The sequence below is a fragment of the Camelus bactrianus genome, chromosome 3, assembly GCF_048773025.1.
Source record: "Camelus bactrianus isolate YW-2024 breed Bactrian camel chromosome 3, ASM4877302v1, whole genome shotgun sequence".
NCBI classification, from domain to species: Eukaryota; Metazoa; Chordata; class Mammalia; order Artiodactyla; family Camelidae; genus Camelus; species Camelus bactrianus.
The window spans coordinates 66,311,936-66,543,865 of NC_133541.1; the positions used below are offsets into that span (position 1 = coordinate 66,311,936).

Genomic DNA, 231,930 nt, shown 5'->3' on the forward strand with positions numbered 1-231,930 from the left:
AATAGGACAAGAAACAGCTGGTGATGGAGAAAGAAGCCTTTCCCCTCTCCAAGTGTCAGTGGAAGGTCCTGGACAGTAGGAGCCCCTGGAAGTGTCTGTCCTTAGGGCTGTTATGAGGGAACAGAAGAGTCAAACTACCATGATTGCCGCTCAGACCTTAGGGACCGCCAGTATGTGCCTTTTGTAAGGTTCAGGTAAAATGCCAGCAGCTCCACAATTCATGTCACGTTCATCCACTGTCACCTGTGCTTCTGAAACTCTCTGTAGAATTTTGTCTGCACATCTTTATGGACTTCACTTATTCATTTATTTAACACATATTTATTGAGCAATTACCATGTATCAGATACTATTCTCCCCATCAGGGCAGAACGGTGAACAAGAGAAATAAAAATTTCCACCCCACGGAGCTTAAATTCTAGCAGGGAAAACAATTAGTAGGAAAAGTAAATGCATATTAGATAGATTAACACTAAGAGGGAAATACAGCAAGACACAGTAACAGAAGTGTGTGTCTGCCCAGGACTGAGGGTTCTTAGGACACAGGACTTCCAGGAAATCTCTGAGCAACCTGAGATGCTCAGAGTCAAGGAGATGAATGAGAAACCCATGAAAAGGAATAGCAGAGCTATGGGAGACTCGTAGCCCTGGGAAGTAAAGAATGAGTTTCAAGTAGAAGACAGCTCTCCACTCTGTCAAATGCTGCTGACGGGGCAAGTGAGATGCGGACTGAGATTTGAGATTTGGGTTTAGCAACAGAGACGTCAGAGGGGACCTTGACAAGAGCAATTTTAATAGACAGTACAAGGGATAGAAAGCCTGATTTTTAGTGATTCAAGAGTGTCTTAGTCTGCTTACACAGCTGTAATAGAATGCTAGCAGCCGTGTGGCTTAAACAACAGAAACGTATTTCTCAGTTTTGGAGGCTGGGACATCCAAAATTAAAGTCCCAACCAACTTGGTTGCTGGTGAGAACCTTCTTCCTGGCTTACTGTGTCCTCATATTTTCCTCAACATGTGTGTGTAGAGAGAGAGAGGAGATTGGGATCACTTCCTTTTCATATAAGGCCACTAATCCTATCAGATTAGGACCCCACCCTATGACTTCATTCAACCTGAATTACTTCCTAAAGATCTTACCTCCAAATATAGTCACATTCGAGGTTAAGGCTTCAAGATATGAATTTTAGAGGGGGACAACATTCAGACCATAGCAAAGAGAGAAACTGGAAAAAGCAAAATAGAAACATTTTAGCATCTTTTCCTGTTCAAAAAAGGAAAAAAATTGAATGGTAGCTAGAAGAGTACATAGGATGAAAAGAAGGTTGTCTATGTGTTTTAAGGTGGAGGAAAGAAAAAAAAAAACACGCTTGATGCCAATGGAAATTATCTAGTAGAGGGAAGAGGGGTCCTGGAATAGAAGAGAGGGAGTGGGACCCAAGTACTGCTGGCAGATGGCCCTAAACAAGGGAGGGCACAGATGGCTCGTCTGCTGAACCAGGAGAGGAGTTGCAATTTACGGACACAGATACACATTGGTCTATAGATGCAGTGGGTGGGCTATCAAAATTCCCTTCTATTTACTTCTATTTCACTTCATAGCGAAATAAAAAGAAAAAGTCATCAGCTGAGAGTAAAGATGAGAGAGAAGTTTACGGCAATTTGAGAACAGAGGAAAAGGTATGAGAGTACTCTAGAAGAGGACAAGAGTGATGGACTAAGGAAATGCAATATAAATGACAGGGAGCATTAAGGACCCACTTAGCATTGAGTTCCCCATTAGAAAAGAAGTCAAACACTCACACCCTAGCATAATTTAGTATGATGTATCCCACAAGGATGGTGACCAAGGGATGATCACAAGACTTGGAGTCTAGTCAGTCAGTTTCACAATTTACTGATGTAAGTCATGAAACCTCCCTGAACCTCCTTGTATTTTTATCTGTAAAATCAGGATATTCATACCTGCTCTAAGAGTCATGAGGTAGAACATAAAGGGCATCTCCTAAAATATCAAGCACTACACACATCAGCGGTTACTAGAAGACTATAGCAGGTAAATGAGAATAGCCCAAGGAAAAGTGTGAGGTCTTTCCAGGAAGGATGGCCTGAAGGCACTTGGGACAACAAGGGTGAGGTAACATAGAATGAAAAGGAAGTTGAGGACATTGCCAACTACTGGCTGCTGTGGCCAAGGGCTGGTTGAGGCTAGTTCAGCTGAGGACACAGTACCCAGCAGACACCCAGAGTCAGGGCTGCCACTGGCCCATATACACTCTTTGTGTGAGTGAGAAATAGGCACCCTTTCCTCAAGACCCTTTACCTCCACTTGTCAGAAAACTGCCCTAGTATACTTATCTTATTAGAGTAAGATATTTTCTTGACATATGCCTGAAAATGTGTCAGGCAACAAATTGAAAATTTTGTTATGCCTAACAAATATGAAAATCTACATTGTTATTGTGTGGATGGTGCCCCCTAGGGCTGTACAGTGCACAACAACATAGCAGTTGTCTCAGCTGACCCTGAATACTAACTGACCGACTTCACTGACCACCACCCCAAGATTATTCCCTTATGGCTATATTTACAATAATATCAGAATATAAGGTCATTTTTCAGTTTTTAAGATGGAAATTGAACACACTGGCTTCTGTGCTTTAGGCTATACTCTTGGTAGCCCTGGATTTGAAGCTTACTGACTTCCACAAAAAATTTTTCATACTTACTTAGAGAGGTGGGAATTCAGTGGTACATACATTTTGTGTGCACTGTTCTATTAAAAACTATTACAACTTTTAAGAGCCAAGCATCCATTTAGATAACAAATTAGACTCTCATTTCACTGGACCCCAATTTCCTAGCCAAATCCTATGGATTAGAAGCTGAATTTAAGAAGAGAAAGAATCATGAGAAGTTGTTTAGCAAGGTCAAATCCAGTTTTCCCTTCTCACACAAATTCTATTTCTTGGATAATTGCCACCTTGTAAAATAATCGCTAATAATAGCTGCTTCTTACTGGATTCCCAGCATAGCACTCAGCAGAGCGCTTTAGGTGTATTGTTGCATTGAATCCTCTCAACCACCTTATGAGACTGATGTTATTAGCCCACTTTACAGATGAGAAAACTGAGTCTTGAAGAGGGGAGGTAATTTTGCCCAAAGTAAATAGCCAGTAGGTTGAGTCGTAAGGATTCTAACCAACTCCCTCAGCACCCACAACCACCTGCCCTCAGTCACTGGTGTGTCAGTCTTACTTGGCACAGTATAAAATGACAATTAGAGTGGTGTATTGAGCATTTTAGACTGCTTGCAAACCATGAAATAGTCTGTATTCACGCTTTAAGGGCTTAGTTTAACACTCAAAGACATACCATTGAAGCCAAAAATCATGCGTGCTGTTTATCTATGGGACCAAAATTGTCATTCAGCATCCTGAACATCCTGCGTGTTCTGGGAGGAAGGCAAATCCAGCACCATAATTTGAAAAATAACTCTGCCAATAATATCATTTCTGTATATGAGGGTCAAGTTGTATCAGCAAAATAGGCAAATTCCAATTTTAAAACTCAGGAAAACATGTCAGAGCTGAAGCAATCCACATCGTTTTGAAACAAGCCAAAGCTGAACAAAATATTCTCTCAAAGCCAAAGTTCAATTATTTTGATTTCTCTGAAGCCCTTATCCAGCTCGCCTGCCATTTCCGCATTCTTTGCGGTGCTCCCCCTAGTGGCCTAGGAGAGTTAGCTTCCTTAACCAGCATACTTAAGATTCAGGAGTGTGGCAGCATCTCATTTTCTAATTTGATGGAAACGGGTCTCTTATCAAACTGTGAAGGTGAAACCAGGGGAAGGGTGTGAAATGTCAATTTAAAAATAACCATTTTGCGCCCACTGAGACTAAGAGTTAGGACCTCGTGATTTTTTCAACAATGAGCATTAAGGAAAACACTCGAATCTCCTAGATTCAGGGACTCAGAGACTTAAAAGTGTGAGGGCCAACCCCATTGACATCACAGGTCCTTCCTGCAGTCACAATGCTGCTGGGCCACCCCAGAAAGATGCCCCAGAAACATGAAAACTTTAGTCAGGATGCGATCAAGTTTCCTTGGTACTTTGGCTTTCTGAGAGAGAAAAAAATTTTTTTACACTTCTGTTCCCTTTCCAAAAGATCAGATCAACAAAAAATAAAGTCAGGAAATCAAGCGTCATGAGTTCAGGTATTTATCTCATGGATTATTCAAGGTCTCTAAATTTCTCCTACTTTGCTAGCTTATATTTCTCATTACATAAAAACAAGGTAATAAATCCCAAAGAAGATCCTCAGATGGCTTGGGCACAATAGGGTGTGAAATCACTTCCTTGGTCTAAATGAGGGCATCTCGACAAAGCTTCCTGACTGTCTCATGGAAGCACCTGAGGTGATAAGCTATTCTAGCTGATTGAGGTGAGATGGGGACCTGCTAGAGGTCTGGGGTAGAGGAGGAGGGAAAGGAAGAAGTGCAAAACAAATTGGAAGCCTCCCTTTAAACTTCGCTATATGTACAGAAACTGCCCTCAATTCAAAAAAATTAAAAAATTACCACCACTGCAAAAATTCACTTGCTGTGGTTCCTGATCTGATTCTGCATTCTGGTTGCCTAGATACAGATGTCAACAAAAGTGCCTCCCTGACTCCAGAGGAACAGCCGGATGAACCTGATGGCCCCCTTCCTGGCTCAGCCAGTGACCAAGAGAAGAAAGCAAGTACTTTTCGATATTCACGTTAAAAATAGAATATTTTGCTCAGCTTCTTTAAAGCTTAATGTTGCTTAGAGAGATCTAAGGAGTCCTGGAAGAGTTGCTTTCTTTTCATTCTCCCTCATTTCCTGTTTGTTCTGCTTTAACAAAGTGACTAATGCTGCAAAGAAAAAGGATCTCAATTTGTGAATACATTCACTGGACTGACTTTTAATATGTGGGGCTAAAAATCTGATGACTATTTTTGTGAAGATTCAAAAGGCACTATAATAAACTCAAAGTGTAGATGTTATCTTTAACATGAAAAGACAATAGCTGAATACAAGTTTTTACTGGTATGTACCTGTCATATATTCCCCATTAATTCAAAGAAGCAGTGTTTTTAGGCTTTGTAAGTCTCAAACATCTGACCAGCGGATACAGCCTCTTGTGACCAGAAGAGCACTAGAAAGCTAGCATAAAGTCAAACACTGATCTTTGCTATCTATTGGCTGTACCACGTATTTGGCTGCAAGACTTTGAGCAATTACTTAACCTCTCTGTTTCCTCTTCTGTGAAATGTGTTAATTAGACCTATTATACCAAGATGTGGAGTTTGAATGAGCCACTAAGGTAAAGGACTTAGGAAGGAAAGACTCAGTCTGATTACTGTCATCATATTATCAACATCTGTATGATTGTGAGCAAGCTCCTTGCTTCTCAAATCCTCAGATTCCTCACCTATAAAAATAATCACCTTGAATTCTTCCTTTAATAAAGAACTATTTCGGTTACTTAAGGTAACTGTTGTTACCCATAAGGTAGAGGTAATGATTCCCACCCTACAGGGCTGTTTCAGGAATGAAATCCCATCATGCATGTGAAAGTATTTTAAAGTCCATTAAGTCACAAAGCATTATGATGAAACAGATGAAAACTAACACATGTAAAAAGTTCCATAATAATCACAAAGTTGTCTGTGAGACAATTTTGATACTATTACATTTAGTCTGTAGGAATAGGGATGAAACAGCTGACTCCTATATTCAATTAGCAAAAATATAAAAATTTAGTCCTAGGTACATAAAAAATTGCCCAGAGAAAAGAGGAAATAAATATGCCACAATGTTAACAGCTTTGCTCTAGATAGTAGAATTATAAGTGAGAATTTTTTTCTTTATCTTTCACTTCTCTATGTTTTTCCAAATGCCCCTCCATTGTCAGGTTTAACATTTGTTAATTTAAAAGTATGTGAGTTGTAGGGATAGACTGGGATTTCAAAATTGTAGAATAGATAAACAAGATTACACTGTATAGCACAGGGAAATAAACACAAAATGTTATGATAACTCACAGAGAAAAAAATGTGACAATGAGTGTGTATATGTCCATGAATGACTGAAAAATAGTGCTGAACACTGGAATCTGACACAACATTGTAAAATGATTATAAATCAATAAAAAAATGTTAAAAAAGAAAAAAAGATTCTGGGGTGTGGAAAGATATCTAAAAAAAAAAAAGTATGAGTTGTATGTGTGTTTTTAAGAGTATACTACTTACAGTCTTGCAAACAAGACTTAAAACTGAACAAAGTAAAAACAAAGCAGATATATATCCAACTGTTTCCCTCCAGCAGGAGAAGGGAAGACAATGACCCAGTAATTTAGTGTCATTGGACAAGATATTCATCACATGCTTTCATTCCACAAGTACTCACAAAGGACTACTAGGTGCCAAATGTACAAGACCAGGGACCAGCCAGTTGCTAAGGCAATTCCACAAACAATCTCCCACAGGCCGGGGTGTAGCAGTGGAGAGGTGAGAAGGAAAGATCTGGCCTCAAGTAGGTGAGGAGCCCAGGGCACAGTACTGTTCCAGTTGGAATCTGGAGTGAAAACACGAACCAGGGCAAAGACCAACTATGTTCTCTAGGGAATTAGGATGGTTTCCATATCATGGACATCTGGGCGCCCAGTGGATTTGTATATCCATTCTCTAGGGAAACACCTGGCTTCGGAGCATCAGACCCATTGCAAAACCCCACTTAGCAATGGTGAGAGAGGGTCTAAAGAAGAATCATGGCAACTCGCTCCATTCTCAAGCTTTTTCTGGTTGCCCACCACCAAGTGGGCTGGGTCATAAAGCCTGACTACTGTAGCTTCCTTCAAAATAAAAGTACCTGATTTTTTTTTTTTTCAGTTTTATTGGAGAAGAGAGATTTCTAATTAAGTTTCTTAGCCCTAAATTAAGAAATAAAATGTGGTAGTTCCTAAGATGTTTGCAAAGGGAATGACTTTTGTAGTGTGTCTTAACATACTCTACCCACCATTATAGTTTAAAATAATATAAACTAAGAAAAAATACCCTAGGAACATATTTTGTTTAAGTTTTTAACTGAGGTGGAATACAATTCATACTCTTCCTACTGAATCCAATTCAATGATGGGCTATTAAAACTAGGATAAATCTGTGTCCTGCTTCTTTAAACTTAAAAAAAAATTAGAGCTTAAAACATTTTCAGCATAAGCAAAACAGGGAGTACATTTGGTATCCTCTTTCCTCCTAGAAATGCTGCAAAAGTTTGAATTTTCATGCAAATAGAACTTACTGGTAGTGCCATTTTCTTGAATTAGTTAAGTGTTCATATGGCCAGCTATGTTTACTACTAGAAGTTATGTACCCGTGTTCTGTACTTTTATTTCTCATTGACTCTAATAATCTGACATCCAAGTTTCTTAGAAAACAAAATTACTTGAAGAGACTAGTTTTCTAGGTTCTGGCTTTGTTTTTGAAAATTAGCAGATCCCCCTCAGAATTTACCATGTCAAGACTGTCACTGTTTGAGGACATCTTTAGTAACACAGCCAATAATCATTTGATATTTCATTTTTAAATTATCTAAGAATAATTTATGGCTTTGGCTTTTCCAGAAAGTTTTTGTTTAACTGTGATACCAAATCTATGAAATGAAACTCTCTAGAATCTTCCCAGAACTTGACTTTGGTTTTAGTCTCTAGCAGTACACATGAGGCATGTGCAAGATTAACTGGGCGGATGATCTGTAATCTACAGCATATATTTTGTTTTAAATTAAAACATTTGTATAAGAATAAGGTGGATAAGATTTCTCTGTAAAGTAGCTGATACATTTTAAACCTGTGACCTTTATTTTAGGTAACATTATCTCCAGCCAAAATGTCAACCAAGAATTCTACAGATCTAGTTGAATATGTTGACAAGTAAGTCTGTAAATTATAACAGCTTTAACTATTTAGCGTACTTGTTGATTTAGTTAGAGATTCAAGTGCCTGAATGAGATAACTTTGAGTTCATTTAAACTAATTCTCTGCTTTCAGATGGACTTCACTAAACCATCTCAGAAAGACAAACCTCTCTTTTTCCTTTCTGATTGACAGAACAAGCCAATTTTACTCTTCCTCTTTAAAATAACCTTTGTAGGTTCCTTAGATTTATGAATAAAATAACACAGTGTAGGCAATGAATGACATATGACAAGATCAGATATAGTTAACTGTGACTTTCAAAATAAAGCAAATAAATATGTTAACATTTCATGCTAAAAACTCAGGAATTTTGAAATGTAGGACATTTTGTCTCTGCTGTTTACAGTGCCACACCTGGAGCTCATCCAGGGAAAGGCTACAGAAGAGGGACAACTCTGGGGACTTGGAAATATAACATACAATTGGTACATGGGCATCATCCAAAAGGTCCTAGAATTCCTCTTTGTAAAGGCGAGATCACAGGGCAATGCATATTAGTTTGAGTTTCTATTTGAGTATGTCAAAGAAGGGTTTGGTCTGATGTGTCCATTAATGTTTTCAGGGCACCTGGAATTTAGTCTCAGGTCTTCTACTAAGTTTCTGTGTGACCTCACTCAGTCCCATTTGTCTCTGGGCTTTGTTCTGTCATTTGCCAAAGGAGGAGGTTGGACTAGGAACTCTCTAAGACCCATCATACCTTTAAAATAATTGAGTCTAACATGTACATCAAGACCATAGAAAAAAAAATAAATAACCGAACAAAAGAAATGAATCAACGTGAAGAGAAAAATCTAAATACTGGATTTTCTTTTTTTTTTTTTAATTACCTTTAACAATGAAGATGGTAAAATGTTAAAAATCACTCATATTACATTATGTTCACAGTTCCTCAGTGAACTGAATTTAATGCATTCCAAACAGTTCAACCACAGTATATTAGCCCCTCTTTTCATGCTACCCATAATTTTTATTTGCTTATGTGACAATGAGACTATAACTTAGAGAAAATGGAACCAAACAAGAGGAAACTTTTTTTAATGTTTAAAAATATGACATTTGGATAGATGTCATTTTTCCTTAGTTAAGGACAGTGAATGTGGTATGCACAAAAAATAATTATCATAAATGGATATATTAGCTTATCTTGCCATCCAAGGAGAACATGGAGATCTGTTCCCACCTGACTCTTCACATAACTAATGGAAAATAGAAATCATTCTTCTAATATGTTAGATTTCGATATGAACCCAAGTGGATTTCTTTAGCCCAGGCTAATGATTTACATCAGAGGAGATAAGAAAAAATTCCTAGATAATGACAACAAACTTTAAAAAAAATCCAAGGAAATTTGTGCCATTTCTTGGGTTCCAAAGAAACTAAAATTAAGATATAGGAAAAGAAGTATGCTATAATTCAAAGCAAAAGTATGATGAAGATTATCTGACCCCAACATTCATTTCTACCTTGAACTTCCTCATCCCTTCCCCTGCTGTCTAAGTCACATATCCAAACTTTCAATGTACTGCCTGAGATGGCTGACTTTCTTTTGGTTGCTCCCCTCTAATCTCCCAGAGCAGGCTGCAAACTCCCTAAAGGAGGAACTCTCTGACCTTAATGCTTTTTGATACCCCTACAGTTGCCTGCCATGACGCACTGTATGTCTATTCTAAGGAACTGCAGTTGACAGATTTAATGGAGAGTAATGGTGGAACAATTGAATCTTTAGGGCTCTGCTAAGAGCAGTAGACTCTTAAGTAACTAATTAATTGGAAAAGCATAATGGCATTTGGGCATTTCAATCATCAGTACAGGTATGTTGCACTGACATGCTGAATCCAACAAAGTAAACATAAAGACAGTAATTTTTAAAATAACTTCATCCTTCAAGTCATAATACTCATTGAATGGCAATAAACATATTGATAGACAACAGGGTTCTCACACAAGTAAAAGTCAGTATTCTCAGAGGCTCTGCCTTATGAATCATATAGATTTATAAGGCATATGTAATACTAAAACTAATAATAAAAACAACTGAAAAAAGTAAAAATCTAGCAACAAAAGAGATAATGCCTCTCCAGTGAGTGAGGTTTGGCTAGACAGAAGCACATTAAAATGACAGGCAGACTGAGTGTGTACAGGGCCCTTCTCAGCCACAGGCAGTTGGAGCAACACCCACACACTATTAGTACTCACTAAATGTTAGGTCATATTAATAATCCATGCAGCAGGGGGAGGCGGAATGCTTGCAATCATTTCTAGGACAATTATGGTGACATTATATTAAAGGCAGTAAATAATTCTGATTTCCGAATGTGTTCATAGATTCACAGTGAGCAGATGTCCACTGATTTCCTGACAGTGTATTCAATGCTCATTTAAGCCTAATCAAGCAGAAAAGCACCAAAGCCTTTTTTTCTTATTTTTCTTTTTCTTCTGCTGGTAGGAGCATTGCAGGGAGCCCAGGCACCTGGTCTACTCTTGAATCTGCCTGTAATCAGCTATGTGACCTTGAGAAAAATCTTTGCCTCCTCTGTAAAATGAGGTGGGGTTTTAAGTGATGGATGATGAGGAGCCTGTGTCCCAAGGGCTGTCTTTGTTCAGGATAAGCTCCAGAACTCATTTCCAGAATACAGATTAGAGTCACCACTAACTTGCTATGTCTCACAATTTAAACACTCTTGTATGTAATAAAGTAAGTGATTAAGGCTTAAGAACATACATTATTCCCCCACAGGATTCAGTTGTGAGTGGAAAACAAATTCTGCCTATAAATCTCTTTTAATTTTGCTTCAATTGACCCCCCCCGCCAAAAAAAAAAAAAAGAGTAAGTTTCTCACTACTGAATCAAATAATTTCTAAGGTCTCTTCCATCCCTTAGATTCTTTGGTCTTCAAAAACTGGTCATTATCATTTATTCACTTAACAAGTATTTACTGACCATCTCCTACACTCCAGGCACTATGCTAGGCCCTTGGAGAGTCTTCAGTGAACAATGACCCTGCCCTCATGGAGCTTTTGTTCCAGCAAGAGGAAGAGATACACATTGTTAGACAGTCTGGCCAGGGTAAGCCTCATTGAGAAGTTAGCACCTGAGCAGAAACCAGGAGATGAGAGAGTGGGCCACGTGGATGCATCAGGGAAGAGCAAAGTTGCTAAGGTAGGAACACTGCTGTGGTGCAGCAGAAACAGCACGGGGCAAAGATGGCTGGTATAGAAAGGAGGGAGGTATCAACCTGAACCACAATGCTATCTGAGCCAAGAAAATGAAGTTGTTTGGTACTGAGGAATTGTCCAGGCTGGGCTAAAGCCAATATATATCTCAGGAATTCTCTCAGGAGTGCCTTTTGGGAAGATGGGGGTCTGGCTGACAGCCAAAGAATGGTATTGAAGATTTGGATCCATAAAACTATCAGTAAGCCAAATGGGCAAAATAATAAATGATTAATGATTTCTACTTTTAAGTAGAATAGGACATTCAGGGTCTGGGAAGTATTTATTTTCAAGGTTTTTTTTAGCACCATGGCAGACATTTTATTATCCCATGATGCATTGCTTTTGTTACTACGTGATGAAGACAGATATTCACGTTACAGACACGAGAAAAGAAGACAAAACACCGCTGGCTGAGCTTTCTGTGGGCCAGGACATGATAGGTTAGAGATCTTTCGGGTTTTATTTTGCAGTATCGTATCCTTCTCTGAGGGCAACTAGGTCCTGGCGAGAAAGCTCAAAATAGTCTGCATAGCTTAAGAGAAAAAAAAAAAAAAAAGAACCTGGGGCACCCTAGGTTGTTAGCAAGTTTTTTATTACCTGGCAGAACCTCTCCTACCCTGCACAGTTCTCTGGCCTCACTGACAATATTCATTATTAAAGCTTTCACCTCTTAATCTATGTTAATCAACTCATTTAATCCTCACAATAGCCCTAAGAGGTGGATAGTGTCACTATTTCACATGTGAAGACCCTGGGGTTCAGAGGAGTCAAATACTTGCCCAAGGTCACACAATACTATGACCAAGATTCCCACACTGTTTATGTTACTGCAAATCCTATTTTCTTAACTACTCACTATCCACATCCCACAACAGCTATCTTACAAACACACACACACACACACACACACACACACACACACACACACACACACACACACACACACACACACACACACACACACACACACCCTGGGACATCTTGGGAATCCTGGGACATGTTCACCTCCAGCCCATTGCTTGCAGCATGGAAGATGTGAATGCAGCCATATCTGATCTTCCTTCATGAGTGTCCCTCTGTAGGGTGTTGGCAGCCTGGACTCAAAGCATCTTAGCTGAGCCTGGCAGACACCGCCATCAGCCCCAGGGCAGTCGTTTATTCTCTCTCTAGTATCATCTCACTGTCCTCCACCTGTGATGGGCAAGACTCTGGCTTTGGGTGGACACAGCTACAGAAACTGGGCATTACCCACAGCACTCCCGTATCAGTCAGGGCAGGAGCTGCCTGCCTGAAGCTCAGTTCCTCCTGCCCCAAGAGGCTGTCTGGATTCTTGCCACACCTGAGAGCTTCTGCTCAAGTGTGACTACTGTGCTGAGGTCAGGCTGAGGCCAGTCTCAGTTCTCCAGAGCAGAGAGGGAGCCTCTCTAACCTCTGGGCCACAAGGAAGACCCTTCGGATTCCACAGAGAGATGTGAGCCAAGCAGAGGAAAGGTAACTGGGGTGAAAAATTACATAATGTTGGGAGCAAGTTTTACATATGTAGAGAAATATATATATATAAATATGTTATATATAACTATATAAATGTGTATCTTGAATATATATTTATATATGCAGAAGAATACATTTATATATATATACATACATGGTTCATAGTTACATATATAACTTTATATAAATATATCTTGAATATACAGTTATATTTATACACAGAGAAATAAATATATTTTATCTCTCTGAGAAAAACAAATATAACAGAGGTCTAAACTAATTGGTCTAAACAAAGCTGCTGTGATGTAGGAAAAAGAGTCAAAGGGGAAGGTTAAAATTTCCCAGCTGAGTTACAGATAATCTTCAACCTTCACTTTCTAAACATTGAGAACAATTTTACTTATGCCCAGGACTAATGGGAAGAAATGAGATAATGCTTATGAAAGTGGTATGTTACTATAAGCATTATGTAGAAATAAAAGAGTGTAATAATAAATTCCTTAAACTTTTCTTGGGCTAGATGTGCCCCACAAACCATTTACCATCTGTGTTAGTGTCCTGTGGCCGCCGTAATACTGTACCACAAACTGGGTGGCTTAAAATAGCAGATGTTTGCTGTCTCACAATTCTGAAGGTTAGAGGTCTGACATAAAAGTGTTAGCAGGTTGGTTCTTTCTAAGGCCTCTGAGGAAGAATCTGTTCTATCCATCACTCTTAGCTCCTGGTGACAGCCAGCAATCCCTGGTGTTGCTTGATTTGTAGACACATCCCTCCAATCTCTGCCTCTGTCTTCAGAGGTTGTTCTCCTTGTGTCTCACTTCATGTGGCCATCTTCTTATAAGGACATAGGCCATATCGGATTAGGGGCCCACCAACCCCAGGATGACATCAACTAGTACAACTAGTCACATCTGCAGGGACCTAGGAGGTGACATTCTGCGGTACTAGGAGTGAGGTCTTCAGCATATCTTTTTATAGGGGCACAATTCAGCCCATAACACCATCTAATCATTACTAATAGTTATAATAAGAACACACGTGTACAACCCTTGCAGACGTTCTAAAGCACTTCAGATACATTATGTAAATTGATACCCTTTAGCCAACTCGGTAGGGCTGGAGTCATTATCTCCACAGGACAAGTAAGAAGCTCTCTTCTGGAAAACTTCAGAGGGGTCAAAGATATTAAGTGGCAGAGGCAGAACTTGAACACCCAATCTTCCAACTCTGAGTGTTCTTTCCCCTGGGAATTCACAAAAATAACACACAAACCCCAAGAATAGCAAGGTAATAGGGGAAGTGTCTCAAGAGCACCACAAAATGCTGTAAGAGCTCCACACACCATCACAATGATTTCCTGCTGCAGTTTGCATGTTTTCCCTGTGTCATCCGGACTCTACCATGTCCGTATTCACACAGGGACTCAGGAACACTGGCAACCTCAATGCCTCCATCTCAGTGCCGGTCACAAAAGGTACATCAGTAATCCTATTATTTTAGTGAAGGTGTTACTGTACATGGGGAGCTAGCCTCGTGTATTACATAACTTGTCCCTGGAAAAAATCCACAACCAGTGTCTTTCTCCAATCTCCTCTTGGTCGGATTACTATTTGGAGTCCTCTCCTTTCCAGGATCCTCTACACAGACCCCATGCTGACCCAACCCCATTGGCCTTGGGCTGCCTCTTTCTGTTATAGGTTATTTAAAACGTGACTTGGCTGCCTCACCTACCTATAGCATTCAGCCTGTGTAAAACTCAGCAATGGAGGCTTCTAGAGCCATGAAAAGCCATCTGCCAGGGTGGCTGGGAACAAGCAAAGGAGAAACTATAGAAAATACATTTTCAACTTCATCACTCCACAAACATATTCATGGATTATTTTCGTGAGGCAGCAAAATAGTCTCTGAACCGTCACTTTATTTATTTCACTCTTCTTCTCTACAGGACTCTAAGCCCTGAGGACATAAATAGCCACATAATAAATCACACAGAAATGAAAATTCTCTTCAGTTATACCCTTTTGTGTTCTAGAAAAGGGTTCAAATTTTCAGATTTTTGTCTCTTGAGTATTACAGGTTACCAAAACGGTTATCAGAATCTCCTGAGTAAATTTAGCACTCTATTCACAAGAACAGAACAGGCAGGGAAGTGAGAGGCACCGTGTACCAGTGCGTCTGCCAGCAACAGCACAGCTGGTGTATGCCACACCAAACTGCCGAGAAACAGAATCAGAGTTTGTGGAAAATCTGTTCAGATTCAGCTGTCAGCTACAAAATCAATGATTTGTGGAAAGCCCAAATATCCCTCTGAAAAGGCCCTCTGGGAATACTTCCTGCTGTGGTTAGTAACTCCATCTGCACAGTCTGGGATATTCAGCCATTTCTTTCCTTTCCCAGTTAAATTTAGATATATAAGTCCCACTGATATAATACACTAATGAAACAGTCAATTTTTTAAATTCAAGGTTGCTATGAGTGAAGAGCCTCAGTTTTTAAACTTTTCGATGATCTGATGCTTTGAACAACAGTCTTATCAGGAATCTCTCTTAGAAGACCGAGAATGTTCATGGGTTGAATGTTATTCCAGTCGCAGATGTAGAAAAGTCAATTGGAAAATAATATTCTCTTTCCTTATGGTGATAAAATAGGAAATATACATATAAGCTCTATCTTTATTTTGTAGAAATCATGCAAATAGAACTAAAAGAGCATCATTTGGGGCTTCATTAAGCATCATTAATAAACAATAATAATAACACTCCAATAGTAAATCTCAGGCATGAGAATAAATTTCAAAAAGGAAAACTCTCTACTTAAATATAAAATAAATTTAAATTTTAAGAACTAAAAGAAAGTAAATAACTACAGTTCTTCACTTATTTGTCACTTAACGTTCCGTGGTTGTAGGCAAATACACTCACATAGCACAGGGTGCTGTCCTGCAAGGCTTCCTTCAGTGTGTCAAATACCAACAACATTGAGGTTGACCCTGAAGGCAGGACCACAGGCTGGCATCTGAGCAGACGTGGCAGCCCTGTGCCACTGGGCCCTCTGCTGGCTTAGGTCTGTTTCCTCGTGCTCTTTCTAGACACAGTCCTGCCACCAGCCAACAGCACACCAAAGAGTGAGTGCACATGGGCACCTTGTGAGCCTGGGCTGCAGTGCAGTTGTAAGCACTGGTCTCACTGCCTCCCACCACATGTTTCTACGTGGCATCTCAGAACTTACAGCCAGACAGCAAAGTAGGCCATTAGCTCTGTCTAAAGAAGAATGAACTGAGACCCTTGGCTGGTAAGTGCTGAAACCGATTTTCCACCCTCAGTATATCTTGCCTTCCAACTTGCCAAGCTGCTTCTGCTAATCTGCATAACTTGAAAGCTCATAGGCCACATTCCACATTTCAGCACTTCATTATATATCCTTTAAGACTGCCTTTACACTTTTAAGACTGGTCATGATTCACATGACCAGTCTTAAATAAGTCAGTGATGGTCAGTCTTTAGAATACATCAGTCATCTATGTGCTCATTTAAAATACACATTCTTGTTCTTCCTCTCACCCCCCAAATTATGATTTAGTAGGTCTATCTTGGTGCCAAGGAACCTGCATTTTAGCAACTTTCCTCCCTTCCCCTTCTAATGATAATAATGCAAGTTTCTTTGCAAAAAACCCTGAATCAGACCAAGTTCTTTGAGGGACAGAACCTTTATATATTGTGTATGGACTAAGGTAGACATCTAGCAAATACTTACCAATATATTTCTATTTCAACTGATATGTTTATTGGTTAAGTTATTAGACACAGATACAGTGCTTTCAGTTGCATGTAACAAAAACTCCAACCAAAATGGCTTAAATGTAAGGACATTGATTAGTACACATCAAAAAATCTAGTTTGGTTGATTTGGAGGCTTAACAACATCATCAAGCACCCAGGTGTTTTCTCTCCTTCTTCCCTGCTATCCTCTTTCCCCTCATGAACACAATATGGCTGCAGCAGTTCCAGGCATCACACACAGACATGACAATATCCAGGGAAAAAGAGGGAAATCTTTTCTTGGATATCTCTTCTTAAAGGCAAAGCAAGCTTACCCAGAAGCCCCACAGTAAGTTTCTCCTAGCATCTCATCGGCCAGTATTACTTCACATGCTTCTACTAAACCAACTACATCTCAGCCCAGAAAAATGAGCTCACCATGAGTAGCTTGTGCCTCCTCGCCCTGAAGGACATGGGGGACAAGAGGATGCACCAAATCAGGCAGCAGCAGAATGTTAGGAAGGTAATCAACAGTGTCTGCCACACTGGGAACACCTAAGAGAAAACAAATTCTAAATTTTGGGAGGAAGGCAGAATGACTTGTAAGTGTCTGTGTAGAATGGAAGACAAGATTACACACTCTTTCACTGGCAAATCCAGGCTGCACATCATCTAGAGGCCAGAAAGCAGCACCAGCTCCAGAAAAATAATGAGCAAATCTGCAGTATCTGCAGTCCACCGCTGGGCTACGTGTCACCATCAGCAGGGCCTGACATCCTCTTCCCTTCTGCCTGTGACTCATGCACCCAATCCAGGGAAGCACTGTCAGCACATTGGGATTTTAGAGGAATGGATTTTATACACCGGAGGTTGCATTTGGTAGTTTTCCAGAAGAAAATTTTTGAGCCAAATGAGTGGTTGTTGGAATATGACTAATGAAACCCTTAGCTAAGCCTTCTCCACTCTTCAGATGCACAGGTGATAGGAAAGATAAATCTCACCCAGGCTGAAGCTATTTTATACCACTTGAGAGAGGAAACTGTAAACCTTGAGGCTTTAGCAACTTTTAGCTGTGAGGAATCACTTTTTCTTCCAATTTTCTAACAACTGAGCCTTAAGGGAACAGTCTGGCCAGAGCAATCAGTCAGTCAGTCAACAAATATTTAATGACCATCTAGTATGTGTCAGGCACTCCTCTCAGTGTCGAGGACATGGTAGAGAACAAGTTAGATACTGTGCCTGCCCACAGGGAGCTTTCATTCCAGTGATGGAGGGCAGAAAATAAACACAAACAAGTAAGTAAGATGATTTTAGGCAATGCCAGATATTATGGAGAAGATGAAATGGGGTATTATGATAGAAAGTTACTTAGTAGAAGGTTTACCTCAGGAGGGGATATTGGAGTTGGTACCTAAAGAATGGGAAGGAGGAAGCCAAGAAGACACGTTTGGGAAGAGCATTCCAAGCAGAAGGAAGATCAATTGCCAAGGCTCTGAGCTAGGAACTGCCTGGCATGTCTGACGAACAGAAAGAAGGCCTGTGTGGTTGAATGAGTGAATGGAGGGAAGAGTGGGAGGAGATGAGGTTGGAAAAGAGAGGATGGATAAGGCACCAGAGGGTTTTAAGTAGGCAAGTGCTACACTTTTAGAGAGACCACTCTAGCTGCGGGTGGAAGGATGCACTCTTTGTGAGAAGGCAAAACTAGAGGAGATAATGGTGGCCAGGACCAAGAAAAGAAGAAAGAACTAAGGAGAGAGTGGCTATGGATCCTGGGGACACTTCTATGTGTCATTTCTACTGCCACTCTACGAGGTCACATCAGTATCATCAATCAAAGTGTGTCCCCTGCTTCTGCTTATTATCTCTTGGAATAATAGGATAGTAATGATGGGAGTAAAAGTTAACATGTAATTTTGGAGTCAGACAGACATGAGTTTCAAATTCTGACCCTGGCATCTCCAAGTTTTGTGACTGCCCCTTTTACTGCCTGGTAAATTTCCTCAATCTGCTCTCCCAAATCACTAATTCATTCTTCAACTATGTCCTCTGTCATAGTTACATCATCTTTTATGTTTCCTTATTTTAACTATTATATTTTTCATGCCTAATATTTCTCCTTGTTTACTTCTGGTTTTCTAGGTTTTGTTTTCATTTTGCTAATGTCTTCCTATATCTTCACTATTAAGACCTTTATTAGCCTTTTAAAAATTTCAGGTTGCATATATTTTAGTACTTCTCTTTTGTGGGAATCTGTAATCCAGTGGATTGTTTATTTGTTGGCTAGTTGGTTTTTGAAGACTGTGTTCCTCAAATGTCCTAATACTTTGGCCTGTGAGTTCATTTTTCCCTGAAGATTTCAGCCAGACCCTGGTCGCCGATGAAGTCTTGTCAGCTGCAGTGAGCTCAAGAGGTGGGGTGTGGATGAGCCCCGGGCAGGGAAAACCACAGTCAACCACACCCCATCCTACAGAATAATTTCTCCCACCAGGAAGAAGAAACATTAGACGTTACTGTCCCATCTCTAGGGCATATGGAGGTGGTGACATTTTATAGTATATGGAAAATGCTTTGACTTTGTCTTTTTTCACAGCTAATCTAAAATAATTATAGGAAAAGATACTCTTAGCAAAGATTGCGAGAGATCTGAAAACTGTTTTGTCCTTAATGCTAAGATTATTTTATTGGGGTATAATTATTATGTATTAAAATATACAAACCAGAGTATATTTCTGGATGGGTTTGGCAAATATAATCAACTATGTGACAATCACCAAATCAAAATATAAAACTTTTTGATGTTTCGGAGAAGCCAGTTAGATAACAGTGATACTGCGGCAGTTTTGAAGTGACCACAAATTCTTTGATACTCCATTTTTTAAGAGGTGGAACCTAATTCCCCTCCCCTAGAGTGTAGCCAGAACTTGGTGACTTGCTTCCGGGGAATGGACTAAGCAAAAGTGATGGGTATGACTTCAGAGATCAGGTCACAAAAATAAGCAAATTAAGTAAAGAAAAAGACACCACAAAAATTAACTTGTCCTTCCAGAAGTTTACTTGTAAAAGGAAGAGGTAATTTGCTGAGGCCAATAGAAGCTTCAGGGTTTCATATGTTTCTTTGTCCTGATACTAAATAGCCCTAGTCACTGTGTTTTCCTTTTCTAATTCTTTTTTTTTTTTTTTTACTTTTTATTGAACTTCTGACACTTTTATCTTTGCCTTTGAGTTATTATATCTTTCAGCTGTTAGAAAGCTGCCCAGTTTTCAATACAGAGTTATCATGCATTAAATTAACGTGCATCCAACTTGGCTTGTCAGAATGGTGGATAAAATACAGAACAGTTCCTGCTTGGGAAACATGAAAAATACATTATACAAGATCAAAGCATAGTCAGACCTGCTTCTCAGATGAGACCTAAGCCAAGACTCTAGCCATGCAGGTGTTTCAAGTCCTACTAGACTTCTCCAAGGGGAGAAAACACAGGCGTAGAAGTGAGGATGACAGTTCTGGTTCTGCTTCTGGTCCCTCCAGTTCATGCTTGTAACGTCCCTGGTGTTTCCTTTTCCTGCCCAGGGGTCGTTCTTTTCTTCCTGCCATTCCACACACCCAGAGACGTCAGCTGGAAGACAGACTCAACAACCAGGAGCGCACCATCGCTTTCCTCCTTGAGCAGGCCTTCCGCATCAAGGAGGACATCTCTGCTTGTCTTCAGGGAACCCATGGCTTTCGGAAGGAGGAGTTGCTTGCCAGAAAACTTCTGGAAAACCACATCCAGACCATCACCAGCATCGTCAAAAAACTCAACCAGAACATTGAGGTAGTTCTTTATTTCCCATATTGCTTGACAAAGATTATCAACAACCAATGTCATTTTTCAATGAGAGAAATGAGTCACTATTGTTTAAGTTTAAACAATTATAATTTTGTTGCCTCAGAGGGAAACAGTCAATATTTCAACTGCTCATTTATGCCATAAATAGAAGGAAATTCTATTCAGAAAACATTTGTTGAATGTCTCTTTGTCACAGCAAAGATAATTCTTTAACATTATGTCAGACGCTGTGCTAAGGTGCTTATTTTAGTCTAAATCTCTCAGATTCTGTTAATGTAATCATTTCAAACAGGCTTTCATAAGGCAGTGGCAATGCTGGTTCATAGGCCCATCATACCCTGACCCCAAAAGTCTCTTTTATCCCATCTCCCACCCCTCTCTCCTTCACTCTGGCCACACTGCTCTTCCTAAAACACCCCAAACTTGCTCTGGCCTCAGGGCCTTTGCATGTGCTGTGCGTCATCTTCCCCCAGACACTTTATGAAGTGTTCTTCATCTCTTTCAGGGCCCTGTTCAGAAATCACTGTATCAGAGAGAATTTACTTGACATGCCATAAAATGGCCCCACTCCCCACCCCAACAGTCACAATCTCCCTTAGGCCCTCCATTATTTTTATCTACAACACTTATCACAAACTGCCATGGTCTATATTCATCTATTGTGTTTCTCCTTCTAAAATATAATCTGTGAGGGCAGCAACTTTGTTCTGTTTACTGCTAAACCTCACACCTAACTGACAGCAGTGTATGAGAGGTAGTCCGCACTCTGTAAATATTTCTTGAATAGATGAACAAATGATGTTTTCAGTGTTAAAGGAAAAATGGAGTTTCTGATCAAAAAAGATAATGTTTGGGTTAAACCAAGATAGAAAGATTCTTACTACAGGTCTTCCAGAGGTCTTAAAGTGCTAATGAGCCTGATGAATCTGGGGTGGCATCTTTCAGGCAAATGTTCCAGAGAATTTAAAAATCTGGTCCAAAATGTATGGAATTATGAGAACTGGCAACAGTGCCCTCACACAATACATATCCTTTCCTACTATCAGATAGAATAGTGGATTAGGCCAAACAAACATCATGAGATGGACCCAGCAATGACTTCCTCATGACTTTGTATTTAACGCTAAGGATTTTTGTTAATTTATAATCAATCTGTAAACTCCATAATGCATTTGAGGGATTGCAGAAAGCTTCAAAATCTTAGTGAACTTTTAAAAGGCACTTTGTTGGTATTTAGCACATACTGAGTTGATCTCAGTGCCTAAAGAGTCAATGCCACCTCTCAAATTTGTCAAAGGTGTTTCCAGGCACAATAACCTGTCATGAAAGTGACAAGAGATACGTGGCTCAGTGCCTCTGAGATGATGAGAAAATCAAGTATAGCACTGGCACTAAAACAAGATCCTAATTTAGGAGTCAAAAATGTCTTGATAATTGAAAAGAGAACAGAATTCTCAGAAATGTCACAATGCTTCTAGAATGTGCTACATTTTGATTTGGGTGGTTGTTACATATTTGATTGTATTTGTCAAAATCCATCCAGATATATACTTTGATTTATATATTTTAATACATATCAATTATTCCCCAAAGAAATACTCTTAGCATTATAGGAAAAAATGTTTCAGATCTCTAGAAACCTCGCTAAGAGCTTTTCCTATAATACTCGATTATCTCAGATTAGCTCTGAAAAAAGACAAAACCAAAACATTTTCCAAATACTATAAAAGTCTCAAAATACTTGCAATTCTGTTAAGGGTTTGGCATATATAGGGAAAATGACAAGGACTAGCTTAATTGCTCAGAAAACTGAATTAGCAGATATTTAAAGCCTGTAGTTAATAGAGTTAAAACATTAAAAGAAGCAACTGTTACACTACCTTCAGTAAATAACTAAGACTATAAAGTAATAAGCACTTTATAGAGAAATTGATCCTAGTCAAGTATTTTTTAAAGACCTAAACTCATTAACCAGATCAGCCCATTTGAAAATTGGCCAGCAAGATAGATCCAAGTGTGAGCTGAAGCTTGATTTGGGTCTTTAAAAGAATTGAAAAAAAAAAACCAAAAACCTATCTTTTAATCAACCACAATTACAGCAGTTAAATTGCTTGCTCCTTTTTAAAATCAAAATATTTCATTTTTAAGATGGCAGCTTAAAATTAATTTAAATTTGAGTTTTTAAAATTAATTTATTTTTAATTCAAGAAAAGATAATTTTACATACAATATTGCGTTATTGTGGTTTTTTCCCCAACTTTCAAAAGCAATACTTGTTCGCTGCAATTATTTCAAAAATTTAGGGAAAAATGTTTTTAATCCAGGAAAAAATTTCTCACAATTCCATCACCACATGGCAAATTCTACAAACACCCAGCTGCATCTCCCTCTGGTCTTTCCAGGTATTCCCTTTAGGAAACTAAGAATACATTTTGATATAAAATTATATCATTAAACTCTTTTATATGTCATTAAAAGCTCTTTGTATAGTACATATACCATGATTTGCTTAATTATTCTCCTGATACTGAAATATCTTTCTGCCATAAATATGTGTCTGCATTTAGATTATTTCCACAGTAAATGTTCTTGGAAGTGGAATTACCAGGTTACAAACACTCTGAAAGCTCTTGGTACATACTGCCAAATTGATTTCCAGAAAGTTTATACTTATTTACACTTCCATTAGCATTATATAAGAGTGCTTTATTGTTTTAATCATTGCTGATTTGGTGGGAAAGAAATGAGGTTTTTCTCTTTGTTTCATTTTTTAAAAGTCATAATTTGTATTTTCTCTGTCAATAATCTGTTAATACCTTTGCCAATGTATCTTTTGGGGTTTTAGTGCCTTTTAATTTTTATTGATGAGCTTTTTTATTAAGAATCATAACCAGTGATGTATTCATAAATGTTTAACAATCAGCAATCAGTTTTTTCCTGGGGGATAAAAACCTAGTCTATAGTATTTGCCCATTTCTCTGGTGTAAATACTCTCACTATGATTGATATCAAAAACGAACTGAATTTACTGGATACAAACATAGGAAGAGATATATATGCACAATCAGCTCTCACGAACAGGTACACATTGACTCAAGCATACCACTGAAAACCTTGGCAGTAACATTTGTTACAAATGTTTTTCCCAGTTTTTTGTTTGGATCTTAATTATATTTACAATGTTTTTTACAAGTTTTGTGCAAAGTTAAAGGTTCCAATGTTTTCCTTTGTGATTTCTCTCATTACTTTTAGAAACAGAAATTTCTTTCAGCAATTTCAGGGATGAAATAACCTCCTCTACTATCTGTTAGTTTTATGGCTTAATTTTTTATTTCTATTTTAAATCTACTTTTTCTAAAAATCTATATTGATGTATGACATGATGTAAGGATCTAAACGGACTGTCTTCTGAATAACTAACCAGAAATCCCAACACCATTTGTGAAATTCCTCCCTCACTGAATTTGAGTCTCATATATAGTATATTTCTTTCTTACATTTACCAAGATCTTCTTAAAATTACATTGATCTATTTAGCTATACACAGCTATTTAGCTACACTCATTTGCTTATTCTTGTTTTATAATATGCATTAGTATTTAATAGGGCAAGTTCCCTTTTATCACTATTCTTTACCAACATGAAGCAAAACAACATCTACTGCCCTGGTCTGAATGTCTGTGTCCCCACCAAAATTCATATGTGAAATCCTAATGCCCAATGTGATGGCATTAGGAGGTGGGGCTTTGGAGAGGTACTTGGGTCATGAGAGTGGAGTCTTCATGAATGGGATTAATGCCCACATAAAGAGATCTCACAGAGCTTCCTGGCCCTGCCTACATGGCAAGAAGTCTGCAACCCAGAGGAGGGCTCTTCCTGGAATCCAACCAGGCTGGCACCCTGATCATGGACTTCCAGCCTCCAGAACTGTGAGAAATAAATCTCTGTTGTTTATAAGCTGCCCTGTTTGTGGTATTTGGTTACAGTGGCCCAAATGGAGTAAAACACCTACATGCATGCAAAAACGAACAAGCAAACCAAAATAGAACAAAACAAAACCTCTAGCTAGTGTTTTTGACACTTTTGTTATCTTCAATTAAAGTTATATTTGCTCTTGAGTTGTCTCAATCTGCAGTTTACACGTGGGCAAGATTCTGAACATAGTCTCTGAAATTTCTATAATTCATTTGCTATAAAAATCCATCTGTTTCTCCAAAAATTCATAATCATAAATTTAACATGATTCAGGCTTTGGTCAAATATAACAACCAAACCTAATGTTTCCCCAAATCACAAATTTGTTTCTGTTTTCCAAAGTCCTATATTCTCAACACTTTTCTCAGTAAACATAAATTATTTTTTATATGACTTAACTTTATACTGGAATTTGTTTGCATATCAAGCAAGATATAATTTTTTCCTTACACATGCAAAATTTTTTCATTTTTATAGATGGTAAGTGCCAAAGTTGGGGACCACCAACCTGGTGGTATAGGACTGTCAGCTTCATTTCACAACACCAAGATATAATGAAGACATGACTAAGGATACTCAGGGCAAAATCTGAATAGCCATCAATCTCTCTTGTGCTCTAAAAACTCTAGAATAAGCCTTTCCCACTCATTTCATGTGTGTCAAAGAGTTTGATTCAGATTTGCTTGTGTTATATTAGCTTCACTGTGGTTCTGATTCAAACTGTATATGTCCTTGCCTGATGCCACATGAAGGTTCCATTTTCCTAAACTTAGCACCAGTTCTGAAATGGGTTTTTAATGAAAAGCTTTTACATCAATGATGGCCATAGCCATAACAGCAGAGTAAATATGTTTTGTTTGGCTCATATATTGTTTATAAAAGAATTTGAATAAGATGTCAATATTTTAAAATTGAGAAATTTAACATTAAATCTGGATTTCTGGCTTCTATTGAAACACTGTTGAACCATCATTCCCACCTGGGAACAACCAGCCGGAATCCCGCCATCACTGCCCACCTCAGATAAAGCAGGGCTGGTTCTCTCCAACACAGGACCCTCTCACTCAAATACATCGTCAGCCTAACTAGGAAATGCACTCAATTCGTAACTTCTGCTATAAATGATATTTTCTTATCACATATGATGGGAGCTTAATGGGAATTTTAACTCAAAACTTGCAGATGTTAGAAGACCAAATAAGAGTTCGAGACCAGGTGGCCACAGGAACTAATTTTGCAGTACAGGACCTAAACACCAAACATCTTCAAGGAGTTGGAGATCTTCGAGGAAGAGTCGCCAGGTGAGAAGTGTATTAACTAATGTTCAGCAATCAGTTGTTGGCCCCTGAATTCTCATTCCCAAAATAGTCACATAATGTGGAAAACAAGATACTGTCTTTAAGCTAAATGATGAGATGGTATCTGAGAAAGTGTATCCTGGAATTTGAAAGCCTCATGCTACCTGTGAGATCCAAGTGTTCTATAGACCTTCCAGAACTTCCAGTGTGGTTCCATCTGCAAGTGACAAGAGTCTTGTCTTTATAGCCCTCAACTGTCCAAATGCCAACATGCCCATATAACCACATACAAAATCCCCAGATGTGTCAAATTCTAACGATTGAAACATTTACGATATACAAGATTCCATATAAATGCCTAACAAAAGGGATTTAATTGCCAAATGAATAAAATTTTGAGAAACATCTTTAGTATAAGATTTCTATATCAAAAGAACGGCATACAGTTCAACAAAAACCTGTAGGTATTGACAACGGCAGGACCACTCTTACAGACATCTCAGAGATGACTTGTAAATGACTGACCATGGATGCCTTTCCATCTCAACATCTTCTGCCAGCATCCCTTTCTTCTCTCCTAAAACACCCCCACTTTCATCTAGTTAATCTGCTCTGAAGTGTTCATGACCAAATAATTATTGGGCGATTAACACCTAAGAGAAACCTCTCCTGGGAAATCCATCTATTCAATTCAACAAAAAATGCATCAAGTACTTACCATATGCCAGGCAGTGCACTAGGATTCAGGGATCCAGCAACATGGTCTCCTTCCAATAGCTACTCACAGCGTACCTAGGAGAATATAAGCAACGAGGTGAGCGCTTAATGAGAGCCTGGGGTGCTCTGGAAAATATCAAAATCGGGGCATAAGAATGACTTCCTGGCAGGGAAATATACACAAAATGTTATGATAACTCACAGAGAAAAAAATGTGACAATGAGTGTGTATATGTCCATGAATAACTGAAAAATTGTGCTGAACACTGGAATTTGACACAACATTGTAAAATGATTATAAATCAATAAAAAATGTTAAAAAATAAAAAAAATAAAAAAGAATGACTTCCTGGAAGAGGTGACACTTCAGATGAGTTTTCAAAGATTTGTAGCAATTGGCTAGACAACAAAGGGTAGGAAAGACACTTCACATGGGAGGAATGATATGTGCAAAAGAACTGAGGGTTAAATTACTGTGACATGTTCAGGACCTCCCTGTGAGAGGAGTATGTTTATGGCATTTTGGGTTTGCATTTAGGAGAGATGAGAGATTGGAAGATAAAGCTAGAAAAATGGGCCAGAGTTGGATGATGAGGGATCTTTGGCCAAAGTAAAAAGTTTGAACGTTTTGTAGAAGGTTATAAATAGCCAGGGAAGATTTTAAGTAAGGGGACAACATTTAGTGACACTCTAATAGTAGCTGAATTGGTGGGGTACAGAAAGAAGGCATGGAGATGAAAGGAAGCCTATTGCAGTCATCAAAGTGAGAAGTGTCAGGGGCCAAAACTAAAGCACTAGCCATGCAAGTCTAGAGCACGTAAGAGACATTAGGAAAACAGAATCTACAGGATTAGTATCTGTGTGTGTGCACCCAGATATATATACACACACATACATGCTCATATATATAATTATTTATAATAAGTATAAACATATTTTATACTTCTAAAGTACATAAAATTATATACATTATATAAAATTTGATACCTAGAAAAGAATTTTTACAATATTTGGTTAAGTTATGAAGCAAGATAATAAAACACCAGCAAACCCACCACCCTACTCAGCTGTGCCATGATTTTAGAAAGACAGACACCAAAAATCTCTTTTGAATGAAACTTGGAATTTGCTTTAATTTGGTAGTGTGCTTATGACACTTCAACCATTTATTTTTCTGCAAACCACTTATGAATCTATTATTTTATGCTTGTAAATTCTGTCTTACAAAGGAGACAAAATCACAAACAGATTTAAATGAAGCCAAGAGATGAATGGAATCATATCTAGGAAAAGATGTGCAACTCTTTCTTCCCTGATCCTATTTGTTTCTACTCTTTTTTGTCTCCTTTTTAAAATTTTTGAATATATTTAAGGTATGCAATCTGATGATTTGATATACATATACATACTAAAATGCTTACTATAGTCAAGCTAATTAACACATCTCCTCACATAGTTACCTTTTTGTGTGTGATGAGAGCACCTGAAATCTGCTCTCCTGGCATATTTTCATTTTTCAGTGCAGCATCACTCAGTGCAGTCATCACGCTGTGCATCAGGTCTCTAGACTTACACAGCCCACATAACTGCCACTCTGTACACTTTGACCAGTATCTCTCCATCTCCCCCACCTCCTCACTCTTGATAACCATTGTTCTACTCTCTCCTTTTATGTATTCAACTTTTAGATTCCACATATAAATGAGCTCATGTGGGGTTTTTTTTTCCTGTGTCTAGCTTATTTCACTTACCATAATGTCCTCTAGGTTTATACATGTTGTCATAAATGGCAACGTCTCCTTTTTGAGGCTGAACATTTCCAAGGGACAGAGTGTGTGTGTGCATGTGTGTGTATCACAATTTCTTTACCCTTTTATCCATCAAAGACACTTAGGTTATTTCCATATCTTGGTTATTGTGAATATTGCTGCAATGAACATGGGAGTACATATTTCTTCCAGGTATTCATTTCATTTCCTTCGGATACATATCCAGAAGAGAGATTTCTGGATGGTATGACAGTTCTATTTTTAATTCTTTAAAGAAGCTTCATACTATTTTCTATAATGGCTGTACCAATTTACATTCCTGTTAACAATGTAGAAGGGTTCCCTTTTCTCCACATCCTCACCAATACTTGTTACCTTTTTTGTTGTTGTTGATAATACTCATCTTAACAGGTATGAGGTGATATCTCATGGTTTTGATTTCCATTTCCCTGATGGTTAGTAACTTAGAGCACCTTTTCATGTACCTGTTGGCTGTTTATATGTCATCTTTGAACAAATGTTTATTTAGGTTTTTTGCCCATTTGTTAATCACATGACCATTCAAAACCCCCTCTTTGTTTTCTGTGGTGAGTGACTCACACATGACCCATCAGCTCTCAGAGCTAGATGATTTGGGAGACAGTCTCTCAAGGGGCAGCTAGATGTGTGGTCCACACCCTTTGCTCCTCAGGGAGAATCTGGGATTTGGGGGTTCCCTCCCAATCATAAGGTGAGGTACCAGGGATGGGGTTTATGGCATGTGTGTTTCTCAGATTTTTCTACCCATTTTGATGTGAGTGTTTTCTTTGTTGCCCAATGTGTAGGAGTCTCTAAACTAGTTTCTGGATTTTTCCCAGAGGAACTTGATCCACACTTTGCTGTTTGTTTGGTGTCTGAGGGAGGAGGGAAAATCAAGAGCCCCCATCCCCCCACCTTGCTTTCTGATCACGTACTTACTTCCCCTTTAGTATGAAGCAGTGACTTTAGGACAAGGCCTTATTTTTCCCTGAAATGTCCCTTTTATGAAAATGTCTTATATCCATGTGGTGAGACAATTTGGCTACAAGTCATGAGACTTACAGTCACCCTTTTCCCTTTCTGTTTTCTGTATTTTTGCAGGCAAGTGACCAATGGACTAGCTGAGGCAGATTAAATACTGCCTTCCCACATATGTTGACCTTAATTCCAATTAACATTTTGGCATAAGTGAAACTAAGTTGATTATTTTAACAAAATTCCTGGCAAACCTTTTACTGCTTCATGAATCAAACTCAGTATTTGATAACAATGGGCTTTGAATTTTACACCTTAATTCCCACCCCAGTATAATGGCAGTTCAGAAGCAAGTACTTCCAATGAGATGAGGTTCTGAGTTGTCTGGCCTGCATTTGACATTGTCTCTATTCAATAGATTAGTCTCATGTGCAAAAAAGAAAAAGGCAAGTACGTCAAGGGCAGCCACACAGATGTCTACAACTTAGTCTGTAGCAACAGCCAGCAGAGGCCAACCCTCTACCCACGTTTGGCTATTTGGGCCCCCAAGGCATATCTGCATATGAAAAAAACAGAAACAATAAAATCACTTCAAAGGAGACAAAGAGAAACTTCCTTTTGAAATACAGAGTGCAGCTTTGAAAAACCACTAATTCTTGATGTCAGCGTGTGGGGTTAGGCTGGTTGGGTGCAGGGGGTGGGAGGTGGGAGGATTGGAAATGAATGGATGGTGACTCAAGGTGAGGAAGTAAATACTAGCTGCTGATCCTGGGTGGGTGCTTCCTCTGTGCCAGGTACTGGCTGAACGCTGAGCATTCACCGCCTTTTATCCTTAAATAAACCTGGGCAGGACCACTCTTCACTCAAGCACACTGCACTCCAGGAGACACTGTTCACATTGTCCCCCGTGTGTCTGGCAGCCCCTGGGTTGTGTGGGGGACAAATTGTGCAGCTATATGTAGTGATCTCAGCATCATTACCCCCTTTTCTCAGATAAGGAAAACTGAAACTTACAGATGATAAGAAAATTGTCCCAGATCACAAACCTAGGAAGCAATAGAAGCCGGATTGAAAGCCTAGTCTACCTGACACCAGAGACCAAATCTCAACCACTAATCTACAATGCACAGACCAGCTGTCATCTGTCCCTGAGAAGGGGAACAGGTGGGGCTCAGTGAGAGAGGGCAGGGGGTGGGGGTAGCAGCAATTACTCTCGGGTAGTTTTTGGGTGTCTTAATGTGGACTTACATAAGAACACTCTAACAAACAATATTCTCCTGACAATAACAGTTTATACATACAAATCGTTTTGCCCATGACTTTGGTGCTCCTATTTTTTGTCAGATTAATTCTCTATTTTTTCTCCCAGCAGTCTCCCCATAACCCCCTACCAGTTCACCTGCTATCCCTTTAGAAGATTTCTCAGGCAAAATTACCATCCTCAACTCACCTTCGGCTCAATTTTGGCATCAAAAATCTTAAGAAAAAGAAATTCATTTCTGGATCCTAAAAAATGTTGACAGTCATAAAACAGCTTATAGCACTTATCATGACAACATGAAAATGTAGTTCCTAACACACAGTATTTGATGACAGTCAAAACAATTATTTTATAAAATAATGAACTTCAAAGTGACCTCTGATCAATCATATACAAAAGACACAATATTACAGTACTCTCCGTCCTATCTTTCAAGCATACATGAGTGTATTGAAACTGATAACACAGTATGCAACGTGCTCTCTCCCAAAGGAGTTCCTGAGTGGCGGTAGTGAGTGGGTTTCCCTGACATGCCGGAAAAGTGGTAAATCTTAACTCCAACCCCATTTCACTGGAGTTACTTCCCCCTAAAATACCAAATGCAACCTCATGGGCCAAACTTCATACATGTTACTGTGGATTATTTTCATCCTAAGAACACTCAACTGAGACCACTCAAAGAGCAAGTTTTGATTGGAGTTAAGAGAAAAGGCATTGTCTTTTCAGATGGGTGGGAAGACTTTGTTGGGCTGGGATACTTTTTCTAGCCAGAGGAGAACTGACAGTCTGGGAGGCAAGGAAAGAGGCTAAAGGGAGTTAAGTGGATTCAGAACACAATATAGAATTGGAAAAAGTTTCAGTTTTTAGGTGGCAAGGAGTACTCTCAAAATATCAAAATCTGCTGGAACTCCTATGACAGAGTTAATCTATCAGGCTGAAAATCTAAAATCTTACCCAGTTTCCTCCAATGTCTTCATCTGCTTCAACCCAGTGCTTTAATTTGGGCCACCGCATCATTTTCCAACCTGGTTTCTCTCCCACCAGGAAAAAAAGAGGAAAATGAAGGCGACTCCTGTATATGCTCCTTCCTCTACCAACTCATTTTTCAAAGAACTTTAGGGCTTTGCCATCAAATGAATACACCGATTCTACTGTAGTAGTAAAAATGTTATAAGCCTATCTAGTCTGACAACCAATTTTCATCTTGCCACTAGATGTGATTCCAGCATCATAAAGCTTTCTGGAGACATTCACTTCATCAGGCATGAGCATCAGCAACTCGAAAAAAGAATTCAAGAGCTCATGTCTGCCCTAGAAACTGTTTCTAAGAACTTGGATATGAAGGTAACTGAAAATATTTGGAACGCTTACATTATGCATTACTGCCGAGAAGTAAGATCACTATAACTTGCCAAAACACCTAGTCAAGTGGTAATTGTTCAGAAGAACTCTTTTCTTCCAAACGGTTTAAATACAGATCACACATATACACTATGAGTACTGCCAGGTCAATCAACAAATATTTAATAGCACCTTCTTTGTTCCAGCCCAGCCACCCAGAACAAGCATATGCTGCTCAGTTCTCCTAGTGCCATTATTCCCTTACTCTCTGGGTTCTCCTCAAAGGGTGTATAACTAGAGATTATAAACCAAGGAATTCCCCGTGGAAGCTATTACTGTTGAAGTTTCAGCATAAATGTGAGTTGCTCATGTTACATCCCTGCAATGGGTTACATCTGTTACAAAATAATAGACAAGTCCATTGTCCTGGGTTTTAAAGGCCATCTCCACACTGGCCCCTGCTTATCTCTGCAGCTCACCCTGTGCTCCCTGGCTCACCTTTTATACCCAGTGACACTGAACTACCCGCAGGTAGGTCCTCTCACTCCAAAATACTGCACGGCCTCCAGGTGGTTTGTGCTCTTTTCTGCCTGAAATGTGTCTCCCCCTTTTCAACTCCCCAGTTAATGGTTTAACTAAAGGAGCCAATGCAAACCTCTTCTGTGCCCCCTTTTTGTCATGTACCTTATGTGAGACAAGCACATCTCCTCTGAAGTCATTTGGGCAAAACAAAGTGGAAATCCTTCCGGAATCGGGGGAGATGAACACTTGGTGTTTGACTCTTTGTTCCTGGGAGACAGCTTATCAAGAGGAGAAGGCTCACAGGGGCACACAGTTCACTGCAGTCCCATCAGGCTCCCCTAGTTGCCCCCTACAAACCCACCTAATTAGTCCTAATAGTTTTTCGCTTGATTCTCTCAGTTTTTCAAGGTACTCAAAACATATTAACAATAAATCGTAACAACTATAGCTCTGGTTTTCTGATGTAAAATTTCATTATTTTTTCTTAAAGGCCTTGACCGGAACTTTCAGAATACTGTTACATAAGAGTGTTCATAGAAGGCAGCTTTTCCAATTTCTGATTACACTAGAAATGACTTTGTTGTTTGCTGTTGGCCATTAGTTGATGTATTTTTAATTATATTGAGGAAGTATCCATCAATTCCTACTTTACTTAGTTTTTATTAGAACTGAACATACAATTTTATAAAATGCCTTTTAGATATTAACAAATGTCTAAGTCACCATATTAGTTGCTTTTTGGTTTGGTTTTTTGTTTGTTAGCTTGTTTAATTCTTTGGCCTTCTAATGTACTGTATCAATGCATTTCCCAATACTGACACATTCTGGCATTTCTTAACGAAAGCACTACAGTCTTTGTGTAATACTTTAGCACTTTATTTTGCATCTAAGTTCAAAGGTGATATTAGACTATAGTTTCTCTCTTCTTAGTTTTTTTTAAGGTAATACATACATATGGTTCAAAATCAAAACTCTACAAGAAAATACACCCTGGGAATTTTCACTCCCACTTCTGTCATCAATTATCACATCCTTTCATTACAAGTAACCATTTTTATTAGTTTGTTGTGACTCCTTTCAGTATGCCTTTACAAAGACACAAGCAAATACAAATACATGGTCTCATTTCCTCCTTTTTTGCACAAAAGATAACATACTATATGTGTATTACTAGGCATCTGGTTTTGGTTTTTTTTTTTTAACAAAACAAATATATCCAAGAGATTCATTATATCAGTACCTGGAGAGCTCCCTCATTCTTTTTCACGACTGTATACTCTTCCTCTGTGTATAATAGCTCATTTAACCAATCTCTCATAGATGGACATTTGGGTTCTTTTCAACATTTTGCTCTTTTGAACAATATTGCAATGTATAACTTTGTACTTGTCTCATTTTGTGTGTCTGTAGGTATGTCTGTAGGATACCCAGAAGTGGGATTGCTGGGTCGAAGGCTCCCGTGTTTGTTACTTGGAAAGATCTTGCTCTCTATAGGGCTTTTACCGAATTGCACACCCACCAGCAATATGTAAACTGTCCTATATCCCCACTGACTCACCAGTGAGCGTTGTTTGACCTTTAAATTTTGCCTTAAAAAAAAAAAGATAGCATCTCTGTGTTTCAATAAGCCTTTTTTGTTATGAGGTTGAACATCTTTTCATATACTTTAGAGCTATTTTTATTTCCTTTTTAGTGAGCTGTCAGTTCATGTCTTTTTTCCATTGCTCTACTGGGTTATTTTTCTCTTTCTTTTCAATTTCTAGGAGCTCCTTGTTAGGGAGATGAGCCCTTTCTCTATGATATGAGCTGCAGACGCGTTTTCCCGGTTTGTCATTTGCCTTTTGACTTTTGATGTGCATATGTTCTCTATTTGTAGCTGAATTTATCAGTCTTTTGTGGCTTCTGGAATTTTAAGTGACAGATAGAGCTTCCCCACACAAAGGCTTGAAAGAATTGCCCACATATTCTTCTAGCACTTTCATGGCTTTATTGTTTGTATTTAAATTCTTGATCCATTTGGAGTTTTTCTTAGAAAAGAATGTTTCTTACTCATTATTTTACTTATTGGGGACTTGTAGTATTTTTAATATTTTGTAGGGCTAATCCCTTCCACTGTTTTTTTCCCTTTTCCTGGTGGTAACTGTTTGTTTTTGCATATGATTTTATCCCCATTTTTCTTTGCAGGGGGAGATAATATGTTTTTGCATATGATTTTAAAATCAGCCTTATAGTTCCAACAAATAAATAGACAAGTCTTTCTCCTTTAATGTTTATTGACATCATGTCAAATTTATAAATTAACTTTAGAACTGACATATTCATAATGCTGAGTGTTTTATACAAGTGTTTTGCTTCTATATCCTTCAGGAGTGGTTTCAAATGTACCTCACTTAGGTTTGGCATCATCTTAAATGTATTTTGAGATTTCTCCATCTTCTTTTAGTTTATTGTAATGGGGATTTCATTATCTCTTCTACGTAGTTGTTATGTGTATATTGTAAAAGCTGTTATTACCTTTACACTCCACTAACAGTGAGTTCTCTTCTTGACAATAGTAATTTTTCAGTTGGTTTTTCCAGGCACACAATCATATGACTTTCAAATAATAATAATTTAAGCTCATCTTTTTCCATTTTCATATATGGAATTTCATACACAGAAATTCTCCTTTTTGAATAACAACTCCAGTACAATAACAAACAGTAATGCAGGAATAGTCTTGTTCTTGACTTTAATAGAAATGTCCCCAGTATTTCTAACCTGTTTGATATTATTCCTATTTTATGGATGTTTTTAAAATCAAGTATGATTATAAAGATAAGTAAGTCTTGCGGATATAATTACACCATAGTGACTACAGTTAACAATACTGTATTGTGCATTTAAAAGTTGTTAAAGAGAGTAGATATTCAAAGTTCTCATTCCAAGAAAAAAAATTGTCACTATGTGAGGCAGTGAATGTTAAGTGACTGTATAATCATTTTACAGTATATACATGTATCAACTCATTATGTTGTACAACTAAAGCTAATACGATTTTAGGTGTCAATTATATCTTAATTTTTTAAAAAGAATAATTAGGAATTATGTTAAATTCCTTTTTGGCATTTGTGCAGATAATGTCAGTTTTATTCTAAACTACACTAGCATAACTATTTGTGTTAATACATTTCCTATTATTAAACAATCCTTACTTCTTTAAAAAACTCAGCTGTACTTGATTATGATGCTTTTTTCAACTGTGCTGCTGGATACTATTTACTGATATTTTACTTAAGAATTTAACAGCAAGTCTATAAATGAGTCTCCAAGAGCATTTTTTGTACAATCTTTTTCAGATTTTGGAATCAATGTTGCACTGACTTTATAAAAATAATTTGAAAATTTCTCTTCTTTTTCTATGGTCTGAAATAGTTTGAAGAACATTATAGTTATCTATTCATTAAGGATTTGTTAGCTTCTGAAAGTGTCTGGGCCTAATGATTTTGTGGGGAAAGGAATCCTTTGGTACATTTGCTTGATTTTTTTCCTGTGGAAATTGGTCTGTTTAAACGTTCTCTCTTCAAGGCTGAGCTTTAGTAAATTACTTTTCCTTGGAAAAAAATATCTATTTCATCCAGATTTTAAAATTTATTTGCATAAAGTTTTGCAAAATGCTTTTAGGATTGTTTTAATTCCTTCTACTGGTATTTCTCCCCTGGCCATTTATCATTTTGTTTATTTGTGCTTTTCTTTTTTTCTTTTTGCCTTAGAATTACACTGATTATTCTCCAATGAACCAGACTTTTTATGTTTTTAATTCTACTTCCATTTTGTTTTCCAATTCATCAGTTTAAGCTTTTATTTTTATTATTTTTTCCTTCCCTGCAGTTTTCTATTTTCTAACTTTTTGAACCATAAATATTTGTATCTTCCTTTTTTACTGATATAAGCACTTAAGACTATGAACATTCCCCAAGTATTCATTTATTTCTTTAATTCTACATCCCCTACGGTTGGACATATAATGTTCTCATTATCATTTCCTAGAAATTCTGCAATTGCCTATTTTTCTTTTGATTGAATAGTTAAGAGTTAGTTGTTAGGGTTCTTTTGTTTTTGATTTTTTTCCTGAGTTAAAGATTTTTTGTTTTGTTATTCTGGTATTCATTTTTAGTTTTCTCACACTGTAATTAAAATCTGTTCTATATACCAGTCTTAGTTTCTAAAATATTTTGAGGGGTTCACTTGGTGGTTGGATACTAAAATTTTGTGTGTGTTCAAAAGAATATATATTTCATATTTTTAGGGACAAAGGTCAGTCAATATCCACAAAAAACAGCATACTGGCTAGGTCTTCTGAATCCTTATTTTTGGTCTCCTTCTACTTTGGATTAAGAAAAGTGAATAAAAGTCTCATAATTATTGGGCTTCCATTTTATCTACAATTTCAGCTTTGTGAATGTTCTTGCTATGTTATTTGGATCATAGGTATTTATAACTGTTCTTTATTTTCTTACTCCTAATTTTAATATTTATGTGCCCTCTCTTCATATTTAGAATAAGACAAACTACCTTTTCAAAAAAAAAAAAAAAAACAGCCCTTGGACTTAAGTATCAATCCCATAAATTTTGTTTCTTAAACATTTTTTTTAAATGTTTGTGTATCAGTTTTCTGTTGCTGCCATAACAAGTTACCACACACTGAGTGGTTTATAACAACACAAATGTATTACCTTACAGTTTCTGTAGGTAAAAGTCTGGGTAGGCTAGACTGGATCCTCTGCTTAGGGTATCACAAGGCAGAAATCAAGGTATCAGCATGGCTGTGTTCCTTTGGGGAGGCTCAGGGGATGAATGCTCCTTCTGGCTCATTCAAAGTTTTGGCTCAATTCAGTTTCTTGCAGTTTCAGGACTGAGGTCCTTGCTGGCTTTCAGTTGGGAACCAGACTTCCCCCAGCTGCCTGCTATCTATCTCGTTTTTTCCATGGAGCTTCTCTCCAGCAAGAGCAGGTCAAGTTCATCTCATGCTTCAAATCTTTTGACTACTTCTGCTGTTGCCTCTCTTTGACTCCAGCTGGAGAAAGTTCTCTGCTTTTAGGGGCTCATATTAGATTCGGCCCCCTTGGACAAGACAGGATAATCTTCCTATTTCAAGGTTTGTAAAGCTTGAATTACAGCTTATTTCAAGGTCTGTAAACCTTAATTACAGATGCAAATTCCTTTGGCCCTCCAGTATAACACATTCACAGATTCCAGGGATGAGGACATGGACACCTCTGTGGAGCCATCCTGCCTACCACAATTTGTCACTTTCTTCATCCTGCTTTCCTTTGGTTAGGTTTGTCTTTCTCTTTTTAACTTTGTGACATGAATGGCAAGTTTATACCTAACTTCATTCTGTCTTGTATAATGATGGAAAAATTTAATGCCACAAATTTACCTCTGATTATAGATGTGGCTATGTCCTTTTGATATGTGATATTCTCATTATCTTTTCCTAAGTTAATTGTAATTGCAGCACTGATGCACTCTTTGACATTTGTGTTAGTCCACTGAAAAGCAAATGCCATAAAGGAAGTAGATGTGCAAGAGATTTATTGAGGGGAAAAAACTGTGAAGGAAAATGGGGAGGGAACTGAAGGAGATGAAGAGAGCTATCCGCCTGCAGTGCTACTGACTCCTGTGAAAAAGACAGCAGAGGAAGGTCCTAGGCTGCAATGCCATTCTAACGAAGTTTCATCTAGTTCCTTGAACCAGAGTCACTCATCAAAGGACTACAGCTCAGACACTGACTGGGAGCAGCCAGTGGGAAGCATGGCCTCAACACAGGGTGATGGGTTTTGGGCACAGCAGTCAAGGCCTTTGGCTGTAAGATGCTACTTATATGTGACCTGAGAGGCACATTTTCATGTGAAACACTGAAATTAAAAACAGAATTTAAAAAGTTTTCTTTTACTCAAATGGTTAGATTTTTGTTTCTTTACCCTTTTATTCATTTCTAGTTTTAGTGCAGTGTAGTTAGTTGCTTTTCCTGCTTTTTTGGAATAATTTGAGTTTCTTTGTAGTCATGTTTGCTTAGTTTTTACAAATGCTCAGTAGGCACTGGGAAAGGATGAATATTTGCTGTTTGTAAGTTAGACTGTTTGGTATGTAAATCTATTAAATAAATTGTATTTTTCATATCTTCCTATATATTTATTTATATTTTACTTACTTGACCAGTAAGAGTCAAGAGACGTCATTTAAAATCTCTAATATATTGTCTCTGTTAGTTTATCCTTATAATTCTACAACTGTTGCTTTTTAGTTCAATATATAAGGTAAATAGAAGCGTTGGTGGTCTAGTGGTTAGATAGCTGCCTTCCAATATTTAAGGTAAATAAGGATTCAAAACTGTTTTTCACTGTGGATTTTAAATGACCATCTTTGCCCCCGTTAACAGAGCTTGCCTTGCGGAATGTTTTGTCTAATGACATTGCTCTGCCTGCTTTCTTTGCCTTTGCTTTTCCAGGCTTGTATTTCACTATCTTTCATTGCTAACAATTCTGCTTTTGAGTGTACCTCCTATAAATACACTGTTTTGAGTGTATCTCCTACAAATAAGCATTCATGTGGTATCGGTTGCCCAACCAACATCTATCTGTTCAAACCCTTCCATTATTCACCTCTTTCTTTTCCAAGAGAACTCAAATTTCATTAAGTACCACTGAGTTCCACATGAACGTCTCTTTCAGGAGTTGAATTGTTTGACTGAAGGCAACCGTGTAGTTTCATTTGCATGGACATGATTACAGGCTGCTGCTATTCTGCGTCTGTTTCCCCATCCAGTCCTGTCACCTAAAGAACTTCCTCAATGTGGAAGGCACTTTTATCCTAACTCCCAAACCTGGAACTTATGTTTTCCTGCTTTTATACACCCTAGGTCATTTCACTTGGCCTTTCCCTATACTCCTGTCAGAATCCTACCTGGAAATTTCTGAGGCCTGACCTTAGGCCACTCATGTGTTTTCTTCACAGAGCCCAATTGCACATTTAAGCATTTATTCAGTAAGTATTTGGTGAGCACTGACCATTGGTCATCTAATGTGCAATAGATGATAGAGGACAGAGTGGCTTACATTGTAACCTGGGAGACAGAAAGTAAAGAAATAATCAAATTAACAAATTGATAAACCAATGTTAATAGTCCATTTTGTCATCTCATCACATAGTCTGTTATCAAAAAGACTGTTACAGACAGCGGAACAGAACACTCCCCCTTTGTCCTTCCCCTGAAGATAGTGCTATAATTGTTGAATCATTCCTTTGAAAAAAATCATTTTCAAATGCAAATTTGCTTTAGGCTCATATCTTTATCCCTGGCTCCTTTAGGAATAAAGTATAATTAAGGTGTAAGTGCTAGTGGTTTTGTTCACACACACAAAAGTTCCCTTTTGTACTTTCTTTAGGTAACACAGCTCTTAGGAAAAATAGAGGCTTCCAGTTCTGAGCAAACTTCAAATTTAAAGATGGTCCAGGGGGATTATCGCCATGAAGTGAACCTTTTGGAGTTCAAGTAAGTGAATGGAAGATTTTTAATTCTGTTTAATGCATTAGGGTTTTGCCTAATGAAAGCATTGGCATTAAATATAAACCTATCCCAGGAATTTGAACCTGGCCAAGAAATAAAGCAACAAACGAAGGCAGAGAATATTCTACACTAAAGTAATACACAATATTAGTAATAAAAAAGAAATATGTATTTATTTGTCATTCTGTTTGCATAATATCTTAACTGAAACGATACTTATCCTAACCTTTCCTATAGAGTATGATTTTAATTTATCATCAATCATTTATTAAAATGCTTCACTGTAAAGAACTCTTGAGGGGGGAGGATATAGCTCAAGTAGTAGAGTGCACGCTTAGCATGCACAGGGTCCTGGGTTCAAAATCCAGTACCTCCTCCAAAAATAAATAAACCTAATTTACCTCCCCATCTGCCAAAATAAAATAATCAAAAGAACTTTGAACATACAACATACACAGATTCCACAAGATTATCAAATAATTTTTAAACAACTTTGATGTACAAGCTTTTCTCCTGAGATTTCTTCTAAGATCCTCTACTTGCACAGTTATAGCTTCCCTATTTTAAAGACTGGTCTCTATCCCCTTACACTGAGTTTTCCTCTGTGCAATGGAGAAAGCAATAAAGGAGACAAGACTCCACATTCAAACTACTGGCCTCTGTATCCTCAAATCCCCCTTTCTTATTTAAATGACCACCATTTCAGGCACAGGGAAATCCTAGTCCCTTGGATGATACATTACTGCCCCTTCTATTCTGTTTTTTCCCTCTGTCCCACATCACCTGAGCTTAGTGCCTTGGTCAAATCCAGTATTCTGGATATACTCTGCTTTCTCCATTTTCCCCAATCTCTATCGTATTTCATTAAATCTATGCCATTGGCTATAAGATGTACCATTATATTCTTGTACCTCTAAGACATGAAGCTAACAATTAAACCATAGCACACCATCATTTTAAGAAGCCTCCCAATTTCAGAGATATTAAATTAAGAAATATTTATGTCCTAGAAATTGATGAAAAACAGTAGTAATCACTAAGTCAGAGACGTAGATATCTTGGATAAACAGAAAACACCTACTTTCTTCATTCTCCAAAAAAGCGTGTCTAGGTTCTTAAATTCAGCACAGGGAGGGTATTCAGTAAGTATCTGTGTCATGCTTAATCTAATCCCTTTATCTTAGAATTAAATTAAGATAGAGAAAAATGTCCAAGGGAGAAGTAGAAAAATAAAATGTTTCTAGAAGTACAATTTAAGAATTTATTTTACTGGGGGAGAAAATGGACTTATAGTCTGGAATGGAAGACTGGCTTAAAGAGATGAAGAATATTAACAAATAGAAAAGAGGGAAAGAGGAAATGTCTGATGTCTAGGGCTGACTCCTTCACTGCTGATGCTGTGTATTTCTTCCATCTTCAGTCCTGTGGAAAGCTGACTTATAGACGAATCATCTAAATAGTTAAATCTGAACCTGGACACTTTTGTAGTAGTATAAACTGGAATCTTTTTCTCCCTTGAAACAATGAAGTCTTAAAATGTCATTAGTTTTGCAGAAGGTAATAGTGAATTTATAAACCAGGTTTTTCCCCAGACAAATACTTATAAGCTCTAATAATTCAACTGCATCCATGACTCTTTTTAAAAATTTTTCTCCATTGATGTTTTTAATTAAAAAGTAATATGCATTCATTGTAACAAATAAAAATGACCAAGATGAAAAAAGAGGTCACTATCCCTGCTTCCTAATGTAACCAATGTTAACACTAGAAATGTAGCTTTCCACGTTTTCCCCCTTGTTAACATAAATATGTAACAGAAAAAGGACTTATAAATATATTTATATAAATACATAAAACTTATATTTTATATATATAAACCATTCATTATATATAAGCAGAGAGCATGGGTTTTTTAAAATAAATCCTATACACATTACTCAATAATTTGTCTTTGCCCAGAACATCTTGGATATCTCCCTCTGGATCAGTGACTGTTATTCTAGCAATATTTTTCACAGCTGCATGATATTTTGACTTACAGATATGCCATAATTAATTCAACCATTTATCTTACTGATGAAGAGATTCTTTCCAGTTTCTAGCTACCACAAACAAAAATTACTGTGCATATATCCTTAAGTATTCTTACTTACAGGTGCTATTATTTCTACAGGCAAGATTCCTAGGTGAAAGAGTTTATGTATTTATTAGTTTTTATAAATTTCTTTCTAAAAATGTTGTAGCAATTTACACTCACACCAGCAGTGCATAAGACCTTTCTGTATGTTTTTATCCACGCTGGATATTCTTTTTACTATTTGCCAATTAAAGGATGAAAAATAGCATCTCAATTGTTTTTACTTGCATTACTTTCACCATGTGGATTTCCTTTTCTGTGAACTGCCCATTCTTATCATTTGTCAAATTTTGAATTGTGATTTTTATCATTTTCCTATCAACTGGTAGGATTCCTTCACATTAGGGATATTAATCCTTTGACTGAGGTACATATTGCCAAGGATCTTGCTCAAAGAGAAAATAAGGCAGATAGGGCTCTTTTTTTTTTTTTTCCCAATCTAAGCACTTCTCAAATCAAAGTGGATGGGGGTATAGAATTTGCTTTTCTTTTTTAAGAAACTGTCTCTGAACAAAGGAATTACAAGAATGTTAATAACATTAAAGGTTAAGTTTAATTGAGCAAATTTCCCATTTAGAAACTTTAACAAATTCAAGTTAAGTGGTAAACTGAACATATTTTATATTGAACTTAAATGCCTCAATATTGTCTGGGGGTTTTCTAGTGAACTCGTGGGACATTGGCACTGATCACTAGAACTGACAAAGGAGACACACAGGCTGTGTTATCTGAATCCCCACATTAAAGGGATTCTCTCTCATCTTTCCAGAAAGGTCTTAGATGTTCAGCTAAGTAATGTCCTAAGCCAACAACTCAGTGCTTACAGAGCACAAGTCTTGGCTGTCATGAACTACAGCTGTACTTCAGCAGGGGTGGCCCCTACCAGTCACTCCCTAGATAGCTCTCGATGCTGACACTGTTCAGTTGATAGTGATTTATAAGAAAGAGCATTTGGTCAATGAAGTAAATACACAGAGTCAAATTTTACTACACGTGGCTTTGAAAAAGCTACCGTAGTAGAAGGGGACAAGAGCAAGGACCTGTCTCATTCATCTTTGCATCCTCAGCACCCAGTACATTCAGACACAAATAGAAGCCAATGAATGCATGAATGAATGAATGTTTTGAGCACCTGTAATATGTAAGTTGTATTTTAGAATATCCAAAGATATAATCATAGCCATATTAAGTGAAAAGCTAAAAACAGGTAAAGTAAAAGTTAAGACAATGTTAAATGAGATATATCATTAGACAGAAATAATAAATATTCATTGTTATTTACAAATGCCTACCAGGTGCTCAAGATGTTCAAGGGCACCCAGCTCTGCAGGCTGGGTCTTAGCCTCGTTTCAGAGACAAGGAGTATTGTAATCATGGAGATTAAGTAGTTTGCCCACAGTCACACAGCTACAAAGTGTCTGACTCCAAATCCCAGGTTATTTTTGTCAATCTGTGATGCCTCCATCTCATAATTCCACCTGTGAGTAAACTAACTGTGCTATAGACATTTAGGGAAAGGAAAAATCACATGTGTTCAAAACCATGAAGGTATGAGGCTATGAAGATACTGGGATTTAAACTCAAGTACAATTTAGAATGAACAACAAAGTCTTCCTATTAGAGTGGAGTTGGAATTGCTTTTTAATTAGTGTCACTAACGAGAAATCACAGAACATTAAGAAGAAATTAGTTTAAGGTATACGGGTATCAACTTAGAAGAAAAAAATGTTTCTTAAAATTAAGTTCTTGCTTCTGACATGAAAAACTCTTAGACTCAATCTCTAAAGAAATGCACATAGTCTGAAGCAGTTATTCAGAGTGAATTACAAAAAATGAAAACATCTTCTGTGTTTATAGTGCATTAAAGGGCACTCCATCTTTTTATGTTCCCATGTGGTTAAAGCCACTATCTGAATTCTTGACAGCCTGGTAGTAATAACATTTTCCAAGAATTCAGAATGTTCATGTCTCCTAAAAAAGTTCATTCAACAGATTGTGAATGCAAGACAATTGGGTTTGAGACATAAGTGAACTAGTAAAACTAGCCCAGGATGGAGCTATGTCCTCATTTATCTATGTCAGCCGTAACCACGGAGGCCACTGAGATATCTGTTCCAAGCCCTACACTCTGCCCTGACCATTCACTCTCATCACGGCCCTCACCCAAGGATCCGCTGGGTCTGTGGATCCCTGTCAAATTTTCCTTTACTGTTCTATAACTTTCTCACTTATAATTGCCCTTAGTGTACATTTTAACCTGATTACATCAGTAACAAAAAAGTTTTTGGAACCAGGCTTTATCTCACATTTGTCTTAGTGAGGTCTCTGTGCATAATTTTAAGGTCTGACTTGTGTTTTGAGAAAAAGGAAAGAAAAAGCTATCTATCAGCCTGTCTATCTACTTATCCATCTATCCTATCTACATCCCTATCTGTATCTAACTACATCTGATCAAAATCCTCCCATAAACATCAGTACAGAGGATTTGGAAACTCAAATGTGAGTGTCATCGAGATAAATTCATCCTATTGAGATTTTAACGGTATGTTCTACAGTTAACAGAAAAACAATTTTTACATGGCAAATCATGTCCATTATGTTAGGAAAAAGTCTAAAGAAAGAAAAAGATTTATAGAAACCTCTATTTTTATCCTTTTTTTCTATCAAGGAGAATGCCTTTCAAATAATGCTTACATATTTCAATAAACTACCAACAGACAGAATATCACCTCTGATTGCTACCAAGAAAGTGAGTCTCCAATTGCAGGCAAAACCTTGTTATAAAAGGATCAGAAGAAGTAATTCATTCTTTATGGCTTTATTTTAATTTCAGAGTTTCAATTACTGGCATGTCCTTCCAGAGGTATTACCTAAGTACATTTAATGGTTCCTTGATTTTCAGAGGGCTTTTAATAATTTATCTGTGATGAGAGTAAATGTTCTCATTTATTTACACAGTAAAGGTGAGCACTGAAGGACAGATTCTCGATTGTAAAGCTACCTCTTAATTATCTAGGGATTTACTGTTCCCCTTAACTAACATTATTAATTAATATTTCCACCAGAGACAAAGGAAGATGAAAATCAAAGATTAGGTCTCTAAATAGCTTGACAAGTCTGTGTTTTGTTATTTGTGAACAGCCCTAATAAAAGGTATCCGATGAGAAAGAATAAATCATTTATTCAGTCACTACTTATTGAGCACTTTCTATATTCCAGGCATCGTTCACAGCCATGAACAAAGCAAAATCCTTGCTTTCATGGAGCTTAGGTTCTAGTGGAGGAGACAGCACACAAATTAATACATATCACATGGTGATGAGTGTTCTGGAGACAAAGAAGGTTAAAGGAATAGTGAGTGTCAGGTGGGGAAAGGGATTTTGTGTGTGTGTGGTCAAAAACAAACAAACAAAATTTCTCTGATATATATAAGTGCTTGAATATAAATCTGAATGAAATTAGAAAAGGAGCCATTGTATATTCTAAGGAAGAGTGTTGCAGACAGAGGAAACAGTTGGCTAAAAAGAGGTTGTCCACCTCTCAGCTGGGGACTTATTTGCCTGAGATCCAGCAGTTGTAAGCCAGTCACATAAGTGTTTAGAAATCCTGATTAGACTAAGAACAGGAAAAGTAACCAACTGCATCTTCTTAATTATGAGATACTCTTCTGAATCAAGGTATGTTTTGTATGTGAAAAATATCCCTCTCTGTATCAAAAAGTGTCAATTCAGAAAGATAAAGATCAGAATTTAGCTATTATACTACAACAAATATAACTATTGGGAAAGTAACTACCTTCCCATTCCTTGACTTCATTATCTGAATCCGAGTTGCTCAACCTCGGGACAGGTTGCATTGAGGTGGGATAATTCTTTGTTGTGGGGCTGCCCTGTGCACTGCAGGATGCTTAGCAGCATCCTGGCCTCCACCCACTCCCAGAGTAGTAGCAGCTCCCATCTGTGACAACCAGAAATATCTTCAGGTACTGCTAACTGACACCTAGTTTAAATATAAATGGAAATGACCTCACATAACTTATCTTTTCCAACTATTAGTCCAAACACTTTTTCAGGAGAGCTATAAAGACATATACATGTATAGAGACAGACATATATAGACAGACATGTACATGTTCAGCCTGTCTTAGGCCATTTCCAGTGATAAATATCACAAACTAATTTAGCTTCATCTAACTTTTCATATCATTCAAGTAACTATTATTTCAAGCCCCCCCACGTTGCAAGGTAATCTGAATATTTTCAATAACAAACAACATGGATTGTTCCCTCTAGTCTAATATTTAGCCTACTCTAAAAGGGAATTTGAAATTGACATGTTACCATAAGCAAGTCACACCCAGAAAACATACAGAAACCACTTGCTGGTCCCCATCTCTCATCCCCCCTCTTCTCAGCCTCCTATTTCTCCATCATTTCAGATGAGGATTCACCTTCTACTCAAACGCTCGAGCAATTCTTTTCAAATTGATGTAATGAGTCCAACCCTTTTAATCTTTAATCTATTGTTAAAAATCCTTCATTCTCTGTTATTTAATACTCTGTGGTGCATCAACTTGATGCCAGCAATCCGTTCCTGCACTTCTGCCTATTATTTCTGGTTTTGCCCCAGGTAAATAACTCAGCACCTCTTTCAGCCCCCACCTTCCCCGCCCAAAGAATCCACTCACAGAGATACAGTGGAGACTTTACTGAAGATTTTGCCTGAAGCAGAGACAACAACCAAGGAGTATCTCCCTTGGACACTCTGTTCTCTCCTCTCCTAGACAACGCAAGTCTTCTCTGCCCAGCTCCTCCCGCAGCCTTAGAGTGGCCCTTGTTGAGCAAAGATTCAGCGAACCACCACCCTTAGCCAATCTGCCCACAGCTAAGGATGATTTTTACACTCCTAATAATTTTTTAAAGAAAAAAATATATTTTATGACATGCGAATTGTCTGTGAAATGTAAAAGTTTGATTAAACCACAGCCATGCTCATTTGCTCATTGTTTCTTTGTAAGCCAGACTCATGTGTGTCACCTGTGGCTGCTTTCCTGCTGCAACGGCCGTGTAACAGCAGAGCTGAGTGGTTGCATCAGAGACTACATGGCCCAAAAAGTCTGCAAATATTTATTATCTAACCCTTTACAGAAAAAGTTTGCTGGCCCTTACCATAGAGTACACTCCCCAAGCCAAGTGACTTATCAAAGTAATTCTTCTGCACATACATATGCATGCACTGTACCCTGGGTCCTGAGAGGACACCTGCATGGATGACATATGCCCTTCTGTGTGGGTGTGCTCCTGCTGCTGTGTGGGTGTGCATAGCAAGGCGTGTGGACGGGGGTCGTCAGCAGTTGGGCTGAACTCGAGTTCGAGGTGGGGCCCCCTCACCCCCACCCCATCAGGCCATGCTTGCTGAGCACACGAAGGCTCATCATCTGAAAAACCTGCAGACTTTAATACTCAAGGTTGGTTTTACGTTTCCATTTACTTGTTAAAATAGAACTACTTTTTTCCCCTTAGATTTAATTCATTATCAACAAATGTATATGAAGAAATTGAGAACTGTCAAAAATGGACAGAAAACCAGTTCATCAAATATGAAAAAGTCCACCTTGACCATGTAAATCAGTGTCTGAAGCTCCTGCAGGAGCAACTGGTAAGGGGTTCTGTTATTCAGGAAGTAAACTGCCGCATGTCCCTGTCTAGTTGTTAGCCACGAGTAGAGGTCTCGAAAGCCACACTTAAAAACTCACAGTTACCTTCACTGCATCAGTAACCTATTTTTTTGGCACTGGAATAGGATTTCAGAGACCTGCCTTCTGGTCCTGTTTGCTACTCCCCAGCTCTGTGAACTCCATATCTCAGAGCTCTACCTGTACCAGAATAACCTAAAGGGAGTTTTTTAAAGTACAGATTCCTGGTCTCAACCCAGAGGTGAAGCATCTGACCCTCCAGAGCCTCCCCTTGGGAATCTGTCCTCCTGAACAAGGTCCCTGGATGATGCTTAGATAACAATAAAGCCTGAAAACTGACCGCCTTAGACAAGTCACTTTACCTTTCCGGAGATCCACCGGGAGATCAAGGTTTTCAAAACTCCTTTGCCAGGTCAGACCTTGTAGAGACGCCCCCAAGTTTGGAGGCGAGAAATCTGTCACAGGCTCCCACTCCACCCAGCACAGCGGCCTCGCTGCTGAGCCCCAGGGGAGAGCAGCACAGGGCCATCAGTGGCACCAGTGGCTGCCAGCCTAGCAGATGATTCAGATAAGATGTTTCTGAAATGTCAGTAAAGGGGCTCTAGGCAGCCCAGTAAATAACGCTCCCATGACTCCACCTGAGTTTGTTAAAAATGGATAGAGGCAGGAGCCCCAGAGAGGAAGACAAATCTTAGAGCTGCATCACTGATAAGGCCGTTAAAGTAGATGCGGTCAGGTCTGCAGCCAAGTGGGCCTGCTAGTCCTTCTCCAGGATTTAGGCAGACTCCCCCACCAGTTCTAGGCAGCACTGGGTGACCACAGGGTCACTTGTGGACAAAAACCTCCCACTGCAAGGAGGAGAGACTGGAATACACCATTCCTGAGACAGGCAGGACCAAAGAGAGGAGAAGCAAAGGGGCTAAAATCAGTCTCACCTCTGCTCCTAATTCCCCGTAGGGGAGGGAGGAGGAGCTAATTAGCCTCAGGCTGCCTCTGTCTCCTGCCCCCATGGTGCATTACCTTAGAATCACCTGGAGAGCTTTTAAACACCAACAATTCCTGAGCTCCATCAGAGACCAACTGAATCAGAATGTGGGGAGGGGCAGAGAGGGATGACCCCAGTGACTTCTGTTAGCCAGCATGGATGGAGAACCACCATTCTAGCTGAAGCCTGCCCAGGGAGAGACAGGAGGTTCGGGGGAATAACACGTCTAACACCGGGAGCACATCCAGGGAGCTCAGGTTAAGCAGTATCTAAAAATGCCTGCCTTGGCTACACGTCTTTAAACACTAGACTAAAATCCCAAATCCTCAAGGCGTTTCAGCAAAACCACAGCCTTTCTTTTCTTTTCTCCTGTACCACGTAGAGCTCCAGAAACTACAAATGAACAAGGCCAAACAAAGGAATTAACTCTTCCACTTGTGAACACAGTTTTAGATACAAGGGAACTTGGTTTGAATTTTCGTGTTTAACATGGAAAAGTAGATTTGTTTAAAAAAAAAATCATCTAAACTGAAAGACAAATCGACACAGGTTTTCTTTCCAGCAGTCTGACCCCATGATATCTTTTATAGGCTATGTCTGAAAATAAAATGGAAGAAAAATTACTGCAGCTTTCAAGCAAATTAGAGAATTTCATTAACACACGAAAACAGGAAGCAGAACTAAACAAAGTAAAGCATATAGAAAATAAACTATTCAAAAAGATGAACCAACTGGAAAAGCTCATCTGGGGTGAATTAGAGAAAATGCAGAATGAATATCAATCAGGTGAGCAGATACCTTTGCTTAAGTCAAGAACAGTCACCCTTTTCTACCCAGTCCCTCAGGGTTTTCTACTTCGAGCTCATGGCCAGGGATCAGTCTCGTTATTAGTGACATCCTTTTGTATTTAATCTGAATTTCTTAAATATCCCATAGAATATCAGCATGTCACTGGTAGGTAGATAAATACGTAAAAATATACTTTCTTCATTCACACTTGGTAATGTCATAAGCTTGCCATTGCTGTGAGCTTTAACTCTAAGATCACAGAATCATAGAACTGTTAGACTTGGGAAGTCCTTGGTGATCATCAAGACCTGGCTTCTGGGTATATCATGAAATGAGCCTAAGTCAAATGCCCCGCATTGATTGCAAGTAATGAGCCTAGACAGATGTCAGACTGGAGACCTGACGTTTAGAAGTGAGAAAGAGAGATGAGTTAATGGAGTCCAGTATAATGACTGCTTTTCTTCTTAAGGAGGCTAGTGGTGGCAGAGTCAAGCTGAGCTAACTTCAAAGAGGATTAATTGGAAAGGCTCATCTAATTTGTCAGAGGGAAGGACATGGGACACGGGTTGTGGAGCAGCCATCTGCCTCGAGTCACAATTCTGAGGGAATTACCAGGAATCAGAAGGTTCCTTTATGAGAGAAAGCCCCAACTCATTTTCTTTCCCCTAGATGCCAGAAAAATTCATGTAAATTCTAACAAATTTTGGTCCATTATGGAGATGCCTTTGGAGATGTTCTGGGAAGACATTATGGTCTCATTCTGCCAGATGTTCCTGGCATAGAATACCTGACCCTCACCACTCCTGCCCTCCAACTCCCACCACCAAATCAAAAGAATGAATTTTCTGGCCAGGAAGGATGTCCCAAAATTAACTGGCCCTTCTTTTAGGGCCCTGCTTGCTACTTAGCTAGCAGAGGTTTAATTTAGTCATTCCATTAGTACCACCCCAGAATGAAATGAAGAGAAATTTGCAGTCTACATGTTTCTGCATTTTACAAAGTGGGAGTATAGCAAATGGGGACTCCAAACTAATGGTTTGCTCTTTTATGCCTTTAATAAAAACGGGTAGAGAAATGATTATGTGAAAGTCTCCAGTGAATAAGAAATGGGCTGTACCCTAAGAAGCTTGAGGTCTGGTAGGCTGTGGTTATGAGTGGCTAGACTTGCGTAAGAAAGATGTAAAGTGCTGGGGGCAGAGGTAGGGGTCGGGCACTGCCCGTGGCCATTCCTTGGGTCCCTCAGACAGGTGACGTTCAGAGGTTTAAAATCTCATCTGTGGCCCTTGCTTTCAATTTCGTAACAAGAATACAAGACCATCCAAAGTTCTTGTCAAAGTAAACAGAAATAAGATATTTTAAATTTCTCTCTGGAAATGCAGAATTATTTCATTATGCAATATTTTGGGGTGGAGAAGGAGAGGAACTGAATTTTCACAATAAAGCCAGATGCAAGCTAAAACACTGTTGCTAATGCATCTTCATGACATACGAGAAATGGATTACCGTATATTTTTAGACTTGTCTTAACAGAATTTAATGTGCTTTGAATTAAATAATGATCAACTATGACCAGACTGCTGATTAGCAACTTTTGTTAAAAAATTAAAAAGTTCCAATGCATTGTTCAGTTGCAGTATACCTATTCTCATATCCTCTTACAGGATTTGAATCGATTCATGACTCTCTCAGCTCCCTCCAGCAAATACAGAAAACAAAGATGGATTTAGAGAAATATAAAGTGCAGAAAGACCTAAAGAAATTACAGCGTAAGATAGTGGAACTCCAGGAAGTGTAAACTTCCCATTCATCTCCTTTTTCACCAGCCAGTGGAGTGGTTTGTTGGGAAAGATGGGGAAAAGAAAGTTAATATCTCTGGGATGTTTACTGCTTCTATTTCTTACCACCTTTTTAAGGAGATAAATGTACCAGAAAACCCAATAAAGCAAAGAAGCTTTATGATGTCTTCACTAATTTACTAATGAAAAACTTGAGGAATTTCTTTCTATATATACCTTTTCATATTTTTATTTGCCCACAAATCTACATATTGTACATAAATGAGTGAAGTAGGCCTGGTATAGTACATTCAAGAATGGTAGAAACTGTGGAAAATTGGAGACCACTTAACTGTCTAAAAAGAATAGCCACTAGACAGCCCCAGTTCATTATTAACATACATATAATCCATTATTGCCAAAAATTTTATTTTTCAAAAGAAACCAGAAATCTGGTTTTATATGAAACCACTTATAAGCATGAGCAACTAGTTCAATTGGTAGAGCTCATGTAAGTGAGGGGCCCTGGAGTTCAAGAGCCATCATTTCATAGTAAATCCACCTCTGCTTGGGGGACCAGTGGAGCACTGAGCTTCCCTCCTTTTGCCTTTATTTTGCAACAGATCAAAAAGGATGACAGAAATGAACAGTCCCCCTTGAGAAGTTCAGTATACAAGGCACTTTATTCTTTATCACACACCAACACTTAATCCTTTGGGAAATGTCAGACTTCTCTCCCCTCAGATACAGGAGAAGGTGTGAGCATCACAGAGTCTGCACTCCAGATTCACCTGCAGACTTGAGGCACATGTTAAAATGTCTCAGAGAGTCCTCACTTCAGGCACAAACACCATCTAAGTAGGCGTGGCTAGTCCTAGGGTTTCACTGACACCCAACATTTCTTGCCATTGTCTTCCTTAGCCAAACCTGCCCACCTGCCCTAAAGGGGAAAATCATACGAAATTATTTACACTGAGGACTAAATGGTAATGTTCAAAATATTCTGTTTCCCTACTGAAGATGAAGGACAAATCCCCCACATAACTGCCTTCTGAGCCTCACTGTAAGGTGGATACACTCACCACCTGATAGCCGGACAGCAGTAAGGCTCAAGGTCAAAGAAACAGCATCCCCAGAGTGCTCTGGACACCATGAGCCCTCCCTTTTTCTGCAGAAACTTACCAAACATCTTCTCACTTTTATGGTGTCACCGACAATATCAGCAAGTAGCACCCAAAAACACCAAGAAGGAAAAAAACTTGATCTGTAATATATATGCAAACATACATACATATTCATGTTTTTACCTTACAAGTAGGGTCTCCAAACTTTTGTGAGTTATTCATATTTTCACAGCCTTTGTTCTGTCAGCCGAGGGAGTCTGGAGAGGGATTCGATGAGGTGAGCTGCCCAACTGGAAAAAAATGCGTGAGGAGCCGACATAATGCGCGAGGAGCCGACACGGAGTGAAACAGAACTTTATTCTAGTTCAAGCGGGTGGCTCCTGTGGCAAGAGGCGGTGGCGAGGCTTTCTTTCAGTTCAACAAGATGGCGCGCCGCCCGCGTGGAGCGCTCGCCCTTTTTTCATTCGGCCCGCACATGCGTATTGTTCATAATGCGTACGCATGCGATTCGCGCATGCGTATTATTCATGTTTACATAATGCTATCAGCGCATGCGTACATTTACTTCTTCCCTCAAACACAGGCAAGTTATTGTGACCTATGACCTGGGTCCCACGGCCTACTCACTTAAGGCTGCCGACAGTTCATTCATGTGCTGGGCACTGGGGATACAATATTAAACACGGACCCTGCCCTTAGGGAACTAGTCCAGTGGAAAAGGCCAACAATCAAATTTGCAAATACCTGAGCAAGTAAAGGGTCTAACGGGAGCACCTGGGAGAGGCATTTAGCAAAAACATGGGGAATCAGGCGCAGGGGTCTTCAAGAAGAAGGAATATCTAAACTGAGATCTCTAAAGCATAAACAGAAGTTAGCCAAGGGAAAGGGGCCTGATTGGTAAGAGGTGGGGGCTCAGGCAGGTGGTGCAGCCTAACCGAAGGCCTGGAGGCCAAAAGAATGGGACCCATGCCGGAACCGAAGAGGTTCAAAATGGTCAGAACCTAAAGTGTGTGTGGCGGGTGGTAGGGGAGGGGGACTGGAGGAGGGGAGCAGGAAAGAGGAAACTGGAGAAGTTAGGGGAGTGGGGTGTCTGATCACAAGGGCCTTATAACTCATGTTGAGGGACTTGGGCCCTGTCTCAGGGCCAGAATAGCCTTTAAAGGATTTCAAATAGGAGAGTGACATTATTAGTTTTGTTTTAGAGAAACCCCTCTGCCTGTAGTATGGAAAAGAGGTTACAGACACAGTGGGAGAAACAAATTTGGGTGGGAAAGGAGGGGGATAATGCAGGAGAGGGAGGATGATGAGCTCAGTTTTAAACTAATTGATTTGGAGATACTGAGGGGATGTCCAAGTGGAGGGATCCAGTGGTTAGTGAGGGATAAGGACTTGGAGTGTGAGAGAAAGATTTGAACTGAGGATTTAGCACAGAAATTGTTACTGGAGTTATGAGTGAGGAAGGAAGAGATTGCCTAGGCTTGGGAGGGGTGGTGTGGGAGACATGATGATTACAGTGAGAAACAGAGACCAGAAAAGAACTAGAGGACACCTGACACTGAAGGAACAGGCAGCAGAGGAATGTCGAAGTCCCTAGGTGAGTACACAGAGACAGCAGTGAAGCAGGAGAGGAGGGATCATAGTTGGAGAGTTTGTCTTCCCTGGGAGTTCCTGCCAGCAGATGGTGTCAACATATCAAGCTGGAGTTCAACAGATCTCTGCCTGCTGAAGAAGACTCTGTCCTACAATGTAAACTCAAAATTTGGGTGTATTACATAACTCAAGGAGAAAGGTTAGAAATGCTTTCAGATTGCCCTTCATACCGTGAAATAAAATGTGCTGCATCTTCTCAGAGAAGTGGTGAGCCCTCCCAGAGAGAGGCAGGATTATTGCCAGGAAAAATATGAGGCTGTTTTGGCCCCTAGCCAGCTTGGCATTTCCCTCTTCAGGAAATTCAAGTCACATACATTTGTGATAAAGGTTTGCTGCTTCAGATCTTCCCTTTAATATACAGTCATGAAATTTTCCAGCTCCACAGACTAAACTTCCATAAGCCCATGTTCCTTGGTAAAGTTTTCCCACTTCATTTTCAGAAGATATTTACACATGTGATGTGAGTGAAAAATGATTGATGTGCTCAGCAGTTCATAAACCAGGTCCTCTTTTATAACCCTCAAAGACACAAACGGAGAACACAGAAAAATAATCCAAACTTCTATGCTGAGAAGCCTTCAGGTCTGACAGACCTGAGTTTAGAACCAGTGCCACCAATTATTATCTGTGTGACTTCGGATGTGTTTTCTAACTTTGGAGTCGTAGTTCACTCATCTTAAAATGGGAATAAAAATATCTACCTTGTACGTTATTAGAAGAATTAGAAAAACATTTATTGAGCTATTACCAGATATCAGAGACTGCTCTAAGCACTCTACCTGAATTACTCATTTAATCCTCCAAACAGACACCGATTACTGAGGCACAGACTTAGGTAATTTACGTAAGGTTACACAGCTAGCATGAAGTGGAGCTAGGATTTGAACTCATCAGTCCAGAGAATTTGCTCTTAAACATTCTGCTGTATTGTTTCTCAAAATATATGTAGACCATCTAATGCAGTGTCTGGTACATCATAGGTATTGCACTTGATAAATGGTACTGATTAATAATAATAAACAGAGATTTTGATCTTTATGTAAAAAAACAAGTTCCATGGTACTCTTCCCCCCCCCACCCCACATGGTACTCTTCTATCCAACTCTAATTCAGATCAGTGTTCTAAGAACATGTGAATTCAAAAAGGTCCTTGTACTATATATACTGCCTTGCAGTAAATTTAGACATGGATCAAATCAGAAGGAAGTGCAAAGTATAGATTACTCTTGGAACAAAATTATAATTGAGGAAGTATTCCTCTACTTTAAAACCATGTCATATTGTCTCTGGGGAGGGAGGCTAACAGCTATAGAAACATGGTCATTGACTGGAGGTGGGCAAGGTGCTGGGGCCAATGCCTAGAGAAGCATATTTCCTCCATAAGTCCTGGTCAACAGAAGCAAATCCAATAGCCACTACTACAGGGTCAAAGTCATTAGTATCCAACTACCAGATGCTTCTCCAAAAAAGTAATGCACTGCCTTCACAGGGGAAATATGCAGGGATGGACTTCAAGTGCACAGGGCCTACATGGATGCATGGAAATGATGCTGGATAAACCCACTCCTGCAACCCAAAACAACTCCTAAACCAAGGAATCTACCTTGTCTTTATACCTAAATTCCACTGTTTAGCACTTAAAGGCTTTTAAGTATTTACAACATAAAATCTTCACAAAGAACACACACTCACGGGCCTTATGGATACCTCCTCTGCAGGGATTAGTTGATAACTAAGGAGAGCAAGGTCTTTCAAAACCAGGAAGCACTAGGTACCTAAAGAAATGGGAGGGCCAAAAGAAAGTCCAGTCGATGGAAGAGAGGTTAGAAAAGCCAAAGCAAAAACCAAGGGCTGGCATTTGTGATATTATCAAGAATTAACTGAAACAATTAGCTCACTATTGGCCTCAGTTTCTATCCGAGTTCAAAATCTAACAAGGGTGGAGTATTCCTTATCATTGCATAGGTTTGAATTTGCAAATAAAGCTGAAGGCAAAAGTAACAAATTTGCAAAGTTAGTCCTTTGGAAAAGATTCTCTTCCTCCTAAGGTTCTTCCTAGAATTCAGATAGTGGCACCAGGTACATGGTATCATCAGAATACACCTTGGAAGGCTAACTGAGTTAGTCCCAAAGACACGCACCTCAACTCATTCACATTTCTTTGAGGTGGCAGCAATTATTAACAAAATTTGACAATAATATTGGAAATTACCTTGGGGGCCAGATTCTGTCTGCCTAAGAATATAGACAATTTTAAAAGAGTGAATCTCTCAGCTTGCTTATACTCTCTCTCACTGTAAAATGAGGGTAATATCTACTGTAAAAAATTATGTGGGAATGAAATCAGGTGACAATGTAAAGAGCTTGGCACACAGCAGGCATTCACTCTATCCCTGCTGTAAGTCCCTGGATGCCAAGGCTCTGGGAGGTAGTGACCACTACCTTACAAGCACAAAAAACTCCTCTGCTGAAGCCAGTGGTAGTACCAGGTCCTCTGCAATGTTAGATCTTACTTGGGCTTTCTTAGATGCTACTTGACATGTACAAAAGCTTAATGCTGCCTACATGTTTCCTGATGTTCACAGGTATTCACTGCTGCCTAAATCTGGGTCTAGTGAGCTAATAAATAATTTATTCTGAAACTAGTTCTTTGACACAAAAGCCATGCATGACACTTGATCTGACAAACTGCAGGGCTGGCCTCAGGCAATTCTGAGATACATTTATTTCTATCCTCTCGAAGCTGCTTTTGACAATATAATTTGCCTTCTCAGCAGTGCCTTTTCTCTCCAATCTCCTTCTTTCCAACACAGAGAAACTTCTGTTCCATCTGGCTTTTCTGTTGTGCCCAGAGACACTCGTGTCTCAAACATAAAAGAAATTAACACTACCAGGAATGCACAAAGGCAAAAAACCCACGTAACTCTGTCTGCCAAGACAGACCCTGCAGTAGTCTTTCTTGCACACCACCTGACTTCTCACCAGGCTAATTTCCAAACTCCCGAAGCCAGCAAATAGTCTTCACATAAAAACTGTTTGTACACTACTACTTTTCCCTTTCTTGACCTACTAAAATTGGACAGAACAATTGAGACTAGAACTTTTAAAAACAGAATACAGTGGTTTTCCAAAATAACTCCTGATCACCTGATACTGAACTATGCAGCTTTTTTTTCTCCATGGAGATTAAGCAATGACCATATTTTGCATGATCAAAGGAGAGGAAATGACATTAAAAAGGCAGTCTTAGAAATTCAAGTTATTTAAGTCACCTGGAAGTCAGATAATCAAACAACGTGCACATTCTACTTAATGTGAGTATTCTCTCTGAACGAAGTATATATAACCTGTTTGGCGCGTAGCAGGCACATATAACTCCATTCAACCATTCACAGAAGCTGGCTTTCATTGAAATATTCTCAAAGTGTAGTTCTACTTTCCTTCTCAGGGTCTTAGTACCTGGTACTGATTACCCACCTTTGTACAGTGAAGTCTCTTTTAAAAGGGGTTCTACCCTAAGCAGGTTTGTAAGCGGGGGTGGGGGTGGGGGTGGGGGGTTGTGGCAGCAGGCTGTTCACTGGAAACCAGGAAACTGCTGCTTCGCAGGTACTGCACCAAGCAGTTTATTTCAGTATTTCGCTTTAGCTCTCTTTGGGACTTGGAAAACCTTGGTGACCTCAGAACAACAGAATGCTGCCATTTGAAATCTAGCTCAAGGTCCTGATTTTACAAATTCACATAAAAGGCCAAGAGATAAGACTTATTCAGTCACATCCTCATTCAATATTGAAACCCAGTTTGAAATATGCTACTTAGGTTTTGTGAGTATAATTTAATGCAGTTCCTTTTAAAGAGAATTGGAATGAAGTACTTAACTATGTTGGTGATGCTGTGCTGTGAGTAGAATATCAAATGAGAGCAGACGGATACTATTACAGAAACGAACAGCCTCATGTTCCTTAAACTTAAATACTTTTGAAATTTATGTTTTCACAATAACCATTTTTAATAACTCATCATCTTCATCTGATGACCCTCTTTTTGGGCAACAATTTAGATGACGATCCCCAGTTGCAGTGATCTGGTAAAATTCAAATTCAAACGGATGTGTTTTCATTTTAACGGTTTTCACAATGAGCAGTGTCCTAATTTTCTACTGCTGTCATAACAATTACCACAAACTTAGTGGCTTAAAAACAGTATGAAATTATTATCTTACAGTTCTGTAAGTCAGAAGTCCAACATGGGTCTCACCAGGCTACAAATGAAGTATTAGCAGGCTGCATCCCTTTCTGGGAACTCCATAGGACAAAGTCTGCTTTTTCCAGTTTCTAGAGGCCACCCTTATTAACATGTGTGGTGGCCCTCTTTTTCCATCTTCAAAGCCAGCAATGTCGAATCTCTCTGACCTTCTTCTTTTGTCACTTTTCTCTCTCTGACAGGCTCTCCACTTGTAAGAATTCTTCTGATTAAACTGGCTTCACCTGGACGATCCAGGCTAATCTCTCCATCTCAAGGTCCAAACCACTAATCAATCATATCTGCATAGTCTCTTTTGCCTCATACTCACAAATTCCAGGGATTAGGACCTGGATCCTTTAGGAGGTCATTTTTCTGCCTACCACAAGCAAAAATAACAAGATGAGCATTTTTTCATTACCTATCATCTCTCCAGAAAAATTAATATAACTTAAATATGTTTTTATAATAGGTATTATATACAGGGAACATATATGGTGAAGCATGAAGCCCAAATGAACTTTTGTAATGATTCAAACTCAGGAGAGATCACGACATACTAATTATTTCGACAGTTCAGTGATGTAATATGGAACCCACTGCCTTTTTCAACAGATACTCCAATTTTAATGATCTCTCTTCTTGCATCATTTCCCTTCACTAAAATAAATAGGTATTTCAATTTTAAGTTCAAAATACAAGAAAAAATGTTGCAAACATTTCATAATACTGTTAAAGAAATACTACTCTTAAATTTCTTATTTCAAAACATTTTGAGGTCTAAAGATAATTTAGCATTTATAAAAAAAAAATTGTTATATAGGGCTTCTATTTTACACTAGAATTTAAAGTAATACTGCTATGCAAAAAGTTGCTAATCAGCCAAAGAAAGGAATTATTATACAGCACAGGGATAGCTAGACATTGTGAGTGGTCTTCAGGTGCAAAAGATCTTAAGTGACTATATTTTCTAACCCAAAAATGATGCATATACTCTAGGGGAATTTTTGACCTTTTACTTTACCTGTACTTTACTTTTAAATACACACACACACACACACACACACACACACACACGGAAAGATTACTGTACTTGTATGTGATACACAAATGTATCTTTCTAAAGTTCCTCTCCTACAAATTGAAGGTCAGTTTGTAACCAGCAGCTGAGTGCTATACCTTTTAACAAGCAGCATGGAAGCCCAAGAAGTTTTCTATCCATTAAAACTAAAGTGGGAAAAAGGAAGACCTGAATAGAGACAAGGGTCAACCTTGTCAAAACAAAGTTTTCACATTTTTTAATGCACAAAAAGTAAAATCTGCAAGCCACACTGACTCATACATAAAATGTGTTTCATTTTTGTGTTCTTTAAAATCTCCCCAAAGCAGGTATCAATTTCTTTATGGAGTAACCAAATACATATCTTTTCACATTTATATGTTACTTAGCATAAAATATTCACCTAACTATTATGTTTCATATTGCTTTAAATAACCACACCTTTTAATTGCCTTACTGTACAAACTGAGTATTGCTGTCCAATCCTGCTCTGTATAGATTCCCAAATTAAAGGAAGTTGTCAACTCATTTTATAAAGTGGAAGAAGAGTACAGCATTTTAAACTACAGTGTTTTTAGTCCTGACAAGAAATTAATGCAAGGGACATTTCAAGAAATATGACAAGTGATCCCAAACAGATTGTGTTCCAAAAGTTTACTCATAAGCTGAAATGTACTTCTCCCATAAGAAATTATCAGATGCCAAGCTAGCCTATAAACATCTAATTAATCAATAAGCAAATAAATAAAAATTAGTAGAAAATATACTATGATTCTCAAAGAAATAATGAATATAGTGAAATATTTAATATGGATGCTAAATATTTGTATTTCAGGAAATAACTTTCAATCTAATTAAACTTATATATAAACTCTGAAGAGAAATTTCAGTCACTTTTCAAGTTCCTAGAATCTGGTAACAGTGATTGACTTCCAATTTTCTTTGCTTTAAGCATGCTGTTTAGCACCATTCTCCTTTACTGAGATTAAATGACAATGTTTAAACACTTAGCATAGGTCTGGCACAAAGTCAGTTCTATATAAATTGTATAGTTAGGAATGGTTCGAGGCTCACAGTAACTGGGCAGTAATTTGAAGCGAAGACAACAAACAAAAGAGAGGATGTGTCTACATCCATGCAAAAAAAGAATTACCTGAGATACTATAACGAAGGTATTTTCCAGTTTTCCTTTCTAGAAAACCTGGGTCTGTGGTTCCTGAAGGCCAGAACTAGGCAATGGAGTCAAAAGCTTACTCCTTGGATACAGGCCTTGAGCAAAGGCTAGCCAAGTCCATAGTGTCGGTGAGTGACCTTGTGAAGCAAGTGACACCCAGAAAGCAGATGGAGAACAAGAACTGACTCGTAAACATGCAAGCAGACAGCTGCAGCTCATTCTGCAGGTAAAGGCCCATGTGCCTTCCTGAGGAAGCAGGAGGGCGTGCGCACCAGGGCTTCACAGGCAGCCTTTTCAGTGCAGCTCTGCTCAGTATATGGACCAGGCTGTTAAAAGCACTGAATCTGTTTGACAGTTGTGAGGACAGGATCATCAATGGACAGCAGTTCACAAACCTGATGGCCCAACATTAGACTCTCTCGCATGCCTTTAACATGCGCTCATAGCGCCTACTCTAAAGATTCTGACTGCATAGGTCTCAATGATGATAATATTCAGTGAAATTTGGGGATTCATCAAATTATAGTTACTTCAATAGGTTAACTTCTGAAGTAAAATTTACAGAATATTATCAAGTTATATTATCTCACAAAGTAATATTGTGAAGCTGATGGTTTAGAGAAACTATGTGCATAAATTATGATTACCTATTTTCATACAATAAATATGTAAATGTCTGAAAACATTTTTTAAGACCACAAATCCAAAGTAGGCAATGTACAGCTTCTTCAAATATATAAAGGGTTTTTTGAAAAAATAAAATACGTAAATGTGCTTTCAAGTTTTAAAATTTGAAATTATATCTGATATTGATACTATAAAGAAAACAAGACATTGTATTTTTTTAGTTAAGAAAGTTCATCTTATCACAGTTGAAGGAACTACATGATTAAATACTGTCAGCATTTTTCCAAAATTTTCCATTAATTTTTTAAATACAGCCATACACCTGAGTGTTTTGAATTACATAAACATATCCATTAAGTCTAAGACTCACCAACATTTATATTATGCTTCAACAGAATCTGAGATGAACCATTATTTGTTATAAGATTATCTGGATTTTAGATGAGTTGGTCTCCTGAACTCTAGCATTCATAGAAGGAATTAAATCTTTTAATTTGTTGTTTAACAAATGAAATTCTGCTTTGTGCTAATATGCTTTTGCACATTATTTAGAAAATGACCATTAAGGCTTTATTGTAAGGGATTACTTAAAAAAATCCTATTGTGCACCATGCAAGATGGAGGAAATAATGGTTTACAAAAAACTAAGCAACTAAGGGAATCATGGTTTTTCCTTTAATTATGGACTTTTCAAAATCAAATATGTTTTCCAGATTAAAGTTATATTAAGAGTTTACAGCAAATTACATCCCTAGCTTAAGAACTTAAATATCTCTAGATTTAAAGAAAGGCATGGATGATTATAACTATAGTTTTTTAAACTGTTGCTTTAGGGAAAAGTCTTGATTCATTGTTTCATTCTTTCTAATAGCTTTTTCTTTGCTTGCTTACTTCTAAAATAATGCATTGTTATTGTGAGGACAATTTCTGATTCAATTCCAATGCTCTTGTATCTCCGTGAGTTGTGGCATTGTTTATCAGCACCTATGGGAAATCACACACAGGAACGTTAGTGTTTCGTTTATTAACAATATCTACATTTGACTCATAGAAGCCAAGTATGCTAAAGGGCAGCAGGGAATATCAAACTACAAAAGAAAAGTGACTATGTGCAATATTTCAGTCATTTTTCCTAAAATAAACTGTTCAACCAAAGCTAACATCAGAGATAAGCACAATTTGTTCAAATGCTCAATTAGTATAGATGTCAACGTTTTGACTATTACCACTGTCAGCACTGCATAAAATTAACAGTTTTGTTTAGAGTCTTTACTTACAATACTGTCACCTCTAAACCCTCACCCCAAAGACCATTTTATGCATAGAACTGTCCAAATGACATTGCTTTCCTTTAAAACCACAGCTGAGGCTCGAGGCTCAAGGTTTTAAGCTCTGTCAAGAACTCTTCCATGATTTTCACCAATTCCACAAGCTAGATTAATTTCAGATGATCATTTGATTACTCAAATGTTTTTTGATTGTTCATTTTCAAACACTGTGAAGGGTCCGAGATTTTGCTCTCTTTGCCAGCTAATAAGTTAGCTGTCACAGTTGCATGGATACTGCCAAAAGGCACAGGCCTCCTGGGTCAGAGAATTAATAAAAAGTCTTTATCACTCGTGGTATAGCGAACACCATGAACATTAACATATTTGCGTCTGTTCCCATGGCACTCTAGTCTCAAAGAGGTGACATGGATGGATGCATACAGCTTCCCACATACACAGTGGGCTGCCTGACAAGAGAGGAACCCTGAGCCCAGGAGACTTGACTCATGACCACTCTCTGCTTTTGGAGGGAGACACTTATCTCAGGCTCCCAAGGCTCTCACTATACAAACATCCTTGAAAAAACAGTCCAGAACAATGGGCAGTCAGGTCCTCTGCTCACAGGATGTTTAGAAATGCAAGAGACCCTGCGGAACTGTCTCCCAACATTCAAATGCCTTTCTCCAAGCATTGTTTTCATCAGTATTTATTAAATATTGTATTTATCACTACACCAAACAGTATTTCAAATGCTGTAGGTATTAAAAAAAACTTCTCATTAATTTTCATTGTGATTTTAAAATTGCTGGCTGGAAGGAGGATATAGCTCAGTGGTAGAATGCGTGCTTAGCATGCATGAGGTCCTGGGTTCGATCCCCAGCACCTCCATTAAGTACATAAGGAAATAAAGAAACCTAATCCCCCTACCCCCCCAAAAATTATTGGCTGAAGTTATAAGAATTTTAACCCAAAAAGTGTTTTACATACTCTTCCTTTTAAAAAATTTATATGTGTGTGTATATAGTATATATATATAATACACACATACACACACACACACACACACAGTTGACCACTGAACATTGTGGGGTTAGGGGCACAGACCCTCTGCACAGTGGAGAAAATCCATGTATTCCTCATAGTCAGCCCTCCATATCCAAGGTTCTGCATCTACAGATTCAACCAACCACAGATCTTATAGTACTAGAGTATTTACTATTGAAAGAATCTGCATATAAGTGGACTCACACGGTTCAAACCCATGTTGGTCAAGGGTCAACTATTTATGTTTACATATTTAGATACCAGAGCCATGCCATGAGAAATAGAGTAAAAATTGTCATGTGCATTTTACAGAAAAGACAATAAGAAGTAAAATAACTTTTCCAAAGATAACATGCACATTCCATTAAATTCTACTACTTCTAAACCTACCCTATCTACCTATTTGCCTCCACTACAATGGTCATAAGGAATATTACAACCAGGACTTGGCACCTTCGTCTATCTTTTCTTATGCTACAGAGTACACTAGGGGAATATATTTCCCACAGGTTAAATCAGTGGTTCTCAACCAGGGATGATCACACCTCACGTATGATGTGGCAATGTCTAGAAGGCATTTTCAGTTGCAACAAGCTGGGTGAAGGGAGGAGGGCAGTGTTACTGGCATCAGTGGTTAGAGTGGTGAGGGATGCTGTGAGACATCCTACAAGGCACAGCACAGCAACTCTCACCCCTCCTCCAACAAAGGTCCAAGATGAAATATTTTTAATAAAATCAACTCTTACACCAATGAGCTCATCGTCATTTTTGGCATGTAAGTGTCTCAGCAGGTACCAACGTGCAGTTGACACAATAGACTTGGGATACCCAGGCTGATACACCACTCTCTCCAAAAGTCGCCGTGTTTCTCTGGGAAAAAGGTATTTACATTTAGTAAATTTGTTAATACAAGATATTTACATTTAGTAAATTTGTTAATGCAAGATATTTCATACACAAGTTACAGGCACACATTATCTTTCCCATTCTTTTACAGGCATGGTGCTGAACACTCATGAGTTTTTTATACATGTAATAATAATGGTTAATATTTACTAAGTGTTTATTATATATGAGGTACTATGCTAAACGTTTTAAACATATGGTCACATTTAACATTCACAATCTTGTAACATAGAGTGCTATTACTATTTCCATTTTGCAGATATGTAAATTAAGGTTCATTCCAAATACAATGGAGAAATGGTCCCTATTTTATAAGCACTTCTGCATGCTCTATCTCTACTTTTTTTTTTTAAATAGGCAGGTAATAAATACATCAATAAATAATACAAAGATAGTATAGAGTGGAACAAGAAGAAATATTTAACATCTATACTAGAGGCTAAGTGTATAATATCAAGCTTTTAGTGTGTTTTTTCAAGAATATGTATAATATTTGAACCCATGTAAATAACAGGCTGATTTACAGTTGTGTTTTAATTGTTTATTTCCTAACTTACTAACATCTATAACTCGAAAAACTTCTGTACTGGAAGAAAAAACACAAACTGTGGTAACTTCAAAACTGCTGAATAAGTAGCAATTGGTTTCAGAGAGAAGCTAAAGAACTTGTCTTGAAGATGCTTTTACATAGGAATCACTTAGCAAGTACACTGTTTTTTCTTTAGCTGTTTTTATTTGGGCTGATTTTGGGTGGTGATAAAAATTATGGGAGGTGCTGACAGAGATTACGAGGGGTTGTGGGTTATGGCCCCCTAAGTCATGGATACTGAATTCAGCAGAAGGAGTTCATTAGAAAGTTCAAATTATACCCTAAAATATTTCCTGGTAAAATCAGTCATATAAATAATGGCCTCCCAGAATAAATAAATGATACTGGAACTGCCTATTAGCCATAGGTCTTAACTCTTCCTTCACTCCTATTTTGTGGTGCTGATGTGACCTCTGTCACATATTTATATGTGTTAAGCACTATATCTGTAATGTCTATTCTGTTCCAGTAACATGTGCTCCTAAGCCACTGTTTTACTTACAGGTGCTTTGTATTACGTGTGATATCCATTGGAGCTAGATATTATTCTCAGAATTTAAAAATATTCTTGTCTGTTTTTCCATCCATATAATGTTTAAGTAATTTTCTTCAAACTTATTTCTAACCCCATCCCCTCCTTCAATAAAAAGACTGCTAAAATTTTTATATTTTAATCTATGAAGCTTTTGGATTTTTCTAGATATAAAAATCACATTATTTATAATGTCTCCCACTTTTCAATATTTATTACTTTTTTCATAGCTTACTATCTTGCAATAACTTATGTCAACCTAGCCTTGAACTTGGGTCTTCTGGATTTTGTTTGTTTCTAGAATCCACATTTATATACTGTTGGGTCAACCTAAAATAAGTGAAAAGCAAAAATTCCAAGGCCTTTTTCACTTGAAATGCTGTCATGCCAGATCTCTCATATTCTATATCTGTTTACCAAATTACTTTTTAAAAATAATTTTAAGACTTTATTTTCTTCTTTATTGGGCTATTAGAACTAGCCTGTCCATAGTAGATATATATGTATGAATTACACCAAAGTTTTTTAAACTAATTCTAAATCTTTGTTTCCTAGAAGGATTAAAAGTGAAGAAATATTTCCAAGGAAAAAATGAACAAAAGATTCTTGATACCTTGCCCCCATTTTGCGGCTGAATTGTAACAAAGCTTGTAAAAGGACAGCCAGTGGACAAAAGCAAAGTTTCAAGGCTTCAGTTGTAGCTTCCTGAACCAAGGATGGCCAGTGATTGTTGGAAATATTAGCCTAAAAAAATAAAAGACAAATATTAAGTCATTAAACATTTGACATGTTAACTTTGAAAAATGCAATCAGTTCTCATTTACTGAGTGCCTACTTATCCAAGCTGCCATGTAAATGCTACAGGAAGCATAATTCTACAAAATGGCTAAGATCTGATCCCTACCCTTAGGGAGCTACAAAACAAGGGTTGACTGGGATTAAAGGAAGGTTTCAAAGAGTAGATATCATTTTAAAAAACACTAAAATATTTGTTAAAAGAAAATGCACTACTCTATTATATAGATGAATAAAATCTATTAATTACTAAGCTTCTGGTCTACCAAGTATACAAAACTCAATTTAATATGATTCTTTAACTGTTTATGATAAATACAAAGTTCTACATTTCAAAATTATCTAAGACAAAAGCCTGAAATGAAATATGTTAATGAAATCTCAATATAGGAAAAAGGTGCAAAGCAGATCAGAGATAAAAAATTAAATCAAAGTCATCAATTCTGAAAACTTTTTTAAGAATTTCACTTAATGGGAAAAATGTTAAGATACCAATACATTTCTTAGGTTGCAAACTTTAGTTTCTTATAGTATGTATTGACTCAGAAAGAACATAGATAAATATTTCCTAAGGAACAGTAACTGAAAATAAAACAGTGAACACTCTACAAATTATACTAAGGAGAAAAAAAATGCATTTAAAATCTTTCATTAGAAACCTCAAATTGTAACCAAGATCTCATGATCACAGGTATCTACAGTACATGTTTTAATAAAGTCAACATAATGAGTCAATACACAGTCCATCTCAAACACTAAATTATTTTTTTAAAGTTAGAGCAATAAACTCTGAGTGCAGTACAGACAATAGTAATTTGTGTAATCAAGGAAGAGAAAGCCATAGCGATAATGGATTTGAAAACAGAGAACAGAGGTTGTGAGGCATCTTCCACAAAGCTGAGAGCAATAGGATCTGGCAAAGAATGTAAGGCAAGGCCCACACTAATAAAATTATTCCGAATATATTTTTAAAAACTGGTAACATAAAACTCTCACTGGTTGCTTTTATAATGCACTCTCCAAATTCCAAGAATTCATGTAAAGTAATCTGCAAAGTTAGCCCAAATATTAATATATAATAGCTTCTATATGTAACTGGTATATTAAACAATGTGGTTAGAATATACTTATTTTTGTCTCTCATCATGTCTTTAAAATTTATTATATGAAGGAGACTTTTCCTTCACCCCTGGATGTAAATTACAGTACGTCTCATGACTCTGACATTCATTCACAAGCACAGTCATAATTAGAATGTTCTCTTCTTTTCAATACTTCAATCTTCACCCAAAGGTGAAGACTGCATCCCACTCCCGTCTCCTCAGCTCCCCACCAGGGTGTGCTTACAGGCAGCGGGAGATGACTTACTCCTCTGAACCACACTACTACCTTTTCTTGCTTGTAGTTTCAGGCCCCAACTGAAATATCAGAAATTTGTGTTTGACTGGTACCATTGTAAAATGATGCTAGCTCTTTCAGCTTGACAAATCTTTAAAGCTCCTTCTCTCAACCAGAGTTTCCTGGATTTACCAGAGATTCCCAACTTTGTGGGTAATCTCTATTGCAGGACCAGCTATGTAATCTGTGGGACCCAGTGCAAAATTAATACAAAAATGCAGGGCCCTTTGCTCAAAAATGATGGAGAATTTCAAGATGGTGACCGCAGAGTATTAAATGCAGTGTGGAGCCCTGTGCAAGTGCACAGGATAGGACGCACACCCACAAAGCAGTCCTGCTTGGCTGCAGCTCCACTAACCTGGACGAAGGTACTCCATTCCACTTACTCTCTTCACATCCCTCGGCAATCTGGAAATCTCTAGCTTCCCTTCTGCTGAGATCCCATCACTCCTCTAGGTGGCTCTGCTGGACAGGGTCTAAGATAATCCCTATGCCAGTCCACTATCTCAGCTAGCATCATTCATTCCTGGCTCTAACAAGCTCTGGGAGTGCTGCCAACTCCACATGGCAGCAACTGTCTTTCACAAGATAGAGGGCATCTTATACCCAAGCACAGACTCCAACCCACGTTTAGGATTCACCCACTGCTGACCACTCTCTCCCAAAAGCACGCGGTCACTTTCCAAAACATAAACAACTCCCTCCACAGCAAGTGGAGCCCTGGCTTCTGAGGCATGGGTCAGACACCTGTTTGTGTGCTTCCAGACACGTGCCTCGGGACCTCAGAGGTCACACACCAAAGCCTCCCTCTCCCTGGCAGCACTCCCTTCCTCACCTGCTGGGTATCTGTGTGTGGAAATGTGCCAGGGAGACGATGGGGGAGGTAACAGCTTTCTCCAAAGACATTTCTTCACAATCTTCCACCTGTACTCTTCTAATCCTTTTATTCCATATAGGTCAGTCTTCTACCTGCTTCAGAAACCTGTATCTTGATCTGATATCTCTCTTTGGAATCTGATATTTAATATCTTAGCTGAACCTTTCGGTTTAATAGCCTGTTCATATATTATCACACATACAATAGCCTCTCATAAAACAGTCTAATTTTAATAGACTCATCCTCTGCACACTGCCAGCTATTTACCAGAGAAATGTGATATCTCCTTATAATAATTATTGGGTATCAAATCTTATAACAAGCAAATGAGATGTGGATGGTACTTTAAAGTTTACAAAGGCATTTGTAAATGTTATTTCATTTGATATTCCTAACAACCCTGTAAGAAGGCAGAGTAGGTATTACTACCTCCACTATTACCAAAAAAAGAGGCAGAAGGGCCTCTAGACAGCTTAATTGGCTGAAGTTTCCAGAGGAAGTAAATGGCAGAACCAGAACCAAGGCTCTCAGAGAAAACACTTTTTGTAGTGGCAGCAGTGGTTGGAGAGGGGGAGGCAGGTATGCACGGGTATTACTAAATTGTAATTCCTCATCTGTAAAATAGGGTTCTGATGAATATTAAATAAGTTAACATGTGTAAAGCACTGTAACAGAACCTAGCACAGGCTGAGTGTGCTGTATGTTTGCTATTATTATTGCTACTATTATTTTACTCTAGGTCAGATTCAATTTTGCAGCATGAAGAACAAACAAAAAATCACACCACTAAATAAAATTTATTAATTAACAAATCATAAGTTAGACTAGAAGAGTATCCACTTCTCGAGTTCACATATTCAAGAGCATTTATAGGTACCACATGTGGCTTCCACAGCCCACCAGCTACCAAGGTCACAAAGACCTTTGTTAAATAAAAACATGGGACAAACAAAACAAAATGTTTGGTGGTCTACAATTATGATTAACCACCATTTCTTTCCAGCCAAATCACCTCAAATTTGACTACTGTTACTATTTGTTCATTCATTCAAAAACCACCAGTTGAGGAACTCCTATGTGTAAGGCAGAGAGGTAAAGCAAGGATGCAAAGATGAACAAAACATGGCTCCAAGCTAAGGAGCTCTGACATATGCTCTATAGTAATAGCACCAAAGCTGAATTAATTTCCTAATTCTTATATTTCTTTGTCAAAATGTCTAGTTAAAGCAAGTAAATAATGTTGGCAACAGATTACTATGGTAAAAGCATGAGTTAATTCAGGCCTGTCTAGGACAATTTCTTCCAGTCACATAAACCAAAAAATGACATTTTATCTTTTAATTACAGAAGTAACATGCATATGATAAAAAAATCAAACACCATCAAAGGATATAAAATGACAAATTCTCCCCCACCACCACTTAAGACCCCCAGTACTACTCTCCAACATAACTGCCATTAAGTTTCCTTTATATCTTTTTACATCTATGTCCCTATTAGTGTGCACACATGTAAATGCACAGAATATATTTCGAGATACATATTCTTAAAAATATATACCTCACATAATACACTCAAATACAGTATCATACACACTGTTCCGTAGTTTGCCCTTTCACATCCACTTAAATATTTATCTTGAAGAGTTTTCCACAGTAGCATATAAAACTTCTACACTAATATACCTAACTTAGTGTCAGAAAACATATCAAGCCAAAAAATTACTAGAAGTCCCTCTTATAGAATCTCAAATTGAACTGAGAAATGACTAAAATGTCAATTATTGGCATCTCTGTCACAGATGACTAGCTAGGTTAATTCTAAGTTAAATCACTAAGAAACAAAAAGGTATATTTTGCCAAAATTCAACTTTTAAAATTATAATCTTTGTTTTTTCCCCTAAACAGTGACAATGTTCTGCTGTAATCTATGGGTTTATGTTATGTTACTCTTATGCCCATCAAAAGCCCAAATACAAAGTCCATAAGGAGACCATGCTAGAAGGCGATGAGACAATAGGCACTCTATGGAATATCACTATGTAAAAAGCTTTTATCCTACAAAAAATAAAAGAATCAATTTTTCATAATAATAATAACAACATGATCTTACCATGCAGACTTCTAATGCAAGCAGTGCTAGTCTCAACAAACTTGAGAGCTTCCCACTCCAGCTGCCCTGCTGGGATGCTACTTGGAGACTTTTCCTATAACACATCTCTGCAGCACCCATCATCCCTTGCGACTGATAAATGTGTGCCAGCCACTGAGGAACAGAAAGAGAAGATCCCAAAAGATTTAGTTTAGTACACAGTCTACTTCCAACAAATTCAATAAACTTTGATAAAGTTACAGTTTTAATTTAATTACTGGTAAATTTTGTGCCCCTACAACAAAAATCACAAGTCAAGAAAGAGGTAGCCATTCTTGCCAATTCCATTAGCAACAGCTTACTTACTATCCGCATCTACTCTGAATTCTTAAAAAGTCTCCCAAGATGGCAAGTCAGGAACAAAATAAAAATTCAATGTGATTTTTTTTTTACACATTACAGATATATCATATAAATACTAATCAAAGCAGTTTTCATAGCTGTACCAACAAAGTAGACTTTAAGACAAGAAATGTTAAGAGATAAAGTCGGTTGCTTCATAATGATGAAACAGTCAATTCAACAAGAAGATATAACATTCTGACATTTGTGTACACCTAATCACAGAATTTATGAAGCAAAGTTTGATAGAAATGAAGGAGGAGACAGATCCAGAAACAAAGTTAGAGATTTTAACATGCCTAACTCAGTAATGATGAAAGAAACAGACAAAAGAGTAAAGATACAGAAGATTTAAACATAATCAGCTTGCCTTAAATGAAATATTTAGAAGACTACACTCAATAACTGCAAAATACATTCTTTGCAAATGTGTATGCAGCATTTATCAAATCTGACCTTACAATAGGTCATAAAACAAGTCTGAACACATTTGAAATAATTAAAATCACACAAAGTGCATTCTGATTAAGTGGAATTAAACTAGAAATGAGAAAACATTTCAAATGAATGATAATGAAAGCATTACATAAAATCTTAAAAGGTGCATATATTGCAGAAAGATGAAAAATTTTTAAGTTTCTATGTCAAGAAGCTGGGGGTGGGGGGGACTAAATCCAAAGAAAGTTAAGTAAATAACAAAGAAATAAATAACATGTAAAGAAAGTATAATAAAATCAAAACAAAAAGCTGGTTCTTTGAAATGTTAATAAAATTGCTTGTTATCAAGACAACACAAAACTACCAATATAAGAATGCAGAAGGGAAAATTATTACAGATTTTACAAAAAAAAGAGGATATCTTGAACAACTTTATGCTAATAAATTTGAAATAGAGTTGTGCTGAATAAATTCCTTGCAACTCACTAATGTTAAAGAAACAGGAAATCTTCAGAGTTCTATGTCTATTTAAAAAATTTAATCTCTAATTTAAAAAGACACAAACTTTTCTATAAAGGAAATTCTTGGCCTGAATGGCTTCAATGATGAATTCTTCCAAACATTAAAGAAATAAATGTTACTCTTATACAAACTCTTTCAGAAAATAGAGAAAAAAGGAATAACACAGATACCAAACCTAACAAGAACCTTAAGAGAAAGAAAAATTACAGCCCAATCTCTCTCATGAATATAGGTACAAAAATTCTAAACAAAGAAATTAACAAATTGACTCTAGCAATATATAATATGTCATGACCAAGTAGGGTTTCTTCTAAGAATGAAATGTTGATTTAACGTTTGAAAATCAATGCAATCTACCACATTAACAGAATAAAGAAAAGGAACCATTTTCATAGATGCTCCCTGCAAAACCCACTCATTCATAATAAAAAACAAATCTTTCTCGATAAACTCAGAATAGAAAAGAACTTCCTTAATCTGGAATATAAACTGGAAAGCCATTTTAGAATCTGATAGACAAATCTACAAAAACCTAAAGCAAATATTATACTTAATCATGAAATTGTAAATGCTTTCTACCTGAGGTAGAGAATAAAAGAAGAATGCTCCCTTATCAGTACTTCTGCTTAACATTGTATTCGAGGCTTTATACAGTGCAATATGGCAAGAAAAAATTAGCATAAAAATATTGGAAAGAAAAAGTGAAACTTCATTATTCCAAAGCACATAATTGTGTATATAGAAAACCCAAAACCATTTCAAAAGAATAAGTGAATTTATTTAGCAAGGTTCCTGGAAGGTTAATATATAAAAACCAACTGTATTTCTACATGTTTGACACTAACATACAGAAAAAATACTACTTGCAATAGAGCAAAAAAAATCAACTTAGAAATAAATGTAACACAAAAATGTAAAAGACCTCTATATTGAAAACTGTAAAACACTGCTTAGAGAAATTTAAAACTTAAATAATGAGGACTATAAAACATTTCTGGATAGAGAAACTCAATAGTAATACTTTGTCAATTCTCTCCAAATTAAACTATAGATTCATGCAATTCCAATCAAGATCCCAGTAGGGCTTTTGCTTTGTTGGGGAGGGGAGGGTAATTGACAATTTATATGTAAATGTAAGACCTAAAATGACTGAGACAAACTTGAAGGAAAACAAAAAAGCTGGAGCTCTTAATATTAACTCCACACATCAAAACTAATTATAAAGCTGTTAGCAAGAATAAACAAACAGATCAGTGAAAAAGAAGTAAAAGAATAGGGAGCCCTAAATGACCCACACATACACAATCACCTGATTTATGACAAAAGCATCACTACAATCCAGTGGAGACATAATGTTCTTTTCAAAGGATGGTGCTAGGACAATTACATGTTCACATGAAAAAGAAATGAACCCTGACCCTGTAACATTCACAAAAATTAATCCAGGATGAACTACAGATTTACATGTGAAAGGTAAAACAATTGTTTCTAAAGAAAAACAGAACAGTATCTTCATGAACTTGAAGTTAAGCAGGGTTCTTAAACAGAATGCCTCAATAAAGCATTAACCATTTAAAAATGATAAACTAGATTTCATTAAGAACTACTTATCAAAAAGTAATATTAAGAAAGTGTTAAGCCAGGCACAGATGTGAGAAAATGCCTGCAACAGAGACATCCAAAACTGTGCTTGTACCCAGAAAATACAACAAATTCCAACAATTCAGTAAGAAAACAACCCATGAAAAACTGCACTAAGGAAAAAATACTCTAAAAAGAGGATATCCAAAGGTTCAATAAGTATATGAATAGAGGCTCAACAGCGTTTGTCATCAGGTAAATTCAAGTTAAAACCACCACAAGATACTACTACCCACACATTCACTGAAAAGGGAAAACAATAATCACCATCTAGGAATATCAGCAATTCAGCTGCTCATAATTTGCTGGTGGGAACTTAAGTTGGACAATCATTTTAAAAAACCATTTGACAGGACCAATAAAAGTAAATATACACATACTCTATCACCCACCAAAAGACATATTCCAGGATGGACTCAGCAGCATTAATCATAATAGCCAAAACCTGGAAACACAGTGAACCCTTGAACAACATAGTTACTGTATCTATAGTTCCAAGGATTCAACCAATCATAGACCGTACAGTACTACAGTATTTACTATCGAAAAATATCCATGTATAGGTGGACCTGTGCAGTTCAAACCTGTGATGTTCAAGGGTCAAGCGGAATCCAAATGTCCATCAACAGTAAAAGAGATATTTTACAGTATAGTCATAAAAATAAATGAAAAAAACTATGGCTATATGAAACAACTAAATGAATTTCACAGAGGTGATGTTGAATGAAACTAATCAGATACAACAGGATACTCCATTTATATCAAGTTCAAAAACAGGCAAAATTAGATAGAAGTGATAGAAGTCAGAATAGTGGTTCCCTTTTTATTTTTATTTTTTTGAGGTGGGAGAGATTACAAAGGCAGTGGCACAGAGGAGACAGCTAGGCTGTGGGAAATACTCTGATATAAAGGTAGTGGTTAAAAAGGTACATACATATGTAATGAGTGGTACTTTTAAGATTTTTACACTATATTCATTGTGAATTATATCATAGTATAAAAGAAAACATACACCCTATCTCTTAAGACTTTATTCACTGTATAATTTATCCTTTAAATTTTCCCTTTTAGTTTGACAAGATGTTTTTCCCCTTGATAAAGAATATGAGATCATCAATATCCAGTTGACCTCAGAATTAAAGTATCTTAACCCTCATATGGCAAATTTATTCTGAGGGAAAAAAGCAGCATCTTTCTTCAAGAATTAAAGTAAAAAGGAGGCTTAGCTTGCATAATCCAACTATTTTATACCATTACATAACCTTTTTAAGCAGCAATCAAAATGTTGAAATAACGAAAGAGCTAAATGAAGAACAAACTGTTGTAAAATAAGCTTCTGTAAAATCTATATCAAAAAGCCCCTTTCATACTGTCTCTGGAACACAGAAAGAACTATGACAAATTGAATAAAATAATGACATACTTTTTGTATTTTAGTATCAGTAAGAATAAAGTACACAGTGATCATTATGTATTTGTCATTGTGGATAACCAGAGTCAGCTGAAAGGGCAGACAGTCTATTGATTCAGGAATCAATCCTGAAAATATTTCTAAAGGCATTAAAAACCCATTAAAATCTTGGATATACGTTACCTATAAAGTGGCTTAAAAAAAAACTACACACACTGCCCCTAAAGGTAGAGTTAAACACCATTATGGGAACCTTATTATAAAATGTTAACACTAAGCTCTCTTACATTAAACCTCCTGTAAAAGACAGTATTTTCAACACTGTTTTAAATGGAGGAAATTTATAATCAACAATTTTAAAAGCTTTGAAGCAGTGTAGCAGTAGATCCTAAATGAGTATTCAACTTCTTTAGTTTCTCTAATCACAATACCCTTTAAATCTTGAAAATGAGAAATATATGGTGAGTTTAAGGGCAAGACAAAGAAAATGGAGCATACCCTGACCTCATTTGATATCAAGAAGCATTTTAATTAAGGACTTACATTAAAAAAGAGGGAATTTACCTGCCAAGCTGGAACAGAGGTTGAGTTGGACATGACTGTTTTCTGCAGCTCTTCAAGGACAGCATCTGGGAGAGGTTTTTGTGACTCCAGGAGTGGTTTACATTGAACTTGTCTCAAAAGTAATATAACAGCTGGCTGATCAGGGTTACTTTTTAAATTCTAAAAATTAAATACCAAACAGAAATACATCAAATAGGTTCTTAAATGTTAAATGTAAAAGGCAATTAAGCTATTCTCCATACTAAAAACAAAAACACCTGAATTTAACTTTTCCTTATTAAAAAAATAAACAACAGCCAATGTAAAACAAATAGAACATCTTGGGAATATCAAACTCTACATTTAAATAAACTCTAAAATGAATAATGCTATTACTGTAGTGTATGAGTCATTAATCTTAGATTTAGGACGTCCCTTTGACTTGGTTTATTCTTAGTGACATCCTAAAAAATTAGATTCCAAATGTAAACAGCTGAACTAAGAAAATACAAAATTAACAGTGAAGGCTAATATTATTCCTTATTGGAAGAAACTATAATATGTAAGAAGGAAAGAGCTATAAATCTTTTCCTTTCTCAACCTTTTTAACAAAGATACTCATTGTATGTCCTTCCTCCAGGCGCAGACTTCTTACATACTGGGAGTAAGAGAATTGATCCATTTATACATTTCCCTAAGCCATTTATTTATACCTTAAAACATAAATATACACATACATAAATGTATTATATGTGTATAAATATATTATGTATGTATGTTGTACACGTATATATGTGTGTGTGTGTATATGTGTATATATACACACAAATACACATACAAGAAGAAGTTAAAGAAGTCCTTCCACTATTGTTTTAAACAATTCTTTAGTTATTGCTTGTCTCTCAATAACACACTTCGCTACTTTCTATTATTAGGTCATAGTCCTAAATGTACTTATTTCTGAAATGTTTGTGATTGCTTTCTTTTAAGTAAGAGACTGGAACATTAAAGTAATGAGGAAAGATTCATAAAATTATCTCTTATTCTGTTAGAGAGAGCATGAAGCAATTGTCAATTTAAGCTTACTAAACACTCACTGTATTATACTAACCTATCCTGAACTTAGATGGAATTTCTTAAATAAATAAAAGAGAAAATGTATTACTCTGCTTTTCAGAGAATTCATGGACCAAAGAGATCTTCAAAGATCCATTCTTCTTTCTCTGTAAAATTTATATTGATTTTTCCAGAAAAAAAAAATTCTATAAAGACAATACAATCTCCCTGGTAAGCATTTATGAAAAAAGATGATTTCAGGAAAAGTGGTATTTAAAACTCTCTTTATCCATTAAATTATTTTTGAGTAGATTTATGAGACTGATTTGTTTATTCAATAAATATAGTAAATACTATGTGTTAGGCAAGGTATAAGAATTTACTCACAGAGCCTACAATCCAGGTAGGTAAAAAGTAACTACTCAATAATTCCATTCACCCAGTTAACAATCAACATAATCATTCTACGTGGTTCAGAATTTTTGAAAAATGCAAGGATGCTGGAAACCATTACATTCTGAAGAAAGTAACCAGAAATCAAAAGAAAATACTGCTTCTACATGGTACAAAAAAACCAAAAAAGTTAAAACCTTAAGTCTTAAAAGTCAGACAAATGAGAGCTCAAAGTTCTCTAAGCTATCAATTTCTACCTGTGAACTCTTGTGCAAATCATCTACCCTCTTTAAGCCTTAGTTTTCTTATTTGGAAAAATGGGGATAAACACCTATGTCATAGGATTGTGAAGTTCAAATACAAACTGTTGACTGTATCGACTGGCTTATACGTAAGCACTCAGTAAATACTGGGTACACCATCATCATCACCACTACCACCACCACCAAAAGCTTTTTAAATAAGGTGTACTCTATTTTTGAAGTTATTTTCCAAGTAGGGTAAGAATCCGTGAATCTCAATTTCATAACAAGACCTTTGTGCAGAGGGCTTCAGCTTCAGATATCCTTCCTGTGTCTATTAGGCCAGTGACAGCTTGGGAGAGAGACCACTTTTCAAGAGATTGGTTGTAATTTTCAAGGAATTCTTTATCTTTAACTGTAAACAAGAAATGTCAATGTTACTTTCTTCTGCAATTTATAATGTGTTCTGAGAGGAGTAATTAGTTACTAAGGAGTATTATAATTAAACTTATCATACGTATATAGTTCTTAAAACTTACACATATCACTGGAATACCATAGACTATCCTGACATGAGACAGGTTTCTGAAAAGTTTCATAGTATGGATATTTGTGGCTGAATAACTTAAAACTTTATACACTTGTGACTAACATAAAGTATCACTGCGATCTTCAGTAAAACTGAAAACAAATTCATTGAAAAAAATTAAAGATTTATTGCAATATAATTGATATATGATAAAATGCACATACACACATATTCAAACTGTAAATCTGATGATTTCTGACATATGTATACATCCGTAAACCATCACTACTATCAAGATAATGAACATACTCATTATCATGAAAAGTTTCCTCCAATCTCTTTATAATCACTTCTGTCCCCCATCCCACCTCTCCTCTTTCCCTCTGTCCCCAGGAAACTACTAATTGTTTTCAGTCACAATAGATTAGTTTACATTATCTAAAATTTCATATAAATGGAATTATAAAGTATAAACTCATTGGTATCTTTCATAGCAGTTAATATGGTAAGTTACATTCATTTTCAAATATTAAAGCAACCTTGCATTCCTAGGATAATCCCCACTTGATTATGATATATTATCTTTTTTGACATGTTATTAGATTTGAATTGCTAAAATTTGGTTATAAATTTCTGTATCTGTTTATTTAACTTGATTTCTGTATTCTATATATTTAACTTGATTATTGATATGGTTGGGTTTAATTAACTCTACTGTTTTGTTTTCTCTTTATCTATTCTTTGTTCCCTTTTCCTCCTTTTTGGGATTATTTTTTATATCCCATTTTTTCTATTTTGGTGACTTATTAAGTGATAACTTTTTTTTAGTGTCTGCTTTAAAGTTTAGAGTATTCATCTTTAACCTGTCACAGTCTACTTTTAAGTATAATCAGCCCTCTGTATATATGTATGTGAAACCCGTGGATACTGAGAGCCAACTGTAGTATATCATTTTATTTAAGGGACTTGCACATCTGCAGATTTTGGCATCTGAGGGGGTCATGGAACCCATCCCCCACAGATAACAAGGAATGACTATAATATTAAACCACTTCACTTATAGTATAAAAACTTTACAACAAAATACTTCCATTTTCCCCTCTCGGTCTTTATGCTATTACTGTCATATGTGCTTTAAATAGTCAATTACATTTTCTTAGGAGGGGGTGATATTAAGTTTATTTTTATCTATTTATTTATGTAATGGTACTAGGGATCGAACCCAGGAACTTGTGCATGCTAAGCACAAACCCTACCACTGTGCTATACCTTCCCCCAAGTCAATTACTTTTTAAAGAGATTTCTATCATGTGTCATTTATGGTTCTGTTTCTATTGGTTGATTCTTCTCTTCATTGTGGGTGTTATTTTTCTGCTCGTTTGTATGTATATTAAGTTTTAGCTGGATACTGGACATCGTGAATGTCACCTTGTTGAATGCTGGATATTTCTGTATTCCTATAATGTTCTTGAACTTTATTTGGTATGCAGGTAAGCTCCTTCAAAATGATTTGATCTTTTCAAGGCTTGTTCTTAAGCTTTGTTACAGGAGCATGTAACAGCTTTTAGCATATGGCTAATTGTGCCTGCTACCTTTTGGCAATATCCTTCTGAGTACTCTACCCTGAATTTACCATGTATTAAATGCTCTTTTAAACTTACTTGAGGCAGAAATAGCAGATAACAGTGCTAAGTATAAGTCCATCCTCTTTGGCTGAGTGTTGTTCACTAGAGCCAGTTTATTATCAGCATAACAGGCTGCCATTAGCCCGGCCCAAACAGCAGGATCACCTAAACACAGGAAATACAGTTTGAAGGCTTGTTAATATCAATACCTTGCTATAAAACTACCAAAAATGAAAGTAAGACTTTATAAATATCAAATTAATTAATTAACTTAATTAAAGAGTCCCTCCAGAAAAATTTCATTTTCTTAAAGAAAAACTAATTCATACTTTTTCCAGAAGCCACATTACTATATTCACCCTTCAAGATTTGTCATTTTTTTCCAAACACATCAGAAAATGAGAAATATCCTATTAAGCTCTTCTTCCATCACTGGTTACCTCACTTGCCTTGACTAGTGTGCTACTGTGAGAAGGTCAATTATATTCACTTTCACTGAACACTAAGGGCTACTCTCAAAGAGACATCTGCGTTCATCATTCAGTCCCTGTATTAAAAGGCTCAGTCATAGGAAAAGCAAGGTAACACAATTTCTCAGTTCTTAAGAAAAGTTTGAGTCAAAGGAAAAGCTCAAGACAACTCCATTTTACTTATGTTCTAAGAGTCAAGCATGAAAGTCACTTTATCATTGCAAGTGAAGCAATTAAATGAGTATATATCTCTTCATTCATTTGCTCTTTTCCTCCTTCCTTCACATCTTGATAGTAGCTTCAGGAGAAAAGGGAAAGCCTGGTATCAGTGGGTTGAGGAGGTAATAACAGAGATTATGAGTATAGACTCCTCCTTTCATGAAAGTTAGTTGTGAAAAGAAAAAGGGGATTGGGATTTGGAACTTAGGTGCTTTTTCTTATTTGTTTGATCTTTTATTTCATAAATCATATTTTGCAGGTTAATATTTACATGGTTAATATTTTAGTGCTGCTATCCTTAAAAAATGGTAATTTTTAAATCCCACAAGGGGTGCTGATTAACAATACAGTCACTTAAACATAGGTTTTTGCTCTAGTTTTATTTTTTTTCCTTACCTAACTGTCCCATCCAATATATATCTCCTATCAGATGTTTAAAATATATATCTGTTTCATTTATAGATGGTCAGTATTACTGCTAATTGTACAAAAATCATTAGAAATCTTATGCAGATGAAAAATTTTATAAAAAATTAAATATATACCTTCATATTACAAAATAATTTCTGCCCAGATGATGACTACCTTAGTTTAAATAACGTAAGATATAATCAAATCCAGAAAAAGGACCATTTCCTAGAATTTATGATGAGATCTGATTACTATATAATGAAAGGCATATGACTGAGTCTTAGATTAGGGTTTTAGGTCTAACAATGCCACTAATTAACTGTGCAGTAGCTTTTCCTTTGGGACTCATATTTCTATAAAATAAGGCATCTGAATTAAATGATGGCTCAGGCGCCCTCAGGTCTAAAATCCTATAATTCCAACTGAAGTAGACTCAACTTCTGAATATTGACCTATTTCTAAGATTAAGTGAACAATTCATTTAAGGATCTTAGGGTATTCTATAGCTTAGATTTTGGGAGAGGGGACTGACATTAGCTGCAGCAATTTCTTGCTATAATTCAAAAGAATTGCTATTTTCGTTAACTCTCCTATAGATGATTAGGTAACTCAAATTCTCTATGAAACAAAGTGATAATGTAAATATTATTTATATTTTTATATATATATATACACACACACACACACACATATACACATGCATAAAGTAGAAACCCCAAATTTTTAATATAGTTTCCTAAAAATACCTTTTAATAAAACAGAAGCACTAATCTAACAGAAACTGGATTTCTTTCCATCAGTTTTAAATTACTGGAATTATATTTAAACTTCTGAAACAACTGTACTTTGTTTAACTAAAGGTCTACAAAGGCTAGGTGTACAGCTATTACACATAACTACAATTACATTCACTTTCACTGGATTCCAAAAACAAGTCTCAAACAAGCACTCATCTTCATTGATCAGTTCCTGCTTTAAGTTTCTTATATGATGACTCTGTTTCTTTGTGTATGAATTTTTCCAAATATGGGAAAATCAGAGAAGATGATTAAAGAAGATCTCATCTGGGCAATCTCACCTCTCTAAAGTATATGCCACTTACACAATCAAAAGTTAACAGATCTTCTGTCATGCTAGATCCACAGTAAAAATTCGAAGAGTGATTCTATACCTAATACTTGCTTAAGGACAACTTTTAAAATCAGAAATTCACCCAATATATAGCACAGACAAAACCAAATGTTTAGGGTTTCTTTTTGTTCTATTTCAAAAATGAAAGAGAGAATAAACAGCAAGACAATGGTCTGTTTACTTGTTTTATAGAATAATCTCTGAAGTGTAGTTCAGATCTTTACCATCTATTGTAAAGATAGCATTTACCTGTTCTTTGTACAATGTGTTTCCCCAGTCGGTGGCCAAAAGCAATAATATTCTGATTTAACTAAAGTCTGAAGTGCTCTGGCGGAATATATTGTTTATTGCTATATATCACATTAAAAACAAAATTATGTAAAAATACATCCCATAATCCTACTTTGCTAAATATTCCAGTCCTCTAAAGTACTCCTCCAGTGTGGTAATGGAAGCACGCTGATGCAGTCCAAACGCAGTTCCTTGGTACCTTTTGTGACCAATGGCAAACAAGCAACTCATCTGGTTACAACTAAAGACAGGCTAGTCCAGTGAGGCCAGCACCTCGGCAGTTCTAGCAGTTACCACAGAAGACATCGCTCCACTCTTCAAGGAGCTTATCACACATAAAAATAACTAAATTATGTTTATTAAATAACTTAGTAGCTATAGATAAATCTCATAAACAAGACTGATAGAAAACAAATAAAACTACTTCTTGAAAATGTATAATTCAGATTTTCAATAATGGGTAATAAAGTATTTCTAAACAGATAACCCTTTGAGCCTACTTCAATAGCTTATTATCTCTTAATTATGAGAATTACTATCTGATATTAGATACTAGATATAAAATAAAAATAATCTGAATGGAGATAATCAAATAATATGCAAAATCTTAAAATATTTTAAAATCCCTTTATTTCATAAAAATACAAACTTTGCCTCTATAAGTCACAAATGCAAGATTGACAGAGTCCTAAATAATGAAATAGATTATATTATATTCACCTGGAGAAAGGAGAGCTGCCTTTTGAATAGTCTTTAGTGCAGTATTTTTTTCATCTTCTGCTGAATTGCTTCCCGTAGCCAACTGATTGACTGCAGTGTACAGTAACGCCTTCTACATAAGAGAAGGGAAGGATGTTAACCAATTCTCTCTATAGTTTCCTGACTTTCAAAGTGACTAAAAGTAGGACTATATTGGATATGATGTGACCCTAAGCCTAGGAAGAAAAATTACTCTTTCATCAATAATACTATTTAACAAGTAGAACACTTCGTTTGAACAGGGGCAAACTAACCTTTCCATGATTTGAGTCCAGGATATGAGCCACATTTCCTGCTACTGCACCTCCCTATAATAGTAAACAAATGATTACTTAGATAAATGCATAAACTTTCACAAAAAGTGAAAACAGACTGATAAATCTTTACATTAAATCATTTGAAAAGTTTGCTTTTATCACATTCATAACCCCTAACTTCTTAAGTACCAACTTATTACTGCTTTAAAAAAAAGTTTAATATTTTTATAAAAGAAAAACCTTTTTCTACTATGATCATTTCAACTCTGTTCTTTTAAAATATTCATTAAAGATCCAAAAGTTACATGATTTTACAGTGGTAACAAACAAATATATAATTTTCTAACAAGATACAAGAGTGTGAAACAAAGACTGAATGAGAAAAAAAAAAAAAACAGAAACCACAAAACTTATTGTAAGATAAATATGGCTTCACTCCATGAAAAACAGTATTTTTAAAATGTCCATAGTCCCTAGTAAAATGAATAACTAAAGTTCAGAGCATCATGAAGCTTGTCACTGCTTTAATAATCAACTCAATATTAAAAATAAGGAAAATATATACAGCATTGTGGTTTTCACAAAGTTGATTTGAAATCCTTAATTTTTAAAAATTCCACTAGACATTTTACCTAGAAAAGTGAATTATAAGAATTATTTCATTTTAAATTAGAAGTATCCTATATTCTTTATCTCATAAGTGTATCAGAAATGTTTTCAAAATCGTATTTAGCATATAAAGAATGTTAAAAATAAAAAATTTTTAAATTTCAATATAAAGCAAATAGAAGATGGATTAAAAAGAAGAAAGACAACACAGCAGAGCAGGAGGATTCAAGAGTTAGATCTGAGAAAAACCATCACCACATCTACTAACTGTGATTTTGCTCAAGTTATTTAATCTCTATGTCTCAAGCGTCCTCCTCTGTGGACATTAATTGCAGCTATTTCATATTAAACGACAAAATATATAAAAATACCTAGCATAATAGCTGGCCCATAATAAGTACTTCATTCCAGTGTCTAATAATCATGGTCTTTTAGGTTCTGTGAACAAACTCATTCACTGAAAAGAACTAAAAATGTAGGAAAAAACTATGCTACTCAAAGTGTGACCTGTGCACCAGCACAACTGACATTCTCCAGGAGGTTGTTAGCAATGCAGAATATCAGGCCCCACCCCTGACCTGAATTAGAATCTGCATTTTAACAAAATTATCAGGTGATTTCATTTGCACATTTAAGTTTAAGCACTGGGATAAAATATAAAAAGCATGTATTCTTAAAAGCACTAGAAAGCTGACAAGATATTAAGGACTTACCAAGCCAAAACTAAAAAGGAAAACTGGAATTCACAGAGGTAAGTGAAGGAAGGCAGTTCTGCATTTGCAGATCCTAACAAATTTTAATTTTCAGTCTGAAGGACTTGCGGGCTAGTGGGACAGAAATCAGAGCCCAGGCAGGGCTCACACAAGGAAGGAGTATATAGGAAATTCATATCAAAATAAGCTAAGATACTTGACCCTCCCATCAAGGTGCTATACACTCAGATTAAAAGTGAATCAAAAGTAAACCAGGATTCAAATGACCTTGAAACCCAGGCACATAGCAACCTGCTTGGTCCAGAAACCTCAAGCTATAAATCTTTTTTAAGGTGGTTCCAGATTGGTGAAGCTCACAAACACCTGGTAGAAAAAAGTACAATTTCTTTCTGTAGAATTATACCTCAATTCTAGGCCTCAAATTATTTCCACAAAAAAAATCTACAAGCTCACCCAGTCAGGCAAACCAAGAAACAAAGCTAGTATGAAAACCAGCAGAAATAATAAACAAAAAAAGATGCACACAGACTTAAGGCACTGGAATTATTAGACGTAATAAGTGTTCAAAACATATTAGCTATGACCATAATGTTTACCAACTACTTATGTAAACTATGAATGGACATATTACACACAGAAAGAGGTTAACAAAATACTTTATAGACTCCTGAAAATATCCGGCTGTTATGAACTAAAATACAGTGAAAATCCCTTTTATTCTAAAGAACATCAGTGACTTCATGTTTAGATTCACATTTTCAGATAATTTGCAGTGTTCCAGTGCTTATTTTCTTACCTTCAAGAAGCTTTTAAGTAAAATTATCTTTTGGGATTCAGAGACACAATAGCTAATGCTTACTAAATGGCAACATTACAAGCATAATATTATCACATAGCCATTAACATGTTCAAAAAAGTCCACCTCCTTCTCTCCATTTTCTGTAACACCCAGAGCAGTACGATAGCACATGGAAGAAACTCAGTGTACTACGGATAGAAAACTTCATTAAAGAATAGAATTCCCTTGCTATATTAGTTAATTATTTTCCAGAATGCTAATGCTAATACTTTAAAATTATATTATTTACCACATCACAAGTTATTTTATCTTTCTGTCAGAATTCAGGACAGAAAGATACTCACTTTTGCATTTCGTTGAGCATGCTGGGCAACCACTCGGGACAACAGAGACCAAAGAGCAGGGTCAGCTGGGTTACTATAAAGATGATAAAAAAAAAATAGAGGGCTTAGAGATGTTACTTTAATAACAAAAAAATAAAAAAAAATCAACATTTTATTTAGTACCTAACTTTAAAATCTTTTAGATAATCTTAATTCATAATGTAAAACAAGTTCACATGTAATATAATGTAACTGTATGGACACAATTAGTCCATGTGTGGTTGAAACTGTCTGAATTTTTAGAAAACATACTTTTATCTCATATATACACCTATAGTCTTTATTAAAATAAGAAGGAAAAATCAGCAATGTGATGATTACAAAGCCATGATATCTAATCAAGAAAGGTTAAGGAAATTTAATATGTTATATTCAAAGAAAACACACAGAGATGAGAATGGTGGAAGGAAAATAAACTGCAGACATAACACTTTACTGCTGAAAATAAAACAAATAAATAACCACTACTGCTAATGATGACAGCTTTCTAAATTTTGCATATATTAATGGATGTTTGAGTGACCAAAAAATTCCTAAAACCATCAAACTTGGAAAGTATCAGATAACAAGCTGACAATATCACACACTTGAGAATTTGTAAGGGCTTTCATACTAAAACAAGGTTTGGGCCTTAATCTGAATAAGGGAAAAATTTCTGTTCTCTTGTCTTCATTAACCGAATTTTTAATTTAAATCATTATAGGTGAAATAACTGTGTACGGTTACCTGGTCCTATGTACAAATTCATGAAACCAAAATGTGGTTTCCAAATATATACACCTACCTCATTGTATAGTCTTAATAAGGTCCAAATCTCAAAGACAAACTCATTAAGCATAATCAGACCCTGAGTGCACAAGTACAGAATTTACCTGTGAACAGCTTTAGATGCCTGTCTCTGCACTGCCACACTGCGGCCTTGCAGTGCATAAACCGCTGAAGTAAGAAGGCACCTCTGATAATCATTGTCTTTCTGTTTGACGTGCTTCAGTAACTCATTAAGTGCAGCTTTGGACAGTGTAGCATCCTGCACTGCCAATCCTAGAGCACACAGGGTTTGAAGGCTTTCTGTGGTTGGTTCCTTTAAGATAGAGCTGTAAATGTATTTTTAATTGCCTATTAGCCATGAGTACAATAGTGTGAAACTATTAAAACATACTTAACATTTAGTAGGAAAAACAATTTACTTATAAATTCACCAAATGATAGCCCAGCTTTTAAGATACATATAAAAGCAAATTCCTTGGTTTCTAGGAACAGTAATTTCCCTAAATTTCTGAAGCAGTTAAAAGTACCAATGGCCTTTCACAGAGTATTAACAGCGAAATTCCTTTTCTGGTCATTTTATCTAAGTTTAGAAACATATATACATCACAGTCTCTTTGGATCTCAGTTCTAGATAAATAATTAGAATAGTTTTACTAAAATCTCTAGTTTCGAAAAAATCCTAGAAGGTATAAATTATACAATGGAAAACCCTTAATCTAAGATCTGATTTTTTATCATTCTCAAAAAGCTTTTTCTTACTGCTCTGTGATGCTATATATAGTAAGTATAAATACTACCTATATCTACCAAGTGGTATATTTGTAACAGAAGGAGAACTTAAATTTTGTATGTAAAATCAGCTTTTTTTCCCCTTCTTCAACTGTGCAATTTGATTTAGCCTTACAGAAGTAAAAGTCAATAATGTTTAGGAATCCTTATTAATTTAAATGAAGAAAACCTTAGCTCCCTACAAACTTAGTAATACTTCAGATAATAATTACAAGTGTTGTACTGTAACAAAACAAAGGAATTTTGAAAATCTTTGAAATAAAGTTTATTAAAATATAACAGAAATATTTATTACATTATAAAATATCACATACCTACCACTATGTCTTTCTATTATTTTTTGAGAGGGGTAAGCAAACTGCTTAGAATTTGATTTTAACAAACATGTATAACATGAATTTTCATGGGCAGCTCTAGAGTACACAGTACTTAAAGCATCCACAGTAACTCTCTTTACGATAAGGGCTAATAGATATAGGCATTCAAACAGGGAAGAATATCAGTCACAGTCATTTCCATCAATACAAATCAAGCATACTGTAAGTTGTAACTTAAAAAAAAAGCAAATACTAAAATATAAATTCCAGTACTAACAACAAAGGAAGAAATTCTAATTTGTGCCTTGACCCAGAAAGGAGAAAAACGTACCTACTCTCGTATTTATTAATACACAAAATCTAAATTATAATCAAATGACTACATCCCACTAAGTTAACATGTGCTGAATGTGCAGTACCTTCATGTTGTCCTGTACCATGTGCTAGGGATTTTATATGTAATTATTTAATATCATAAACTGTATGAAGTTGGTAAGCAATTTTTTTCCCCTTATATGTTGAACTGACTCATATTCCCCTTAAATAAGCACCTAGGACATTGCTTAGTTTCTATCATACGAATGCCAAGCACGACCAATTCAGAATTGGTAACTGTATTTTTCACAGAAAGGAAGTCAAAGAAAAGAATGCCAAGGAGCAGGAAAGGGAGCAGTTGGAGTGTTAAGTTTAAAAGATGACATGCAGAGAATCAAAAACAAAGAAACATGAAGTAGATAAAATATCTAGCCCTGGATCCAACACCACAAAAAAAGAAGATAAAGGTTTTCCCTCATAATAAAAGGGGAAAAGAATAAGACTATATTCTATCACTTTTCTCTACTTCCACTAATGTTACTGTTTTAAATAGTAACCCAAGACTAATCTAATTGTGTCTAAATTGGGGTTGCTTTTGTTCTTGATACCTGCAGTAATACAAGGGCATCTTTGATTCTTCTCCCCAAGCCATTTGCAGCTTTGGGTTCTCTGAATGTTACATAGCCATATATTCACATTACATGAGTGCATCCATGTAAAGTGATAAGATTTTTTAAAAATTTTGATTGGTTTTCTCAAAATAGCTAAAAGGAGGAGAAATAACTGTTTATTTATTATACAAGAAAATTACTTTAGTCAGGATGGGACAAAAGTATCACAATGAATACACAAATACAGAGCTTATCCTACAGAAGTCGTTCTCAACTAGTACCAGCTAATCATTTCCCTGCCCCCACCGTTGGGTGGGGGAGCATAACTGGAGATATATGGAGACACTTTTAGTTTTCACAATGATTGAAGAGTGCTATTAGCATTTAACAGATGCGGGACAAGGATGCAATCTCGCTGCAATAGGGAGGCAATTTTGTACTATGAGGATTCATAACACTTAAAATGCCAATAAAGCACTCATTGATAACCACTGTCTCAATAGCATTTATTAATCATCTACTACTTTTGAAGGAATTAAGCTTTCACAAAAGAGAAAAAATTTCAAGAAGTCAAAAAAATACCACATAAATAACCATAGATATCAGACGATGTTGTTTTAGTAACAGAAATCATATAAATAGTTATGTTATATTGGGTTTTTTTTTAAAGACTCAATTTTAACTGAACTTTATCAGGTAAACCTGAAAAGGGAAGAGGAAAAAAAAATCTCTCTGGGAACCCACAGGACCAAAACAAGCCAGTTACGGCTGCCTTAATAAAAATTTCAAGATCCTACCAGATTAGGTGATCAATTACTCTTTTTAAAAAATAAATAATACACCCAGAGTACAAAATGACTTTGAAGAATTGGATGGATCCAGGACTAAGATTAAATCATAATCTCTAGCTCTAACTGTGACTATTCAAAACCAGGTAGGTCCAATCCCTTTTATTCACCAAAACATTCCTAAAACATTAAGAATGTCATTTTACGTTACTCTAAATTTTCACCCAATATTTAAGGATCTGGTCATCTTAAGTGTTGATGTTAACTATACATACCATTTAAATAGCAACGTCTTGGCTACATCCACTTTTCCTTGTTTATATTCCGTTATTGCCAGAGCTGTCAAGATATGGGCTTTGTCTTGTTCTGATTCAACAACAGACAAGGCTCTCTCATAGGCTGTTACACAGAGTCAGAAACAAAAGCAAAACAATGTAAAAGCAACCCTGATTGACAAACTGGGGTTTTTCCTTTCCTAATCCTAGCTTTCAAAATAGTCTAACTAAAATTATATATTATTCCTTTGTTCTCAAGTGAATAGAATAAAAACTCATAAATAACATAACTTGGTTTAGCTGTTTCACAGTGATTCTGGGGATATCATTAGGATTATTATGTGCCATTTCCCAAACTGCATCTTCTGAATCTATAGAGAATTCTGAGTCACTAACATTAAAAGAATTGGAGGCCTACAGCCATTGAGATATCAACCAAATCCCCATGAACAGAGCAGGAACTTCATTAAGCAGTAGATACTTACAATGAGCTGCACACACATAGGTTTGGCCCATTTATATGGAAATGTACTCAATAAACATTTCTGGAGAAACCAAAGTATATTATTACTAACAATGGTTGAGGTCTTCATTTATCAGAAATGTATACTGAAACACTGTGGAACAGTAAAGACCAGCTTTCAAATGCTACATTACATGTACACCATCAGAGAGCCTGGGCCTCAGTTTCTTCATCTAAATAATAAAGATAATACTCAGTTCACAACACTGCTAAATGATGACATTATTATGGTGACTATTCATCATAATAATATACTAAATGAGGGAACAAGCTAAAAAATACCTAGTATTTTTCCTGACTCCTAGTCAGATTTTTAATAAACACTGCAGCACCTACCCCCATCTTAATATCACATTTTTCTGTATATAAGCTTATCATGATTAAACTCTTCTCTGGAATCTGGTAGGATGTACCCTTTAGCTTTAAGCAACATACTTACCTTTGCTACTCTCTTTGTACAGACCCTTCATAAATAAAGCCAATGCAAAACCTACGATGTCTTCTAATTCCTCAAGGGGCGTGGACTTAAAAGCCTGGATAGCTTTATCATATTCACCAATGGAACTAAGAAGCAAAACATAACTTACTTTTAATATCAAAAATCACTTTCATTTATCAAACTACGGAGATATCATCATACCAAGGTTCTTTAAACAACCTACTCATTTAACATGTTAAAGCTGTAGAAAAGACTGACATTAAAATAGAAGGCATATCACTTATTTCAAATAGGGATTTAACTTCACACTTTGTTTCTTTTAAATTACATGTGAAAATGACCAGTTCTGCCAAATTACAGTGTCTTTTTTTTTAACAAACTTGAATTAAACTCTCAAGTTATCAAAATAATTTCAAGTTGACTTTTATAAAGAACTCTAATTTTTTAAGCTTAATACACTAATTAAATATTACCCTATGAGTACAGTTCTAGCATCTTTGACAAGGTTAACAAGTCATAAAATACCCAGTCAGAATCAAACCTAGCCTTTGTATAAACTGTTTTTAACTGCACACACATTTTTGGAAGGCATATAGATACACTAAAATTTCACAGACAAAACTATACATCATCTTTTCTGTATTTAATAGGAAGAAAAGTAAAAATTGTCATATATGATACTAACATAGAATGCACAAACACACAAATACTTGTTCTGTTTATTTAAAAATGAAGAGAAGCTACCATCAACTGGAACAGAATCTTTGAGATTCTTATTTCTGGCATCTATCACTGTAATCAGAAGCTGTTTCTATTTTTAATGAGTTATTGGAAATCTTTTCATAAAATCTTTTTAATCTTGGGGGGAGGTGTAGGTGGGAGCTAAAAATACAGGCAATCTTTGCTTCTAAAATTAGTTTTATGAAGGTTAAAGAACTTAAACATCAATAAACTCAAATTTTGATAAATATTTTAATAAAGGGAAGAAGACTCCCTTAGATTATTAATAGATACATACATATATATTACAAGTTTTTTTTTTTTAATGAAAACTATCTTCAAACTTTTGTAGAGAAAACTATGGAACTAGAGAAGAGCACAAGGGGGCTTCAACTTTATTTGTAACTTTTTTCTTTGAAAAAGAAACCCGCAGCCTATTAACAGAATTTTAGATCTGTTCTGAGTGCTGACTTTTCATTAAATTATGCTCCACACTCTATTACTGTATTTGGCATGTTTAATATATTTCATAATAAAAACAAATTAAAAAGAAATCAGATGACCAACTTTCAATGGGAGGTATAAATTTTCTTCTAAAACAGTTATATTATATGAAACATCAAGCTAAAGAGAAAGGATATTTTGTTCCATACAGTTTCTTACAACATATTTATCTTCTGCTACAACAAAATCTTGGAAGTCTAAGAACTCTACCAACTCCTAAACACACAGCTTAAAAGAATTAAAAGGAGAAGCAATCAAAACAGGAAAAATTTTTTGTCTATAGCTCTGATTCAGTTACATGGTTATAAAAGAAAAGAACTGGTTGGCTACCCCAGATTTCTACTATGCAGCTACTTAAAAGATGTAGGTACTAATCCCAAAATATCAAACTATAGTTCTAACAATGTGTCTCAAACTGAACAATCAATTTGGGGGTAGCTCTCAACTTGAGGAATCCCTCCTTACTTTGAGCCAAAAAACTTCCTGCCATTAACATGTCTGTTCTCCGGACCTAGTTCTATCTTCTGAAATAACTGGTTTCCAATCTTTTTCTTTTTTTAATCTTTTTTTTGAAGTTAGAGATCTTTGAGAAGCTGAAGTTAAATGGCTCCCTCCCCACCCCTAAAATGCACACACACACAAAATTTTGTGTACTATTTCAAAAGGGTTTCTAGACCCTTAATTCCATCCCCAGTTTTAGAATATATGGCAAATCAGAGTAAGTCTAATCCTCTTCCAATTAACTAGGCTTCTACTAGTAGAGACAGTAACTACCTGTCTTCCAAATGTTCTCCTGTCTAGTCCACAACCATCAGTTCCACAGCTGCTCCTCACGAAGCACACTGGGGTTCAGTGTCCTTACAGGGACAGGAAACTGTTAAAGCAGCTTGGTGCGGTGGGAATTACGTATTCCAGGGAATGTCACCATCCTACTCATCTATACATGTCTCTCTACTCTAGAAACTGGACATCACCTCACCAGTCCCATAACTTTCACCAGGAAAATGTAACAGATTCACAGAATTAATGGGAAAAAATATACTTACCATAACAATCTGCCATAATTTCTCATTGTAACATTGTAAGTATCTTGGTCTTCTGCAGTCTGTAACAACAAAATTGCCCTTTAAAAAAAGGACAAGTATTTAAATTATCCACGTGCAACAGCATTCTTTTACTCTTCCTCCTTAACTGGATCTACTAATTCTACTAATGGTTTAACTAGTTCCATACAGCTTACTCATATTTTATTAAATTGGTACCACAAACGTACTTTTAGTTAGATTTTAGGTTGTCAGGAAAATAACTTTAATAAAGTGACCTCTTAGTAAATGAAATCATTTATCATACTTGATTTCTAAACAATCCAAAAATTCTAATCTAAATATGGGAAACAACTGTATTGATGTTTTAAAGTTTTGAAATACTTGAAGTATATAGAATCTGAGGTACACAGACACCCTTAAAATTATTTATATACTAGTAGTTTGAGGTAGGAAGCCAAGAAATGGAGTGCTCTCATGTGCCTTTACCTGTTACACACAGAAAAATATTTAGGCTACTCTGAATTCAGAGAAGGGAATGAGTCACCAGGAGTCCCAAGAGGCTTAGAATAAACACAACATGCCGACAGCACATATTTTTACCTTCTCATGCTTAGTCCCCTGTGGGCAAGCAGGGAAATGTCTCAGCAACTATAGGAGTCAGATATAAGACTTTCTGCTCTTTGTTTTGTTTCGTTTTGTTTTCTGTTTAAAGATTAGCCAGGGAGAAATACCTATGAAAAACTTTTAATGCCCCTAAAGTTACATGAAAAACAGAAATTTGGCAGAGAAGTCTAATAGATAGTAGTATAGAAATAGTATTATATTAAAAATTAAACCTCTAGTTAGATTTATACCTAATTTGTAGTTTCAAGTCTCCAACACTCATTTAAGGCAGAAAACAGTGATGATCAGTCAAGAAAAAGTGGTGCATATCCCAGTGACTGGGGAGTTGCCATTTTAAGCAAAGCAGCATTAGACTCATGATATTTGCAATTATAATGTACGCTCCACAAGAGTAGCAAGCATTCAAAAGCTGCTTAATGTTCTCTGAAAATCGTGCTCACTGCTGTATTCTATCACTTTTATACAGTTTCTTTACTGGTAACTTTATTGTAACACTGAAAGAAACAGACCTCTTTCCACATACACCTGGCAAAATAAGCCTTGACTGCACAGCCTCCAGCACCATCTGGTGATGGCTTCTCTGAGCGCCTGAGGGATCTGTACACGATGGCAAGCATCTGGGACACATCTCGGTTATTTTTTTATCTAACAAGTCTTCTTCCAAGTATCTACTTGTTTAGATTTAGGATGATGATGTGCCTCAGAGGTGAGCTAATCTGGTCTTTTAACTTTTTAACTAGTACTCACAAGACCAATAATTTTCTTATTCACAGATCAACTGACTTGTTGAGAATGAAACTTCAAGTTGACCTTCATTTCCTCGCACTCTCCTGGCTGGTCGTCTCACCCGAGCACGCAGTCCTTGCCTCCTCAACGTGCCGAGTCCACCCCGTTTAGAGTACTTGCTCTCGCTGTTCCCTCTGCCTGGAGTGCTCTTGCCTTGATAACCCAATGGCTTGTGGCCTCGCTTCCTGCAGGCCAGACTCAGCCGCCTCCTTAGTAAACCTACGCCTCTTAAACCTATCTCAAATTCCCTATTTGCCTGTAGTGTCTGGCCCTTTACTCTGCTCTGATTTTCCTTCTTAGCAATTATTACCATCCCAGATGTTTATTAGCTTACCATGTGCCTCCCCAACCAGAACCCGGGCTCCGTGAGAACAGAGCCTATGTCTGTGTAAACTCACAGCTACGTTGCCTGTGCCAAGAACACTGCCTGGCACACAGCAGCTCAACAAGTATTTACTGAATAAATAAGTACTATATGGTAGATATTAAAGTGATTCAAACCAATATATAATGTTCTCATTTCTCTCTGAATAAATACATACATTTAATAAAGCTAGACAAAGTCTAAAGGGATAGATTTTTCTAAAATAAAATCCGAGGGTTTTTTTAAATTTGGTTCTTGTTTTTTCTTCTCTCTCTCTCTCTTGCTCTCACAGGAGGAGCATAAGAAATCAAATTACAGCTGAAAATTTGGAACTGCATCTTTTTACCTTCAAAGATGTAATAATAACAGATAATGAAAGATCAGGAAAAGAATCAGAATATTTTATCAGTACCTTCTTCATGAAAATGAGACTCTGTTTTTTTAAAAGGGCCAAATGACAAATAAGGGTCAAATTTCAATTAAACGGAGTCTTTACCTTTGGTATGCAGCTGCTGCTTCCTTTTTCAGTTGTAGATGTTCATTTAAGTAACCCAACATTGTGAAAGCTGGAGCATAATTCTGAATTCTTTCTGGAAATCCAAAAATATCTTTTCAAGTGCATGATGGTTGTGTTTGTAAAATACTAGTTTTACTTTCAATTGCTTCAAAATCTTAAACACCAGATTATTTCCTGATTTCATTGGCATTGCTAAGAACAGTAGTCTGATTTCATCATGACTATAAAATACCAATCATCATTTTACGACTCTTTAAAAGTATTGAATAACATCTATAGTTATGTATGGTTTCTACTTATGTTTTAAAGTTTAAATATTTTTATTTCCAAGGATACAATAATTTGAAATTGTAGCTCATGTTAAAACTAGTCATTTGAATTACAAGGAGATTCATTCTTTGGCTAATCACTTAAACCTTTCTGTGATTAAATTTAGTAACAATTTCTCTTGGTGGTTCTGCTTCAATTTCCATGTTTTAAAAAAAAATTCAGTATTGTACCCTAGAAACAGAAGATGATTTGAGCCCTTTCAATGCAGTATTTTGAAATTCTAGTATCAAAACATATCATGTATCTACTAATGAAGAAAGAAATACATCTGATGTACTTAGTTGTATTGGGAAGCAAGCCTTCAAATTCTTTAAACTGTTAAACAAAGTATAGTATAACCACATCTTATGTGATGGTTAGGTTCTAATGTCAAAGCATAGTGTGAAAATCACATAGTCAAAATGATTCTTGAAAAATCCTAAAGTCAGCACACAAGGACAGGTCACCACACTGAGTCAAGCTGAGTAAAAGATCTATGCCCTCCATCCACACTCACTCTGAGGCAAACAGCAGGACAGACGATTCATCTGCATTCTCTCTTGTCCACTGCCCTTCTTTTTTCTGCTTCTAACTTACTTTTTGGCCAAGTACACATAGTTAAATTCGATAAATAAATATATGATATGGCTCCACTACAGACTCAAAAATCTAGCTATGCATAATTGTCAGGGAATGATTTGTTCATGTTCCAGGTATCTGAATTTTGCAGAAAGCTAAAGCTTTACCTCTTTATATAAATCCTTTACAAATGTTTCCCATCTGTAAGGAAACCTATCAAAATTTCTGATCATACACTTTCTCAGAGGCTCTAGATATTCACTAGTCATTCCTTTTGGCACATTGCATAACATGTTAATGTCCCAAAGTGCTGATATCTGGAAACTGCCTTCTACTCAAGTGCCCCAGCCTCAGTGCACGAGTGTTACCATCCTGCATATTACAGTGATGAGGCATTTTCTCTCCCACTTTTCAGTCTGTCTGATTCTTCAGATTATTCAACTGTCAATATTTCTGTTAAACTCCTAGCTTCTTTATTAGAATTTTGTCAAGGGACAAATAAGATGCTAGTGAAACTAACATTCCTTGAGCATCTAGGATAGGCTGGGTACTCTGCATAACGTTTTGTATATATATCTCATTAAATCCTAAGCAATACATATTTTCACTCTTGTATTATAGAAGGGAGGACTGAAATTCAATTTGGTAAAAAGCCCAAGATTTCATTTGGCTAAGTGGTGGAGCTGAGACTGAAACCCAATGTTAGTTTTATTAAGGAAGAATGGAAATTATTACACTAGACGGTTAATAAAATTTCAGCATTCTGTCCTTTTCCTAAGCCTAAACATATTTTTCCAGTATCTTGAAGCAAGAGCAGGTGCTAAAGGGGGATGTTAAAGGCACTGGGTTTGGAACCTGAAGCATATAATATTCATATAAGTCTCACAACCCTGCAACCTCAGTATTGTTATCCCTACTTTTCAAGATTAAGAGATGCTAAGGGAAGTAAAATACTTGGCCTAAGACTGCAGAGAAAGTAAATCACAAAACTAAGCATTAAGGCCCATTAAGCTCCAAAATGCTTTCTACTACAGCATGGAAATCACTTCTATCTTGAATCATTAGGTAACAATAATTCTCATTGCTCATCTCATCAACAATCCTTACTAAAGTTTACTAACGCAGAATACTTGGTCACTGGTGAGGAAAGTGCAAATTCCTATCTTAAAGAATTAGTATTTAATTTGGAATTAACTTTAAATTTAATTTAAACTCTTTAAATTATTTTGACAGTTATTCATATATCTTGCCATTATATAACAGGTGCCTTACCTATGTATTTACTCAAAACAACCTGTGCTGCTGGAATTGCATTCATCTGGAGGATGTTGTACTGGTACAGCTCTGTTTCTCTGTTGCTTTTATCTTGCAATGTTGTACAGACCCAATATGCATAACCTATTGCTCCTTCAGTCTGTAAAAGTGCCAAAGTTAACATATGAACATAGGGTAATAAATATCCCAATAAAAATTAAGAAATGAAACAATGCACCTCAACACAGTAAACATTACATCTTAGTTTTCTTTAAGTCAACTGTTAAATGCCTTTAAATGAAGAGTTCCTATGATAAAATATAGCTAAGAACATAATTAAATCACTTGCTTCAAATCTAAGTAGAAGAATTAAATGGGATAAATACAGGGCAGAAAACAGTCCTGACGGGTGGGTTGGTTTGCTGCTTCTCAGCACCACTCCCATAGGTCAAATGAATAATTATCAATCAAAAGAATTCTAAAACGCTTTCATAAATAATCCAGAAATGTCAACTAAATTTAGTTTTTCAATCTCACTTTTTTTCCCCAGAGTCTCAGTTTCTATTCTTTGTGACTATTGCATCTATTAAATCCCAATGTCATTTATTCATCAGCTCTTGAAGTTCTCTAAAGACAGCAACCTGTTTCTAAGAAAGAATGGTGCTGTCATTAGCATCTGATACCACCATGTATTCATTTTCTCAACAAGGGTAGTACTTTATTCACTAATGAATTCTGAAGAATGAACAAATTCTTACATGCATACTGAGTTCTGTAGTGTGCCTGAAGAGGTCCATGGTGTCATAACTTCCAACTGTCTCTGCAATTAGAGCCTATAAAAGGAAAAAAAAGTTCTTAATGTGTTTTAATGGAATAATAATAATAAATGAAATTGTTTGGAAGAACCACTAGCTGTGCTTAAAAGCAAAGTTAATTTCTTTTTCAATCTTGGCTACCATGTTCCCTTGGCTCAGAGGACCAGAATAACTTGTTAAATTGGCCCTTAAGCTGACAGATGCTTGCAGAACTCCATTTGAAACAAGGCAGTGGTGGAAAAATCCACATAAAATTCCTCAGAACACTGATGAACTCCCTTCTCCCTTTCCCCTCACCCTTGATCTAATCATACTGGCATTTGTCTGAAGTAGAGTCACCTCAGATTCAACTGGAAAGCTTTTTAAAAAGGAGGTCCTCACTCCTAGAAATTCAGCTTCCATAGATCTCAGTAGAGTGTGAACATGTTTATTTTTAAAACTGTCTCAGGATTTTAAAAATTATATCTATGCTTTTGACTTTATAGATTATGTGACAGTTAAAATTACTTTCAAGCTTATCTATCTTTTATAAGAAATCAGGGTTTTTTTATGTATCACACATTACTAATTAAGAATTTAGTATTGAGTCTTACTTATATTGTCATCACTTCTAATTAAATCTACTAGTTACCTCCTGAAATAAATTATCTTTGAGAATAAAAAATAATTGAAAAATAAGGCAAAATTACTTAGGTAACTCTGATAAGCATCTAAGATCTACTGACCTATAGCCATGCTACTCAGAGTGAAGTCCCTGGACCAGCAGCATCCTCCTCATTTGGGAGCAGTTAGAAATGCAAATTTTGGGACCCCTTGGTCCAATGACTTACATAGAGATTACTGTAGTAATGCCACTGCCCCAATGCTACCAGTTGATGGGAGTAAGAGTTTGCTTTTTCCAACTCTGCTTGTTTTACTAATTAATCAGAATTGGACCCGAGGTAAAATACAATAAAAGATATCTAAACCCTGATGAATGATTTTTCAGTATGGGTAATGCTCCCACTACTCTCTGAACTGAAATAATGAACCACTTACTAATTTATTACCATTTCTCAACCAGAAGACCCTGGAGGCCAATCAGGCCAATCCCCTTCTTTTTCAGGTGAGAAAAATGAAATCCAGCAGTGGTATGCTAAGGTAAAACAGTCAGTCAGTGACAGACTCAGACTAGTAGCCTGATTCCTATTCGGCAGTACAAAAATCTAAACTATGCGGGTGGCGGGTAGGGGAGGAGGGTGGGCACTCATAAACAAGTACCAAATCAAACATGAAGATTTTACAGAAAATGAGAAAATGTAATCAAAATGATCTCTGTAAATGTTCATTATTTTTAGCAAATGTATGCTGAGTTCTGGGTTTATTTTTTAAGCATAATAATGTCAGACTGACGGTGCTCAAAGCCTCTCAAATCAAAGCTTAATCATTACAAGCTGTATGATCCTGGAAGTGATACCTGGCATCTCTGAGCTTCAATTTTCCACATACAAAGAGCCTAGCACAGTGACTGGCACAAAGTGAGCCCTCCAATGTTACCTGTTATCATTATTATCATCGTTGTTTATACTAACATGGTATTTATACCACTTTCTATTAATAGGTTATTTATAGCATAGGTTATGCATAAATATATGTTATACAGCTTACTTGTCCAATCCAGCATATTAAATAAGTTGGATCAAGGGACTGAGCCATTTTGAAAGCTTCATGAGCTTGCTAGGGGAAAAAGGCAAAAACAAACAAAAAAAAACCACACATCAACTCATTTTATAAACTTAATATTAAATTGCTTAGATTTAAAAAGCACAAAATAAAAGAATAAGAACAGTCAGATTTGTCACTGTAAATACGCATGAACCTAAAACTTCACTGCTGAAGCACGATCGGCAATGCTGAAAACAATGTTTCAGCTACACAGTCCTGGAACAGTGCTGGGCACGACAGTTTCTCTACAGGCTTAGGGATTCTGGTCGTCAATGAAAAGGCACTCTAACTCATAGTCTGCAGCCCTTTTAACCAATCACCCATCCATTTGGTAAGCCACAGGTCTGATGGAAGTAATTAGAGGAAACCTGTGTCTTTTCCCTTCTCTTTGAGCTTAACTGGGAAGATAACAACTAACAATCAATGAGTTCTGAGACACGTACCTGCTACTGGGTGACAAGGAGTGGTCGACATAAACCTGTGCTAAGCAGTCAGGGAACTTTCAAGATACCCTACTTGGACACACTAAGTTGCATGCTTTTTTTTTCTGCTACAGAGAATAACTTGCCATTATATGCTGCTTTATATTGTTTTCCCAATCTACATGTGGCAGGAAGTAGTCTTATTTTTCTTATAAAAAAGTAAGCTCATGGGCAGTAACTGTGCCATGCTACCACAAAACCACACTCACAGTTATTAACTAACACCTGGCTTTGTTTACATTTCAAAAATATATTTTCACATATTTTAAGATCCAAATTAGTATTTTTCTTCATTGAATTTACAATCTTCTAAAGCAATCTTTGCAGTGACCTAAGGTATCCCTGAGAATATTACTGAAGCTATTTTAAAAGGATGATATTCAATATACTGACTGAAACACAAAACAGTACAGATGTGCTATTATCTATAAACTTGTGGAAATTTCTAAACATGACCTACAGACATGCTCCCCATTACTATAGTTTCAATTCTCTAATATATAACTGTTCAAGTATGACAAATTACACCATGGCATGTACAGGGATTAGTATCTGCTAAAGCCAAATCTAAATCACCCAAGCAGAGGTTAAATTTCGGCTTCTAAAGATTACTAATCATTGCCCTTATTTTATCATACCACCCCCAGCACAGCCTATATGGGACTCCTCTTACATGTGAATATAAAAAGAAAAACACCCAAATAATTCACAATAGAATTGTTTTAATGTCTAATTGAAAAACCAACATAATTACAAAACCAGGAATTTCTTGTGGCAAGGACAGGAAAATAAACCGTACACATTCATTATTTAATAAAATAAACAATGTTATCAATCACTGAGCAGCAAATTGGAGAGCATACTAGATAACAATGTGCAAAGTATTTCTCCACAAGAAGTTGAGCTATTATGAAGAGATCATAAATAGAAAATGTTCTTTACTTTTAATACAACAAAACAGATAATATATTCACCTCAATTTTTTCACTTGCAAGGTATAACACTCCCAAGTTGGTCCATGCAGCAGCATTCTAAAAAACACACACATATACGAAATTAGGTCCCTTGTCCACAAGGCAGTCTCAGAAAATTATTAATACTAAATTTTGAAGTTCTTTTTTATAGATAAGATACACAGAAACACTCACAATTTGTTCTGACTGGATTGACTTGATAAAACAGTGCTGAGCAAGGGCATAATTTTCAATACCTGAAAAATACACACTTTGATAAAACTGAACTTCATTGACTGTAACAGACAATCTTCTAAAAATATTGAAGTGTTACTCAATTCTTACCACTATAACATGAAACTACACCAAGAGCATTCCAGTATAAGTGGTTACTACTGTCGAGTCTCACGGCTTTTTTCAGACACTGAAAAGTTAAATTAGACAAATTTTTATTTCCTGGAATATCAGCATTTATATCAAGAGAAATGTGGTTTTATGTAAAAACACTACAAGATTTACTTTATCAAAAACATCTTTCAGAAAAGCCCTTAAGTTTTAAAAAGTTTATAAAAAATTTTCAAAGTCATACCTGTAAAGATTTCTCCAACAATTCTTGAAGATCATTCGTGTTGTTACCTGTTTCTGTTAGGTGTTGTGCCTGGCGATAATAATTAATTCCAAGATCACACCACGTATTAGATGTAGACATTAGTTTCAATGCACGGCCATAACACCTATGGAAATACAAAAGTCAATGTTATGTTTTGTTATGACATTCTAATTCAATTTGAATGTCATTAACTGGCAATCTTTGTAAATTACCTTCCTCCAAGATGGAGGAGCTCATTTTTCTTTAGTACTTGTTTTCCTTCTTTCTGACCTAGAAGGATTCCTAGAACACTAACGTTCACTTTAGACGGTGAGACAGCATGGAGACTGGTACAAGCATCCCCAACTAGCTTCCAAAGGCAAGACACGTCAGCTTGATGCTGCAGAGCCCTAAAAAAAGAAACAGTATAATTCTTATAAATTACTTCCAGAAAGTATAGAGTTTATCTTCCTCACTACTATATACAATTAAAACAGAAAAAGTGTACATACAATCCTGATTAAGAGCTTTTTCCTTAGTTAAATGTAGTGAATGCTTTACCCTATTCCTTCTAACCATCTTACATCTTATCACTTCCCTATTAGGAAAAAGAAAGGAAGAGGAGGAGAAGGAGAAAGGAGAAGGAGAAGGAGGAGAAGGCTCTGTTTAAGAGCCAGAAAGTTCGCAAATATTTCTTTGGTATTCTTCATCATTCTTGTTAGAAGCAGCAGAAATCACATAAGCAAATCAATAAACTGTCCAACACCAATTTGCCTTCAATACTGAATCTTTTTAACTATGCTCTTTGCGTTTGCTTATTTAAACAAAAATCAAAACAGTATAGCTGGTAACTCTCTCACAGTTGATTATTATTAACTCAAGTTTGCTTACAGATCTTCCCTCAAACAAAAAAGGACTACTAAATGTATGATATATTAACTATATTTGGTGGTCCAAAGGATTTTTACTGAGATCAAGAATACCAAAAATCTAAATATGGAAACATGAAAACTCAATTGAAGCAAGTAAGAGTGAGTGGACAAGCTCAAAAACTAAATAAAAATATTAATTATGGTGACAAAGAACACTTCTTTTCAGAATGAGACAATCTCAGCTATACATTTCTCCTCATTTTTCTCTTCTCAAAATCTTATAAATAAAACACAGCAATATCACAATTAAGCCAAGTCTTGATAATCAGCTATCACAAACAGCTATGTTACTGGCAGATGGACAAGCAGATGGAACATTTTTCATAGCCTTTTCTACTTATGGAGTCCAGCCAAAAATCATTTTCCAATGTCTTCCTGAGAAATAAGACTAATTACTGCAGTCATCACTGAAAGCCCACTGAAGATCAGGAGGAAGAACATCACTATTTGTAGCTCCTTTGCCTAAACATCTTATAATAATATCTAAAATTGACAGCATGAAAGAAGTAAACAGAGGGGAAAAAAGAATAGAAACACTGGCAATTTTAACAACCTAAACGCTTATCTCCTTTCACATTCAATGAAAAATAAAATATCTGTAAAGTGAAATAACTTCTATCACCCTTACATAGTTTGAACTTTTAAGTCTAGAAGTAAATGTAAGTTTGGGGATATCACTTTAAAAGTTTTATATACTCCTTATAATTAGTTGTGAGTGCTACATATTATCCAGAAACCAGAAAGGCAGTACTGGTAGCTGACGTATCATCATTCAAAGGTTCACAACTACTCTTAAATACTAGTTCAAAGAAATACCCTTAAAAACCCTCTTCACAATATCGTCTTCTTTGGAAAGAGCCATATGTATTATGTGAGACTTGAAAAGTAGCAATAAAAATCAGTGGGAGAAAAAAGACAAAGGTTTTCATCTCAGACTTGGTTCATATTCAAAGCAAAGCAATTTTACAGCAACAGAGAAACAGGAAACAGAGACGAAGGTAAGTAGGTAAAGAAGTGAAGCACAAGATGTTTAAGGACAAAAAAATTAGTGTATGTCTAACTTGTGTACTTTTTAAAGTCATCTACTACAAAAGACACTTCCACCTAATGAATTGAGTTCTATAAAATAACCAGATTTACTGAAATTTTTCGGCTTCCTTTCTTGTTATTAACATCTTTTTCCTACACAGATTCTCTCCAAGAGCAACCAAATTGCTCATTTCCCTTCACCTTCAGCCCTACCAATGAGTCTAAGATAGGCCCTGAGCACTGAATATAAAGCACATTGTGCACCTGAAGCCTCATTTTCCAGTCAGTTTCAATTACAGATACTCACACCTTTCGGTGTCCTGAACAAGAACACTAACACATGGTATCCAAGCTGCTGCCCCACCAGCCGACTGCTTCTTCCTACCTACCCTTCTCTATGCATCCAGCATGTGAGCTGCTAAAAGCAAGAAACTGTATCTGTCCCACAGTGCAAAATTAATATAATATGTATGTTACAGGATTAATTTGCTAGTCCATTATTCTTTATATTTCATATTCTGAATGACTGCTACAGCTAACAGGATAAACAGAGTGATTTTCTAAATCTGGCTTTATTACAATACTAAGAAAATAAACACAATGAATAATAAGAGTAATACTACCTAGTAAAATATTCCAGTGCCTTCTCTACATAGTCCACAGCTTTCCCATCAAGATAATCGACTAGAGCTGCTTTTGCCATCATGAGATGGCATTCACCCAAACCTGAAATCAGGTAAGGTAGTCGTTAAAACATGTAAAAGAACCACTTAGAATGAACTTCAAATAAATTTATTGGTGTTATATTACATCCACTTTCCAAAAAACAAAACTTAATGATATTTTATAAAAATTATCTTTAAGCATGGTCTTTCATACATTTAGCAAGAAATTCAAATGGTGGGGTTCTGCTGGAATAAGCATGTACAAAAAGATAAAAATTATCTATGGAACCTAAGAATTTCCTTGACTTTGGGCAAAGTACTTATCTCTTAAAATCTTAGTTTTGAAAATGGGGATATTACCTAATAATATCTAATATGATGCTACTTGCTATCATATTATTAATTAGCTGTTATGAAACAAGATTTGATCTCTTTATATTCAAAACTGTACAACAAACTATACTATAAAAACTAAATAAAATACCATTTCTAAAGTGCCTAGTAAACATTTAATAAATGTGAATTCTCCTTCTGTGGAGGAGTTTTACAAAATTTTTTTTAAAAGGGGTACAAGGCCTAAGTTACATGTCACAAAACATACAGTATTTCTGAATTAAACTCCAATTGTTTCTTCAAAAAGAAAAAGGAAAAGGAAATGGGGGAAAGCAAATATAATGGGCTCTAGGTTTCTTTAAATGGTTAGAAATAATCATAAAAACTTTAATTAGATATGAATGTGGTGTTTTACTTTATATTACCAAAAATAATTTGTTAAGAAGGAACAAGTATCTATAAAGGAAATACAATTAATTTAGATAATTACAAAACAATGCAATCTGCCTCTAAAGTTCAAAAATTGAGAATCTGAGCTTCTATAATTTACAAAGTAACTAAAATGTATTAAGGTATTCTGAGGATATAGTGAATTAATTATCAAAATATAAAAGCAGGGAAATTCTTGTCTTAGAGATCCATTTTTAGATCCAACAGTTATGCTATTTATTTAAAAGCTAAATCTCTATCATATCATATTTATTAACTGTTATGAAACCAAATTTGATCCTTCAATTCTCGATTCTATATAACAAGCTATATTATAAGAGGTTCATACTGGACACTTGCTGTTGACTAAAGAAGCCCTTTTCAAGTTATTTGATACATTTAAAAATTTACTCAAGGATTTTGTACTTCAGTATCACAAAAGTCAAAGGAGCTATTAAAAAGAAATTACCTTTTAAAGCAGGCACATAATCTTCTTTGTTTCTAATGATCAGCTGGTATTGAGCTACTGCTTCCTTATATTTGCCTAGGATTTGCTGTATTGCTGCAACCTTAAACACACTGTATGTGGATTCTGGGTTCAGCTCACTGGCTTTTGTGAAGGATTTCAAGGCCGTTGTATAGCCACCTCTGCTTAAGTATGCCTCTCCTAATGACTCCCAACAATTGAAGTCCTTTGGGTCTGCCCTTAATGCTGCCTGTAAACTAAAATTTCAAGAAAGAGTAAGAGAATTAAAAGTAGTTGAACAACTTCCACGTACGAAAGAAAAATAGAAAATAATTTAACTGAATCATACATATCTATGGTTCTTCCTAAGGATAAAAGTGCTATTTTTTTCATTATAAGACTTTAATTTATTTTATTTTTTATTCCTTAGTGGAGGTACTGGGGATTGAACCCAGGACCTTGTGCATGCTAAGCACGTGCTCTACCACTGAACTATATCCTCCCCTTTATTTTATTTTTCTTAAATTTTAGTATAGTCAGTTTACAATGTTATGTCAATTTCTAGTGTACAGCATAATGTTTCAGTCATATATATACATAAATATATTTGTTTTCATATACTTTTTCATTATAGGTTACTTACTACAAGATACTGAATATAGTTCCCTCTGTAAAAGTGCTATTTAAAGCAAGTATACCTATTGTTTTTACAATGTGTATTTCTTCAATACTAGGAAATTTTATTGTAATTTTGGAATGAGTAAGAACAAATTACTTTTTTGAAGAAATGTTCACCAAAATTTATTTCCTTGACTATATGGGAGAGCTTCAGTTTCCTATCCTACCAGAAGAGGTATCTTTCTCAGTATGCGTCACCAGCCTATAAACCCCCACGAAGCCTCCTAACAAAACAAAAACATAAGAGTAGAAAAATAGGAATAACAGACATATTTTAAATTTCCGATCAAATTCCATATACATGAAAAAGTTTTAAATGCCTGTATTCCAGATGATAACGTAAATCAGAAACAACTTTGATTCAAATATATTTTCTTCACTCTTAAGTACAGTTCAAACCAAATTACTAAAAATGAACTGCTCCAAATGCCCTTCAAGCTGCCAACATCTCCCCTGTCCCAAACAATGCTCATCAGTGGGAGAACAACAAAGATATCAACATTGGCTTTTTACCCTTCCGCAAATTTCTATTAAGAACCCTATAATATATGATATTATCAAGATGTCACATCACTGGACGTACACCTCCACAAGAGGACTTCAGTTAATTCACTGTCCAGTAATTCCAGTGCCTTGCAGATAATAAGAACCAATCAACCATAAATAAGTTTTGCTATTTCTTCCCTCAAAATACCACCTGGTACGAGGCAACTTGTAAGTCATTTGGGTATAAATGGAGTTTAATTTAAGGAACACTTCGGCTGTCTAACAGAGTTTAAACATAGTAAGGCGCCTTACTCAGCCACGGCTTGAGAATGTTGACCAGCTTTCAAATAGTACAGTCCTCGCCTAAGCCAGGCCCATTTGGCCGTTCCAGCACTTGCCTTCTGAGTGACGGCTGTTAGGACAGCTAAAGCAGTTTCCTAACAATAAGAGAAGACTAATATTAGCGATGTTAAATATTATAAAACTACTGAACACGTATGTAAAGTACACAAATATATTTTCATTTTCACTTCTGATTTTTTTAAACTTATACACTGGTATAAACTGAACCAGTTTAACATTAAGTAATATAATTTCTGCCAATAAAGACAAAATTCATTCTATTTATAAACAGTGGCAAAAATATTTCTATTGCATCTACAAATAAAAATAATAACTTCAAGTATACATGTATAAACTATTTCTATTTCTATACTCAGGGTAAAAAAAAGACAAAAGTGTTTAAATTATTAGACATACCATCTCTTCAAGCTCCACACTTAAGTCAACTGCTGCAGCTCCAGATTCAACATCACTGTCATCTAATTCAAAAGCTTTCCTGTAACATCCACGGGCTCTGTTTTTATCTCCTACTACATCTCGGTAATAATGACCTAAATAGCAGAAAACTTTGCCCATGTATGGATCCAGTTTGGCAGCCTTTGCAATAAAAATTAATAACAGAATTTTAGTTTGTTTAAATGAGTCCCTTTAAAAACACAGAATATATATTTACAGACAAAAGAAAAAAATTAAATATACAAAATATGCTAGAAAAGACTTTATGTAAGGCTGATTTAAGACATGAAAGCTGGTCATCATTGCTCACAGAAAACAAACAAATGTAAAAATGTTATTTCTTTGTTAAAAGAAATGTGAAATTTAGAGTTATTATTACATTAATCTGAGTCAAGAATGTTAAGCTTCTAGATGTTAACATACGTAAATATAAGAAGTTAAACACATAGAAGTATATAAGACTCATACACTGATAAAAGTACAGTGGAAATTACCTAAAAACAGTATTATTTTCCAGAGACAATTATGTCTTCCGTTCTATAACATGTGTTTCTTAAATAAGTTAACTTTTACATTTTTACGGTTCAGTTTTCTCCTTGAACACCCGTATAACATTCTCACAAAACCTTACATGTGAGATGAAACACAAAACACAATTCTGTAAAGTATAATTTTAAGTACCTAACTTACATGAATATTATTTATAATTTTGTAATGAATACATTTCAACTAAGAATTGAATGGTAGCAGGTGTTACCTTTAGAAAGTGGGTAAGAGTCTTTGTTTTATCTTTTCTTGTTTCTTCACCCATGGACCAATATGTTAATCCAAGTTGGTAATGATATTCAGCAACTTCAGCATCTTTCTCAAGAGCTCTCTGAAAACTAAGTCACGAAAGGGAAGTAAGGAATGTTAATATACACATTTATATATGTAGTTGGAGACTTCTAACTGAAACAATAAGAGTTCGAGCAATTCAAGGATGCTAAATTACAAACAAGTCATTAATTTAGGATTTAGATTATGAGAGAAAAAATGACTTGAAGAAGAGGAACTTAAAACTAAACATTATGTATGTCTAATGAATATTATGATCAGCTAATGAGACTTCAAACCCATCATGAAATTTTGTAATAGTTTGTGTTACATGCTAAATACATTTCTTAAAAAATACTGAGGTTTACAAAGATCAAATTTATGCAAAACAGGATCTTTATCAAACCTACTCATTTTGAATTTTCAAAAAATAATAAATTAAGATATGATTGGATTTATTAGCAATCTAAATACATCCTCACCATTTTTCTGCTTGTAGATAGTCCTTTTTGGTAAAATGAATCAAAGCCTCCAAGGCATGAGCTTCAGCGAGGTCAGGATAAGAAGAGAGAAGGTCTTCCATAATCTATAAAGTATATGTCTGTCAATTCCATATTCAGATAAAAAAAACTTCTAACTTAAAAAAAAAAAAAACCCTCAGTTTTAATGAAAACACCAACCTTTGAAGCTTCATCTAATGAGCCTTTGTTCAGATAGGCCAAGCCTTTGAGAACCAAAAGTCCTGGGATATTATTTGCATCAGAAACCTAGAAAATAATTGCAAAGAATTGCTACAAATCTCCTACAACATAATGCAACAATGTTTGCTTTAAAGAAGGACCATAGAATAAAAACTTAAAGATCCTGATTTCTATCACTATTAACTTTCATTCTTTGTAAATTTTTTATTAAAGAAAATTTCAGATACATTAAAAAATTAGAGAATAGTAAACCCACATGTACTCATCATCCAGTTTTAAAATTATTAACTCAAAGCCAGTCTTTTCTCATCTTTACCTCCACCCATTTCACCTCACTCCTGATTAGATTACTCCAGAAATGATACCTTTCCATCTGATACTTCAGTACCTATATGTAAAAAATAAGTTCTTTTCTACTAACATAACCGTACTACCATTATAAACACATAAGCAAAACCAACAATACATCCTTAATATCAAATAATCAGCCAGTGTTCAAATTTACCAGTTGTCTCATGAAGTATTTAAATAATTATTTTAATCAAAATCCAAATAAGGTACATACATTTCAATTGGCTGATATATCTCAAGTCTTTTTTAATCTATAGGGTTCCCTTCCATCTCTTTTTTTTTCTTCTCCCTTACAATTTAACTGTTGAAAAATATGGGCGGTTATCACAGTTTCTCACAGTCTGGTAATTGCTGAATGTATGCTCATGGTATTGACATGTTCCTTGGTCCCTTGTATCTTCTATAAGTTAGCAGGTCTAGAAGTTTGATCTGATTCAGGTTTGATGTTCTGGAAAGAATACCTCACGTGCACTTGCACCTGGTTATGTGTGGTTGTCTTTTTTCTCATGATGTTAGCAGCCATTGGTCTCCAATGCCTAGATCTATTAATTCATTATGGATTGCAAAATGGTGATTTTCTTTCATTCCTTCTTTCCTTATCTGATGTGATACTTAAAGAGAAAATTTCCCTCCTCTCATTTTCTACTTGAGTATTCTGAGGAAAAATTCATAACAGAAAGGCAGGATAAATACTTTGATTCTTTCCAATCGGTTCCTTAGCATCCTCCAAAAATTTATGGAGGATATTTTGTTGATTTTTTTTTGTAACATCACTAACACATGGATTTAAACATAAATGATGTCTTAATCCACGGAAGTTATTAGTGCTCAAACTATTCCTCTTTAGCCTGTAAAAAATTAATTCTTGCTTGTTCCTCAGCCCTTCTGACATAATTCTAACAGCCTTATACAGTTTCTTTGCTTTTCAGCATTATAAAAAGTTCTGGGCTCACCTTGCACATTTTCTGTCTCAGACCTGGAGTCTACCAGTTCTTCAAGAACTTTTCATTTTGTTTTTTTGGGGTTTGGTTTGTTTTTTGTTAAAAAAAAAAAAAAAAGCATTGGCGAGACCTCTACAAAGCATTCACACAAAACACATTATTGGTGGAAGACAAGCAGAAAGAAATTAAAGGATCCTGACAACTGTTCTAATTTTAAAGAAATACTATGAAATGCAAAGCCCTTTGAAATATACAAAACAATTTTTTTTACAAAAATTCAAAACCCTTCAATATACTGAGTGATATAATTTTAATTTTATACAAACAACAGCCTTTATCTGACAAAAATCTTTAAAGGCACCATGCTATTATAATTCATAATTTACTAATTCATTTTTATTAGGGAGTTTCAAATTGAACCAAAAATAGTAAGAAACCAGTTTCCTTCATAAATATCAATCTTCCTCTGAGTGTTTTTTAAGTCGAATAAAACAAGAAATATTTTCTACCATGAAGCTACTACTATCTTTAATAATTCTTGTCAATAATCAATGAAATATTTTCTGGAAGAAAAAATTAAGAATCTCAATTAATAATAATCAAGTAGTAATAACCTAAGAGGGCAAAAAGAGAAAAGGAGAGTAAGAGGAAGAACTGAAGAAAGAAACTGCATCATGTAAAGAGAATTTTAAGTACTTAACCAAGAGACAAATAACTTTAGGAGTTTGCGAGTGTGTGAATGATTAGAAAAGTGCAGGTGATGGGAATTCACACCTCTAACACAAAATTTTTGTAAGTAAATATTTATGGTAAGGAGAGGGTGGCTGACGCCTGGCTGACAGGCAGCTAAATAAGTTGAAGGGGAAAATTTGATAATAAGACTACCTGATCAAGAGTACGAATTGCTTCCTCTGAAGATTCATAATCTGAGAGTTTAATCAAAGCCTCTGCTTTCAAATGAAGACAAAGATTCTTCTGATGAAGACTGCCACCAGACACACCAAGATTATCTATGTTCTTCAGACCTGACAAAATTAAACACATCTGAATGAAGACAGCCATACCACTTCAGTTTTCTTTTTCTTTTTAAGGGTAACACATAACAAATTGCAGATACAGCAAGAATACAATATTGCCAAAACAATACACATGAGGAATAATTCAAAGCTAAATATAAATTCTTCCCTGAACTCTTTATGGAAATACCTGAATTTAAAATAGAATAGATCTAAATTTAAAACCTCTACCTTCACATAACATATAATAAAACTGAACATCCTGAAACACAACAATGGCTATCTATATTTTGCTACATAACAAAGGTGAAGCCTTAGCCAAAGCATCTCTAACAAAAATAGCACATTAAGGATAATAGAAGGGGAAAGAAGCTGAATTAAGATGAACCACAGTGAACTATTTCAAGGCCACCAGCTGCATCAAGAGCAGCGAATCACTTTTTATGTTTTCCTGTCCCTGCACCTGACTTATATGAACACATTCAAATAGGCTCCAGGATACCCTTGTGTATCTATTATCTACATTAGAGGAATCAAGAATCTACATTAGAGTGAAGGTAAAAGGACACACCCAAAACTTCCCTGTTACAAAGACAGGGCATCACCATCCACGCCTAAACTGACTCTGTCAAAATTCCAAGTAAAGGAAATCTTTGATAAGAACTCATTGTCGATTTAAAAATAACTATACTAGTGGGCATGCATAGAGACTTGGAGTTTTTTTTTTTTTTAACCTCCTCCATGAAATTTAAATTAGTTGGCAAATTAAAATATAAAATATAGCATCTGGGTTTTAAAACCATTATCTTTCTCCTTGAAGTTGAGAAGAAACAGAGTCGACCATCCTTAAAGATGTCAAGAATACCTTGATTGCATGAAAGAATAGCTTCCTTAGGTTTATGCATTTTGACTTGGGCTTCTGCGAGACGATACCATCCAGTTGTGCAGAGAGGGCTTTCCTGTAACCCTAAAGGGGTAACAGCAATCACAAAATCCAAGGTTTCCATTACTAGTTAGATAAATGGCACCACCATCTACTCCCCAAATCAGATGCCTCCCCTCTCCCTTGTCTCCCATGTCTAATCAATCACAAAGTGACACTGATTCCATAAGCCAATCCATTTCTCTGCCACTACCACTTCAGTTCAGACCTCCATCATCTTCGTCCTAGATCACTGCAAGCGTTAGCCACTCCAATTCATTCTCTACACTATAGCCAGAATATTTCTAAAAACACAAATGGGATTATGAAATTGCCCTGCTTAAAACCTCCCACTGGTTCCCAGCTGTGCTTTCGATAGTATGCAAACTCTTTAATGAGGTTTGCAAGGCCTCTATCCAGCCTCAATTATTGCCCCTTCTTTCTCCCATACTCATTCTCAAATCTTGCCGAAGTACCAGGAGTTCCCTGAACCCCAGCTTTCCTCTCACCTCAGGCTATTTCATCTCGTGGCCTTCAATGCTCCTCCCACCACCAGGCTTATATATTTGTCATTCAGATTGCAATTCAAAAGAAAGTTCATCCGGAAACCTCATGCCTGACAAGACTAAGTTAAAGCCTCCTGAAGATGGAGATGTTATCCTTATTTGACAAATGAAAGCACTGAGACAAAAACAGTTTGCTTAACTTTTCTAAGGTCCTGAAATTAGTGAGTGGCAAAGTGCAAATTCAAACTTAAGCAGACTCCAGAGTAAGTATAAGTACATTGTTTTGCTCCTATCTTAAATATATATTCCTTAAAGAAAAGCCCAAAGATAAACACCTGCTGACTGAGTAACAGCTCTACTTCATGTTATATGCTACATACTCTACACTTACCTTCTGTTAAGTTCTTAACAGCATCTTCGTATTTTTTGTCTTGTAATGCTTTAATGCCTAAACCAATGAGGCCTGGACCACTTTTTGAATCCATTTCCACTAATCTATAACAATACTGTTCTCCCTCATCAGTAACACTTCCTGGAATTAAAAGAAAAAGTTATTAGCATACATATACCAGTATGTGCCAAAGCCCACATACTGAAATCTCACAGGCTGTCATACATGTACATCTGCACATCCTGATTCCAAGAGTTCAAAACTTAAATAGACCAGCAAATGTAGAAAATATTAACATTTCATGAAGAACATTACATTCCTTCCTCTTCTTAAATACTGGAAGTAAGAACCCTTTACCCACAGCAGTATGCGTAAACTGAACTTGCAGTCATACTCAAGGGTTTCAAACAAGAAACCTACCGGGACTTGCCACCAGGCTAAGACTCAGGGCCCACTGCCTGCCACCAGCTCTCCCCTTCCTACTCAGCAGTAACAATTTTGGTTGTTAGATGAAGGAATTGACAGTCTCTTTGCCAGTCTCTCTCCCTAGGCAACAATGTGCTGCTAAAGATGGGGCAGCCAAGATGCCAGACGCAGTGGACTCCTCCAGCATCCTAGGATTAAAAGACAGCCTACTCGGTAGGACACTATACAAAGACTTAGTCACATTCTTCTTAAGCTGACAGGTGCAGCAGCACATTTCTGCATCCTTTCAAAACTTTTTTTCCTATATAAGTTAACAGTTAAGCTCACATAATAATCCTCCAATGCCTACATTTATGTGGAATTTACTCTGGTAAAAATATTTGGTTTAGAAAATATGGTAAGTTTTATTTCCATTTTCTCCAACCTCAGTCAATCTCACGATTCCTATTCCCAGAAAAGCATAAAAATATGTGATTTCTGTTTTGAAAAAAACTGTGAATAGCATTCACCACTTTAGTAAATTGTTTGATCACATAGGAAGATTCTTAAAAAGTAACTGAGACAGACTACAACTTAAAACAACAAATAAGGGGAACAAATAAAAATAATTTATCTGAAAAAGAAACCTGATGCTTTAATATCTATATAAAACATATCATCCCAAACCACATACATGGAACCGCTGTTTCAGTCACAGATGTCAAAGGTGAATTCTTTGCATGATACCATTTAGGTTACATGTTTCAAATTTTTCAAAACCAGATGTACACCAGTACATATTTCCTAGGTAATATTTTATATATTAATGTAGAAATCCAAGTTAGCATAAAAAATTAGAAGAATTCATAATGGCTAAAGAATTAAAACTTCAATACTATTTGGTGGAATACGAAAATAAATTGGAAGAAATACTACTTCGGTTAATAAGCCGGAAAAAAAGACACGAGCCTGCTTCTAGACATGAATTTCCTTCTGTCGATACGTTCTCATTCTCACTTCCATAAATATAAATTCCAATAATAGACATCTCTAGTTCCATACACCCCATATCCTCCAAAAGCAAACCACTGGGGGTTCCCCTCGCTTTCTATCCAGTGCAATTGTCTGAAAATCTAGACATCAGAATAACCTGGTTCACTTGGTAAAACACATGCTGAAAATAAAAATGCTGAGCCCCACTCTCAAAGTTTCTGATTCAGTAGGTCTGGTATTAAATCTGAGAATTTGCATTTTTAACAAGTTCTTGGGTGATACTAATGCTACTGGTCCAGAGATCATACTTTAAGAACCACCAGCCTACTGTATTTACCAGTACCATATACCACCTGTATTACTAATTTTATAACATAAAAATGCCTGCCTTTGTTGACTCTGTAGCTAAATGGTAATTTCTGAAGGGTAAGGAATAGTATGGGATCTTGTCTATGGCAGACATTCACTAAATATAATCATCCTTTAAAAATATCTTTCAGAATAGATGTCCCAAAAGGCTTAGTCCATTAATAGATAATGGCTAAGAATTACTATGAAAAATTAAAAACCTTCAGCATTCGAAAAAAGAAAATAAAATGGCTATTAAAATTCTACCTTTAATTTCTACCCAACTGAGTCAAAACTCTCTTACCCCATAGAAACATAATTCATGACAGACCAGTGTGGCTAAAAAAACTACCCTTATTACAGAAAACATACCTGGCATGAAAAGAAGGAAAGCCAATCACGCACCTTTCCAATGATCATCCACATTTAGGGCCACTAAAAACTGCACGTAAGTAAGCAAAGTGTGCATAGGCACATGAAAATAATTTCCAAAAGGCCTAGAATGAACACAAATTTCCTAATATATTGGGAGCACAATTGCTAACATCTGGGAGCACAATTACAGAAACAAAAAGAGATTTAGGCCTTGGTCTCTATATATGATCAAGGGGCACTTAGAAGATTTCTCTATAGTATTTCCCAAAACCATTAACAGTAATAGCAACACTAGTCATCCTGCGTAAAAAGACAGTGAATATTCAGCCTTCAACTCTCAATCCATTTCTTCTCCATCCTAATTCTTGTTGAAAATATACCTAAATAAATGTGGAGGATAAAAACAGAAATGAAATAGACTTCATTGTTTTTGAAAAGAAAATAATTTATTTAACTTATCTGCCCTTTTAACATTGAAAAGATTCTAAGATTCCAGATTTAGTGACTTTAGAACAGTTTGGCAATATTATTTTTATTTGTTAAAAAGGCAAGGTAGACTTGGGGCTGATAAAAGATATTCTGAAAAGGTTCAGAGTAGATGCTAAGTAATGATTATAAGAATTCTGTTTCCTAAAGTTTATCATAAAAAAGGTAAGAGATTTTTTAAATGACTAATTTATTTCTGACATCCCAAAGAAACCAACCAGTGCTACAGAATTTTTCTTTTACATTAAGCTAGCTTGGCAGGGAAAAAAAAACAGTGTGTACTCATTTCTTTATTTTCACCTGGATTTTCTAATATTTGTAAAACATAAAATCTTAAGCTCTTTTCTGTTTGGATTTGAAGAACCAAGCTTCCTTATCCTCCTGCATTTTAGCAATAAAGCAAAATAGAAAAAAAAACCCAAAAGGTCACTTAGCATGAAATAACATTTCATCAGATGACAACTGTGAAAGCTATTCATTACTTGTTATGTAAAGCTTTATAAACTAAGTCATTTTGAAAATGAATCTTCAAGCCTCAACATGCAAAGGAAGGCAAAAGAAAATGAAATATATTTGTCCCCAGTGGAAAAGAACCCAGTGATTAACTGCTGTGAAGTAACAAATTCCGCAGGTACTAAAGTATTCTGGGGGAGGATAGATCAGCCTTTAAGAGAACTTACAGATTTTTCAGAAGTTCTTAATACTTTGGCTTAAAGGGGCAATGAAAAGAAAAGAAAGAAATCATTAAGCACAGCTTCTAAATGTCCTGCATGAACTATTAAACTTCCACCCCAGAAAAATGCTTCACCCTAGAAAGTACCTAAGCCTAAACTGCTCCATTCCACAAACCCTTACAACGAACATTTCTGCAGGGAAAGAAGTCTTCCTCAGTGTACCATCCATGTAACTGTCCACCTGTCCGCTACCCTTTGCCAGGATATAGATCTCTCTTTCTTTCAATTCTGCAAAATATTCATCCCCAAACCCTCTTTAAGAATGACTTCTTAGGGGGCGGTGGGTGGGAAGGGACAGACTGGGATTTCAAAATTTGTAGATACTGAAAGGCATATGTAGAATAGATAAACAAGATTATACTGTATAGCACAGGGAAATATATACAAGATCTTGTGGTAGCTCACAGCGAAAAAAAAAATGTGACAATGAATATATGTATGTTCATGTATCACTGAAAACTTGTGCTCTACACTGGAATTTGACACAACATTGTAAAATAACTATAACGCAATAAAAAATGTTCAAAAAATTAAAAAATAAATAAACCAGCCACTCTTTAGCACAGACACACAAAAAAGAATGATTTCTTTTTTTTTCACATAAACCAACACACTCTCTAATCAATCAGAATAATCCCTTTGCTATCTCTTTATTAGAACACTTGGTCAAGTATTGAATTTATGGGCAAAACTCTGCAGACTATTTGTTGATCCATTTTCTTCCATAATTTTATAGGCTTTGGGGAATATTCAGGCATGTTCACTCAACAAATTCACATTATAGGCATATATGTGCCTATTAAGAAAGCATTCAGTCTTCAAAAAGAAATGTCAAAGTATCCTCTTGGGCCAATTAGCATGTGAGCAGTTCAAGAATGAGGGAATGGCACAAACTATTAACAGCTGAAAAGGAAAAGAGAGAAAAGAGGGAATACTAGCCATCAATTTCTCAATAGCAATTGTAACAGCAGAAAAAGGGGTGGAGGGATGGATACCAGAGACCATACAATGAAGAAAATCAGTTCATTTGTCTTGGGAATCACATTGGGTCTCATGTTAAAACTGGAGGAAACTGGGTGATTTAGAACTATGCTTCCTATCAGCGGAAAACAAACAAACAAAAAAACCACATGCACAAAAATTCATAAGCATGCTCCTTGTACTGAAAGTCTGTTAGCATGTCTCATCCTCCTTGACCTCAGTGCAACATCCATAGTGTTAACCAGCCATTTCTTTTTTTTTTTTTTTTGAGTATAGTCAATTTACAATGTTGCGTCAATTTCCAGTGCACAGCATAATGTTTCAGTCATACATACACATACATACATTCATTTTCATATTCTTTTTCATTATAGGTTTCTACAAGATATTGAACATAGTTCCCTGTGCTATACAGCCATTCCACCCTAAATGCACCTTATCTTGTCTGATTCGGAAGCTAAGCAGGGTTGGGCATGGTTAGTACTTGGATGGGAGACCTTTTTTCTTGAAACTCTCCAGCCAAGCAACACTACTGCAATTCACTTTGTCCTCTGACAGCCTACTATCCCCTTCTCATCCTCTCCCTTAAATGAAGTCAGTCGGTCCCTGAATTGCTTCTTTCCATACCTGCTAAGCACTTCTTCCTATTCTTTTTCCATCATTGTATCCCAAGTTCCAATTCAATCACTATGATCAAAAAAGACAGCCTGACTAAAGGCCTGCTAATCATAAAATTAGTTTCTCAATCTGTCAAGACAGGTCTACTTTCTGAAACCTCTTTCCTTGCTTCCTGTGTTGCTTCACGTTGAAGTCCCCCACCTTCCTCTCTGACCTCTTCGCTCCTCTGTTCTCCATTTTCCTCTTCCCTTTCTTCCTCCCTTTCCCTTCAAGCTAGCCAGCACTGCCCACGGGCCAGTTTTCACCTTTCTGCTCTTTAGTCATCCTCTGAAATCATCTACTCCATTCACCTTCACTTACATGCAAATGATCTCCAAACCATACATCTAGCCTTAGTACTGATTTCTCGTTTGTAAATCCTGATGAGCATTTCCCTTTGAATGCCCATTAATATCCCCTCTGGACAACTTACCTTTCATACAAACTATCATTCCACATTAGTACAACTGAAACTGAAAATTGATTTCTTCCTCCCTTCACCTCTAAGAAATCTCCTCCCTTTTTTTTTTTCATTCACCTGTTACCTTCTGTTGCTATCATATCCCCAGTTTATTTGTTCCTAGTACCACTTAGTCTACCCAATCTAGTCTATCTTCTGTACAGTCTATCCTGCACACTGTATTAGTTTAAGACTTTATACTTCATAAATCAACTTACTAAAACACTTAAATGTTTTTTCTCATGTTAGTGAAAGTGCTCTAGCAAGTCTATCTTTAACTCACTTAGAGTAAGGAAAAGGGGATCCACTTACTTCTCACTGTAAAAAAAATCCAAGACTGAAGGTAAGAGTTCTGGGTGTCAATTCAGACACGAGGGAGAAAAACGTACATGCTGGACTTAAAAGGAAAAGTGAGAGTCGGGAGAGCCAAGACAGGTGCTATGAAACTTTTATAACAGGAATTTTCCCTCAGTTATCTCTAGCAGTAGTTTTCAACCATTTTCCAATGACGAAACATGTAATGGTCATTCATATACAAATCATTCCCCCAAGTATACTCATTTAGCAACAAGTGAAAAAACTTAAATGGATTAGGAAAGCTCTGCAATAATTTACAGGCACTACCACACGGGTGCTGGTACTGTTATTTCCATTCCAATGACTGACTTCTGTGAACTCTGTTCATTTCAGGTGAATACAGGCATGGGCGGGAGTGATATTCAAATTATTCTTAAAACACTTATTCAGCACAGACAGTGGCAAAAAAGACAGTGGCTGTTGTGAAAGCCAATATGGTCAACAACCTGTAAACTGACTGACAGATACAAGACATCCACAGCTACAAATTTTGGCAACTCCCAGCACACTAGCTGTCATCACTTCTCTCTTTTCCCCCACAGAAAGTACACAAAGAAGCAAGAGCAGGAAGCACACACTAAGACACACTCTCTGACTTGAATCTGCTCTAGTTTAATACAACAGTAGTTCATTCACAAACTTCATTACTTTATCATATCACAGTAGTTGTAACAATGTACTTGTGAAATTGACACATAACATGAACACAGAGAATGCTAACCTTTCACAAAATCCTTTGCATGACATTCATCTCCCTGTGTAATACCGTACAACCCACTTAACCAAAAGCTGATTCTTTCCACTACAGCAAATAAAATTATTTTACTATTCCCAAAAATTGCACCTAGTTTCATCATACCTCTGCTTATGCCATGTGGAATATCTTTCACCTCCTACTATTCATCTAATTTTTATGGAATAGTCAAAACCCACTTCAATTCCCACCTTCAAAAAGACTTCACTGATCAATGATGAATTCAGTAACTCATAATTCCTCTGCATCACTATACTTTCCTATATTTCTTAGCTTTTTCATGGGCTCAAAGACTCACTGTACTTCCTTTTAGGTCCAGAAATATTGAAACAATACCTTAAACACAGCATGCACTGAAACAATTTTTGATTGATAGCAACATAACTCTCACACCTCTAGGACACACAATATAATAAAAAAGAAATTACCTGATTCAATTAAATGCAAACAAAGGACTTCTAATGGATACTGTACAGTGGGGTAGATGTTTATCATTCCTTCACAGGCCTTCTTCAGCCTAGCAGTCTCATGAGGAAACTGGAAAATATGGAAGTAAAATAAAAAGCAGCAGTAAAATATGATTGTAAGCACTTTCCTAATTAGAATATAAAAGTCACATTACAGATGTTTAAAATCAACTTACTTTGGATAAGCACTGAATGAAATGTCTGTAAAGTACTTGGTGATCTTCACTAGGAATCTTGTCTGATAAGTTCAGTGCATTCTCAAAAGCAGTTAATAGCTGAAACAAAGAAACAAAAAGCTATCATCTGTAGCAAACTTAAGTGACAAAAATAACTAGTTGAACATAGAAGGGTCACTTATACAAACTACACCCTCAACTAATAACTGCAAATGTGTTTTACTGTCTAGCCCTTTACTGTCTAGATTTCAATGGGGAAAAACTGCTTATTGAAGTTTGGAATATATCCTAACTCCAACTGGCCAGCAAGCTGCACTGAACTAATTGGGGTTAACTATAAACCAGTAACATTGACAAAAATTTCTTGTAAGTGCTTGCTGCTCCCTTCTAAGTAATGGAGAGGTACAGTCTTGTACGTCAACGTAGCTGCCACTGCTCAGACCGCTTTTAAAACATCTCTTCTGAAATCACCAGCACATTCTTTGGAAAATCTTCATGATAGCGAATCTTCAATCTCAAAAAAATTTTTTATGAAGTTAAGTTATACTTTTAGTAAAAGAAAACCAGAGATATGGCTGGACTATAATGAAATCATTTCTCTTACAGAGTATTATTAACTGATTTTGAAGAACATTCAACATTCCCATAGGAAGCCTTCTAAATGTGTCCTGAGCAAGAACAGCAATACTAGAATCCAAGGCATGCACTTTAAAGAATATTCATTTGGTTACATAAGTTCTACATTTTTAAAAATGAATTTCCATGATTTTATAATGAAAACTCATAATACAGATCACTTTCTCAAACTTTCTTTGCAAAGTATGGTATAAAGTCTACATGAATAAGTAAAATTTTACTACTCTGATAAAGTTAATGATCTTGTAAAAAAAAGGAAGCTAACTTAAATAGTCTAGCACAGAGGGTTTTTAAAAAAGTAATGAAATTAATCCACATGGGAAAAAATGACATTTTTTAACACACTTAAATTAAGCAGTATTCTGCAGTATCATTAGCATTCAAGGTGAAAATAATTTCCCCCCTCCAAAAAAAAAAATCCTTTTATCTGATTTTTAACACTTAGAAATCAAATCTTAAAATGATAAATATAATTAATTCTCTTTCATGGAGAAGTTTAATATAGGTAATTTAAAAACACATTTTACTTTTTTGATATGTTTGATATTCTGGTAACTTATACTGTTTTAAGGAAATAAGGAAGTCACAACATGAAGACATGATTTAAGAGACGTTAATAAATCACCTAATTTTGTCACTGCTCAGTTTTTTCCACAACTGAATCTATACACAGATAAACCAATACACAAACAAATGCAAATCTTATTCTCACCCTTTCGTCCCCAGCATTGAGGACACTGCCTGACATAATATTTTCTGACTAAAGGAACAAATTAATGAGTGAACAAATGAACAAACATACAAAGAAATGAGGTTCCCATCCTATATAGAGCCTATAATTGCTTATGGTTAAAAATTCCACTCAATTTAAGAGGTGTACCTCAAGTGGCTATTTACTATACTAAGAATGCAAACATTTTCTCCCATTCTGCAGATTGTCTTTTCATTTTGTGTATGGTTTCTTTTGCTGTGCAAAAGCTTTTAAGCTTCATTAGGTCCCATTTGCTTATTTTGGCTTTTTTTTCATTACTATAGGAGATGGATTGAAAAAAAAATATTGCTGCAATTTATGTCAGAGTGTTCTGCCTATGTTATCCTCTTGAAGTGTTAAGAGTATCCAGTCTTACATTTAGGTCTTTAATACAGAGAAATTGAGTTTACTTTTAAACTTACAAATATAAAAAAATAGAATGATGAAAATATTTTCCAGTTATGGTTCAAAACCAATGGGCTTTTTTATAGTCTTTTAAAAATTCTTTTCAATTACTTCAAAATGTGTACCTTAAAAAGGAGTATTTCTAGGTATAAGTACTCTACTAGATACAAACATTCTAAATAAAATATTCTAGTTCAATTGTTAAACCCCAAAGTAATTTAGTACTCCTAGTTCACAAACATGAACAAACATACATTTAAGGTACAACATTTTAGAAATTACAGCAGTTTTGTAAAAGCCATTTTCATAGTTTCTTTTTCACAGTGATTAAGTAACTGATTTATTGTGGATTCTTATGAATACAAGGAAGTAAAATTCTGATACCCTGAATACTGTTTCCACTCTGTCCAGACTTAGTATGAGACTGCAGACTGCAATTCTGACTTTAAAAGGAAGAACCTCTATGAATTTAAAATTGACCATTTATAAAACATCTAGTCTGATATACAGTACTTTTCTATATTATACCATTATGTTTCCATTTTCCAAATTCAATTAAATAATCAATTTTCATGACACAAACTGTGGGGAATAAATGGGTCAGTACCAATTGCTGGGTCTCATTATTCTGATCCTCAGTGCTTTCAGCCAGCAACTGAGTCAATTTCCTCCACAGCTGATGAAGCTCTTGGTTGTCTGCACCTTCCTCCTGCCGTGTCTTTATCAATTTGTGCCATGTTCGGGCCACCTATCAAGAAGGAAATTGAAAATGGTTACTTTATCTTAATTATTAAAATGCAATTAAAAATATAAAATCTGCAAATCAAAATATTTTTTATCTGCTAATATGTAAAAATAGAAAAAGCACAGAACTCCATCTATTATGAACTCCATAAACAGTAAGATAATTGGACAAATCCACATGGCCCTTATATTAGAAGCATGGCTGAGATAGCAGAGTACAACCGGGAATAATGACTACATGCCCCCATCCTCATAACTCACAGCATCATCTCTGGAGACACCACAAATGGGTCACTAAATTTTACAGATTGTACTTTTACTTATTTTATTTACTTCTGCACAGCTTCAAAACCTTTTTGACATTATGATATCTAAAATTTGAATTCCAATTTACAGCTTTCAAAGCACTATAATTTATTTTAATAACATACTACACATTAATTTTTTAAAATTTTTCCTTAAGCTAAATGAAAGCTTTCCTCTAATAACGGTTTTATTAAAAGAAATCTACTACCCCAGCAAATCATTAACCAACCTCTATGTGTTTCTTTTCTTGGTAATACAGATCCACAAGTTTCTTACAGACATCACACCACTTCTGTTTGTCAACACTTAGAATTAAAAAAAAAAAAAAAGGATTTTGAATCTGGTTAATGAAAATAAACAAGGACTTAAGACATAAAAATTTACATATCCCCAAATACTGTCAGGCACTATTTTAAATTAGAACATATTCTCTATCATACTACAGTGAAATTTTATAAAATGAGCCTCTCATAAAAAAGAAAAGGTTTAAGAAATGTTATCTTTCATTATATTGACTGAAAATAATATCAAAGTTCTCAAATTAGTCAAGCCTCTGTTTCAACCAAAATCAAAAGATTCTGTAACACTTTGAAAGAAAAGTAATTCCCAGTTCCCAGTAAATGTTCAGATTACTTCTGTATAATTTTTAATCAGTTTATTCTAATTCAAGCTTTTAAAGAAACTAGCTTCTCCCCACATATTGATTACCTTTCATAAAGATCCAGGAGCTTTTGGTAAACACCAGGTAAGTCATCCTTAGCATTTACATGATTACATTTCTCATACAAGCTTGCTAACCCCTAAAAAAAAAAATAGTAGAGATTATTCTTCCAAAAATGTCAGGTGTGCTCACATTTATTTTACTAAATAAAGTGACAACCAATAGAGATTATTTATGGTAGAGATTATTATAATTTGTGGATGGAAGCATATGTCTGGGATTTGCCTCCAAATAACTATGGGTAGGAGAGAATAGGAGAAAGCATAGATGGAAAATATTGGCCACAAGTGGATTTTCACTGAGGCTGGGTTATGGGCACAGATGGGTTCATTTTACTGTTCTCTTTACTTTTGAAAATATTTGAAATGTCTCACAATAAAAAATACCTTTTAATAATTATTATGCAATCTTAACCCCTAAGATTTTACCACGTGACACTACTTTTATATGGTCAGACAAGAAAAACCCAAGTAGTCTGTGGAAACGGTCATTTTTGCTTCAACTGAAGATCAGCTATCCTAAACCAGTCAGTACATAATAAAAGCAGGCACCAGAGAGATGTTACCAGATATGCCGACTCATGTTCTTGTTCACGTGAACCTGAGACAAACAGGCTCATGTTCTCTAGGCCTACTACTTCCTATTAATCACAGTTTCTAAGATGTGATTGAGATGAAACAGAATTATTAAATACAAAAAAGCTGGAGAAGCCAAGTAAAAAGCACAAAGACTATTAAATAAGAAAAAAGATTTTAACTAGTACTCAAAAGTACAAAGTTTCAAAATTTTGTATAATTTTTTAAAAAGCACATTAATATACATTTCTTCTTCCCTTGGGTAAGCATAAAGAATATTCTTGATATATCTATCATATGCACATATAATTAAGTTGGAGATGTATATAATCATGTTTTAATTTCTGTCGTAACGTGGACACTGGATTGGATGTTCAACAGTGATAAAAAGCATCCTTGGCACCACTTTTTTTTAAACTAACTTTCAGGTTTAGAAGATCAATAAATGTAATTTTTTTCCTATGTTGGGTAAATGGAGGCTTAAATGCTTACTATAAAGCTGTTACCCCTATTTTTAAAAATGAGGAAAAGTTCTTTCCTATAACACAGTTTAAAAAAAAAAAGTCTACATACCTGCCAAGCTAGTAACTGGTCTGGCTCTAGTTCTGCAGCCTTCTTATAGGCACCCTGGGCCTGGTCAGGCTGTTCCAGCTCGGCTGCAGCAACACCAATAAAAACCCAGGCATTGTAGTTATTTTTCTCTTGTTTTAACACTGTCTGATTAAAACATTAAAAGAGAAGGTCATTAAATTTTGGGAGCTAATGGACAAACAACAATAAAAAGACCACCTACTTAAAAGTCAGGAAATCTGGATCCGCCACTAACTGGGCAATCTTAAGAATACCACTTAACCTCTCTGGTCTTCAGTTTCCTCAGGAAGAGAGGGAGTTGGACTGGATCAGTGATTGCAAGGGATCTGAAATATGAGGCATATTTTTTAAAAGCTACCAAAGTAATCCTGATGCCTCTACCAAATGCCTCCCTCTGCCTCGTGAGAACACTGGGTATAAAAAGAACAATAAGACTGTTCTTACCACCCAACCAACCCACCTGCCTCCACGCCACACTGCTACTAGTCACTCACAAAACCACTTTCGATATCATTTCACCTCATCCAACGCCCATATTTTCCTTCTCTATGATAACATTTCCCCACGTTACACAGATTTTTCACTGAAATTATAGGCTAGGAAAGTAGGTTGACTCCAATGTGACTGTATCAAATACGTTAAAAAAAAAAAAACAGTGGCAATGAATATTTAAACAACACCTGTCAACTAGAATAAGAATTATATGCAGAGTTATTTCTTTCAGAAGTAACTACTACTTGCTCAGGTAAAAGAGTTTGAAATAGAAAGCAAAGATGTTCCAGTGAAAGAAAAACAAAACTGGTAGCTAAAATGAAATTAGCTTGTAAGGTTTTACATATTATAGAGAAAATAAAAACATTTCCATGAGTTGAACCAGTCAGATTAGGCTTATGTGCATCCACGTAATGCTTCTAGCAATCTGTCACCAATATATCTTACAAATTCCATCATATCCCATAATGCTAACTCCCAAAAAACCAACAACAAGATAACTACCAAAGCTAAGCTCCCAACACTGGGGCCTTATTAACACTTGTGACCCCAACACCAACATAACTGCTGAACAAATGACATATGCCATCGTCAACCAGCAATCAGTAAGGACCTGCTATCTGCCTAATGACCAGGTTTTCAGAATCTGAAACAGACTTTTAGGGAAATAATTATAACAATGTAGTGAAAGCAGATATGGAGTTCTAGGATAACATAAAGAAAAAAGTGCCTGACTCCAAACTCCATCTGCACAAGCCAAAGGAGGCTCTCTGAGGTATAGAGGCACATGGGCAGACAAGGTGCCAGATCAGACAAGACAAGGCAAATACACTAAGATGCACCATCTCTTCAATAAAAATATCACTGAGGCTCAATCAACATTCTGCATTACTACACCTAAGTAATTACACATTTGCCACTAATTCCTCATCTTTGCTTTCTAGTTGAATCTCTCCAGTATAAATCATAAGCTTCTTGGTGGAATTCATATCTGAATCAGAAAGAAGACTGCTGAGGTGCTGCTGCATATATAACAGAAGCAACCTCCTTTGTGTATTAGTTAGATAAGCTCAGTGCTGAAGAAAACAGTCCCTCCCCCTCCCCTACCTCCTTCTTCTCTCACCCAGTTTGAACAGACTGCCCACTCTCTTCTGTGTAAGGGTCAGTTCTGTAACAGCTTCCATCCCTGCTGGGCTCACTCACCACTAGAAGCCTAACCTCTCAAGGGCATCCTTCACCCTTCACCCCTTAAGACTCTCATCCTATACTGCTATGCATTTCCCCCACTCTTACCCAATTCTCTCCCTCTCACTGTCCTAAACTTTTTATTGTAACCTCTAGAACTTCCAATCTGGACCAGTCACGTTCCCTCTATATTTTTAACCTTTCTTTTAACTGTCGCAAGTTCTGCCTCGAAGAAACTTGGCTATTCCCTTATGGATCTCAGATGCTGCAGCTGATTTCTTTTTTTGTACATCCCACATATCATGGAGCAGGAGGTGAGGAAAGGGTTCTCCTTGCTCACACTGTCACCTACATCCTTCTTCTGCTCCTCCTTTGAAAATCCCAATACCCTGAAGGTCGAGCCATCAAGCTATACTATCCTTCTGGTCGCTACCATCTACCAACCTCCTAGGAAGTCCTCTTTCCCTCACTGAAAATACTGTATCCTTCCTCTCCACTTCATTCCCTGTAATCACTCTAACATTTACATGGATGACCCACTGAACACCAAGGTCTCCCACCTACTTAACCTCGGCACTACTCAGCCATCCAAACCCTGGATTTCCAACATGCACCACCCCTATCCTCCCAGTTCAGTTACTGTAAAGGGGACAATTCTTTAACCTCTATTATGCCCATTTTTTCCTACCTCACCCCCCTCTTCCACTATCACCTCATTTCTCAATTCTTGTCTCTCCTTTACCAGCTTAGACTCCACGACCCATCACTGTCATCATTCCTTTGCTTCTTTCCCCTCACCTTTCTTACTATCCATAGTTGAATTCCATCCTGCCCACCCACCTCCAAGCCTGAGAAGTTGAACATGAAGGAAGAAACTACACAGCTGAGTTCACTGATTTCACTTTAATAACAGGAAACTTCAAATGAACATTCATTAGAGCCTGGGAATCCTTCCAGTCCTCCCTAGTAAGTTCCTTTTCCCACTATGAATAATAACAATCTCACACCTTCTTTCATCTCAAACCTCCTATACGACTCCTCCTCCATACTTAGCTTATACTTCACTAGGAAAACAGAAGCCATCAGAGGGGAACATTTATCTTCCCACCCTCAAATCTACAAACCTGACAGCTATGAATCTCCAACTACCTTCCCTCCTGTTAAGATGAAAAAAGTATCAAAGCCCCTCCTCTCAAGCTCTGGGTCCCATCCCACTCACCTTCCCAAGGACTTCACTCCCACCACTAGCCTGCATCCCTCCTGCACCTCCAGCTTCTCCCTCTGAACCGGAACATTCCCATTAGCATATAAAGGAACTTCAGAATCTTGATTCTCCCATCCACAAACCAAAGAGAATTAAAATGTCAACATACCATTAAAGGATTAAGACATTAAGATACAACAGTGTTCTGTGGTACAACCCATCAAAAGATACCAAAGAGACATTCAGGTTTTGAGCACTAGGCTTTGATTAAGTTACCAAAACAGAGAAAGACAAAAGTAGCCTGTCCTAGTAAGAATCTCACTCTGATGGTTCTACTAAATGGCCTGACCACTTCTGTTATACCCAGACAGGAAATGAGTCACACATTACAAATTAATTATGCTTATAAATGGGTAACATTTTTTTGTGGAAGAAAAAAATATCAGTTACCTTACAATGTTTCAAAGCTTCTTTGTATTCTTTGTTTCTAATTGCATCTCGAGCACTTTTTAGAGCAGTCTTTACTTCCTTGCTGGACATTCTGTCAAAATAAAAAGCCTGAATGAAACTACAGTGATAAGTACTTAACTGTAACAGTTCCAACAAACTTAACAAACTTTACCTCTAAAAAATGCACGTATAATTCCTTCTACATGGAACGTTCTTTCTCCCTAAAATAAACATAGCTTATTCTCTCATCTTTTCAGGTATTTACTCAAGTCACTTCCTCAGTGAAACCTTCCCTGGCCATAATATTTAAAATTTCAACACTTGCTTCTCTGCACTCCCAACCACTCAATATTCCCTAACCTCCTCCCTAACATTGCATTTATTTTTCTTCAAAGCACTTATCATCATCTAATATAGTATTATATATTTTATTTATTTATCTTATTTGTTTTCTGTTCCCCAACTCCACCAGAATGTAAGTTCTATGCAGGCAGGGATTTTTGTTTGTTTTTAACTGCTGTATCCTAGGCATCTAGTATCTGACAGATTGAATATACTAAAAATGTTTGTTGAAATTGACTTGTATTTGAATTATATTTACTCTCAATATAGTAAACTAAAACACATGTTATCTTATGGACCAAGACCCCAAACACATACCAATCTCAATCCAATTCCACACAAAGCAGGTAGAACAAGCCCAAGACATAGAGTAAAAACACTAATACAGATAAATTTCAGTAACTATGATGTAAGAGCTTAAGAAAGCATTCTGTTTTAATGTTAGTTTCTATAAAACATAAATTAGGATATTAACTTTCCTCACAGTAAGGATTACTTTAGGATTACAGTATACAGTATTCTTTATAATTAAGTATATTAATTTAATTTTAAATAAACTAGTATTCCTTAAGATCTCACAACTTATACTGCTTTACCAGTAAACAAGTCAAATTCAATCACAACTCAGTGTTGGAAAAAGAAACATTTGTATTTTTTTCCAGCTCCACTGAACTCTAACCTCAAGAAGGTACAACAAAGCTAGGTAAACACTAGGTCATCATAGACTGCTGATGTTCAAGGCAGCAAAATGACAAAAAGATGGCTCGCTGACATGGTATACTGACAGTCCTTTATGTCCAAAGAGGCTGAGGCAGAAGTACAAGATCAAAGAAATTCAAGAAGCTAGGGAACTTTTTTAAAACACAATCCTTTTGACTCAAAGAATTTTAGATTCAAATAATATAAAAACTAAGATATCATAATATCAATTTATTTGCAGCCAAAATGAGATTCCCTAAATAGGCAGAAAGGTGACTTTTTACCCAGTTACAATAGTCATACAATTAAAGCAACATATTTCATGTGTTCTTCTTTTAGAAACTTCTCTGTTACCTGAAATTATCTTGGCATAAATTTATAGACGCAAACTTCAGAAGGATTTTTTTTTAATAGTCTACAAATCTTGTTTGGAGCAGGCAATAAATTTCTTTGCTGATTTCACATTAAGTTTCTCACACCAAAGTTATCTTTGGTGGATAAACCTGCAGACTAAAAAGAAGATAACATCAAAGATGATGACAAATAATCTGGACCAATGGGAAGGGATAGAGACATCAAGGGAAATAAAAATCAAGAGATGTCCATATCAGAAAAGAATAAAAACAGCTTCAAGATACTAAGCAAAAACAAACAGAAGAATGCAAGATTCCCAGGACAAAGATCACCAGGTTTTCTATCATCTAGCGTGTGAGTGGGTTCGAGTGCAATAGGAGCTCGGAGAAGAGAAGAAGTGTGGTGTGAAGTAACCACAGCGACTAGGAGGAGAAAGGATTTGGAATGGCAGGAGGAAGGAAAATTACTCCAGTCACAGGCACTGCAACAGAGTCAGAAGACAGAAATGAACGTGGCACATGTAGGAAACAATGAGGAAACTGGGCTGAATGGAACAGAAGGGACTTGCTGAAGAGAAGAAAATTAGGCTGGGTAGGCAAAGGAGAGAACCAGATTGCAAAAGACTCTGCATATCAGACAGACAAGCCTGGATTTCAATGGAGCAGCAAACACAGAGCTGTCAAATGCTTCTAAGTAGGTAATCTGCAAAGACCGTGTGGACAAACTCCACTCTTCTCTTGGTAACCAATTCTACCGTTCAGTCCCCTTCTATACCCTATGTGTCCTCACACGTAATTACAACTACTCTTGCTGCAAGGGAATCCTCTATCCTTCTCTTCCTTTTCCTTCTTCATTTGATTCCACAGTTAGCATAACAAGCTAGCACTGAGGCCCTCTCTCTTCACCTGAAATACATACATATACCATAAATATCACTTTCAGGAGATTATTTTTCAAAAAGACAAAATAATCTACCGCTTTCCAGTCCTGAAAGTTTCTTCCTCTTTTGTGGGGAGGTGGCGTGGAGAAGGAAGAGGCTCATTCACTCATTTTCTAAACAGAGCTTTACAGGGCGCCTACTAGGTACCATCAAATCCATTTCCTTCACAAGAGTATAAAACCCGACTACACACAATGGTTCCACGTAACCTCACATTCGTCTCCTTGGGATACTTCCCTCTATTCCCAGTGTTCCTGACACTCCAAAGAAAAACCTAGCTCTCTTACAAGTGTCTTTAAGAGTCTCCCACAGCTCCACACACTTTCCCTTATACCTCTCCTCCCACTGTTTCTCCGCAAGCTCAATGATTTTTTTTTAAACAAGAGCATTCCTTTTGCACATTTTCACTCAATGTAGTTTTTTTTTACTACCAACCTAAAGGATTTTTATTCAACACATCAAGAATAAAAAGTAGCAACAACAGCACTTTAAAAAAGTTAGAAAGTGACAACCATGCCAAAAGACAATGATATGCCTCAGAACTAACAAATACAGGCAGATGAACTGATATGTCTACACACCCCAGCTAAAGCTATGGGAACTTAAGTTATATTCAGTTGTGCAGATACAAAGATTCCACAACGTAAAATTTAAAAGAATACTGATAAAAAATAGTAACAATAATGACAATGGAAGATAATTACAGAAAAGCAAAATATGATAACTTTAAACCTAATGACAAAAGTCTGAAGGTACTTGGTGATGATCTCTAATCTGGTGTGATGACCTCTAATCCAGTGTGATGACCTACACCATTAAACCTTCCTTCTGACAGGAACTGGTACCTACAATCACTAAGTAAAAGTAGACTCCAATTACCTATTATTTACTATTCTAGACATTTAACCTTTTACCTACTATCACTACCTCTATCTTCTTTTTAAACTGAGTTGCAGATTGTCCCTTAAATGTTTATCCATCTAAATTAAGTAAAATATCAGACAGGCACATTAAAAAGATGATGTACATAACCCAAAACATAATGAATTCAACACATAAGATTCAGGTTCAATTTTCATAATTCATAATTTAAAACATAAGAAATAATTATATACAATTTTTCACCTTTTTCCCCCCAAAGAGACACTAATCTTAATCTCCAAATTTCTGAATTGGTCTATACTGTGTTTCTGTAGCTTCAAGGTGATAAATGGAACTTCCATAAGCAATCAGAAAGATTTGGAAAATTCCATAAACTCAAAATACACTAACTTCAGTATAAAAAACTGAGCCAGAAGAGAGTATCACCTACTTCCATGCTACTTTGCTTGGAACGTAGGGCAATTAAGGGCACTTCTTTATTCCCAATTTGCAACCTGACTACACTAAGGTGAACCTTATTCTAAGCCACATAAGGAATTATAAATGTGAAAAAAGTTACCCACATCATGCAACTAGTTTGTAACTTAATGAAATTAGAGCAAAGTTTTTTAAATATGAAAAATCTGAACAGCCATCTGAAATACTACATGACTACAAAATCTAAGTATCTTTTGATGGCAAATCTGGAATGGATTCTGTCAGACAAAATTAATCTAGAATGTTTCCTGGAAAGAGTGGAGGTGGTTTTGAAAAACTGAATGAAGTTTTTTTTTTTTAAAAAAAGGGAAAAAAACGCTACTTTAGAACTAGGAAATGAACAAAATTTAGGTGAAACAGGTGGGGAAAGACAAGAAATAAAAGTGAGTTTACAGTCCTAAAACATACATACTTAAAAAGAATGGTTAGCTCCACAGAAAGGGGTCTTACTGGTAAGAAAAGAAACTACTGTGATCCCAACAAAGTTTAGGAAAATAAAATAAAAGTTAAACAAGGGGTGAGGAAGTCAAATAAAAGTTAAAGCCTGACTCTCCATTTCTTTAAGGCCCCAACCAGCCACAAGTGATTATCCTCCCCACCCAATCTGATTTTACTGATTTACTGATTTATTCAGTCATTTCAACTCTGTTCTTAAAAAACACCCCAGATTTTGTCAGCCCTTTCATTCAGCCATATCCATCCACCAAGTCAAGACGGATGGATCAAGTCTCCGCAGATCTTGGGCACCTTCACCTCCAAACCTATGTCCTCGTTAATAAAGTGAGGATGACATCCCTTACCCGACACGTACGTGGACGGAGTACCTGAACATGGTATCTACCAGTTCCGTTCTCTTTATCTCCTGCCACCCTCTCAACCAACTTCACTACTTTTTTCCCCATTCTTAACCTACAATGGTTATTATATGCTTTTTCTGCACATTAAAAATCCCCAGTTCTTCCTTGATCTCTCAAGAGGTAACTTTCTGGTCTATGTTCCTCAAAGATGGCTATCATCAAACACAATCCTCTTCAAATCAGTCATTACACGAATACTAGACTAAAGCCTGCAAAGGAAACCACTCCTCTGAAACACTGAAGCACTTAGTGATTGAGCCACTCAACTGAAATTTAACAGATGCTTTATGTTCTACACAGATGCACTATGTCTTTCAGATCAAAAAAAACCTAAGTAAAGGTAATACATTTTTGGAGTTCCTTACATATCCAACACCTGCTCAGTACTATGACCTTCCAGCTGCCAAAGCCTACTCAAAAACATTTAGTTCTTAGTTTCTCCACAGTCAAAAAGCAGTAATTCTCAATTCGCTAAAGTGAGAAAGGAAGAATCCCTTTTTCAGTATTAGCTCATGTTACTTTTTATACTTTGATACTGTTATTAAATGAACAACACACATTGAGATGTGCACATACAACTCAAAAGTACTTCTTCTGACAAAGTAAGTTACTGATGAGCAAACATGCGTTATGTCCAGGAAAGAGTGAGCAAATAACAAACAAACCTGAAACTATCTGATAATTGCCTAGGGAAGGCCTGGGGGTGGGGGAGGATTGGTGGGGAAGGTGAGAAGGGTTTTTCGAAAGGAGAGATTATTCATGTAAAAGTGAAGCTCGATGGACTAATTGAATAGTCCAAAGTAAAGGGAGACTAACTTCGGCTCAAAAGAAGAGCTTTTAATAATTTGACCTGTACAAATATGGAATGGGCTGCTCAAAGGAAGTGTGTTTCCCATCACCGGAGATGAAAAAGCACAGACTGCACAATCCACTTGGCAGGAATATCACAGGACAAACTGAATGTCAGATGAGAAGTAAATCTAGAAGCCTCTTAGATTCTTCCAGTGCCATGTGTCTGGGGCCCTAAAATATCCATCTTGACCCAACCCACTCCAGCACCTGCTCCCACTGACACTGTTCAGTGGGAGAGAGAAGAAGAAAAAGATGTGTCCTGTCATCCTGACGAAGAACTCAAAATACACGTTCTGTGAAAACAAGGCCATAGAGAGTAAATAGTTTATAAAATCAATACTATGCCACAGATGAAATTAAATATATTTTTCACAAATCTCAATGTCAGTCAACATTGTTTCTATGGTCAAGTGTGTTCTACATTCCAAATTAACTCAACACAGATATTTGAAACATATCCTGTTCACGAGGGAGCCTGTGTATTACCTTTCAGGCTGTACTATTACTTCGCTTCTTTTCCCTAGAGTGTAAGTTACTTGTGGTCAGGGACTATTGCTTATATACTTATATGCTCCCATAGATCTTTAGCATGCTGCCTGATTCACTTTGCTGCTTCTCTAATAGAGATTAGGTTCACTAGAATGCCATGACATTTTGCAGTTTAACAGAGACAGAGCATTGCAATGAGTTAGGGCTCAAATTAAAGTCATACTCAGACTGGCTTCCTGTGTAACCTTGGACAAGTCATTTAACCTGTCTAACTCTCAGTTTTCCTATCTGAAAAACGGTGAAAGTGAGGATTACAGAAAATATTCCATGTAAGTACCTGACACACGGTAGGTGCTCAATAAATGTGTAGTATAATGCTCAGCACATAATAAGTTCCATGCGAGTATTAAATAAATAAGGTCTGTCCCTTATTACAATTATATTATGCAAAAAAACTGTCAGATATCAGTATTTAAAGTTGATTTTATGTAAATAAATGCAAATCCTCCTTTTCCTGTCAAAATACTAAAACGACTAATGTGATGCACAAATTACATACCTGAAACCATGATAATGAAATCAAGAATTTGGCTCTGGGACAGAAATCTGCTTCTTCCAGATTTCTCTTAAGGAGTTCAACAGTCAAGAGGATCAGTGATTTTTCAAAACCATTGCAGCAAAACAATGGTATTCTGAACCCACGTCAGTTAACAGAACACGTCACACAGCCCAACATTTCTTCCTGTGAGAGCCCGCTCAGCCTCTCCTTTGCACTCTGAAGGCAAGGTGCGCCTAAGCTTATTCCCACCTAGAAGGTGAAACTTTTCTTACTAGGCCCCGCTCCTCACTCAACCGAAGCACAATAAATCTTTACCGCACGGACAAAGCGGGGAATAAGGTAAGGCAGGCTAGAAATATCCCTGGGGGGTAAGTATCTGAGAGGCCACACAGTATCCACATCGCACCTTAGGCGGTCCAGAGGCCCCACAAAGAAAAGCCCGATCCAACTTAGTGACAATCGCCCTGCCACCTCATCATCGCCAAGTTCACGGACTCCCCCAACACTCAGCCACGCTTGCTTGGCGCAAAACGAGCAGCCTCGGCCCCTGATCCTTTCTCTTTCTAGGTACCATTTCAAATGACTACCGGCTCCAACTTCTGCAAAAGCGACAGCGACCAACACCCACCTGGGACAGATGCTTCTCCTACAAACGCCAAGTCTGGCGTCAGAGCGCATGCGCACTTCCCAGGCATCGCTCACGTGACTGGAAGCGGCTGGGTTTTAGTTTGCTCGGTATTTGATTAAAAGGTCTTAACTGTGAGTTGAGGAAGAGGAATTCCTCCTGTGCGCATGTGCGCACTCCGAGCCTAATGGGAGTTGTAGTTCTACGGGTGAAGCGCATTGAGGAAACCGAACTGCGGTGTGTGCGATCCCCGCCCTCCTCTTCTCCGGAGGGTGTTCCTAGAGGGAGGGGGCGGGCCCAGCGGCCCGGCTCTCAGAACCGATCCCGGTGATGCTGCTGCTGTGGGTGTCGGTGGTCGCAACCTCGGCGCTGGCAGCACCAGCTCCTGGGGCAGGTGGGCAGAGGCGGGGAGCTTGGCCAGATGCGCCTAACGTGGTGCTAGTCGTGAGCGATTCCTTCGTAAGTATCGAAAGGCAGGGGAGGGGATGCCCCGCTACACGACCGGCCCTCAGCCCTTCCTGTGCTGCAGGCTTTGGTGAGCAGAATCTGAGCTTTCAAACAAGCTCTACCCCGATGCAAAGTAAGAAATGTAATTTGTCTTGAGGCCCCGTACACACATACGTACACCACGTAGATACGCATATAACACACTTAAAACAATACTTCAGAAAGGTGCACTCCGATTAGTGTCTTTGCACATTTACTTTAATTGCTGGCCTCGCCCAACTAAATTATCTTACCATTACTAATAAACTTTCAGTCGACTCGATTGTGGGGGTAAAATAACATTCTGCATCAATATAAAAGCCTATTAGCTTTCTATTGGTCACTGTTATTTTTATTACCAGGGTATCTGATAATCCTGTTAGTGCTGATTTATATTCGTTAGTTGGTATAATTTGATCAACTTGCCCATGTTCCAGATAAACTGTGTCTATGTGTGTTCGTGTTTAATCTCAAATTTGAACAGTTTTTGGAACTTTCCCAAGCCAAAAACTAAACAGAATACTACTATCAACATTACCTGATACTTCTAGTATTATCCATAATATTAAAACTACTGCTTGAACGAATGCTTGGATACTAATTATAATATTAATTTATTATGACTGGATGTTACTGTGGTCACACAGATTGTTGGTGCTAAGCGTGTCTGGCACCAAAGAGTGCTTTTAATCATTATGTTGTATTGTCTTCCTCATAGATTAACCAATGATGATTAAAGTTACATAATCTGGAAATACCCATAGATTTGTTAAGAATATTACTTAAAGTAATCTTTATGATTAACTAAACTTAGAGACCAGGCAATATTGGAGAGTAACAAGAAAGAGGTTTATTAGGGAATGCTCCTGAGATCAAAGGGAAAGGAAGGAAGCAGGATTTTGCAGAGAGAAGTCAAGTTTTGTCATTATCTCATTGGAGGCCTCAGCTGGTCTTATAGGTAGCTGTCAAATTGGAATGATGCTTCAGAACTGTTTACACTTGGGGTGAAGGGGCCAGGCCTTTGTACCCTCATGTTGGATGGCCATTATTTGTGGAATGTTCCCAGGATGGGGCGTCACCTTGGGCAAGGCAACTCTTCAGCAGAGGCAACTTTCATTCCTAAAAGGGAATCTGGGTGCTGCATCACAACATCCTAGAAACTTCCAAAGATGACTGAAATATTTGGTTTATTTTTTTGGTATGGTATGAACACATATTTTATATATTTGTGTATATAAATACATAAATATTCTATGCAGACTAATATCTCTTATAGAGGTACAGATCCTGAAAAAATAACTAGCAAATCAAATTCAGTAATATACAGAAAGGATTATACACTATAACTAAGTGTGATTTACCCTCAAATGTAAGCTGGGCTTAATATTTGAAAATCAGCTGATGTGATACACCACATCCATTGAATAAAGGGCAAAAAATACATGATCATTTCAATAGATGCAAAAAAAACATTTAACAGAATTCAATAACCCTTCATGATAAAAGCACTCAGCAAAGTAGAAATAGAAGAGAATTTCTTCAAACTGATAAAGAACATCTACAAAAAAGCCAGAGCTAATGTTATACTTAACAATAAAGGACTGAATGTTTTCTCCTACAGATCAGGAACAAGACAGGGCTATCTGATCTCACTGCGTCTGTCCAGCAATTGTGCTGGAGGTTCTTGCCAGAGAATTAGACAAGAAAATGAAATAAAAGTCATCTAGGTTGGAAAGGAAAAAGTAAAAGTATCTCTATTTGCAGATAACATAATTTTATATAAAGAAAATCCTAGGGAATCCACTACAAAACTTTTAGAACTAATAAGTTAGTCTAGCAAGGCTGTAGGATAAAAGATCACAAAAAGCAATTGTATTTTTATACATTTGTTTACTGAAAAAATGGAAAATAAAATGAACAATTCTATTTAAAATAGCATCAAAAAATGAAATACGTAGGAATAAATCTAACCAAAGAAGTTCAATTCTTATACTCTGAAAACTGCAAAACATTGTTGAAAGAAATTAAAGAACATCTAAATAAATAATTAACATTTATGAATCAGATTTAATATTGTTAATATAGTAATAATCACCAAACTGATCTACAGATTCAATGCAATCTCTATAAAAATCCCTATGACGGTTTTGCAGAAGTAGAAAAACCCATCCTAAAATTAACATGGAAATTCAAGGGACCCAGAATACCCAATAAAATCTTGTAAAAGAAGAACAAAATTGGAAGACTTACACTTCCTAATTTCGAAAGTTACCACAAACTACAGTAATCAAGAGAGTGCGTTACTGGCATAAGTACAGACAGACATAGAAATCAGTGGAATAGAATTAAAAGTAGAGAAATAAACTCACATTTATAGTCAATGATTTTTCAATAAGGGTGCAAAGACCATTTAATAGGGAAGAATAGACTTTTCAACAAATAGCACTGGGAAAACTGACTATCCACGTGCAAAATGCCTCACACCATTTTCAAAAAGTAACAAAATGAATCAATAAATCAAACATAAAAGCAAAAACTATATAATTCTTAGAAGAAAACATAGGTACAAATCTTTGTGACCTTGGATTAGGCAATTTAAAAAATGGGCAAGAGATCTGAATACACGGTTCTTCAAAGAAGATACATAAATGGCCAATAAGCACATGAAAAGATACTCAACATCATTCATCATTAGGGAAATGCAAATCAAAACCACAATGAGACACCAGTTCACAACCACTAAGATGGCTATAATGAAAGAGACACAATAACTAGAGTCAGCAAGAATATGGGAGAATTTCAACACTTACACACTACTCATGGGAATGTAAAATGGTGCAGCCACTTTGGAAAACAGCTTAGCAATTCCTGCAATGTTAAAGATGAGTTACCATATGATCCAGCAATTCCACTTTGAGGTATATATCCAAGAGAAACGAAAACATGTGGCCACACAAAAACTTGTACATGAATGTTAATACTGCCAAAAGAACAAAAAGTGGAAACAACCCAAATATCCATCAACTGATACATGGATAAATAAAATTCAGTAATATTATTCAACAATAAAAATAAATGCAGTACTGATACATGCTGAAATGTAGATGAACCTAGAAGTCATTATGCTAAGTGAAAGGAGCTAGCTACTCACAAAGGACCACATATTATATAAGTCTATTTAAAAGAAATGTCCAGAGAAAGCAAATATATAGAGACAGAAAGTAGAGACAGAAAGATCAGCAATTGCCTAGGGTCTGGGGGAATGGGAGGATCAGTGAGTGACGGCTAAGGAATACAAGGTTTCTTTGGGGGAGGATGAGAATGTTCTAAAATCGATTGTGGTGATGGTTGCACAACTCTGAATATACTGAAAACCATTGAATTGTACACATTAAATGGGTTAGTTGTATGATGTGTGAATTATATCTTAATAAACCCAGTTTTGAAAAGAGAAAATAAGCACCTCTGCCTAGGTCTTAAGGGGCATAAGGATCTTCTCTGCCTCCCCTCTTCCATCCCTGCATCTGCACTATTTATAGTTTTGGTGAGGTTTCAGGAGTGGGAGGTGGGCTCAAGCTGTATACCACAGAATCTAGTGAGGATCTCATTCAGTCTGATGGACAGATCTGAGAAGAAAGCTCCGAACAGTTTTGCTGTGATAATAGATCAGACAGTTAAAGTTACTGTTAACATTCTTTCATCAGAATGATGTCTTGAAATCTAAATTTCACTCGTTTTCCCTGTCCCAGAAGGATGAGGAACTGACTACCAAGTCATGGTTCTAGAAGGAGCAATCCAGATCACAGATCCATATCTACCCAAAGGCTCATCCAGCCCAAGGAGGAAAATGCCTGGACCAATGAGAGTCTAGAATAATAGCAGAATGTAGGAATTAAGGCACTTGGTGTCATTTTGGTCACTTTTATACAGAAAGCCAATTAGTGGGCCTCTTTTTATTTTTTAAATGCCCTCTCTTTTTACTGTCTCCCTAAATGGTTTCATTCAATCTCACAGTTTTTGATATCATGAACATGTTAAACACTTATTTCACTTAGACTTCCCTGAGCTCCAGATTCCCCTCTGTACTCAGCAGCCTACTTTGTATATCCATTTGGAAATCTCAGACATCTCAAAGGTTTATGTATATCCCGTATTTGGGGTTGGCTCAGTTTTTAAACTGTACTTTATTTACATTTACACTGAATACATATAATAGCTGTAACTCCAGGACTAGACCATTCTCTTTTCTCTTTCTGTTCTTTCACAAGGAGAGTTCTTCAATTTCTAATTCAATTCCAAAATGCGTATCTCCAACCCAAACATCTCTTCTAATCTTCAGGCTCATTTATCTAGCTGCCTAACTGTTATCTCCACTTATGTCCTGCAAGTATCTCTAACTTTGCATCTCCCTTAAATTATTTGCATGCCTGGAACCTTCTCATTCTTTAGGTCTCATTTCCAAGAGAAACCTTCCCTGTTCACTCTATCAAAGTAGATGTCCCTTGTTATTCTGTATCTTAGGTTTTTTTCAAAGCACATATCCAGTAAGTTGTAATTATCCATTGTTCATTTATCAGGATTTTTTTTTTGCCTCTGCAATGAGGCTGTAAATTTCATGAGGCCAGGGACTCCATTTTTATTCACCATTTTATCTCAGATCTTTCACATGTGCCTGCAGATACCAAATATTCAGTAAACATTGGTTCGATCAGTCCATCATCCCCCAAAAGGAACTTTCCAGGAGATCCTTTCATTTATTTACTATATTGAAATGAATCCAAGTGTCACACTACATTGAATTCGCAATGTTATGAACCAGAGACTAATAACACTTTCTATACTTCTTTTTCACTTTCAAGGATTCTTAGGATCATACTGAAGTCTTTTGTGGTTAAAATCAAAGGAAATTATTTTCTTCTTTTGTGATATAGTCAATGTTAATTAAATTTCTTTATTCCAGGATGGAAGACTAACATTTTATCCAGAAAGTCAGGTAGTGAAACTCCCTTTTATCAACTTCATGAAAGCACATGGCACATCCTTTCTGAATGCCTATACAAACTCTCCAATCTGTTGCCCATCACGTGCAGGTATGATCATGCTTAATATTATTGGAAGTAGCCCCACGTGGAAAATGTTTTCACAGTTTAAAAGATTATACTCCCATATAGCATAATAAGTCATATTTGGTGTCTACTAAAAAAGATTTTAATATATGTAGTGTGTGTTGTAAGTTTGTATTGAGTGCTAGAGTTTAAGAGTAGCAATTTTATCACTGTTTAGTTCATGTGTTACTGTTTCATTTCCTTATGATGGGTGACTAAGAATCTTTTGACTATCCAGTCAAATTAGGAAATGCTCTTATTTCCAAGAAGAGTTCTATTTCCAAGGAAATTTTTCAGTAAGAGACAGGGAGTTGGGAGGGAACTTCAGAGTATACCGCAAAGTAGTTAGAACTTCTCATACATCAGGTTTCTGGATTTTTCCATATTATTTCAGATTACATAGCTTCTCTCTCTCTCTTCAGTCTCAATTTACTTCTATCCCAAATCTAATTGTTCACTTTTATTATAGGCATAGTTTTAGTGGCAAAATGTCCATAATATTAAGCCACGACTAATTGAAAAATACGAGAAAACTGACATTTTTATAAATTCTGTTCTCTGACAGTTTTCTTTTTCCTCTAATTTATGATTGTTTGCTTTGGAACCCATAAATAGCACCCAACAATTTTCTTTTGTCCATCAGTTCCTCACATCATATTCTCTGTGATTTGAATCTCAAGTTCTTTCACCGACATTTTCAGCACCATTAACTGTATAATCACCAATAATTAAAGGAAACTTAACTTCTACTGTAAGTGATATTTCAGTGATCAAGACCAGGTATATTTAAAAAAAAACAAAACACTTCCTGTAATTTTTTATTCTTTATCAAGCAAGTGGAATGAGCAGTGAACTAGGGTGAGGTGATGATTCAATGGACCATGTCAAGCAAGTCCCTCAGTTTCCTTACCTATAAAATGCTATATGTGCTGTGTCCCTCACAGGGTTTTCCCAGCATCAAATGAAATAATGAATTTAAAAGTGGTCAATGAACCCAAAAGCTTTCAAAAATGTTAGGTGATGCTATTCCTGAAAGAGGCATATTTTGGAGAGTTTGAACAAAGAGAAGGAATAATAGTAATACAAACTAACATTTATTGCTTTCTTACTGTGTACCTGGCAATATTCTAAGTGTCTTTATTTATATAATCCTCATATTGCCATAAAGTAGATACTGTTCTTATCCCCATTTTGCAGTTGAAAACAAAGTACTGAAAGGTTAAATAACTTATCAAATGTCACTCAGTAACTAGCATCATTGGGATTCAAACTCAGGTAACCCCCCTTTCCACTTGTCATAAGAAAGCATTTTGTTAGATGAGAAAAGGATTCAGTCCTACTATGTGTGTACACAGAAAAGGGAAATGGAAAAGGACTTTTTCTAGTTTTACTGAGATATAACTGACATATAAAATTGTATTAGTTTAAGGTATACAAATATTCTAGAGAAAACAAGAACAGTTCCATGAGTTGAACAGTCAGATTAGGCTTACATGCATCCACATAACACTGCCAGCAATCTGTCACCAATAATACAGCACAAGCTCTGTCCTATCTCATAATGCTACCTCCCAAAAAAGCAACAACAGTGAGGTAACTACTGAAGCTAAGCTCCAAACACTGGGGCCTTGTTAACTCATGTGACCCCAACACCAACATAACTGCTGAGCAAATGATAAATGCCATCGTCAACCAGCAATCAAAAAGGACCTGCTATCTGCCTGATGACCAGGTTTTCATAATTTGAAACAGACTTTTAGGGAAATAATTATAACAATGTAGTGAAAACAGGTATGGAGTTCTGAGATAAAAAAGTACCTGACTCCAAACTCCATCTGAACAAGCCAGAGGAGGCTCCCTGAAGGGAGGCTTCTACTGAGGTATAGAGGCACACAGGCAGACAAGGTGCCAAATCAGACAAGACACAGCAAATACACTAAGATGCAGTATCTCTTCATTACATATTTCACTGAGTCTCAGTCAACATTCTAGATTACTACACTTAAGTAATCAGACCTCTGCCACTGACTAGTTCCCCATCTTTGCTTTCTATTTTTCATTTACTTGTGTCTTCTTCGATTTCTGTCATCAGTGTCCTATAATTTTTAGTGTACAGATCTTTCACCTTCTTGGTTAAATTTACTCCTAGGTATTTTACCCTTTTTGATGCAATTGTAGATTTTTTGATAATTCCTTTTTCTGATAGTTCATCTTTAGTATATAGAAATGCAGCTGATTTTTGTATATTGATTTTATATCCTGCAACTTTACTGAATGTATTGATTAGTTTGAACAGCCTTTGGGTGACATCTTTATGATGTTCTATATATAATACCATGTCTCTGCAAATAGGGACAGTTTTACTTCTTCTTTTCTGATTTGCATGCCTTTTATTTCTTTTTCTTGCCTACTACTCAGGCTAGGACTTCTATTAGTATATTGAATAAGAGTGGTGAGAGTGGGCACCCTTGTCTTGTTGCTGATCTTAGAGGAAAAGCTTTTAGCTTTTTACAATTGACCATGATATTAGCTGTAGACTTGTATATATTACTTCTATGCCCAGTTTGTCAAGAGTTTTTATCATGAATGGATGTTAAATTTTGTCAAATGCTTTTTCTGCATCTATTGAGATGATAATATATTTTTATCCTTCATTTTGCTAATGTGGTATATCACATGGACTGATACACAGATCCTGAACCATTTTTGCATTCCTAGAGTAAGTCTCAATTGATCATGATGTATGATTCTTTCAGTGTATTGTTAAATTAAGTCTACTAATATTTTGTTGAGAGTTTTTCTATCTATGCTTATCAAGGATCTTGGCCTGTAATTTTTTTTTCTTGTAGTGTCCTTGTCTCATTTTGGTATCAGGGTAATGTTGACCTCATAAAATGACTTTGGAAGTGTTTCCTCATCTTCTATTTTTTGAAAGAGATTGAGAAGGATTGGTTTTAATTCTGCTTTAAATGTCTGATAGAATTCACAAGTGAAGCCATCTGGTCCTGGATATTTCTTTTTTGTGAGATTTCTGACTACTGATCCAATCTCCTTACTAATAATTGGTCTGTTCAAACTTTCTGTTTCTTCAAGATTCAATCTTGGTAGGTTGTATTTCTAGGTATTTATCCATTTGTCCAGTTTGTTGGTGTAATGGTTCATAGTAGTCTCTTATCATCCTTTAAGTTTCTGTGGTATCAGTTGTAACATCTCCTCTTCAATTTCTAACTTTATTTGAGTCCTCTCTTTTTTTCTTGGAAAGTCTAGCCAAGAATTTGTCCATTTTATTATTTAAAAAACAACTCTTAGTTTTATTTATGTCTTCTGTTGTCTTTTTAGTCTCTACTTCATTTATTCCCACTCTGATCTTTTTTATTTCTTTTCTTCTACTAACTTTGGACTTTGTTCTTCTTTTCTCTAGTTCCTCCAGATGTAAAGTTAGGTTGTTTTTTGAGCTATTTATTTTTTCTTAATGTAGCCATTTATAGCTATTAACTTCTCTCTTAGAGCTGCTTTTTCTGCATGCCATTTGTTTTGATATATTGTATTTCCATTTTCACTTGTCTCAAGATATTTTTTGATTTTCTTTTTTATTTCTTCTTTGGCCCATTGTGTAGGAGCATGTTATTTAATCTCTACAAATTTCTGAATTTTCCAGTTTTCTTCTAGTGACTGATTTCTAGTTTCATATCATTGTGGTTGGAAAAGATGCTTGGTATAATTGCAATCTTCTTACATTTATTAAGACTTGTTTTGTAGCCTAACATATGATCTTCCTGGAGAATGTTCCATATGCACTTGAGAAAACTGTAGTCTGCTGCTTTTGGATGGAATGTTCTGAAAATGCCTGTTAAGTCTATCTGGTCTAGCATGAAGTTCGGTCCAGTGTTTTCTTATTGATTTTCTGTGTGGAAATCTATCTACTGTTCAAAATAGGATATTGAAGTCCTCTAGTATTATTGTACTGCTGTCTATTTCTCCCTTTAGGTCTGTTAATATTGAAGAAAGATTTACTGAATAAACAATCATAGCTGTAGAATATGGGAGAGAAGACATAGTACACATAAGTTTTGTTTTGTTCTGTTTTGGGGGGCTTGGGGTGGGGGTTGTGTGTGTATGTGTGGCAAGCCAGTACAAGGACAAGAAATAATGAAAATCCTTGAGGATTTTTGGGACATAAGGTCTGTACTTCATTTGACCAACTTGGAAAATTAACCAGAAATACTAAATGATTATCTTTATCATTGAAAGAAGACTCAAGTCAGACAGGGTTTATATTCAATTCCATCTGTATTTACTTTAAATAACTTAACCGTAAGCCTTAGAGACTCACCTGTAAAATGGATATAGTAACTCATTTCAGTTTTTCCCTTGATAAAATGATGTAACCATCAAAAATGTTAGATTAAAAACCTAATGCACATATATCTTATTGCAGAATGTGAGCTGTAAACTAGTAGACTCTTCTGTGAGTGTAATTGTCCTAGTCATTAAAACAAATATTTAAGCTTTACGCTAACCCCATTTTTCCCCCAGCAATGTGGAGTGGCCTTTTCACTCACTTAACAGAATCTTGGAATAACTTTAAGGGCCTAGATCCAAATTATACAACATGGATGGATGTCATGGAGAAGTATGGCTACCGAACACAAAAATTTGGAAAACTAGACTATACCTCAGGACATCACTCCATCAGGTAAAAAAGAAAATAACAAGAATTCTAATAGGCAGCCCTCTGCTATAATACATACATGTACTCCTTTTGATTGTTTATTTCTCCACACAGGTAAAAGTAAATCTCTTAATCCCTCAATTGTGTTATTTTGGCTCAATCTTTAGCTTTCTTTAATCTCCTTAAAATATTAAAATTACTACTGTGCTGGTAATTTTGTTCCTCTTAAACATTAAAGGTCTATAAAATTGTTTAGCCCATGATTTATTTTGATTTAGTTTTTTTACATAATGGCTACTGTTTAACTGACTTTACAATTTGTTCTAAAGACTAAAATCTTCTTGCTAATTGCTTTTGTTAGTTCTTGCCAATGTGAGTCTATTGTAACTTTTTTTCCTTTCATTTTACTTAGTCCTCAAAAGTTAGGCAACCAAGCATAGTGGATAAAAGTAGAGATCAAGAATCAGATTGCCTACTTTTGAATCCTAGTTTCTCTGTGTACTACTAACGTGTATAAGTATAATCTTGGGAACATTACCTAAACTAACTGAACTTTAAATTCTTTGTTGAGAAGATTAAACAAAAAGAATATGTGCAGAAAAGAGCTAACATAGCAGGTTTGAAACCGCTATCCTTAGAAAGGTTTGCTTTCAAGGTTGGTCCTTGGCTGACATTGGGAACTTGAATTTCAGGAGTGTTCCCTTTATTCCCTAACTGATAAAAGTGACTCAGGATGTACCTAGAGTATTTGTACAATGTGGTTCATGCTAAACAACTGCTTTCCTTCTGGGACTGGCTTTTAGTATTTGCTAGGCAGAGGGTACCTACATGATTAGCCCACATTAACAACTTGGGTACTGAATTTCTAATAAGATTCCCTGGTAAACAACACTTCACATATATTGTCATAGTTTGATGCTGGACAGATTGTGTCCTTTGTGACTCACTTGGAAACTCATATCTGGCTTCCTGTGGACTCACCTTAAGTACTTTTTCCTTTTGCTGATTTTGCTTTGTGTCCTTTCACTGTAGCCAATCATAACTATGAGTACAACTGTGTGCTGCATCCCAGGAGTCCTTCTAGTGAACTTGGGTGTGATCTTGGGGTCTCCCAATACTTGTGACCCCTGGCACAAATACATATTAAGATCTTAGAGCAGTACCTCTTGCTTAACAGGTGCTAATTGAGGGTTATGGTAATGATATTAGTGATTATGATGATGCTAATGATTATAGTAAGAACCAGGAAACTAATTCATTAAAAATAAAGGTCACTATATTGAGATGAACAGTGTTCCCCAAAACTTCATGTCCACTTGGAACTTACAAATATGAACTTACTTGGAATTATCCTGTTTGCTGATGTAATTAGCTAAGGGTTCAAGATGGAATCATCCTAGATTTAGAGTGAGCCCTAACCCCTGACTAGTGTCAGGGATTACTAGAAGAGGAATGGACATGGACACAGAGAGAAGGCAGTGTGAAGACAGAAGCAGAGGTTGGAGTGATCACAGCTACAAGCCAAAAAATGGCAAAGATTGCTGGGAGTTACTGGAAGCTAGGAAGAAGGCAGAAAGAATTCTTCCCTAGAGCCATCAGAAGGGAGCATGGCCCTGCTGATACTGTGATCTCTAGTTTCTAGCCTCCAGAACCATAAGAGAATAAATTTGTTGTTTTAAGCCACCCAGTTTATGGTAATTCATTACAGCAGTTCTAGGAAACTAATACAGTGGGTTTTGGGTAAACAGATACATATTAGTATGAAATATAGAATAATCTGAGTATTAGTCTTGCTCTTCTTGTTAATGTTAAATCTCTTTCCCTTTCTGTCTTCCAAAATCTAAAAGATATCAATACTGAAAACACTGAAGTGATCCTGACATCTCTTCCCCACCCATCTAATGTATCACCAAATGTTGTCAGTTGTACTTTTAAAATATTTCTCCAGTTTATTCACTTATCATCATCACCAACCTACCGTCATCTCTTGCCTAATCTATTGAAATGACCTTATAACTTATTTTCTTCTATCTGAACTATTTTCCATAGGCAGCCAGAGTCATCTTTTTAAAACATACATCTGGTCAAATGACTTACCTGCTTAAACTCATTCTGCAGGTAGGCTAAAATCCCAAATCCACAACATGGTTTATAAGATGCTACAAAACCTGGCCCCTGCCTACCTCCAGTCTTATTTTGTACCACTCTCTCCTTCAATATGTACTTGATCTTCCTTTAATTTCTTTAACATGCCTTTTAATCCCTCCGGACCACTGCACAAGCTTGTCTTTCTGTGCAGAATGCTCTTCCTCCACTCTACTCAGCTAACGGAGCAGAAAGAAGAGGTGGGAGGGGTTGGGCTGGAACTCGAGGTGACTTCTTTAGCTACTAAAATGATACTACCACCTCATATCCACTCAGGCAGAGAACCCTTATACTACTATACTTTTTAGAATAAAGGACCATTTGCTACTTTGTGGAAAAAGCAATTGTGATAAAATAGTTTGGCTATGATTATAACTCTAATGGTTTAGATCACACTCACTACTTTTACATCAAAAAAGGAGAAGATTTTTTCTTACATTTTAAATGTAATCCCAAAGGCTGCCTTTATTTAAGTAAGCCCAAACTGCAGCAAATATTCTGTTAAAGGCTATAGTCACTGTCACCTAGGAATTCAGAGTTATAAATAATGTTTCTCCCACAGGGATGAACTCACTAGCAGACTACAAAATGGTTAGGTAGGAGTTCACAATCTGAAGTCCATGCAATCCCTGAGTACCCCCCCCACTCATTCAAAACAAAACTTTCGTTTGAAATTTATCTACTATTATATAATTTGATAACAATATATAGTTGCATAAATATATTTATAATAAATACCATAAAATATAAAATATATAACAGAATACCTATATAATAGTATAATTATTAATATATTATTTCATTATAAGATAAAATGCATAGTATCGATATTATTTATTATTAAATTATATTATGTAAGTATTATTATATAGTTTTAATATTATTGTTTAGTGGCAAAAAATCCATGATTTTTATCATATTTATGAATAGCTCTATGAAAAAGATTAAGGAGCACCAGCTACTATTATTTCATTAAAAATAGAAAATGGTTGGAATTCATACACTTGGTCAATTGGAAAACATGCATATATTGAGCATTTAAATAATATATATTGAAAAGTGATGTTCCAACCTGAATTGCCAGAGTTGGTATTATTCATTCAACTCTTTTTGTAAGTAATCATATATGAAGAGATGACAGCCTTGTGAATCCCTTAAAAAATGATATGTGTGTTTCTCACAATTTTGAGAAGAACATTTAATGGAAATGAATATGGATTCTATTTTCTCTTAGCAAATTTGTTATGCTGATAGTGAAGTTTGCAAGGATGTGATTCAGAATTGTAATTTTTCCATGCAGGAGACTTACTGGAGACACATTTAGCTGTTAAAATCCCATCAAGAATAATGAGTATGTGTGTGACACAGAGAAAGAGCTTGATCTCCATGGAACTCTTTAAATTCTGAGATAGTTGATTATCTTTGGAATCTCAGCAAACTGAAGGTTTAAGTCTAGGTTCCTAATTCATTTGGAAGAAAACTATGTTCTCATCAATTTTAACATGTGATATTTTTCAGATGTGACTGTTACTGTGTAAATTAATCCTGTGCCACCTGTGGACTGGCTGTAACCGATGCTGCAGCAGTAGAATTTGGCACATTGGCCAGAAAACCCACACAGCAATGGCATATATACAAATTTATGTAATAATCAGTTGGTAATGGGATAGTTTTATTTTCAATTTATATTAGGAGGTTTTGTTAAAAAGAACTAATCAAACTGCTGATTGTTGTATAGTGCATTTGTTTTCTGGAATTGATCCAAGGTAGAATAATTCTCCTATTCATGGGCTACTATGGAAACTATTTTGATTATCATATTCAAAAACTGAGGGTTTTTTGCATAAAAAGTCTTACACCGTTATGTAGAGCAGTGCATCTCAAGATTTAATAAGCATGCAGATCACCTGGGCATCTTATAAAATGCCCTTGCTGATTCAGTGGGTCTGAAATGGGGCCTGAGATTCTGCATGTTTAATAAGCTCCCAGGTGATGCTGATGCTGCTGGTCAGTAGACCACTCTTGGAGCAGCAAAGACATAAGGGACCAGACCACAAGGGAGGTAGGACAACATGTAACCAATTGTGAATACCTTTATCAGAAACATGTGGTTATTGCTACATCTCTTGAAAAGAGAAGCCCCTCTTATATTTCTGCAAAGAGGTAAAGTAATCCTTGGACCACTGGAGGGGCACAAAATGACACAGTGAAGCCTCTCTCAGTTTATAGAAGACAACCTCCTTTGACAAAGGTGTTCTCCACGCCTGAACTCCCACCTGAGGCTACATGAGAGTGCTCTCCTCCACTGTATACTCATGAGAGCCTGAGAATGAAAAAGGCAAAAAAAAAAAACAAAAAAAAACAAACAAAAAAAAACCTAGTATGACAACAGTTTTGACCTCGTGGACCCACTGAAAGCCTCTTGGGGACCTCCCAGAGATCCCTGGGCCACACTTTGAGAAATGGTGGCATATAGGAAACTACGCATTGTGTGTTCATGCCTATTTGCAAGTAACAGGGCAAATTTATAATGAGAGAAGCCAGTTGAATCATAAAGTATCTAAACCACAGGTAGTTTGGGTTCCTCCTCCTTAATAATACCCTTTTCAATTGTTCTGATTGAAACTATACTCTTAATATTCCAGACAAAGTACAAGGAAATGGAATGGAAAGAAATTTGTTCAAAATACATCCAGTGACCAATTAATTAGAAGTTTATATTTGGAGGAGGTTATAGCAAGTAATGGTGGGAGGTGGGGTGCAGGGAGGGAGAGACAACACTTTGAACAATAAGACAAAGTAAGTTCAAGCACATGGTCAAAAGATATTGTTTCCTGGTGCAACAGTGTGGTCTGGTTAAGAAGGGGTGGAGACGTTGGTTGGTTAGTAGAGAGGGTGTAATTTTAAGAGTTATCTTTCTGTCACAGTAATTGTCATCAGTTATGAGGTTACATATTCACATTCTCTTTCCCTGTTTTCCTCATTAGTGCTACTAGCCAGGAGAACTTTGGGCTGGGGAAAGGGACTCTCTGAGCTGAGAACAGCAGCTCCTGTTAGCAGCCTACTGTGTCTACTGTGTCTACTGCTTTCTTGTGCTTAACAAGGGCCCAGAAGGCTTGGGCTGGAACGTTTACCTTCAGCCATAATCCTGTCCTTGCTGCCCTAGTAATGCTGAAAACATTCGTTACCCTCTACATGAATACCAGCTGTTATCGAAATCATGCCAAAAGCACACATACTCATGAATAGGCAAAAAAAGATGCCACTAACATAGGAGGGCAATCACATGTTATTTAGTAAGAGGGCAAAAAATAAAGCTAAGTTTGAAATTAGCCATAATGATAAGACTGGACCAAAATTAACTTGATTTAAGCCTTTTTATCTTTACGGAGACCAACCTGGGTTAAAAGAATCTCATGAACACAGAATAAGGAAATTAAAAAGGGAGGGGGCATAATCTGACCAGAAAGATTAAATTAAATCACACTTACTAATTGCTGTGGAAAAGATGGTACTCTGAGTTCAATACAACCATCTTTCAGGGCAAGAAGATCTTTCCTTGAGATGTTCTAAACTCACTTATGACTGCATCGTTAAGGTTGATTGAGTATAATCAGGACAACAGTCTATAACTGAATTAATCAAAGCCGGCTAAAGGTTCTGATTACCAATTAGAGTTCTGCACCCAATTCCAATCTGTGGGGCAGTTTCCACACACTACCAGTTCTCTGGACACCAACTGGGTGTCCTACAGTTTAACTCAATTCCACAGGTTAAGAGCTTAATCCTACAAGACTGCCCCCTCCCCCAAACTGCAGACACAAATCATAAGTCCACGTTATCATCTATGCTTCTGACCAACCAATTATAAAATCAGAGGGTCCCATGATCTCTTCCTTGCATATGATTAATTTGCTACAGTGGCTCACAGAACTCAGAGAAAAATTTCACCTACTACATTACCAGATTATTATAAAAGGACATAGGAACAGCCAGATGGAAGAGATGCATGGGGAGAGGGTGCAATGCTTCCATGCCCACTCCAAGCCCGCACCGCTGTCCTCCCCTTCCCCAGCCCTCTCCTGTATGGGTTTTATATGCAGGCAAGATTGACTAAATCTTTGACCCCTGGTGATTGAACTCAATCCCCATCGTCTCTCCATCATCCTCCCTCCCTAGAGTTCAGGAGGTGGGACCAAAAGTTTCAACCCTCTAATCTCTTGGTTGGGACTGGCAACCAGCCCCCATCCTTAGCTGGGGATCCCAAAATAACCTTATTAACATAACAAAAACACTGCTGGTGTAATAAACCCCAAACATTCCACTCTTCTGCAATAACTCTAATAATAGCCACATATAGTGAGAGTTCAGCAATGATTTAAACAAAAGATAAGAAACTGTTAGATTGTTTTGATAGTGTGATAAAGTTTACAATACTTATTATTTCAGGGATTTCTATTTGCTGGACAGAATTAATTAGAATCTGTTAGATAGATGTAATTCTGCTCAAATTCTGGTTTTCATTTTTTATCAAAATATATTGAATATCTACTATAAAAATTATATTTTTATTATGGTGCTTGAATTTCTTTGCCTGTCTTCAAAAGGCAGATAAGTTATATTTAGCTCATCTATGAGCCATTGGTCATTTTGTGTGGCTTTGAAATTTCCCTTATGTGGAGTATTGTTTTAATATAAAATATTCTTTATTTCTATCTTGATATCTGAATATTTTAAGCTCTTTTGTTCATTGGTAGGGTACTTCAGAGGTGTTTGCCTCAACCAAAACTTTATAAAAAAAAAAAGCATCTTAGAAATGTACAAGACTGCTTCCTAAACAGTTATGCCAGCTAAAATACTTACATATTGATTGAGAAAAAGTAGTAGTACTACTACTTACTTATCAAGTAGTGAGATAAAATATTTAGAGAAATTTAATTGATCATTTAGCTTTTAAATCAGCTAAAGAAAATATATCTAGTTTATAATGGAAAAGAAATTTGCATCACTATTAGCTTAGATAGCTTAAATCACAGTTAAAATTGTTCTTATAATGAGAAAAGATAAAGCAGGAAACAATTTAAAACATGAGACCTCAAAAAACACATGAGGTACACAAGGGAGGTAAGAATTATTAAATATAGAGATTTAGTGATAGGAGGAAATTACAGTCTTTAGTTAGAACTGCTATCTCTTATTCTGACAGAAAAAAAAAAAAAGAAAAAATGCTAGAAAATTCAAGAAATACTAGGAATCTGAAATTTTTTTTATTTTACTGAGTATCTTGTTATGAGAAAAAGTAACCTAAATAATGTTAGTTTAAAAAAAAATCATAGATGAATATTTGGTCCTTGGTATGTTTTTTGGGTTTTTTTGGTTTTCTTGGTTTTTGAATTTGCAATGCTCAGTAACTTAATGAAATCTAATGTAGTCAGTCTGAAGTCTAAAAATTGTTTTCCATATTAATCTCATATTTATGCATTGACAGATTTTTTTTTTAACTTTTAAAATACCTTACAATATACCTGTATTTTTGCCCCCTCAGCAATCGTGTAGAAGCCTGGACAAGAGATGTTGCTTTCTTACTCAGACAAGAAGGCAGGCCTATGGTTAACCTTATCCCTAAAAAGACAAAAGTAAGAGTAATGCAAAGGGACTGGAAGAGTACAGACAGAGCAGTCAACTGGTTAAGAAAGGAAGGAATTAATTACACTCAACCGTTTGTTCTATACTTGGGATTAAATTTACCACACCCGTATCCTTCACCATCTTCAGGAGAAAATTTTGGATCTTCCACATTTCACACATCTCTTTATTGGCTTAAAAAGGTAGGTACACTGTGTGTGCTCAAAAGTAGAAGTCAGCACTATAGCGGTATGTTATTACTGTTTGCTCACTGCTTATTATCACTTTCAAAGAAAAATGTGAAAATTGTATATTCTCGTTCAATCAAACTTGACCAACAACTGCTTGACAAACACTAAAGGGACAATTTTACGAAAATAAAATGTGTTAAAACTCAGAACCTACTTCTAAGATGAATATATTTACATATAGTATGTCTATACCTAGGAGTGCAGGCAGTCCTCACTTCGCATGGTTCAGGATCGTAAAAATGACGATGCAAGCTGAAATCATACAAAGAGATCTTAAAAATCAATTGGGAAAATGACTATTTTTCTAGGACTCTAAAAACATTTGTCAAAACATGAGAAACTCTTCTTTGGGGTTATAAATGTATAAGGAAATGACAAAACAGTAAAACAAAGGTTTATTTAATGCATTGTAATTGCAGACACTAGAAACATTGAGAATTAAAATGTTTTGGTTTTTTGTAGAAAAATTAAGAGTAGTTTGAACAGTGCTTGCCTTCTCACTGTGTAACTTAAGATACAGAGCAAGCATCTTCTCTCTGTCTTGGCAGATTGTCACATTCCTTTCTAAATTTGGGTCACCTTCCAACACATTACCCTTTGCATTTTGAATGTCATGATATACTTCTCAGAGTTCCTTTAATGTGAAGTTTTGCTAGTGTCACTTCCCCGAGGACCTTCTTCGTTTATATCGAGTGTGTTTTTACTGAGTGCCTCTGGCTATGTACCTTGAGTGTGTCAAACTGTGGCACTGTCAGCGTTCCCAGGTCAGCTATTTCTTCTATAACTCCAGTTAACGTTTGATTCAAATTTCACTTCCAGGATTACCACTTTTTATTTCTTTATTGTATATTCTTTCACCTTTGTTGACCAATTTCCTCTTTTGATTATCCATTTTAATGTCACATGGATTTATCACTGGGAGACAAGGAGGCAGCACACTTATACACTTTGCAGTCTGTGTATGGACTGAATAAAAGATGTGCAGTGACCAATTGTTGACAAACTTTGAAAGAAATGACGTCATTAATCACTGATTGTGGTACATATATATAGCCTGCATAGTGATTTGGAGACTAAATAACTAGCAGCATATGAATGTGAAAGTCTGTACTTCACGCAATAACACATGGTTAATATACCTTGGTACTGATGACAAATTGACATTATAATGGAGTAATGACAGTCACGCACAGAAAATTGAGTCGGATGGTCATTAAGGATCTGGGCTCAGACACATCTCTGCACTGCTGAGAACTTGAACTTTCTCTGAACTGTACCAGACCCCAGTTCTGGCACACCACCAGCCATATTCAGAACAAACACCTGCCAGCTGCAACCTTAGGGTCTCAAGGTCTCCCCTTGTAACTATGCAACCACTTCGGGCTCCAACCAGTCTAAGCATCTTCACTTCCTCACTTTTTGTCAACTCCAATTGTAATTCTTGATAAACAAGTCATGTGACTAACTGCGCCCTTGCAGGTTTTTGTCTTTATAAGCCTCCCCACCCCCCAATTCTGGCAGAACTCTGAGAAGTGCTTCTTGAAGTCTGTTTCTCTCAGGCGGCAGTCCTAACAAACCCCAAATTAAACACATTTTTATTTCAATCAGGTCTCCTTTTCTGATACTTTGGCTAACAGTAACTAAAATTTGAACCCTGTTGTTGGGAAACTGGTGTTATTTAACTAAACCTTGGAAACTGATATTCATGTGTATCTGAACCATGCAAAGCAGGGCTGCCTGTGTTTTGAAATGCATCATCTTAAATCAAATTTAATTTACTTTAAAACCTCTAACCAGATACATTATTTAGTGCACCCTGCTTTACAGGAAACAATGTTGAAGTTTTAGATACTTCATATCTTCTTAAAAAGTTCCAACTGGCTCTACCTTGAAAAACTTGTTGGGAGTCAGTGCTAGTCTAATGAAATGAGTCAAATAATTTTTAAGTAAGTAGTAAGTAGACATTTGAATTTTTTAAAGATACATGACTAGAAGATATACATGACTTAAGTCTAGTCTTAATTGTTTTTACCAAACCTGTAATCATTATACGTATTAAAAAGTTGTATTTGATACATATATATGTATAACTGAATCACTATGCTGTACACCAGAAACTAATACAACTTTGTAAATCATCTACACTTCAATTTTTTAAAAAAAGTTGTATTTGTTCTTAACAAACATTTGGCTACCTCACTAGATATTGGCATTTTTACTAGTGAACTACTGGAAAAAAAGGAGTCTAGATTCTCAGGTTATTGACTCTGAAGTTTTGAATTGATCACACAACTCTGTTAAAGTACTTAGATACTTATTATGGAATAGAATACTGGCTAATGTAGCTCATTTTTTCCATTGACATTTCATTTTCATTTTCATGTTTTCAATTTTTCAAGTAATTTCACAACTGTCTTACTATGTATACAGATAGTGATATATACCTTTTGTTGTTACTGGGAATATTGACAGTTTGTTCCTAATTTATGCATTTGATTTACTTTTTTCTCTAGATAGTTCATAACAATTATTTTCTACTATCCTAAGTAATTAAACAACATACTTGTTGGAGGGGAGGAATATTACAGCTTTGTTTTTCTCTCCTTTTTAGGTGTCTTATGATGCCATCAAAATCCCAAAGTGGTCACCTCTGTCAGAAATGCACCCTATAGATTATTACTCTTCTTATACAAAAAACTGCACTGGTAAATTTACAGAAAAAGAAATTAAGAATATTAGAGCATTTTATTATGCTATGTGTGCTGAGACAGATGCTATGCTTGGTAAGTGGTATCATTAAAAAGCAACTACGTGAAGAAAAAGTATAATATTTTTCCAACAAACTGTGATCATGCTGGTTGGTGACTTGTATGAACATCCTCAGATAATTTCTCACAGTAGTTGCTGAGATCTGTCAGGCTTAGAATTATAAGACTCTTGGCACATATAAAAGTTGGATAATTTGCATTAATTAATAGTAGAATAAAAATTTTCTATCTTATTCATAAATTAACAGATCCTTAGATTTGTTCATATATAAAGGGTCATAGAAAACTATCAACAGCTTGAAACAAAATGTTTTATCAGCTTTAATCAGGAATCAATATTTAGCCAAACACAGTTAATTTTAAGGCAATTTGGGTTCTGGGAGATGAGACAAGATTAGATGTAGAATCTTGTGTCTTCTCCCAGACTTGTAATAACTGCAAACAAATCCATTGTTCCTAGCCATTTAGAGCAAGGCTTAACTAAAGCTGAAATCCATTTTCCCACGTACATTCTGGTCCAGAATTATGTTGAATCTCTTTTCCTAGTTCAGCTCAAAGCCAAACCTGCATCCATAAGATAATGGTCAGGAAAGTGTTTTGCCTGTTCACTGGAAGACTTATGGCAATTTCCAGTTCAGATGTGGACAAATCCCGGTTTTTAAAAATACCCATTTTAATAACAAATTATTTTCATAAAACTGTATCATTTATTTTGCTGCACTTTGGAGTAGGGCATAATTACATTAGTGGAGTGTGGGTAGCACTTCTGAACAAAGTAAACCTTGGGAGTGAACAAGTAAATGGCTATTTCTTAAAAAGCATTCATTGGGCAAAAATAGAAAAGTATAAAGCAGAAAGCAAAAAAGTCATATGAATAAACTATTTATAATATTGCAAGTATAATATGTATTAAAAGTCCTAAGGACTCAATCTTAAATGCAAATAAGATTTTAAGTGAATTTCTTCAATCCTAAATCCATACAAATACCGAATAGTATTTCAGTATTTTCTAATGTTAGTAAATATTCACCCATTTGCACCCTGGAAATCATTTTTGAAAGTTTGCTGCTAACCATTCATCCTTAAAGTGAGATATTATATATATAAAATATTGCTGCAGGAAGTGTGGGAATACCTCTTGAAGTCTATTCAGAGAAAAAAATGCAGCCACTTACTTCACATTACAAAGTTTATGGAATATACTGTATCCCTTTGTTAAATTGACACTGTCCTGGTTACTCATAGTATTTATTACTGTTCACTGTATTTGCTAGCTTTCAGCCACTATGTTGAACACTGGTGGTACTAAGCTGAATATTATTAAGAAATCAAACATTAATTAAAAGCACTCTAACCTCTTATCCCACCTCAGGGCCTTTGTATGTGCTGCTCCCTCCGCCTAAGATGCCCTTCCCTTCGTTTCTTACAGGGCTGGCTATTCTCAGTCTTTAGCTGTCAGCTCAGATATCACTTCCTCAGGGATATCTTCCCAGCCACTCTAAATTAGTATACCAGCCACATCATCTTACTGACTCTACCCTTTATCACCTTGCTTGTTTACATCATAATCTTTAATTATTTTGTCTATTGTTTACTGTCCATTTCCCTTGAAGAATATGAACTTCATGAGGGCAGGGACATTCATTCTTATTCATCATTGCATCCTACGTGCCTAGCTTTGCATCTGTGGTGCCTGGCATATAGGAAAAACTCAGTCAACACGTACTGAATGAGTCTAAGCACTAGCAGTTATAACATGGTGTTGTAACTGAAGCAGTAAGAAGTTGTAGGGTTCTTGGGGACAGTGAATTGCTCTACCTGGAGGAGCAGGGAGTAATGCTTGAGCTGGGTCCTAAAGGAAGAATGGGGATTTGCCATGTAGAGTGTGGGAGAGAGACATAGAAGGCAGAGTATGTACAGAAAGTCTAAATGAATTATTATTCGTTCAGGGAGTTCTAAGTAGTTTAGCATTGGGAAAGGTCTAGGGGTAGCTGAAGGTGCTGAACTTGTTGAAGACTTAGACAGTGGGAAGCTGTGGGAAGATTTTCAGCTGGGATGTGACCTGATCAGATATTTCAGAGAGATAGCTACCGGAGTGGTACAGGGAATATTAGGAGGGAAAAGAGGAGCAGAGGCAAGAAAACCACTTAGGAAGCAATTACAGTTGTCCGGGTCAAAGACTCTGATGGTCTGAACTCCATAAGCAGTGGGTCTCAGATCTGATCAGAGCTCAGAATCACCTGTGGGTTTTTTGGGTTTTGTTTTTGTTTTTTTTTCTTTTAACCATACAGACCCCTGTAGGCCAGATTCAGGAACTGCCAAAACAGAGATGACTCTTCTCTTTGGACTGTGCCTTACTGTGTTCTCTTAATTGCAAATGAGGAGGAAGTTTCATGGCACTAAGAGACAGGGACTGGTCAGAGGAATTGTACTGTCCAACAACATGCCAATTATATTCCTATGCCATCTGTATTGCTTCCAGCTCTTCTTCAAAGGTGGGATTTCCATAACCCTCAGCTAACTTCCTGGGCATGATATCTGGTGATTGGTGATTTGAGAGAAAGGGTAGCAGGGAGGAGGAGTTCTTACCCCTTTTATCCCCTCCCACTGGGCAGCAACTGTGGGTCAACAGTGATATCGGTACTTTCGTGAGATGTGCACAGTGCCCACATCCAGGCTTGTCTTCCATTTCTCACTGGAGTCACTGGGGTAATGTTCTCCCCATTCTCTGACAGAAACATAGAAAGCAAGTCAACGTGATCTCCAAATAAAGTAACTTAACCTTTGGGGATTGTATTTTCTCCTTCCTCTCTCTAGTCTATCAGCTGAGGAGCAGGCACGGGAAACCTGGCAAAGTTACTTAAGAGCAGTAGATAACACTCAGATGTTAAGAAGCATCCTGACAAACTCTTGTAGGGTCTGAACTTACTGCGATAGAATAAAACAGGAGCTGAAAGCTAATTAAGATTGATCTTGATTTATATTATAGGTGAAGTTATTTTGGCTCTTCGTCAGTTAGATCTTCTTCGGAAAACTATTGTCATATACGCCTCAGACCACGGAGAGCTGGCCATGGAACATCGTCAGTTTTATAAAATGAGTATGTACGAAGCTAGTGCCCATGTGCCACTCTTGATAATGGGACCGGGAATTAAGGCCAACCTGCAAGTGTCAAATGTGGTTTCTCTTGTGGATATCTACCCTACTATGCTTGGTAAGTAATGCAACTCTGTAAATGTTGATTTGTAATAACACTGGAAAATGAGTAGGCAAAATGGTCAGAGGCCCTGCTGACCTGTTCATAACCTTGAGCAACTCATTCCACCGTGAGTCAAACCCACATCTGAAAAATGAGGATACTATTCCTAAGTTCCTTTTGCCTTCACTTACTATAGTCATTTTTTCCTTTGAAAGATTCACAACCAAGATATGACAATAAAGTAAGCCACGTAAGATACTCAGGTTCATGACTTTATAGATGGGATTTGTATATCACTTGGTTCTCTACAACCACCTCCTAAAATGTGAGGATTTCACTTCTGGATTATTCCATCCACTTTGAAACTACTAATTTTTTTTACAATGCTACAAAAGTCCCTCAATGCTGATGCTATGAACATATTTCTCCTCAGAATCTTAAGATTTTTCTGTCATATTTGTTTCACAAGCTTCTTAATGTCTATAAGCATAACCATAGGCCTAGAACAGCAACATTCAGATAGGGATAGTTATCAATTTTTGTTAAAGATACTAGAATAAAGCCATCATAAATTTGGAGGAAGTTATACAGAGCTAACTGTTAGTGTCTATCTACTTTAGCAGAGTACTTTAAATTCAGTAACACTTAAAGTCAATAACATCTAAATACTACATTCTAAGGCACCATCAATTGCAAAAAAGTACCATCAATTTATAAATAGATTTTGGTGAAAGAAAAAGATAACACAGCATATGTTATGTTTAAAATATATATATTAGAATGTGACACAAACATACATCTGGAAATTAGCAAAATAAGGAAGTTCTTTCGATCTCCTTTTTCCTGATACCAGTCTTTCACTTCATTTAACGAAAGCCTATTCCATGGTCTTAAATCTCTTTACAGTTAATTTAGATCAGTGCCCTCCTTTTCTCTTTTATTTCACATCACCTGCATATTCGAGCACACTTCTTTATTGCTCTTTTGCCTGATGTATATTTTTAATCTCTTCAGTTTCTTAGTCATCATTTGCTGGTTCCCCTTTGTCCCAAAGCAATTATCACAGAGTCATCTCTCTGCCGCTTTCTGGCTCCATCAATTTCCAGGCAGCCCCTATTATTTTCCTCATTTCTGTTTTTATAAGAAATGCATGTGCAATTATGTATATTTATGTGTCTCTCTTATTGTCATCTTTGTAGTCTTATGAATATACACTTCTCTTTTTGGTAGCATTTCTTTACCGTTTCCTTTACTAGTTTTTCCTCATACAGAATTTCCCCACCCCATTTCCAAATTTGCTTAACTTTTTATCCTTATTCTGCTTTCTTGAGGGACAATGACCAGAACTGCAAAAGATTACTAAAGGCTGGGATAATTCTTTCTTAGTTTTTCTTTAATATATTTCTTAGTGATATTTGGTATTTTCTTTATCTTTTTGGCTCTAGTCACTAAATAGTCCAGTTTCTGTAGGGAGTTGTCTGCAATGAGTCCTAGACTATTCTTAGTAATTCTATCACCTTATAGGTTAGTTGATTAATACGCACTGTTTAAATCATTTTTCTTTAAATGTTATTTTATATTCAGCTATAATGCAAATTTTCTTCTCTATAATCTTGATACACCATTATCACTACTTGCCATTTCATACATTGTAAGAGTTAAAAGTTACCTGCAAACTGGAAGATTTTCTAATATATATATGTCTTAACATAATTGTATAAGAAAATACTAAATAAAGTTGTTTGGAATAAGGGAATTTTCATTTATCCACCTAAAGGGCACCTGCTGCCCCCTGCCTAGTTTATGTTACTTGACAATAAATATTTCTCTAGCCAAAACAAAAAAATTCCCTGAAACTCCTTTGCATTCCTTCCTCACTCTTCTGGAAATTATGTGGATTCTCTGAAATTGTAGATTTTTTTCCTATAATTAGTCAATTATTATAATTTCCTAAAACTCATCGTTCTACATAGATTTTTATTTGTTTTTATCTTCGACTGATTTCTGGTAATAGATTCCTTCTGAGTCACATTTCCTAGGAGAATATATTTTATTAACAGCATTTTAGATCATGTGTTGATTAGACCTGCCCAACTAGAATACAGTAGGTAAAGTCAAAAATCAGTGTCTCTCCAATTCTCAAATGGAAACTAACATCTTCAAGGCTTAATGTGTTTCATAATGAATATTTTTATAATGAAAAGGAAGAAGTTACATTTATATGATTGGAGGAGGACAGTAAAGAGAGTATCTATGTATGGATCTTTATATAAAACACTGAAACACTTATTAACCAGATGTTAACCAGAGGTAAGATAGAAAGAGAAAGATGCAGGGTTAGAGGGGAGAGTTCAACAGGAACCTTATGCTGGAGCCAGGAAACAACATTGTAACATTATTTATCTAAAGTTAACCTTTTTTTGGAATGAAATAATGTCATTTTCAGCAACATGGATGGGCCTAGAGGTTATTATACTAAGTGAAGTAAGTCAGAGAAAGACAAATAACATATGGTCTCACTTATATGTGGAATCTAAAAAAATGACACAAATAAACCTATTTACAAAACAGAAAAAGACTTGCAGACAGAGAAAACTAATTTATGGTCACCAGAGGGCAAAGGGAGGAGGGGGAGAGAAACTGAGTTTGGTATCGAGAGATGCACACCACTATGTACAGAATAGATAAACAATAAGGTTCTATTGTATAGCACAGGGAACTGTATTCAGTGACTTGCAGTAATCTGTAATGAGAAAGAACATATATATAACAGAATCACTATGCTGCATACCAGAAGCTAATGAAACATTATAAATCAACTATACTTCAATAAAAAGTTTTAAAAAATAAGATTAAAAAAATTAAATTAAACTTTTTACAAATAAAAGGTTATTAATAGAGCTCTCACAAATCTATAAGAGAAAGAGAAATACCCTATTAACAAATTGACCAAATATATAAATAAACAATTCACAACAGAAGACAAACAAATGGCCAAGATATTTTTAAGCTTCAAATCCAGTAGTCAGAAAAATATTAAAACAAGAAGATACCATTTTTCTTTCACACATAGAGTTTGCAAAGATTTTTAAAAAGCAGAAAAGCTTACATTGGAAATAGGCCTCATTCTGCTGCTGGGAGTATAAACTGGCGCAGATTTTCTGGAGGCAAATGTGGGCATTATGTTCCAAATTACTTAGAAATATGCACACATTTTGACCTAGAAAAATTCCAATTTTAGAAAATAACCTGTAGATACACACAAAGATTTATCTCCATGGATATTTATTATTTATTATGATAAAGAATCAGAAACAGTATGAATTTCTAGTAGTAAGGAATTGGGTAAAGTCAATTTTATTTGAAAAGGTGAAATGACACATGAAAGTGTCCCCATGTATGACTGAAAAGAAAATGTAGACTTTAGAACCATATAAACAGTTTTTGTTTATTGAGATAGGGTATCTATCTAATTTATTTTCCAAATTAGCACATGTTTTTAGAGTAAAAGGATGCTATACCAATTACACCAGTATTAACAGGCATAAATTGAGTCTGTCGCCTTACTGAACAGCCTTACCAGACAAGGCAAAGATAATTCTGATGGTCTATGTTTAATCTGATGTTTACCTCAACCTTTTAAAATGAAATTACTCAACACCAGAAGAGTTTAAAGCTACTTTCAGTAGCGATTCAGTCTAAAATTAGATACTGTGCATCAGTATATTCTATTTTACCTATGCTTACAGATTTTGATAAAGTGTCTACAAAGGACTTCTTATTTTGAGATTCTTCTAACCAATTAGAAGTTCAAAATAGATACAAAATATAATCTATTCTTAGAATTCTGAAGGTCCTTTCTTTATTAGCTTAGCCATAGCTATATTGTTTTGTATGAATCCAATTTATACACAAAGAGTATGAGATTAAATTTCTCAGATCAAAGCTTCAAGCCAGACTGCCTCTTCCCTTCCATTCTATGGACCTTAAAAATATATAAAAGATGATGACTCAAAAAACCTTAAATAGAAAGATATTAAAATAGGAAAAACTCATTGGGATTCCTGTTTTAATAAACCCACCTTACTATATAAAGAGCCCATTGAATTTTAAAATGGTACAATGCTTTTATTTAAAAGTCTGAATTTAAAAATAGCTTTTTGAAGGTATTTTAAAAATGTGGTTCTTTCCTATAAAATGATTATTTTATCATAAAGCAGGAAGAGTATTCTTAGTCTGTGTATCTTTGTAGGTCCTTTATAGTATACTATCACATTATCATTTTCTTGTAATGGCAAAAAAGTGCCATTGTTATGAACAGGAAATCTTTATACTGTTGAAGTTGATATCTTTATGTATTTCAGAGATCATTCTTTAAAAATTACTCCCCAAAATATTTTCTTCCCTGATAACCTAGTATCAGCATCCTTTAGCTCAGTTAGATATAAAAGTAGTCTCATTTTTAAATTAAAATTGTTTTGACTTTCTCTTTCAAATTTATTTTCATGTGATTTTTTTTTCATTTAATGGTTGGCCTTTTTTTTATAAAATGTCTGCCTTCTTTTCACAGAAAGGATAAATCCAGAATTTGAATTGTGAAAATGTAATTGTATAAAAATGCAGTTGTGCTTAAAAGAATGCTTCACTGCTAGTGATTTGAACTGTAAAGCCCTCCTTGTTACAGGATCTTAGTGAAGGGTTGGGAGGGTCATTCTACATAGACTATTTTGTTTTTCTCAGCTGAAGATGATCGTGAAGTTTAATAACTAGGGTAAAACAAGACTTACAGAGTAGTACTAAAGAGTCCAGAGATCCTGGAGTCAGACTGCCTAAATTCAAATCCTTCCTTCAAGTTGGGGAGTTTAATCCTGACTTCTCATAGAAAAACAAGAGAATTATTTAAATTCTTAGTCTAATAAGCTTTTTTAGGAAAATTAAGCTAAGAATAGATCTGAAATAAGGTATTTCTAAGTATTAAAGTGTATTAAAGTGCTGAATACAGGAACTCCCCTGTCATGGCCATGTGCCAGTTGGTCCCTGCTTCCCAGCCATCTTCAACATCCTTTTTTCTCCCTTCCTGAGCCTCCCAGCACTGCCCCCTGCTGGCTGACACACAGCCCAGCCTGGCCCAGCCTATTCCCCACTGTCTCCTAACAGCAGACCTTCCAGTAAGGAGCCTACTGTCTGGCGGCTCAGTTTCATCTTGGGCAGTCTTCTTCCCTTATGTACATCATCTTTTTAACATTTTTGCTCCTTCTCTTTTTTTGTTTTAACCAGTTATCTCCGAAGTATTTCTCTTTCTCTCCTTTTTTCACTCGTTCTTTCATTCCTTCTTTCTCAAAAAAGTCCCTGGTGATGACTGGTTGGCAGAAGATTAGTACTGGTAATATGCCCCTTCCAAGGAAATGTAAGATATGTATTTTTTAATTAGGTTATATGTAAAAAAACAAATACCTTCAGGAGATTTACAGAGCTCTTGTCTACTTCCTTATTCTCCTTTAATCTGTTTTTCCCCAAATTTCTTTATTCAACTTTAATTTCTAGCATTGCAGATATATTACTTTCTATTTTTCATTGGAGATATTTAATTATTTCTAAATTAATGTTTCTAAAAGCATGGAACATTGAAACCAGAAAAGCTGTGGGGGAGGCATTTACAGACTAATTTTGGAACTGTCCCAAGTACCAAGCCATAATTCATGGTAATTTTTCTATAAGAAAAAGACAGTTTGAGTTCCAAACAAATACCTTAAAAGTAATTTTTAAAAATATAACCTCTTTTTAAGTTAGATATTTCTCATACTAATGCTGTTTTATATGACTATATTTGATAAAGAAAAAATAAATTATTTTTCTCTAAATCAGTTTAATCCAGGCTTTCCCAACATATGTTCTGAAAAAGACTAGTCCCTCAAGGTGCTACTTAGGAATAAAAAGAAGTTCTGTCATCAAATAACTGAGACACATGGCATCCTATAAACCACCCTTGATACACCTCAGCAATAAATTTACATCTACAATAAATTTACCTATTTAATTTTAACCATTGTTTGCAAACATATAGAAGTACTAAACCCCTTTCTTACATAGGTCTTATTAATATCCTATGGAACAAATTTGAAAAACAACTGTGATTACTTCACCATTCAGAAATAAAGCACTGATGATATTAACTAATATTTGTTGAGCATTTCTGATGTGTCAGGCACTGTTCTCAAAATTTTACATAAATTGTCATATTAAAACTAAAACAAACCTGTGAAATACAGGCATTATTATTATCCCCCTTTTACAGATGAGGAAACTGGGGTTCAGAATGGTTGATAACATGCCCAAGGTCACAAGTCTGATGGAGTCTAGGCAATCTATTTACAAAATAGACTTGGATCTAGGCAGTCTATTTACAAAATCCATATACCATCCCTAGTCTCTGTGACCTTTAATGATATCATTTATCAAGGTTCAACTAATGAAAAAATGAGCCATTAAAAAAATATCGTATTATTTTTGTTACATAGATATTGCTGGAATTCCTCTGCCTCAGAACCTGAGTGGATACTCTCTGTTGCCACTATCATCAGAAATGTTTAAGAAGGAACAAAAATTCAAAAACCTACATCCGCCCTGGATTCTGAGTCAATTCCACGGATGCAATGTGAACGCTTCTACCTACATGCTTCGAACTAACCAATGGAAGTATATAGCCTACTCTGATGGTGCTTCAGTATTGCCTCAACTCTTTGGTAAGTTTGTTGATATATACATATATTTTTTTAATTGCAGTATAGTCAGTTTACAATGTTGTGTGAATTTCTGGTGTAAAGCTTAATAGTTCACTCATACATATACATACATATATTCATTTTCATATTCTTTTTCATTGTAGGTTACTATAGGATATTGAATATAGTTCCCTGTTCTATACACTATAAACTTGTTGTTTATTGTTGATGTATTTTTTAAGTTTAGTATTATGTGTAATGAGCTGACGTACAGAGCATTTGCTCAAGGGAGCCAGTAATCGTCATCAAATATATAAATATCTACTGCTTCTCATACTAGGACCGTTTACAAAAGGTTGCCCTTGTGAGGAGCAGCTACTTTGTAAATCAGCATCTGAATTCCAAAGTAGGTGCGCTAAGACTTTTAATCTGGGCCTCAAGATTAAAAACACCACTGTTTTTTCTGATCAAGCTGTCTTCTAACACTCATGGTTATCTTTCCCAATCAGTAGTCAACATCCTCTCATTGTACCTTGGTTTCAGTTGTTCTGGAGGATTAATACCTCTATCTTAGGGAGTCTGACGTGCTACATTTATTATGTAATGTTCACCCCAACCCTACAAGATGATACCATCATCCTCATTTTATAGAAAAGACTAAGGTTCAAAGGGATTCAGATACCTGCACAAGGTCTCACTGCTACGAAGTGGCAGGGCTGGGATTTCAACTCAGGTCTGACTCCAATATCCATGCTCCTTCCATCCTACAAAAGCCTTCACTACTCTATGAATTCATTTTTAAGCATTATTATTAGACTTAAAGTTCTACTTATCCTTTGCCCCCTTTTTGCATATAAAGTATGTGCTAAAGCTAATTTTATATTCCTTTTTTGCTAATTTTTTCCCAGTTTTGACAAATGTCAAAATTATTAATTCAAAATAATTCTTTAGAGGCCAAACTGATTAACCTCCCCTCCCACCCTTAACTCTAAGAGCAGGAGATTCTTAGCTTCAGAAGACAGTCCTTAAATTTTCATCCTGATGAGGAATGGGCAACTCTTGTTTGTTCATTGGTTATGTTCTTCAAAAAGCAGATGTGACTGTCAAAGATCAGTGGAGAAGCCTGCCTTTCTTATATTCTCTGGGGTTTATTCACTGACTTCCCTTTCCTAAAGAGGGGGCATCTGAAGTCACTGAGCAAAATCATAAATGTCTTTAGGGGCCTCCTGGCTAGTGCACTCAAATAGACCTGGAGGGGTTTTACCCTCAAGGTGCAAGGTTCATTTACTGACTTAAGTAAATTGTCATAAGATCTTTGATTTGTCGTTTTTCCAATTAGATTGGCATCCTAGTTATATTGTCTGTCTTCCTACATTGTAGGTAAAAAAGGTGTCTATAAAATATTTATCATTATTTCCTCAGTGGTAGTAATTGAGAGTTTTTACTTCCATGCTCATTTGCTCAGACAGTATTGATGAATGTAATTTTCAAAAACTAAACATAAGATGTTAATATATTAAAAAAAAAAAACCCTCAGAGTAAGTAAAGTTGCAAGAACACAACTCGACTATGTAAAAAATTCCTACAGCTGGAATGTTTGGGGCTGTTGAAATGGGACAATTTAAGCATTCCTTTTTTTTTTTTCATGTCAAAGTAAGCAAGGCATCAAAAGTAGGAAGAACTGGGCCTAAGCCGGCTCACTAGTTTGACTGTTTCTGCCATCTAAGAATAGATAAGAAAAAAAAAAGGGGGGGGGTGGGGAAAGCAGGATGAATGGTAAGAAGGAAAATAATTTGAACATACATTTAGAAAGGTGTTTAACTTTTTGTATATTATTTCTCCATTTATACTGTTCTTTATCTTACTACACTTAAAAGAACTGAAAATAAAAATAAATTATAATACATTATCTGTCACAGAATAATGACATTCTAAAAAAAAATTTCTAGCAGGTAACTATTTGACAGCTATTCAATTTTTTTTCTTTCAGATCTTTCCTCAGATCCAGATGAACTAACAAATATTGCTACAAAATTTCCTGAAGTTACATATTCTTTGGATCAGAAGCTTCGTTCAATTATAAACTACCCTAAGGTTTCTGCTTCTGTCCACCAATACAATAAAGAGGAGTTTATCAAGTGGAAACAAAGTATAGGGGAAAACTATTCAAATGTCATAGCAAACCTTAGGTGGCATCAGGACTGGCTGAAAGAACCGAGGAAGTATGAAAGTGCCATCGATCTGTGGCTTAAAGCCCACTCTGATCCAAAAAAATTTGAACAAAAATAAGAAAAGCATGTTCTAGAGCTATATAAAAATATGTTAAAAGATCATGATTAATTTTGCATTTTAAATGAAGTTAATAATTACTGACTTTTAGATACTTTTAAAGAATGCACTCTATTTTAAAATAAAATATCAATCAGTATAGGATTATATATTTTCAAAATGATTATCAAGACCTCATTCTTACCAACTTCTAACAAATTAATATAAGTATTAAAAAGGATGGAAACAAATACCATGTATAAAGCTGTGTTCCTCTGAATATTACAGAATATAGAATATTATAACAATTATTATTACTATGAATCATAAAATAGGTATTTGTGAGTCCTTGATGGTGTCTGATGAGTTGTTTCTATTTGATGGGACATAGATCATTTGGACATATTTGATGGGAGTATTTAGAGTATTCGATGGGGCATAGACTGTGAATAAAGCTGAAATTTATTTTTTTAAATAGGTAATAAATGCACAAGGTACAAGCTTCAAAAAGTTACTAAAGGGTTAACAGTTGACATGAAGCCTCTCTCCTCTCCCAGTCCACCAGACACCCAGTTCCCCCTCTGGGAGGCAACTACTGTAACCCGCTTCCTATGTATCCTTTGAGAGACAGACATGCTTCTACAAACTACATTCTTCCCCAGCAAACCATCCCCCTACAAGTGGTAGCATACTTCACAAAATGTTCTGCATCTTGTTCTTTTTTTTTTTTTTTTTCACTTAACAAGAGACATCTAGAAGTGAAATTGCTGAGGTAAGACTATATCTAGCAAAATTACTCTAGAGACTACCAAATTACCCCAAAGAACTTATACAAATTTGTACTCTCACCAGCAATACACGTCCTCACATTTGTTGCCAACAGGGTCAATAAAAAATACTTTCTTTTTCTTATTATGAGTAAAGTAGATCATACTTTCGTATGCTTAATAGCCACTGAAATTTCCTTTACCGTGACCTTTCCTATTTGTGTCCTTTGCCCATTTCCATAGTTTGTCTTTTGACTTTGTCCTATTCAATTCAAGAAGTCAGAGAAGAAAATACTCATAAATGTTGAGGTATGGATGGTAAAGGATTGGTATCCTTAAATAACATTTTGAGAGTTCTGCTTCCACATAGGATAGGGAAAGTTGCAAGGGAATATTGCTTCCACATTAACAGAAACCAAAAGGAAAAGGGAAAAGCTAGATACTCTACAAAATTAAAACTTTTTGAGCCTCTCATAGGACTGAGTTGCAAGGCAATAAGTGAACTGAATTGAAAAGGGTGGCCAGCCCTTGTGATGAGAGCTGAGACATCAAACTGTTCCACCTATGGCAGAGCACAGGAGGAAAAATTAGCAGCCCGAAGAACAGGTAAGAAAACAAACGGATATTCTGACAAATTCATAAAAGCCACATGTGTGTGAAAATAACAGTAGAAATGCTAGGAGTTGCACACACAAAGGAGACCACTCCCAGTAATGAGCTTTTTTTCAGGGACCTCAACCAGCGCTCATGAGAAAGATGGGAGCAGGACAGGAGACTTCACGGAGCCTCTTCACTGGGACAGATGTATAGATGGGGAGGGGCTGCCTCTGGAGGACAAGCATAAAGCTCAGAACCTTCTCTCATACTAAGTAAAACTCATCTGCTCCTGGAGCAGGAAACCAAATCACCCCCAGTCATCAGCAAAGGGTCAGCTTCATTGGGAAGGGGCAGAATACAGCAAAAGCTCTCTGCTAAGGAGAGGCAGAACAGAACCCTAGTCATGCTCAGATTCCTACACTGAGAGAAAGCAAAGACCTCTTGCAGCAGGGGAAGGGCCAGGAAACTTGCTCTTTTGCAAGTTACAAGCTGAAGTTTGGCCGTCATAGGTGGAAGGGACAGAAATGTGAATAAAGCCCCACCCTTGAGGCTTAGGCCCCCAGGGCTTAGAGAAGACTGTGGCCGGGATAAGAGAGTTTCTTTAAAAGAAAATCAGCCTGCTCCCACCACGAGCAACAGCACACTACTGCTGGGAGAGGGACAAAAGGTATGGAGCGAGAAACCTCCCACCCCGGCCGCAGTGGCCAAACGTGCTGAAAAGTTGGTGGTGAAACAGGAACCCCGAGAAGAACCCTCCAGCATTCCAGGCCTCTCACTAAAGCAAGGTATCAGCAGTAGGGGGGAGTGCTGAGTCTGTAATATAATAATGGCAACTATAGCAATGACAAAACCCAAAGTTAGCTCAACTACTGACTAGATTTAGTTAGCCCTCCCCACCTTAGTGGCCACCAAATGAACAGGCATGCCCATTTTCAGGAGCAAATACTATTTACATCAGTCACTATTTTTCCTTTACATATAATGTCTGGCATTCAGTCAAACTTACAAGGCAAAAAAGTAAAAAAAGACCCATTTTGAAGAAATAAAGCAGTAAAGAGAACCAGACTGAGAGATGGCCCCAAAGTTGAAACTATGAGAAAGTGACTTGAAAATACTACAATGAATCTACTGGAGGATCTAAGGGGAAATATGGATAACATGCATGAACAGATAGGGAATTTCAGCAGAGAGATAGAAACTATGAAAAAAAGAATAAAATTGATTCACTAGAAATGAAAAACATGCTATCATATGAAGAAGTCCTTCAAATGGCTCATCACCAGACTAGACACAAAAGAAAACTATCAGTGAACTTGAAAAAAAATAATTAGTGAACTTGAATGTAGGCCAGAAGAAATTTTTCAAAATGAAATCCTGAATTTCAAATGGTAAAAAGAGAAAAAAGAATGGAAAAAAAAGAAAAAAAGAAAAGTGGAGAAAAATTGAGCAGAGCATCCAAGAGCTGTGGGATAATCCGAAAGGTGATACTATATGTAAGTTGAAATAACGGAGAATAGAGAGAAAATGTCCAAAGAAATAGCTGAGAATTTTATAAAATTAATGAAAGATAACAAATCACCCACCTAAATGTTTAGGGAAGCCCAAGCAGAATACAAAGAAAAATGCACATAAGCACATCCAAGTCAAACTGTTGGAAAATACAGAAAAAGAGAAAATCTTGGAGGCAACCAGAGGTGGGGAAATAACATTCCATACAAAGGAACAGAGATAAGGATTAAAGCAGATTTACCATCAAAACTATGTAAACCAGAAGACAATGGTAGAACTTCTTTGAAGTACTGAAAGACAAACTGTCATCCTAGAATTCTATATACCTAGCATAAACATTTTTCAAAAATGAAGAAGCTGAGAGAATTTGTTACCAGCAGACCTGAACTATAAGAAATGTTAAATGACCTTCTTCATGCAGAAGGAACATGGTGTCAAATGGGAATGTGCATCTATACAAGGGGAGAAATGGGAACACTCGTACATTACTGGTGGGAACATAAAATGGTAGTCCTTGTGGAAAACAGTTTGGAAGGTCCTCAAAAAGTTAAACATAGAATTACCGTATTACCCAGCAAATCCACTCCCAGGCATATATCCTGGAGAACTGAAAAGAGGTGTTCCCAGAAAAACCTGTACACAAATGATCATAACAGCATTACACACAATAGTCAAAAAGTGGAAACAACTCAAATGTCCATCAGCTGATAAATGAATAAGCAAAATGTGGTTTTGTGTAATCCAAAATGTGTAATCCAGACAATGGAATATTATTTAGCCATAAAGAGGAATGGAGTCCTGTTACACGCTACAGGATGGATGAACCTTAAAAACATTATGCTAGGTGAAAGAAGCCAGAAACAAAGGCCACATACTGTTGTTATTCCTGCATTTATATGAAACATCCAGAATAAACAAAAGGAGACAGAAGATGGATCAGTGGTTTCCAGGAGCTCAGGATGAAGGGAATGCATAAGAAATTTCTCTCTGGAGTGATGAAAATGTGCTAGAATTAGATAGTTGTGATGGTTACACAAACTTGTGCACTGAATATACTAAGAGGCACTGAACTGTACACTTTTAAAGTTTGAATTTCATGGTTTGTGAATTATATATGAATTTGGAAATGATGAAGTAACAATGAAACACTTATTTTTTTCATCTATGAGAATGACAAAAATTTAAAACAAGGATGAGGCTCAATACTAAGTCTGTGGGGAAAAAGACATGCATTGCTTGTGCCCCTTGTCAAGGGCAATGCAGCACCATGTATTCAAATGCTTAAAAAATGCATATGCTTCTGCCCTAGAAATTCCAATTGTAGAAGTTTATCTTGCAGGAATAACTGAACTTGTGTGCAAGGACATATATAAAGAGATGTTCTTCACTGATTTATAAAGTGAAAATTAGAAAATCTTTGTCCAAAAACAGGGGGTTATTCAGATAATTGTAATTCATTTCACATTAAACAGACAGTTTATACCACATGTTTTTATTGGTTGACATGGAAAGTTATCCAAATACTACATTAACTGGAAAAATAACAGGATGTAGAATACTATACATGATACATTTTTATAAATATATATGTATATATATATGGTCATTATAGTCTAAAGGTTACATAATTTAGTATTAACAGCAATTATCCCTGGGTGATATATTTAGTGATTTTTTTTTCTAATTTTTCTGCAATTAATATGTACAATTTATATAATAATATTTTATTTTAAAAACATGTATATCAAGCTTATCATCACCAATATTGAGACAAACTAGCAGTGTGTGTCCTCAAAATGATGCACTGAGGACACAGTATTACCTATGTAGTATTTCAGCCCTGAATGTCTAATCCAAATTTAATTATATGGAAACACAACTTTAGAGACATTCTGCAAAACATGTGTCATGGACCCTTCAGACCGGTGAGTTTCATGAAAGGAAAAAGAAAGTCTGGCAAACTTCTGGACTAAAGGCCACTAGAGAAATATTATAGTTAAGTGCAATTCATGATCCTCAATTTTGCCTAGCACAGTGAATGAAAATAAACTCATTGCAAACCACATCTTCGTGAAATTTGTCAGAGACAAAGAGAAGAGTCAATAAGCTTCCAGAATGGAAAAGGCAATAGCATCCAAGCAAATCAGGAGTCAGAATGGCTTCAGGCTTCTCAACACAAACACTTAGAAGCCAAAATGCAATGGAGCAATGCCATCAAAATTTAGAAGGAAAATATCGCCAATATAAAATTCTAAACTCAGCCAAATCATATTAAATGTGAAGGTAAAATAAAGACATTTTCAGACATGCAAGGTCCCCAAAAGTTACCCTTCCTCAAGAAACCACTGAGGGATGCTTTCTACCCAAGGGAAGAAAATAAACCAAGAAAGGAAAAACAAAACAAAACCAAAACAAAAACAAAAACATGAAATTAGAAAGCAGGAGAACCAGCATGAGCTAACTGAAAGGAGTCCTAGGATAATGATAAAGGAGATGCCCAGATGACAGCTGGCCCAGAAGGCAGCCTCTCCTGATTGAATCTACATGAATCAAGTAACAGCCACAATGAGGGCTCTCTCTGCTCTGTCCTCAGCCTCTGTCCAATCTTTTTAACTTTATGACATATCGGATGATGTGTTCTACCAAAGGAGAAAAAACCAAGAAAAAAGAAAAGAGATCCAAGAAACAAAAACTCCAACCTAAGAGAAAGGCAGAGCATTTCACTGATGACAACAAAGAGACGTTTCGGGACAATCGGAAGGCGGCAGGCCTAGAGAGAAACCAGCCCATACGTGGAGGGAATGGAGGTCTCTGGTAAGAAGGGTTACAAGAAAAAAAAATTGGAATTGCTATAGTATGTTATGAAACTGACCTTGTGGAAATTGTACTGAGGGACTCTTTAAAGGTATAGCTATGGTAATAATGAAAACTAATAAAAGGTCATTATTGATGTGAAGAAAAAGAAAATAATGATATTCATAATATATTACAACATTCAGCTGTGAATATTTTCACTTCAAAAGAACATAAACACTGAATATAGATCTAACCCCAAATTATAATATTTCTATATTAATAGTGTAAGAAAGGAGAAACGGTGGGGACAGAGGCATGAAAGCTAAATCTTTATCCTAATCTAATAAGAAGCTAACAGATAATATCTAAAACCACTGAAGCAATAAATAGTATTACACACTTACTATTTAGAATTATGGAATTAAGTAAATATCAGAAGAAACAGCAAATACAAACTAAACTGGCTCCCCTCTAGTGAAGGTATGTGAATGGGGAACTCTATGTTGTTACCAGTCCTCTAGTCCTCTTTCCAAACTATATGCAGGTATTATCTTGAGAAGGATTATTTTTTAAAAGTCATTGTTTTTTTTAATCAGGTCTTAGTAAAGTTCTGTGAAATATAATTTTGCTGGTAGAGTCTTGCTTTGTTATATGAGAGCATTTTAACAAATTTGAGACAAATTATAGAATTATCTTGAGAAATATTCAACTGATATGCCTTGGCTAGGAGAATCATTGAATTATGGGTATTGCTCAGAGAGAGCTCCCTAGAAGAAGTGGATCATAAGCCAGAATGATGTATGTTACAGAGAAAAAGGCCACAGGCAAAACCGTCTGAGGGAAGAATGTGAAAATTAAACCAGGAGTTTGATTTCCCAAGCTATCACTCTACCTCTTAAATGTTCCACCAAGAATGGCTATTCCTGCATCTCCCCAGGGCTTCTTTGGAACTTCTGGATGATACTGGCATAGGTATGAAAGGCATTTTTTTCTTAGGTCGGCGGTTTACAGTAAAGGTAGAAACATTTGCTCAAAGTTACCTGAAATGCATCACATATTCATTAATCCATCAACTCAAAACATATTTATTGATGGACCTACCATGTGTCAGGTCCATCGCTAGGCACTGGGGATATAATAAAAATGACCACGGTCTCTGGCCAAAGGACAACAGCTCAGGAAATGAGATTCCTACAGCAACTAGCAGGACTGTCCCCTGCACCCACCAAACCCACCTATCCCGTGCATCTTAAAAATGCCAAATGTTTCCTCAGCCTGGGAGTGCAAACCTCAGCAGACGCCCAGACCAGGAAGCACAGGGAGTTTACTTTCACCGCGATTAATGTGACAGGCACATAAAAGACAAATTGATGCTTCCAACGGTAAAACTAAAATTTGTTCGTGAGGATGTAGGGCTGAAATAAAAGACATAGCATTTAATCTAAACCATTTCTTGTGACTTGGATTTCTTTTTTAAAAATTGGCCGCCTTATCATTTTGTTAGTCACCTTTTCTCTAGGCTTATTGGAGGCGTAGTCCCTCCTAGCAACTTCCCATCTGCTAGAAAACAGAATCAAGAGAATGAAGAGCCGTGATGACACATCCATCACTGGGTGAAAATATTAGGAGAAAAGCAATAAAGGTACTACCTATTTGCATAAAACCTATTAATGCCCTCTTCAGAGTAATGAAATGAATTTTACATCACGGAGAGCAGCTGTGATCCACTGTTCCTAGTAATGAGGAGTATCTGAAACAATCTACAAACCTACTGCTACTCCTAATTGCCAAGCAACACCCTTGACTTTAGTTCTCTCCAAGTGAAATACTCTCATTTTTGGCCAGAAAAAGATTCATCTATTGTTCTCCTCTTGACTCAAAAAGCTGTTAGGTTTCTTGTGTTCCTGTTTTTCTCACACTAGTGCAGATCCAGGGCATTCCAAATCTTTTTCTTTCCTTTTCCTTTTCCTATTCCTTCCCCTCTCTCTGTCTCTCTGTCTCTGTCTCTGTCTCTTTCATCAAAACTAGTGCCTTTTCTATTTTTTTTTTCCCCTACTGCCAACCTGAAACCATTTTAAGGGGGTACAGTATTAGTCAGGACCTTCCTCTCCGGTGTGCTGGTCCCGGGTTAACAATGGCCAGGCGAAGCGACCTTCTGGCCAGCTGTGCTCTACAGGTAAACAGCGAACGGGAGGAGTTCCTAGAGCCCAGTGGTTCGCGGCATCCGCGAAGGCCACGTGGGGGCCGCGGCAGAGATTGGAAGGGGATCCACCGGGATTGGGAGGAGAGACGCGGAGGGGAAGGTGGAGAAGAGGAATCATGTGTGTTCCTAGTGTGTACAACCCCCATTTGAGTGACAAATGACGAGGACAACCTATAAAAACAACTAAGCGCAAAGCTATCCGCATCCATCTCCCTGTCTGTGAGTGTGCGTTTTCAACTAACTTTGGGAACTCGTAGACCCGGCGTTGCGCCCCGCGCAGCCTCGCCTCCACCTTGATTTCCCGCGCCCTGCCTACCCTCTTCGGTACCTCCTCTTCCTCCAGGCTAAGGATGGAGAATCCCTTCAGCCCCTCAACTCCGTCGCCGGCGCCCAACTTTTCCCTACCTATCTCGCTGGGCTGGGGTCTCAACCTGACTTCCGGACAGGGAGCCCCCGTCCCGGGGCCACCGCGGCCCAGCCACCGCGTCCGCCTGGTCTTCCTGGGGGTCATCCTGATGGTGGCGGTGGCAGGCAACGCCACGGTGCTGTGCCGCCTGTGCGGCGGCGGTGGGCCCTGGGCGGGTCCCAAGCGTCGCAAGATGGACTTCCTGCTGGTGCAGCTGGCCCTGGCCGACCTGTACGCGTGCGGGGGCACCGCGCTGTCGCAGCTGGCCTGGGAGCTGCAGGGCGACCCGAGCCGGGCCGCGGGCGACCTGGCATGCCGCTTCGTGCAGCTGCTGCGGGCATCTGGCCACAGCGCTTCGGCCCACCTCGTGGCGCTCATTGCCCTCGAGCGCCAGCGCGCAGTGCGCCGTCCACAGGACCCGCCACTGCCCGCGCGAAGCCTCGCCGTCCTGGGCTGGCTGCTTGCGCTGCTGCTGGCGCTGCCCCCCACCTTCGTGGTCCGCGGGGGCGCCCCCTCGCAGCCGCCTGCCGAGCCCCCGAGCGCCCGCGCCTTGCCGGGGGAGCGTCGTTGCCGCGACATCTTCGCGCCGCTGCCGCGCTGGCACCTGATGATCTACGCGCTCTATGAGGCCCTTGCGGGCTTCGTAGCTCCGGTCGCAGTCATGGGAGTCGCGGGCAGCCGCCTGCTCTCCGCCTGGTGGCAGCGCTCGCCTCCGGCCCCATCGGCTGCGGTGCCCAGGTCGGCAAGTCCCGGCCAAGCCCCCGAACCCAGCGCTCTGCCCCGCGCCAAGGTCCAGAGCCTGAAGATGAGCTTGGTGCTGGGGCTGCTGTTCGTGGGGTGCGAGCTGCCCTACTTCGCCGCCCGGCTGGCGGCCACGTGGTCGTCTGGACCGGTGGGAGACTGGGAAGCCGAGGACCTAGCGGTGGCGCTGCGCCTGGTGGGGGTAGCCAACAGCGCTCTCAATCCCTTCGTCTACTTGTTCTTCCAGGCGGCCGACCGCCAGCTCTCGCGGCGGCTGCGGAGGCGCCTGGGCGCAGTGTGCTGCCAGGGGGAGGGAGTCGCGGAGGACGACGAGGGGGCCCGGAGCCACCAAGCGCTCCACCGCCACCGCTGGCCCCACCCCCATTATCACCACGCTCGGCGGGATCAGCCAGCCGAGGGCTACTTGCGCCCACCCCCGCCGCGCCCCCGGCCGCTGCCCTGCTCCTGCGAAAGCGTCTTCTAGGTGTTCGATGGCCAGAGGCAGGTCATCTGTCGCCGCGGCACCGCCTCCACGCAACACGAGGCCAGCTGGGGGTCTATCTAGATCACAATGGCAGGAGAGTCCCCAAGAGCGTTACACTGAAGCTGTCCCCGTTCTCCACTCCCCTATTATATTTCTTTCTAATGTTTATATTTTTTTACACTATTCTAGATTCTTTTCTCCTTTCCAGTTCTTCTCACATCCCCCCTTTGGAGACTAGAGAGTGAGCCACTGGGAAGTTGTAAAAACAAAGTTATAGAGTTATTTTTGCAGTTCTTTTTCGCTCCCAAAGTGTTCTGGATAAGATCATTTGTTTTAGCTAAATTGCCAAGCTTTCAATATTTGCTATATCTGTTTGTACGTATTTTGGATCATGTTTAAGTGTACCTTCGGGACCAGAGAATTCGCCTTTCTGTCCGAGAGGAATATCCTCACGTTGCTCTCCCGAAGGAGCCTGGAAATTGTACCAGTGATACTGTTAGAAATGTAATCTCGCTGTCACTTCAGAGCGACAGAGTATTTGTAAAATAAAAATATTTCCCACAGAGCAACTAGGACTTTTTTTTTTTCCTTGTAACATAGTTACGTGTTTTCTCAATAGAAAGTCAATGTGGCCTTTATTTCCAACCTAGCTTCAACTTCAGTAGAAGCTGGGATTGTAGGAGGGAGACATAAAAGCTTCCCGTAGTCCCTTTCAAATATGCCCAGTTTCTGTGGGAAACTGTCACTGTGCCCAGACCAGCCTCTACAGCTGAGATGCTGAGCACAGGCAGTGCCTCTCAGTACAAAATCCCCAGCAAAAGAGAAAACGGAAGCACCTGGGTGGTGCGGGTGGGCGAGGCTCACCCTCCCAGGTGGAGCTTTATGGAGATTTGCAGGTAGGAAGAAAGCTGCAACCTCCCACTACTGCATGTATATATAAAACTCCCTTTTTTACAAACAAAGGTAATGCCTATTGGTGTGGATTGCTTAGAACCAAGTCAAGGAACAGATATGGTCAATGACCTCCTCCTCCTAACTGTCCTTGGTTCTAGAGAAGCGGCAGCACTTAAGAACAAATATTACCAGTGTCTTTCAGCTAAGAATCTGCAAGCTTTCCATAATAGTGTTTCCTGTTCCTGAACAAATGCAGGACAAAGATGCAGAAAGGGGAAATGACTGGTGAAGTGCACTTGTCAAGCCAAAGCTCTCTGAGGACTTTGTTTTGTTCACTGATATATCCCAAACTCTTAATGTTTGATACATAGTAGGCACACAACACACATTTGTTGAATAATTCATCATGAGTCACCACACAAATAAAATGGATAAACGATTTACAAAAAGAAATCTTTTTTTAAATTGAGTTATAGTCAGTTTACAAAAAGAAATCTTCATTCAGCTTGGCTTACCTTCCTCCAAAATTTTGTCCAAAACTGTTGCAGTTACCAATTTTCCTTCCTCTAGTACACCCTCTACCCTGCTGAGGATGCTATGGTGTGCAACATACCTAGAATAAGTCACCTAAAGCAAAAAGAACATAGGTGTCTTCATATACCCAAATCAGGGTTACAGCATTATTTTTATTCATTAATAACATTGATTACTTGCTTATTTCATGCCAAGCAATGTGCTAGGCATTGAGATGCTAAGATGAATAAGAAATATCTTGCCCTCAAAGACCTTATCATCATCCCTAGGAGACAATCTGGCAAATATACCAGTGTCGGATGTGCTTTAATAGGGTTCCAGTTAGGGTGTCAGGGCACTGAAAAAGAACATCTGACAACCGTGGGAGACAAGGAGGTGGGGTGGGTACAACCCATCAGATAGGGAAGGGAGTTCTATGCAATTGGGAATAGCATTTGTAAAGCATATGTGAGAGAGAACAAAGCATGGTCAAGGAATGGCAATACTTGAAGTATCTAGCATTAGGGTACTAGTGGGGTCTGACCTGATGGGATATGTGGCCAGAGAAATCCAACATGGACCTAGTGAAGAAGAGTCTGTGTATCACACCAAGAAAGCCAAAAGTAGCCTTTGAAAGATTTAACCAGGGTTGTAATATGATCAAATTTGAATTTTGGACAGGTCATTCCAATAATGGTATGAAGGATCAACTAAAAGGGGGATACCTAGAGGCAAAGATCAAGGCAGAAGCTCAGAGAGACCTCAAAACATAACCTGTAATGTACCACTCAGAATGCTCTCAACTGAGATAATTTAAGCCAGTTGAGTCAGATTTTCTGTTTTCTGTAGTTGAGAGCACACTAACAGAAAAACAGATTGAGCTGGCTCTAATTTATTATCTCACATAACAAGAAGTCCAGTGGTAAGGCTGCTCCAGAGTTGGTTAATTGAATAGTCTCATAACTTCATAACTAAGGATCTAAATCCTTTTCATCTTTCTATTCTGCCATCCTGAGTTGGTGAGCTTGACATTAGTTCCCCTTGAGGTCACAAAATGGATGCTATAGTTCTGGGTATCATATTCAAACATGACAATTTCCAGAAGAAGACTTTCTCTCTTTTTTTTTTCCACTCTTTGTAAGAATGAAAAAACATTTCTTAGAAGTCGTTGACAGACTTTACCGCATGATTCACTGGCTAGAATTATATTATTTCCACATCCAGATGTATCACTGCAAGGGAAATGGGGCCACCATGATGAGCTTGGACCTGGAACTGAAGATATGAGTTGCATAGGGAAGAGATGAAAAATGAGATTCTCATTTTTCTATTAGGAAAGGAAAAAAAGGAAATGCTTGTTGGGAACACAAGACTAAACCCTTACACAACTGCAAAATTATTAAAGAGATTGATTTTTACAATCTATTAAAAATTTCCAGCTGATTGCCATCTAGAAATTCTGAGACATTTCCATCTGGGTCAAAAAAATAGAATGCCAATTCAAGTAGTTAATTTTAAATACAATTAAACTGCATTTTCCCTAGCTTTTGTGGAAAATTTGCTGAAGCCCAATTCATACTAAAGTGCTTTTCTTCTATAACCAAGAAACTTTCTCTAATTTTAACTAAATCTGAAACTTGAAAGTAGATCTAGGTGACCTGGTTCCCATCGCTGGTGGCATTTGTAAGTTAAGAAATTTGAAGCATCCTCTCAGAATCAGCATCGATTCCAGAAACCTACATTGGTATAGACAACTCAGAGATTCAGTTCTGCCCCAATCAAGAAAGCCTCCAAAGGTTATTCTAAATTTAGACCTTGCTAGAGTAGGACATACAATTTAAATTTCACAGGAAAGGTAAATGAGCCGTTGACCCTGAACTTGATCTCTTTTCTAGGTGTCACCCAAACAGGATATTACTAGAAGAGAAGCTAAATCACATACTTGGAGTTTAAAAGAAATCAAACAACACCCCCTCACCCACGGAGTTAGATTTTAACCAAGCTGCTGCAGCAAGTCTGGACTGCAGGACTCTAGGGGGCGCTATTCACATAGACAACAATGTAAATTTCACCACAAGAACTTTAAAGACTAAATAGAAATAATTCTATATTTTTTTAAAAAGAACTAGCCATACCGTAACATATAGCTAAAATAAGTAAACATGACCTAGTACATAATTTTAAACAAAGTATGTAGAAAACAGCCAGGAATATAACTAAAGCCACAACTAGCTATAAATCATTTACTAAAAATAGAATAGTCTAGCTCATTTGTGGAAGAGGAGATAGATTTAAAGCATTTTTTTCTAAGCAACTTTCTAGGAAGTATGAAAGAAAGTAGAAAATTTGAGGAGTTTCTCTTCCATTCCTAAAATGTTCTGACTTGATTGAAGGGAATGTATTAATAAAATACTAATAACAATGAATAGTCCCATTAAGTTAAACATGTTTTTTTGAGTTGGGAGACAGTATAATATAATGAAAAGAACACAGTTTTTGGAGCCTAAAGACCTGGACTTGAATTTCTTCTCTACTATTCAGTAGCTGTGTGATTTTAGGCTCTTTGCTGAATCTTTTTGAGTCTTGGTTTTCTCATCAATAAAATGGGGTTTATGTTATCAGTTTCATAGTGTTAATGTATGTAAAATACTTGATTGGTGGGGAGGGGATTCTGGTCACCTTGTCTCTTCAGAGTCACCTGGTACTCAATATAGCTACTGTTATTCTTTAACTCTGGGTTGTGAGGGATAAAATTCAGCTGAGTAATATTACATGAAGGGAAGCAAGAGGTCTTGGGGAGTCTATGAAAGATTAATGCAACAAATGGTGCTACATAGTGACAGGGAAGTTAGGCCTTATAGAAGGTAGAATGCCCACAATAATTGTCAGTTGCCTTCCTCACATCCATTTCCCCTTTTCTAACAGTTCTTAGATTCTTATTGGTTATCTACGCCTCTTGTGAACAAATGCTTTGAGGGAAGCTGACCCCTCTCCCACTCTAAGACTGGGCCCTAATTAGTCTAAACACATCAAAGTAATTCCACCCCCCCTTACTACCATGTCCCACTCAGAAACAACCATGTGATCCAGTTAAGACCAATGAGATTGGGGGTAGGGTTGTTGGGCATCTAGGAAGGAAGTCCTAAACTCTTCTGAGAGAGCCATGGGAGCCAGCATGTTCTCTCCACGTCTCTCCCACTGAAGGTAAATGAGGGAGCATGTAGTGCTGCTGGCTGCTGGCAGCCCACCTTTCACCATGAGGGGCACCAGTCATAATATGAAGCCAATACCGTAGATATGGCAGAGTGGAGGATGAAAGAACACAGGTCCTCAATGACCTCACTGAGCTGTCACATTAAACACCACTGAGGCACATCTACTGGATGTCCTGTTAAATAAGCCAATACATTTTCTTATTGCTTAAGGCAGTAAAGCTGGAGTTTTCTCTTATTTGTAGCAGCAAGCAGCAGCCTCTAATTGAAATTTGGCAAGAAAAAGTGTTTCATTTTAGCTTACTGAATGTTTTTTATCAAAGAAATAGGAAACATTCCAAGTGTACTTTAATTTAATCCATCAGCCAGTAGGTATTGAGGATCTGTATTGGGCATAGTGTGGCAGATAGAAGAAAATCAAAGACGTAACTCTTATATTTTAAAATTTTATATTCCATGAAGAACTGTAATTTTTATGGTAAAGACTTTGTTGAGGAATCTCAACCTGTAATTATTAATGTTACAGTACATTATTTCAAATTCTTGCCATGGTAATTTTAATGAATTATTCATTCATTTTGATATTTATTTATTAAAGCTCTATCATGTACAAAGTACTATATTTCATATAACGTTTAGCTTTTGGGTGAGAACTTAGCAGCAACTATTGCTGTATTTTCTATAGCCAGATTTGGAAGTGACAACCCTACAATGTGCTGAGGTAGATTATTATTTAATGGCCCCCGTGAATCAGTCTTCTGATATCCATCCCTCGTGTAATCTTTTCCCACAGAATCTGGGTTTGGGCACGTGACCTGTTTTGACAATCTCTCACAAGTAGGATCTTGATAAGCATTTATGCACAAGACTTGTCCTCTCAGAAAATGTGCCCTGAGACCACCATACCATTAAGGAGCCAAGAATGAGAGATCATATGGAGAGGGAGGCCCAGCTACTCAGCCATTCCAGCTGGGCCCAGTTCCCAGATGACCTTCCAGCTAAATGCACCCACATGAGTGAGTCCAGGGGAGACCAACAGAGGAACTGCTGAGCTAACCAACAGACTTGTGAGAAATACTAAATCACAGCCATTAAGTGTTTGAGTGGTTTGTTTTGCAGCAATAGAGAACTAAATCATGGGTAGAGTAGTAAAGTGGTGTTGGATGAATTAAAAATGGGAGTCAAAAGACCAGATATCAGACGACCTGGGTCCTAGTCTCCAACCACATGTCAAATTGGCATATTTAATTGCTTACCATATAATTTGATGAGGTATCACACTAACTTGAAATGAGAGAATCCCAAGCTCAGGGACAGAGTTAGAGCCCCAGCTCTAACCCCTTTTCCACATGGTGAGATCTCCTTCTACTGACAAACCCTGGCAGTTCTGGGTATGGTTTTATTAAGCAAAGCACTATTGTCTGCCTTACAAAATACCCAGAGATAACTAATGGGAACCACAACAAATAGCTAAAATTTATTAAATAATTTCTACGAAGCCTGGCACTTTACAAGTGTTAATTCATTTAATCCTTAGAACAACTAAAAGGAATGTATTATAATCATCTCCAGTTTACAGATAAGGAAACTGGAGCTAAGGATAACTTGCCCAGGGTCAAACAGCTAGTAAGTGGCAGAGCTGTGGGGTTTTTTGCTTATTTGTTTGGGTGTTTTGGTTTTTTTTTTTTTTCATCATCTGAATAGGTAATAGCCAAGAAGTCCATCTGATCCTCAGATACAAACAAGTCTTGCTTTACAGACTTATGTATCTGTTAAAGACCAGCTTGAACACACACAAGTGGGGTAGGGGGGAAGTGCTGGATAAAAAAGGCTACCTGAAGAGTGAAATGCATTCTAGAAAAACAGTATAAAATTATGCCAGAGAGTTTCATCATTTCACCCTCCAGACTGTTTAAGAAAAGAACTCACTTGCTAGAAATGGAGGAGATGGCCAGCTGTACACCAAGGTCCTTTTTATGTGGCTGCCGGGACAGAGACTACATTTCCCAGTCTCTTTTGCAGTTATTTACAGCTATGTGATATGTTCTTCGTGACCGAATGTGAGCAAAAGTGTCACGTGTGGCTTCCAGACTTGGGCCTTAAGACACAGGGCTTGGGCTCCTCCATGTTCTCTTTCCCCTTTCAACTGGCTGGAGGACATGATGTGACAATGATCAGATGAGGACATCTTAGAGGTTCCTTCAGGATCTTGTGGGGCACAGACAACCTAAACAGGGCAGAAGATTATATGAGAGAAATAAATTTCTGTCTTCTTTAAGCCACTGAATTTTGGGAGTCTATTTATTACAGCAAATTAGTCTTTACCTCTACTAATATTTTGAGGTTGTACTAAATTAGACTAGGGGATGGTTTTGCTCTTCAGTTTTCTGTTCCAGAGGCTCTCTGTGCTTCTAGTGTGGGGTGGGGGGTGGGGGTTGTGTGAATTTAGGTGGAGTCAAGCATAGAATGTGAAACTCTTTACAGGCTTGAGGAGGGACCTTGGGTGATGTCTGAGCCAAATCATGCCTGTGGGATATGTGTTTTATTTTCCCCAAAGGAAGTCACTTAACCTCAGGAAATACTTTTTTTTTCAATCTGAAGGTTGAGTGTGTTAGAGGACCCTCATGTTTATGGACATCAATACAGGAGCAGGCATCCAAAATGTGGCAGGCCCTTGGTCACCCACATTAACATCTAGTATTCTCTTGCCTTGGTAGAGGAATCCTGATTGTGTTCAGGATCACCATGTTCCAGTTATCTATTGCTGTGCAACAAACTATCTCAAACCTTGTGTCAAATAACCACCAATTATTATGTGCGTGGATTCTGTGGGTCTGAATTGGGACAGAGTACAGTAGGGCTGGCTTGTTTCTGTTCTATGATATCTTGGGCCTTAATGAGGAAGAGTCAAATGACTGAGAGCTAGAAATCACCTGGGAGCAGCTTTTTTATTCATACGTCTGATGTCTTGGCTGGGATATTCAAAAGCTAGACTCGTCAGGAATACTGACCAGAGTGCCTACATACTGCCCTCCATGTGGCTGTGGCTTTCCCACTTCATGACAGCCTTAGAGTAGTCAGACTTCTCCTAAGGCAGCTCAAGTTTTCAAAAGCAAGTGTTCTAGTGAACAAGTGGAAGCCACATGGCTCTGTATGGCCTTGCCTCAGAAGTCACACAGAAGCATGTCCTTGGTACTCTAGTGGTTAAAGCAGTCATAAACCTGCCCAGATTCAAAGGCAGAGAGCATAAACCCTACCTTCTAATGGAAGAGGTGTCAAATAATTTGCTGTCATATTTTAAAACTGCCACACCATTCACGAAGGAAGATAACTCTATAATGGGGAAGATATCCCCATTTCTGGGATATGTATCTAAGACAACCATGGTAATTAACATTCCTCCTGCTAGTTGACTGGTTTTGGACAATGAAACTAGAGGTAAGGGCTCTGGGGGCTACTGGCAAAGGTTTTATAACCTTAAATAGTAGATACCAGTAGAGGCAATTCCTCCTCTCTGGATGTTATAGTTTGTGGATGTGACCTAAGTTCTAATGGCTATCTTGCAACCACAGAGGGAAGATAACCTTAAGAGAAGGCCAACACCTTAAGGCTGGAATGGTGGAAAGGTGAAAAACCCGTCTTAGATGATGTGGCTGAGCAGCTGAAATAACCAAAGTCTGAGCCATTCAATCTCAGATCTTATGTGAAATAACACATTCCCTTGCTGTTTAATCAGTTTGAATTGCTGTTTTCTCTTTTCTCTAAAGGCATGCAAATGGATATAAGAAACGCATTAGTCAGAGCTCTCCAGAGAAACAGAGAGAGAGAGGGAGAGAGAAACTCATTAACAGGAATTGGCCCAAGTGACTATAGAAGCTGAGCAGTCCCACAGTCTGCGCTGTGCAGGAAAGAGACCCAGGAGGGTTGGTGGCGTAGTTCTAGCTCAAGAGTCAGAGGAGACTGATATCCAAGCCCAACACTCAAACAGAGAGTGTGAATTCTCTTTTCCTCCACCTTTTTGTTCTATTTCAGGCCCTCGATGGATTGGGTGATGCCCACCCCTTAGGGAATACAATCTGCTTTACTGAGTCTACCAATTCAAACATTAACATCATCTAGAAACACCCTCACAGGCACACTCAGAAACAACCCCATGGCCTGGTCAAGTTGACATATAAGTAGCTGTCAAAAGAAACTATGAGGTCTCCTTATAACTTCGTCCCTATTAAGAAGTGTCAATTGTACTTGCAAATTTGTTTCTCTTCCTGAAAGTGCTCTAAGAGAGCTATCATTTCATCTAATTCTTTAAGCACAGAAGAATACAGATGATTGAAACTTTAGCCTGTGTGTGTGGGGAGGGGGTTACACTAAGAGAAAGGATTTGGGTAACACATACTAGACACTTAAGAGTCACTATTCGAGCTGTGACCTTCATTCCTCTGGCCGAAGAAGTCACACCACTGTTGAGAGTATTAGAATGGCCCCATTGTAAACGATACAGCAAACATTTCCTCAGTTAGCTGGATGGAGTTTTTTTCAGTATATTTTGAATTTTTAAAAAGATGTTTACTCTTCACTAAGCATTTATCATCATAGTCTATTTTTCTAATGTAGCCACTGAGAGCCTCCCCTAGGCCAGCGTGTCCAAGTATACTTGGTGAAGCAGCAGATGCTTCCATATTAATATATTACAAAGAAAAAAAGAGTTTCATAGTTAAATGTTTGGAACACTAGGTTAAATAGGTTTCCCTCTTTTCTTTTTTACTTTTTATAAAATAGACAGAAAACATGAAGAATAACACAGAAGTACACCCACATATTCACCACTGAGATTCAACAGTTGTTAACATTCTGCCATCTTTGCTTTTAGACATATTTTTTGTCATTGTTTTTGAATAACCTAAAAATTATTTGCAGACGTTATGCCATCATTACACCTCACCTCTGAATACTTGAGTGTGCGTCTCCTAAGACATTCTTGCATAACCACAAAAGCATTATCATACTTCAGAAAATTAACAATAATTCCCCAGTATCACCTAACACGCAGTCCAGATTCAAATTTCCCCTTTTGTCCTCGATATAACTTGAACAGATTTTTGTTCTTTTGAACTGAAGTCTAATTACAGTCCACAAATTGCATTTGATCATACGTCTCTTTAGTCTCTTTTGTTTTAAAACATCCTCCCTGACCTTTTAAAAAAGATATTGTGTTTTTGAAGAAACCAAGCTAGTTGCCTTGGAAGATATCCCACATTCTGAATTTTTCTGAGTATGTCCTCATGGTATTTTTTAATTTATTCCTTTCTTCCCAACCAGGTTTCTTTATAGCATTAGCTCTCAGAGCCTTCAACACGTTAATGTGTAAAATGACTCCCATAGTGGACCCCTTTTCTGAGCCTCTGCCCTCTTCGTAATAACCCTTTCTTTGGGAATTGTCCCCACCTCCAACACACACACACACACACACACACACACAGGCCTCTAGCAGTCACATATGGACTTTATAACTCCATCTTCAGGGTTAATCCATTAGAATAACCTCCTTGAAGACTCAGGAAGATATGATGAGTAGTTACAGAAATTTAGACAGTTTTAAGGTGGTGGAAACTAGAATCATTAGGATAAAATACTCAAGGTATTAAGGATGAGTTTGAAAGTGATCCAGGTATTGTAGTTGTAGGTATTGGTAATGCCTATACCTTAAAGGAACAAGTAAGAAAAAAGTGTTGAGTTAGAGCTCCAGAGAAGACACAGCCAAGATGACACAAACAAAAGTAAAGCCAGGCTGGACAATGACAGAGCAGGTCCAGGGCTGGCTTAGGTGTTGATCTGGTGGGAAGTTATTTCCTATTGGATCAGCCAACTAAAGTACAAGTCGTTTTTGTGCAGCGCATTATTTGTGCAGATTGAGGGGGGAAAAAAGTCTGGGCTAGAAAACAGAAGGAAGTAAAAGGAAGCAAGGAAAGCACTGAGTCTGGCACACAGTGCATGTGGCAGAGAAGAAAGAGCTCAATGGAAGAAGCAAGTTAAACTGTCAGAAACTAGGCCAAGCCTTCCTACAAGGAACAGCGCACAGCAGAGGGGACTGAAGCATTGAAGGCACATGTCACCATGCAAAGCCTGGGACATCCAACCTGAGAAATGGCAGTGCCTTGAAAAGCACATGGCAGAGGTATTCTTGCTCCCTAAGACCTGAGGAAACCAGATTTGAAAGCACCAACAGCAGAGACAGAAATGTGCACAGGTGATATCCCAGGAGAGAAGGTGAGAAATACTGGGGCATCCTTCCTGTAAGCAAGTTGCACGAACCTAATCAATTCTCTAACAAAAGGGGGTGAAGTCAGCCACTGTGTTCAAGACTCAATATGCTGCTCACAAGTGATGTGAAGACCTTGACCCTATAGAGAGCCCACCCTCAATACAGTATACACTTGAGCCAGAAATCCTGGGTTCCTATTTCTCACTTAAGTTACATGACTTGTATGGCTTGATGGAAGTGGTGAGTTGGGGGGGGTGCTGGTCTCTGTTCCACACAGTCACTCAGGGCCCCAGGCTGATGAAGGCACCATCTAGAAAGTCAACTGTTGTGAAAAAGACACAACTGCCAAGGTCTCATATCTGTTCTTCTGTGCTTCAGTCTGGGAATGACACACTGCACTTTTACCCACAACCCACAAGTCAAAACTAGTCACGTGGCCTCAACTGACTGTAAGTGGGGCTGGGAAACGTGAGGTAGGAGATGGGATGTTTGGTGAACACCACTGTTTATGTCAAAATACCCAGGTAGGAATATTATGCTGGCATGCACACAAATGACTGTTGTGTAGACCTCCAGTTAAGAGTCATAAGCAGATAGGTGGTATTTAAAGCCATCCTCACTTTCTCATGATCATAATCCCAATGGCCTAATGGAAGCCAAAACCAGCTTTTCCTTTGTGATCTTGCCCCACAATATCTTTGTCTATGAATAGTTTCAAATGTCCCTTTTCACTTTTGGGAGCCCCCTGCTCTGAATGTCAAGCAATGTTATCACCCTTTCCTGGTCTGAAGGAGTAGGAAATCCAGATTGGTAGATATTCTTCAAATCTCTCTGTAGTGAAACTAGCAACACACGAATGTTTTCACTAGCTCCCAAGACAGACTTTGGCTTAGGATTGAAGGCAGATTTTGAAACTTTCTGAGAGGAAAGGCTTGGTCTCAGAAAAGCTTGCCTAGAAACAGCTTGATGTTTAGAGCAGGGGGCTCACAAAAGTGAGAAGGGACATTTGAAACTATTCACAGACAAAGATATTGAGGGACGAGATCACAAAGGAAAAGCTGGTTTTGGTGACTGGGAACAAAACTCAGGCCAGGGCTACCACTTGGTGTCACTAGTAGGAAAAGGAAGGCTGAAAGAACAAATGGAGGAAGGAACAGAAGACGCAAATTGATTCCAAGGAGAGAGGTAGAAATGGCCCCCAAATATCCTCAAGTAGAACTTTGTGGGAGTATTGCCCACACTGCATGGAACTGCTCTATTGCAGAGAAAAAAAGAGGTGGGGGCAGAGAGGGAGGGAAGGCAGGCAAGAAAAGGAAAATGACAGTAGGAATCATGAATTTTATTCTGAACTATAATGACTTTCAAATGAACTTTATGGGTTCCTGCTGTTAACTCACGTGCATGCCTGTGCCATCTAGGCTGTGTGCCTGCATTCAGGTATGTGCAGAAGTGGAGGGAAGTAGTTTATTCTGCCTCCCACTAAAGCTTTCCAAGCATTTCATAATTTCACATGACCAATCACATTAATACTTTAGGTAGAGATAAGAGAAAGTTTTGTATTTCTCTCTTATTCTGCTTTGTATGTATAAATGCATATTTACTGAGGTCTCCAATTAACTCAAAATCAGACTTAAGGTTGGTGGATCTAGGATGTGTCTCATTTTAATGCTGGATTATGCCAAAGCAAAAAAGAAGTACTTTTATTAAAATGGCAAACCTTATAAACCATAAAACACTTTGGGATGGCTAACAGATAACATAAATTATAATAGATAACATAAATTATAATAATTATATTATATATAATAATTATAATAAATCCAAATATATTTTATTATCACTGGTGAAGTGATTCGTCAAAACTAGATGGCTCATTTGTGCTTGGATCAGTGAAACAAATGGTCAAAAGAGAAATTATCCTGTAAAATATTACTGTCACCCTTAAACTATATGGAACAGAATAGAAATAGAACTGGAAACAAATCCATTAATGTGAGCTTCTCAATCTTATACATGTTTTGGCTCATAGAAAAAAAAAAAGGCATTTATATGGTATACTGGGGTAAATGAACAAAGTTCCTGGGTTTCAGCTGCCCCAGGCCCATGGGGCCTTTCTAGGAACCAAGATCAGCATGTTAACATATAAAACATAGATTGCGGTCTTCAACCCTGAGATCACTCTGGAATTACTTGGGAAGTTAGAAAAAATACATAGATAGATAGATAGATAGATTCCCCTGCCCCCCACCAGCCCCTGGAGTTTTATTTCACTGGTCCTGGCATCATGACTCCCAGGTGACTAAAGTGTGACCAAAGTTAAGAACCATTGCATTAGAAGATAGCCAAGGAAACTTAAAAAAAAAAAACAAAACGATCAGACTCATCTAGTTTCCAACTCTGAAAACAAGGATGAGGTTTTTTTTTAAAATTCAGATAAGTATAAAGAGAAAAAAACAAAGTTGAAAGGTTCAAAAAATGTAACTGAAAATCCATCTCCTCCAAAGTAACCACTGTTAAGTTTTTTAAAGAAAAAGCTTATGTATATATCTACATATCTGAATCTCGAGAAATAATTTTTATTTACGCTAAAGAAAGCACACTACACATAGTATCTCATACTTTGCTTTTTAACAAATTCAATGTATCATGAAATCTGCTCGAGTATGTGGCTACAAAGTAATTCACGTCTACACTGTATTTTATTTAACCATTTCCCTGTTGATCATTTGAGCTACTGTGATTCTTTCCTTGTAATAAACATCTTTATACATCGATTATGTGCCTCGTTAAGAAATTTTGCAAATCTTTTTATAAGGTAAATTCCTAGAAGTAAGATCCCTGGGTGCGTTTAAAAATCTGGGTAAATGTGGTAAGCTAAACAAACATTTAGAAATAAATTGACGGCACCTACGTTCGTCAAACACTCGACTGTCAGTTCGGAGGTCCTGGCAGAGCGCTGTGGGTCGGCGGTCGCCGTCAGGGGGAGATCATCGCTTCCCCAGGCGCCACAGAGGCCCTCCCGGGGGCGGGCGCGCTCGTGTCACGTGGGCCGCTTCGCCCCGCCCCGCGGAGATCCACGCCGTGGCCGGAGCCCTGGCTCGCGCAGTAGCCACACGCGGGGGGCGCGGCGGCCGGCTCTGTCGGAGCGGAGCGAGGGACTCGAGGAAGGTAAGCTCGGTTCTGGCCGCGGCGCGGGGCGGCCGGGCGCGGGGCGGGGCTCCCGAGCTCGCTGCTTCCGCCCGGGAGGCGGGCCTGGGCACGGACTTCCGGCGGCGGCGGCCGGGAGCAGGGGCGCGCAGCTGACGGGTAGCTTTGCTGCCGGCCCTTCTGAGCCCTGCGGTCTTGCTGGCCGCGATCCCGCGTTCCTTGACCGTTAACCCCCAGGGCAGCCTTCCCCTCGGGCACTGCGAGGCCCGCCGAGCTCGTTCCCCGTCCAGTCTGGGCCCCCACCCCGGAACTGCCGCCTCAGTGGGGCCGGCGGGGCGTTTTTAATGAAACTTCCTGGCATTTGTGCGCTCACACGCATCATAACTGCCCCAAGGTTCCTGCAGCCCCAGCCATCCTGGATGTCCATCTCCTAAAGTCTGCAGACGGAACGATCCGCCGCATCTGGCTGCCACGCTCTGGCTCTCTGTGGTTCTGGACCGCCGCTCCGTCTAAGGACGGCAGGCGGTCTTTACTAAAGCGTTAAACACAGCGTGAGGTCATTGCGCATAAGCTCTCAGAGCTGCAGGACCTTAGAGATGACCGCTACCACGATCGCAGCGCTTCCCACGGTCGGGCCCTACTCCAAACACTTCATGTGTGCTGAAGCGTGTATCCCTCACCACGGTCCGAGGTACGGAGCCGCCTTCTAGCTGCGCAAACTGCGCACAGAGAAATATAGCTGCTGGGCTTAAGTCATGCAGAGCCGGGATTCAAACCCGGGTGAGCTCACCTGGTGCTCAAAGATCTCGTGTCACAGACGGCAGTAGAGAGTTCCAGGGCAGCTACGTGACTTTATTAAATTATTAGGGAAGTATTCCCTTTTAAACATTTGTTGACAAGACTCTTGCATAGTAGCGTTCCTAAATTTAAAAAATCAGGACTATCATCTCTGCATATATAAATGGTGTATACACACACACACACACATCTTGACTTTGCTGAAAGGTTTTGAACCTTCAAGATAGTGTACTTACAGGCCACTTATTTTTATAAATCCGTGGATACTACTTAGATAAAATGTTAAGATTTATATATATGAATGTTCACAAAGTTTAGACCCATAAGATCTCGGTTTGAATCTTGCCTGATACTTTGTGGGTTTGGGCAAGCTTTTTGTTAAAGAAAATCCTTTACCTTAGCTTCCTCATCTGGAGAATAGGTATAATACGTACCCCTTGGCATCTTTCTGAGGATCAATGAATTCATATATGCAAAGAATCCAAGCAGTTGGCACTCACTGAAGGACAGCTAGTTGTATCTGTTGTTATTCTGCCAGCCAAAGAGATACAAAGCTAAGGCATTTCTCTTCTCTGAACCTAAAAGCAAGGGTGTCACCCTGGAGCTATGCATTCTGATAACGTATAGGCCAAGTCCCCAGACTTAGTAAAAGGACCTTAGTGCTTTTGTGCTCAAGAGGAATTACAAGTTCCTTTAACTTCATGTTTCTTTTGTCCCTGTAAGAAACTTAACTTATGCTTTTTAAAACTTCAACCTGAATAGATGCCCTATTCTGGAAAGGTATGTAATAGGGACTAAGGAGCCATTTAGCTAATTTGTAATTTTATGTAATGTTAGCACCTTTAGAAACCTTATTTTAAGCACAGGCCAAAAAATACTTCTAGAAGAGAACTTTGGAACAAAATGGTCAAACTTTTCAGAAGGAAGTTTTCTTCTCCTAGGGCTCAAACTGGAGAAACCATTTAATTTTTCTTTCTTTCTTTCTTTCTTTTTTTCTTATTCTGTTAAGATCCTACTATCTTAAAGTTGACTCAAACTAGAGGAAATGTGCAGGAGCATGTGAATAGTGCATCAGAGTAACAGTAATCAAGGTGAACACACTGACTCTTGTTGTCTGAATGGACCATGATATCCACAATATTTAATTAAGAATAACATGGATGTTAATTATAGTCACCAGATATCATAGACAGAACCATTTGTTATGCATAGAGGGAACAGTTCTTTGAAGAATGAGATAATAGTTTTCTAAGCAAAATGCAAGACTAATCATATTTCCCTGAAATCTTTATCATTTAGTCCCAGCTTTCTCTGCTCATTTCTTATCAGCCCCTGCAAAGTTCCCTAGTTTTTCCCTGGTTGGGGGCAAACCCTGCAAAGACTGTTGGCTCTAAGATTCTGAAACCTGAGGGAGGGTTATGTTTGGTTCTCATTTATTTGGGAGCTGGGGAGAACTTAATTAACTTCTGATGCTACTCCACATCTCATGTATTTTGTCACTTGCTTGATACTATAATAAGTTCCTATGAAATATGACAATATTGCTGTATTTGAACATGTAGATTAGGAAGGATCACCTCCCTAAAATTAGAATGCTCATTTGAAGCTGATGTGTGGTATACAATATTGTTAAATATCTTAAATTGTAGACAAGTGTATGTGTGTTTAATATCATGAAAATTCCATGGCAAACTTCCTATTAACATTAACTGGGTCTGTACAACCAACATCACTTAGATTTCTCTTCCTTTCCTTTTCTATATGTAATTCCTTATCTTGTATAAGGCAGAGTTGGATACCTCTCAAGTTATCTGGGACTTTCTGTAGTTTCCTACTCTGATAAAATTTCCATAAAATGATGCAATTGTTAAAATGGAATTGATAATGAAAATGTTGAGTTAACCCAGTCTTGTCACACCTTTAGAACTGTCCTTACTTTTTGTTTTGAAAGGCTTGTGTCAAAAATAAACATCTATTAAGACATTATGACTAAAGAGTTATTTTGTGTTTAAAATACACACATATACTATTTTTAAGGCTGACTGTGTACTTAACTTTGAATTGCAAAAGAATGGCTCCTAGATGGTATGTTATACAGTGATGTATATTAATATTATTTTGAGTCACAGACTGGATCAGACCTATATAAAGTTGGCCCTTGAGCTAGTAACTGTGAACAATATTGAGAAATTTCTTAGGCTTGATTTTTCCTTTTAATTTCTATTTTGACCAAAAGGAGTATAAGAGATGAACTTTAGAAACACAGGGAAAAAAGAGTAGTAATAGTTAATTCTGGATGTGAGCCCTTACTTAGATGTTAACCAGTATTTGATTTCTATGAGAGTGGAGGTTTGGGGAATTAAGTGAAATTACAAGGGGAAAAGGGTATAAGGTAGGCCCAGCTCTATGAAACAACCACAGTTTTGGGACAGAGTTTCCTAGGAAGCCCATGTTTTCTTCATGTATCATTCATTGCCTGATATGTAGAGGTGGCCAGCATTGGAATGGATTTTACCTCATTGCTTTCCTTTTTTGCTGGGTTACCATTTATTTACCATTTGAGGAGAATATAAGATAGAGAAGTGAGCACTGAATGAATTTCATTTGATTAGCAATAAACTGAAAACTCTACTGGTCTTGCCTCTCTTCAGGCTCTCTTCTGCATGACCTTTAAATGATGAATGTACGTTAGGAATTATATGAGACTTTCTTCCCTATCGACACTTTCTCCTCCAAGTGATCCTGTTGAATTTGGTAATTTGAAAACTCCCAGATTTCTCTCTCTAGTGATTCTCAACTGTAGTCTGAGATACCTGACTGCTGACTTGGTATCTCCACCTGATGTTTCTTAAGTACCTCAACTCAGTATGTGCCAAATGTCGCTAGTTCTTGATTTTTCCATTCCTGCAAAATAGCATTCCTTTCTCAGTCTTTCCCATCACAAGTCATAATCTACCTAGTGGCACAAACCTAAAACCTGGGAGCTATCCTTATTTCTTTCTTTTCTGTTGCTCCTTCATTCCAGTTCATCAGCCCAGCTTCTCTGTGCCTCAGTTTTCTTGTAGTAAAATTAAAATGATACCTTCTTTGTAGTAACATGTTGGGGGATTCAATTAGTTAATTAAATAAATGTTAAGTCTTAAAACATAGTGCCTGACCTGTAGTTAGCACAATGTAATTTTAGCTACTGCCATTATTATTATTATATTGTTGTTATTATTACTTTTTCTCCCCCATAGAATCAACACCCTGATTCATGCCCCCATCTTCTCTCCCTTGGACTACTGCAGTAGCTTTCTGAATTCTGTGTGTCTCCTCTTGTTTTGCTACAATCCATTCTCCACTCAGCCAGGGCATTCTTTTAAAAACTGATCATGTCAGCCTTCCCACTGTTCTTAGAATAAAATCTACACACAATGCTGCGTGACTTAGCTCCTGTCTCACAAATTTCATTATGCTAGTGTCTCCTTTCGTTCCTCAAATCAACTAAGCCTTTTTTTTTTTCCCTTCCTTCAGGTTTTTGCTGTTCATTCAGCTTGGAATTCTCTTCTAGTTCTTAGCATGTCTAGTTCATTTGTACTTTTCAGGTTTCAGCTCATCTGTTGTCTCAGAGTCACTTTCCCAGCCCATTCTTTGCAAAATGGACTCCCTCTGTTTCTCTCATTTCACTACCCAGTTCATTTTCTTCATGTCTCTTATGACATTGTGTAATTATCTTACTTGTGTATTTGTTTACTTATTAATGATCTCAGTAACTAGAATATAATTTCTAGGGGGCAGAGACCTTATCTGTGCTGCTTTCTTGAGATGCCAGTCACATACTGGTTGTTAATAAAATATCAAATGAATGACCATCTCTAACAAGGAAGGAGAACTTTGCAGAAGGAGAATCTGAAAATCCATTGTTGAAGACAGTTTTTTAATAATTCTGCTGTGCCAGATATTATTGTCAATAGCTACCCTTTGAGAATTTTGCCTGCTTGCTTTTTCAAACATATATTTCTCCCTAATAGATTACAGAGAAACTTGTCCATCAGTGTCCGAAAGATAAAAGTAGGTTGTGATTAGATGTTACCAGGAGTCTTTCTTTTCTATCATACAATAAAGGGGTTGAAGTAGTCTTGCTCTAAGATAATGGTCCAGGTACACACAGCATCTTATACTTGAATGTTGTGGGCAGCCTCTTTCCTGCCCCCCTACATCGTGGAGTAAGCTTGCCTTATGCTAGCTGCAGAGTTGGACATTGTTCAGATGGTTGAAGATTCCCATTCCCGAGCAGAGGGCAGACACCATGCAGGGCTATCTGATAATGTAATTATTAGGAGATAAAGGAAAAAGCAAAACCCTTTGAGTGTTCTCAATTTTTGCCTTGTGATTTATATTTCATTACATGCATAGATTCAAAATATGCTCTTGCCCAGGAGACAGAGCTCTTTGTCAATCCTAAAATAACATCATACATGCTTCTCTACACTTTTTGAAAGTTATGGACCACCACAATCTTAATCCTGAGATAGGCAGGAAAAGCAGGAATGCTTCCAGAAACCTTGGGATAGCAACTCTAATGAAAAGAAGGTAGGAATAATAGGATAGATTTGGGATTGGAAGTGGAGAAATAATAAATACAGAAATTCTTGGCAAAGCAGGATATATAGTTTCATTCAGAAACCATCATAGGAAAGAAAAAAAAAAAAAACCTTAAATACCCCCATATGGGAAGCCCTTAGGAAAATCCTCTACATGGGGCCTGAAATCCCTAACAATGATATATCTTGATACTTCTTTCTCATATGAAATTAAGAGACTATGACTATGTTCTTAAAGTATACAGGTCTCTTTGAAAGGGTTGCTTTCAAAGAAATAGGCTAAATATCTGTGCTGAGAAAAAAGTGTATTTAGAATACCTGCAAATTCTCTCAAATTTAATCTTCTTTTATAAATTAATTGAAGAGAACATCATCTTCTTGAATAAGATAAGACAATTCCCCAAGTAAGACAGAATTTTCTATCCACATTAAGAAAATGAAAGGTGTCCATTCACACTTACTCCCTTCTACTAGAATACAGTTACGTGATTCATCTATAAGAGGTGGCTGTCCACTCGGGGCAAAACCAAGAGAGCCACCTTAACCAAGAAGTCCAAGACTACTCGGACTATTGAAGAGCCCCACCTTCAACCAAAGCTGAAAACAACACTGAGAATGAGCAGATGCTGTTTAGCACTGACCTCGATAGGGAGTAAGAGGATAGTGAGAACTTCATTACCTGTTTTAGGAGTTCTGAAATATCTGTCTTATGCAATGAAATGAGTCAAAAACAAATCCAGCCTCCAAGTGGGGAGTCCTCCCTAATTTTGGCAAGCTTTAAGAGCTCTCACTCAAAATCATGACTAACCACAATCCACTATTTATTTTTTATTTTATATAGCTCCCAAAAAGTGCCTGCATCAGTCTCAGAGAAATCAGACTTCTCTTGTAATATAATTATCTCTGAGTTAAGTGTAGCCAAACTAGGGAAGATGACTTGCCGTTTTTTTTTCATTCTTTTTTTGTTTGTTTGTTTCACTAGCATGGATTTTGATGGCTCTGAACAAGATCCTGAAATGAAGACATATTCTACTGTCTGTGTTGGCAGAGAAGACGATATTAAAAAGTCTGAAAGAATGACAGCTGTTGTCCACGATAGAGAAGTGGTCATTTTCTACCACAAAGGAGAATATCATGCTATGGATATTCGCTGTTACCGTAAGATTTTACTTTTCACTTGTAAACCTTGTATTTGTTTACTATCGACAAAACTGTCAAAATGTCAGCTTTTTTAATAATGAGATGTAATATTCAATTCCTCTGCAGACTCAGGAGGACCTTTACATTTGGGAGAAATAGAGGTATGTAAAATTAAATCTGTTCTCAACAAACCCAGATGTTTCCTACTTATAGTCTTACTATATTTCATTCTTTATTCAAAAATAATATATATTTGGCTTTGAACTATATTTTAATGCTTTGAATATAATTGCCAATATTCTAGGAATTCACAACCCTACAAGGTAAAGATAACCATTTTACAGGTAAATATAAGAAATATGCATGTCTTCTTACCTAACAAATATACTGAGATATCTACCCTGCATATTAGTGCACAAATGTTTAAGTACATATATAGAGATACAGATACAGATATATAGATATGGGAGAGGCTCATTGTAACATTTATTGTAATGAAAGACTGAAGACAATCTAAATGTTTTACAATAGGGAACAGTTTAAATTGTGAATAGCCATGGTATGGCATACTATACAACCATTAAATTAATAAGGCAGATCTATGTGTGTTGGTATAGGATGTCAACGATGTAGTTTTGATTGAAAAAAGTCATAGAATAGTAAGTCTAATGAGATTGCATTTTTTAAATAAAAATAACGTTCTCTTTTTACTTTATACACTTCTGCACAGTTTGAATTTTTTCCAATGTGTATAACTTGTATAATGTAATAAAAATATAGATGTGTATATTTTAAGAAAGAAACAACACTTTGAAGGGTTAACTGAGGAAGGAATGAGGGAATTGTATTTCTTCCTTACATTCCCAAACAAGCTGTCTTAATTTCTTGTTTTCTCTTTAATGAAACTGATATCTCTCTCTCTTCTCTCTCTCTCTGGTATAAAATACATGCTTAAATAAACCTAGTGTTCCATTCTCTCTACACATCATATCTACCTAGTGCACACCTGTCCTCATGTTACAAGATGTGTGTTTACATTTATGAATATGAATTTATGATTAAAATGTTGTTTGCTGACAGTTCTGTGGGAGTACAAAACAGCATTTCTGCTCTTCTGGTATAAAGATAAAATATAAGCATCTGGATGATAATGTGGAAGAATTTCCCTCAGTTTCAGACCACAATGAGAGCTCTAAGACCTTTCTACCCAAATTGTGGTCTGTAGACCAGCAACACTGGTGACACCTGGGAGTGTCTTGGAACTGCAGAATCTTGTGCCCTGCCCTAGGCCCACTGCACTTAATCAAGATGGGCATTTAAACAAGATCTAGGTGATTCCCATGCTCTTTAAAATTTGAGAACCACTGCTTTAAGACAGTTAAAAAGTCGGGAATTAACTACTTTGGATCATAAATTGCTCTCCAGTTAACATATGCACTTATGCCTTTAAGTAATCTCTTGAAATTATATCTGAAGTTTACCATTCTTCCACCAGCTAGTGAAAATTCATCTAGAAGCACTTGAAGGCCTTGCCCTGTTTCTGTCAAGGCAGTGACATTAGTATCTAACAGATAACACAGCTGCAGTCACGTGGTTTAGTTGCCTGAGCTAGCTATCTTCTGATAGAGGTCTAAAACACTGGGAGTCTAATCAGCTGCAAAAGGGACTTGATGACAGCCAAGATTAGGTTCTGCCTTATGCTGAATAATTTGTAAATGAGAGGGAAAAAGAGAAGCTGGCCTGTTTTTTAACCTGGTTCTTCTGCAATTGGTTCTGTTCTGAGTCTGAGGTCTATTGTGAATGTTGGAAATGTCATATTATTAAAATCAGTTATTTGTTTCCCCAGGAATTTGATGGACGACCATGTATAGTTTGCCCCTGGCATAAATACAAAATTACTTTGGCAACAGGAGAAGGACTGTATCAGTCTATAAACCCTAAAGATCCATCAGCAAAACCCAAGTGGTGTTCCAAAGGAATAAAGCAAAGGATTCATAAAGTGACAGTGGACAATGGGAATATTTATGTGACTCTTTCTGATGAGCCTTTTAAGTGTGACTCTGATTTTTATGCCACTGGAGTCTACAAAGTAATTCAGAGTTCTTCCAGATAAAATTATATGACAATGAAAAATGTTGTGTATGTTTTGAAAGTACTTTTAGAATAACCTTGCTCCAATACCAAAGGTGATTAACTGTTTCCAACAGAGACACAGTTATTATTTTTAACAATCATATAAATGAGAGGTTCAAAAGCACGTGTACTTAGTATGATGTAAGGATCACTATCAGGACCTATAGAAAACATTTCATCCAATCTTCTGGATTGAGTGGAAGCTTAAGGTTATAGGTTTGGAATGTGCATTGGAATGTGAAAGATGAAAATAATCTGGAGAAACCAAAGTGAAGAAAAGTAGAAAAAAAAAATCTACGAAAAATTTGGGGGGTAAATTACTACTTGATACAGCAGACCTTATCACGGAAAAATTTTAATATATACAAAGTAAACAAAGTAATATGACAGACTCTTACCACCCCTCCTTCAATAATTATCAGCATTTTTCCATTCTTGTTTCAATGATCTTTGCATGCATTCCCCACCTTCCCTGTTGATTGTTTTTTTGTTTTGGGGTTTTTTTTAGATAAAATTTAAACACATTGAAATGCTTAAATCTTAACTGTTCAGTTTTTCCAAATATATAGCAGACATTTTTACACTTAAAAATGGGATCAATTTACATGCTGAATTTAAAAATAAGAAAGTTAATTTGCCTGATATCAAAACCAAATAAACCTTGGCTCTGTTTCTCTCCAGTCAAGGCAGACAGTCTCAAAATAAGGAAGACACACACAACTGCTGCCCAGCCATAGGAGATGTGAAATCTGTTCAGTGAGCCAAAGTACTCTCAATGCCTCTATGAAATTTCAAATAAAGGTTTTTTTCATTTGATTTTTAGAGCAAATAAATGTGTGTACAACCAAGTGTTTCAAGTAAATGTTATAGAGAAGAGGTATAAGGTGGTGTTCCTCGGAGTCCTTTCTGCTCAGTTCACAGAAAGGCTCATGTTGAGTTGGTTCACCGCACTTTTTCCATGCCAGTGATTTATGGACAGCGCTGTTCTGGCTGCCTCTTGCACACACTGTACTATAATACCCTGGGTACTGATCATCTATAACTCAGCACACAGTAGAATATACAAGTAAGTGGGACCAGAAAGAACTTAAGATGAACAGATTATGAATTCGGAGTGAGAAAAGCTGTTTGTCAAAACTGGAACCTTGTCTAAAACCACAGTAATCTTCGTGGCACAGGATTGAATTAAGTCTGCAAACATAATACTTAATATTCTAAGGTCCATGGACCCTTCCCCTTGGTTACTGTAAAAATTAGTTAATAAATTATGTATCATTAAGGCTGTGCTTACAGAACCCTTTGCTACGTATTACATTTTTTTTCTGATGCTATCCATAATCCAACACTCGCTATTCGTTAGACTACTAGTGAGCCAAGGTTGCGCTTTTTATAAATACTGTTTATGGTAGCAGCTACCCACCAGGTACAGGAAATGTACCATCTCTGGGATGAGTATATCCCATCCTATTACATCAGGTGCTGATCCTCCAATTACTTAACATGTGTCTAGAATTTAAAACTCATGGAAGAAACCAAAGTACCTTCTGCAGGCAAAACCATGACTCTGGCTTGCAGGGCCAATCACAGAAGCATTTCTTCTCAGGATCCAATGGCAACAATGAGTAATAAGGACTTGATTTCTGATTCTAAATTTGTCCCTCTAAATGTAATAATAAAAAATGTTATGTCATGCCCTGTTCTCATATACAGAAATCTTCTCATCAGAGTTGTAAATATTTTGTTTTATAAGTTTATGATACCTATGAATTACAAGTCCTTCATAACTTTATAGATGAGTTTTAAAAGAATTGATAATAGGCAGATTCAAACTATGCAGCCTGTAGATAGAAAATATATCCTTTTGTTATCTCTGAAAAAGATATGTAGCATTTTAATAGAGTTTTTTTCTCTCCCAGATAAATAATTGGAAAGATACTCTAAATGAGCCTCCAATAAAAGCATAAATATATTATAAACATGCCTATATTATAAACTGCAGCATAGAGTCTAACCCACCAAAGGGTACATTTTCTTATTCATTAAAAAAAATCACATAGTCATACATATATTCTACATCAAGATTCATTTTATTTTCTCTACCATATAAATTCTTGAAAATGACATTTTAGCCGTAGTCCCCGTACTTTTTTTAGAGCAGAGCAGTCAGTTTATGAAAACTAGTTTCCTATTTTTTTCAGATGAAATATCATTAGGTAGATAACTCTTAAGCTCTGTCCAGTGATACTTTAGATTTGCTCAGTGATTCATTTCAGTTGATTGGTCAAACACAGAATGTAAAACCTGAATCTTATTACTCAACTTATTAGCAGGAAGTTTGGGGTGATCTGAAATACTGTCTGGCTTCTCCGGTAAAGACCTATAAGGTTTTGCTTTGATTTCACCTTCAGGAAACAGAGGCTCAGAAAGCACAGGCTCAGAAAAGGCTTTTCTAAGATCTTCACTCTCCTCCCTGTTTTGCCTTATGGATTCTTCTTCTTGGAGAATTTTCTTTACCTTCTCCAGCACAGCATTAACACAGACTGTCTAATAATAATAATAATAAAAAAAATAAAGTTTCTTTTTAAGCTACTAAACTTACAGATAAAAATCCAATAAAATGTTTAACATACAGTCATTAATCTATATATTCTAATAAAGAAGCACTTTCTTTCAGGTACCCTGGCACATAATAAGCATCCAGAGATCAATTCCTTATTATAAATATATTATGCCATACTCTAGAAAGAAAATTAAAACCTAGAATGCTTTAATAAAGACATGCTTTATATTTTCCCCCAATTCATTAGGTGTTTTACATTTTTCTTCTCTGATTTAATTAAATGAAACATTTTCTGAGAGATAGAATTTGTCCTTAAACATATTAATATGTCAAGGTAGGTTTTTTGTTTTTACTTTTACCCCCTTCCAGACTTTGCTTCTACCTAATCGTCTACAATTGGAAGGGCATAAACATTTTGGTAAGAATTTAGTAAGCTAACAAGTCAATGATTTCTAAACAAACATGTTATCCACTTTGCCTCAAAAAATGTCATTCAGTACTTTTAAGAATGTCAAAACAAAACATACAGAGAAAAATAACTTAAAAAGTTGAGACTCACTAAGAGTTGTATCCATTAAACTTATTCTGTAAGTTTACTGATGATGATGATGCCAAGTATTTAAAGCAAGCAACATGAATAACAAGATCTATAAAATACGAAAATACATAAACTAGCTTCTTTTACCAAAGAGATGCCTCCCAGGTGACATAATAGGCTATATTAGAAGGTTTTTCTAAAGAGGGTAACAGAGAAAGGATTGAAGGCCTTAGCTTGAACAGCCTCACTTTCCTCCTGACCTGCCGCTTCCCCTTTTCTTGCCTGCCTCCCACTAGAGAATGGGGGGGGGGGGGGCACTACCACCTCCACTTCCCTGCATTAGTGTTGGTCATGTGACCCTGTTCTGGCCAATGAAATAAAATATGTCTGTTGGGGAGGAGGATAGGCAGGATTTTTGGAAAAGTTTTTCCTCCTCTTCATATAAAAGAAAGATTGTCTTTTGCCTCTACTATCTCCTTCCTGCTTTGGACACTGATATGGTTGTTAAGGCCTGAGCATGAGGCAACATAACTAAGGACCAAAAAGATACATGTACCCCAATGTTCATAGCAGCACTATTTACAATAGCCAAGACATGGAAGCAACCTAAATGTCTATCAACAGATGGATGGATAAAGAAGTTGTGGTACACACACACACACACACACACACACACACACACACACACACACAATGGAGTACTACTCAGCCATAAAAAAGAATAAAATAATGCATTTGCGGCAACACTGAAGGACTTGAATATCTTCATTCTAAGTGAAGTAAGCCAGAAATAGAAAGAAAAATACCATATGATATCATTTCTATGTGGAATCTACAAAAAAAAGACACAAGTGAACTTATTTACAAAACAGAAACAGACTCAGACATAGAGAACAAATTCATGGTTACCAACCAGAGGGCAAAGGGGGTCAGAAGGGATAAATTGGGAGTTCGAAATTTGCAGATACTAACTACTATATATAAAATAGATAAACAACAAGTTAATACAGTATGGCACAGGAAACTATATTCAATATCTTGTAGTAACCTATAATGAAAAAGAATATAAAAAGGAATATATGTATGTGTATGTATGACTGAAACATGCTGTACACCAGAAATTCACACAACATTGTAAACTGACTATACTTCAATTAAAAAAAAAGAGTTAAGAAAAAATAAAGAAGCTAGTACCTTGGTTTATGAATGGACTATATAGTATATCTTTAACATTGCATAAAGTAAGTGTACTTATTTCTAGATTCTAATAATTTTCTCAACTTACCAAATAAATCAGTGCTGCATATGAAGCATATATTATGCTAGTTAAAGCAGTCTTTGCTGGGAAAGAAATGATTTCAAACAAAGAACCCTTTCTGACCTGAAAAAACAAAAGAGTTTTCTTATTAAAATAAAAAATTTTCAGTGTTACAATGTTAAATTTTATATTATAAAATGAGAATTCAGATATTTGTAAAGTCAGCTACTTTAGATCTGAATTTTTCCACATTCTGAAAATACACTATTTTTCTCCTTTACAAAAACATACTTTGTTTTGCTAATTAAAACCTATGACAAACGTATTAAAAAAAAAACAAACTTGCATTTCCAAAATCTGCATTAACTTTTTTACATTTACCAAGTGTGCTCACTAGGGGGTGCCGCTGTGCATGTTAGAAAAAGTCCTTTTGTTCAAATTCAGGTAGTCGTCCTTTACTAAATTATTCACCTCACCTCTTCAATTAAGCAAACAGCAATCAAAATACTGAGCATTTCCTAGAGATTAATGATCTGCTTGGAAATGTTAATCATGAGACTGCTGAAGGACAGCATTAAACTTAGATGATTATTAAGCTTCAGGAAATGCTCTGTGCTCATGTCCAGCATGCTGTTTGAAATGTAGGGAAGGTTTACACCAAAAAAAAAAAAAAAAAAAAAAAAAATTGTCTCCTAGATGTTTCTAGCTTCTAGAAGGTGTCCCTGCTTCGACATAATAGTATGATATATTCAGTTTAGGGGAATGGTACCATGATAGTATTAAATACACATCATACCTACATTTAAGGGAAAAGTATAAGATATTCAGGTTAAGGGAGTTATACTCTCTTATAGACTACCTCTGTTGCCTTGAGCTGTAAGGATATGAAATGAGGACATTAGGAAAAACATTCCCTTCCCAGTCAGCAGTGAAGTGGCAGTTAGCCATGCTCCTCTGAAGTAAGAACCCCGCCACTCAGAAGCTTCAATAACTCCCAAAAGGTACAGGCTGTAGCTAATAAAACCATGTAAATGCACAGTAAAAACGCACACAAATTAGAAAGAAAAGTATGTATGTGTTCATTAAGTCACTTTTTTTAACACTGACAAACTGAAATACTGATAGCAGAATGGCTAGGTAAAGTATGCTATATCCACCCAATGGTACATTGCAACCTTTTAAAAAGTGCTTCTGAAGAACGTGTGATAATATTTTATTGAACAGACATTTATATCGCACTGTGTACCAGGTCCTGTTCTAAGTGCTTGTTGTAGTATACTCAGCTTGTGCTTACTGCTGTCACTACTGAATGAAGGACAAAACTGCCCATCACAATCTCCCCTCTTCTCTCTTAAGTGATTTATGGAATGCTGAAGAGTAGTAGCTAAGAGATGGTGGGTTGAGGAGGAGTAGGGAGAGTTTCCCTTCTTATTCTCCACCTTTCAAGCCATATTAACTCGTAGACATAGGGACAGGTGGGGGCAGATTTAGTCCACTGTCTCCTTAAGACAGTCTGGAAAATTTCCCAGTCCCTGGCTTCTGGAAAGAGTTTCCAGGAAACGAAGTGGCTGCTGCTCTTTCCCTCTTGCAGGAAGACTCAAAATGATAGCATGCCTCTGAATCCCACTGTTAGTTAGGCTTTAAGGAAACAAATATACAAGTAGGGAGCAGATGTTATAAAGGAAAGTAAATACATTCCAACAAAATGCCTCTTAGAAGAGTAAAAGATTTATGAATTGGTAAATAGATGAATGTAAGCGGGAGGTTCATTCTCAATAATTGGTAGGCCATATACAATAAAAAAAAAAAGTGGTGTCTGCATGAATGAGAAATTACTGTTTCTGTTTCACTGAATCTTTTTCATATTTTTGTCCTTTACCTAAAGGTAATTAAAACTGGTTAGTTTCAAAATAAATTTGTATTTGATATGTGTTATACTTCTGAGTGGTGAATCTGTATACTGCCTAAGGGTCACTTTTTCACCATTTTAATGCTTTTAATAAATACTTGCTATTCCTGTAATAAATCATTCCTGTAGAAAATATATTTCCTCCAAAATTTATGTGGCTACTGACCAAGTAGCCATTTTTCCATTTTATGACTCACTTGCAATACATGTTTTTCATATTATAAACCACACTGCCTCATTTTTTGGCTTGCTATGAGCAGGAACAGTGTTAGGGTAAAAACTGAGATAAACAGGAGAAATTTGTTAAACAGGGGACTTTGCCTAGAATGTCTTAGCCTATTTCAAAAGTTTTATCTTAACCTTGTTGTTACATAAATTTTATTTTATTTGCATTTTTAAGTTGAAAGTATCTTGATATCAATAGTATACCCATATATTTCTTTTTTTAATTTGGTAATATTAATATATAAGATACATGGATATTTCAACAATAAAAGCATTTCAATCTTTAACTAAACTTGTCCTACACAATTTTGTTTTCCATTTCTCCCACATAATTTTGACTGCCTCGTCTCATAAAAAAAGTATCTATATTCATCTTATTTTCACTACTAATAAGATAAATCACACACAAAAAAGCAAACTATAAGCAGTTTAGAAAATAGAGATCCACAGGTAACTGAAGGGTGGAGAATTACCAGGTCCAACTTAGTTTATGTTGTCCAAAATCATCTTGATGTGGGATATCACGGGAGTAATGGGGGAACTCTAACTCAGTGATTCACAAATGTGTTGGAAGAAGCACTGACTACTGTTGATAGGCCCAGGAAAAAAGTATTTCCTTAGTTTGGGAAAGCTATATAATCATATCTTTGCTTAGCAACCCGCAGTACTCACGAATGCAGAAAAGACTCCCAGCAGTCCACAGTAAAGAAAGTTATCTTTGTTTATTGCAGTATTAACAACCTATGGAACACTGCTCTCGAATGAGCTCTCAATCAGTCAGATGGTCCTACAGAAGCTCGCATGTCCCAACCTCTTGGCCAACCTGGAAAGGTATGTCTTCAAGATTCCAGGGGTTCTACTTTCTAGGAACTGCCCTTTTTTCCCAGGTCTTGAATTATACTACACAAGATAACCTCGTGGCAGGCTCAAAGAGGAGCTACAGAAGCTCCTGATATTTATGAGATTTGTAGTTTAAACCCCAAACTGGAGTCTACCTTGAAGGGTTGGGTGTGAGGAAGAAACTTCACTTAGATAAGCCTCTGACCTTCATCCTGGAAAAGGGGAGCACAAATGACACAGGCATTTTTGAAACTAAGAGTTTTCTTTAGTTTGCCCATCTCTGGCCTGCCCACTCTATGGTGTCTGCACAAAGTAGAAAGAGACACGTCTAATGCCACAATAAGGAAGATTTCATCCCAGGAAGAGCTCCTGTCCTGCAGCCCTGTGTTGGCCTGCCAAAGTCAACAACCATGTCTGTGAGCTGACGTGTCTTGGCTGAAGTCAGCATTCAAGCTAATTATCTAGGTCACTGCAGCCTAGAGCAGCTGCAAGCTTTACTCAGCCAGGCAGCTTACAAGGCTAAGCAGATGCAGCATTCTGTAAGTACTGATACTGGGGATACTGAAAACCATGATGAAATCCTCAGTTTTCTGTTCCTCAGGCCCCTTAGAGAACCAGCAGCTGTATCACTATAATCTCATCGCCCACAGAGCCAGGTGCAAAGGGAGTCTAATCTTTTAACAAGATGGCCAGTTGAACAGGCCTGACGCCAACTCTCTCTGCTCATGTCATAAGCCATTAAAATCTCTTCTGGTCACTTGTATTGGTTGGGTTTTGAGCAGTTCATATTTGGCACAATATCACTGAATATACTAAAATAAGAGGGACATGCATGCAACCAAAAAGGCCAGGAAGAATGTCAAGGGAACTCCTGTGACAGTGTCCACTCTCTAATTATCCAGAGGAGACCATCACTGTAAGCTTCATCTCAGACCACATCAAAGAGCTGAAACACTATCTAGTTACAGTCAGTGTCCTAATGACAATGCCCCACTACTCCGAGTTCTTGAGGGAAGTATAACCTGCCTGACTGGCATGCCCAGCTACATGACATCCGGCAAAGTCTGGGGAGAACCGTCTAAGGTGCTCTAGGTACAAACACATCTTCCTGTTATTCATTACCCTCAGACTTCTCAGTGATGAGACCGAGCACATGAAGAGGATCTTTGACAACTGCCTTCAGATAGGTTAACCAGGCTGCTTACTTTCCTACATAAAGGGATGTCCTCCATGCATCCACAAAGCATATCCTCACACAGTAATTCTAGATTTCAATCCTTTTCCTTCTGCATGCCGCGAAGTTCCATCTTAGCACAGGCAGCCTGAAAATTCTTGAAGGAATTCATGGTGGAATCCACTCTGGGTAAGCTAAACTCTGTGCTATGCCACTTACTTCTCAGTACAGTCTGGGACCGTGGACACATTCCATTCACAGACCAATCCGCTGACCTCCACCACATCTCCTACGTTACTCTGATGTTCCTTCGATTCTCCAGGCCATGGTCTTCACTGTTCATACTTCTATTGAGACATTAAGATTTGAGATATGTTGTTTTCTTCCTTGCTACAATTTAGGTTCCTCTCAGTGGCAGTTCTATTTCTCCACCAGAGCTAATACATATTACCCAAAGAAAGCTTCTTCCTCATTCCTAACCCTCAAGGGTTCAGAGAGGCTCTGACCCGGGACTGTTCCCTCTTGTATCACTTCAGCCATGCGGAACTACTTACATTTCCTAAATAAGTAATGCTCCCTCTAGCCTCTGCATCTTACTATACACTATTCTCTTCCTGGAATGATTCTCCTACCTCTTCCCCTGGCTAACTTCTCCTCCTTGAAGTCTCAGATCCAGTATCATCTTTTAGGAAGCCTACACTGACTACCCTTAGGAATTATCTGCCCCTGGTTGACGCCTCCACAGTACCTTTGCACACTTTGATCACGCACTTGCCACACTCTGCTGACACTGCTCACTTGCCTATCATCTCTCTAGTCCACACAGCAGTGCTAAGAATGTATGAATCCCTAATACATAAACTCGTGATTTTACATACCAGGTTTTCAGTATCGACCAATGAAAATGTAGAATTATACCTCACTTACTTCCAAAAGAAATTTAACCACCTTATATTAGAATTTGCAAGATATTAAGAAGTAAAGCTGAAGGACATCTGCTTCCAGCAACATGGCAGACTGAGCTAGTGTGGAGCCTCTCATATACAAAAAACTAGAAATTCTATACAAAAATCAAACTCTAAAAATTTAATACAAGACTGACTTTACAAAAATGAAACAAAGGAAAGAAGAACAGAAGGAGGGAAGAAAAGAAAGAAGGAAGGGAAGAAGGGAGGGAGGAATCCCCCTGAGCCAGGGACAAAAAAGAGAACTAAAAGCCAAGCAGTAAGTATATGAGCTTATGTCCCAGGAACTCTGGGGATGTTACTGGACACTGAAATAAGGGCTAGGGCTTGAGTTTTAACAAAGAGACTGGAGATGAGACTTAAGATACATGAGGTGAGGATCAGGCCTCTGAAGAGCTGCAGTCTCAGGGGAACGAGGACTAGAATAACTCCACCCACCAGCCTAGGAAGAAGGTAAGGAAGCTGGCTCTACCAGAGACTAATACCTACAGAGCACAACCAAAACCCTCTAGAGGGACAGCTCTACCACCAAGGCCAGAAGGGATTTCTATTTTTTGTAAATCCCTGTTGAAGAAAAACTTCCAATTTAAAAAAAAAAAGAAATGATCTACGATGAGGAGATACAATATAGATCACAATAGTCAGAAAGATTAGCAACCCTCCAAAATCTCCAAGTATAGTCTTAAAAAGACCATAAATAAGTATGATTAAAATAATTAAAGAGATTTTTAAAAATAAATAAACCTATGAAAGAACACTTTGAAAAGAAAAAAGTGGAAATTTGGGGAAAAACACCAAAAGAATTTCTAGAAATGATAAATATAATGTTTGAAATTTAAAATACATTTAATAAGTAAAAGAGCATATTAAATACAGCTAGAGAGAAATGGTTAACTGGAAGACAGATCAGAGTAAATTATTTAAGACATATCAAAAAGACATAAAGAATAAAGGGGGTATTGATGGGAATACAATCATAGTTGGAGATTTTAACACTGCATTAACATCACTAGACAGATCTTCCAGACAGAAAATAAACAAGGCAACAGAGAAATTAAATACTACAATAGAAAAACTAGATTTGGTGGATATTTTCAGAGCATTACACCCCCCAAAAATAGGATATACATTCTTTTCAAGTGCACATGGAACATTTTCCAGGATCGATCATGTACTTGGGCACAAAAGAAACCTCAACAATTTTAAGAAGATAGAAATTATCTCAAGCATCTTTACTGACCACAATGCCATGAAACTGGAAATCAACAACAGAGAAACAAAGGAGAAAAAAAGGAAAGCATGGAGATTAAACAATATGTTATTGAAAAAACAATGGATCAATGAGGAAATCAAAGCTGAAATTCAAAAATACCTTGAGACAAATGATAATGAAAGCACAACCACTCAAAACCTATGGGACACAGCAAAGGCAGTGCTAAGAGGGAAGTTTGTAGCGATACAGGCCTTCCTCAAAAAAGAAGAACAATCTCAAATAAACAATTTAACCCACCACCTGAATGAATTAGAAAAAGAAGAACAAAAAGCCCCAAAAAGCAGCAGAAGGAAGGAAATAATAAAGATCAGAGAGGAATTAAATACAATAGAGATTAACAAGACCATAGAAAAAATCAACCAAACCAAAAGCTGGTTTTTTCAAAAAGTAAATAAAATCGACAAACCTCTGGCCAAACTCACAAAGAAGAAAAAAGAGAGAGCACAAATTAGCAAAATAAGAAAGGAAAATGGAGAAATTACAACAAACAAAATAGAAATACAGAATATCATACGAGAATATTATGAAAAACTATATGGAACCAAACTGGATAACCTATAGGAGATGGACAAGTTTCTGGAAACATACTGTCCACCAAAACTGAATCAAGAAGCATCTGAACACTTGAACAATCCGATCACTAGAAAGGAAATAGAAATAGCAATTAAAAACCTCCCTACAAATAAAAGTCCAGGACCGGACAACTTCACCGGGGAATTCTAACAAACATACAAAGAAGAACTCATACCAGTCCTTCTCAAACTCTTCCAGACGATTGAAAAGGAGGGATTACTCCCAAACTCATTCTATGAAGCCACCATCACCCTGATACCAAAACCAGGCAAAGACACTAAAAAAAAAGAGAATTATAGGCCAATATCACTGATGAACATAGACGCCAAAATCCTCACCAAAATTTTAGGAAATAGAATCCAACAACACATAAAAAAGATTATACATCATGACCAAGTGGGGTTCATCCCAGGGACACAAGGCTGGTTCAACATACGCAAATCAATCAGTGTAATACATCACATCAACAAGAGAAAGGACAAAAACCACATGATCATCTCAATCGATGCAGAAAAAGCATTTGATAAAATTCAACACCCATTTATGATAAAAACTCTCGCCAAAGTGGGTATAGAGGGAACATATCTCAACATAATAAAAGCTATATATGACAAACCTACAGCCAGCATAGTACTCAACAGTGAAAAACTCAAAAGCTTCCCACTAAAATCTGGGACAAGACAAGGATGCCCACTATCACCACTCCTATTCAACATAGTCCTGGAAGTCCTAGCCACAGCAGTCAGGCAAGAGAAAGAAATAAAAGGGACCCAAATTGGAAAAGAAGAGGTAAAAGTGTCATTATATGCTGATGACATGTTACTATATATAGAAAACCCTAAAAGGTCCACACAAAAGCTACTAGAGCTGATTGAAGAATTCAGCAAGGTAGCAGGTTACAAAATTAACGTTCAAAAATCAGTTGCATTTCTTTACACTAACGATAAATCAACAGAAGAAGAAAGTAAAGAAACAATCCCCTTTAAAATAGCACCCAAAGTAATAAAATATCTGGGAATAAATCTAACCAAGGAGGTGAAAGAATTATACACAGAAAACTATAAACCATTGATGAAGGAAATTAAAGAAGACTTTAAAAAATGGAAAGATATTCCATGCTCTTGGATTGGAAGAATCAATATTGTTAAAATGGTCACACTGCCCAAGGCAATCTACAGATTTAATGCAATCCCTATCCAATTACCCAGGACATATTTCACAGAACTAGAAAAAATCATAATAAAATTCATATGGAACCATCAAAGACCTAGAATTGCCAAAGCATTACTGAAGAGAAAGAAAGAGGCTGGAGGAATAACTCTCCCAGACTTCAGACAATCCTATAGAGCTACAGTCATCAAGACAGCATGGTATTGGTACCAAAACAGACATATAGACCAATGGAACAGAATAGAGAGCCCAGAAATGAACCCACAAACTTTTGGTCAACTCATCTTTGACAAAGGAGGCAAGAATATACATTGGAATAAAGACAGTCTCTTCAGCAAATGGTGTTGGGAAAACTGGACAGCAGCATGTAAAACAATGAAGCTAGAACACCCCCTTACACCATATACAAAAATCAACTCAAAATGGATTAAAGACTTAAACATAAGACAAGATACAATAAACCTCCTAGAGGAAAACATAGGCAAAACATTATCTGACATACATTTAAAAAATTTTCTCCTAGAAGAAATAAAAGCAAGAATAAACAAGTGGGACCTAATGAAACTTACAAGCTTCTGCACAGCAAAGGAAACCAGAAATAAAACAAGAAGAAAACCTACGGAATGGGAGAAAATTTTTGCAAATGAAACCGACAAAGGCTTGATCTCCAGAATATATAAGCAGCTCATACGACTCAATAAGAAAAAAATAAACAACCCAATCCAAAAATGGGCAGAAGACCTAAACAAGCAATTCTCCAAGGACGACATACAAATGATCAAAAAGCACATGAAAAAATGCTCAGTATCACTAATTATCAGAGAAATGCAAATCAAAACTACAATGAGGTATCACCTCACACCAGTCAGAATGGCCGTCATTCAAAAACCCAGAAATGACAAATGCTGGAGAGGCTGTGGAGAAAGGGGAACCCTCCTACACTGCTGGTGGGAATGCAGTTTGGTGCAGCCACTATGGAAAACAGTGTGGAGATTCCTCAAAAGACTAGGAATAGACTTACCATATGACCCAGGAATCCCACTCCTGGGCTTGTATCCAGAAGGAAATCTACTTCAGGATGATACCTGCGCCCCAATGTTCATAGCAGCACTATTTACAATAGCCAAAACATGGAAACAGCCTAAATGTCCATCAACAGGTGACTGGATAAAGAAGAGGTGGTATATTTATACAATGGAATACTACTCAGACATAAAAATCGACAACATAATGCCATTTGCAGCAACATGGATGCTCCTGGAGAATGTCATTCTAAGTGAAGTAAGCCAGAAAGAGAAAGAAAAATACCATATGAGATCGCTCATATGTGGAATCTAAAAAACAAAAACAAAAACAAACAAACAAACAAAAACAAAGCGTAAATAAAGGACAGAAATAGACTCACAGACAGAGAATACAGACTTGTGGTTACCAGGGGGGTGGAGGGTGGGAAGGGATAGACTGGGATTTCAAAATTGTAGAATAGACTACACTGTATAGCACAGGGAAATATACACAAAATGTTATGATAACTCACAGAGAAAAAAATGTGACAATGAGTGTGTATATGTCCATGAATAACTGAAAAATTGTGCTGAACACTGGAATTTGACACAACATTGTAAAATGATGATAAATCAATAAAAAATGTTAAAAAAAAAGACATAAAGAAAAGGAAAATATGAGGAAGGGGAATGGACATAAAGCATAAAATGAGAAGATTCAAAGTACGTTTAATAGGCATTCCAGAAGAAAAAAAACTGAAAGAAAATGAAAAGGAGGCAATATCTGAAGAAATAATAGCTAAGAGTTTTCCATAATTCAAGAAATCATCCTCAGATTTAAGAATCACAAGGACTCCCAAGAATGTGTACCCATTCTGAAAAACATTTTGACCACAGTTAATAAAACTGAAAATGTTTCATCCCTCATGACCCAGCATTCCCTCTTTTACATATATACCTGGAGAAAGTCTCATACATCTGGATAAGGACTCATTTACAAGAGTGTTCAATGATGCACTGTTTGTAATACAAAAAAATTTGGAAACTAAATGGTCTATCTGTCCAGTAATAGATAAATGGTAGATTATTTTTTCTTATAACAGGAATAACCCAAAGAAGTTAAAATAATAAACCAAAGAAACATAGCTATATATATCAAAAATATTGAGTGAGAAAAGGAAGTTTCAGAAGGGTAAGTAGAGTATAATATCATTCATATAAATTTTAAACATACATACATACAAATGCAGTGGAAATATAAAAGTATTCATGGAAATGCTTACATCAATTTCAGGATAATGATTCCCTTTGGTAGTGAAAAAAAATGAAGAGATCGGAGCATGGTTAATTACATTTCTTTTTTTTAATTTATAGTCATTTCAGAATGTTGTGTCAAATTCCAGTGTAGAGCACAATTTTTCAGTTATACATGAACATACATATATACATTGTCACATTTTTTTTCGCTGTGAGCTACCACAAGATCTTGTATATATTTCCCTGTGCTATACAATATAATCTTGTTTATCGATTCTGCATATGCTATACAACATAATCTTGTTTATCTATTCTGCATATGCTTGTCAGTATCTACAAATTTTGAACTCCCCGTCTGTCCCTTCCCACTCCTCCGCCTTGGCAACCACAAGTTTGTATTCTATGTCTATGAGTCTGTTTCTGTTTTGTATTTATGTTCTTTTTTTTTTAAGATTCCACATATGAGCAATCTCATATGGTATTTTTCTTTCTCTTTCTGGCTTACTTCACTTAGAATGACATATATTTCTTTTTATAAAACAGATATCTGAAGGCGATGTGGCAAAATACTACTACCAGTTTAAATTTGGGTGGGACTTCTGAAAAACTACCTTTAATATATTTTGAAATATTTTATTGATAAGAATTTTAAAAATTAAAGCTAAATTCTAAGACAATTAGAACAAGAGCAAAGGAGAAGAGATGTCATAGGTGTTGATTCTAAATTGATGTCAAAAGAGACGGTCACAGTCAGCATGTAGACCCTGGACAAATCACTTAGTCCCTCAACCTGGTTCTTTCATCTCAGGTTCCTGGAATATGTTATCACAACTAAGCTCTAATTTACCTGTGGAAACTCACTGTCAGTCAAGGCAAAAGGCAAGCACGTTTTGTTTTTAGTTCTCATTATTGGATAGAAGGAAACATAGATTCTACCAGAAAGAAAGATTATTTTTCTGCCACTGAATTTTCATGAGTATTGAGAGACAATTCTCCATGGATATCTCTCATTTCTGTACAGACTGGGCCTTCCAAGCAAAGGACATGGTTGAATAGCAAACAGTTTTGGAAGCTAGAGAAAGTACATTCCTGTGGAGAGATCTAGAGATGTACTTTCCGAGACATGTCACAGGACACTAAAAATAAAGCCTTCACCTTCCCTTCCAGAGACATTTGCTTCTTTCTCTGTCTCTGTTTCGTTCTCTCTCGGAGGCTGGGCAGATGCTCCAGCATCCCTATAAAAAAATGACTCTCCTGACTGTAGTGTTCTTCTCCTATGATGCAACTTACAACATGCACATGCAACATCTGGCTGTCACCACACTGTCTTATGGAAACTGAGACACAGAAAACTGACACAATTGCTCCAGCTGCTGCTGTTGCTCATCTCTTCTGTCAGTGTGTGAGCACATGTATTGTTTAACTGTGGCAGGCTAACTTGTTAGCTTGTAAATAGTGTTAAAATTTCAGTTCCTTCATAAATCTAACTTAGCAAAGAGGAGAGAAAAGAAAGAGTCTGAATAACAATAATGGAAACTGTCTTTAAACATGACTTTATAATAAATACAGAAATATTCTTCAAAGGACACTTCTTGTATCAACTCTATAAAACCTATGGGTCTAACAAGGAAAGAAACAGTAAGGCAAAACATTAGATTCAGAAAGATATTCTGGTGGGAATTTAAAATAATATGGTTCAACTGTTTCTTTCTGATGATCTAAAGATCAGGAATAAGGCTTATAGTTCTTAGAAATCCAATGGTTAACACACAGAAACTATTTTTTACTTTCTCAAACATAAGGTACTAAAAGGAATCTTTTATAAATGCTATCTGAGGCAATTCATAGTTGATATATCTGATGATTTTGGGAAATGTCAAAATTTTGGTTAAAGAGAGATTCTTATGTAATGGATATTTTATTTATTTTGACCACCCATCAGCCCTTTTCCCATCTTCTCAAAACAACCCAGATTTTTATTTGATGATTCATCCTTTCCCCATTCTTGTTAGGTCATCTGAATGGAGCTCCAAACCCTACTGTAGGACTGAAGCAGGTAACCAAGTCGTAGGCCAGTCAGTGCATCCCATTTCCCTGACTTAGAGGCAAGCCATTCTCTAAGGATGAACCTCAGAACTTAGCCAGGAATGATGGGGTAAGAACTCTCATTCTTTTCTGCTGTAATTGAACCTTGGAGGATGTAGCCCTGGGAACAGCTGCAAATCATCTTGTGACCCTGAGAAGAAAGTCAGTCTAAGAACGGAGTCAACACAGAGAAAGCACAGCCAGGAGATGGAGAGAAAAGAGAAAAATTCTGAAGGAATCATTTGAGTACCTATACCCAGCTATGCCTAAAACCTTATCAACTCTGGATTGTTCAATACATCTCTTTTTTGGCTTAACTCTCCTTTCAATAAAGGGATGCTATGAATAATGCCCAAACTGAAAAACACTGAGTTCTGTGCCATAAAGTTGAGGGGGGAAAAAAAAAGACAAGAAACTGGTCCTGAAAAAAGTTTGAGCTGTTGTCCTTAACAAAATATACTAAAGCCTCAATAAAGCAACATAGAACGTTTAATTTGAAATAGACCTGGATGCTGACGGGTCTGTCAAAATGAATTTATAGCTAAATACGCTCAATATGTTACGTCGAAGGTTATCTTGGAAACCTAACGAGGTTATGGGGAAAATGGAACAAAACAATCATCTTTAAGGCTTGTTGTAGGATTCTTTTTAGGTTTCATGTAAGAGGTAATCTGCATGCTTACATTTAGGTTGAACAGTATGAAATTGATAGTTTCGTATAGTTCAATCAAATAACAAGGGAGGAAAAAAGTCTGCATTACTTCCTCCCTTATATTTATTTAAATCAGAAAATACACTATATTTAAAAAAGACCTAACTATTCATTTACCTTATCCAACTATTCTTATTTTACATCTAGGACAACCAAACGTACTACATTTTCATTTTTCAAATCTTGCACTCAAAATAGTTTCTAAAAAAAGTTCATACCCTGTGCAATATTCACTTACCTGCATGTTATATAGGGGCTGCTTTGGTGCATTAACTTCCTTCAGTAGTTGATGAGCTATGTCCCTTAACTCTAAAAGTCTGCAAGCAAGCTGAGGCTGCAGGAGTTTGGCAACTGATCTGGAGGATCTGGATATGCTGTTTAGTCCTTGAATTAATGTTCCTCGGTTGATCTTGGCTAAAGCGACAGCCATTCTGATTTTGGATGTTTTTTGTATGGGTTCTCTTTGCTGGAAAATAAGCCTTTGAAAAGTGACTGATGTGTGATTCTCCACTGCATTATTTATTTATTAAATTTTTAAAAACTGAAATATAGTTGATGATGTACAATATTGTTAGTTTCAGGTATACTATATAATTTGACATTTGCAAACAGTATGAAATGAATACCACGAGAAGTTGGGTAACCATCTGTCCCCATACAAAATTATTATAATATTATTGGCCATATTCCTTATGCTGTAAATTGCATCCCTGTTACTTATTATATAACTGGAAATTTGTACTTCTTAATCTCCCTTCATCTGTTTTGCTCACACTGCTCCCTCCCTCCACATCCTCCATTCCCACTTCCAACCACCCATTTGTTTCCAGTGCATTATTAAAATCTACTGCAGGCAGAGACAAGTACCACATAATTGTACACTGTGCATGATACTCAGTGTCCAATAATTATCTCCTACCCTCCATACAACTCACTGATCCCTCCCATGTACTTAAATCTTTATTTGAATACATGATTATTTTTCCTTAGGATAAATATTCAGAATTAAGTTACATGCCAAAAGATACAAATTTTTCATTTTTCTCTCTGGATTTATTTATTTTTTGCATTGATTTTTAAAGAGCTCTTTAAATGATAAAATATAGCATATATACATAATATACAGTGTACAATTTACTTTAAATTTTTAAATGCTAAAAATATAGCATACATGAACAATGCATTGTACAGTTTAAATAAAAATAAAATAAAAACCCTATATACTAATCAACAAGCTTATGAAACTTTTAGTTCTGAAAAATTCAAAACTTTTATGAGCATTCCAAAAGAAAAAAAATGTGGCATTTCTAAAACACATGACATGTAGTTCTTTCTCTGTTCTAGCAGAAAGTGAACCACAGGGGAATTACTTACAATGTGGTTAAGCTGCATTCCAGGCAACAAACAAGTATGATTTCCATTACTCATTTAAGTAATTTTATAAGCTATTCTGGCTTTTTGTATGTAACCTGGAGGAAAGTGTTGGTTAACACAAATAAGCAACTCTGAATTTTTATTTATTTATTGAGTCCAAATATGTAAGAGCAAAACATCTTTTAAATGGATTTTTTAGTCTACAATGAACATCATATATTTGTTTTAAAGTTAACATACTATATTGCTATACACCAGAAATGCCTCAATTTTTATCCTGAAATCATAATTTTATTATTGCTGTATTTGTCATCAAAGTTCAATACTTCTCTTACTTTTCAGCATTTGTCACTGGAGATAACCAAAGCTATTCTAGCCTATCAATGAGGATATATTTCTGGGGCATCTGGGGTCTTACTGTGGTTTAACCTGTTAACTTTACTGAAAAAGTCCCATTAGCCCACCTGTGGTCTCAACCCTCCTCGCAATATTAACAGTAGAGAGTGCAGTCTAAATTGTGGGCTACAGTTGCTACAACTCCAAGCCACTTTAAAGCAAAGCAATCTTTACAAGTAGTCATATGGTAGAGGTAGAACAAGCAAAAAGAACAGGCAGGAACAATCACTTGATATTATTATCTATACTGATTGCAAGCACACGTCGGAGAGAAGCCATATTGTCTGCAGTATCCAAAGTTCCTGCATATAATGATTCAATCTCTCTTATGATCTTATGCTTTGCTGCACTGACTCTTTCTCCTAATTCCTCCTCAAGGTGGAGCACCTAGAATAAGACTGGTTTTACTTCTGATTACAATTTATAGTCGCTGCTAAGCATCCTTGGTGCACTGGTTCCAGGACCCCTGAGGATACCAAAATCCATGGATGCTTACGTCTTTTATATAAAATGGCACAGTATTTGCATATAACCTATGCTCATCCTCCCTTACACTTTAAATCATCTCTAGATTACTTATAATATCTAATATAATGTGAATGCTGAGTAAATAGTTGTAAATACAGTATAAATGTATGTAAATAGTTGCTTGCAGGTGGCAAGCTGAAGTTGTGCTTTTTGGAACTTTCTGGAACATTTTCCAAATATTTTCCATCCAAGATTGTTTGAATTCTTGGATACCATGGACTGACTGTACTCTGTTTTCTCTCATTATAATTTATAATCATAAAGTGAGAACCACCTTGCCAAAGCAAACAGGAGGGGGATATGTGTAGTTCCACTTTACTGAAACCTTGTCTATGTGGTCATTCAGTGTTTCAGGGACCCTTAGTTTTTTCAGTTGCAAAATATTAACATTCTGCATTTTCCCTCTCCTTATTTTGTGAATTTCTTTCCAAATCTTAATGATCTGTATATGTCAGCCTGGATTCACTGACTTTACACATATATTTCTATTAACGAGTCTTGATCCATTTCCCTAAACAATATACAAGTTTCATCCATTTAACTTTCCCCTCTTTTACAAAATTGTTTTTCTAAATTTTTATCTCTGTAGAAAAATAAGCCTACTTGTAACTAATAATCTGTTAATCAAAACTCTCCTGTACAGTTCATAGAATTTGTATTGATGAAAATACAGCATTTGTTATAGACAATATTTTTTAAAATTCAAGTGTGCATTAAAACAATGCTTTAGAGCACTTTGTGTTATCTTGCTCAGTTTAGTCTCCTCTTGAATTCATGGCTTTTTCCAACAGACTCAACCTGTTCATAATTAAAATCATCTTTGTTTCCCTTTAATGCTTAAATTACTACAATTTAAAGATTGTTTTCTTTTTAAAATGCTTTCCTCTTTGATACTTTCCTAGATAACTAAAAGAATTATTACTTCTGACAACAAACTGTTTCCACCTTTATTTTCCCTGCCACAAAATATGGAATCAACTTGTTCCCAGGAAGACCATTATTGCTTTTAAAAATACAGTGTTAGAAACCAAATCTGGGCACCAGGGCATGTGTTCAGTGGTTCCTCGTGGCTCTGGGAATACAAAGGTGACAACAGAGGAGAGGCTACTCAAATTCCTTTTTGTCTATTATCTATGCTGTGTATTTTCTTACCAAGCCATATGTGTAAATTTAAATGTTGAACCCAGATTAAGAAGTCCTCATTTCTTTCTTTTCCTTCTTTTTTTTTTTTTTTTTTTTCTTTTTTCTGTTTGAATCTTGGTCTAAGCATCCTGGAATCAGTTGCAAAGTGTGAAAATCCAGATGGTTATTTTTGTCATCATCATCTGAGCCCATAACTAAACATCAGAAAGGAAGTCCAACTCCCAACCACCAATATCACCTCAGAGATACACACTTAAAGTACTTAAAGACCATTTACCAAAAGAAACTTCGCCTCAGTTAATCTGGATGCTTCAAGAAGCCTGCTCCAGTTTTCTCCATTTGAGCTCCATTCTTTGAATATATATCCTGCTTTCCCTTTCTGTTTTCTTTTTTCTAGAGCCATGCCCATTTCTCGATCATCAGCATTTTTAATGCTGAACTCCAATTTCTATTAACATCAGCTTTTTACTACCCTACATTTATAAAACCAGCCTGTCAGCAAATCTTATTCAATTTTTTCTCTGAGCAGTCCCAGAATCTGATCACTTCTCACTAGGCCCAATACCAACACGCAGTCCGTTATACTTATATACCACCATCATCTCTTCTCCAGACTTGAAAATTAGCCTCTGCCAATGGCCTCCCTGCTTCCACCCTTGTCTATCTTCCTTCTGTTCCTCAACCTATCAGCCAGAGATATACAGTTAAAACATGTCAGATCTGACCTTGTTTTTCTACTCAAACACTTTAGTGGCTTCCTGGTACACTCAGTGTCAAAGCCAAAGTATATACAATGGTCTACAAAACCCAACAGTTGTCTCTTCTTTATCTCACTGGCCTCACCATCTTTTTCTCTCCCTTTCCCTCCTCATAATTCATTGAACTTGTAAAGTATCAGGGACTTTGAATTAACCACACCATTCAAGTCCTCAAAGATACCAAAGTTTGCTCCCTCACTTCCTTCAAGTCTTAATTCAAGAATCACTTTCTCACTAAGATCCTCTTGGTCATCTGACTTTAACCATCAACTATGCTCCCTATCCCTACCTTTACTCCATATCCCTTGTCCACTATGTTTTTTCTTCTCCTTAAGATCTACCATTAACATAACAGGTAGTTTATTTTCCTCGTTTATTGTTTTCCTGACTAGGACATAAGTTCTGTGGCAGCAGTGTTTTACATCCATTTGGCTCACTGATCTTTCCCCAGTGCCTAGAATAGGTCTGGCACATAGTAGGTGCTCTATAAATATATTCATTAAAATGAATGAAGTATATCAGAAAAATATAACAAGTTAAAATTGAGAAATATCAGGAAAAATACACCAAATGTTAAATGAGAAACCATCCAGAAAATTTTCAGTGCACAATGTATTTTGTAACTTTTACAATGATAGTGCCCCACAAGAAACAACTCACCAAAGACAAAAATATAACTGAATTATAGAACAATCCACTTACAGTTCTACTCTCATTATATTTACAAACCCCAATACAAGTAATTTCCAGACATCACAGGTGCATCTCCAGTGAAACTCTGCCACATAAGGTTAAAAAAAAATCCATCCTGAGACCCTGCCACATAAGGTTAACAGAAATTCTTGAGCTTGTCTTTCAGAATAGTAGATAAGGGGAAGGTTGATAAAAACCTCTCGGCTTGTAATCTGCCTTCACTGATCAAACTCACCTTAATTTTTCATGCAAACTGCATATTCTCCAAGCTTCGTGTACCTTAGACAAATACACCCCAAGACTCCTTTAACTGCTCCCTATAGACAACACCTCTGACATATGGGTCTCTATAATAACATCTGCTTCAGGAACGTTGAGCTTATCTTGCCCAGTTCAAACTGGTCAAGACCACTGACCATTCAACTGGGTGTGCTCGAGTGTGCGATGGATGACTTTTGACGTGAGAAGGCCAAAAACTCCACCATAGTCCCATCATGCTAACAGCGCCATTTTCCGAACATGCATCCCATGAAGAAGCATGTAACTCAGATATGCCTGCACAGAGCAGACATACCCCACCTTTTTCCTGCCTCCAAATCACCCTCCCCTGCACCTCTGACCACCCTATACTGTTTACCCACAAATATCCCAAGCCCCTTGCCTTTGGGAGGCAGATCTCATATTTGTTCTCCTGTCTCCTCACTTGGCTGCCTAGTGAATAAACCCCTTCTCTGCTGCAAACCTTGGCATCTCAGCATCGCACAACAAACCTGGTTTGGTAACGCCAGCAGTTTTTGTCCCACATGTTTAAAAAAAAGAAGAAAGCATAGAGAATTCAGAAAAATACATCTATAGATGTAAAATCCAAATTTTTACATGGATTCTGTTATGCTTTGTCTACAATTCCCAGTTTTGAATGTACAGTTAAGTGCAAGTTAATTACATAATAAAACACATAACCACATTTCATAATTCAAACCCATCAAAGTTGACCCTGCCTAGGCTTCACCTTGAGGTTTTCTCAGTAATTACTGCACTGCTATGCTGCCCTTAACCATTTATATCTTAGACCAAGCATGGTCATCTGCCTGTTTATCATAAAAGCTTTCTTTCATTCAAGTAAAGATCATTTGAATTAAAAAATTTGAATTCCCTAGTTGTAGTATGCATTTTTCATTTGTTCAAATTTAATGTTTAATATTTTAGAGTCCTCATACAGAAATCATTTGCCATTGCAAGTGTAAACCTTAAAAACTTACTTTTTACTACAGGATGTGGATACTGAGGGTATTAGGGGTCTGGGCTGGTTGGGAGGGAGGGAGCAGAGAGTACACGACCTCAGACCTCAAGCCAAAATTCTAAAATTAACTTTCCCAACCCCAGAAAAAAATGTCCTTCAAAATCTGTGCCATGAAAAACTATTTAATAATCATTATTCTGGGTATATTCCTCTACAAAATTTCTATCATCACTCCCATCAAATCCTGCCTTTGCTCCAGGCCAGCAACATGGCTTTTTCCTAAATAAATAAGTGCCTAAAATTAAAAAAAAAAAAAAGATTTAAATACTAATCATAAAATTTAGAGATTTAAAATACAGCCCAATCAATAAAGCCCTCTAAGTATTCTTAAAATCATTCTTTTCAGTATGTTTGAGAACTATGGACCATAGTGGAAATAATAAAATTTAGCATTTATAATCTAACCTTTAAAAATAATCTAGTTAACAATGCAGTATTAGCATTGTTTTCTGGATAATTTATTTTTGAAGTGCAAGTAACTTCAATGTGTTATATCCCCTAACTACTCAGGTTTCCTGACAATCTCAGCAGCACATTCTTCAAAGTAAATGGTGGAAAAAGACAATGTGCTTTGAATATGAGAAATAAAGTAACTTTAACTCTGTTTATATTCTTCTCTGGGGTGGGGTATAGTTCTTATAAGTAAATGACTTCAATGAGTTGGAAATAGAAACTTAGAGTTTTTTCTTTGGGGATCAGAACATCAATTTGTTCCACCATAAAGCATCCTTATGTCTCTAGTGATGACGAGGCTACGCAGAGGGCGGGAAGAGATGACGGAAGTTGATAAGAAAGTTGCAACTTCTTTGATTAAATAAAACCCAGTTTCTCTAATGCTGGCAATGGTGGGAGAATCACAGTTTGGAAGGACAACAGGGCTTTCCAGGCCTAGGCTGCCTAGGCTTCACCTTGAGGTTTTTCTCAGTAATTACCGCACTGCTATGCTGCCCTTACATCTTAGCCAAGCATGGTCACCTGCCAGTCTCTTTCCTTAATACTCTAGAGCATAGCCAAGAGAAGTCTCCAATGCTTCCAAAGAATTTATACCAAAACTAGGACAATGCAAAAAGTGGCAGCAACTAGACACCAGGACTAAGATGTGGAATTATAAAATCTGGTTTGCCCTCTGGTGCTTCTAAGGCTTATCCTATCCTACTGAGCCAACCACCATCTAGATGCCATCTTACCACTGTGCATCCACTTACACTTCAGTATCACCTCTCCCCAAAGTCTAGACTCAACACTGATGCCACTTATTCAAATTTACTTGACATTTTGGAAACACACTATGCTGTTTAATGCTTTTTGACCTGACACTGCTTCCTTTGAAATATTCTTCCCTGCTCCTACCCACTTATTTTATCCATTTCTTCACCTTGAAAACTCCTATCCATCCTTTGAGACTCAATTTAAGCATCTTTCCTCCATGCAGTCTTCTCTGATTCCAGGATGTAGTTGTTACTTCCCCTAAATTGTATATGCCTCTTACCATATTCCACTGCAATTACTCGTTTACGACGCTGTCTCCATTAGATTAAAGCTCACTGACTGAAGGAACCCTGTCTTCTTTGTCTGTATTCCTACTTTCCAACCCCTGGGCAACAGTAAAGGATTTATAAATGTCTAATGCCTGGTTGTCTGGATGAGGTTAAAGGTAGCTCTAATACCTCTCCTTTGAAATGAAATACACAGACTTTGTGATTACTGTTTTACTCAGAGTGTCTTTTTGTCTACTTCCAGGTTTTAACTATGTTCCTCGTGTTGACATTGCCAAAAGTCTGATTTCTGAGTAAGTAGGTTGTTACTCTACTATGTAAGTTTACAACATATCCTATTCCAACTGTGGCCACAAGGACTGAAACAACACTTTTCCATTAAAAGCTGAGTACTTTTGAGTAAAGCACGTTACACATGTCCTCTAAACAAGATGTTACTTTTTCCTGACCAAATGTCTTTACAATTCTCTACCTGTCTCCTTCCACTCCCAATATTTTATCTGTCTAAAACTCTTTTTGGAACATAAGTTTAAAATACGTGCATACATACTTTATTTAAATTGACATTACTATTTTCTTTCCACATTAAAACACACACTCATATTTATCTTTCCATTGTTATAATTTATATCAGTTATGTTTTTTCACTGACTTAATTGCCATAGATTTTTGTTAAAGTATATCTAGGTATTTTTCTGATTTTACATTAAGCAAATCTTAAGTAAACTACATTGCAATTGTGGCTATGGGAGAGTTCTAGATTTCCAACCTAATGGTAGAGTGGTTGTCCTTAAACTTAATTCACCTATCTATCTCACTTCCTTGTCCATAATATTTCTGCTTTCCATAGATCACTGAGTAAGAGTTAAAATGTGTTTTTCTGTGAAAGTAATGTTTTCTTAAGCTTCAAGTACCGATCTCAAAATCACAAACTATATAATTGGTATGATACTAAAAATACAATACACTTTTTATAATCTTTTTCAAAGTTACAAAATCACATTACCTGATTAGATTGTGATACTCTCAGGAGGGTAGGGAATTCATCTTTAAACTCATCTACAAGGTCCAAGATTGCTTTCTGGATCCCCTCGACTAGGACAAAAAGAAGTTAGGGGGTAAAAAAAAGATCTTAACTAAAAAATTCCTTAACCATAATTCAAATGAACGTGGAACACTGGCTCCACCTTGGGAATTTAGTTCCCAGTTTCCACATCCATATCCCCTTTAAAAGAAGACTGCATACTTCTTCCAGAAAAGTTCTTCAACATCTGCCCAAATATCCACCCAACAGGCCTGATTGACATGCTGAGTTCTTGCTTGGGTTCCTAGCGCCTGGCAAGCTTGCAGGCCTGAGCACTGCTGGTCCTACTCTACCATTACTGAGGGATGAAGGCAGCCTTCCACTTGGGAAAGCAGGCAAGGACAGAACCTGCAGCTCACTGCCAGAATTCTTTGTTACTGCACAATGGGCCTCTGAGAACTTGTTACAGAATCCTCTGAAATCACTGTGGCAGTAAGTGGAGGAAGAATGTGTTTGGAGGCACAAGGGGAGGTGAAAGGGAAATGAAAAATGAACCACTTTAAGGAGTTCTGCAACATAAATTGAATTTTGTCCCAATGTCTCCAGTGATACCTCAATTATTGGATCATCTGAGAACAAAGCTCCCTTTGAAAAAAGTTGGCATCCACTTTAAAAGAAATGCTTGACATATGATGCCAAGTGGAAAAGAAACACCAGCCGTTAATCAGAAGAACTTCTGAAGAGATTGTTTTTCCTTCACCCAAGTGAGGATCACTAGGTCAGACCCAGGCAAAATTGTGAAGTCTTTGGTTTGTCTTTGAAATCTCAACCTATTTCTCTTCTTCATCTTTGTCCCTTCTAGTACTCTTCCACTTCAAATGAACGTTATTTTTCCCTCATCAAACCTGGGAAGAACTGCGTATCACACAGACTTGATTGACTACCTGGTTATATTTTAGTGTGGATGAATTGAGTTGGTTAACTCAAATCCCATGTTACTTTGAAGTCTTTATATTTAATTGTAGCTAGATGGTTTTCCTTAGCAAGCTGGAGGTTTATTCAGAGGAACTGTTTGGGAAAAAGAAATGTTCATCAAAGGAGTCCTCTAGCTTGTGAAGCCTGCCAGATCCCCAGCTTTCACACTGTCCTTAGTCCCAATCTGCCTGCAAACCCTCTCCATCACAGCACAACCACCTCTCCGAACCTTAACACAACGTGCCTTCCTCCATCATTAACCTAATGCTTAAGATAATTACACCCTTAACATTTGGAAAATGAAATCTACTGCCAGAAAGAAAGTATTATTAGACAATGATGAACACACAAACTGGGAGTCTACAAGATAATGAAACCCTTTACCTGTCCTATTAAGATACTTGGCTATCAGAGTCTACCACAGAGTAACACCTGTTAGTACCTTCTCTCTCTGGGCTTCTTCCCTGTTCTCCACTCCAATCAATCCCCTAATTCCTTTTTCCATCTGCCCACCCCTCAGTGTCCTAGTTCTCAACTGTTTCCCCTGGTTTTCTTTTCATAAGTTCTCACCCTCCTAGGTATCCTGTAAAGTTAACAAATCTACTAGAAAAACATCTCTCATGTTCATATTTCCTACACCTAAAGCTTAACTGACTCTATGTTAATTATGCTAACAAAATTGTTTTTGTCTTTTCTTTCTTAATGACCCTCTCCTTGGAAGGGGAATGATGGAAAAAGACAGGGAGGGATAAGCAAAAAAAACCTCCCACACTGCCACACTTAACATTTGTGACCATATCTGATAATATTCTGGTTTTTATTTAATCATATTTTATACCTATATCCTTAAGCATCTTATGTTATTATGGATAAAGTCAAATGAAATGTCAATGGCTATCTTCTTCAGTTGTTATTCTTTACAGCTCATAATAAAGTGCTCCATACTTATAAAATAAATTCTAATAAGAATTTGAGGCAGCATATATGTAAATAGGATGTTTGCAAATTGAATAATTTGAAATGTACAAGGGGAACTTATTCTTTAAAAGTAACCCTAGATAAATTCTTCTGTAACATAAGTAACCATCTTTTTAACACCAAAAATAAGTATCTGTTCTGTATCTTGTAAATACAAATTTTCAGAGATGTTTCAAAGTAGGTATATTTATAACATTTTGTCTCTTCTTAAAAATTATTTAATAACTATATTCTGCAATTCCAGTTGGGTACCATTAATATGGAGTAGACCTGGAAAGCCCAATGCAAGTCTTCAAATAGTTACAGAAAAGTAACAGGCCACACAGGGAACAGAATTAGCAACCTTAGCATTGCTGCCCAAGTCTGGGAATTGCTGAGGTTGGTTAGATGGTAGGAAGCTGGGAAGATCAGATTTGTTGTCTGTTACCTGCATCACAGGAATATAAACTAAATGAGCACAGGGTCTTTGGTTGGTTTAAGGCTATATTCCCAATACTTAGATAATGCTTTTATAATTTTACAATATTACAAAAACATTTCCTAAATAAATGTAATCAAATTTGTTACTTATGTCTTAGGCAGGAAAAAAAATTTTATAACTAACAAGATCATCATGAAGTCAGTTAACTGATATACAAATGTAAAACACTTACGACCCATTACATACACATACACACACATAATGTTTATCAAACAGTATGGGAAGAAAGTTTTTTCCCCCACATACAAACCACTACATTTTAATTTATTTTACCTGTCATAGTGACATATCCTAATTAATTAAATGAATTAATTCAAGTTGAGCTCAATAAAAACTAGAAAATAGACACATTGAAACATGTCTTTGATTTTCCTTTATGCTTTTTTTTGCTAAATAACACTTAATAGATTAACTGCAGTCTATTATTCTATATATCTGAGAATAGAAAATTAAAAGTGCAGTAGGTTCATGGATGTAGTATTGATAAATGTATAAGTACATGAAAATATAATGCAGTAGAGATCAAAAGAATACACATGTAAAATTTTTCAAAATATTTATTTTTAAAAAGTAATCCCTAACTAAAAACTGAAAACAAATTGGAAAAAACTTAGCTGTGTATCAAATTGGTTATAAGACCCAGAAATGATTTATTTTGAGTGACTTTAGACAGTTCAGAACATTCCAAAGACAAAAAGAACTGAAAAGATATTTTAAATCTCATTCAGTCATTTTCTTGGAAGTATTGATATTGGCTCTCTTGAAATTATTTTCAAAAGCAGGATAAACACATTTTGGGGTTAATAATGTTAGGAATCAAGAATTTCAGAATAAAAGAAAAAAGATCTAATTATAAAATTAAAGAATAAAGTAATATATCATAATGTTAAACAGAAATGAACATATCATCATAAACTGATTTTTAAAAATACATTTTTTTCCTAGCTGTACAGACTGAAATAATTAGAAACACTGTCAACTCAGTAGAAAGGAGCACCCTAGCACCCAGATTCTGGGCTTTAATATAATTCTCCCCCTACAATGAATCAGGTCTCCTTGAAGAAAGAGCTGATACCAGCCTGCAGCAGCAGAAGTACAAGATGAACCAGGGAGATCTCAGATCAGAAAGGAAGAAAGCTTTTTGAAGATTATTGGGGTCCTGCTACAAGGACACAGAAGCCAGCCTGAAGTTGCTCCCAGTGGCCTCTGTTGTGATTATCTGGGCTTTATAATCAAAGACTCATGCCATGTGAATGTTCACTGCTGCACTACTTGTAATGCCAAGAAACTGTAAGCCAGCCAAACATCCATCAACTATAATTGTAAATATAACACATCCATAATGGTTAGTACATAGCAATAACAACGAATGAATTGTAGTTATATGCAACATCATGAATAAATCTCGTAATAATTTTGAATGAGAAACAGCAAGATACAAAAAAAAAAAAAGCAGGGCATGATTCAATTTATATGAAGTTCAAAAACACAAAACTAAGTATTATATCAGGAGCACACACATATGTGGTAAAACAATAGAGAAAAAAACAAGGAAACCATAAACATAAAATTGAGGACAGTGGTTACTACCTCTGTGGGAGAAATAAAGATATAGGATTGGACAAGGGGACATAAGGATTTTGAAGGTAATGATAGTGTAACTTTTCTAAAACTTATCATGTGTATGGACAGGTAAAAATCAATGTACTATAATTTGTATGCCTTAAAAATTTATAAATATATCTTCACCTCAATATGTAATAAAAACAAAGGAAATAACCCAATGAATACATCACTGTAACAAATTTGGTAAAAAAAAATTACCACTAAAGGCTATTCCAGAAATAATGGTAAGAGGATTTCTTCCATTCATTCACTATTTATTGAACATCTGTTACGTGTCATCACTGTTCAGCACTGAGGATAGGGTAGTGAACAAAACAGACAAAAACTCTTGCTCTACTGGAGCTTACATCCAGTGGAACAGAATCAAACTATCTGCTATCTTCCAAGAACCTAGAAAAGCCATTTCTTTCATTAGTAACTTGCTCAGATTTTGAGGTGAATGTTTCACAACTGCATTCTATACAGTACTTGAAAAAATTAACTATATATGATATAAAATATTCTTCTGATCAAAAAGATCTTATTTTAACCTTAGAAAAGTTATGTTATAAACCTATGTTTTTAACTAAAATTTTTCTTTTCTTACATTTCCCTCATCAACTCTGTAGTCACCACTGCAAGTAAGAGGTTTTGAGCAGCTACATATCTTCTGATAGACATCACCTTGGAGACAGGCAGTCTTAATCAAAGCCTTTCAAGAAAAGCAGTATCAAATACATTTAAGTATCCATAGTCCACATATTTTTATGGCCTTTGGTTAAGAGTCTCAGATTTAACTGCTTTATGCTGTAGCCTCTGCCAGGCATGACTAAAATACAGATTTTGTATTTCATCTCCTTCACCTATTGTCCTAGAATGTGTAACTTAATTGCCTAGATGCTTAAGCAAATCTCCTTTGTGAAATCAGTAACATTCAAATGTAATGAAAAACAGGTTATTCCATGTAATTCTACATAATTTTAAGAAAAGTAAACTGTTATGTTCACTTAACAGTGCTAAAA

The 231,930-nt window shown here is 36.7% G+C and overlaps 6 protein-coding genes across 15 annotated transcripts; 4 read left to right on the forward strand and 2 right to left on the reverse strand.

The window, feature by feature from the left end:
- The first annotated feature begins 4,091 nt into the window (after positions 1–4,091).
- On the forward strand, positions 4,092–51,983 carry FAM81B (family with sequence similarity 81 member B). Its single transcript, XM_010949560.3, is given in 11 exon segments — positions 4,092–4,120; positions 4,122–4,219; positions 4,644–4,741; positions 7,894–7,958; positions 20,040–20,283; positions 25,456–25,574; positions 31,526–31,655; positions 39,605–39,711; positions 47,386–47,521; positions 49,134–49,329; positions 50,994–51,983. Coding segments are annotated over 11 exon segments (1,356 nt in total). The 3' UTR covers positions 51,128–51,983.
- A 5,830-nt stretch (positions 51,984–57,813) lies between these two features.
- On the reverse strand, positions 57,814–191,970 carry SKIC3 (SKI3 subunit of superkiller complex). 5 transcript variants are annotated; one of them, XM_010949553.3, is made up of 42 exons: positions 135,189–135,265; positions 128,110–128,200; positions 124,761–124,904; positions 123,600–123,691; positions 123,121–123,196; positions 122,449–122,589; positions 120,050–120,148; positions 119,835–119,943; positions 112,857–112,997; positions 111,903–112,004; positions 110,907–111,046; positions 108,709–108,795; positions 108,511–108,614; positions 107,970–108,096; positions 107,174–107,353; positions 106,727–106,851; positions 105,254–105,507; positions 103,981–104,083; positions 101,630–101,806; positions 101,397–101,541; positions 101,153–101,231; positions 101,003–101,064; positions 100,829–100,885; positions 99,316–99,384; positions 97,612–97,686; positions 96,872–97,013; positions 94,691–94,784; positions 92,421–92,498; positions 90,151–90,275; positions 89,189–89,312; positions 86,198–86,419; positions 85,287–85,359; positions 82,819–82,872; positions 82,526–82,637; positions 79,320–79,448; positions 77,423–77,544; positions 75,460–75,618; positions 70,503–70,655; positions 65,934–66,064; positions 64,040–64,163; positions 61,873–61,965; positions 57,814–58,499 (listed from the first exon to the last, which is right to left on the reverse strand). In XM_010949553.3, the coding sequence occupies exons 1-41, from the start codon at positions 135,236–135,238 to the stop codon at positions 61,891–61,893; spliced, it is 4,746 nt and encodes a 1,581-aa protein (XP_010947855.2). In that variant the 5' UTR covers positions 135,239–135,265; the 3' UTR covers positions 57,814–58,499; positions 61,873–61,890. The 5 variants fall into 5 exon arrangements, with proteins under 5 accessions (XP_010947855.2, XP_074216475.1, XP_045368478.2 ...); XM_074360374.1 differs by lacking the exons at positions 57,814–58,499; positions 135,189–135,265 and adding exons at positions 179,339–179,450; positions 191,722–191,970 and having other exon boundaries at positions 59,387–61,965; XM_045512522.2 differs by lacking the exon at positions 57,814–58,499 and adding an exon at positions 129,505–129,660 and having other exon boundaries at positions 59,387–61,965; positions 135,189–135,250.
- Positions 135,387–169,338, forward strand: ARSK (arylsulfatase family member K). 5 transcript variants are annotated; one of them, XM_010949558.3, is made up of 8 exons: positions 135,387–135,644; positions 140,632–140,761; positions 145,313–145,472; positions 153,139–153,421; positions 156,081–156,252; positions 159,227–159,451; positions 165,955–166,179; positions 168,149–169,338. In XM_010949558.3, exons 1-8 carry the CDS (start codon positions 135,516–135,518, stop codon positions 168,445–168,447), a joined length of 1,623 nt encoding a protein of 540 aa, XP_010947860.1. In that variant the 5' UTR covers positions 135,387–135,515; the 3' UTR covers positions 168,448–169,338. The 5 variants fall into 5 exon arrangements, with proteins under 5 accessions (XP_010947860.1, XP_074216476.1, XP_010947861.1 ...); XM_010949559.3 differs by having other exon boundaries at positions 135,505–135,644; positions 145,366–145,472; XM_074360377.1 differs by lacking the exon at positions 135,387–135,644 and adding an exon at positions 135,645–135,765 and having other exon boundaries at positions 145,366–145,472.
- GPR150 (G protein-coupled receptor 150) lies at positions 176,503–179,331 on the forward strand. Its single transcript, XM_074360378.1, has one exon. It carries the CDS (start codon positions 176,649–176,651, stop codon positions 177,927–177,929), a length of 1,281 nt encoding a protein of 426 aa, XP_074216479.1. The 5' UTR covers positions 176,503–176,648; the 3' UTR covers positions 177,930–179,331.
- On the forward strand, positions 191,858–206,903 carry RFESD (Rieske Fe-S domain containing). 2 transcript variants are annotated; one of them, XM_074360379.1, is made up of 5 exons: positions 191,863–191,978; positions 192,352–192,648; positions 198,324–198,499; positions 198,608–198,642; positions 200,328–206,903. In XM_074360379.1, exons 2-5 carry the CDS (start codon positions 192,554–192,556, stop codon positions 200,592–200,594), a joined length of 573 nt encoding a protein of 190 aa, XP_074216480.1. In that variant the 5' UTR covers positions 191,863–191,978; positions 192,352–192,553; the 3' UTR covers positions 200,595–206,903. The 2 variants fall into 2 exon arrangements, with proteins under 2 accessions (XP_045368481.2, XP_074216480.1); XM_045512525.2 differs by lacking the exon at positions 192,352–192,648 and having other exon boundaries at positions 191,858–191,978.
- Positions 202,871–228,070, reverse strand: SPATA9 (spermatogenesis associated 9). Its single transcript, XM_010949552.2, has 5 exons — positions 227,092–228,070; positions 226,852–226,940; positions 218,396–218,623; positions 204,998–205,093; positions 202,871–203,158 (listed from the first exon to the last, which is right to left on the reverse strand). Exons 1-5 carry the CDS (start codon positions 227,150–227,152, stop codon positions 202,871–202,873), a joined length of 762 nt encoding a protein of 253 aa, XP_010947854.2. The 5' UTR covers positions 227,153–228,070.
- Positions 228,071–231,930: the final 3,860 nt, after the last annotated feature.

What these genes read in the sequence shown, in the direction of transcription:
- SKIC3 (XM_010949553.3), bottom strand. Translation starts at nt 135,238, where the DNA reads ATGCGCTCTGACGCCAGACTTGGCGTTTGTAGGAGAAGCATCTGTCCC. An exon ending in TTTGCATTTAATTGAATCAG is followed by an intron (nt 112,998 to 119,834) that starts GTAATTTCTTTT and finishes TTTTAATTCCAG; the next exon opens with GAAGTGTTACTGATGAGGGA. An exon ending in ATGCTCAACGAAATGCAAAA is followed by an intron (nt 82,873 to 85,286) that starts GTGAGTATCTTT and finishes TTACTATTATAG; the next exon opens with GGAGGTGCAGTAGCAGGAAA.
- ARSK (XM_010949558.3), top strand. Translation starts at nt 135,516, where the DNA reads ATGCTGCTGCTGTGGGTGTCGGTGGTCGCAACCTCGGCGCTGGCAGCA. An exon ending in CTCTTTATTGGCTTAAAAAG is followed by an intron (nt 153,422 to 156,080) that starts GTAGGTACACTG and finishes TCTCCTTTTTAG; the next exon opens with GTGTCTTATGATGCCATCAA. An exon ending in TGAGACAGATGCTATGCTTG is followed by an intron (nt 156,253 to 159,226) that starts GTAAGTGGTATC and finishes TTTATATTATAG; the next exon opens with GTGAAGTTATTTTGGCTCTT.
- GPR150 (XM_074360378.1), top strand. Translation starts at nt 176,649, where the DNA reads ATGGAGAATCCCTTCAGCCCCTCAACTCCGTCGCCGGCGCCCAACTTT.
- RFESD (XM_074360379.1), top strand. Translation starts at nt 192,554, where the DNA reads ATGACCGCTACCACGATCGCAGCGCTTCCCACGGTCGGGCCCTACTCC. An exon ending in TATGGATATTCGCTGTTACC is followed by an intron (nt 198,500 to 198,607) that starts GTAAGATTTTAC and finishes ATTCCTCTGCAG; the next exon opens with ACTCAGGAGGACCTTTACAT. An exon ending in TACATTTGGGAGAAATAGAG is followed by an intron (nt 198,643 to 200,327) that starts GTATGTAAAATT and finishes TTGTTTCCCCAG; the next exon opens with GAATTTGATGGACGACCATG.
- SPATA9 (XM_010949552.2), bottom strand. Translation starts at nt 227,152, where the DNA reads ATGTCAATCAGGCCTGTTGGGTGGATATTTGGGCAGATGTTGAAGAAC. An exon ending in GAGTATCACAATCTAATCAG is followed by an intron (nt 218,624 to 226,851) that starts GTAATGTGATTT and finishes CTTATTTTCCAG; the next exon opens with CAAAGAGAACCCATACAAAA. An exon ending in ATGCAGCACTGATTTATTTG is followed by an intron (nt 203,159 to 204,997) that starts GTAAGTTGAGAA and finishes TATTATTATTAG; the next exon opens with ACAGTCTGTGTTAATGCTGT.